Source organism: Semicossyphus pulcher, unplaced genomic scaffold, assembly GCF_022749685.1.
Source record: "Semicossyphus pulcher isolate SPU_LCO1_2020_fin unplaced genomic scaffold, fSemPul1.0.p SCAF_23, whole genome shotgun sequence".
NCBI classification, from domain to species: Eukaryota; Metazoa; Chordata; class Actinopteri; order Labriformes; family Labridae; genus Semicossyphus; species Semicossyphus pulcher.
In genome coordinates, this window is record NW_027211697.1 from 3,248,684 (window position 1) to 3,493,015 (window position 244,332).

Genomic DNA, 244,332 nt, shown 5'->3' on the forward strand with positions numbered 1-244,332 from the left:
TGGAGGTAACTGTAACTTGCTAAATCCATTTGGCCATTGTCTATGGTTATTATCCTGTTCAGGGTCACAGGGGGGGGCTGGAGCCAACGCAGTTGTCATTTGGCAAGAGGTGGGATACACCCTGGAGATCCACAACTTCACTGGGACATGTAGGCCCTGATCTATGAAGAGGCAATACCAAGGGTTAAAGTAATAATCTCAAAGATTTTCATTTAAATAAACGTCTGTTAAAGGGATAGTTCGGCGGGGTGGGGTGAAGGAAAACAATATCCTCTGGTCCCCACCGTGAACGGCACTTTGCTGTTTCCATAATATTGCATTATCTTTAGTTTGCTGTCTCTTCTACAAACCGCTGACACAAACAGCTGATCCGACACCGTACGCTGCAAGCATAGTAACACATATGTGTTGCTGTCCTCACAAAGTAGTGCCAAATAAAGAGGTGTTCTTAGTGAAATGTGAAACGTCTTTATAAGTGGATAAATTTCGTGTGGAATTGACCCTATCTGCAGCAGCAAATAGCCTAGCTTCCGTGCCGGCACTCCGGCCGATTTCTCAATACAGAGGCCGTGCTGACTGCTGTCCATTGTATGAAGTTTACTTACTATTGATGAGTATCTCATACAACCCCACTTCAAACAAACCGAACTATCCCTTTAAGTCACTATCTATCTCCAAATGAGGTGATTGAGCCTATGGCACACTGGTGAAAGCCTTTGCATTTATAGTATTCTGGACTGGGTGTCAGGTGCAACTTTCAGGAAAAAAAATCACCCAGCAGTGGTTGGTCTGCAAGAGAGGGTAGGTGGAGCTAAGCGGCTGCTTTTCCAGTCTCTGCAAGTGTTGCGAGTAAACAGTAATCTATTATGGCTGAACAAACAAAGAAAAGATGACTACAGATACAACTTCAAAAATAAGTGAAAATCCAAAGAAAAAGAAACAAATTTGTCGCTCAGATGAAGGCAAACAGTCTAAAAAGGAAAGCGACCGTCAGTGAGGAAAAACAAGTGTTACAACCGGCGCTAACCGTAGACGTCACACATGCAACTCTGTCTGGATATCTGGGAAGTGTGCTCCCGCAATTACCGTTTATTCCCATAGGTGCCGCCAAAGAGAACGAAACAGAAATCTTCGAGAGTATAACTTTAAATTATCTTGGTGTTTAAGGTTTGGTAGGATTTTCCATATATGTGGGTTTTTATATCTATTATCCTCTAATAAAACCACCTGGTTGCTTGTTATGATATAAACAAGACTATTACGTTCTACATAATCCACCATCCATGAGAGAACATCCAGTCAGTCCTCACACACAGAGACAAATATGCTTTGATTACTCCGATGCTGCAGGCCTGAGTTATTACACAAGCAATGTCACAAACGTCAGCGTCTTCTTCATTCAATCACTTTAGACACCGTCACATGGATGGGGGGGGTGTGATTGATTGAGGTGGGGGTCTGTGCCAAAATGTTCCGGCAGATTTTGTATCCCGGTCCAACCCAGCTCAACTCTGTCAGCTTTCACTCTGAATTCCAGGAAAGGGGAGTCTATATATTACTTTTGGATGACATCATAGGCGCACAAGTGTCACTCTGTGACTAAGACTGAATACTTTTAATGAATGCTGCACAATTTAAGTAATTGTCAGCTTTTAGAGGACTGAGCTTCCTGTTGCAGTTCATTTTGTAAAGTAAGTCCTACACCCAGAATGTCTTATTCAGAATGCCTAATACATCTTATCAATTGGGAGCATAAAAAGTGCATTGCTAACTTATTAATGTGCTTATATAAGCTTCTGCTCTTTTGGTTCATGGCCTGAATAGTACAATATCATCTAAGGGAGGTGTTGGATTATTACCTCATTTGCCGTGTCTTGTACAGGGACCCTGTGAACATTTTAAGACTACAGTGTTTGTAGCAGTCATGTCTTGACTCGCTAAATGCTATTGCATCAGGCTAACATGCAAATGTTTAACAAGTGATATTTTTATTATGTTCATCACTTGGTGCAGCATGTTAGCATGCTAATGGTTTCTGTTTACCACTAGACACAAAGGACAGCTGAGGCTGATGGGTGCGTAGTTTTTCTGGTAATTGAGCCAAATTTGGACTATTTCGAAAGTTGACCTGATGATGAACCAGATAAAAAGTTAAGAGATCAACCAAGTTATTACAATTCACAATTTCATGGCAATCCATCCTATAGTCGTTGAAATATTTTTCAGAAAGCCACAAATGTCAACCTGCTGGTTGCCTTAGACCAAAAAAGTAACAGGATCGTTAACCTCAGAAGGGGAGACCATATATGTCTGTATAAAAGTGTTGCTCTAAAAACCATGGCCATACATCCAATAGTTTTTCAGATATAGCCATGTAGTTGGTTATATAAGGTGCTTTTTGACAGCAGGAACTTTCCCCAGGAACTAGGAACCCTTTGAGGAACGCTGTTCGTTTCAATAGCAGGAACCAGGGTCTAAATTTAGTCCCAGGGTAATTCATTCAGTAGTACTTTCCAAAGGTCCAGGAACTTTCAGGGTGGGGCCCGCAGTGCTGATCAGTGCTGATATTTTTATTTTGCACACATTTTCTGTTTTACAGCTCTGTTTACCTTATTTCTGCATTGACCTTTGTTATTATTTACTACTGCTCTATGTGCCTTGAACTGCCCCCTGGGGACAACTTTTTTAATTGAATTGAATTGAATGTGCCTACTGATATTTATCATGCATCCCTGTTTGTCCTCATTGATATCAGAATAAGGTGTGTAACCATAAATGATGTCATAATATTTACAACCGGGTGGGAGAATGTTATAGGAAGCAAATCCATGTTTGCTAATACTGTTGTGTAGGTTCATTTAATTGCTTTTTTTTCATGTATTTATCTTTTTTTTTAACAACATGTTCGCCACCTATTGGACTGGCGGTGCAGTCCAGTTCGTTTTATTGCTTCTCCATACGTCATTGGCATGATTTGCATAATCTTGCCGGGACTTTAGGCCGCTGTGGACACACAGACAACAATGGGCCACAGGAACCATTTAGTTCCTTGAAGAGAAGTTCCTGGAACTAAAAGTTCCTGGTACCTTTGGTGGAAAAGCACCTATAGTTACTTTATGTGCAGAGAAGAATGCACACAGAAACACACAGCGGCCCTAGGTTTAACCACGACCCTCAGCCCTTTGCTGCGTGTCATATCCGCTCGCTCTTCCCTAATTTACGACTCCGCTGTCCTATCAAATAAAAGCAAAAGGCCAAAAACATCTGCTCAAAACTGATAGGCGGGACTTATCACTGATATTGATTGCTGTTTAGAATCACTACCTAGATTGTAGGGCCTGTGCAGTACACGTCCCCTTCACAACCCAGGCCCTTTGCTGCTTGGTCTCCTCTTTTTCCATGTTTCCTGTCTTTCTTTAGTGCCCCTTTCCACTAATAGCAAAACTCGATGAATGAATGAGTATAAACAGTCTTCATTCTTGAACTTATGCTGAGCTACATTCTTTAAAAATGTGCTTACATCAATAGGTCCTTGCCTAGTCTCCATTATAAATTGCTCCCTGCAATCTGGTTGTGTCCCACATTATTATAAATCAGCAGTTCAGACCTTTTGTCGACCAATATCCTTAATAACTATAGGCCGATCTCTAAGCTGCCTTTTATCTCAAAGATTTTAGGGAAAGTTGTTGCTAAACAGCTCAATACTGTCCTAACTGCACACAATATTTTAGACAAATTCCAGTCAGGTTTCCTTCAGAAACACTCCACAGAAACAGCTCTTCTCAGAGTGAATGCTCAGTTTTGGCACTTCTGGATCTTAGCTCTGAATTTGATACTGTAGATCACAGCATTTTGATTGACAGACTCAAGTGGTGGGTGGGTGTCTCTGGGAGTGCCCTGGACTGGTTTCTGTGCCACTTGGTCCATACATGTCTGAGTCTGCTACTCTGTTCTCTGGTGTGCCTCAGGGTTCTGTCTTGGGTCCCATTTTATTTTCTTTATATATGCTCCCACTAGGCCATGTTATCAGCAAATTTCAAGGAATCTCATATCATTGTTATGCTGATGACATTCAGTTGTATGTATCTTTTAAGCCTTATGACACTGACAAACTTTCTGTTTTGCACAACTGTCAGAGTGCCATTAAGGATTGGATGCACGACAACTGCCTTCAGATAAATACTAATAAGACAGAGTTCCTTATCATTGCCTCTGATAGCATTGCTTCCCAGGTTGGCAAGTGTATTGGATCCCTTTCTTCTGCTGTAAAATCTCATCTCAAAAATCTTGGAGTCATCTTTCATCAGGCGATGCTCTTTAAACAACACATTAGGTCATTAACCCGTTGATGTTTCTTTCATTTAAGAAACATTGCCGAGCTAAAATCTGTTGTCTCACAAGCTGAGTTAGAGATGCTTTTGTGTCATTCCCGGCTCGACTATTATAATTCCCTTTTCACCTGCCTCAGTAAGTCCTCCCTTGACCGTCTACAAATGTTGACCAGGTCCAGCACGTCAAGTCACATTACACCAATCTTATCATTACATTGGCTTCCAGTTAAATACAGAATTCATTTTAAGGTCCTTGTTTTCATGTATAAAGCCCTGCATGATCAGGCACCTGTGTACATCTCAGACCTGCTCCATCCCTACATCACCTGCAGGTCTTTTGACCAGGGTCTACTCGTCGTCCCTCGTGTCCGACTGAAAACTAAAAGTGATCGTGCCTCCGAAGTTGTGGCTCCAACACTTGGGAACACACAGTTTCTGCTGACGTTTTTAAAAAGCAGCTTAAGACACACCTTTTTAAATTGGCTTTTGATCATCTCATGTAATTTTTCACATTTGTAGTCTTTCTCTGTTCATTATTATTTTATGATACTATTTTTGTTATATATTGCTGTTGTGGTGTATTGTGAAGCACTTTGTGACTTTGCTGCGAATGGTGCTATACCAGATAAACTTATTATTATTATTACCTACAAAGGGACTTTTTTTTGTCATTGTTGGATCAGATACAAAGCTGGAACTGTTAATCCAACTTCCTCAAGAAATCTTTGTACTGCATGTACATTATCTAAATGGAGTTGAAAGCCCTTATTTAATGTAGCACTATCATTATCATTCTACTGTACAGGCACAGTGTGAATGTGTTATCTCTGGTGCCCTTTTGCTAAATTTGGAAGACGACTACTAAATAATTAAGACTCATAAAAGCAAGTCCATATCAAATGTGTTTAAAGGTTGTCATGGGAAGGATGATGTAACAATGAGCTGCTTTGCTCTGAACCAATCCTTCACGGCCCACCCACACCCTCATCTAACCGCCCCTCACCCTCCCACCCAAAAAACACGAGAGGGCACAGCTGGTACACAGCAGGCACACTGGCATGGATGTGTGTGTGTATGAGAGAGACACACACACACACACAAACCCTCTTACAAGGACAAAAATTGATACGCAGTGACATCAATCATCAATCTGTCATAGAGTCGTACAGATTTTCCCCTCAACAAATGAAAGTGCTCCCAGTGAGGATCTAAAAATAGAACAGTGTATCCTGATGATGCTGGTTTCCAGCGACGTCGCTCATAATTTTGATTCTTTTTGCAAATTCTAAGAACAGCACGTGCTCACGGTCAGGCACATGCTTACATAAGATCTATGAATACATGTTAGTAATTGAAGTGTATATGATTAGATTACATAACATGGATCAGCATGTTTGGAATTGGTTAAATAAAGTTTATGTACATCAGCTGAAATCTACATTTTGTGAAATCACATCCATGTGATAAAACCAGAATCCACTGAAATGCCAAATAATTTGGTTATTGTTGCACCCCTGTTGTCCCCTTTTTGCTTCTCCTTAATGGAACACTCTCATGTTTGTATGCTAAGTATGAAGCTAATGCCAACTGTGGGTTAGCTTATCTACAATCTGCCTACCAGCACTTCTGAATCTCTCTAATTAAATGAAATCTCCACCTGTCAGCCTCAAATAGGAGACAAGACCTCAGGAAGTCACAGAGGCCAGTTTAGAGGCTTTTCTCAAACCAGGCCCGCCATACTCACACTCTGTAAGTCAAATCCACAGCTGTAAGAAGCCCTCATCTTAAAGAGGGGGTATTATGCTGTTTCACATTTTAAGACATATATATAATGTTACAATGTTGGATGATGACACTAAACGTGGGTGGAGTTTCAAATCTGTAGGTAAAAGTATGTTGAAGTAAACCGCAGGCTTCTCAGCTCAGTCTGCAGGCTGCTGTAAACGTCAGGTTTCAGACAGTTTTTTCTACATGCCTCAGCAGGTTTTGGAGAGCTGGCCAATCAGAAGAAAGTGCGCTTGTAGGGGTGGGGTTTCTTAAAGGGACAGAGTCGTTTCAGGCAGAGGCTGTCTGGTTATAATTTGGCGCTATACAAATAAAATTTGATTGATTGATTTGATTGATTGATTGATTTGATGAGGGCCTGCATAAAGCACCAGTGTGAGAAAAAATAGTTTTTTTAAACTGTAAATTATGCTAAGCTACTCCACAGGTATTACAGAGTTAAATATGAAGCTTGAAATTAGCACAATACCCCACCTTTAAGGTGTTGGAACTTACTTAAATGCAGTCACCATGTTTTCACATCATAAAAACTAATAAAAGAAAAAGACAGAATCATTGTTATCACTGCAAATAAGGAAATAAAAACTTCCACAAAACTTCTTTGGTAGCATTTCTTTTGTTTACATCTTGTAATTTTCAATCTAATGTTCATGTGTTGCTTAATTGGTAACACATATTTTCATTGGTATTTTTAGTTGTGTTTTGTTTGGCTTCACAGAGAAATTCCTACTTGTGCTACTTAGCCATGCTAGCAGTAGGCCTGCGCTAGCTATGGCCAAGCTGCTATCAGCTAAAGATGAACTGTGATGAAACTCAAAACTAATGACATTAACATCTAGCTGTGTGGTGTGTTTAGTGCTAATGTTAGCATGCTAGTGCTACAAAAAGATGGTTAATACTGCGAATATCACGTGTTAAACATCAGCAGGTTAACACTGTTAGCATGCTAGCATCCACACACCAACAGTGTAAACAGTGGCCGACATTCTGTGTTAGCTTGTTTGAGCTTTTCATTGAAGGCATATGATGTTTGCATCAGTACAATATTCAAACCAAGTACTTAATGTTTTTATGGCTGCAAGACTGACTCGCATGAAAATATTCTGAATGACTTGTGCATGGTTTTCTAAAAGTTTGGAGTCGGACTGGTGTAGTCTGAACTGGTTCGAACTGGAATTTCTGTCAGTTTCAACAGTGTTTGACTGCACAAGATGACTTTTAAAAACAGACCCACAGGTAGTGTCAGTTCGGTTTAGGACACAAAAAATAGATCTACCTGTGAGTAATAAATGCTTTCAAGTAGTGAGGGTCCACATGGTGCAGTCATGCTTCAATACACACTTCCACCTGACTCACACACACACACTTGAAAACACATGGCTGCCCCGCCCCCAAGGGTTCATTCATGCAGACTGGTTATGTAAGAGAGTTAGCCTCCTCTCCTGACAGACATGGCCTTGTGTCAACTCCATATGTCAGACAAGGACAGGGATGAAGATAGGGACAGACGCAAACATGGAGAGAGACAGACAGACAGACAGACAGACAGACAGAGAGGGGGCATGTATGACAACAGATGCAAGGGCAAAAGAGACAGAAGCAGGAGAAGGAAAGCTAAGGGAGGGTGAGAGGCCCCAAAGTGAAGCTTGACCTGGAAAACCTGTGGAATGCATACACACACACACAGATATACACTCTCACACACACACACACACGCACGCACGCACGCATGCACACACATTTATTAAGAAGGGAGGAGGGGCTTACTAAAAGGCCTTTGGCAGGATGATGAGGGATTTACAGCAAAGCAAAATGCTGAGGAGGTGGAAGAGCACCAGTGAGATGTGTGTTTTGTTTTGATGGTGAACCATATATGTGTGATTTGAGGTGCACACTTTAACAGAATGTATATTTTTTCGTCAGATGCGATGCTTGAAGGAGAAGCCAGATTTTCTGCTTCATCAGGACTGAGTGGGTGTGGTTTATACAGATTTGATTGACAGTGGTCTGCTTTTAAAATCCTCCACGTTGCACAAAAATACTTAACATCATGTATTTCAACAGAGCCCTGCCGACCTCAATTAAAGGCCGGTGCTAAACTGGATTGTTGGCTGGAGTGTTTCAGTGATTATTTTAGGTTTGTTAAAAAGCTTATGCTACAATAAATTACTGTGCATGAAGAACCAGCTGAAGGAGTATGAATAGAGGGAAAAGAGGGCAAGGGATAAAGCAAAATGTAGTCTAAGCTGGGATCTAAATTATGATGCCTGAATAATGGCTGCATAGCCAGCCTGAGTAAAGTAGCTGAAGGAGTGAAGGGTAAGTAAAGGAAGAAAAGAACGTGTTGATATGAATGGGATGAAAAAGATGTTATGCTCATCATAATCAGCTGTGTGTTACAAAGTGCAATTAAGGCTTATCCTGGTGATATAAACCCTTAATGTGCAGATCATTTTCTCCAACATATAGGCTTATAGAAATGTAGTGTGTAATATAGACTCATAGTCTAAAAACCAACAGGTTTTTCTTTCTGTTATGTTGAACATTAGCTTTAGCAGAAATGGAAGCTTCTAGAACTTTAACAATGTAATGAAGCTGATGGAACATGAAGTTTGAATCTGTGGCCCTTCAATGATCTCGGCACTGGTGCAACAACAGTCCAACTGCTCCCTCCACAGGACGAAGTGCTTACTAACCAGCATCCAACAGTAGCACAGTACAAGCATATGAATATTAGAAAGCTCCCACCACACCCTTACAGTCTGCTGCATCTGTTGTCTTCTACCAAAATCTGTTCACTAACAAGACCACGCCATGGTACAGTATAAAAGTGGTTTATTTGGAATATGCTAAAGGGTTGAAGTTGGGTGGCATGAGAGGGGGTCAGGGTAAGGTGGGATGAGAAGGGGTCACGGTAAGGTGGGATGAGAAGGGGTGGGATCAGAAGGGGTCAGGGCAAGGTGGGATGAGAAGGGGTCGAAGTCAGGTGGGATGAGAGGGGGTCGAAGGGTCGAGTCAGCTGGAGAGGTCATGAACCTGAGGGTCGAGACTCAGGGTGGGGGCACGTCTCGACGCGCTTTCTGATTCAGCATCCCCCAGTGGTTCCTGTGTTGAGATAGGAGATAGGAGAGGAATGGGGTTTTGGGGGAGGGTTTTGAGAACTGAGACAAACAGGAGAAGAAGGGGAAACCCCTAAGAAGGGGGTAGGCAGCCTTATATGCACGGTCCAGTAAATGCATTAGGGGAAAGGGTGAGATTTAATAACACACAGGTGATGGAGTTAACGAGGGAGGCATGGTCCCGTTCGTGAACTTATGTTATGATAACTTTTTAATTTAAAAACGTGTTCACACCCAGTGTACATATTGTGAACATAATGTGTATTTTCGATGTATAATGTATCTTGTTTTTATGTCTTCAGTTTGGCCGCTTTTAATTGCTTGTTTGAGGTGGCCACCATATATTTTCTGCTTTTATTTTTGTATGTTGTATAATATACATGTGAAGCACATAGTGACTTATGACTGTGAAAACATCATATTTCATTTGCATTTATAACAAAAAAAAACTAAAAGCCAAACCAATATCACTTGACAAAGCAAGAGTGCAATATCCAGTTTAAGCTAGCTTGCGAGGCAGTCACAGCTAGCCTTTAGGCTACTTAAGCAAATTTGATAAACTAACACCAATAATAGTAACAATAGTAATATTAAGTTTAACATCTTCAGTTAGAAATTAAAAGGGTTAAAGAATGTTAAAATAATTAACCAGTGTATAGTGAAATCACCAGACAGGACAATACTGCCCTTCTCAAAGACTACACTTACTTAAAAAAAAAACGCAGTATGCTGAAAGAATATATGTCATGTAATTTTCAGTTTATTACTGAATGTATGAAAAGAGAGCAACAACAATCACAGGTGTCACTGGATAAAGTGCACTTCAGATAAGCAGTTTCATCTGTGAGACTCAATGGTAGCCTACTGACACGAGCAATCACGTCACATCCTACTCAGTAATGCACATGATGATTCACAAGTTACAGGCCTAATAATGCACATTGTGATAAACAATACACACACAATAATGCAAACTATGACTTGATATTGTACATAGTTACTGGATGTGCTGACATAACAAAAACACACTTTGACTCACACATTTTGAAAGGCATGCATCTGTACAATATAAAACTCTGACATACACACAAATATAAACACGCTAATGTGCAAAAGGTGTTGTCTTAGAACTTTCACAATAATGTTTAAGTTACTGGCAAACGTTACATTCTGGCAGTGTTTAAATTACAATCATAGACTTTCAATTTTTTCTTATCTAACTCTCGGCTACAAAGTTTCAAATAATACATTTTACTATTATAATAATTTAACTGTTTCAAATTAAATTAATTCTGCAATGTGAAATAGCGTTAAGTGTTCCTATAACGCACATAACAGCATGACAAATATTTCATTGAGGCAGGCTTCTAGACATAAGTGCAATATAGATAGATTGGGCAGTTTTATGAAACACACTAGCATTATTAGACAAAAAATATTTCCACATCATCCTCTAGTACCCTGAAAATCTGATTTAATATCAAAAATCACAGTGTCCACTTAATATCCTCCTCTGGGAGCGGCTGAGACAGAGAGATTTGGCAGTGTTTGCAAGAGTGGCGCCAAGACAAAGGACACAATTCCAGGAGAAGAGAAGAGATGGAGACAGGGGAAAAGCAGTAGACGGTGTCACATAACTTCCACCATCTATTTCTTCACCTGTTCCCACAGCGAGTGTTTTTAAATACATATTAACATACCCGTTAGACTATGATACTGTTCTCTGGAATAGAAAGCAGCAGGAAAACACATCAAGCTATACAGAACATAAAAATATGCTTAAGTGAGAGTGTGTAAACACAACTGAGAAATCTGTGCACCTGGATTTAAACACTACATTGCATGATCAGCACATCACCAGTGTGAGTTTGAGCGCAGTTACAATGCTGTAAATACACATTTAAAAGTGTGTGAGTGAAATGTATTATTTTGTAATATACATACACTCAGTTCTGTCAGCCTTAGTCTAAGAGAAAATGTCTTTCACTCTTCATTATCCTCCCTTCTGGAACATTCCCTCACAGATCTGAGGCTTCTTAAAGCTGTAAGTGAAAAAAAGTGATATATCATTGAATATCTCACTAACAGACAGTCTATCTGCTTCCTCATTTGTTCCAGAGTTTTCCCTCCGCAGCCAGCCTCTGATTCAGCCGACAGAGCTGCCGCAGGAAGCCGTCGTTGGGTCCGATCTCTCGTTTCTGCCGCACCATGGCCAGCGCCGTGTGTACGTCCATGTTTTGGCGAAGCATCAGGTAGGCTATGACTAAGGTAGGCGAGCGGCTGTAGCCCTCCCTGCAATGGACGTACACTTTACCTGCAGAAGGAAAGTAAAGGCATTTGTTAAAGTTTGACAAATTAACAGTAGTATCTAAAATTATGCACATGTATGTTCTGACTTCATCAAAGATTAAAAGAAAAAAACCATCACACAGAAAAACAAACAAGATTTCAGTTTCAGTTATTCCCCGCTGTGTTCTCCTCTGACCTTTTCCGTTTTTGTAAGCCATGGCCTTTTCGATGAAATCTGCCGCCTCCTCAAAATAAACGCTGATGTCGAAGTGGTCCGTGTCGCTGGCAGCTACTCCGTGATAAATGATGCCTGTGCCGGCGTAGGACTCAGCGGTGGTGTTGACATGCATGAAGGAGTTTCCCTCTGCGGCGTTCAGGATGTGCGTGATCCCCTGGCGTTTTAAGCGCATCACGTTCATCGCCACAAACCTGCAAAGGATCAGGAAGTAAAACAAACACACTAAGGAGGTTGTTTTACACATACATAATAATGCAGAGTGTGATAACATGCAAGATATATGATAGTTTCTGCTTCTGACCTAAAGCCAGCTTACACTCGCTCTTTAGCAACTGTTACCTGGCTCTATTCACAGGTCTTTGCGTTTTAATTTACAGTGCTATTGGTATTATAGTATTATCATATTGATCAATGGTAAAATTTATAAATACAGTCCCAATTTACAGCTTTTGAGGTCTCCACCAAATCAATTACTGCTGACACTCACTCCACCATCACAAACTTCCTCGAACTCAACAGCAACAAATCTACAAATCTGAAATCCTCATCATCCACCCCAAGTCACTCATGACATCCTGCCCCGACTTCTCCCTCTAAATTGATGGCTCCACTGTTCCTGCTTCCACACACATCCGTAACCTTGGTGTCATCTTTGATCAATCCCTCCTTTGAACCCAACGTTAACTTCATCACAAAAACTGCCTTCTTCCATCTTATGAACATCGCCCGTCTTCGCCCCTCCCTCTCCTTCTCAGCCGCTGAAACGCTCCCCCACGCCTTCATCACCTCACGACTGGACGACTGCAACAGCACCACATCACCCCAGTCCTTCAAACCCTCCACTGGCTCCATTCATCAAATAATCCAGTTCAAAATCCTTCTCATCACCTACAAGGCCCTCCACAACCTAGCCCCCTCCTGTCTCACTGACCTCCTTAACCAACACACTTCCACCCGCAAACTCAGATCCAACGACGCCAACCTCCTCGCCCCTCTCACTTGGGGGCACAGAGCCTTCTCCATTACTACCCCCTCCCTCTGGAACTCCCTCCCCCAACACCTCTGACACTCTCCGTCACTCCACCTATTTTAATCTGTGATCTCTAATTATGTCATTGTTGTAATTGTTTAGTTTTATATACATTTAACTGTATTAAATACCCTTTAAAGCGCTATACAAATAAAATGTATAATTATTATTATATTTCCATCATGTTTTCTACATGTTTTTCCACCATTTAAGGTTTGACTGGCATTTTTCACCAGGGTATCTTGTTTATCCTCTTCTGCACAGTGGCACCTGAGTGAAGCATCAGCGCCACCCACTGCTCGTTACCATGAACACATCCCTGATACTGAAATGCGCATAAACTTGCATTCCTTTTGCATATTATAGAAAAATTCAGTTACATTTGGTTGGAAAAAATGACATTTATGAATTGCTTAAAGGACAGTGTCGTGAAAAGTGTCATCAATAAATAAAGTGTCATTATGCACAAAAAAATTGGCAAGACAAACATCCTTTAGTAAAACAAAAACAGAGTGCATTTGAACATTTATTTTAATATTCCTTAAATCCTTTGTATTTTTTCTATAATTACACTAACATTAACAATAATGACGCTCACTTTGAGCTTCAAGAAACTTTGGAACCAAAAGGGTTACATTTCTTTCTCCCTCTTTCTATTTCTTGCATAAAGATGCTCTGCTTTGACAAAGAGATGAGCTGCTTCTCGCTGTGATAGTCTGGTATGGCTGTTCCACTTGGCACCTCCTGCCTGTTAGATGTGAAGAGCTAAAAATAGAGCCAATGCACTCTGGTGCAACGTCACGCCTCCACAAGAAAAAAAATCCAGCAGGCTTTCAGAAGCAGGACAGATATATCAAAACAGAAAGTACCGCTCTGAGAGGACGATGCATGGGTGCATGTATTTCTTCACAGAGCCGTGCCGATGCATTTGTGTTACAGACTATATTTGTCAGGACATTTGCTCCGGTATAACAGACAAAAGTGTTTCTGCTCTGTCCATTATGACTCCTTTAGGGAGGCACTACAGAGGCTTTCTCCCTTTACATACACTGCCATGACTCACCATCTAAGACCTTCTGTTATAAAGCTTTTAGATCAAACCATTTAAAATTTAGTATACACATTTGCTTGTTAGCCTGGTGTAAAGCTCAAGATACAGCCTTGAATAAATATATACTTTGTAACACATTGCTTCATCTGAGGGCTTAAGTCATATAGTGAAAAACGTATAATAAGCTGCATATAATATATATTTTTAAGTATGTTAAAGGCATATTTTCATCCCAGTTACACCAATATAATGTATAAAAAACATTCTTTAATGCATGACAAATTTTTAGATTGTGTTGTGTTAAAGTGATTCAAGCTCTACTGGAAATCTAGGCATTATGGGTGCTTTAAATCTAGTTTGGAATTTTTGAAAACATTACTTTTTTGCTGACAGTCAGATGAGAAGATTGATACCACACTCATGCATGTGTGCTAAATAAAGTTACAACCAGCAGCTAGTTAGCTTAGCATAAAGACTAGAAACAGGAGGAAACAGATTGGCTCAACACGAGAGTAAATACTATGAACACCTCTGATATATATTGCTGGTTAATTTCTACAAAAATAAAATTATATGATAAGCTAAGCTAAATTAAACAGCTGCTGCTTCCAGCATCATTTTTAGCAATTGGGGTACATTAAGAGCGAGGCTAGCTGTTTCCCCACTGTTTCTTGTCTTTGTACTACGCTAATTGGCTGTTGGTGTTAGCTTCAAATTAAGCACAGATAGCCTAAAGAAGAGTGGTATTAATTTTCTTGTTCAACTCTCAGCTTATTTTGCCAAAGCTCCTCTAAAGTCCAAACAAATATGGGACTAGTTTCACAAGTTGAATGGCACACCTCAAGACCATAGACTTATCTTTCGAGTGGACATGCTGCTTCTTGGTTGTAAAAAGTGAAGCCAATGCTAAGTGCCATAAACCTGCATTCTTCTTAACGCCAGCAGGGGGAGACTCCACTAGAGTAGTAGCAGAGTAGAGTAGTTGATCATATTTAAGCGTACATAACTTTTATGTACACACAAATATGCTTCTTCCTTGACTTGTTGCATCAAAACCATATTTCCTAATGAGTTTATTGTCGCAGATGTCTCATTTCAAGTTTTCTTTAATAAGCCTGGCCTCTCTCTCGTTTTTGTGGCTGAGAGAGAGGCCGTGTGAGAGAGAGGTGTGTTTGCTTCCAACCCACTCACCTAATATTAGCAGCGACACAGAGGGGTCAGAAATGATAATTGCAGAGACTGAAATGTAGGTCACTGTGGATGTTTTAATTCAGCAAGGGACCGTCAGTCTAAAGCTTTTAAAATCCTCCATCTCTGTCTTCTCCTGACTCTTCTCCAGTTTGCTTTCTTATAACATTCCTCCACTTCTTTAAATATTTAACAAGCTTCTGTCTGATGCAACCTCAATGACTCCACTTCCATGGTCTATTAGCAGACAGGGACATGAAATATTATGTATAAGTTTAACCTAAACTAAAGCACTCCAAATAAATAATACAGTGTCTAATGGTTCAGCTGTGAGTTCTTAATTACCTCAGTGTAACATGGCATTCATTTCCTCGAATACTTCTAGATTGTTCTAAAGGATGTAGAAAATTATTGTAGACAGACACAGTGATAATATGATGACATTCAGACACATTATTTTGAAGCAGAAATCGAACAACATCTCTTTATCAGCGCATTGGTCGAATAAAATGGGATCATTTGAGGAAAAAGTGGTGATATAGGAATTGATTGTTTCAATTGATGTCGAAGGCACAGCTATGGGGATTATGTATGGCACGTAACCTGAATTTGCAGACGATTTGTTGCGCTTTTGTGTTTAACATTTCTCTATGTGGAAAAAAATTGATATAAGAGATATCAAAATTGATCCCACTCACGCATTGCCCACGTAGATCCTCGGGTAAACCTCGTGAAAGTGTTTGGTCGGCCAGCTGTAAAAGCCGCTCTCGTCCGTCAACAGATCGTTGAGTTGCTGAAGAGACACCTCGAAGCTCGACATGTCGATTCCGTCCTGATCCGCGTTCTCTACCTGTTGGTTGTGTTTATTCTTCATATCCGAAGACAGGTGGAACACTTCTAGCGGAAAAACAGGAAGGAGAAGAGGGTGCTGAATGTGGCAGAGAGGTGTCGGTTTACCCGTGTGATGATTGCTGCTGCCACCGGCGCTGCTCAGCACGGGGAGCTGCTCAGCGTTGTGAAAACATAACCCACGTGCAGGGGCGGCCCGGGCTTATTGGGGGGCGGTGGTTCCTAACCAGGGGGCCCCAAGACAAAACTTTACCTAATCAAAGAGGGTTGGCTTCCTTTTTGAAAGTAAAATGAATATAGTAGACCTAAACATTTTTTTCAATCTTTTCACAACACAATGCAACAAAATCAAAGACTGATTTCCAAGTAGGCTAGTGCAAAATTTCACGACCACTGATGATGATTTTTTATGCTCCTACAGGCAGGATTATATGTCTTTGTTCTCCTGGAAAAGGCCTGATTCGACCTAAAACAAGTACTTAGTTAAGGTAAGAATAATATCATCCTTTAAGTTTAAACAGTGCTGTCAAGATAAGGGGATATTTATTGTAACAGTTACATTAAAGATAAAATCTCGAAGATTTTAGTTGCATTCTCTTTGGCTGCACCTTTGGCAGTAAACGATAATTGTGGGAGTAAACTTTCCAATTTAAGCACGGTTGTAACTCTTGATTTTCCTTGCTGACGGTCACTTTTCTTTTTAGACTGTTTGCCTTCATCTGAGCGTCGAATTTGTTTCTTTTCTTTGGATTTTAACTTATTTTTGAAGTTGTATCTGTAGCCATTGATCTTTTCTTTGTTCGTTCAGCCTACTCTCTCCGGCAGACCAACCACTGCTGGGTGATGGAAAATGCGTCACTAACTGGGAGTCACTTGTGATTTTTTGCCACGGACACCCAGTCCATAATAATACTATATACTGCAAATGCAAAGGCATTCATCAGTGGGCCATATTTACTTACAAGAAAATTCGAGATTATACCTTTAAAACACATCCACACCCATACAGAAACATCCACGTTCACGATACAACAAAACCAATGCAGACTGCTGGTGACAGGAAACAATCAGCTGTCTCCTGGGTTAAAGTAAGCGGTTTTAGTCTGTAACAACATCACACTACTTCCTCATCCAAAGATGAATTCATTGTTCTATTTTTTTGAGGGGCAGAGGTTAACAGAGCTATGCGGGTTAGCAATGGGTTGTTTTTTTAAACAAACACGTCCACATGTTGTAGTTGTCTTGGCTGGTTTTACCTGACGTAGGCCTAAATAAAAGGGGAGTGGATTTCTTTTTCTACTTAGTGTTAGATGACCGTTAGCAAATCATCTTGAAAGTGCTTTACTTCCACCCATTGGAGTTGAACAAGGACAGTGGCGATAGGTCAGGCAGTGAAATTTAGGCCCAACTGTAAAATGTCAGCAAAGAGCTGTTCAAAAGAATCTTTAATACTGCTTTCACCTAAAGACAGTCTCGCTGGCTTAGCCTACTTTCTAGAAATAACACAGACAGTTTTGCTTGCGAGTTTTTAATTGACATACAGTTTTTAAAGAAATATTGCAGTTTAAGGCATCTCAAGGAATTCAATCTAAAGTGCAAATGCTGCAGTTTGTCGTCAGACAAGCATAAGTTAGGAAGAGAAAGCCTTGCGTCCCAGTGTGAAGGATGACTTAAAGAGAGGCGGGTGAAGGGATTTCATATGTCAGACCCATCTGCATCTACAAAAGCTCATTTGGCAGCTTGGCTTCGAGGGTATACAGCTTTAGTAGAAGGAAAAGACAAGGAGCGGGGGGGGGGGATTTATCGAAATTTTTGGCCAAAAAATTGTCAGTTATAAATGCCAGACCAGCTGGAAACATCTAGAGGAGTGTAACAATTCCCAACCTGTTGGCAAGACTAATAGAATAACTGTATAAACCACTCTGAAACTTGTCAACTTTTATGTCAATAAGGAAGCTAATTCAGAAGCAGAACTTTTGGCTCTTTTTCAAATGTACAAGGAAGATTTTTTTAATCAAAATCCAGGAGGGCTGTAGATGTTTGGAAATATTTCCCAGCATGTACAAATTGTGTAAATTAGATTGGGGAAGTCGATGTTTTGTGCACCATCAGGGCTAAAAGGTGTCGTTTAAAACTAAATATGATTCCTGTGCAAATCCTCCTCATCTTCACCTTGTAGACACAAATAATGCTAACCACATAGCAATTCTAATATTAGCTCAGATAGCAGGTTTCTACTACATGCTAATCTATGGTTTATAGGCAATAAAAGCTTCAAGAAAAATCTCCCCTCAGAGACGAGCAGGCTGCCTTGGCACTTAGCACAGTTTAGCCGCCCGGCAGCGCAGGACTTTCAGGAAGCTGTCGATCTTGTGGGAGTCGCGGCGGAAGCAGGACAAAAGGAACTGGAAGTTGGTCAGTTTGGAAATCCTGTCGTGGCCGATGTCATTGCCTCCTCTGTAGGGCAGAAAGGAGATGCTCTGAGCTGCTGGACCCATCTGGGAGAGAGAGGAGGCGGAGAAAGTTATAGAGCTGTAGGTTTTATATTTGAAACCTTTTTAATAAAAGATATAGAAAATTGGTTCAAGGGTTTGTCTTCCAAAACATGCACACCTTTCCAGACAGGATGTCCAGGCCGTCTCCCAGGCTCTTGGAGTGCTCCTGCAGCTCCTGGATCTTGTTGGATATGCTGTTGTGGGCTGGGTGGGGCAGGTTGTTAGCAGACGTTGAGAGGACCACTAGGGGGTCTATCCAGGCTTGGAGGAGGGAACGAGCCAATGACAGCAGGTCGGACTCCTGGAGAGGAAGACAGATAAGAAAAGCTGAAGAGCAGACTATTTTTTTAAACTTTATTATTAATCTGTGCAGATATAACTGTTCCAAATATGTTGTAATTCCAATATTTGGCCTACAGAGGGCAGTGACTGTTTCAGATTCCTTCAACGGTGAAAAAAGTAAAGAGTAGTTTTAAGTGAGGATGTCGTTAAGACTAATAAAATCAAAGGAAGAGAAGGATGAAAACTTAAGACAAAAAGTCACTTACTGATACTTGAAGGGCCTGCTCCTTATCGATGGGCGTCTGGAGAGAGGAGGTGTGGCACATGGAGGGTCGGGGCATGATCACCCGGCCTATAGGCGGGAAATGAGTGTCCTGAGAGGGAGAGATGATTATAATTATATATTGTAATTAAAATCATAATTAACTGCTTACTTGTCAATAATAAAACACTGTGATGGAATCAATGTTTAAACTCTGCATGCAGAAACAGGTTGAAAGTTAAACCATTTAAATTGTTCTAAACTCCTGACATGTTTTATTATTTAATTCATCGTCAAAGTTTGAACCAAATTATACATCTTAATTCCTTTTTAATTCAACTTTCGCACTGTGCTGAATGCATGAGAAAAACTCGACACGCACACTCAGAAACAGGAACTGACCAGCTCGTGTGAGAGCGTGCTGCTGAGGGAGTGCAGCGTGTCAGAGCGCTGGGAGGCTCGGTCCAGCAGGTCGCTGACAGGAACAGCGCTGCACGCTGCGGCCAAACACAACACTGCGGAGCACGGAGGAATGACAGAGATGATACAAGGTTTTTATTTTGGTCAAGTTCACTGTGTAAAACAGAATGTCACATACATAAAGAAGGACACCACATTAGTAATATTCATGCAAATTTAGGCCTCAACATTCTTCCTCGTCATCATCATCCATGCCTCTCATGCAGTGGCTCTATGACCCAGGGTGGCCTGCACCTTACTTTGAAAACCACTGGGTTAACCCTATCCTAACCAGTGGATGTAACAGATTTCCAACCTGACATCAATGCAACGGAATATGTCAGTGTCTTTATACCTCTCCTAGGACTAGGTGATACGATATGCGACACGTGGCCCACGATAACAATAATATCACGACACAGCGATACGTCACAATATCTGGTTCACTTCTTCTTCAGCCAATTCATTTCCATTCAAGTTGTCCTCATTCATGTCATAAGCGCCACCGCAAGGAGTTATGAAGTAGTGACACAGTGAGTCAAAATTGCAGGAAAATCTCTTTACATAATTTTATTGCACGAGTCAGGACGACAACAACATTTTTTAGTGGATTTTGATTTTAATTTGATTTTTTATATTTTGTACGCAAAATTAGAACATTTTTAAGTGGTAAGCACATAGTCAAAGGGAAACTGGATTTTTGGCTAATACAATTATCACTTCTTTGAAGTATTACAATACAATATCGGGCCACCTATGCACCGTTTGGTTAGGTCTTTAACGCAGTGACCCTGGTTTGATCCATGCACAGGCTCTTTCATGCATGAGCCTTCATGCATTTCATCCAAGATGGGGCGGAGAAAATTCACATCTTTCCCCTGTGTTTTCAGCTTTCAAACAAAGGCTAAAATTCTCCCAAAATAACGTAAGTTAATTCTTTGTTGATTGAGGGGAAATTCAGGCTTTGCAACAGCACAAGACAAAGTAGCAGGAAGGTAAATACAAATAGAAATAAGAATCCAACTACATCCCAAACATTAACAGTCAGGCTGATATTATTTCTCCTAAATGTGGGTATTAGCAAATTGTAATTGATACATACTGTATGTACAAAGCAGGACATTTCAAACTGTAGAAACAGACTTGTTTTTGTCCTTGAATTAGACGTTTCTAAACGGCCTAAAACTATAACCTATCAGCTGATACACAGTTGCTGCTGTCACCAATGTACTGTAGCTGAGAGGAGCTAATATTGGCTCTAAAAGTTATACAGGGCTTTAAACCTCTGATTTGAGCAGCAAAATGTATAAACTTTAAGAATATATAGATACAAATCTTTTTTTCTTGCACATAGCATGGTACGGATCCCAGACAAATATGCACACATCATTTTTAATAAGACAAGCTATCTCACCCGACATGAAGAGTTTTCCACCTTTGTTTTTTCTGTGAGCCATCTCTTTTCCTCTGCAACCAGTTCGTTTGTCTTTGCTTTCACTCTTTTCGCTATCTCCATCTTCTCCCCGTTTTATAGCTCCTTCTCTTCCACAGTTTGGTTATTCAGCAGAGTGAGCGCTGATTGATTGGAGCTTGTTTGGGTTCATAATGAGAAACATGGTCAGGCAGATTTGAATGGATGCAACAGGAGGAACTCACAGGTTCATGAATGTGTGTGTGGTAGTGGTGGTTCGGGGCGGGGTGCAGCACAGATATGGAAAAAGTTCCTCACAGATCTTAATTAGATGGATGAATAAAAATAATGATGTTCAAAGGGTGTTGTGTAAAAACACAGTCACACATGGTTTCATTCATTATAAAATAATTTGTGGGTTAATTAAAGAAGCGGAAATTAAATTACAAAGTAACTCACTTTAAAATCGTACTTTTTTCTTTGTTTTGTTTCCAGTCATTTTTCTGCCTGCGGGATACAAACCCACTGCTTTGATTTTCCTCTTATGAAATCATATTACACTTATTATCGATCACTCTATTTATAATTAATAGGGGTATTAATTTAATATTAAGGTTTTTTCTGTGTAACTGCTGCAAGTTCAATGTGTTTTTCCCCCAGGTCATCAGTTGTGTTTTAACAAACCTTTTCCAGTTGTGGAGGGCAGGAGACATGAGTGGGTGGATAGAAGGCCCGAACTCAGTAGTGGGGACGCCTGGTGGACACATCTTGAATTGCAGGTCCAAAACGACAACGCTAGACAGACAGGAGAGGGGAAAATAGACAAGGAAGAGGAGGATGGAATAAAGGTAGACATAATTGTTACAGCTCATGCAGGAAATGTGATGTCTGAGGGTGAACAAGATCGATCAAATGGTAAAACTGTTCCTTTTATCCTTAGATGCAAGAACTTATGAATGAAATCGAGACAAAGGAGTAGCAGTGATTTGCTGAGCAGATACAGATAACAATAAAATGGCTGATATACCTTTCTCTGTGGATTATACACTTTTTGCATCCATATGACAATAACAATTAGAGTCACAGAATTATAATAAGAGTGAAAAAAGAACATTCATTCTTTTAAACTCCACTGAAATACAGCCTGTGCTCAGTAGCTAAAGAAGCAACTTTATTCACTATATGACAATGGCATCCATTTTCCACACGCTCAGGGCGGGACGCTCAAATGCTCTTAAAGTCACACTGTTGTGTTCCAGGTAATACATTCTACAAACCTAAAGACATTAATTTCTTTTCACCATATCCCCAGTTATTAGGAACTGAATAAACTATGATTAGTGAAAAATTCAACGGGACATTTGGCCATATCTCAGGTTAGAACAACATATAACACATTAGCTACTATAGCAACAGCTAATGTTAGAATTTTTGATATGAATTTAGCCTATCGTAAAACTATCAGACAGTAGGCTATGTCATTCAAACACCTCCCAGCTAACGGTAATATTAGCTAGGAAGTGACTGGATGCTGGCTGTTGTCTGACAATAGCTTATGGGCTACAAAATAAGTTGAGGGTTTTTTAAAGATTATTTTTTGGGCGTTTTGCCTATAGGACAGCTGAAGAGAGACAGGAAATGGGGGGGAGTAGTAGTGGGGGATGACATGCACCAAATGATCGGCAGACCGGGCGTCAAACCTGCAATTAGTGCGTTGAGGACTGTAGCCTCTGTACATAGGGTGCCTGCTCTACCAACTGAGCTAAACCAGTGCCCCCCAAATATTAAGTTGTTTTTAGTTCAAATTTGACCTGATATCCCTCAGTCTTTTCACTTGTATTGTCTTCTTTAGTTGCTGAACATTTCCAGAACATTGAATTGATAACAATTTCTTAAGTTCCTTACGTCTTTACAACCTACAACTTGAAACACAAGTCGGATTATAACAGCATTTGAACATCAGAATCAGAATCAGCTTTATTGGCCAGGTATGTGCACATAAAATGAATTTGACTCCGGTTTAACTTCGCTCTCTGTGTACACTTAAACACAAATTATTAAAAAATAATTAAAGATTAAAAATTAAACTGTATGCTCAGTATCGAGGCTGCCATCCACTGCGCTATCATACCGTAGTATGCATGACATCAGAGGAAAATGTCAAACTGCATTGAGTCGGTCAATGAAGTTTGTACCATTAGACCCTTATCAATAATAATACATCTTATTAGGCAGTATCTTGATTAGTATGTAGCCTACTTTCTTGTGTTAGAAAACTAGTTCTGCCTCAATATTTCTATGCTTAACCGATGTGTTGTCGTTGGAATTACTTCCTCATTGTAACTTCCTTATTGTAACTTCCTCCTTGACTCCCATGTTCATGTGTATGTGTTAAAAAATTGTAGCAACATTTCTTTTTTTAATTCCATCAAGAATTTATTTAGTATCTATTGACCTTATTAGACCCAAAATGTAGAAAGAATTGAGATTATTTTTTTCATTTGCTATAAACTGGGCTTTGCCCACATTTCATACAGACCATGAGGCCATATGGAAATATTTAACCTTCATTGACTCTTCATCAATTATACGTATATAAATATATATAAAAGGTTTAACTGTTAATATACTTCAACAACAATTTGGGATCAAGGAGATGTCAAAGGTCCTGTCAACGCCATAAAATTAACACACAACATTAAATTTTATTGAACCAGGTTTCACTGCTGCCAGAGGTCATGTGTCACTTTTCTTCACAGTGTTCTGACATGTCTTCATAAAAGTAAGAAGAATGTTACGTGCGTTCTAGGAGTTGTTAAAAAGAGCAACAAACTGAACATCAGGGTTTCATAATTTCCTTGTCCTTTTAAGGAAACCTCCTCAGAACGTTACATACCAACTCTCCCTTCAAGGACACTACACACAAAGTGTCTACACACACATTCCTTCACATGGCCTAAACTACGGAGGCCCCCTGACCTTTGTGCTATATGTTTCTCTTCCTGTGTCGTCCTTGCAAGCCCACCCACCCCTCCAGTCTCCTTCATTCAATCTACACGTACATACATGACACACTGCACATGTGCAAACATGCACATGCGCAGAGGGCCTCCCATGTGTGACCTACAGTCTGACTTTGAAGGTTCCTCTCTTTTCATCACCTGCAAGGTTTCACCTACCATAGTGGCAATGTCACATGCACACGCACAAATGTTAATATTCAATGACTGCTGCAAGCCATTGTCCTCTTGTTGTCAGAAAACAGGTTTATGTTGCTGGTTTTGTCTTGTAAAGCAAAGAAGAGGGTGTGTTTGTGTGTTTAGATGTTTAAACACGTTTAATAGTGTTGATTGTGCAAAGTCAGTATGAAGCCTGAGGGTCTCACAAAAACTCCTCCAAGCAGAGACATAATCAGGGAATGAAGGCAGAAATCAACAAAACTACAGGAGCTATATGTCAGTTTTTCTATGGGCAGAGACAACCTTGCCGCAGTGCACTGCAGACAAGCAGACATACATGTTACACACATGTGCGCAGCCCCCCTCCCCCTCCTATAGCTGTGGGTCTGTTTAACCCTGATGGAATCTCAAACAGGTTCCCCTCCTTTCCAGTCTTTTCACTTAAACATCCATCTACTTCTTTCTTTTCTCCCTCTCTCTGTCTATCCTTTCCCCTCCCCCCTTTTGTCTTTCAGCTCCTGGCAGTGTGTGCACATACCATAAGCACACACATGCACACACATGCACAAAACAGAGCTAACACACCCCCTTGCAGTGAGATCACATCCACCACAGAGCCCCCCTTTGGCATTTTCCGCTGAATCCTGCACACACTTAGACAGTTTTCCAGCTGTCTAACTCAGGACCTCGACACCCCATCTGCAGATAGGTAGGTATTAATGCCATTGTTTTATGAATTCAATCTCATATGATTGGTTAGTGCACAGGAAGACAATCATCTTAGTTAAAGTACATTGTGTTCCCTCTGGTCTCTGAGCACATGGGCTGGCAGGGAGGTGTGGACTGGACTTCCCATTGAAGCATATAGTTCAATAAACTTTACGGAGAAGCTTTTCTGATGCTCCAAAACTAACAGAACCTGTAGGATGTGGAGACCATGTACTTTTAGTGCTTCAGAGTATAATATAACAAATATATTCTGTCACTTTTACAGCTTTTTATGGCACAATTTGGTCATCATTTGTGCCATGAGTATTTATGCATGAGAGGGCATTATGTCTGCAGGGGGAGGTGGGAAGAGGAGCTTTTTCCACGCAGGGAGCTATGCTAATTGGTTGACATTTGATGCTAATGTAATTAAGGCACTTTTTTCTCTTTGTGTAATATGAATGAGTGCTAATTTAGGAAGCAGCAGAGTTAATATTGGTCATGCTGGATATCCCACATCGGTAAAAATGTTTAAAAAGTTGTTCCCTTGTTCCTTCCCTCGGCTGCAATTACTCAGCAGTCTTCAAAAGCAGTCCCGCAGTTGTGACGCTCAGGACTTCATATCCCATAATTCGTAGGGCACGTATAATTATTTAAACTTCAGCAGGTGTGCAGTGGGGGCGAAGAGCGGCGCACAGCCACGGTTAAGGTGAGACGCTGAGCTTGTTAGCTAAACCGTATTAATTCTTAAGACATACTTAGAAAGCGGAAAAGATGAAGTTTGTAACAAGTAGGCTAGGTTTTCAGCACAGTTTTATACTGAAATGCTAACTTTGCAAAGAAATGATCGAGTTTTGGCTTTTTTAGCGGACAAAGTGACTAGTTTTTATTCAAAGCAGCGTCGCATTCAAACTTCTTGAGCAGCTTGTTGCATAACGGGTGAGGGGCGCGTGCACTGATATAACGTTACACAAGATTGAGAGAGGCGTCGCAGCGATAATGAATGATAAGCTTTGCTCATAATTAGGTCTTCGTTCTGTTAAGGTTCTTTAGGAGATATTAAATAAGCTCGAGCTTTTTCTTGCAGAGCTGCCAAAACTTCTGCCAGCAACCTGAAAACAATCATGCAAATGACTCAACTGTGCTGTGCAGTTAAACCATTAGGCAATTAATAAATTAGCAGACTCACTACAATACTTTAGCAACAGTAAATTGTTCCAGCCTCTGAGATTTGAAACTTTTTATTTCATTTCAAAGCAAACTGATGACTGATTAATTAAAAAGAATGATCTGCAGATGATTTTGATGGTTAGTTTTGTAGTGATTCTCAGCCTCAGTATAAACTTTAAAGATATTGTTTTAAAAGTTTGATAAAGTTCTCAATGTGACCTTGGAAACACTTCCCACAATCAAAGGACATATTGCTCAATGTTTCTCACACCTGAAGTAAAATTCATCCCATATAGGCCTCATAATATGCTCTATAAAAATTTCTGCATTTATCACTTATTATAAAAACTTTAAGAACAAGTGTCCCTTCACGTTGTTTAACCCCAAAATGGGTTGCTGCATGACATTCCCTGACCTCTGTAGCATGGCTACCATGTGCTGTGAAGATACTGCAGAAGCAGCAAGATGCTGCGACCTGTTGCACAAAGCTGCCACTAGATGGCACAACTGAATGGATGTGTGACATGTTGGACTGGCTGTCATTCTGACACACAGTTCCTTTACTCCATCGCATTGTGGATGGGTTGTTAAATGTTTGCATGTGTCTAGTTTTAATGCATTTGTATTTGTTGATGACCCTGCAGTCAATAAGGATCCTTAACGCACCACTTCCCCTCCTTTGTCCTGGTTTCTCAATCTTCCGCCTTTGTACTTCAGTCTAGGTCACTGCCCCCTCAACCTTTTGCCCCCCTCCCATCCCTGCCCCTGATTGCTGTGTACACACGTGTGCTGCCCCCTCACATGTTTATCTCCTCCCACATCCTCCTATGAGCCCTCCCCTTTAACCAACTCACTCTCAACTCAACCGTCTCTCTCTCTCTCTCTCTGTCTGTCTCTCTTGGTGGCTCTGGGATCCAAAGGCGTTCGGAGGACAGGAACAGGACAGGACACGCACCCTCAACACCACCCACAGCACCACCACAGACATGTCGGACTCTGAGACCGCCGCCGCCCCCGCCGAGGCCCCCGTCCCCGCTGCTTGTGCCAGCATCAAGGCTGACCTGGACAAATGGTAAGTGACTGTGTGCATGTTGCAAGGAATAAGTGAACATTTGTTTCTACTAGCTTCTTCGAAAAATGGTTCTTTATCATGCCACCAAACTCAGTGAGCTCACAGGAAGCTCCTGCAGACACTGAATGCTCCAAAAGTTCTCCTCTGGCTCCAAGAGTTGCCTTCAGTCATTCATAATTTACTAAGATGTTAAACAGCTGACGGAGATGTCCTGCTCAAAAAAAACTGACTGTTTAAAATGATTTCCAAAGCTCTTGAACGTAACCCAACAAGCTACCCAAAAGCTCCACAGATATGAAGCATCACACTCAATGTTAGAGCTTTTTTTTTTATTCTCAAAATCCCACCCTGATTTGACCTTGCGCGGGTGTAATGGTGATGGACTTAGCAGCATCCTAAAATGCGCCATGCTAAAATGGAGCCTTCCGGAAGGAGGCTGTCGTTGGCGCTAAAAACCGCCAACACGGAATGAATTCTTGCACATGGAAATGTCGCTGAATTCGACATCCTAGCTGGGCGCGGGTAAAGGTTATGAAAACTCGGGGTAGCCTGTGTAGGGGACAGTGATTTGGGGATTAATGATGTGCGACAGCGGGGTGATGTTTGATGCTCAGCCGTACGCATGGATGGAGGCTGGGAATCTGCTTACGTCACCAGCCTCCCTTTCCCCAGAATACCTTGCGTTAGCTTGTCCTAAAAAAACTCTGCTGCTTCCCTTAGCCTCCTGCTGAGTCAACGGTCAGGGACACCAGCTACGTGACATTTTTTGGGTTTTGATGCATTTGTTAAGGAGTGCATTTTGGTGCACATCTTGCACAATAACCCTCCACACCTCCACTTTGGACCTGTGCATTTTGACAGATGGTGGCTAAGCTGCAGCCTTAAATAAATAATAAATAAATGTATTATACAGTTTAGGTATATCTCTACATTTTAGGAACACTTGAGCCTTGTTTTTTTTGTTCATATTTGAGCTTAAAACAAACCTTTTTTGAAAGTAAAAGCTGCCAACTCTGTTTTGCCAGACTGTCAGGCTTTGATAAGGTGTCAGTGAATGTGTGGAGCCTTCAGATAAGACCACAGGATGAGGTGGAGGAGGGTGGGCAGGCAGGGCAAGGCCTGACTAGTTGGCTAATAGAGTGTAAAAGTTGTACATTTGCCAACTATGTCGCTCCTTTCATGTTTTATTAGCTGACTGAAGAAACTTGACGATGCATTTGAGTGTCCAGGTTTGGTAGTTAATTTGACAACAATGGATTTCTTTATTTGTTATGAATGGAAATCATCGATTTAAAAAAATAACTTGAGCTTGTATTGAAGCTGCAGGATATTGTTCTGATGTGTTCAGTCACAGTGAGGGGCCATGCCATTTACTGCACCTTGTTAAAGTGCAAGTAGTTCTATACTGGGAACTCTGGCCAAGGTCGGCACACCACAGAGCATTTCAAAGCACAGTATAATCTGTATTTGGTAATAAGTCATAAGATAAGTTTGACATATGGTGAAATACAGGTTTTTGCAGCTTTTTAAAAGCCACTTTGACACCTAAGTTTCAGTATTATCCTGCTAGACGTTTAAGCTAACTCTTTTGAGTTTTAAAAGCGATAAAAAAATCCCACTTTCTCAGCATTGCACTTGTTTAACACTGTAATGGTTTTTATAAAATGGATCATGGAACATTGGTGCAACTGAACCAGAGACTGGGTTATACTTTGAGGTGTTTGCTAGTAACAGCTAATCCAGTCTGGAGCTGCTAGCATGCAGCAGATGTTTTTACTTCAAACATTTTTACTTCCTACTTTTTGTCCTCTCTAACCAGCGCTGACTTGCATGTCTTCACATGTCTCAGAACTCACACGGCTCCCACTCAAGACCCTAATAACTTCATACAATCACCTTTTCACTCTTTTTTTGTAAGCTAACTTTGTTCTGAAGATTCCTGTTTATATGAGTGACTGATGGGAAATGCACCTGCTGTCACTGACCTATGTTTTAAGTCTTTAAAATGCTGCCAATGGGTAACTAACAATTTGAAAACATAATGGCTGAAGTTGGACATGGGGATTACTATGAAATTGATGTGTCTACCATAATTTTAATCCAGCTAATAAAAATTCTATTAGGTCTACTGTAGTGAAAGTGTTCAGATTTCAGATCCTCAGCTCCCCTCCGCTCTCTCTGCATGTGGCCACTTATGTGCTGAATGCTCCTGCATATTGCCATGTGCACTGCTGGCCTGTCTGGGCCTTTCATTTTTATCCCAACCGACCTACGCTTCAAGCCAACAGTAAAGGCAACATGGCTGACTGTGTGTAATGAATACCATAACCCCTATGTATTTATAGACGTGTGTACGGCTCAGACTGTATGTGCAGGATACCATGACATGTTCCCTGCCATAGATCACGTTACTGCTCCACCTGACACTCGCACATTTAGCTGGCCTGTTTTTTTTAAAAGCAGCAAAGGCCTCACATTCACACTCAAGCTAGAGACTCATGGAGGCGGCCATGTTGGATTAAGGCCCTCATGTTGTGATAAACCCTTCTTTACACTCACGCTAGTTCACATTTAATTCAATTATAGTTTCAAAATGGGCTTTTTACATGGTTTAATTGGAGATTTAATTTGAATTTCACTTTTCCTTAAGTAGCAGTAGTTGTGACCTTGCCAAGGTCATGCTAGCAAAGTCACAGGATAACTGAGCAACAGGCTGTAAGCATGTCAGACAATAAAGTATGGTATGCTTTACATACAAATGTATGTACAGTATATAAACTCTTTTTACCTTTTTATCTATGTTATTTCCTTAATGTTTGTTGAAAATTCCTCACTTTTCCATTGCTGGAATGGTGCTGTTTAAAGAGAAGCTTAATTGGTTCGAGTAAAACAAATCAATTTAAGTTTGGTTTCTCTAAATCAGCAGTCTTACTTTATATACTTAAATGTAAGAATGTAGTGCACTACAAATATTTCAACTTATTTTTATGCAAATCCACTCAAGGTTTGAAATGTAGCTTTATTTTCATTACTCCAATGCAGAGACTTAATTTCGCTTGGAGTCGACTGACCTTCAGTACTTTTTTTTTTCTTTGTAATTAGTATCATAGCCATGAATAATTGTATAAGAGTTTATTGCAGTGTTTGTTAACTTGTTAGCAGAGCCAGGCAAATCTTTGCACACACAAATGTCTTAAATGCACACACAGACATACAGCAATGATGCAACCTGTTGAACTGTTAGTCTTTGTTAATATTTGCCATGAATAATATTTAGCAAACATGTGTAGCTAACATGTTGGTTAGTGGTAAGCCTGTGTACTTTGACTCTTTCACAAGAGCTGAAAATAAGCACACAGACCCTTCCCCCTTACTTTGCCCTCAACACTGACACACACACACATTCTGTCTCTGTTACTGATTTCCTAAAGATAAATGCGCAGACAGGCATGTACATTCTCGCCGATGGAAACCCTGCTGGTTTTCATTATGGAATTCGGTGACTATGCAGAAGTCGGTAATCTGAGTGTTGAGCTGTAGTTGTCTCTCCTGCCCCTCCCACCCAATGCAGGATCATCTATCCTGGAGACTGGTCAGGACACTGTCTTTGATTGTCTGCACTTCTTTGCAGTTGAAAGGAGAAATCCACCCTGGTCTACTTTTTTTTTTTTTTTCAAACGGAAATTGTAATACCCATTGAAATTTGCATTACATTTAGTGGTAGACTCTTGTCCCAGTTTGACTCTTGTATTACTATTACGTGTGTGCCACAGAGCTAAGTTTTTTTTTGGTCAAATTTAATATCCGGTGATCTTTGAAAAACCCAGAGGGCGTTTTCAGAACGGTTACCCATGGTCTGGAGGTATTTCCGATATCCTTGAATACTGTGCCAGTATTTCCTAACACAAAGGAAGATGGTTTACAACATCCCGTATCAATCTGACTTCAAAAATGTAATTAACAAAATTAAGCTATGTATTGTTTGTAAATGATGAACAATGAGATGGATAATTTTCTTGATGCTGAGGACATATTGTTACAATTTGGGAAACACAAATTTTTCTTTTTGTGTAGGGACAAAATATTTTCCCTCCAGATGGTTACAGCAGTCTGAGGTTTCTTAAAATAACTTCAGTTACGGGTTAATGACCTTCTTAGTTGTCTAATACAATCAACTTTACAGCTGACTAAGGCAGTGGTTCTCAACCTGGGGGTTGCTAGCAACTGGTGACGTAGAGTCCTAAGTGGGCTTTTGCATTTTTTTTTTTTTTTTCCAAGGGGTCACAAAAAGTTTGGGAAACACTATCCTGAGGCGCCCAGGGATACTTTATTGATTCTTGTGTTCTTCCCACTAGATGATGACATTGCTCGCTCCCCTTAATGACATGATCTCTAAGCTAATGTTTGGCCTCTACATCATCTCGTACTTCTGCACCTGCTCAGCAATCTTTTATGCTTGTTTGTCCCAGAGGGCAGACTACAGCCAGCCCAGTCTAAATAATTCAGAGTTCATTTCCTGATTGTGTCCAACACGGTAGGAGGATGCCACTCTTCCTCCCTCCTCCACTCCCTCCATTATTAACTGAATATTAGCTTTTGTTTTATAGAAAGTAAAGAGGAAATATGGTCTCTATTGCCAAAGTACTCAGGCCTTAGTTGAGTTCTGTCACTGGTCGCCATTATGACCTAGCTTTGCCCCATGACCCAATAAGGTGACCCTGCTCAAAGTGATGCTGCTCTCAGGAGATTGCGTGACAGCTGCGGAGGAGGTGATGTCATTGGCTCTTCTCCCTCCTCTGCCAGTACAAGCTCTGATGCTTTCTGTAATCCCTCTGTGTGCACTTTAAATAAATGTCATTATATATCCTTCTGCTAAATTTGCAACTGTTGAATTCAAACTTTTTTATTAAAATCCTTAAATCAATGAAGCTATGCCTTCATTTTCAATGATATCAATGTATGTTTAAAACAGAATAGATATACACAAAAGCTGTCAACAGTAATAAATGCTAGGGCGGTGTGATGAACTAAATCAAGCTGAGTGGAGGCAGTGAAATGTCTATTGATGTTACCTCAGTAATCCAGGACAGAAGAGAACACCACTAATTATCTGCTTCCCACTGAGCGCAGGAAATTAGCTGTTCCTGTACAAATATACTGTATATACTTTTTTTTTTAATCTTAAGTGTGTCAAACCGAAATGTAACTTTTTAGATAGATATTTATAATCATAAACACTCTTTAAAAATTACCATCCTTGATGGTCATAGTATAAACTATTGCCCTGCAATGTCTAAGGCTCAGATTAAAAGTTGTCGTCAGTCTTTTTTCATTCAGAACTCATGGCTAACTGTGCAGTATCGGCTTAGCAACACAGAACTGTAACATCTGCATCGAGACTGGCATTACAGTTTGTTAACAAAGATGTAATAGTAATTTAAAGTGTGACAAAAAGGGGCCCAATACTGAACCCTGGGGAACCCCTTTTGACATTAGTAAAAGACCAGAACAGAACAATTGATCCCCAAAATGTTTTCTGTGAGACGGGTATTTCTGAAACCATTTTACAGAGCTTCTCATCAAAAACCAAAATAACATCCTCTGTAGAGACATACCATCACTGTGACAAATGCTTTTGTTAAATCAACAAAGAGGGCAGCACAATACTTCCCTTAGTCAAAAGCAGATACAATATCATTAAGATGAAAGCAGATCAGTACTATGTTTGGCTCTTAAAGCAGACTGGTTTGGACTTAATACAGGATTTTTTGAGAGGAAGGATTTGAGCTGATTATTGACTGAACATGCGTATGTATGTTGTGGTGGACCAGGATTATGTGAAAACACAGCCTTGGGGTTGGACATTCTGCTGCAGTGATATAAGGTCATCAGTGCAGTGCGTCAAACCTAAGCGCTCATTGACTGTCCAATCGCGCGCACACTTCAACCTGCCACCAGAAGTGAATGCTTGCAGTGACACAAACTCGATAGCTCCCATTTCCTAACACACGCCCACTTCACTCCATCCCTCCTGGCAAAATTAATGCTAAGTGATAATCTGCAGCAGCCAGCTGTGTGTTACATCACGTACAGGCAAAGCAGCGGAGACGGTCCTGTGTAGCTAAGGGAGACTATAAATTAGTGATGCTGAAATGTGGTGGTGTCAGCTTCCACGCTTTCTAGATTTTGAGAATAGACCCTGTTAAACTGTTGTGTGTACAAGTGGCCACACAAGGCTCAAAATTGAACTCAAATGTATTTGTGTTGGTTAGAGTTGATTGTTATGGAGCCAGCTGTTGATTCATCAATTCATCATTGAGTAGCACTGGAGTTTTGTCTTCACCATTAAGTTGTCTAACCAGCAGATCCTTCAGGAAGTCACTGCTCCCGTAAGCTTAATAAGATGCTAACCCCATTAGCTAGTAAGAGTGAAACATCCATTTTCTCACACAGGGACTTTATTTTTAAAGGAACAGGACATTGCATGACAAGAGAGCTTTAGAGTAGCTGGGAGGTTTCTATGGTGACCTTCAGACTGAGCAGGGCTAGCTATTTGGCTAAGCTAATCATTGCATCACTTCTGTTTCATTGTTAACATACAGCCCTGAGTGATTTTGATATTCTCTCCTATTTTGTTGCAAAAATGCAAATGACTTAAAATAAATTCAAAGTAGTTCACCTTAAAGGGGAACTCGACTTCTTTTTATACATCAGTCTTATTACAGGTGTTGGGTTACTACGGGAGTTTTATGAAGTAGAATTGGAAGTAGAGATTTTTCTTTTAAATGCGAGTTTGCACAAATGTGTTAGAATAAACAGTAACTTCGACATGTGTAGTTTTAATCACCTAATGCAATGGTGGACTTATAGAGCAGTTATAGTTTAGCTGTTGCTCATCCTGCGAAAAAGTCCAAAAGAGTACCAACATCAGTGTTATTCTTTTAATTTGTGCTCTTACACATTGGATAAGTAGCATTGTTAGCCACCATAAGCTGCTTTAAAGTTAATTGAGCCAGGATGGAGGGATTGAGAGATGAGGATTGTTGCCCTGCTCTTCAATTGGATTGGAGGAAGAGAAAAGAGATGTCTGGACGTCATTCAGTGATGGGGCAGCCAAAGGATGGGTTTACATTCATGTATCATGAAACCCCTCCTACTGTGGGCTTACCCTCCTGCCTCCGTGTCTTGTCATCTCTGCACTATCACGCAACCAACCTCCCTCCCCTCCCTCTATGGTGGCCTATCAAACAGATGGGTTCATCCACATGGCTTTCTGTATCCCTCACTCCCCCCTCCTCCTCTGCCTCCCTCTCGCTCCATCACCCTAATGCTCTGTGGCAGCACCCACTGCTGTGTATGCTCCTGCATGGGAGTCTGAGATAATCTGTTAGCCGACATCTCTGTCGCTCTGTCTCACTTTTTTTTTGTCTTAACCTTCATTCATTCTTATTTTTTCAGCCATATAGACATAATTCATTATTTGTAAGAAATTTCACACTATCCATTGATTTTTGTGCTTGCGATACAACCATGTTAATGAGTCAATCTTGTGTTGAAGGAGAACACTGAACACCCTGACAACACTCGTCACTCGGCATTTATTTTTATCTTCACACATTCCCTCAGTCATTTTTTTCTCTTCCATCCTCTACCAACGGAGAGATCGGAATGAGACTGCACTGATACTTTTAATTGCATTTTTAAAACCTGCTAGCGCACAATACAAGCATCTGTTTAGTCAACAGAATAAGTTCACTAAGTCCTCTATTGCTGACCAAAGCGCTGTCATCCTTTCTGTTTCCAGCTCACATGCCGTCTGTGGCAGAAGGTGACATTGAAATACAACAACCAAATTAAAACGCTGAGGTATTTAAATGCAGGTTACCTTCTCTGTGATCTAACTGTGTTCATCTTTCCTCCAGTGTGGCAGAGAAGGGAGCAGAGGGCTGCAAAGATCTGATGGAGGCCTTTGCTGCTTGTGTGAAGAGTGCAGCTGAGGGGACGTCATGAGGAGTCGCCCTCCAACCTCAAATGTAAGGATGTTACATAATTTGCAGATTCATCAAATCTAGTTATAATAAAAGCTGTTCACAGGAAAAAAAAAAACGAGGGATTATCCAGCAGGTCACTGTTTCTGGGGGGAAAAAATGTCCCTGCAGGTTTATTCAATTTCATTTTACAGTGGTTTGATCTCGACAAATCAAAATCCAGTCAGCTCAATCGTTGAGAGTTGAAGTAAATCAGAACCATCAAACTAAAACTGACTAAAATTGAATCTACCCTTTTTAAGGCTAAAATAAAAATAGTTCTACTACACTAATTTGATGGTTAAATTTAATTGTAACTTGTGTGTAGCTCATGGCAAAAGATGAATATTGTAATGCTAAATGAATTGGGATAAACAGCCCTCAAAATAGACAAGACTCAGATTTTACAGCCAAGCTACGACCCTGTCTATACCTGGGATTAACATGTGATCATATTTTAATGAGTAATAAGTGTAATTATTTTCATTATTCACATATTGTTTGGTCTACAAAATGTTGATCTACTAATTGATCAACTTCGCTTCCTTCTTCTCACCTCTCTCCTCTTTTCTAGGTCCACTGCACTGAGTCCTCCAAGTTCCCAGCATTCCCTTCTGCACAACGGCACTGGACTGAATGATGATGATAATGATGATGAAGACGATCATGGCGTGGCAAACATCGTGTTGATTCGGGCTGAATTTGGGATCTGGCAGCAGTAACACAGTTTCCTCCCTCTGTCCTCCCCCCGCTTTAGGCGTATCTGGTGTCCCTCAGTCTTACCACCATTCCCCTTCTCCCTCTATGGCTGACATGCAGCACATCGACATGTAGACAATTCCAGAGAGCTGATGGGCTGTAATGTAAATTGTCGACTTGAGATGAATACTTATAAATGGAAATAAAAGTATCAAATAATTGGTATAAAAATAAAATGTGGTTTTTGCCCTCTTGTTTGAATATTTGAAGGAGGACTTTTACTTCCATGGAAGATGGATATGAACCTTGAACATAGTCATAGTTGTGACTATGGGTCATTGTACTCTGATGGAAATGGACGCAAAAAACACTATTTTGTCTTGCTATATGATGTGGAAGAGGGATTTTTAATCCCAGATTAGAGAAGGTAAAACAGTCTAAGGAGTGGATAGCCTTGTAGTTTTGGCTAGCTTGGCGTAATGAAGGTGTACAAGTAAACCAATCCAAACAGCAGATCTAAAAACCCTCTGGCTTGCGATCAGAAGATGTTTGAAGAACCTTGTGAAAGCTGTTGCAAAAACCCCCTTTTACCAAAAGAGCATGCTGAAGCCTCAAAACCTAGTTGACTCACTTAATCTATTCCCTATTTTCACTCTAGAACATGATGAATGTAGAGAGTGCTAATGGGTCAAGGGTTTTGTGTTGAGAGAGCAGTGCAAAAATTCTGATTGTCAAATAGAGCACCACTCTTAGCAAGCTGAGCTAACTTTCAACATAAAACTGTGTGTACTGTCAATCGCTAAACTGTTAAAAACATTAGCTAAAGCATTTTAGCCCAAATGCTAATACGTTGGCCTGCTTAAGCAACTCGGGACCACATTGGAAATCTACTTCACGTATATTTTGTTAAGCTTGACATGTTTTAAGATGTTAACTTTAAAAGTCTCTTGTCTTATGTCAAATGTAATTTAAAAGCTGTAAGTGGCACCAGCACGCTAACTTTATGTACGTGGTTTTGTATATTGGAAAACTTTATTTCAGTAAACCATCACATTACATATCTTAACCTTTTGCACATACAAAAAGAGCTAATGCACAATACAAAGAATTTCCTCAGTGTACATTGACACTGCTGAAAGGTATTCAGCTGAAGACTCCATGGAGGATGCGATGCTCTGGTCTCACACACATGAGTATACACTCAAAGCAGACATCGATCCTGTCAGCTGTCTGTGCTCCTAATCGAGCCCCAGAGTGTGAACTCAAACTGCTTTTGGCATCACACCCACAAATACCCAGATGAACCTGCTGTCTGCTTTCAGTCAGAGCCTCGATGCCGGAAGTGTAGATCAGGTCTTTAACTTTTTTATTGGGGGCAGATTTTAAAAGAGTCAAATTCCAAGGGGTCGGCCACTTTCTTTTCCTATGTCACACCTATATGAGACGTGAATGTTTACCTTGGCCAATATACCCAATCTAAACATCTCTACATTAGAAAATCATTACACTTTAAGTATGATTTTCCAATTTCTTTAAATATGTAGTATGAACACAACAGGAAGGCCAAACTGCATCACTCAGTGTGTAAAAGGTCTTTTCAACTGTCAAATGATACAGTTGTAATGACCTGCACCTCACCAATTGTGACCATGTTATACCATAGGACAGTCCGGGTGTGCACATGTGATGTAACCCTATGCATGTGTGTGCACTGCATTTATCACCTGTGTGAACAGGCAGTCTGTTTCCAGGAATGTTCCTCTGGTATCAACATGTGAAAGAACAAAACAGACACATTCCTACATTACCTGTGAGGACCCTTTGACTCAAAGAGCAATCAAACCCACCCAAGGCCAGACTATGATCTGTCTTATCTTTACAAGGATCCCTGCTGAACGCAATAAGTGCAAACATCAGTCATTAATTTACACACAAACATACGACAGTTCTCGGCAGTACGTGTGGCAGGTACATGAACACATCAGCAGACTGCACCTCTCTGCGTTTGACATCTGATATCTCAGGTCCAGGCACCTCAAAGGGGTGTCATGAGAAATGCCTGAGGGAGATTCCACTGAGGGGGGAAGGAGGTACTGTATTTCTGTCTGACTCTGCATAGGTCAAAGGGCAGGGGTTAGCGGAGGGACAGTAGTATGGGGGCTGCAGTGAAGGAACATTCAGCAATTTCTCAACAATTGCAAGCTCAATTCTTACACAATATCAATAATGAAACAGCAATCTTAAATAATCTATCTATTCTCTATTTTTAATATGGCACATTTGCTGTACGTCACTTTGGACAAAAGCGTCTGCTAAATTAAATTGTAACATTGTTATTATAATTGTTTGCATTTGCATCTTTCTCACATTCACAGTTTTGAATGTCTAGAACTTGTCTAGAGCATGCATGAATATAAGGAACACAAATGAGTCTAGGGTTTGTGTGTGTGTGTTCAGAGGGATGTGTAAAAATAATGACTGCTAAATAGACAGAGGACCACTCTTAGCTAGCTAGCTGAGCTAACTTTCAACATAAAACAGCACTGTCAGTCATTTACTGAACAAACTAGTAAAAACTGTAGCTAAGGCATTTTAGCTAAAAGTCAAATGCTAATAAGTTAGCCAGGTAGCTAGCTAGGTGATGCAACTTGCAACAAAATCTTTATATTGTTGTTCTTGAGATTTTGTAGATGTCTTTGCTTTAATGTCTTCAGTATAATGTCAACAAACTTTTAAGGACAGGAGCAAAGGCATTTCAGCCAAAACGCTAATGCTAATAAGTTAGCCTGCTAAGCCAACTTGTAAAAGAAGAAAAAATTTGTTGTGCACATCCTAAAACAAATAAAACATTCCCTACATGCTCACAAACACACACAACCACACATTATGCCTGTAATTAGATGACCTTTTTAGATATCATTAACGTTATAGAAATATATTTTTACATTTAATGTTATTGCACAATAAATATTTTAGTACAGTGAATATCATTGCCCATTGTTGCACATTTGTGTATGTTAATACTTTTCAGTTGTCCTGTCATGCTCATTGTTGAGATGGTGTGTGGGTCTTTAAGGCCCTATGCCGTCCTCCAGATGGCAGCAGAGAGAATAGAAGATTATAAGTGTGAGTTGCACTCTTCACAATGCTGCATGCTCAATGGAGGCAGTGTGATCTGAAAGGGTCTACCAGTGAGGGCAGGGGGAGACAATTATGTTCTGTACTGTGCTACTGTTGACTGGAGAGGTCTTTTGTTGCTAAATAGTTAGCTAGCATACTATGCTGTAATACAGTACAAGGACACTTTTTTATTGAGCCGTGGTAAAAAGACACGTGCAGCTTTTAAGGACTAGTTGGTTTTCCAAAGTGTCCTTAGAAACTAGTGCCACTGTTAAGCCTATTTTTACCTGATCAGTGGAGTTGATCGTCCTTGTCTGATCCTCCTGTGATGTGGATTCAAAACAACCTGAAGCTAGAGAGTCTATCCCCTCTACACTCCTTCACAACAGAATAAGATGGCGGGACTGTTCGGTGGAAAAAGGTCCTTGTTGTGTCTCCTGAGAAAGTGATGAGTTCCTTTTTTTCTGAGAACTTACAGGCTATTTTTTCCACTGTAGTTAAAATCAGACAACCATCTCACCTAAAGAACATTCTTCTATTTCCAGTGTCAGTCCTAGCGTACATAAGGTCAGAGGTCACTCTCCCAGTTTAGGAGACAGCCACAGAATAAGTAACCTAAGATTGTGGTGAGGTCGACAGTTTAACCTTTTGACCCCCAAACATGCCATCACCAGCTTGACCAAAGACTTATTTGGTATAAACTTTGCAACAAACACACAACCATGACGTTTTATCACCTTATTTTAGAGTTTTGCTTCTGTATGTTCCACCCGGAGCTTCCTGTGAGACACACACTCATGGAGGCCTCAGGTATGACAACAATTTCTCAAGAAGTATAAAAGGTCAATTATAAACAGAAATGTTCAGATATCAAGCACAAGTTTTTTTTTAGGAATATGGAATGATTAAAAAAACTTTTCATGACAAATATTATTGCAAGGCTCTACCTCCTGAGCCTCTCTCTGCCTAATTAGAGAGTACAATAACGTGATAAAGGCCTTCATACAATGATTCAACAGCTTCTGGTGCACTCTGGCCTGGAACAAGAAATAAGGCCATTCTGCATTGAAGATATAAGGTAAGGTAGAACTCCTCTTATAATTATCTTAAAAATAGTTTATGGAGGTAATACAGTTTGGAAGTGGAAACAGTGGAGGAGATGATGGGAAAGTGGTGTTATATGAAGTGTTCTCTTAAAGCTCAACTTTGATCATGTTTGGAGTAATCTGCACTGAGCGACCTGTCAGACAGGATGTTTATGAGTCAATGGTTGGACAGAAGAATAAGGCTCTACACGAACACAGGCCAGATCTAACTGCATATTCCAAGTAGGATTTCAAGGCTGTGTGTATGAGCAGCAAACAGTAAAGGACACTGTCATTAAACACAGGAGGAATAGGGGGCTGGTTTAGGTCAAAACACTAGAAAAAAATGCAATGCATGTTGCTTTTACTTCAGCTGCAACTGTATGTATTTTACACAATCTACATTATTTTATACAGCATCATCTAACTGACGCAGAGATTTGGAAATTGGTGGGCTCAGGAAGTGGTTTGCGCTCTTTTGGGTTATTGAAAATGTGGAGTACCACTCTACAAAATGTTATTGATCAGAAAAACAAAGCAACATAACATCTTTTTCAACATAACAGCTTTTATCAAACATTGACATGCATCCTTTCTAAATGTGCCCCATATACACTTAGATGGAGGTTCACTTTGTAGCTTATTAAATTCCTTTTTCTGCACTGTTTCAAACATTTTGTTGGTAAGTATATGATGACAGGTATAACATTAAAGGGCTGCACGGTGGTGCAGTGGTTAGTGCTGTTGCTTCACAGCCAGAAGGTTCCTAGTTTGAATCAAAGTTCGGGCGCAGTGGGCCTTTCTGTGTGGAGTTTGCATGTTCTCCCCACTGCAAGCCTTATTGCTCAATTCCAATTTATTGCTCAGATACAATTTTTTTTTTGCTGTTCATATTATTTTTAAAATTTGGCCAATATCGTAGTGTGAACTGGTCACGGCCGTGAACGTAATCATGCCTGGGTGCCATGGAAGTCAGCATTTATGGTTTCATGTATAGATTGATGTGCCGTGGAAGCCAACGAATTCGACAGCAGGTGAGGAAGACGAGAAAGAGAGACAAATTTTTATTTTTATGGCTTTTTGTGCCGCAATGGCTGCTACTTCAGTACGGAGGTGTGTGTGGACCATTGGCGTGGACGCGGAGTCTGAGCTTCCATATTGATTCCTTCCATATTTACAGTTTGACTCCCGCCAGCACAGAGTTGTGACGAATGTTGAGAGTGACGTAAAAGTCGCATGAATTCTGATATGACAGTTTCGCCTCAGGTTGCATTGCAAAACATCAGACCTGTATCTGGTTTAGGACCACATATGAAAATGGCCCATGTGTGATTTGTGCTGTTCACACTGTCATGAAAAAAACAGACCTGAGTTGCATATGACCAAACAAATCAGAAATAGGCCACATTTGCCTGCAATGTGGATGTACCCTATGTCTCAGCCCTGTGATTGACAGGTGACCAGTCCAGGGTGTACCCTGCCTCTAAAAATAAATGTACAGCAATCACAGATATTATGAGATGAAGGTGTTTGTATTGTAGCCTATATGCAGGATTAGACTTAACATATTTTTAACTTAAAATACAAAGTTAAAAAGGATAAAAAATATATACAATACAGACTAGGAACAACATTAAAATAGAATAAGACAAAAAAAATGTGGAAAATAGTGACCACTAAGGTTCACACCAAACAGTCACTTTCTTCGGAGACTGTGGTGTGAGTACTAAGATCATGGTTACATTCTATAATACTGGCTGCTTGGTACGGCAACCTTACAGTACAGCTAAAATCAAAACTTTCAAAGCCATGAAAGTGATTGGGAGGAAGGAACAGCTGTCCCTTCAGGCCACTAATGAAGGCTCAGTCCTCAGAGAGGCACATAACATCACACAAGACCCGACACACATGCTTTCCCCTGAATATGAACTGTTACCTTCAGGCAGATGTTACAGAACCTGTAAGTGTAAGAGCAACCGGTTTAGGCTTTCTTTCCTCCTAACTTCAGTCACACAGCCGAACAAACAACCAGCCAAACCTGATCCCTACTGATCCAGTCCCATGCACGTTGAATGTATCAGACACAATTTATTATTTCAAGCTGGGCATTTTATATGTCTTAAAATACGACTGAAGCCGGTCTTTAAGAATTGTATTTATTTAATGCTGATTTTTTTATGCTTATGTATGGCTACTAGTCTTAGGTTGTTGTGTTTATTTTATATTCTAACAAGTTGCACTGAACTGTATTTTTGCACTGTTGCCCAAGGCAAATTTCCCCTCTGGGACGATAAAGTACATCTTATTTTAGAATATAGAGAAGAGAATACTTTCATGTTATTGATCAAGGGTTTGTTGCAACATGCAAACAGCACAAACTAAACAAATGTCTACTTTCATCCTGACTTCAACATCTCCATCTCTATCTAAGCTTGAAAATACTTTTTCATTATGAAGACAATGATGGCTCATGCATACAATAGCATAACAGCGCCACCCTGTGGTTAGAAAAGGCATCTACATGAGCATTAATTACAACTCTACTGGTTCATCTGTGGAAAACTATTTTAAATGTTACCATGTTCTTACTGTTTCTGAGGTCATTTTGTAGGAAAATAAAACCATCATGATGGAATTTATCAACACTGTGAAGCTTAAAGAAACATTTGTGAATATGGAGCTTTTGAACGTGCATCACACTGCATAAGTAGATACAATTCCTGTGAAACAAAACCACATTCTCACATTTTTTCCCTGTTCATGTGGGACACAATCTGTCACACGGGGATGACATCAGAGGCGTGGTCTCACTCCACCAGTAGATAATCTGAGCTCCATCAACCTTACTGCATGAAGAGATTAAGATTAAGAGAGATTAAGATTTGGGAGCCAGCGTCATGCAGATATCACAATGTGAACTTTAATCACAGCATACAGTGATGCAGCACACAGCGCTTTTACATGTCCTCAGGGTCAGAGGCTTACAGTGGTTGTTCATTAAATGAGTGGGTTTTTTTTCAGATATATATTCATTGAATTCTATTGAAAGAGGATTAAGGGAATAAAAAGCCCCTTTCTCAAGAAGAATCTGTCATTTGTCTTACAAAGTGTTCCCATTTCTGCCCGGTACACATGTACAAAGAACATATAACATCCATCATTTCTGAAACCCTGCGTCTTATATGCAACCCTGCTCTGACACTAAGTCTATAGTAAAAAGAAAATATATAAAAAGAGAGAAGAAACTCATGTTAGAGAAGTTAAATTAAGATTTACTGTATAATTAATGTAATTCTTAGAAACAGCTGACAACGCAATCCTCCATTCCATTCCGATTCTCTACTTGCTTGTTCTTTTGCTTTCAAACTAACCACTTGTCTTAAAGTGATACTATGTATGTAACTCTGGTAAGAGGGAAAATATAATTGATCTTTTTACACATTAAAATTAGAATTTATTAAGAAGCAGTAAAATTAAGCCTTGTTCAATTCAATACAGTCAGAGATTTTGCTACTACAGCCGTGGTGTGGTAACTGTAGCCTATGGTGGCTAAAGTATGCTAATGTTGCAAACTTGAGATTGATAGTGATACACATTGCATAGTAGGTTCACAGACTTTATGATTTCTGTCTAGCCCTATGGATAGATGTTTTCCCCCCTGTAATTGTCACTTTTGACCACAATAGCTGCCATTCAGTGCAAGTTATATGGTCTTAGGTTTTCTTCAGTTGCCATAGAACAATTTAGTTTTGGAACACTTGAAAAGTTTAACTGCACGTCAGCATTTTTAAAGCTCCTGTGAGGAGTTTTTCGTTGGTTATGAAACAAACTGAAATGAATTCTGATTACTATATAAGAGCTACAAAAGCAAACCAGACCATCAGTGACAAGATTGATTGTTTCTATATAGTTATTTTTAATGCGTGAAACTGCTGGCGGGGGGTAGGTGTCAAAGGAAGCGATTAACTGCACACTGCCTTTGTTTACATTTTCCAGGGCAAAAAATTAAAGTGAGTCAAACAACAAAACCACCAACTACATATATTAAAAACCACCACTTAACCATGTACAGGACAAAATCAGCAAAGAGACAAGAGGTACGGCTTTGTCCACAGGGGGCGCAAAAATCAACACAAACCGAAAGTTCCTCATGGAAGCTTTAAATGTCTTTGTAATTTCCAGCATAATTTCTTATACAACCTCTAAAAACTAAATATGAAATACTTTTTATTTCAACATACTGTTTTAAGTTTGTGTGGCAAATTTGATGTTACTTTGTCGAAGATGAATTCAGCTTAGCTTAAATTCACAGCTTGGTTTATTCAAAAAGAGACACAACTTTATAGAAGTTTTAACTCTTTTTTATCTGCATCGAAAAGATTTTTTACATTTGTGTCAACCTGCAAAAAATAAATTGCAGTGTTAATTCAAGACAAATATATCATCATGTACACTACCAGTCAAAAGTTTGGAAACTTTTGACTGGTAGTGTACATGAAACAATATAATTTATCTAAAATATAAACAGTAATGGGCCTAACAGTAAGCCTTGATGAACTCCTCTGATGCCATATCTTAGTAATATTGTAAGGTCTTGTATAATTAAGTACTTTTTGGGTATAGAAGTTGCCCCCTGTAAATGAAATGAACAAGAAGTACATGCTTAAATTCTCAAAACACTTTACAACTGACAATTTGTGGATGTAGACCATATAAAGACTCTTAAAAGGAGCTTCTTTCCTTAAATGTTTTTAAAAGATTCTCCCTCTGAGAATATGGTCACGGGAAACATTAATATAGCCTACTCATATTCCTTTTAAGGATATGAAATTCGAGTCTTTGGCTTGTATCTAAAACTCCTAGTAGCCTTCCATCATAGTTAATGTTTGTTTTTGCAGTCGTTTAGGTCATACTCTCCGAATGCATCTGTGAAACTGACATGGGGTTTGGTAGGCTACACTCCATATCTCGATATTTTCCTGTCGTTGCAGCCAATCACATAATGAGTAACTTTGCTGTAGTAAAACAGGGTGGGGGCGCGAGAGGCAGAGAGGAGGGGTGGGGAGGGAGAGGCGGAACCCGGATGCTGATGCTGACCGATGAAGAGAAGGAAGCAGGAGAGAAGCAGGAGGAGGAGGAGTGTGAGAGGTGGGGAAAAAAGAGAAAGGGAAAGGGGGATATTACGGGTAGCAGCGGAGAGGAGGAGGCCATCCCGTGAATCGTAGACACTCCTGTGACTGCGGGCAACTTCTGACAACCTGGAAGATTCTTTTCTGCAACACGATTTAAAAAAAAAAGAGAGAGAGATTGCCATTTGCGCGCGAGGCAACAGCTTATAGAGCCGGCTGAGGGAGGAGATGCGGTGATATCATGAACATAGCCGGCCAAGGGGAGAGAAAGAGAGACAGAGAGGAAGAGAGAAGAAGGGAGGGAGAGGGAACACGGGCAGGATAGGCGGGGAGGCCAGCTGAGGATGCTTGTTGTTTCTAGAAGGAGGATTAATCACCGGGCCGAGCGTTGATCCTCCACCGGCACACGGAGCGCATCTCTCGCCGCCGCAGCTGCCCCGGACCGCGGGTACATTTCGCCTGCTTCTCCCGGTCTCTGCCGGAGGCTGTTTGCCTTTTTAATAGTCTCCCCCCTCTTCCTCTATTTCCTGATGCAGGGTCGGGGAGGGGTGAGCCAAAGTGTGCACCGGATATTGGAAAACCCATTCTTCTTGCTGATGCTGTTGGGATAATAGATTATTATCTGGACAACGCCGCATCTGCACAGAAATACATCCTGACTAAAACGAGGCCTGGCTGGAGAAGAAAAAAAAGGAATGTACTTCTAGCCTGGAAGGATTATGAAAACATTTTTTGGTCGGTAGCAGAAGCGAGGAGGGGGACCCTGATATCGATCAGTGAATGGATTCAATCAGAGCTTTCTGACTTGGGATATTTGAGACTCTGCTCTTAAAGAAATCAATCTGAGGCAAATGTAGCCTTCCTCTGCAGGTCTGAATGAGACCTTTCTTTCATGCTCCACTTTTGCCCAGCTGCATAAGCTACAAAGGATCAATAAGCTTTAAACTACTGTTTGATGGGACACATTATTGTGGATTTTACCTCCTAGTCAAACCTCACACGTCCTCTGCTCTCTGAATGATGCTGCTTTAGTGCAAGGGACACTCAAACCGAGACTGGGAGATACTTTATTCTGGGCCTCAGAGGATGGAAACTGGGCCGGTTCTCACTCCAAGCAAGGACCAGACCGCATGACAAACAAGTGCATGGGAGTAGCCTGCAGGGCCCGGCTTTAGATCACGACTAGTCCTCCTTACCTCTCCTCTGCTCCTCACCGCCCTGTGATGTGTGTTACGGCATTATTACGCACGGAGCAGGAGCCACCGCTATCTTGATCCGCCTTATATCAGGACTAGAATTGCATCTCGGGGAAGGATGAGCAGCAAGGAGCTGACGGTGGGCCAGTCCAGCCAGTATGTGGGGCCCTACCGGCTGGAGAAGACCCTCGGGAAGGGCCAGACAGGTAGGAGACCCATAAATCTCCTCGAGGCTTGTAGCAAGGCAAATGTCTGGAAGGGGCACCAGCTGATCCCCAAATCATATATTCAGAGCTCATGGTTTAGTCATTATTCCCTCTGTAAGTCACCTTATCTTCCTGGTATTACTCTGCTGAAACCTTCTTAAAAGGCATTACAGGATTGCAGGTCCCTCAATCTGTCTTTTTCTAAGCTGAGTTTGGTCAATGTTTTGTGACATTGTCAGTAAAGCTTTTTGAATTATTTATGCCATCCCCTCCTTCCTGTTTTCACACTGCATGATGATTTCTGATGCTCAAACATTTCCTCCCTCTGCGTGTGTGTGTGTGCCTGTCAGGACTGGTGAAGTTGGGCGTCCACTGTATAACAGGACAGAAGGTGGCCATAAAGATTGTCAACAGGGAGAAACTCTCTGAATCAGTTCTAATGAAGGTAAAGTGGTCACTAAATACTTTTCTCTATCTGTGTATATGCTCCTCACTTTGACATTATGGCGGCTTCAAATCTTAAATCATGTCAAGAAGGTGTCTTCAGAAATAGCAACAGCAATGGAGTCTGTATTTTTGTCAAGAAAAGCCTGTCTGTGTGTTGTAACTTGGAGCAGACGAGTGTGTGGGCACTGCTTCTGTGTACCGAACAATGGAGATGATTTCACTCTGCTAATTAAGTCTTCTGATGAAAGCTACTGCGGCTGAAAGACACTGGACTGAAAAGCTTTTTAATGTTGCCGTTTCTAATGTGACTGATTTGTAGTTTGTGCATTTTATGGTTTTAAAATACGGTAGGTTGCACATGGGAAAACTTTAGGCCCAAAGAACACGCAACACAAGTTCAGGCGTCTGGTATGGGTAGCTTTAGCAGGTCCCCGTTCCTCTGGTTTATACAGCGCTGCTTTGGAAAGTTGCCCATTGCCCCGTGCTCTGTGTGCTAACTGTCAGGACCAACATTAGCAGGCTGCTGTCTGCTAGCTAGCTTTAGCCGGGAAGGCCACCTGAAAAGACACAATTCTGACAATCTAAAAACAACTAAACATTCTGAGCGTTGTTAACATAGATGGTAATGCAGGACTGTTGCATTGGTCGCGTTAGATTGCATGGAATATGGCCTTAGATCGGTATATTTTGGCTCCATGGAGATGATGCCTCATATTTCAACTTCAAAGACCTCAAAAGCCCTCATATCACAAAGAAAATGGGACGGGCGTACTGTTCAATAATCAATCCAAACATGTGGACAGCAAGCCGATATTGTGCATCACTCTGAGCCGTGTGTGAGACTGTTAAATGGGTCAAACTAGGACAGATGCTGGTGCTGAAATGAGAACTGACAAACCTGCCAAAGTAAAATCCAACAACAAATAAAACCAGTTCATTTCAAAGCATAGCATTTAACATTTTAAACTTTCTGTCTGTTCAAGGTAAGAGTTTCCTGCTTTCCATCATTAGACATCTTGTCCCCACTGTAAAGACAGGGGGCAAACTCCACAGTCCGCCTTTAAGTACAGTAAAAAGGCATTCTAATGTTAGCCAAGTCTAACAATAGAGAGGTGGGGCATTTGTCTTTAATTGTTTTCATCATTCACTATAGCACAGATTAGTTAGAGACATGACATCATTAATTAATTTGATTAGCCTGATGTATCAGCTTTCATCAAATAGATGAAGTCCATCTGCCACAACTTTAAAACTGCATTGAAACTGGGATTTGTAGTTTTCTGGACTAAATACAGCCCTGCTCCTGCTGCTCTCCTCTCACTGTCTCACCAGCCAAGTACAAAGCCATGTGCACGCACTTTATACACGCATACTGCATACTACCACAGTGCTTTCCTGGTCTGAAACAACCCAAGCAACATATTTAGATATTACAGGATGAAGTTAGCAGCTAACCTAGCCAAGGAACAAAAAGGCATGCATAAAACAACTTGGGGCCTCTGCTATCGCCTCTCTGTCAGGTTATTGACAGATGTTTAGATCCATTTATTTTCAGACTCCGTCAAACTGTCTGACTTAGCTTTAAATCATTTCTCTGGACACTTTTAGGGACAGAACATCTAGCTGTAAACACAATATTGCCCTAAAGTCACATTTTAAAGTTAATATGACTCTGCAACTTAGCAACCTAGCTTAGTGTTAGCAAAGGTGTAGCTATTCTACCAGACAGGGATCAAAATAAGCATTCATTTTGTTATATTTTTGGCCAAATTCTTCACTAAATTCTTCACTATGTTCACCAGCTAGCATGCTAACTTTGTCTGTGTGGTTTTTGGTAGTGGGCAGGGAGCTTACAGCAGGTTTTTAGAGCTTTGTCATTGAAAACACCTACCAGATAGGGAGTAAAATAAGCATAAATTTTTGGTAATCTTTTGGCCAATATGACCAATATTAATTCTCTTTTAGCTCTGTGTGTGGTTTTTGGTAGTGGGCAGGTAGCTAAGAGCAGGTTCTTAGAGCGTTGTCATTAAAAACACCTGAGTGCTGCTGCTGGTGGTAATGAGGTTGACACAGAGCAGCTGAATTAATCCAAAATAATGAAGTAACAGGCTTTAAAACATAACAGTTTACATCAGAAATATGCTTAACATTTCCTGGGAACTGCAGGGATGGTGATAATTCTCTGTAGGTTTGTCACTTTGATGGATGCCTTTTACATTAACTGTTCTTACTTTTAAAAACACACTTCATCATAGTAATGTTTTGCTTATTCTGCTCCTCTCTGTCGACAACTCTTACTTATTTGTTACCACAATTTCAACGACTTAACAATCGCGTTTAATACTGTAACCCTTCATATCTTACCTAACTTTGCCTTCACACTTACTGAGCTCCGCTTTCTACCCTCCTCTTCCTTCTGACATTTCAATTTCCATCATTTCTAACCTTGCTTTTCTCTCTCCCTCTCTCTTAACCTTTTCTCCCCCTCCCTCTATCCATCCAGGTGGAGAGAGAAATAGCTATTCTTAAACTAATAGAGCACCCTCATGTTCTGAAGCTGCATGATGTCTATGAGAATAACAAATACCTGTGAGTATCTCTTTATCTTTTTCCTTTCTGCTTGACTTTTTTTTTTTTTTTTAAATCTTCCCTCTGTGCCTCTGGATCTCTACCAGAACAGAAACAACCTTGATTCTGAGAGGGGGAAAAAGGTTTTTGTAAGACAAAACTGACATAAATAACCACCTGACATGGAAGATACAGAGTGTGTCTTTGAGTCTGTCTGGGTTTTTATGTAAAGAATAGGTGACAAGTGCATTATTTGAGAGTGGTTTTTGCTTTCCTTTCCTCACCTGGTTTCCTCTGTCTGACCTCTCAGGTACCTGGTGTTGGAGCATGTGTCTGGAGGAGAGTTATTTGACTACCTGGTAAAGAAGGGCAGGCTGACCCCCAAAGAGGCCAGGAAGTTCTTCAGACAGATCATCTCCGCCCTGGACTTCTGCCACAGTCACTCAATATGGTAAGAGGCTATTGATTGAGGCCTGTATGTTGTTTTTTGTTGGCTGTCTGTCCAATTAAAGTTATCCGAACTTTTACTAAACTAAACCAAGAATGGTTGGTGCCTAAATCTAACCAAACTGTGATCATTTCACAACATGAACCACATACTTAGTAATGCTTAGGAATGGTTCAGGCTTAGGAATATTAAATCAACGTTGACAGTTGGTTTCACATAGGACACAACCAGCAGCCTCCTGGACAGTCCTGTGTTTTACCTTTTGCCTTTCCTATCAAATTTCAGCACAGTTGTACAAGCCAATCACAGCACAGTCGGGCGGGACTAGGCTGTACTCTAAAGCACTAACTAACTCTAAAAGAAATAACGCCCTCAACCCAAACTTTGCCTCAATACCAAACAGTTATTTCTGTGTCACCTAACTAGCTCTTACTCTAACTGTACAGGAAACACTATTCACTATATAAGTGGGCAAGAAACCAAATGGTTAGAGCATACGCATATAAATAACTCAACATCCCTGGTTCAATTCTGGCTGGAGACTTGTAAAATACGCTGATACAACCGCACCCGATACCACTTTACGGCTTGACGTTAGCCTCATGTTAGTTAAGCAATGTCAGTTTTCAGAAAAAAGCTCACAGACAGCACTAACATACATAAACATAAACATTAAGACAAACTAACTTACAGATTCATGGACACACACACACGATAAAAAGAGTCCGTCGGTGTTCACTGATGTCTCCGTGGTAGGTGCAGTAAACAAGTCCGGGCATGTCTCCCTCACTGCTGTGTTTCGGGGGGGATGCACTGTGTAGTGCTGCAATCAGGTGCGCTCAGAAATGGAAGTGCTCATCACGTGACCTTTTTTACACTATATGTGGTATGTTATATGTTACACAGAAGTAAAATGTGTGGCAGTGTCATGTTTGTTTGTTAAGTAAAATAAAGTTGAGTGTTAAAATTTCAGAAACAGAACAGTTGCATCATTATGTCTATTTCCTTTGTTACAGTCAGAAAGTGAGGAACATCTGATGATGAAACATGCTTTTAAAGTCATTATGCGAACTGTACTGTACTCATATCGGTACTCGGTATCGGCAAGTACCGAAATGTAAGTACTTGTACTTGGTCTGAAAAAAAGTAGTATCGGTGCATCCCTAGTTGTAATTATACTGTTTGAAACTTTGCTAATGGATTGTATATAAAATATGACATTTTTTGTGATTGAACATCTACTTGGCTGCAAGGCGGTGCAGTGGTTAACGCTAGAAGGTTCCTGATTCGATTTCCATGTTCTCCCAGTGCATGCGTGGGTTCCCTTCAGGTACTCCAGCTTCCTCCTGCAGTCCAAAGACATGCTCGTTAGGTTATTTGGACACTCTAAATTGCCCGTAGGGGTGCATGGTTGTCTTTCTGACAGCGGTATAGGTAATGGATAGATGAACATCTACCTGACTTCTGAGAAGTTCCTTAGCCATCATCTCATATTTGTCTGTGGGCAGGTCTAATTCGTTTACCTTTTTGAGCACAAAAAACTTTAATGACCTCATGTAAAAACATCAAAATGAAATTATTGTGAAGTAGTTCCTCAAAAGCAGACAGTTTCCGCATCAAAATCCCACTGACATCTGCAGTATTCCACCAAGCTCCCCATTGGAAAAAGACAAAAAAGGACACACGACTACTTTCTGTTCAGAGTCACTGTGCTTTCATAGACAGTTTTGGTATAAATGCTTACGTGTCATGTGGAAGTAAACCACGTACAGACAAGGTTAGTGTAGCTGTAGTTGCTGTTTATGGTCTGGAAAAACTTGAGCACATTCATTCGTGATTTTGTGTATGTGTGTGTGTGTGTGTGTGTGTGTGTGTGTGTGTGTGTGTGTGTGTGTCTGTGTCCAGTCACAGAGACCTGAAGCCTGAGAATCTTCTCCTGGATGAGAAGAATAACATCAGGATAGCAGACTTCGGCATGGCCTCGCTACAAGTTGGTGACAGCCTGTTGGAAACCAGTTGTGGGTCAGTACTGGCTTCTATTGATCATCTACCAATTATGTAATTTATTTAGTGTACTGTGTTGTGAATGAACCCCAAAGAAACCACCTGCCCATCAGGAGGAACGTATTCAGTCTGTTTCATGGATAAGAGCAGTTTCTGTTTGTATCTGGTTCCATAATTTAATAATGTCCTCTGCTTTATTTTTAGATCACCACATTATGCCTGCCCAGAGGTCATAAGGGTAAGTTACGACACTCTAACTCTGTGTGTGTGTGTGTGGGTGTGTGTGTTTGTTGGTTCCATCTAATGCTACCCTGTCCTTGCCTTTGTTTTTCAGGGGGAGAAATATGATGGTCGCCGGGCAGATGTTTGGAGTTGTGGAGTGATCCTCTTTGCTCTTCTTGTGGTAAGAACATCCTTGTTTTCCTTATTTATGGAAAACAATTTATCTATTTTTTCTTTAAGTATTAAGTCATTTAGGATTTTTTCACTCCTTTTTGATTCCCAGTTATTATGTAATAATAATCGCTCTGACACTCATAGATTGGTATAATCTCAAACAGAATGTTTAACTATCTGGGTAAATCTTAAAGGTACCCTGTGTATTTTTGACCAATAGGGTTAGCCAGGAACAAAGTTGTCAAGAATTGTTCCCCAAAAACCTCCCCCGAAATAGATTTAGTTGTATTTATCTACAACAAAACAATAAAATACCTTAATGGAGAAGTCTGTCAAAGTAAAAAAAAAATCCCCCAATCCAGCAATGGTAAAACTTACAAATTATGACATTATACCCCATTTTTAAAATCCATAAATCTAAAACATAACCCAACATACAAAGGCCAATTATCATTTTCACTCTTAAGTCATTCTGTAGGTTGAACAAACAACATATAACATGTTAATTTGCTGAGATTTTGAAGAGGAAACAACTAACCAGGCCTTTTTAGCCAGGCCTGCTGTTTCTCCCTGTTTGAAGTCTTTATGCTAAGCTAAACTAACTGGCTGCTCTTAATGCGAGTAAGAGGAATACCCACATTTCTGAACTCTTCCTAACTGTTCCTGTTGAATGTGACAGATCTTTTCTTTAACAAAAGACTTAATTTAAAAAAAGAACGTTAAACACGGTTCAATTTGCATAAATGTATTTCTCCATCCTCTCCCTTTTCTTCCCAGGGTGCCTTGCCCTTTGACCATGATAACCTACGGCAGCTTCTAGAGAAAGTGAAGAGCGGGGTATTCCACATGCCCCACTTTATACCTCCTGACTGTCAGTCTTTGCTTAAAGGAATGATAGAAGTCAACGCTGACAAGAGACTCACGGTGAGAAGGGGGGGACCATCGGGCTTTCACAAAGAGAGGAAAGACTGTTAAAACTGTTAAAAACACTACCCAATGGCACATTTATTTAAATTATATATTTATGGAAAGTATATTTCTCTTGGTGCACAGTTACTGTCCAATCATAGCTTTGCAACAAGTTGGCCATCCTTTCCAAAACCAAAAACAAGTCTAAGGAACTGATTAAACAGTGTTTTATCTGCTCCAATGTAGCTGCAAATGTTAGCATATCTCGCTAACTGGCTGACTTCCTACAGCGGTTACAAAGCGCTACTTCCAACACAAATGAGGATAACATTAGCAGTGTTACAAGTAAAAAAGCCCAAATCACAACTCACACCTCAGCCGTGTGGTGGTTCCTGACTGTTTGGAAGGTGTTTATTTGTAAAAATCTGTTCCTGCTCAAATAATGTTTCCTCTAGCTCTGCCCTTTAGCTACACCAGTTCTTTGCACTAACAGGTTTGTCCTGCTCTTTACTGGATCCTGGGAAGTTTGCAGTCAAGTAATTCCAACCAGCGTGGTATCTTTGCCTCAACACCTCAGTTAGTCCTCGTCTTGTAACTTTGAAAGTCAATATGTTCCGTTTGAAACACTAAAAAATATGCTAGTGAGGTAAAAGGGTTATGTTAGACTGGAATGACACATACACATAACTGAATTACACTTTTGCTAACTCTATACTGCACTACAAGAGCCTCTTTGATTAGAGTTCTCCTTTCAAAAAGACTCAGCTAGAGGCAATAAAAAAGTCTGGATAAAAATGTGGATACAGCGCTTTTTACATAGACTATATAGATGTGCACTGGTTGCAAAAGGAAATCAGTTTGTATGTAAGTCTACCAGAAAGTAAATCTACTATTCAAGTGCGTTATTGGTCCCATTTAGAGTTAAATTGTTAAAGATAAAGCAGGGGGTGCTTTAAGGTGTGGCAAGATGGAAGCGTCAGCTATGCGTATCTAACCTCGCGTCAAGATATAGTCACTTCTAACTCCAAATATCCAAGATGGTGACGGCCCAAAATGCCAAACTTAAGGCTTCAAAAGCGTAGTCCACAAACCAATGGGTGCTAACAAAGTGGCTACGTCCACTTCTTATATACAGTCTATGGCTTTCAACAAACTCATGTACGTTAGCTTCATTAGCTTGGTAGCTATAGCTGGTAGCTAATTAAAAAGTATTTTGATTGGTAAACCTTAATAAGCTTATTATTCTAAACTGCAATTATATGGAGAACTTGGCAGGATGTAGCCAGTTTCTACAGCATATGAACCAAGAACAAGGTATTTAGGAGTGAAGAAGGAAAGAAAGGAAAGACCCAGCTTTCGGCTTTGCTTCAAGATGTGACAAAAATTGACCCTGACATTAGAACCTACAGAGGGAGGGGAAGAGAGAAGTGGAAAGACTAGGGCCAAAGACTGGGCCTAATGTTTAGCTTAATGTGCATCATCACCCTCAGTTCTGAGCCAAAATCAAAAGAAAAAGAAAGGTGACATAGACGGATCCTATCGGGATGACTATATGTTGGGATTGGCCCTGATTAAAATATCATGTCTTTTAGTTAAAACATGTTTAAGAGAGCAGTACGCCTTTAAATGAGATGTTGAGTCAGCCAAGACAGCACTAGTTTCTATTTCTGTCCTCAAAGGGAAGTTTGCAGTCTATTTGGAGACAAGAAATTTGGAAACCAAGATTTAGTAAGGAAGAGAAGCTTCTATATAAATACACAAAGTATATGCATAAGTGTACAAGAAGAATAAATGGATGGGTCAAGTGGATGGAGACACTGTGACGGAAACAGACATCTTCCTTCCTTTTTAACTCAGTATCGGCTTCCAGAATAAACGACTGAGTGAACGGACTTCCTGAAGGAATTCCGCTGCACTCAGGTTTTAAAGTAAAGCTGGAATAAAGCAGCCATGTGGGCTGGAAATCAATTCATCCTTAAGCGTTAGATAGATGGAGACAAATGTGACATTGTGGCTCGCATGTTGCTGTTAAATACAGATGGAGAGAAAGAGTCTGGTCACTTAGTCATCCCGCTACAACAGAGCAGATTTAATCAAAGCTGTGGGTTCGTTGATTAATGAAGCCTGAAACCAGGTCAGAGTGTCTCCCTCTCTGTCTCTGTCTGTCTGCACGTTGCCTCCCTGGAAACAACTCACAGCGCAAAAAGACTTCAATCCAGTTTAGAAGTATAAGGATCGCTAGCAAGCAGAACGCAAATCTGCAATTACTCCCTGACAGTGGTTGTCAAACTTTTTTTATAATGTACCCCCTTTCAAATACTAAAACTTAGATTTACATTTTTTGATTTATAGTTTTTATTTTAGGAATTATGCATGAATAAATTATTAAAGATTGTTTTAAATACACATGCATCTGCTTGCCGGTTTTCTCTCTGCAGATGCACAACAACAGGCCTCACACCAGACTCACTTTTCACTTTTTACATGCTTGCAGAACTGCAGCTGCTTGATTACTCCAACCCCAAGAGATACTAAGCAGTACTGACGCGATAGCTTATGTATGCAGTCCTAATGCGTATAGGGGACTCCTACAGTGTATATACCCATCAGCCATAACATTATGACCATTGTGTAGGGCCCCCTTTTGCTGCACAAACAGCCCTGAAACATTGAGGCATGGACTCCACAAGACCTCTGAAGGTGTGCTGAGGTATCTGGCACCAAGACGTTATCAGCAGATCCTTTAAGTCCTGTAAGTTGCGAGGTGGCACCTCCGTGGATTGGACTTGTTTGTCCAGCGCATCCCACAGATGCTCGATTGGATTGCTATATGGATATTTGGAGGCCAAGTCAACAACTTGAACTCGTTGTCAAGTTACATTTCATCCTGAGGCGGACGTGACGGTCTGCACCAAATTTAATGACAATCACTTCAATAGCTGTTGAGTTATTTTGGTTTGGACCAAAGTGTTGGACCAACCATCTCTATATGAATTGCGCCTGAGGCTAAAATCTGTGTCAGACATATTTTGTGTTCATAATTCATAAAGACATTTCATAGAAACAAACTGACACACACTAATTCCTGAAACTCATTTTTACATTCTCAACCATCTCTGTGCAAAAGAGCTAAATTTAGCATTGTGAGTGTTTCTGCAATGCTGACTCGGTTGCTTTAGACTTCTATAAGGAATGATGCTGGGGTGAGTCAGGCCTTTTTTTACACAGTGAGAGCTGATGCTTCGTCTTTGTTGACTTGTCATCATTTGGTTACATCAGTTGTAAAAAAGGAAAGACAAAATGCTTTAATATTGTCTTCTTTTTCTTTATACAGCTAGAAGCAATACAGAAACATGCCTGGTACCAGTAAGTACATTCATTATTCTGACATTTTTTATTCTTGCTCTGCTTTTTCCCTTCACTGCTCATTCCACCCCCACTGTAAACTCCCATCTTGAATTTCATAATTACCTTAAATTGCTCCAGATACATATATCAACCCAGTAACAACATTTTTAAAGAGTTCTCTACTTCCGATTGTAAGTGAGCAACCATGATACCAGATCTAAGGATCCTACTTCAAACTCAGACCATGAGGGTGTCTAAAGTAACAATGCTCATATTCAAAGTATGGGCTTTTAAAGTCATTTTCATTTAAAAAAAACAAACAAAGATGTTAGCTGTTTCTAATGTTTCTCTTCTCAGGAGTGGTCGTAATGAGCCGTGCCCGGAGCAGCCGCCCCCTCGCCGGGTGTGTGTTAAGAGGATCGTGTCCCTAACTGAGCTGGATCCTGACGTCCTGGAAAGCATGTACTCCTTAGGCTGCTTCAGAGACCGGGTCAAACTCAACCAGGACCTTACAAGTGAGGAGTGAGTAAATATAACCCATCAAACATTTCAACTTTTAATAGATAGCAATGCATCAATGTGCACCAATGTTGAGAAGTAAATATGAAGAACTCAATCAAACTGTTTTATACATCTGTTTTATTTGCAACTGTAAATTAAAAAATGTATAGACAATGAAAGAAGTATAAAAGGAAGTGGGCATAGCCAGCAAGATGTCACCCATTGTTTTGAGGACTGCCTCTTAGAAGCCTGAAGTTTTGGATTATATGCCGCTACTGCCATCTTTTTTTTGGTGCTGTGACGAGGGGGTGGAGCTAGAGAGGAGCAAGGGGTTGGCAAACGCAAAGATGTCATTTGAAGTATAACCCCTATGCCCACGGCTAATTCTTTAGCTGGCTAACTAGACGTTTAGCCAGCGTGTTTTCTATTGTGGTTGTGGCTGTCTAGAGTTGTTCACTTATTAGACTAAATAAGCTAAGGGAGATTTGGAACGTAGTTAATTTGCCCCTTACTAGCCCGCATTTCTGGTGGGAGAATGAGCAGCAGGTTAGCGAATGAGCCGGGTTACTTCAAGAACCACTCGTCTCATTACTACAGCCCGTCGTGTTATCTGCAGGGAAAGCCAACGAGCTAACGAGCTAACACGCTAACGCGCTAGGTATAGTGAGGGCAGACAACGTCACCTGCTAACTGGTGCTAAAATACCAATGCCGGAGCATGTGACTTCTTGAACGGCCTGTTATTACAATTAACCTCACAGTAAGAAATCATTTTTGCTCTATCTTTGTATTAAAATCGCTAAAAGTCACCAACAAGCTAACAGGGCTTTGAGGTTAAGTTCAGTGACTGAAATTAGCTGAGGTGACACCAAGCAGGACGGCCTGAGACACCCACCTGTCACTCAAAGCAGCCATTCCTTTTATAAGGCATAACTGGCTTGCTGTTTTATTCTTCTTTCAAGCTTTAACATGGGGCCTTATGGGGATTGACTCGCTTTGAAGCCAGCCTCGAGTGGCCACTCGAGGAACTGCATTTGTTGGAACTTCTGCCTATGCTTCATTTTTCTTCTAGCTCCAGTGGCTGCCACCAGTAGAACAGACGTTTCAGATCCCACATATGAAAAACTATGCATTCTTACAAGCAGGCTGGGAGTAAAAAGCGTCATCATGTTAGTCATTAATTCCCTCACAGTTTCTCTTACTCTCATTATGGCCGGTCAATTACTTCATCATTAATCTGCCTGGCTTGGCAAATACAAGAGCAACAATAACAACAGTGCCTCATTTATCTCTCTGTCCAACCGTCTCTTGTGTCGGCCCTTCTTTGCAAAACTTATTTGGCTTATTGTTACCCACAATGCAACAGCAAAAGCAGAACAAGACAAGCAGAAAAACATGCGCACTCAATGTTTTTTCATTAACAATTAATAAAATGACAGAGCATAATGTGAAAGGAGTTGCTTTCATAGAGCTGAAGAGTCCTCAGCTTTTTGACACGTGTAAGTGTCATTCAGATTTTTTTCTAGCCCACAACTTTATTGCCAAGTCAGCTCTCATCTTTCCCTTTACCGGTAACAGAAGGCAGCTGTTGTTTGTGAGAAGGTCCACTGTACACTGTCTGACCTCCACCAAACCTCAGACAGACACACTTAAGCAACAAGCTGGTGAATGTAGTGCAGCATCAGCACATGAGCCAGATACTTCCCTTTGGAGTTTATGGAGACCAAAATACAGCCATTGTAGCTATTATGACAACCCTAAAAGCTCTGGTTTTCCAGATGTTTTTCTCTCTGCGTCTGAATCTGTAAGCTTAAATCTGTTTGTCAGTCTCGTCTCATTCTGAAATGTGGCTTCTGTCTCTCTGTACCTTTTTCCTGCAGGGAGAACCAGGAGAAGATGATCTACTACCTCCTGTTGGACAGGAAGGAGCGATACCCCAGCTGTGAAGACGAGGATCTGCCACCCAGGAATGACTTAGGTAAAAACAATTGTTGTTTCATTTTTATTTTGAAGGCAAATGTTATTATTCCTTTGATTTCTTTAAGAAATAAAAATCATATTTTTCTTCTTATAGACCCACCCAGGAAGCGTGTAGACTCCCCTATGCTCACGCGTCACGGTCGCTGTCGTCCAGAGAGGAAGAGCCTGGAGGTCCTCAGTGTCACAGAACAGGGGTCTCCAACCCCACCTCGCAGGGCCCTGGACACTAGTGCACACAGCCAGAGGTAGAAACCAAATTGAGGACAACATCTGACTTACAATCCCAGTTTCTTGTTGGAATAACAAGCCTAATACCAAACTCAACCTTAGAACAGATTAGAGTTTGACTTAGGAATCATTTATCTTAATGAACGTTGTTTTCTGTCTTCATAAGGTCTCGTTCAGTCAGCGGAGCGTCCACAGGTCTGTCCTCCAGTCCTCTCAGCAGTCCAAGGGTAAGAAGTTCACTTTTCTCTATGCATTCATAATCCTGAAACAAAGAGTTGGCATCTTTTTTTGTCTCCAAAGCAAATTAAAGTTTTTAATATCGCAACTTACACGCTCCACTTTAATCGCCTATCATTATGCTGCTTGTTTGATTTTTGCAGTTACACTGCAAGAGCTTTATATACCAGCCTTCTTCAAAATAATCTCCCCCATTGTAATCTCCCTATGTCTGTAACAATCCTGGCCTGGCCTGTAAAATCTGCTGTTCTGTACTTTACATTGCATAATCTCACTAAATGATTCTACTCATGATAGTGGGGGATTGGCCCAGAAAGCTGTATTAATGTCACAGTGTTCTCCGTTCTTGCATTTTTAGCATCTTTTGATTACAACTACATATTTAACAATGCTGTAACAGGGTGAAAATGTTCTATACTTTGTGGTCTGTTTGTGTACATTTTCCCTGTTTTGTGAAGAGTTAGAGGAGAAGATTGAGACTATTCTCATGTCTGTTTGGTAAAATTAAAGGTACCACCAGTGCTTAGCTTATCTAAGACAATCAGGGTAAAAAAAGATTTATTTAGCTAGCATTACTCGGTCCAAAGGTAACAAAGTGCGCTGCAGAGCAAACAGTGCCTCTGTGCTACGGTGCCGTTTGCGCGTATTTAAATGAGTCATTATGCAAACATTCGGGAAAAATTTGTCTCCTTTCTCTGCTAATAAGCCTCGTGGCAAAAAGCACCTAATTCATAAACACCAGCGCTAACAGCAATGTGCAGTTAGAGTGAAAATGCAGAGAGCTGGTGGTAACTGTGGCGCTGTCACGCTCTGAGTTTACACTGATCATGACGACAATTTAGCCTTTTGTGTGTTAAAAAATGTTTTTGTCTAAATACAGTGTGTTAATAATGTACTGTCATTATTAATATAATCGGGAGACCTATCAGTCTGGGGCTGTGCGAGGCTCAACCCCGGCACACACACGGGCAGACAGTGTGGAGCTGTTATGCGTGACGGGGATTACTATATGGACGAGCTGCTGTTGCGCGCTCGTTTAAAAAAATTGAAGCTTAGAGTTACAGCCAGTTAAACTAGCAAACACCTGTCGCGTTACAATAAACTGTTAAAAGAGCTGCCCCCTCCTCTCCCTGCTCATCATCAACTAATGCCTGAGAGCGCAGCACCGCGCAGCAGAGAGTGGAGGTGCAGACAGCTCCTCTTCACAATCAGACGCGAAACAAGAGCAAACTGCACAGATCTACAAACTTTATGGGCGCTTTTGCACTTGAATATCATCAGTGAAGTTTGCTTTGTGAATCGGACCTTGAGACGGGGCAGATAGCGGGGGAAAATGATGCGCAATTTATGGTGCTATCAGCAGCTGCAATTCATTCTAAGTGAATTCCCCCTTAATATCGTCTTTGATTAATCTGTACAAAGAACATCGAGCGTAAATGACAGGATGTGTCTTTTTGAGGAGATTTGTTGCCTTGGTTGGAGCCGTATTTCCCCCTTTCATTGTCCTTGTATTTTTCTGTTGAACAAACAGCATACATAGTAAACATGTTTGTATTTCTGTATCAGCAGCTTGCATATAAATATCCGTTTTGGCAGCCAATATCACAAAACCAAATTTCCTGTCATGCTGTTGCTCTTTGATAACTGTCTCTGCTAGCCATGCCTCTCCATCATACTGTCACATTCTCAGTCATACACATTCTCATTTCATAGACACACTATGCTGCCTCTTACAACAGTCTGTGTGTACATGCTGCCATGACAGAACATAACAGTACCTAAACATAAACATAAACAAACAGCAAAACCAAATCCATCATCCTGTTGAAGAATCCTTCCATTAATCATAACTCATGACCATTGCTTTCTGTCCATCCCACCTCCCCTCCTTCTCCCCATCTCTCTGTGTCTGCCCATCAGAGCCCGGTCTTCACTTTCAGCCAATCAGAAGTCACCCCCACCACCACTTCCTCCTCCAAAGACCCCAAAGCAGGAAGTGCCACTACCTCTCGGCCTACCCGCCCGACGCCTGACCCAAAAACCCAAACCCTGCCTTCAAAGGGCCCCACTGAGCGGCCGCAGCTCCACTCCATGAAGTCCCTCCCTCTCCAGACACCACGCTCCCCGTCCCCCTCCCCGTCCCCTCTCATCTCCCCCATCCCACGCTTCTTCAACTTCCCCTCTCCATCTGTCTTCAAGTCTAAGAACGTCCACTCGCCCGCTAACTCCTCTGCAACCCCTCCTCCTGTGTCACAGGTCACGCCGCAGGGCTCACCGCTGCCCACCCCACTGGGCACACCTGTGCACCAAATCCAACACCCCTCCTCCATCACCCCTCCCTCCTCTTCCTCCTCGTCTTCTTCTTCCAGAGCGGACGGCGGCGGTGGGGCCTCGCTGTCGCTGACGCCGCCCTCCAGCCCGGGCGGGAGCGGCGGTATGGCTGCTTCGAGCTCGGCCCACTGGAGGACAAGGCTCAACTCGTTCAAAAACAACCTTTTGGGCTCGCCGCGCTTCCATCGGCGCAAACTGCAAGGTGAGAGAAGTTGATGATAGGTGTGAATGACAGTGGATGACAGTTGATGCTCCGCTAACTGTTTAAACAATCTCCCGCTCTGTGTTTGCAACAGAGACTAAATCTATTATTACCAAAACGCTAACACATGCCTGCGGCCTTGTTGAGCAATGTCTGATTTAGTTATTATCTGTAATTAGGGCAATTAAATTAAAGCCCGTCATCAAGAGTCACTGCCCTTTTCCTTTTCTCCTCCTTCTCCTCTCTCTCTCTCTCTCTCACTGTCTGTCTGTTTCTGTTTTTAGTCCCCACATCAGAGGACATGTCCAGTTTGACTCCAGAGTCCAGTCCAGAGTAAGTCCACATGTCTCAGGTTTTTTTTTTGTTCGTTTACAGAACGTATAAAATTGCTCTAGAAACACACTGGCAGCACTGTGACTTTTTCCACAAAAGTAGGTTTTTTAAGTTGTTTCAACCAATGACTGTATATAAAGATGGACAACGCGTCTACATGTAATCTCATTGTACAAAATTGAAACCAAAATCTCCGCTGGAGCTGGTGACGTCATTTGGAGGCAGAGTCTGTGCAGTAGACTCCGCCGTATTGACATACCCCCACATCAGCTAACCAAAACACACACCTAACTTACCGATAATAAACAGCAAAGGTCCCACACGTCAGCACATAACGCAGAACAGCTTCTAGTGTTGGTCTGAGGCAGACGTTCACAGATATGGAAACTTCAATGACTGTAGTGATTGTTTTAGTTACATTTCTTCTCGCTGTTTCTCCTCTACTCTGCTAATCCGGAACAGACCGGCTGCAGCAGCTGGGCGTAAAAGAGATAGATCAGAACGTCTGACAAACTTCTTGATTAGAATTTACACCAAGTCTAACTGATACCGGTCGTAGCTGCGCCTGGTCTAATGATGCGCGCCCACGTGAACACTCACAAAGTGGTGAATGTAGCCAAGCAACACACTTCTCCACTCTCTAATTTCTCCCATAGAACACGGATAACGGATAACACAAAACAAAAGAAAAAAAAAAACATTTTACAGATTGTCAAATAACGCAGCAAATCACAGCAAAACTGAACAACAAAGAAAATTGATCATCGCTGCAATTAATAATCTTAAGCATGTCCAATGTACATTTATCATATTTCCCACGTTTTTAAAGGCCCCGTCGGCATGAAATCTGAGCTCACTCGGCACCTGCAGGGCGGAGACAACGGCGAGTTTCTGTCCCACACATGCCGTGGCTGAGGGGAGAGCTCTTCAATTAATTCAAACGGGACTTGCCCGCCAAAACGAAACATTTCGATCAGCTCACTTTCCAAGTAGATTTCCAGTGGGTTGGTCCGACCACAGACGACTCTCTCTCTCTCGTTTAAATGCCGTTTTATTTATCATCCTGTAAAACAACAAGACGCTAAGTTACTTTTGCTGTTTGTTTTACCGTAGATTTAATTCTGACTTTCTAAACTTAGGCCTGGTCCATCCTAGGCATAAAAGATACACCTGGGTGCAATACAAACAGGGCTTAAGTCTAAATGGTGCACAGGGCGTAATGTAAAATCTGTCCTAACTTTCAGCTCTAGGCTGAACATACACCCAGGCGTACGCCCGGCTGGTGCACTCTATTTGTCAACAGAGCTGTCAATCATCCTTTTTACAGCACCAAATAACTAATTAAACTTGTCAGATTTGAACACAGAACATGACAAGAACTAACTATAATGACAGAAACCATGTCTGAGAAAAAATGATTTGCCGTGTATTTTGAATTTATAGTTTGACTCATGTCCCATCTGTTAACATGGAGGAGGCGGGATTTATGAGCTATACTGCAGCCAGTCAGCAGGGGGCGCTCCAAATGTTTTGGCTTCACTTTTAGGGAGCTGTCATGTCGTCAATCTTTTTATACGGTCTATGGTTTTTACTAATATTTTCATATTCACAGTGGAGCACATGACAGAGAAGTGTTGTGTGCTAACATTTGTGGTTTTTGTTATGCAATGTTTTGCACATTTCCTGTCCATATCCACCGACACAAAATCTTAGTGACTAGCTTGTGAATATAATGGAGCATTTAGCTGCTATAAAGCCAGATAAATGCTGACTAACTCTTTGCCATTATAAGCAATATTACACATCTTTCTGTATCTGCCATGTACGTGTTGCTGATCTAAAGGCTAATTTCTGTAGCAAATGCTCCCACATTTAATAATTTCTTGTCTATTTTCTATTTAACATCAAGAGGGAATAGTTCACTCAGTGCGCCAATGTCACAAGAATCAGAATTAATTTATCAACTGTTTCATTCATACTTCAATATCATCAGCACAATGCTATTTATAGTCAGTTCACTGACGTCAGCGTCTCTGTCAAACATCAAAGGCCAGATAAAAATAACACATCCAACCCAAATTTGTTTTCTTTACTTGTTCATTTGTACTTGAAATGTGTGAATAGAACTAATCTGTCACACATCAAACGCTCCTTTATCTGCAGGCTGGCTAAGAGGTCCTGGTTCGGTAACTTCATCAGCCTGGAGAAAGAGGAGCAGATCTTCGTCATGATTCGAGACAAGCCGCTCAGCTCTATCAAGGCCGACATCGTCCATGCCTTCCTCTCCGTGAGTACGATCGAGCTCAGATAAGCCTCGACACTGGCACTGTAATACCATTTGGGACATTGAAGGCACCGTCTGAGGATCTTGTATCTTTAAATGAATGTGAAGCTTTTCTTTTACGTCTTCAGATCCCGTCCCTCAGCCACAGTGTGGTGTCTCAGAACAGTTTCCGGGCAGAGTACAAGTCCTCCGGCGGCCCCTCTGTCTTCCAGAAGCCTGTCAAGTTCCAAGTATTATTTTATTTTTTACCTCTTAAGCACTTACAGACACGCAACTCCAAGGTCACAAATGAATGTGGGACACAGACTAATAATAATCACATAAATGTTCTCAAGTGAAATCTCACACTAGGAGTGCGTCTGACTCAAACAACAACAATCCTGCTTATGAACTGGCATGCTAATCCTTTTCTCCTGCAGGTGGACATTGCTTTCTCTGAGGGGGAGAGAGAGCGAGAGAGGGAGCGAGCAGAGAGGGAAGGGAGAAGAGAGATGGGCATCTACAGCGTCACCTTTACTCTAATAGCAGGTAGGACGTTCACAGAGAGCAACACAAAGATGGCGATTTGTAATGTTTCTCCATGTCTGCTGGTAAGAGACGAATCTGCAACGATTTGTCAGTGTTTTATCCACAGCTTGTTTCTGCTGCCCCCAAGTGGCCAACGAAACACTGCAGAAAATGAGGTTAAAATTATGGACAATGGTCTTTAAATTCATGCTTCACTTAACCATACAAGGGAGTTTTAGTTTTTAAATTTGGAGACTTTGAAAAACTTTCTCTCTTAACCTGAAATGCATGACGACTTGATCCTCTCTCCCAGGTCCCAGCCGCAGGTTCAAGAGAGTGGTGGAAACCATCCAAGCTCAGCTTCTGAGTACTCATGATCAGCCTTCTGTGCAGGCACTGGCTGGTAAGTAGCACACAGTTGCACACTGAATATACTCGTACTTAGATATCTGTTTGGCTTCTTCTAATTTTACCTGTTCCCCCTCAGATGAAAAGAACGGTCAGCTTTCCCGTCAGCCCAGCACTCCTTCACGTCAGAACTCCCGGCGTTCCGAAAGCGGATCGGAGCGGGAGCGGGTAGAGAAGGAGCGGGCGACGGACGGTGGAAGCGGAAGTGGGAGCAGCAGCGGGACGGTCTTACAAAGGCGAGGGTCTGGAAAGGACAAGACCAGACTCCTCTCGTCGTCCAACGGGACACAGTCTCATCCCTGAAAAGAATGTGGTGGAAGAGATACTAGGGTCATCTTCCTGGCCTTTTTCTCTTCCTTCCCTCAATCCTACCCACCCTTCTTTCCTTACCTATTTCCTTACTTCCTGTCTTGCTTCCTTCCATTATTCCAAAGCAATGGGACAGAGGATGGGGAAGTTTTTCCTTGAAGCTGATTTAGGGATATGACAGAGAATTCCCCACAAATGGCTGACTTATCAGAAATATATATTTGTGGAGGCAGGTTGAGCTGATTTCTAGTCAGTCTTCAAAGGGGCAGCTTCGACCTGGAGGGACGAGTCTGAAGGCAAGATGTTGAAAAAGTCCCGCCGTACCAGAGAAACACGGGACAGGCTCACTGCCAGAGAAACACATGGTTCAACAGCTCGAACGAATCTAGAAAGCACATGACTTCCCCACCAACCAATCACAGGCAACTCCTTCAACTCTAACAGGAAACCTCTCAACGGTCAGTGGAAATGGCACAGGAAGGTAAAGCAAATAAGAGAGCCACTTAAGTCATTTTAATTGATCATTTTTTTCATCAAGTCTCCTCAACACTACCTGACCAGATACGACAAGTCACATTATAGGAAAACCCACTCCTCTCTTCCCCTAACCCTGATAAAAGAGAAAGCTGTACTCTCAACTAAAATGGTTGTTGTCTGAGACAGGAAGAAGATTAACTGGAGAAGACTTGATTGTTAAAGTGGATTTTATCTCTAAATATTTAGTAAAACTGAATGTTATACTTTAACAATCAACTAGTTTGAGAAAAGTGCAAAGAAATGATGGAAAATGAATTTGTCATGGTGTACGTTATGTAGCCCTGTAGCTACGTGAATATATCCAAACAAGACAGACAGGACACAACTATTCCTTGAGTGTATGAGCAGCGTAAAGTCCCACAATTATTTCTGAATTACACAAAAAAAGCTATGATACCGTATTGCCTTTTATGTCGGAGAAAAAGTGGATAGGTAGTTAGATTTAGCCCCATTTTAAGGACACTAGTCACATCACAGGTAGAATGTCTCACAAGTAAAAAAAATCCCCCTGGAAGAGAGAAAGTTGAAAAGATAGATGGAGACAAAAAGGATAGCTAGCAATAAGTATCGGGTAGAAATGGAAGGAGAAATTAGCAGATGAAAACTTAGCTTAACTTAGAAATAACAAAGTCATTCTGTCAAATGGAAGGCGAGGATTTTTTTCCTAATCTCAGTACAACTTTCACATAGCCTACCATATGTACATTGCAAGCGTTATTGTATGAATTTTCCTCCTGTTCATACTGCCCGAGAAGAAATCCTCTCCAAGTTTGAACGATAAAAGACAAAATCCGCAGTCTGTGCATGTCAATATTTAGCTAATTAAGCTAATGTGAGGCTTCAGCAGTCTTAGCCTTACCAACGATATCTTAGCCCCTGTCCGTACAGCAATAGTTCAATCCTAGCTAAGCGGACAAAACTAGCACAGCACGTCTGTCAACCAAGCACAACACCATGTAAATATGTATGTAATTCATATTTAGGAATCCTTAAATAATTTCAAAAACAAGCTAGCTTCAGTTAGCTTTGGCAATAACCTAATTAGCTAGCTAGCCAGCTACAGCTAACAAAAAAATCTATAAGCCTGCTTTTTTCTAAATCACTCTAAAATAGTTTCGCTAGGTAATTCTGCCACCATTTTTAACAGCTTACATTCTGAAGGAAAGTCTGAGGCATTACAATGTTTTTAGTTCCCCCGCTGGACATTGTTTCCTCTCTTAGTCATGTTAGAGGATACATTTGGGTAGTCATTGTAGACGTGGTGCTGGGGAACATCCCCAGGATTGACATTGGAGATAATGTTATTACTAATTTCCAGCCAGTTTATACGTTTATTATTGACAGATGACAAGATTTAAGTTGTAAAAATCGTTAGTTAACACATTATCTTCAATGCTATCCTTGTAGTCACATGATTTAATTAAGCCTTGCTAATCTGCTAGCATTTGTGGCTTTGATGCCATGCAGCTAGCATATTTTTAGTTGTTTCTGACACTTGCTGGCAGATATTTCTGATAATGCTTATGTCATTGTTTTTTCCCACTCTGCTTCTTATAATTACAGTCTGAACAATAAGATGTAAATATGACGCAAGCTTACATAGGAATTGGTAGAACAGAGATACCCATTGCATTTTGCTAACTCAGACTGCTGAATCATCACGTTAGCTTCAGCTAATCTTTATGATGCATTTCGCTGTAGGTTTTATCTCCTATCTCTTATAATGGACTGTAGGAAGGTATCTCTTCAGGGCCAGTATGGACAGGAGGAATGATTACAGTGACCAAGAACTGTTTCAATGTACATCTGAGCATGTGAATGTTGTGTGAAAATCCAAAGGTGTCCTTTGACCAAGAGGAGAATTAAATCCACAGAATTTCAGTCATTGAAGAAGGATGATGATAGAAATGTGCATATGAAGAGGTTGAAAAAACAGGACAACCAAGACTTTTAGGCACATAATTAGGCAACCGAAACCTTTCCTATGTTCCTTAATGTTTGACAATAGATCCCAGCCATGCAGGGCGACGCCAAAGCCTCACTAACAGCTTCAGCTCTTTCTGCTAGGAGAGATCGAGAATGGAAAGAGAGGGAGGTTTGGATGAACAACAAATTTACCTTTCCCAAGAAGAAAAACAAGAAACAACAAGGATTTGCATTTCTCTGTTGTCATCAAAACTCTGAGCACAAACTGCCTGGACGGGGAAGAGGAAAAATTAAGCCACACATAAAGAATTTTTGGCGCGTTTTATTTTTCACTCTCCATTCCTTCTTTTTCAACTTTGCTCTGGTCTTTTGGGGTTTTTTAGGAAATGTTTATCGTGTTTGCCACCAGCAAAATGGAGGGCGACGCTAACCATGTGAATGTCAAAAACTTTTTGGAAAAATGTTGCAAGAGTGTAAACATATTTTTGTTCCACATGTTTTTTGAAAATGTATTTATGTATGTATGTATTATTTATTTATTTATTTGACATGTATTTGTTTAAGTTGTGATTGTTTTGTTTTTTCATGAAAAGCAGGAAATGGGTGGAGAAAGGGAAATGCCGCTTTCATATGTTACCTACATCAATACCGACTACGATGCTGCAGAAAACCCTTCCATTGTTATGTTGTGTTTTACCTGTTTTTTAATTTATTACTGTTTGCTACCATAGATGTTCACATTTTATGACACTAGAAAACTACTCCATAATCACAGGGATAAGCTCCATGTGGAGGAATTTTTGCATTTGAACAAACCACCATATTTTTTTTTATCAGTGCTGAGTCATTCACTCCATTTTTTCTTCCTCTGTCTCTCAGGAGTTTTGTTGGACATCTAAGGAAAAAGGACGCAGCATTAAAGATGTTGGAATGTTACACAATTGATTTAAAAATGTTTTAGGGTGAAATATATGTACGAAAGAAACACACATGCGGGCACACACATGACCGTTCAAATTAGAAACCTTTCAGCCAGGCTAGTAACACAGACAGTCTTAGCATGGCTATGTCTGTTTGTCGGTTGGTCTATAACTTTGGTTTGGTTTAAGATGAAATACCTGCAAAACTGACATTCGTGTGTAAGCTAACTAGCTAATGTTAGCATGCTAACAAGTTAAAATAAGTGGGTGAACATGGGGAGCATTGTACCTTTTAGACATTAGCATTTAAGCATTGTCGTTGTGAGCACGTTAGCATGCTAATGTTAGCATTTGGCTCAAAGAAATGCTCTGGCTACATACAGCCTCCCAGAGCAGCTAGCAAGGCTGTAGACTTTTAGTCTTTTTCAGAGGGCTAAATGATTCATGATCATCGAATGCAAAGAAATGTTTTCTTTGTTAATTCATGCAAACTCTGCTGAAACCATTACACATTCCTAATTGACTTTTAATAGTCGTCACACACACAAAAGTGGTTAGCCATTGTACTTCAGCATCCTAGGATGGTGTTTTAGCATTAAGATTAATTTAAGAAAGCTTTAAGAAAACTATTGGCCTGTTCTTCTTGACAGTTTGGCACAGCACCCTTGCTGGGAAATATCAAGACAGATTTTCAGTCTTTACTGTTTTCACATTAGATTTGAATGTGTTTGTCCTTCTCTTATGTAATCATAAGCTTTCTTTCCCCCCCTTGGCACTCTCTGTGGGCCCCTTTGAAAAATTAGGCCGTGAGGTGCACGCATCTGAAAGGGCAGAGGTCAGGGAGGTTTCAAGTTACACACTCACACCCCCCAAAAGAGAGAGTTAAAGCATGAACTCTAACGTTCAAGTCAAGCCCAGGTCAAGTTGACCTCCTTACATCCACTTTTAGGAAGAAAGGCTAGAGTTAAATGGAAGAACAAAGAAAGAAAAACTGGCTGCTCCAACTTTGAATAAACTTTACTTCAAATTCCAGTCAAACACACAACATGGCCCTTGGCACGTTTGTAGCTGAGACACTTGAAAGAAAATTCCCCCCTCCTTTCCTCATTCCTCCCTCACCCAACCAGCCACCCATTGACTTTACATTTTCTACAACCCCCACCCCTCCTCTTTGTATCTCCTGAATCCTGACTGCACATATGTCACCCCCTTATATAATCATCCCCTTTTCCCTCCTCTTGTATACATTTTATACTCTGTATACTTCAACGCAGATGCTGTATACATTTGTATACACTGTATTCCTGTCTCTGTCTCCATTGTATGCCATCCATATCTATGTAGCGTTCACTATCTTTTATCGACATTGTAGTCACCATACAACTCTTTCTCTCATCATTATTGCTCATTCTTCTTCTGCAGTTAGAATTGTATGACTATAATCTCTTGTCTCCTGCCCATATTCTCCACCACCCCTGCCACGCCCCGCCACACGCCACCCGCTACCCGCTACCACCGCCCCCCCCATTATGTGAACCTCCACTCCACACAGAAGAAAACTTTTTTTCCACTCTGGAGGTGACATCAGAAAAACCTTGAAAGAGGAGGAGGTGTGTGGGGGAGGGTGGGTCGAGAAAACTGCTAACACAATTAATGATGACGACAACGACAAAGAGAAATGTCTGTAGAATTATTACAAAAAAAGGAAAAGTGCACTATTATGACAATGATTATTATTGCCTGTGAGAAATACTGACCAATAAATAACAGGAAAAAATGTGGCTGTATTTGCTCTGTTTGATGGTACAATTTTTTTTTCTTTAAAGGGCCATGTTCAAGTCTCTACTCTCAGTATCTGAGGTTTCTAATGTGAAGACTAAGTTCATTTTGCTTTATTCGTAACTGCAAATACATTCAGTCAAGTATCATATAACATATAATGCACTACAAGTAAGTGAAAAAAGGAGTAATATTTAAGATATAGTTGTAAGAAAAATCATAATTAAAGATGTTTTTTATTTTTTAGGGGAACAAGTAGGTTAAAGGGTATGGGGTAACTGGGAAGCTTACTGTGCTGTTACATAAGGGCAGCATCTATAAAAGAAACTGCAAAGCTTGTCATTCAAAATACATGTAGGCTAATATTTCATTTAGAACAGTAAGTATGTTTAAGGTAAAGATCGACCTACTTAGCATACATGTACCTCCTCAAAAAAATGTATGCTCTAAATGCCAGGAATGGGCGTGTCTCTATGACATCATTTGCGGCTTCCTGCAGATAGAGGAGGAAAGTAGAGAGCTCTCACTCTGACACTAATACAGCGTCCAGAGGGATTTATTTGTACAAATTTAGGCCCTTAAAGAAACAAACTGAACTTTTAATTAAATTGAAGTTGCACTTACCTCACAGTTCAGTCGAATTGTTATAAATAAGCCTTTATTGTTACCTGTATGAATAAAAATAAATGTTGAATTTAATTCAAAACTTCAGAAGCCCTTAGTGGACATGCATCAGTACATTTTATTTATTCCATGTTCCTGTGATAACGAGTAATTTCTGGTCATTTTCACGTTATCATGAGAAAACGACGCGGCACCACCATAACATCAGATGATCATAACTTGTATCCTCAGAGTTGCAAAAGCACAAAACGAACATAAAGATAGGCATAACTTACCTCATTTAGTGTGGTCAATGGCAGCATGGCATGTGGTGGTCTGTAATATCACAGTGACCAGCCTGTTTTTTTGTTTTCTAGATCGCTGGAAAATTATCCCGTTATCACAGGAAAACAAGCTGTTATCTCGAGACAATGGGTCAAATTAATCCGTAATAATGGGAAAACCAGCTTTGTTTTCCCGAGATAATGAGAAAAATAAGTTGAAATCTTGAGAAAACGACCAGAAATTATTTGTTATTACAGGAAAATTTAGTAAATAAAATGTAAGGATGCATTTCCGCTTAAGGCTTCCATACAAAACAGACCAAAGAACTGTTAAAAACAAAAAGATGGTATCTCTATCAAGGTCATGAAAGGGCCTTTGTAAAATGTATAGAAAAACGCATGGTTGGTGGTTATCATAATCATAGCACAAGAATGTTCATGATTTATACATTTAATTATGTCATTGTATTTTATGTAATCAATTCGCCTGAAAATTATTTAATTTAATATTTTCATATCGGGCTACAGTCCACGGTGACAGCTACAGCACATGCGTCAAACTAACGCCTACATTTACACAGCCACGGTTTGGCCTCCTTTTTTGTGTGGGAGTGCCTCATCCTTTCCCTCACTCACCCTATCTTTGTCTGCTGGCTCTGGCAGTGATTGCCTTGTTGGACAGAGAAAGGTTGGATTTCACCGACAACTTCTGCAGCCTTGAGAAGAAGGGAGGAGTGCACACAGACGTTTCCGTATCAACCTTCTCCACGAAAGAGCTCTTCGAGACACTAGAGGTACATTTTTCAACAACTCTGATACTTAAGTTGGCCCAGCTTTTCTAAATGTATTGTTTTGCCGTCCTTTTGCTCTCTGTCGGCTTTTGTGCATCGCATGGTGAGGGAGATGGTGCAAAGCATGAATGGACCACTGTGTGTTGCTCTGATAATACACTGGGCTACTGTACTTGTGTGCAAATACACTATACTTTACGGAAGTGTTGTTTAGTTGTGTAGAATTTGTGGTTTGTATTTGTTGTTTTGGTAGCTGTCGGTCTTCCTGTCCACCCACGTATGAACAGGATGAGGTAGCCAGTGATGGAGAGCAACATGGTCGCTTCAGACAGTTACTATTTCCTTAAACTAAACTGGTTTGCGCTCAGCCACATTCAAACAAGTCGTAGTCTGAGTTGACTGCACACTTTATATTGATGTTGTTGCTAACAGCTGAAGGTAAATGTGCCATACTGACTGAAATATTAACTTGACTTCTGACAGCTTCAAGTAAAATCTTGGAAATATATTTAGAGGCAAGTACTATGTGCGTATTTACATAACAGCTTCTACATTCAAATTAGGACATTTCTCGAACATGAAAGGTTTTTATCACGTGAAGTATGACAAAAAGGCTAATTACGACATGGCAAGATAGAGTGTGATGTTAGCTACGTGTTCAAGCTGTTTTTGTTTCCTAGGCCCAAGAAAAGAAATTAAACAAATAAAGAAACAAAAACTGTTGAAAGAGAGGGTTTAAAGCTTAAAACAGTTTATCGTCGTGGGGCCTGTATTAAACTATAGGCTACAGACTATGTACTAGACATTTCACTAAACTTGAACTGATATGTCTACTGTATAAACTGTGTGTGCACTCGCGTTTCTTCCCGCCGCCCTCTCTCGTGCCCGCGCGCTGACTCTGACCGAATGAACGCAGCTCCTTGTTACTCCACCTGCCTCTCCACTCCGGCAGGTAAAACCTGTTCTTCAACCACGTCTTGAGAATTCAGTATCAAACACCAGTTTGTAAATGTAGCCTACTACACAGCTTTACTTTGTTTTCAAATTTGTTTTAGAGGAGTTAAGACCCCCAAACTTAAATATCCAGTTGTCCACATTTTATTAACACTGATTAGGCTTGCAGCGTGTAAGTAAGTAAGTAAACAATCGGTCACAATCGGAAGCCTCTGGTCGTTTTCTGGAGATCTCAACTTATTTATCACATTATCAAGAGATAACGACACGGCACCACCATAACGTCAGATGATCATAACTTGTATCCTCAGAGTTGTAAAAGCACAAAACAAACAGAAACAGGCTTAACTTACCTCATTAATGTGGGCAATGGCAGCATGGCATCTCCTGGTCTGTAATGGCACAGTGACCAGCCTATTGTTTTGTTTTTCTAGATCACAAGAGAGTTGACGGTCATCCAGTCAGTAATTAAAGTGCATATTGTTTGATCAAACCTACTAGTAATACTTCTAACCAGAAAATATATTCAGGGTGAAATAACTGTTGATGTCTGTGTAAATCTTGATTTCAGAAGTCAGCATGTGGTTCCTTATCAGGCCCAGAAATCAACATCCCCTTGGAGACAAAATATTTGCTTCCTGAATAATTAACTAGCAACCACAAGAACAGTTGGTCTGGATTAGCTCCACTGTGTGCCTCTCTTGTATTAGAAATGCATTTAAATTACAGAGCTTAGCATCTATTATTCCAAAAAACTGCATCTGACAATATCAAACAAGGTTGTCAACAATTATTTCCAGTGACCGCAAAGCCTTTTCTAATCATCAGGGTGTAAAAATATAACAATGTTATATGTTTGTTTTCAGAGTAGAGAAAGGGCTGCATGTCATTTCCAAAGTTGGCTGTAGGAATCACAGTCACAACTTGAGAAACAGGTTATAAATATTTTTATTGCATCTGGCGATACCTGTAGAACAGTAGGAAGTGCTGTTAAACTACTTTCTGGGTTAATAATCACAGGAGTCATATTATGATGTCTCCTCTGTAGTCGAATGTTCTTACAGTAATCATACATGTTTTATTATTCTCCACTAAACTTTAAAGTCGAGCTGAAACGGCATTTCGAGAGTATCTAGCTCCGTATGACCTTTAAACTCTCTTGCTATGTAAGCAAATTAACATAGCTGAAATGTGCAGAAATAATTAGGACGGTGATAGTGTGATGTTTCCTCAGCAGCACCTGTAGTTGAATGAGGAAGCTACCGTGGTTTATGTAGTTGGACAATATCAGGGGGTCTATCAGATTAAGACCACTTTGCAGAGCACAGATGAACTCCGATCTGGGTGAAATTAAAACTACCATTTAACCCAATTTAAAGCATATAATAATTATTTTTCATCATAAAATAATCCTCTTTTTAACCTTCTAACAGATGAAATCATTACAGACCACGAGTGTGCTATTTTACTTGTAACAGTTTGTCTATTATATTTAACTTGCCACACTTGTAGTGTCCTTAGATAGGTTGATCCTTAACCCACCCAGGTTTGAGGGCTGGACTGGGATCCCTGCAGAAGTTTCCAGGCTACTGTGGAGTTATTTTGTTGTTATGGCCAGTCTGTGCTTCTTTAACGCACAAGTCAAATTAATCCTAGGATAGGGTTTAGTTTGTTTTGGGTGAGGATCAAGACAAAAGTAACAGTTTAACTTTTTGGTTAAGACTCAAACAAAGTTTCTAATGGGGAAAGGATGATTGTTAGGTTAAGTGTGAATGTAAATCATGTGGAGTTAGGGTTGGGAGTAAAATGCTTGATACTGGATCTCGGTCAAATTTATGTCAATAGCTATGATAAACTTTGGACATTATATACTCAACTCGACAAAGCAGGAACACACAGTCAGCCTGCAGTTTTGAGCTTGTATGCTGAACAGTGAAACCTACTACTGTCTTACCGTGCAAGTGACAGTCACTTTTGAGATCTTGATTTTTTGGCTGATGTCCGGGGTCAGCCCTACACATGGGTCTGTATGTGACTGACTGACTGACTGACTGACTGACTGAGTGAGTGAGTGAGTGAGTGACAGTACTTTCACAGCCGTAGAGAGACAGAGTTGCGACATCGCAATGGTGGATCATGGAGCATATTGGACCTCCACTGAAGCGACTCTCTGTCTATACGGCTCTGGATACTTTGCCTACGTCCGCAGCGCACACCTGCTTTCAAACACGTTGTCATCGGCCTCATACGGACAGTCCTTGTAACACATTGCCCACAAAAGCACACATTGGCCTGATGCGGTCAGCCACATACTAGGTTCTGACCTGATCTTGTTTCATAAAGCTCCTGTGAGGAACTGAGTTTGTGTTGATTTTGGCGCCCCCTGTGGACAAAGCTGTATCCCTTTGCTGATTTTGTCCTGTACATGCTTAAGTGGTGGTTTTTAACAAAAAATATCATCCCCCTTTCTTTCACAGTCACATGTATCACTCACTTTAAATTTCTGCCCTGGAAAATGTAAACGAAGCATGCAATTAATCACTTCACCTGACACCTACCCCCGCCAGCAGTTTCAGGCATTACAAATAACTATATAGAAATAATTCATCTTGTCGCTGATGGTCTGGTTTGCTTTTGTAGGTCATATAGAGACATCAGAATTAATTCCAGTCTGTTTCATAACCAAAACTCATCTAAAGGAGACGTCTGGAAAGTATTAAGAGAACCACGCTGCGCTAATGTTGGTGGCAGCTCTGCCGTTTTTTAAGTCTTTACTGCTTTTTAAGTGTTTTACCAGCTTCAATCACCAGGTGTGTTTGTTTTGGAAAGGAAGAGACCCCTGAAAACAAGTTATCTTGTGAAGGACAAACAAGCCAAGCCCAGTAAAACTCTGTACACGGCAGCTCGATTGCTGCCCCTCCTTACACCCTGTTTGACTTAAGAGCATCAGAGATTTTTAACACGACACAGCTTTTTTCAGTGCTGTCTTGAACTATCTTTGCATTAACATTAAAAAAAGAATACAGCCATAAAAACGTGTGAGAACTATCACATGATCGCCCGGCGCTACGAGGTCCTCCTTAGCACACAAACATTCTGTGTCCATCCAACTGCAGCTCACAGGCCCACTCTTGTCCTCCCACCTCCATTCTCTCCCTTTTCTTTGTCTTCTTTTTCAGTCCTCTCTCTCTCTCTCTCTCTCTCTCTCTCTCTCTGTCATTTACATACACACACAAATGTCACACGAGTAGCTGTGTGAAATAGTTGTGGGAAGTGAGAAGTATGCAGCATTAGTAGCTTGGCTGGATCGAGAGAAAGGGAAGAGATGACAGAGGCCCTGAACAAACACAACCTCAGAGAGATTATATGCTGACCTACTTTCTGTAGGATGTGGGACTGTAACTGTATAGTTGTCATGTCATTGCTCAGTATGTAGCAGAGGCCTCTTTCATCTGCAGCAGCTGTGCATTACTCTGCCTTTTTACAGCTCTGACTTTAGAGCTTCTGGGCGTCCCTGTGCTGTCTCTCTCTCTCTCACACACACCCACACACACACACACTGCTGCAGGCTGTTGAAACTCTGGAGAAATGTAGCTTTTGGACCTGGGAGATGAGTTTCCATCTGAGTTGTCAGGGTCTATTTTTAGCCAGTAAAGTTAAGCAGAGCAGCATTGCCTAAAAGTTTCCTTTCTGATGAGGTGAAAAAGGAAGTAAAGGAGAAAAGGAGCCAGCAATGACACAGACAGATTTCAGTCAGTATATCAGTCAGACAATGTGCGTCTGCTGCTGAAGGCTGAATGATAAATGTTCAGACATCTCGACCCTGATAAGAAATGTAAAGACACAAAACCCTGCTGCTGAACGGGGATGTTGTCCATGTGGTATCAGGCTTAAGCGAGCCGAGCTGCTACTAGCTTAATTATAGGCTTTTTAGAGTGCTATTCCTTTACTGTTTTATTGTTCACAATGGTTTTGCCTGGAGTCGTTTTACCCGAAGAAGTCTTCTTGTCTTTAAAACAAACAGATTCTGTGATTCAAAGTTTTAAATCGGTGAAAGAAGCAGCTCAATCAGTGTCCCTAGACGGCTCAGTAGTGGGGCCTCAGGGACTGCGATCTGAGTCCGGCTGACAACCTGCACAAACTCTGAAATATGCGTCTTACAGGTAAAACACTATACACTAATAAACACTAATAAAATACTTTCATACTTTGTTTGGCAACTTAGTCGCATTGTATGTATTCAAAAGGTCTTAAAAAGTTCTACATGCCACTTGGTGAACCTCGCACCTTGGCTCAGCCTTGTAGTCTTGATAAGAAGAGAAAGTGATCGCTTGTCTCATTTCAGACCTCCATCCCTCCGTCAAAAGTTCACCGGGGACATACACTAAGTCTGTTTTTTGTTTGTACACTAACCTGTTTTCACACCTGTCTTCAGGGTGAGCAGCAGCTCAGGGAATGTTAACTGCCCACAGATTCTTTATGTTCTCCTTTTGTCTCTCAAGACCTCTTATTAACTCGCTTTAAGAGGCTTTAGGCTCGTTATTATGCTTAATAATAGAACATAAGTACATAAAATAACATGTTTGAAAGCCGAGTTACATGTAAGAAAAAAAAATCATCAAAGCTTTCTGAGAAGTTAAGCTGGCCTTTTTTACCTGCAAACCTTTGGACTTGTCTTAGTAAGAAAAGCACAGTTGTTACTGTTCAACAGTTGAAGTAAAACATTATAGTGCAGCAGTAAGCCACCATCTTAAATTGAATGCAGCCATTATTTTTACTATTTACCCAGAGGCTTCTTCTATTGTACCTAGCTTTCCATTAAAGCTTTGAGGGGGAAACATATAAACTGGTTTGACTGTTTTTGGTTTCGAGGATTTTCCCTACTTGTGCAGCTTTACACAAACAGAACTGAGGTCTACTGGACTGTTGATTGTGTAATTTGTTGTATGAACCTTTAGTGAGGGAGATAAAAGAATGTTCATTTACATAGTGCTGCATTTAAAGAAGACATTAGTCTTTGTCTTGATGATACTTTTGTGTACATGTTAGTATATTGAATCTGCTTCTCAGTCAGGGTCTTTCCTTCATGATGCAGCTCTTAACTATTGAATAATTCATGATGTCAGACAGATGCTGGAGGTTGTTCAGCATCTGACAGCTAAGGCAGGATATCAGGATAAATGCTCTATATGAACTCGATTCAGCACAGTGTTTCCTGAGCTGGACAGTAGCTCTCGCTTCATAAACTAAACCAACCACACCACGAAGAGGATTCACTTTCCATCACTTCGACCATTACCTCTGCAGAATGCATTCAGTGGCATTACGTAAGAATCAGACACTTTCACAGTAAAAGTGCAGGAATCCGCCAACCGTGATGAATCGTGTGCAAGTCAACTACATAAGGACACGCTCATGGAACCTGAGGGCTTGGCAATATGACAACAATATAATCACAATTGTTTGTCTATAATGATCAATATTGATATTTACAAACTAGAATTAGATAACACTGCTAGTTTGAAGAGTATCCTGATTACGATGGTAGCCTGTAGAAAACCAGAGGCTTCATTATTACAAATTGAATATTGCTTCTCACATGCACTATAGTTGTTACATTTTCCTGACACCCTTGAAAGGACATGATAGGATATGATGTGAGGCTGGGAGCCAAGTTGCCGCTAACAACTTTACGTCAGCTTTTAAGTTAAGATTCCTTCAGTGTATTTTTCACAAGGTATCACTGGGGGCAAATTTATCCACAGAGGTCTCCTCCTCTCCAAAACACCGGCGATTAACACCAGCAATATATCAAGATATAACATTAATCTGTTTCCTCCATGCTCTTTGTTTAACAGTCACGAGGGACTGCAATCCGAGCTGCGGCTAACAACATTAGCTCAGTTTTTAGGTTAGGATTCCTTTCGTGTTTGCCTTTTAAAACGTTTTTTATTGGTAGTGGAATTATCCGCAGAGTTCTCCTCCTCTCCAAAATAATCAGAATCAGTGAATAAACCAGTAAAAGCCCTGAATAAAACACTTTCATTGTTAAAATCAGTGTTTAGCCACTTTCCCACTGGTCAAAAAACCTGCTAACACCCGGCTTATTTGCTTATTAGGAAAGGCAACAATCGGCATTCAGACCCGGGTCAAATGACTCTGAAGTAGTCTGAGCAGTGCTTGAATATCATTCCAAATTTGTTGGCGCCGAGTTTGATAAACAGACTGAATGAGATACAATAAAGACCTAACCACTGTAACATCTTTACTGTTTGTGTTTACTAACCCAGTGACGCAGCAGAAAAGAGACTGAAAGCAGTGTACTCCACTGGCAATGGGAAACAGACAATCAGCATTTATTAGCGGAGTTTATTTTCTCTGATGGGTTTGGTTGTTCTTTAGGGGCTGCATGCTTAGCTTGTTTCTCTACTCACTTCCAGATGTTTATTTTTGCTGTGTGGTAGGCTGTTACAGCAATCTATATCAAATACATTAGTGTAGGGCTGTTTTCAAAAAGTCGTTAACTTTAATTTGTTACACAGCAAATACTCACCAATTCCTGTTTGACCTGATATTTCCAACCAACGTGCTAAAGTTATATTCATTTTTGAATACAAACAGGTTTAAAATGTCAGCTTTGTTTTAACATTAAGTTGCAGTTGTATGTCTAACGCTGCTGTATGACCAAGGGCTTCACACGGTGTCACTGGACAGAGCACCAGACTGGGAGCAGTTTTTGCTGTGCAGTCTTGGTGCTGCAGCAGCGTTCAGCGAGACAACAACATTCCAGTGACACATTAAATTACTCAAGTGTTGTCACACAGAGCGTTTATACAGGAGAGGCAGCAAACACACCGAGCTGCCAGCTGGCTTATAAAACTAGCTGTTACAGATAGTGTACGCCATAAAACAAACTATAAAAAGGTTATTAAATCATTTTTAAAATCAGTTATGTAGATATCAGATATGGATACATTCTGCAGTGATGATTGTATGAAGACATTGGTGTCTGAAATTATGATTTATTGAGAAATACATGGAGTATTAATATTTTTAACTTTTTGTTTCCATAGCGATGGCGGAGGCCCACCAGGCGGTGGCGTTCCAGTTCACCATAACACCCGAGGGGATAGACCTGCAGCTGTCCTATCAGGCCCTGAACCAGATCTACCTGTCAGGGGTGCGATCGTGGAAGAAGCGAGTCAGCCGCATGAGGGTGGGTGTGATGGGAAATCAATGGGTGTTGATTCATGTGTGTGACTGTGTGTGTACTCCTCCTTTGGTTTCGTTAGAGGTGTGCAGAGGGAGCTGAGCCTTATTACAGGGTTTGAATTCCCTTCTGTGCAGGTAATGAGTGATGAGCCATTCCTAACATGTGCTGACACGTATGTCTGCCCCTGCTGGGGCAACAAACACGGCTGTTTGCTTCTCAGATCTCTTGACTACTACTGCCAAAATATGTGTTTACTTTGTTTAAGAGAAAATGACAAAAATCTAGGTAAACAAAATTAGCACCAACATTAAGACCTATCAAACATTAAAGGAAAAAAGTACAAACATCGAGGACGGTGGGAGACGAAGGATTATGCAGATTTGTTTTGTGTTTCTGATGCAAATTTACACAAAATCTGAAGGTTTGGTTTGTAAATAATCCTTTTTGTCCAGTTTCAACACCCCTCAGTGTCTTGTAGGGCCGCTTATAGCAAATCATAATCATGTTATTTGGCCAGTATTTGTTAATATTCAGTAACTAGATCATAATTATTAAACACCATTACTTTGTCACCTTTGCTAAAAGAGGTGGATATTTGTATTATTATCATTTCAATGTTTGTTGTTTCTTCTTCTGTGGTAACAGAACAGGGTGATCAAAGGAGTGTACCCTGCCAGTCCCTCCTCCTGGCTCTTCGTTGTCATAGCGATCCTGGCCACCATGTACATGCGCTCGGATCCCAGCATGGGTCTCATCACCAAGATACAGCAACACCTGCCACTAAGGTACACAGACGTACATGCAAGCACACACAGGGGCCTCTGTCTTAACCTTATTAAATAAACAACATGACTGCTCTTTTCTGTCTTGCATATAAAGATGGTGATGCTTGAATTTAATGTACCCTCCTTCATGCCTGTCTCTATCCTGCATCTCCTTCTATCCCACTTTTCGGCCCATTCAGTCGAGGCAGATGGCTGTTCAACATGAGTCTGGTTCTGCTCGAGGATTCAAAGTTTTTCCTTGCCAATGTGCCGAATGTTGCTAAGTGCTACACATGGTGATTCATGTTGGGTCTCTCTCTAAATAACATAACAAAAAGTCGGTCTAGACCTGCTCTAGTGTCTTGAGATAACTTTGGTTATGATTTGGTGCTATACAAGTCAAATTTGATTGGTTTGAATGCTTGACTGATTTTCCAGAAATGTCCAGAATAGAGTGGATTTGACAAGAACGTTATGGTTCTCATAATAGGCCATTATATAAATGTAATGACCGTATTGGTCTGAATATAAGACAGGGTTTTTCCCCTTGACATACATCTGAAAAAGTGGGGTCATCTTATATTCGGGGTCTAAACTTTTAAAACCCAATATACGTTCACAACAGCAGACAGCGCCACTTATCTGCAAAGCGATTGTCCCTGTCATGACTGAGGCCAGCCGTCACTCACAACCACAGTGTCAGGGGCATGAAAGATGGAGAGACTCTGTGATCCTCCGGAACAAATGGCTTAAAAGTAGGCGAAGGCAACTGAGGCAGCGTTATAATGTCAATTTTAAGATCATTGTTGTCACAGAGTGTAATTGAAAAAAGGAAGCCCAAGAAGATCATGGGCCGCCGTAGCGCCGCGTGGCTATGTGTCTTATAATCAGGGTCATCTTTTATTCGGACCAATACAGTGATTATAAAGTGGCTGATCTTTGTGTTATTGTGAGAAGTTAATACTAAAAAAAATGGTATATGATAGCATCTTATTTCCAAACTCTAATGATGGATGGATGGAAAGGTGGAGATAAGAATTCAAAAACATGATTAAAGGCTCTCTATCTCTTTCACATATTTTGCATACATATACATATTTTGCACACTTTAATTAAAAGAAGATTCAGCATCAATTGAACAAGCTCACTATTGGCTGATAAATCATGAAAAGATATATTTAACTTCCAAATGTCTACGTCAAATTCAGCCTTCAAAGATCCAGTACTGGTTGCGCTGTACTTGAGAGCGCTGCCAGCTGGAAGTGACAGCTGCACTGTAAAATGTCCAGTGTGATGATACAGGAAACCGTCAGGAGGAAAGAGGACTGAGCTTTGACTGATCCAAACAAACATAAACTTGTAGCATAGACAGCTGATGAGTCAGTGTGGAGCTGAGCAGGCGTGGCACTGCACTTGAACTCTCCCCTGCTTACCTACAAGTCTGTTCCCACTCTGTAACGCCACTGATTCACTGTCTACCTCCTACACACACACACACACACACACACACACACACACGTGCCACGTTCTATCCAGATCATGTTTATTCTGAGATGAAATTGAAATGCGATTCATGACTCACATTTATGACTCAGATTGAGCATTGCCAGCTGAAAGAGTCAGTTCCCATGTGATGAGCCGAAATCTGAAACTTTCCATAATTCAATCAATATTATGATTAATCCTGAAACCAACATGTTTATGCTTCTGTTTGCATATTTGATCTTACATATGTACGTAACATAGCACTAAAAGTAGACCGTTTAATCCTTGTTGAGTTTTAAAAAGGTAGCTTCTGACCTGTTTTCTCCCCTATGAGTAGACAGAGAACGTGAAGTTTTTCTGCTGTATATAATATATAATTTGAACAACCACCTCCCACTCAATCAGAAACTAGCGTTTGCTTTGGCCATGGTAAAGTACATTTATCATGGAATGATATTTAGGTAATTTAATTTCCTCCTATTTCCGTATTAGTCTTTTTTCTTTTCATTTATTCAATGCTGAATGCCCAGATGATCAGTTTTTTTATATATATATTCTTGTCTCTTCTAATGTGCTGTGCATAACACATTTGTTCCCTAATCTACCCAGCAGGTGTTGCTGTTGTTCTGTCCTAATGTTTACTTGCGTTTCCTCACATCGGATTACAGTATGTGAGTCTAGAATGGGTCTGGCTCTCATCACTGTGTGCAGTTTGAATGATCTCTGCTGGTTGTAAATTGCTGTAGTATCTGTGGTATTTATAATCTTTGTACAGGATATTCAAAGGTGCGTACTTTTATAAAAAGAATATTGTGACCAAATAAAATGTTGGACATATTTCTGTTATTCTTGACTTTTGTTGTACTTAATGTGAGCTTCACCAGTGGGTCCTCCTGTGCAAGGACCATTAGATTCAATTTCTATCTTAGGCTGTAGTTTAAGAATGTTCTTTAGCTACATTCTGTCTGAAGTAATTTGATTTTTCAAATGCTTCCTGTGTGTGAAAATTACCATAAAGTCTTGAGTATAAGACGCACACTGTTTTAGGCGGGTCTCTGAGAGGGAATAAAAGGTTTTCTATAGCTATTTATTAATAAAAACATGTATACACGTTATTTCAACACTATTTCAGTTTATTTTCATTTAAAACACATTCAAAACACACCCAAAACTCTGGTATGTTGGTTGCTCCTGTATACAGGAAGCTGCCCACTTTTTATATGAAAAAAAGTATAAAAAGTGCGTCTTATATACAGAATTTTACAGTAGTTTGTTTCTTTTTTATCTCCAGGTGACTAAATACAAACATCTCCTGGGAAGTGCTAAATTTAGCTTTTTACTCTAGCAGACCCACTTTTATACTTTGGTATCCATTAATGGTTCTGTCCCCCCTCCCTCTGTGCAGCCTCCACGTGTCGCTCAGCACCCAGGGTCAGACCATGCTGTCCGCCCTCGTCTTCAGCACTCTGCTCTGGCTCTCCCTCATCCTCGCGCTCAGGTTCTGCCTCAAACTGCTGCTCTCCTACCACCAGTGGATGTTTGAGCAGCACGGCCGGATTTCCAACTTCACCAAAGTCTGGGTGGTAAGCCGAGTCACAGACACACAGTTTTAGTTTGGTGGTAGTTGTAACAGCATGGATAAAAAATATGCTTAAAAAGACAATTTTACTATGTCTTAAAATCAATGTTTACATTTTCAACATACCCAGACGTCTGTTAGACTCAAGTGTCTCTAATCTCTGTTTGTCTGTCTCTCAGACTCTGTTGAGATTATTATCCAGCAGGAAGCCTCTGCTTTACAGCTACCAGACCTCTCTGCCTCACCTGCCTGTTCCTACCATCCAAGACACACTGAACAGAGTGAGTGGACACATGGGATCACACTTGTCTGTTTGCATGTGCACATCTTTGATTCACTTATCCTCACATACAGCAGCAACATGCTGTATACGTAATAATCTATACAAAACAATTAATAGTAGACGACGATGATGACGATTGATGATGCTTTTCTGTTTCCCTCTCTCAGTACCTGAAGTCAGTGCGCCCTCTGTTGGCTGATCCCGAGTATAAACGAATGACTGAACTGGCCAATCACTTTGAGTCGAACCTGGGAGGCCGCTTGCAGCGCTACCTGAAGCTCAAAGCCCTGTGGGCTACAAACTATGTACGTGTACTCAGTCACACACACTGCAGCTGAAACTATTTGTCAATAAGCGATGAGTTGAACATCATGAAATGAAGCTGCATATATTTCAACAGCCCATTACTCATCACTTCTTAAGCAAAATTCCAGAAATGCTCAGACTTCAGCTGCTGCTCCTTAAATGTGAATATTTTCTGTTTAACTGAATGTCTCTATCGGGCAAGGATACTTAACATGTCAAATTACCCTTTGAGACATTACATAGGACAAATGATTAAACTATTGAAGTGAATATAAAGACAGATTGATTGATAATGAAAAAAACAGTTTATTTATTTTTTTGTTTTTAAAGTAATAACCTCAAAGATTTTCATGTAAATAAATGTCTGTTAAATCCCTCTCTATCGCCGAATGAGGTAACACAATGGTGATTGAGCCTATGGCCCACTGATGAAAGCCTTTGCATTTGCAGTATATAGTATTATTACGGACTGGGTGTCTGTGGCGACATTTGGGGAAAAAATCACAAGCGACGCCCACTTACTGACATGTTTTCCATCACCCAGCAGTGGTTAGTCTGCCAGAGAGGGTAGGCGGAGCTCAGCGGCTGCTTTTCCAGTCTCTGCAAGTGTTTTGAGTAAACTGATCTACTATGGCTGAACAAACAAAGAAAGGATCGATGACTACAGATACTTCAAAAATAAGTGAAAATCCAAAGAAAAAGAAACAAATTTGACATTCAGATGAAGGCAAACAGTCTGAAAAGGAAAGCGACCATCAGCGAGGAAAATAAAGAGTTACAACCGTAACAAAGGCAGCCAACAGTAGATGTCTGGTTAAATTGGGAAGTGTACTCCCATATAATAGTTTATTGCCAGTAGGTGGCACCCAAGAGAATAAAACTGAAATTTTCAGGACTATATCTTTAAGTACTATTTTTTGCCCTTTTTTTAGACAGTTGACAATGTAGAGACACACAGGAGTCAAGGTCTAAGTAAACTGTTTTTAGAGGTGCTGATTCAACTATGTAGGATGTAGTTTGTGGTGCTGTTGAATTGTATTGTGCTACACTTCCATCACTTTTTCCACCCAGAAATGAACATTGTAAAATTGTAATGCTGTACTTACCTACTTACCCCATGCTCTGAAAGTCCTAAAAAATTAGCTCCACTTACACTGCACACAGCAGTGAATCCATTGAGTCTGTCTTTTTCTGTCGTCCTTGAAAAAAGTTTTAACCTTTTGAGTTTGAAGAATTAGGCCTTAGGGTAGGGCGGTATCCAGTTTTTCATACCATAATTTGCCAAAAAACCGTCTGCAGTAGCCAGACCTCTGCTGCCACACGCTGTGCATTACAACACTTCTACATGATATCTGCATCAGTTTAATAGATAAATGATACTACTGTGATACTGCCCAAGCCTATGAGGCATGTTAAAGTCCCAGTGGTGACGGGGGTTGTCCTTAACTTAAGGTAGAAGTCACTGCTGGATGATCCAATAGGATTCAACCACATATTGAGCTTGCCTTTTCTGAAATGAATGTGTTCCTCTTTTGTTATTCATGTCGATTAACGACAACTTGACAGATTCTTTATGACTAGTATCTGCGTTGTGGAAAGCTGTGATATTTATATATATGTGAATTGTTTTAATGTCCTGTTTGTTTTGAACGTTCACCTCCAACTTGAACGCCCCCTTCTGGTTCCAGGTGAGCGACTGGTGGGAGGAATACATCTACCTGAGGAGCAGAGGGCCCATAATGGTTAACAGTAACTACTATGGCATGGTAAGCAGCTGCTTTTGATCAATTACAGCTGAGAAAAAGATCTCATTCTGGTGTTATATGTTAAAGAGCATAAGCTTTATTTTTACCCTACCACCTCCTTTCACATCATCTCTCCAGCCTTCTCTACAACAATCTGTCCTTCCTAAACTCGTCTTCATAATCCTCTCTTTGCCATCTCTTATCCTGTCTTCTACACTTGCATTAGAGACTTACATTGCATTTTACTGGTTTTTAATTCAAGTGATCTGTGTGCTCGCTTTACAGGACTTTCTGTATGTAACCCCAACCCCAGTGCAGGCGGCCAGGGCAGGAAACACCATCACTGCCTTGCTGCTCTACCGCCGTAAGGTCAACAGGGAGGAACTCAAACCGGTAAGACCACATACATTCACATGGAGAGTAAAGCATTAATGGGTTGAATTGTTTGTGTTCATGCAATGTTTTGTGACATGATCACATGTTTTTGAAGGGTCTGGAATGATACAGTGTGGCCAAAAAATAAATATTAGGCCTTAATAAAACTGTGGGTTGAGCATGGGAGCTAGGACTGTTGGTGTCTCAAAATCAACACTAAAATGCATTAAATAGCGCACTGCTCACAAGGTTTGCGTTCAGCCCCGATAAAACCTGGCAAAACTTTAAGTTATATGGTAACTCTGGTGGTTTTAACAACCTCTTGTTTATGTTGTATTACGCAAAGGCACTACCTTACGGCTGGGTTGATATACACATAACTACTGATTAGGTAAAGGCTCTGACACACCCTGAAAAAAGGAGAAAAAACATGGTGATCTCCCCAGAAACTGGAGCAAAACAAGCGAACTGTTTTAAAGACCAGCTCCAGTCATGTTTTAAGACATGCTCTGCTTGAAATACTAAATTGTGTCTGATATGTTTTTTCTGCAAAATACGTTTAATTACCTTGTAAAAATCCTCCAAAGGCAACTCCTCCTTCTGCCTCTGAATCTGCGTAGTCCACGCCCACTATGCACATTTCCAACCGCCCCCTCTGTCGCAACACGTCTCTGCCATCGTTTAGTGGCAACTTGTTGAAACAAGTAAGTTTGCAAAAATTACGATGACGCTTACAGCTGAAGTGGTTGCCTAGGTTACATAATAATATGCACAGCGTCACTCTTTCCATTAACGGGATTAGCTCCATAAGTTTGTGACGTCTCAAACCCTGCCAATCTGAAAACGTGTTCGGCCCAGGCCAAGCCATGGTGATGACTGCTTATGTTGTCCCTGATATGTCTGGTAGCACATGAAAAACACCACATGGAGATGTTTACAAGGTTAAACACTGGATTTTCACTGAAGGGGGTCTTTAAATATTTGTAAAATGCCTGCCAGAGAGGAAGTGGTTGGTGTAATGGGCGAAGCCTCAGTAACTGGAACTGATCTCATACAGAGGGCCACATGTCCTTTCATGTAACATTTTATAATGTAGTCATCTTTTATAGTCCAGAACTGAGAGACAGGTATTGATAACGTGTGTGTGTGTGTGTGTGTGTGTGTGTGTGTGTGTGTGTGTATGTGTGTGTGTGTGTGTGTGTGTGTCTGTGTGTCTGTGTGTGTGTGTGTGTGTGTGTGTGTGTGTGTGTGTGTGTGTGTGTTTCAGAGTCGTGTTCCAGGTACTGTTATCCCTCTATGTGCTGCACAGTGTGAAAGGATGTTCAACACAACACGGACACCAGGGGTTGAGACCGGTAAACACACAGACACACACACACACACACACACACACACACACGCGCACACTTTACTGTTGTATATGTTTTCCCTTTGCTTAAGAGATACATCTTCACATCAGCCTTCCCCATAGTATCATTATTGTTGCTGCTAATGCTAATAGTAGACCTGTTGACTTCAACTGTTACAATTACGATTACCTCAGCCTTTATCATTACTCTGCTTCTCTCGCTAATTTATTTATTTATTTATTTATTTAGCCAATCTTCACCCTAATCTACCACTATTATTGGCATTGCAACCATAAGTATGTGTCTGTTGTTGTTCATGTAACAAGGACATATGTTGTTGTTGTGGTAACAAGAACATATGTTGTTGTTGCTCTCTTTGCCTGTCTCTATCCTGCATCTCCTTCTATCCCATTTTCGGCCCATCCAGTCGAGGCAGATGGCTGTTCAACATGAGTCTGGTTCTGCTCGAGGTTTCTGCCTGTTAAAAGGAGGTTTTTCCTTGCCAATGTGCCGAATTGCTAAGTGCTACTCATGGTGGATTGATGTTGGGCCTCTCTTTAAATAACTTAACAAAGAGTCGGTCTAGACCTGCTCTTTCTGTAAAGTGTCTCGAGATAACCCTGGTTATGATTTGGCGCTATACAAATAAAATTTGATTGATAAATTTGATTGATTGACATCTGTAAACATCTGTATGGGGCGTTTAGGGTCATTTAGGGTCAACGCTGGAAATTGGAAGCGGATGTTTAAGTCGGACATCAGATTTTATGTGTAAAAAAGATTTGTTATGTATAAACCAAACAACACCCACATACATATACATTGTTATCATTAAGTATACTGCAAAACATAAATAAAGATAAGCACACACACATCTGCTCACTAAAAAGGAGTTTTAATGACGGAAAGAATGCTTCCTTCACAGACGTGCTCCAGCACTGGCAGGACAGTGAGTTTGTGGCAGTGTACCACAAGGGACGCTACTTCCGCCTGTGGGTGTACCGGGCAGGTCGACTGCTGTCTCCCAGGGAGATCGAGTACCAGATGCAGAGGATTATCGATGACCCTTCACCCCCGCAACCCGGAGAGGAGAAACTGGGAGCTCTGACTGCTGGCGACAGGTAGGAAAAAAAGCCTGAGGAGACGGCTGCCACACGGTGTTTTTTTTTACCTGTAGAACCAGTTTGTGGTATTTATTTAGTAGTACTGGCTGAGTGCATGGCTCACACCTGGGTAGAAGAAGGGTTAAAAAACAAAACTTTCATATGTCAAACTAGACGAGTTCAATCTGAAAAGGACATAGTATTGCTTTTTCTGCCATTCAAGAGTGTTTACATCAGTATTTTTTAGATTAGTGGTGAAGCAAACTAAAAAGCCTTCTACGTCAAACTCTTAGATTTTGGATTTCTCATTGGGGCGGTTATTTAGAAACAGCTCACTAAGAAGCGACAGGTTACATCATGTATTACAGAGGAAGTGCATCGCTGTTAAAAACTTCCTTTATCCAGAGTATGGTTTGCAGTGATAAGAACTGCCTGAAATTGGAACTGCCAAAGAAAAGAAACAGGCTGCGTCAAAACTACATCAAAAAGTGGTTTAAGGAGGCAAAAGAGAAAACACTGCTGACTGAAATGCCACTTAATGTGATCCTTTCTGAAGTATTTAAAAGATAATTGTCTAAAAAAAAAAAACAATACTTCAAGACAAACAAATGCGTGTGGCGATTGATATGATGTGTGTACTTGTAGTGGATCAGAGTTCCTGCCAAGGAGCCCGAACAGAAAACGCTCGGTCCCTTTTAGCTTTTAAGAGTGAGGTGGGAACAGCAGTTCAGATATATATTCTGGCCATGAAGTTTATAAGTAAGAAGTAATCAATCCTTACAGAAACGGTCAGCCAGTGTAAGGTCATTCAAACAGGAGTAATATGTCTCTTTTTTTTAGTTTTTGTTCAGTCTTGCTGCTGATTTTTAAACAATTAGCAGCCTTTTTACTGATTTCTGAGTTCTACCAGTCAAAAGACCATTATAATAGTCTGATTGTAACGAGATAAATGCATGAATGATAGTTTGTGTGTCATTAAAAGTCAGCACTGATCTTATCCTGGCAATATTTCTGAGGTGACAGTAGCACGACTGGATGACTTGATGTTTCTTAAAAGTGATGGGGGACAAAGGGGAGGACCGGATGACAGGGTGCAACTTATCTGGACCAAAAATCACAATCTGTTTTGTCAGGGTATCATTTAAGACAATTTGCTGACGTACTTTTTTCAATATTTGTATAACAATTACTGAGATTTGAGAGGTTTGGAGAGGCACTAAATTTTATTTTATTTTATTTATTTTATTAGGTTATGTACCAGGGACAGTGCACACTCAGGTACCTTGTTAGTTAGCGAAGAGGCAATTTTTCATCTGACGTACAAGGACAGATGTTTTGAGTCAGCATAAAAAACTTAGGGTGGGAGTACAGCTATGTACTGGGAAATGTAGCTGTGTGTCATCAGCATAGCCGTGAAATGATGCATTATTTCATTGTGTAATAATGTGGTTTAGTGGGAGCATAGAGAGAAAAAAAATGGTCCCAGCATTAACCCCTCAGGGACTCCACAAATCACTGTGGAGCGAGTGGAAACATGATCACCATAGACACAAAACATTTTCAATCTGTCAAATGGTCATATTGACATTTAAGATGTGGTAATTCATTCACAATGTGAAATCGCGCATTAAGTAACATGCAAGAAAACATTCCACTTTAAAGTTGAAGGTCATTTTTTTTCTTCAGTCTATAGCCTAATCCGGCAAACTACCGGAAGTTGGCAAGCCGCCATTACTGCGGTGGCGCCACCCTACAACATCTGTGCGTTTGAATGCAAGCTGTCCTCAGAAGTGAACAATTTTCTACATTTACTGTGACTTTCTGTGTAACTTTACTTTTGACAACGATGTAAAGGACATCGGGAAAAACCTGTGGAGTCATCGGCTGTTTTAACAGTGCACAATACACAAGCATTAACGTCCTGAACATTCCCTCTGTATGAGACCAGACGCTCTAGATAGATTCACTGGCGGAGGACTAAGATATTCTTCAGAAGTGAATTGACAATTTATTATAATTATTATATTATTATTATTAAAGTAATTTCGTCTCTCTCTGACTGACCTGTAAATGCATTTTGTTGTTCGTCCCCAGATGATTATTAAAATGATCGCGTAACGTTCCTACACTAGCTAGTTAGCATAATTAAGTAAGAGCTGCATGTAATCGTTACAGACCAGCTGCATTAGCAGAAAAATGTAAAATACGTGCTGAATGAATATCTATTAAAAACGTATCGCCTGATTAAGTACCGACAGCCTGTCTAACATCTTTAATCCAACTAATTAAGCTGCCATCACAGTCAGCAGGCAGCAGCAGACACGGAGTGGCCACCGCAGTAATAGCGGCGCCACAAGATGGCAGCACACACAAATGGCTCACCGGATTATTCTATAGCTCACGTTTAATATTTTCCTCACAGCTAATTTAATAAAATAACTTCACACATAATTCACTTGTGGTCATGAGCATTCAATTGGATCACAGCTTGTTTTATAGGTTATTTTACAGGAAATAGAGGACAGAATATTTTGCTTTGTCAGCTGTTCTTACAGGAGTCAGCTGTCACTACGTTGATTTCATGTCCATTGTGCTGCAGAAAAACAGAGAGGGGTTAGAAAGAAGAAAGGTCAGAGGTCATGCAATGGAAATAAAGAAAGCCCAGGGATAAAAAGAGAGTGAACTTGTATCAACAAATCGGCAAATGAGTGACAAGTTTCCATGACTTTCTCAGACAATGAAATGCAGGATTGCGTGCATGTGTGCGTGGGTTGTAACTGAATCCCAGGTGTGTTTGGGCTGATGGCCAGGAGAGATAACAAGAAGTTAAAACGTATGCCTGAGCATTCTGAAGGAGCAAAGAAAGTACAACCAACTACATATGTCACTAAGTGAAGGCAGAAAAGAAAAATGTGTGCTCACCTCTTCTTGTTTTGAAGATCTACATGTCTTCATAGTGACGTGTGTGTATGTGTGTGTGTGTGTGTCTGTGTGTCTGTGTCTGTGTCTGCGTGTGTGCATTAGGCCGGATGATTATATTAATAATAATCAGGAATCTAAAGTGTTTTACTAATGGATTGTAAACCTCCCCTCCCACAGGGTTCCTTGGTCTCAGATGAGGAAACAGCACTTCAGCACCGGTACCAACAAGCGATCGCTGGATGCCATTGAGAGAGCGGCCTTCTTCGTAACCTTGGACGATGAAGAACAAGGCATGAGGGGAGATGACCCTGCGGGCAACTTGGACCGCTACGCTAAGTCCCTGCTCCATGGGAAATGTTATGATAGGTGAGGCAATTACAGAGGAAAGACATTAGACGGGCGTTGTGATTTCAACCAGTGATAGGTTTCATTATGTCGCACCAAACTCTCTGCTCTTTGAATCCCATCCCATCTGCAACAACACATTGCATCATAATGGTGCAAAGTAGAGAGAGAGTGCAACTAAGTCCCACACCCCATTAGAGGTTCAACCTCAGCACTTTTGTCTGTTATGAGCAAAAAAAACTAGTGTTTAAGAGGACAAAAGTGGATACAATAAGATGTGAGGCATCTCTCATAGCTACGGTCATTATCAGTGTGACCCATTGTGCTCTGTCAATAATCACATTGGCAAGATCATCATATAGGTAATTATGGCAGGATTACACTTAAACGCCAGTTCAGGGTTGTGGACAGGTCTGAGAAAGGACAAGATGAGGTAAAGCCATATTAGCATCCTAGGGCTAGCATTTAGCTCAAAGCACTGCATTGAATTAGTACAGTCTGGCCAAGCAGCTAGCAGCGTGGGAGACTGTAATTCCTGCTAAACATGATGTTTCAATACAAAGTTGCTCATTTCGTCATCCCCTCCTCAAACTCTCGTCTGTTTTTCTTTTGTGATTTAGTTTGTCATCCTGACCAGTTCTCCTTTTGCTGCTTTCTCACTATCTCCATTTGTTTTCTCTTGTCTTTCAGGTGGTACGATAAATCCTTCTCTATTGTTATCTACAAGAACGGGAAGAACGGGCTGAATGCAGAGCACTCCTGGGCGGATGCACCAACAGTGGCTCACCTCTGGGAGGTGTGTGTGTGTGTGTGTGTCTGTGTTTGTAGTTTGTGTTTGTCTCACAAATGTGAATTTCTGCTTACCAGTGTAGCGTAAATACATTATTGAATATTTCAGAATTTGCACTAGTTAGGAAGAACATCACCTCCGCTATGGAGGAGTAAACATTTAGTAATAATTCATCTTATTTTCTGGGTTGAAGTTGGATACATTGACAGTTTCTGCTTTAAAAAATGATAAAGACAACAGCTTTGTGATAAATGAAGCCTTTTTATTTATAATAAAATGATTACAAGTGAATGAATAGATGAGGGAGTAAATAAGCATAAAACAGATAATACAGATGAATGAAGGAGAGATGGCAATAAGGCTGGGTTATAGTGATGAAGAATATGAGTTTGGTTTATAAGAGGCTAAAGAAGAATTTAAGTACTATCCTACATCAACTTCAACCACAGCAGCATCAGATACTTTCAGCTTACTTGTTGCAGAGTTGTCTCACAGAGGCTCCAGTCTGGCGATACCAGCTCTGGCCAAAAGCAACCTCCTCGGTGGGTTGGTAAAAAGTCTCTGGAGTTTAACAGCTTTTCAGTTCTTTAAAGGAGCGCCGACTGCTCCAGATGCTGGTCTGTCAGAGGCTAAAGTTGGATTAACAAAAACCTCAAACTCAAAAGTAACTTAGAAGTAGGGCTGAATAATCAAAATTGTATCAAAATTGCAATATAGCCTACAGCAATTTTTAAACCCCATTTTTAAACTTCATAAAGAGTTACAAAAAATAAATGAATATAAAGAAACCACTATCAACAGTGATGTTATCATCAGTGATAAACAGTGATGATAAATACACAACATTTCTATTGAAGTGTAACCATAGAGAAGAAAGCAGTAGACGTAAACAAACCTGAATTAAAAGCATTATCCTAATAAGGGTTCCGAACAGTTTATTTCCTCAGAAGTAAAATTTCAACATTATTTACTTGAATATAAATGATTTAACTCATCAGACAGTTTAAATCTTCAAATCTTAGTGGCACATTAACTGCGGTCAATTCATGGCAGTATGACTACACTGACTAAATGAGGTGTTATAATTGTTCTGTATGGATCGTACAAAGGTGTTAATTAAGCCAATATATTAAGAAACACAAGCTGATTAAATTAAGATGATTTGATCACCAGTTTACCCTATTTCATACTTGATTATGAAATCAAGTCTTCACTCAAAAAGGGGATTTACGACGTGGGTCTGGTTTTTGCTTAGGTTTGGAGAGGGGGGTGGACTGTGTGTGTTTATGCATGCGTTTCTGTTTGTGTGAGGCACAAAGAGGGGGAGAGAGTGAGAATGAGGGGAGTTCAGTCTGTTGCTGCTTATACATCCTGCTGTTAATTGTCTTGAGTTATACAATCTCTTTAACATGCTGTGGAACCAAAGTCCTGGGCTGGACAGTGTTATTGTTTTACATTTAAGCCTATCCTTGTTTGTGAGAAGAGCCTTTAAGAGGTTCACTTTAGACCCCCCTATGGGAAATGGGTTTAGTGTCTGACCAGATTCAGCATTACCTCTCAGGGATTTCCTGCTGTTTCCCGATAAATGCCACTTTTTCAAAAAGAAACGCCTGTGAAGATGCCAAAAAAATACTGATGATGACACTGCTGCAGTCCCCAAAGCTACGTAACAGCTTAAGTGAGCCATCTGAATGTTTGTGTGCTGCCAAAAGGAAATATGAAGATCGCTCCATCAGGGAACATCTGACAGCTGCAGTAAAGAGGTTGTGTGACAACTAAAGAAAGTAATTTGGTCTTTTTACTTGATATTCTTTTTGATTGTTACGTTATAAAATTGACAAACAATCAAACAAAGACAAAAATATCTGCAGGGCATGGGTTTCATGTGTACACTGACAGTGGTTTAAAGAGCAGAGGCAGTGGTCTGCCGAGCAGTGGAAAGAAACGAATGCATCATCTTACCGCTGCTGATGTTGTGGGCGGCTGAGATATGATGGAAAGTGAACATCATGTTGCTATGGTATACATTTGGGGGCAGTATGTGGGCCTGCTGAAGCGCTAACGGGACGGTGAAACTCCACCGTTAATGCTTCATGATCACGGCCACTGTGGTGAAGGAACTTTCCTAGTTGACCAGTCTTTACCTTTTCCACAACCAACTACTTCTAAACTTAGTCATTCGTTCCACCGTCAGTCTGTCGTCTGAGATAGCTAGATAGATACTCCATTAATAGCCAGAGCAGCAGCTGGTCACAGTAAAGACCACACGGTTCATTAACCTCTTTCACTTTTGTTGGCATTAAGCTGCTATGATGCAGACTTACAGCTACACAATCCAAGCAGTAGTTCTAAGTTAAACATATTTTTAAAGAAGGGGTATTATGCTGTTTCCCATTGGGTGGGTGAAGTTTCAGATCTGTAGGTAAAAGTATGTTGGAGTAGTCCCCTGCTAAAAAAAGTCTTAGGGTGCAGGCTGCTGTGAACGCTTGCTTTTAGACAGACTTCTCAATAGGCTTCACTTTGTGATGTCTATATTTGGGCATCTGCCCGAGACACAGCAGAATTCCTGCCCCTGGCACAGGTCAAGGACACGCCCACCCAGCAGCTCAGTCTGCCTCGAAATTGTTTTCACTCAACGGCTCTGCTTGTCAAGTTGGTTAAGAATGTCTTGGAGAAAGTGCTTCTTTGGCTGTGAAGGAAAAACATGCTGTACGTGTACTGTTTAGTTGACGTAAAGGCTATAGATCATAAAGTAGTTCATATAAACCCACCCTGACCTTTTAGGGTCTCTCTTTGTAAAATAAAAAACTATTAAAGAAGAAGTGTAAAAATGCAAGTGTAATGAGTGGTTGTATTGTTTATTTGGACTCTGTGTTGCATATTTTGATGATGTGTCTTCTCCTCTCCAGTACACTCTGGCCACAGACGCCTTCCAGCTGGGCTACACTGAGGACGGACACTGTAAAGGTGAAGTGGACCGCTCACTACCCCTCCCCCAGAGGCTCGCCTGGGACATCCCCTCAGAGGTACACATGCCCTGCAAGACGCGCGTGATTGTCTCCGATATCACTCTGTAGTTATTTCTGGAGTTATCAGCACCCGGGCCCCATGTGTGTAACGTTGATGTCATATCATATGTTGTCGAGCGGGCACAAGTCACAGGACCATCCACTTTAGACTGACATGCAACCAACACCTGCTCACCTACAGTATATAAAACACAAAGGTTAGGAAGTGGAGAGATATTTGGGAAAACAACTCGTTTAAATCTGTTGTATTATTTACACAGAATTTTAAACCATATCTAAGTGTACGTTACTAAAGTGGCCTCCTGGCACCGGCCTCCTCTAACTGGCACACCTATATGGCATGCTGATAATCTCCTATCACATTGTGTAAACAGACCTGCTGTTTGCTCATTATGAAAGGATCAGATTTGCTTCTTGAGCAGCCGTGATGGTGTTTGTTTCTGGCTGCATGGCTTTAATATCGGCCACTTCAGAATCTGGGGGCCACAGTATCACACCAATAGGCCTGTGTTTTAGCATGGATGTGGCAACACGAAACAGTTCACACTGCAGAGGTTACCATAAGATCTCTTTTGTAATCTCTTAATCTAATTTTTGGAAAGTTGTCGTAGGCCAAAGAACATGCATAAGATCTGAGAGAAAACGTTTTTATGCAATTAACAGTGGGTTCTGGATTTTTATTCATCACAGTACCTCCATCACCACAGCACTACTTTGTGTAGAATCTAAGCAAAGACATTTACATTAACTATATAAGTTCACAAATACATTCTACAACATTTAGAGATAATCAGGTGTATCGATATTTTCTTACATCCTACAAACCCACCTGCACTGTGGCAACATACAGTAATCCCTATTGACCTGGGAGTCGGAGCCGTAGCAGTTTTTTGCCTTTTAGTCCTTCATTGTTCTCTAACTGGGCTGCATGGTGATGCAGTGGTTAGCACTGTCGTCTCACAGCTAGAAGGTTCCCAGTTCAGCCTGTGTGGAGTTTTCATGTTCTCCCCTTGCATGTGTGGATTCCCTCCAGGTACTCCAGCTTCCTCTCATAGTCCAAAGACATGCTCGTTAGGTTGTTTGGTGACTCTTAATTGCCTGTAGGTGTGAATGTGAGTGTGAAAGGTTGTCTGTCCAGGGTGTACCCCACCTCTCGCCCAATAACAGCTGGGATTAGCTCCAGCCAACAGGATACAGGATAAGTGTTATAGATAATGGATGGGTGGATGTTCCCTAACTAAGTTAAATCAAAATGTTGTTTTTAAATGCCAGAAGTTAAATAGAATATATTTTTGTCTGTGGCCAGCAGCTCTGTGTTGGGACCCTGTCCAATAGTTTAACCTGCCCTTCTGCTGAACTTTCTCTTTTCATTTAAACAGAAAGAACTCAAAACATATTCACACAATGCAGTTATGAAATAATTTCAAGAGTAGAAAAATCCCTGGTAAACAATACTTGTTATTTTCTGTTATGGCTGTCTGGAGGATGCAGAAAGGAACACGCAGTGCAGCTGTGATGGATCAGGGACAACAAAAAGTACAGCAGTTATTCCTCGACAGTGGTACGCTTTTTTTTCACTGTGTCACTATAATGTATTGACAACATTCAGGGCTATAGCAATTGAGTGAACAAGGCACGGTGAGGATTTGTGTCCCACTATCATCACCAGTGTAGCCAATGACTTCAGTGTTTTCAAGAAAGTTTACTCATAGCTCAGATCAGGACCATTTTTCAAGTTTAATCGTAAGTGGTGCTCAAGTGGTTGCACGCAGTGAGCAGCGGTGAGGATGGCCTTAAAGAGACAGAAGCTAAAGTGGCTAGTTTCCCACAGAGGCTAAACTGTAGGGCTGCGTCGAGGGCCAGGATGAGATAATAAGGATTTCTTTCAACTGTGAATCATGCAAAGATACTCTTGTGTAATGCCTAATAGATCTATAGAGTATAACAGGTCCTCTTTAATAGTAAAAGTGGGATTCTGTTAAGATTTACATTACATTACCTTACAATAATGATAGTGAGAGTAACCAGCCTGATCATTTACCTATACTAGTCTGCATCTGTTGCTTGTTTCAAACAATATTAAACATCACACACAACACAGTGTAATCTCTGTTAAGGAAACTTCATGATGTCAGTACCCAAACTTATTGCTCTTTGCTCTGTGATGTGGACTGTGTTGAAACACGTGTTGCTCACAACAGCAGCTTACCATATAAGACTTTGCATCCTAACGCAGTATTTCACAATAACTAGGGCCTCTGAGGGCTGTTTTACCGTTTCCAGCAGGTTGCATAAAAGGCAGAGCCCAAGGAGAATCCTGGGGGGCCTTTCTTAATATCTGACTGGCCCATCCGAGCAACACCCAAAATTAAGTTGTGTTCCTGTTACCGTTCAAGCTTATTTGTGCAGTCAAAGGTAGGAGATGAGAAAGCCAACTGCACTACAAGTATTATAAGGGAAAGTCAGGACGATAAATAATAACAGTAGAGAAGCACAAAAGGAATCAAGTTTTTCTGAAACAGATGGTGACCTTTCAGCCCTTGTTCCAGGTCTCAACTGTAGGAGAGGCGTAGTTTAGATAGTATTTTGGATCATTAATTCAACATGAATTAATTCATTAGACATCCTAAATGTGTCTTTGCATTCCATTAATGTTAAATAAAATCACTTAAAAACATGAAGAAGCTAATACAGGTCTTAAAAAGGAAGGAAATCGGCATTTGTCAAATTGGTCTTCAGGTAAGGTAAGGTAAACTTTATTATCCCCGAGGGCCAATTCTTTTTACAGCCAGCAGGACAAAAAAACACAAACAGACAAAAACACAGTCACACGGTACACTGTAATCACAGGTAAAAACACATGCTACATGATCTCGTTGAGGTCAGGTTGCAGCAGAGTTTCACTCAGACAACTTGCAAGTCTCAATTGGCATTTTTTCACACGAGACATCGTGGCCATTGAAATCTCTCTCCATAAAATAGTAGCTTTTAATAATACATGACCACAGCATACATTTTACAAGAAAGTCTTGTTTGGCAAAATCATCATTGAATATAGGAGGATTTATCGATGATAATGAAGGATTTGGCACTAAGGAAACCTCAATGTGTAAGCAGGAAGCAAGGTGCTGTTAGGAAAAAGAAAGTCAGCCAAGTTGTTCATGGTTTAATTTCCTCCCCATCTTCTGGCATGTTGAGACATTTTTTTATAGAGATTTTGTGATAGAGCCGCACAGTCACAGAGGGAAATGTTATGTAAGGAGAAAAGGGGAAACGAGCGTGTTAAAGCATTTGTGTTAACAGACTGCTAATTCAAAGACACCAGTGTGAAACCACAGTGAAAGGAAGTGGAAGAAAGAAGGCGCGTCTCATATGAAACACACTTTAATGATTGTACAGACAATCCATTAATGAATGACCAAAGTAAACAACCTCATCTGTGTGTGTGTTACAGTTCAGCAAGCTTACATTTCTTCGTCATTACAAGAAAAAAATTGAAAAATGGCCAAAGACTGACACATTGTCCGAGCCGTTTCTCATTTCGAAAACAGAAAGCAGAAAGAGACGTACTGTGACAGTTGAGATGACTCTTTTATAAAGCATGAATGTCTGCTGGGGTGTGTTTAATGTAAGTGTCAACCAGTGAAATAACTAAACAAAAACCACTCTGTACAGGGAGAATAGTGAGGTTGTTTCCTGTGGAAAAAGTCCCCCAGCTGTTTCTGTGCAGCATGCGAACTTTCATCTTCACTAAACGTAGCTTCAGTTAAAGGGGAATCGTGGGGATTTTCCCTGCACACATAGAAAAGGAAACAGGCTGTGGAAACCGTTGAAGCAATTGGTTCAAAACATGCATGAGAAGGCCTTTTGTTTTCATTTTCATCCTTTTTATGAAGTGTTCAGCTTATCGGAAAAATATCCATTCAACTATGAAGGCAGTAATCTCTTTGTCTTTGGCATATTTGGTGAACTGTTTATCCGATCAACTTCCCCTTTGGCGGTTGAATTGCCGAGGAGCAAAGGGAGTTTCACGTCAGTCTAATGAGCAGTCTCAACAACGCTGCAAGCAACACTTCTGGAGACCAAGCAATTGACCCCCTCTATTTGGTCACGCACTTTTAAAGGGGCCGCACTCTTTCAATGGGCCCCTCGCTCGTGTCATAAATGTTAGCATGTTTTTGTGTTGTTATTTCCCTTATGGAGACTTTCCTGAAAAAGCATGGTCCCATAGGATGAGGGCTGAATGAATCACATGTTGTTAAAGAACAAAAGAAGTAGTCGAGTAGTTTTTCTTTCTGTGCACTGAAGTTCTTTGCTCGTCCACTCTGGTTTCATATGGTTATATAAAACTGAATCCTGGATAATACTTGGTCTCCATAGTAATCTAAAACTGTCATGATGGGGATGATGTCATGATTAGAGAATGAATAGGGGGCAAAATAAAGGTGCGTGTTGGTCCTAAAGTCAAAGCCTCCACAAACTGCTGAATCATAGTACACAAAGGAGGAGCGACGGCACGGTAGGCTGTAAGCAAATCAAACAGAAGTGGTGATTAAAACCAGTAAAAATTAATTAAAAAGCACTCTGTGAGTCAAAAGCCATTTTTATACAGAGATTCTGCAACAGCATCGTAACAACGAACAGTGGCGTCAGCTTGCTGTCACAGTGTGCGCTTCTATTACTACCTCTGTTACACCTGTTGCTACTTCTGCTGCTGGCTTTGTTCCACATTTATGCCTCCTTGCCTTTTTATACAGAATGTTGAGTAAGAGATATTGTATAGTGAACAGGTTGTTATTGCGGAATGGAACAGGACTGGGGCACGACTCCCCTGCAATACTGACCAGCTCACTATACATTATCCCACTTATTATACACGGCTATTTACTTACGAAAAAAAATCATTTCCAAATCAGTCATTTGTATCAAATTATTTTTATTACTTTAATTACTCACATTAAAGTTGGCTAACCTAGCTGTTTTTACTCTCATTAAAGTGAGCTAAGTTAGCTGTTATTACTCACATTAAAATGAGCTAACCTAACTGTTTTTACTCTCATTAAAGTTAGCTAACCTAGCTGTTTTTACTCACATTAAAATGAGTTAACCTAGCTGTTTTTACTCTCATTAAAGTTAGCTAACCTAGCCGTTTCTACTCACATTAAAGTTGGCTAACCTAGCTGTTTTTACTCTCATTAAAGTGAGCTAAGTTAGCTGTTATTACTCACATTAAAATTAGCTAACCTAGCTGTTTTTACTCTCATTAAAGTTAGCTAACCTAGCTGTTTTTACTCACATTAAAATTTGCTAACTTAGCTGTTTTTACTCACATTAAAGTTGGCTAACCTAGCTGTTTTTACTCTCATTAAAGTGAGCTAAGTTAGCTGTTATTACTCACATTAAAGTTGGCTAACCTAGCTGTTTTTACTCTCATTAAAGTGAGCTAAGTTAGCTGTTATTACTCACATTAAAATGAGCTAACCTAGCTGTTTTTACTCTCATTAAAGTTAGCTAACCTAGCTGTTTTTACTCTCATTAAAGTTAGCTAACCCTAGCTGTGTTTACTCACATTAAAGTTAGCTAACCTAGCCGTTTTTACTCACATTAAAGTTAGCTAACCTAGCTGTTTTTACTCACATTAAAATTTACTAACCTAGCTGTTTTTACTCTCATTAAAGTGACCTAAGCTAGCAGTTATTACTCACATTAATATGTGGGTCTGATTACACAAGTTAAAACGAAAGAGGAAGCGAAAGCGAAACTTGTCTTTTTGTTCTTTTTTCTTTTTCGTTGGTTGTTTTTTTTCCCTCTCAAATGACCAGACTGGTTTCCTCATCTGTTTCTAAATGCGTCCCTGAGTAAAAAGTAGGTTATTGAACAAAGTTTCTATTCTGTTATGTAAACATGCACTGATTTTCATAACGGTAACCAGAAGGAATTTGTCTCATACACAGACACACACACAAACACACACATGCTCGTTCAACGGAAAGCAGAAAGTTCACAGTATGCACCAGTTAGCAAAAGACTCTTCCTCTTCACTGTTTACATTGGCCGCAGTTTCAGGAAACCAGACCATTTGTTAACAGTTTGTTTGGGAGGTTCCAAAAGTTCATGTCAGGGTGTAAACCTGACAGAGGACTGAGGCCTTTCAGAAACTGCATTTCCTGTTTCTTTTACTCTTTGAAAGTTTTTCACGTTCATACATGATCATACAGATACTCATAAGTTACTTGCATCATTCTGAATGTAGCTGTCAGACATACAGTACAATGGGGAAACTAAAATATGGAGTGCAGCAATAAACATGAATCAGCTTGCCAACTGGCATCAAAAGAGGATCCTGTGGGTGCTGCTGATGCATTTTTAAGATATAACTCGGGCGGAGTGCTTCTGACAAATTCTTCCTCTAGTTATGCGTGTTATTTTTGGCAGGACAGCATTGCACCTGAAATGCTGCTGCAGCCATGTGAGTAGGTTTGTAATCAGTACCAAATGTGCTAAACACTAACGTCAACATGCATCATTTCTTACGACATTGCCAAGATGCTGGTGTTAAGTAGGTTCATTTGTGTACCATGTTCACCATCTTAGTTAAGCATGCTAACATTTGCCAAATGGCACCAAACACAAGCTGCAACTGAAGCTGAAGGGGCGGTATTAGCTCATAAACCTGCACTAGACTATCTAATAAAATTAATACAATTAGTCCTAGATAGAAAGTCAATTGAAGTCAAACTTTATTTATATTGCACATTTCATACACAGGGCAACAAAATGTGCTTCACATGAAGTGAAAGGCAAACACAACATTATCACAAAAGCTATAATCCAAAGTCAAAATTCAGAGCAGATAACAAAATGAACCACTTAGTCAAAAACTGATGAAATTAAAAAATTCCACACTAAAAAAACTTCTTTAATCTGCTTTGAAAAGTCTTCAGTGTTGGGGACCCTCTTAGGGCCTCAGGGCATTTTTGAATTAATTGTAGATGCTGGACAGCTGATTTTCGGAGGCAGGTGAATAGACCAATGGCAGTAGTCTAGTCCAGGGGTGCCATGCACGGAAATGCAGACAGATCGTGTCTGTATTTATTCAGTGAGGAGATGAGAGGGACAGCGCGGGTCAGAGACAGATGATCCATAGTGTGACCCTAGCAGTCTATCCGAGTTTATCACAATTTATCCATCCTACCTCTGCACCTGACCTGGGTTGCGATCGGTCCCATATTTCTGTGAAAACCCTTTATAAAGCATAAAATATGTCTTCACACGCTGTGATTGAGATGAGCCGCAGGTGATCCATGCATAGTTTATCAGAGTTATCACCGCTGCCCACCCCACTGGGCACGCCTGGGCACCAAATCCAACACCCCTCCTCCACCACCCCTCCCTCCTCTTCCTCCGCGTCTTCTTCTTCAAGAGCGGACGGCGACGTTAGGAGAGGAACGGATATGATACAGACCTGTGTGTGTTTTGATGCTCATACCTGAATCAATAACGTTGCGATCCATCCATATTTCTGCGGCACAGTCAAAGTATAAACTTTGTCTCCACAGGCTGTCATATGCCCATATGCTGTGTAGTTCATATATTTCACACAGAAATATAGAATATATAGAGAGCTTTAGAGGGTCATCAGGCTTCATGATCAAAGTTTCATGGGATGCGAAGCCAGAGTTGCCAGGTCTGCGCTTTTTCCAGCTGAATTGGGCGATTTTTGAAGTGTCTTTAGAGGCACGAGGCCCTGTGCGGTTGCACACTTCACACAGCCCATGAGACGGTTCTGACTCTGCGTATGTTTGGAATGTCAAAGACATCTATTGGGTTTTGCGGCTTGGTACTAAACGACCTACGGCCCGTGATAACACGTAGGGCTTTGTCCTCAGGGGACGCCAAAGTTGATGTAAAAAATAGTTACTCACTGTTACTTTCAGTATGATGACTGATATTTTATATGATTTTTTTGAATAATACAAGAGCACTGACCTCCAGACATACCACAGAGAAAAAACATTGTGTGCTGACGCAACACTGATTCATAAGAGTCATTACAACACACTGCATGCATTGCATTCATGCTATCTGAGTCATCGACTGATGAAACTATTCAACATGTATTCATGAGTTTAATGAAACTAGAAAAAGTAAAGTAGAAAAGTCCAAAGTATAACTTAAGTTTAAGTCTAACTACTTTTCTCTCCGTTTGTCCTCCAGGTTCAGGCTCAAGTTTGCACTTCCCTGGCTGTTGCCCAGGCGCTGGCAGACGACGTCGACTGCCACGTGTTTCCCTTCAGAGAGTTTGGAAAGGGCCGGATAAAGAAGCTGCGCGTCAGCCCTGATGCATTCATCCAGATTGGCTTGCAGCTGGCATACTACAGGGTAACCCGCTGACATACACACATACACAAAAGACACACAATAGACGTAGATTATACAGGGAGAGAAAGAGGTGGTATATTGGCAGGAACATTAAAAACGAGAAACTTAATGAGTTTGTAAAACAATATGTGGCCGAAGCTGACGAGGCAGCGCTCTGAAACATCTGGCAAAGTGAAAATGAAAGCACTTGGTTCAGTTCTGTTTGGAACCAACATAAACAAACATTATTCTCTGTGGAATTGAAATGACAGTACGTCAGCAGGATAATGATGTGGGGCAAAGGGGAAAAATTGCATCCTAAAATGTTGCCTGCTTGGTGTATAAGACGACTCCCTTCCTTTGTGAAGCATGCAGGGCTCACCCACATATACAAAGCTAATAATTAAGATTTTTCATTTTGTGGATATGAGAAAACTCATTCACACGTTTCATGTAAGCGGTGTTAGTTTTGACAGCTATTTTAGATTTAGTCTTAGTTTTTAGATGAAAATGCACATTTGTTTTTTATTCACATTTTAGTCATTTTTACCCTTTATAGTTTTAGTTGAGTTATAGTGGACAACAACTTTTTTCACCGACTATTTGAAGACGATTAAAAGTTTAGGTTTGGACCAGATTTCACCTGCTTCTGTCACAAGATTCATTACACATTCACACACATATTAACGGCAATTTTCAAGTCAAATAGCGGCTAAAACGGTTATATTAAGTGAGCAGTGCATCCCCAATGAAAAAAAAAATGTAATACATAGATGAAGTTGCCTTCGATCAAAGCGCTCATAACCATCGTCCCACGAGACAATGTAAGTACCTGAGCATGCACGGTTTTCTTTTCTCTTCTTCTGTGGGGAATGTTTCAAACTGCTCCCTTTACGATGTCTCTAAACCTTCTTGTTAACACCACACAGCCCATAAAGCGCCGTGTTTATGATTCTTGTATGAAAAGTAAAATGCGTTGAAATTAGTCGTTTTGTTGAGTGAATTTCACCCCCAGCTGCAAAATGATTTTGGAGAAATGCCGCTACAGTCACCACTTTCGTCACTAGCTTAAATGAACAAATTAACAAAATTAGAACACTAAAATGTGTTCCTGACACGTTCATGTCTTTTAATGTATTTTAGCCGGTTGAATTAACACTTTAATTTCAGCGGATGAAAGATGAAGACACAGCATCTAAAGATTACTTTCATCATCGCTTGTCATTTAAACAGTCTGACTGAAGCAGACAGCCGATGATCTCTTCTTTTTGTGCGGAAGAAGCGCCAAATGAAGCTTTGAACGCCCCTTTTTCTGTGAGCGCGCACAGAGCCTGAAGCAGGGCTTGCTTTAACAGAGGAAGTTCATAACCACCTTCGTGTTACCTGTTATCTCTAACTGGTGCTTGAGGCTTTAAAATATAATGGATTTTAAATGTCCGACAGCCCACCACTGACATTTTAGTCCCATCTCGTCTCGTTAAAGAACAAACAAAAAACAACATACTTGTCATCAGAGTTTTTATTATCAAAGATCTACTTTTAGCTCGAGATCGTCTCATCTTCGTCATGGACAAAAGAGCGTTGACAAACTTTTTTTGTGGAATGGAAAAAGTCCTAAATTATGTTAAAAATATTATTACATATATCTGGCTGGAAGTATCTTCAGGTCCTGTCTATTCTAACTGTCCAAATATGGCTACAGACGCAGTGTCTAAAGTACACAGAGTCTAAAGGCAGTGAAACATGGATTGGTATAACAGTGAATCACAAACAGGACTGTAAATTTCCATAATCAACTTTTTTTTTTAAAGACCAAAAGCATAACTGACCTCATTTGCCCCCCTTATCTCCTTATGCAGGAACTTCCCTGGACTTCCTGCTGCTTCCTTTTCCTCATCTTTTCTTTTAAAATTGCGATGATACGCAGAGATCTGTGTGGTCATGTTGTTGCTGCCTGAACTGTTTATATCTGTCTGTCTCTCTGTCTTGGCTGGTATTTGAAATGAGCTTGTGTAACCGTTGATTTAGACGAACTGATTACCGGTCCGTCCTAAATACTCCTCCTCCAGACATCTGAGCTTAAACAGGATCTCTTCTCTTAATCACCTGTCTCTGCTGTCTGACCTGTAACAAGCCGTAACAAAAACACTCACTAACATTATGTTAGACAATAACGTTAGCTTAGAAGTTAGCCTTAATGTATCCCTCATTTTAACTATGTGTCTTTAACTGTGGCCTCATATTTCCATCTCTTTTATCTTGAACCTCCTCTTTCTCTCCTTCCTTCAGGATCGCGGTGGTTTCTGTCTGACTTACGAGGCGTCAATGACCCGTCTCTTCAGGGAGGGCCGGACGGAGACTGTGAGATCCTGCTCCAACGAGAGCTGTGCCTTCGTCAAAGCTCTAGAGAGTGGAGAGGTGACAAACACGCTCTTTTATGAATTTCAAAGTAAAAGCTCACATTAAATTTAAAACTCCTGTTCACCCCTCACTCCTGCTTCAACAGACTGTGGAGCAATGCAGGCAACTCTTCAGACAGGCTTCAGAGAGGCACCAGAACCTTTATCGCATGGCTATGACTGGAGCTGGAATCGACAGACACCTCTTCTGCCTCTATGTGGTCTCCAAATACTTGGGGGTGGAGTCACCATTCCTAAAAGAGGTAAGCTTGTTCAATGTGTCTCTATGTTTTAGGCTTTTCTCTGTCACATACACAGAACAGGCAAAGTGGGAACCTTGTCAAGGAAGCATTTTTATGCAGATTAGAATTCCCAAGACACTTTATTTTTTCTGTTTCATTATACAGCCATATTGCCGACCCTCATCACACAACTGACACAGATTTGAGCAAAGAATGAACTATGTTCACCATCATAGTTGAAAGTGTTAGCACGCTGACATTGGCTAATTATCAGTAAATGTAAGCAGCTAATTAATCTGCTGCCAATGTCATTAGTTTTGCAGACTAAGCAGCCACTAAAGTCTGAAATACCAAATACTTCAGCCAAAAAGCACAGAAATGAAGTCATATGCACTTTGTACTTTGGAGATCAGTGCAGAGGTCAGTGTGGGACAAGTTTCTGAGGAAATGTTTAATACATTTTACTTATTCATCCCTTAAAAAGACATATTACATTAACACTTTAATGTAATATGTCTTTAACACTTTAATTGAACTTTGAAGTTATGAGTTATGATATTTTATTTTGCTATATTACTTTCTATGACACGCCCCGAGCCCCTGAAGCATTGATTTACAAACTGATACAGCCTAATCCAGTGGTTCTCAACTGGTCTAGCCTCAGGAGCCACCACCACCACCTCCTTAATGACAAATCGTGACCCCACTCAAATTGTTTAAATAAAAAATGGTGCAGCTACCTGACCAGCAGGTAGCAGTGCGAGGAAAATATTCCCTGTACAATTCATTCAATTAGCTGCCCTCTTCAAACAAACAAAAAAGTGCAAAATAAATGCAACTACTATAGGGCTCATCAAGACTGTAAATGTAACTGTAGCTGGGATTACCCAATCAGTGGATACATGGGGTGTGAATGAACTACACTACTACTGCAAGCACTTCATGGAGTCCTTCAAAATAAAAGGGCAGCACAGACTTTTTGCTCCGCGACCCACCAGTTGAGAACCATGGGCCTAAATCATTAACGACCCTCTTTAAATCATGTCCTCTTAACATCTCAACTACTTCCTGCTGTTGAAAGTCAAACTGTCCCTCTCCTTCGCTCTCATCCTCCATCCCTCTTTAAGCTTTTTGCCTTGTAGCCAACACGACCTCCCTGAACCTGCTCCTCACACACATTCCACATTTCAAGAACCCACTGGGGACAAAGAATTTGACCTCTGGCAGTGCAGTCACACAGCGTCAGTTAGATTAAGGACTGTAGTAGTATTACTGTTTTGTAACACTACAGAGGGAGTGTAATTATGGTATACATGCATCCCAAAGAGCATCTGTAGATGTTAAAACATGATAACTTATAAGCTGCTTTTACCTTAGGTGTTGTCGGAGCCCTGGCGTCTCTCCACCAGTCAGACCCCGGTTCAGCAGATGGAGCTGTTTGATTTAAAGAACCACCCGGATTACATCTCGCTGGGAGGTGGTTTCGGACCTGTGAGTGGCTTTTCTCTAGTTGTAACTGTGAAACTGGATTACAAGAAGGAAATTGGGTCAAAGTTTTCTATGTGGTTTATATATTTGTAAACACACACCTGCAATAGTGTATTTGTGGTGTGCAAGGTGTTAAGTCTGATCTCATGAGCTCTCTTTGGTCATGTCAGGTTGCTGATGACGGTTATGGGGTGTCATACATCATTGTGGGCGAGGATATGATCAACTTCCACGTGTCCTCCAAATACTCCTGCACTGAGACTGTAAGTAAAGCCTTTCTTCATTTAATCTGTGTTAAGATATCGACTCCTTATCAGACTTATCAGGCAAACCCAGTAAGCTTTGTTTGTTTGCACATCAAATCAACCTTACATCAGCATATTAGATGTGAGCACTGCGATTAAAACAGGTCCTTACTCTTTCCTCTTTCCACTTTCCACTTTAAATTATTCATTAACACATTCATGATGTGTAAGGCTGCTTGTGTGAGCGTGCAGGATGATGCACACAGCTGAATTATTCGATGGATTATTAAACAACCACCAGACTGGTTGGCAACAAGGCGTACAGACAGCGTTATCCTGTCTTTCATTGTTAGACCACAAAGCACATGACAGGACAGGAGAAGTGTGCAGTGCGTTGCTGTCTGTTTTCAGTTGCCTTTCCATGATTTACTGTGGAATCATGTGTTCAAAACTGACTGAAAAGAGCTGGACAGATAAATCACGCAGGTTGATATGTCTCTCATATTAGCTTATTGCAGATTGTAACATTGTAACATGTCTGTATCGGTGTAAATATCTGTCGGGAAGTAACAAGAAATGGCAGAGAGGTTATTGGAAACTATTGTTTACGTTATTTGTTCATGGAAAGATTTAAGCAGATTTAAATATCAAATAGTTAAAACTATCAACTGTTTATATAAGTATTAGCCTCAAATATCCAAGATCAGCAGGGCTGTAATATTTAAAGAGGGGGTATAATGCTGTGTCATATTTTAAGACATATCTTAAATGCATTTTTATTCATCTAAAAAGTGCGCTGCATCCTATATACCGGTACAACCCATATACCAGTATAAAATGAAGAGAGATGTATGTTAATGTGTTACCGTATTTACCCAGACGATGGCGCTATAATCTAGCTAAGGTTTCCTCGCTGTTTTAAGCAGCATTATTGTTGCTAACGCTTCTTCACGGACATGCGCAGTCATAATCGCTATTGCAGCCGCCACCCTCACCACAATCAACGTTACCGTAGGCTGCCAGCAACCGCTAGCTACAGCACAGGTAGCTAGCAGGATTACAAACCCGACATGGTGAAAACAGATGATAGGCTGTAATTTGTGTGTGGTTTTTTTAATGTGTTTTAAATGAAAATTTGTATACAACTTGTATACACGTTTTTATTAATAAATAGCTAAAGAAAACCTTTTTTCCCTCTGGGATACCCCCAAACACGGACTTATATTCCGGTGCGAACATCCGGATTTTGCGGTATATATAATGTGACAATGTTGGATGTCCAGACTAAACGTGGGTGAAGTTTTAAATCTGTAGGTGAAAGTATGTTGGAGTATTTCCCAGGCTTCTCAGCTCTGCAGGGAAGCAGTTTTTGTGACATCACAGAGTGCAGCCTCAGCAGGCTTTGGAGAGCTGGCCAATCAGAAGAAAGTGTGCTTGTAGGGGCGGGGTTTCTGAGTCGTTTCATGCAGAGGCTGTTTGAGTGCCTGCACAGAGCACCACTGTGAGACTGTAAATTATGCTAAGCTACTCCAGAGGAATCACATAGTGAAACAAGAAGCTTTAAATCAGCACAATCCCCCCCCTTTGACCTTTAACTAAACCACTTCTCCTTTCTCTCAGTTTTCTGTTGTCTCGTCTTCCCTCTCTCTGTGTGGTTTTCCCTTTTCTAACCATCTTTCTAATACTTGATTTTATCCGCTGCAGGACTCGCACAGGTTTGGAGTTCAGATAAGTCAAGCTCTCCAGGACATCATGACTGTCCTCTCTGCTGACACCAAAACCCCCAAAACCCCAGCCCAGCCTCAGACCAAGAAGCTCCTCTGAATGTGGCCGAAAGCGTCTCACCGTGTGGACAAATATTCCCCTCCAGATGTCAAAGCTGAGTGTAGAAACCATGAAGACGCCCATGTTTAAAATCTGTATTCTGTAATGTGAAGCGGTGATTAAGGTCACGATAGTGGCTTTAATGACAAAATTTTAAGGGAAATCACAGTGTGCATCTTCCACTGTTTTAAGACACAACTAGAGCATATCTTTCAGACCAAAGTCAGACCTACACAAACCAGGCACAGTGAAGACGCAAGGAGCCCTTTGATGTTGGACACATGACCTGCCGCCTTCAGCTCAGCGACAAAAATACACATACCTGCGTGAGAGCACTGGAACACCTCACCTGATGGTTATGATTTGCAATCTTCCCTTAAAAACATGCTGACATTCTGTGTGAACCCAGCCAGCTGTTCAGCATTAATTCAAACCCTTATGTTAATGTTTATTTTTGTTGTTTTACAAGCCGTGTCTCATCTGTCGTAGAGATTCAGCTTAGCAACGTGAGAATGCAAAATGCTTCCAATCCCTTCTTTCTCAGAGAATATGAAACCTATGATGCACCATTTTGTCAGAAATAGGGAGCAGAGGTCGTCGCTTAAGAAGGAAGTCTTTAGGAGGAGCAGTGAAAAGGGTCAGATGTCTCCCACAGAAGGGCAGGACGCATTAAGAGACCCGACATCTCACTAGAAGTGATGGGAAAATGTTCTGTTTTAAGTGTTCGCATTGACACATTACCTTCCAATGATATGTTAATAATGGAGACAATAGGCTAAGCTACATAAAACACGTGATAAAGCTGAAGTAGGGATACATCTCAATGAAGGGGAAGAGAAACTTGGAGCCCTCTGACCAAAATAGCCATTTTCATTAGATTTGGTGTATTTACTGCGACTCAAAGTTTTTAAGTTTGACAATAAATGTGCCAGTGTAAGAATGGCTAATATCCTGTTGATGTTTAGAGTTACTTCCGCCAATCACCTGATCTCTGGATAAACCAATCAAAAGCTAACCACTTAGTTAAACAGCCAACAGCAGGGATCATTTGTGTTCCTGTTGTTAAAGTAACTTCCTACTTTTTTACTTTTATTTGCAGTGGCTGATATAGAATTCAGATCTACCTTACATAAATACTTTATTCAAGGTAAAAAATCCTGCATTTAAAATATGACTTATAAACTACTTCTCCATCTGAAATAAAGTAAAGTAGAAGTAAAAAGTATCCTACAGGTACCTCAGACTTGTACCGTGAATAGTTCCTGTATAAAAGTATTGGTTCCATTCACCGGTTTGGGTGTTTTCCTGTTGAAGTGAAACCAACGTTGACCTTGATCGCAGCAAATTGAAACCAGTGGTTACTGATGTCTTTGATCTATTGTTTCAAATTTGGGTTTCTTACTTTCAATTCATTTCCAGATGGAAGGCTGCCAACTTTTTCTTAGCTTTTAACAAGAACCCTGGCAAGAGTTGATGAAAAACTAAAAGTAGATTGTGTCAGTCAGTACGTTGCATATCATTTATTTTAAAATGTTTTTTTTTACATGATTCAGGTCCATTCTCTTATGGCGCAAATTGTTTTCAATGTTGGACAACTACAGAAGCCCAAACCGGACATGCATCCATACATTTTATTTACTCTGCTTTCCTGTGATAACAAGTCATTTCAAGTTGCTTTCTCGAGATCTTGACTTATTTCTTATCTTGAGATAGCAACGCTGCACCACCGTACCATCACATGATGAATATTTGTATCTCAAGAGTTCAACAAGCTTTGTTATCTCGAGATTATAAGATAAATGACTCCCTTATAATGGGAAAACTTTTTGTCCCAAGATCACATGAAAAATAAGTTGAGGTCTCGAGAAAACAACTGGAAACGACTGGGGAAAACGAAGTAAATAAAATTTAAAAAAAAGTGCTCATTTACTTTCCTGTTTATGCCAGAGATCAGGTGATAACTTGCAATTCAATTCTGACAGTTTTTTTAGCGTGTCAAAGAATGGAAGGAAGGAGAGGGAAAGAACAATGTGTGCGGATGACCTTTTCATAGTTTTTTTACTTTTATTGTGAATTCAGTGGATTTATAAAGCGGTGTGTGGATGGGCTTTTTTGTATTTGTAGGGATATGCTTCAGCTCATCAGACACAGTTGTGATTTACTGCTGTTGAATGAAACGCACCTCAAGTGTGGCATCGCCTTTTGTTTATTACTGTTACTCAACCAGTTATTTGTATTTTTACGGAAACCTTTTCCAAACAAGAGGAAAGTGAAAGGGATGAAAGGCTCCTGCGACTTTACTTTGAAAGTAAGCACACTTATAAGGGCAAAGACCGACAGCAGTATGTACTCAACTTTACAGGTCAAAGGCCAGGATCAGGATTGACTGCTACAAATTAAACAGACCACATCTGGTACTTTTCGATTAGATGTGTCCAGAATTCCTTTTTTATAATGACTCATCCCTGGTTTTTATGGCATTAAAAACACGTGTGCCTGAATTCAAATATTCATTCAGTAAAACAGTTTCAATGCAATCTCTAATCAATGCAATCCCTAAGGGAAACATGTAACTTTCTTCTGTGTGTGTGTGTGTGTGTGTGTGTGTGTGTGTGTGTAAATAAGAATGTACTTCAGTTGCTTCGTTAGTTCCTGTTCGCATCGCTGAGATGTTCTCATATGCACTGATGTAGTGGTTTAAAAAAAAAAGAAAAAAAAGATCAAGCTTGATTAACTCTTTAATATTTACAGACTAACACGGAATACAATTAAAAATAGTGGCTCTCTTTAAACTGGGGGCGTTAATTTTCCACTACATCTCTGTTCTAACACTATGCTATCTATTTTAAGAGACCACAGTGGCTTCCGTTTCTGTCTCAGGTTCAACATTTAGCTGCTCATTGTCCGAACCGTTGACTGCCAGATTGGCCATTCGTATTTTACGACCACTCTCAAACAGCCGTAAGGCGTTTAACTCAATCTAGTCAAATATTTTTAAGCTTAATGTGCAGTAATGAATACTTAAGTCTCTACTTCACTCAACTTTTATAACAGCTTATTTTCTTTCCTTGTATTACAGTATTACTATTTTGTTACTTTATGAGAATACAGTTTTGTTTTCCAGTTGTTACAGAGAGATTCATTCATGATCACCAGAAAAATGTTTTATTGCAAACACAAAAATATAATAAAGCAAAGTATGTTAGAATCGAAACACTTTGTCACAACAATTGACAAAAAAGAAAATCAGTTTTGATTCTCCATGTTTTTGCTATATATTTCCTTAATCTGTTTTATAAGGACTTCTTCAAATATTGATAAATTAAGTTGACCCCTTCTGCAATTTTCTAAGGAGCTAAAGTTCAGTTAAGATCTGTAATTCGTCTCTCTACATGGTGCTTCACTTCATCCCTCCTGCCTGCTAAAGAGAAACCCGGTAAAACCGACTCTTTGCCTTACTCTTCTACACTGTGCCACATTCAGTACGTCATTATCGCATCAACATCACTAAGTGATGAGTTAGTGCTCTCATGCTTCCAACTCTTCGGGTAATGAGCCTCTCATAATACAGCCGCAAAGCTAGCATCCAGCAAAGGGTTTACAATTGTCTTTGTGATCATAGTTCATGTAACGACTCTTTTCTAGCTTATTTGAATTTTTTTTTATTGTTTATTTCTGTGTCAACTGTACGACTGCTGTTTTAACTCCTGGTTAAAAGTGATGTTTGAACATTTCTTACATTACAATTTGTGGGTATTGTAGTTTTAAATAATATGATATCCCATATTGGTTTTACACTCCTAAAGATACTAAATATCGCTGTTTTTGTCTTTCATTCAAAAACTTCTTCAAATGTCAGTTGTGGACTTATTGACCAAGGCCTTTTACAGACGGTGACGGTGTGTGAAATAAAATACTAACTGACCATACTTTGCATCTGTGTTTTGTCTTTTCTTTTACAGTGAACTAAATTCCAGGTTATACACTGTACCTGTCGAATGAAAAAAACTCTTCCCAGGCTTTGATAAGATAAAAGTCATACGATTGCCATAGTTTACACTTTTGTTTCATGAGTTTGGTTAAGTGTCTTAATTTATGTAATTTGCTTTCTACTCACTTTGGCTCTTATGTTCAAACATTTTCTTTTTCTATTAGTGGCAGAAATGGGCTTCAAAACACAATTCAACTATAATTATCACTTCTATGTATCCACAGCTAGCCAAAATGTTTTTGTCCCATAATAGACAATCCAGCAGCCCAGAAATAACAAAGCTCAAGTGTAGTTACTCATAACAAACCCTGTATTACTGTATAGATGAAGAGCCAGAATCAGCCTATGTACACTTGTCTGGGTCTGACTGCTTAAAATGAGCTAACTGCCATTATAGTGCTGCAATCACACCAACAAAAATGGCTGACTGTAGCCTATACTGGTCTGAGTTAGTGTACCAAAGCTTAACCCAAACAAAATTTCCCTAAAAATGTGCCCAACTCAGACAGTCACCTAGGCACAACAGACATCTACAGACAGACATACAGAGATAAACAACAAAGAGACAGACAGTCAGCCGAATAGATTCAATCTGATAAGACTGAAGACATGAATGTAATTTGTGACAACGGAATTCAACCCACATTCGTGAGTTGTTTGCTTGTCTCACGGCCCACTCTCTTCCTCCTCAATCTCCAACAGATGCAAGTCACCTTTTTTAGACCCACTTGCAGTAGCTGCCTGTTGCCGCACAGCCCACTTCTCCTCTTCCTCTTTTAATTTTATGCCTATCTTCTGCTCCCCAACTGCTGATTTTTTGGTCATGAACACTCAAGTGATGAGAGCTGACAAAAGATCCTGGAGGTCAGTGACCTCATTTAAGGGTTTAGCACCAGAAGTTCTTCTCAGGGTCGTTACAGGTTATAGAGGGGGAATTTGGAAATAGAGAAAAGAGTGAAATAGACAGTGTCAAACCTGAAAATAGCAGAATAGATGGTAGGTCAAAGTAGTTAGTGACAGCTTTGACAAAAATCTAGAATATATAATCTTTTAGGAGAACTTGAAAACAACTTTTGCCTTTGCCATTGCAGTAAAATAATACCTGTACATGATTGGGGGAATAAAAATTGCAGTGCTTTAAACTTATCCCATCCACTTATTTGTACTCTGTATTTTGTGAGTATATTAACTTATTGCCTATATGTTTCCTCGCGGAGTCTTAAGAAGATTGGTCCAGAATACAGCGATTTGCAAATGTTTTCAGCCAATATTCAATTGAATACAGCACAAAGATATTTAATGTTCAAACTGATAAACTTTATTGTTTCTTTTGGAAATATACACACATTTTGAATTTTGCTGCCTGCAACACGCTCCAAAGAAGTTGGGACTGGAGCAAGAAAAGACTGGGAAAGTTGTGGAATGCTCAAAAAACACCTGGAACATTCCACCGATAAGTAGGTTAATTGGTAAGAGTTGATAGTACCATGATTGGGTATTAAAACGAGCACTCCTGAAAGGCTCATTCATTCACAATCAACAATGGCTCGAGGTTCTCCACTTTGTGAAAGACTGCTTCAGTCTATGAGGGACTGGTAGGCAGATTTTTCTAGGCTTCTTCTTCAGATCTCAGTCTTTATGCTAAGCTAAGCTAACCACCTCCTGGTCCCAGCGTTACAGTTAGCACACAGACTCATGTCTGTACACTGAATTTATACAGTTGTACTCCAGGTAAAATATGTAGTTCAAGCAACAAACCCTAACTAAAATAGATATAATAAATAATAGCAATAATAATGTCATAATGTCAAAGAAACATGTCTAAAATTTCATCTTCGACATTTGGAAAAGTTAATTCAATTGGTTAAGTACTGTAGTGAGCTCCACCATCTGCCATGTGGTTTAATACGACTGTTATATTTTGCGAAAAACATTGACAGTAGATAAGTCAAGCTGCTGTAGTGCTGTGTGAAGTTTATAAGATGTATGCTACTTTTGAACAAGCATCTCCTTAGATGCTACATTTCAATCTGACAAAGCAGTGTATGTGGCTACTTGTTACTACTGCAGTTGAATGCAAGGCATTAATTTGGATTTTAGATTTTGGGTGTAGTACTATGCTTTATCCACTTCAACTCTTTGAAACTTCACAAGTCAGTGATAGAACAGATAAGATCCACCCAGGTGAAGATAAGAGTGGGCTTATTGGTCCGCCTTCTGTATAACAGTTTTAAGTCCTAAACTTTCCACCCGTGTGGGAGTGATGTTATTTTCATTCGCTTTCTGTGGCAGTTTATTGGAGCACAGTCCCTCTTCTGGAAACTACGGTGATTAGATCATACATAAAAAGGGAGCATTAAAGGTAGAAAGTGAAAGTAAATAGTCATTGGAGAATGCGAGGACAACGCTAACAGCACCGCACGGTAAGCCTCACATTACTTGTAGTTATTATCAGGGCTGTGTTTTAAATGCCAGACGTCCTTCTCCTGCGACAAATGTAACCTGTTGGACTATCATGACAGAAGAGAGGGGTCACACCGGAGTGAAGTCGCAAACTGAGTAATTCTTTTTGATTGACGTGGCTCGTGCAACTGTTGGCTTTCTGAGGTCTGTAGAGGAGCCGCGTAAGCGTGGGGTACACACAGTAATGGCCTTTAGATGACAGAAATGTTGGAGGTTATCGGTAAATGTACTCGGAGGGAGTGGGGACACCTCGTTTTACCTGTAGCCTTAACATGACTCAATCAGGCCCAGCCTTTCTCTCTGTGGGTCCTCTTTATTGCCTTTGCATGAACGTTTTAATTTTACTATACAAATGTAGGCTTATTTGTAGTGTTTGGAAAGAAAAGGGCTATGTATAGTTAAAATTCCCATTTTATCTATATCCACACAGTATTTGTGAATTTATTTCGGTAGTAGTATTTCGGGGCGCAGGCTATGGTAGATAATTACAACATTAGTTTCCCCCATTTTCTCTTTTTTGTAAATAAACATGGACAAAATCGAATTAATTAATTGAACCATATAAATATATCTGCAGCTGAATATGCATGAGAATGTGTTAAAACAACAATACATTTCAACATAAGTGTTAATATTCATGAAAAATAAAGGGACGTTTTTCTTAAGTAATTACTTCGCTAATTCTATAAGAACCTATAAATTGTGGAGTCGATTAATTGTTTAAGATTACTTTTTTTCCGAAGCAAAATGTATATTTAAAAAAAAGTATCAGGTTCCGGCTTCTTAAATATGAGAATTTGCGACTTTCCTGTGTTAATATCGTTATTACCAGCATATGCCCGGGGTTTGGACAACTGCTCAGACATTTGATGACGTCACCATGGGCTTAGGGAAATTAAGGTTCACATTCTTCACAGTTTTGTGAATTAATTAGGGCGTTAATAACGCGTTAACGCACATTCCCTTTAACGGCAGTAATTTTTTTGACACAGGATTAACACACGCGCGTTCTATTATTTTGACCCTCCGCCCGCCCCGTAGTATGAGAAATCTGGAAGCTATGCAGTCGCAATATTGTGGGTAGCATGCAGAAACAAACCTCCGTGAGCAGAAATGGATAAAGAAAGGCCTCTTTTAAATGGCAAGTTCAGCCTCAAAGCCCTGCTAGATGGTTCCCTGGACAAGACAGTAGTTATTTGTATTTACTGTCGATGTGAACTGAGTTACCACTAGCAGTGTTTCCGCTACATACATTTTGCCGGGCACCGGGGCTGCTTCAGATTTCTATGAAATTAAACGACTACGCTCCAAATGAACGGTCGTTCGCCTGCTCTGTTTGTTGAGGAAGAGCACTGAAACAGTGATAGGAGTCACAGGACATCAAGTCGCTCTCTGTCCGCACACAATCATATGCAGTTCTGTAACGCAATGTAAACATTCCTACTGTGTATCACCGTATGTCCCTATTGTAAATGCATTGATTGTCGCTGTTTATAAAGCTTATAAAAAGGTGCAGATCGTTTGATCGCTACGTCATTAGTAAAGTCCCTCGTGCATACGTGGCTCACGTGCTGTGAGAACTGAATTGCGAGAGAAAATGTTTAACTTTTGTGACTTAATTAAACAGACTGCTGATGAAGACAGTAACCAAAGCAGACAGAGCGACAGACAGAAAAAACGGGCGGGGCCAGCAGCTGTGCCGAGAGCAGGGGTGCAGGTGTGTTGGGGGGACTGATGCATAGCAAAGTGATCAGATTAAAGTAGTTTGTGACTTAAAACGTGAATTAAGGTGAAGAAGAGAGTACAATTAAAGTGTGGAAGTAAGAAATAAGCATATAGAAAGAGGGTAATCCAGACTGAGTAAATCTACATGTGATGTGCTTCTCACAGAAATCATTGATAGCCTATATGCAATGATTGCCATATTATGCTTTCAGCATAGTTTTTGAGCATGAGGTGCCTTTGAGGTTATTCTGTAGAATATTCTGGACAGTATTGTTTTGGAATGTTGCCGTAATAATAAACATACATTTGCATAAAGGAAGCATATTTGTCCATTCCAATGTTGATAAGAGTCTTAAAAAATGTGCGATTAATCTCGAGTTAACTATGGACAACCATGCGATTAATCGCGATTAAATATGTTAATCGATTGACAGCCCTAGAATTAAAATATTATTGATTTTATAATACCATTAGCAAGAATATGATCATCAAATTAATACAATCATAAGTTGCTGCCCTGTATTTTTTTTAACACCCTCATATAGGAAGGTATGGTTATTCTAATTTAAATTATCAAAAAAGTAAAAGTTAAACTAATATTAGAATAACATTGCTACACTTCGACCACAACATGATTTATAACCCACATTGAGGAGTGGTTTCTATGACTTATAGCTATGAATTCAGACTTCACTAGTGTTGCATCAAATCCCTTGATAAGGAACCGTCAGAGTCCATTCTCTCTGTACACAAAGCATCCTGCAGGTCACTCTGTGTAGAGCTGGGTGATAGAGCAAAAACTATGATGAGGATATTTTATTTATATTGATCAGTGCTAGTGTCCATTACAACATATTTGACAATTCTAACAGTTTAAGGAAATGACAGGTGTCTAAAGAAAAAAGGTTCATGAGCTAGACTTTAAAGTATGGTATATTATCATGCGCTTGAGTTGTCCATCATACATTTTTAAGGCTGTGAAGTTTTCGTTAGGTAAAGATAAAGAAAACAAGTAAAAATTGCGGATTAAGGAGTGTCATTTAAAAAATCGGTTTCCAGGAGCTCAGTTTGTTTCAGTTGTGTTCATTGTTTGCAACATTGTGGGAGTCAAATTATCTGCCGAGGTCAAATCCTCTTTTATGTGGCTCTTTTATGCGGCTGTGGTTCAGAGGTAGAGTTGGTCATGTCTTAATCGAGGGATGGCGGTTCGATCAATGTGACTGCTACATGTAGAAGTGTCCTTAAGCAAGACCCTGAGCCCCAAATTGCTGCTGAAGGCATAGCTTTCGATGTATGAATGTGCATAGATACTGATAGGTAATTGGCATAAAAACCTTTGCCATCAGTGTGTGAATGTGTGTGTGTAAGGGTGAAAGGGTTTGTAAAAGTGCTTTGAGTGGTCTAGAAAAGTACTATGCTGTACAAGTGCAGTCCATTTACCATTTATAAATTAAGTTTTTGTTTTGTGTTATCTCATTAGTGTTCAGCAGTGTTTTGTTAAATCAAGAGATGGGAGGTTCGACTCTTTTTACTAACTCCAGTTTGTATGAGTCACTAAAGAGGGTCGGGTTTTTCGAGTCAGTAACCCAGAGCTTGAATCCCCAACCTGCCCAAGCACCCATAGAGCACGCACACTAGAGACTTCCGTCACCCGATCAGGCTAACTTACAGCTGAGCACTCCGCTAATACTAATGGAGATTAAATTTAATCGGGCAGCTCTTCTAGACCTTCTGATTGTTTTTGGACCTAATTTATCTATTTCAGATAGTACAGCGGGTCATTTCGCGGGGTTTGTGATGCTCGTTTTCCCATGATTGTGTGCGGAAAAAGTGCTTTTTGTGCCCTGCCATGTTTGGAGAGCGGGTACTGAGTGACTGATTCGTGTAACTCGAGTCAGACCTTCAGCTCAGGGCAGGGAACGAGCTCTGGGCGCTGGACTGTGGGAGCGAGTACTGAGTTGAAACAAGCACCAAGGTTGTTGTTTTTCTCACAGTGTTCGGCTGATATGGTAGTCTTGCACAAATTTGCAGTTTGCAGTGGCTAGTAGCAGGTAGGAGGGGTGAATCAGTGAATGAGTTAGTGGAGATGAGGACCCGTGACTCCTGAGTCAGTAAAAGGACGCGCACATCGCTAGCTGAATCATTATGTTGATTTGCAGCCTGGAAGTGAATGTTTCTGGGATCTTTCTGCAGCCTGTGGGTAGGGAAACAAAGATTTATTGCTATTGATGAAAATATATACTACAGGTTTCTGATTTGAGCACCCAGAGCTGTCCACAGCACGACCTATTAACAACAATTAAACAAAAGATAGCCCATTTACAGCTGCTGTTGGCTGAAGGTCAACTTCACTGTGATGTCATATTCTCCTGGAAAAAAAAAACTTGCTTCTGGCCATTTTTCCAGTTGTATTCTCATGAACATAATATGTAGGGATTTTCTTTAATTTGGCGCAAAAATCCACTAGGATGAACTTATTAGATTTAAAGTGAAGAAGTCACTGCGAGCTCATGTCCTATTCTCACGTATGCAGTATCTCTGGTACGCCTGGAGACATTTTATTACTTTTTGTATTTTTTTAATGCGTCAGAGACAATGACTATATCTGCTGTAGATTACTAGAGAGTATACTTTTGCTAAAGCACTTACCTATACCTGTTTTTTCTGCTGCTGCATCTGACAATGACGTATTCTGTAGAGAAACACACACAGGAAGATACCTTCTCTAGTATTATGTCCCTCCTGTGAGTATCATATTAATGTTGTTTTGTATGTTTTTATTGTACACACTTCTACTTTGCTGGCAACCACATTAAAACTCTGTCTGCATTGTGTCAGTTCAATTTGTAGTGATGCGTGTGGCAGCTGAGGTGAGGCTTTCCTGTCTCATGCTGGAACAAGACGACACTGCACAGATACAGTAGCTTACAGTTCCCAGAAGTGTATCAAATCAGGGTGCAAAGTGATTCTATGTTCGTGGAAATGACCACAGTTCGCTGAGAGAAGTTGAGTTTCACTTTCTTTCTAAGGTTGGTTTGTTTACCCATTGTTTCCCTCGATTGTTCTCAATGTGTGCTACATTAAGAGGAAGGGCAGTGGGTTAGGGAGGTCTCTCGTTCTTTGTTCATTAGGCGACAACTTGTGTTATTGTTTGCACGCCAAATTCAGTGTTTGTTCTCTTAAAGAAATGATCACGTGTTCAATCCACAGCATCATGAAAGTAACTATAATGGTGTCGTCTCTCTCTCTCTCTGGATTCTGTAAAATGTTGTGCTTTTTTACTTATTTTAATGGGAGACTATTTCCCTATGATAATCAGATACATATGACTATTTATTTAAGACACTGGCTACATAAGAAAAGCTTCATATTAGAAGACAAAAGCAAGAGGAGCAGGGTGACGCATACAAACTCCACACAGACACTTAAGGTACCACAAACAGGCCTGCATTCTGTGAGCACAATGTTCCAGAGGGGTATTAGGGCACTAAAAGCTCTTTTAGATATGATGATGCCTGACCGTTAAGAGCTTTGTAGATAAGAGCTTGGAGAAGCCGTAGAGCTGAAAGCCAGGATGATGGTCTCTTTGACAGCTACAGCCTATTTTTAGAAAACATGGGCCCCGAATCTGGCCCCAGCTGCCGTCGTATACAAGACAAACCGGCGCCGCTATTCCAGCCTTTGCGGTAGTGATGGAAACTCACAGACCAACGCATTGTAAAACATCTCACGCTTCTAAGTCAGATAAACGTCGCGACTGGACCCAGTGGATGTGTGAGAATACAGACGCCAAGAAGCAGGCAGAGGGGAGAGTGACAGAGGCACAGTCGGAGAAAATAAGTGGGTTAAGGAAAAGTAGACATGGCGTGCTCTAACATGAAAAAAGTAGACCGCGAAAACAGAGCTTTTCGAGAACGGACAGACTCGTATTGTTATGTGACCGTGACGATTATGAAACGCGGATACTCTGATTTTTTTCTTTGTGAACTAAACTGCAGTCTGTAGCCTCTATTAACCGTGACGAACAAACACTTCACTGATAAACTTGATGCTCTCTCACTCTCTCTCTCGCCGGGGCCGTCATGTGTGGCCTACAGTGCGTTTAAATGGTAAATGGACCGTACTTATATCGCGCTTTTCTAGTCTTTGCGACCACTCAAAGCTGCTTTTACACTACATATCACATTCACCCATTCACACACTGATGGCAGAGGCTGCTACGTAAGTGCCCAACTGTCAATCAGATATCACATTCATACCCGTTGGCTATGCCACCGGGAGCAATTTGGGGTTCAGTGTCTTGCCCAAGGACACTTCGACATGTAGACTGACGGAGCTGGGGATCGAACCTCCGATCTTCCGATTGAAAGACGACCGACTCTGCCACTGAGCCACAGCCGCCCCAATGTTTAAATAGCCTATTATATTATTATTGATTACCTGTGGTTATGTGAACAGCTTGACATTTTTCAAACTCTACAGGCCTGTGGTGTGGTATTGAAAATGACATGCACCTTTATTGTTGACCAACTTACAATGATAAAAGTCAATAACTTTATCTGCAAAACATGAAGTAAAATTTGGCAAACATAAAGTGAGGAAGTCAAGCTCTCTCTCACTCTCTCGCTTTCTTTTGAATTCTGCCTTGGCAACATTAGCACTTTAAATCCTGCAAGAATGTAAAATACATACTTGAATACATGCTTGATTTTCATTTAGAAAAATAAAGACACTTCCATTTCCCTACCAATATTGAAGTATTATCATTATTGTTATATTATGATTGCTCGCTACAGTTCTATGTGAAAATAAATAATTTAATTGTACTTTCTTTATTTGTTTGGACGGACGTTGATGCAACTGCTATAGTACTTCAACATGGACGGCACTGAGTCATTATGCAAGTTAGACATTATGATGTTCCGGACCTTTGCTTGAGGGAAATGTCTTTAACTGGACCTCTTTCAGTTTTAATTGAATACCCTGTCTTTGGCATTTGAGGCCAAGCACAAAACCTTTTGCTTTGTCTGAGTTTAGTAGCAGAAAATTGCTGGTCATCCAGGTCTTTATTTTCTTATAGCATGCCTCGAGTTTAGTCAACTGGCATCATTGATAAGTATAATTAAGTATCATCAGTGTGTGTGTACTTTTTGTGACAGCAATAATGACACACTCATATATCTGTCTCTAATATGCCATTGTCTTTTGATGTGCTTCTTCTCTCCTAGTGTGAGTCTGGATGGTCACTGAGGCAGCATGACATCATGGAGATACATTGCCCACCTGTTTGTCTTCGTAAGTTACATTTATGCAGCATCCACTGACCTACAGTAATAAAGTAGTATGCACTAAATTAGTTTGAACAGGGTTGTATTCAGACCACTGCAGTGCTTTGTTTTAAACAGGGATGCCTGCAATCAAGATTTTGCGACCCCTAGCTTAGGAGCAGCCACAACAAAGGCACGATCCTCCCTATTTTTAACTCTTGATCTTGACTTCTAAGAGCAAGTGGTTGGTTGACCAAAGTGCTAACCCTTTAAAAAATCAACAAAATCTTAAAATCAGTCCTGAAACAGACAGGAAGCCAGTGACGAGAGGCCAGAAATGGCGTAATACTGTCATGCTTTTTGCTCCCAGTTAGCAGACGACTGATCTCCTCCCATGTACAGAGAGTTAGAGTCATTGTTGGAGGCTAGGATTATATTGTTAATTCATCTCATAGTTTATTTCCTGTTCCTAGAATGTGTACATTCATATAAAGTTTGAATTTTTGAACATTAGGAGTTAACTAATAATAACTAATCAGTATGTTTTTATTATACTTGACTTTATGTTTAATATTTCATGTTTAGGTGAAGAATAGCCTATTTCATTCATTTTTGATAAATACGTATTGTCGCTTTAAGAGAGCGCACCCTGGCGCATGTACTTCTGTGAAGCTGTTGAACTGTGGCATCGTGTGGAGGCCAGGCTAGCTGCAGTTTTTATACCGTGTCCTGTCCTGATATGTTTTGTAATTATGTTATCCAGCAAAGAAAATTCAGTGGAATATCCGACTTGTGACACCTGAAGGCATGGATTACTCTCTCAAAGTCATGTGGACAGGCTTTACCTTAGCTAAGAGTATTGACAGAAGAAGCTGAAAAGTTTGCCGTCCCTTCCAGAGGCTGATAGCTGATGGCTGCACCGATTTGAAATCATGCCATCGTATTGCTGCCCCAGTGTGTAAAGAAGAGTGACGTGTAAACAAACAGCGCTGGCGTCATTTCACCCTATGCTGAACTCCCCTTTTTTTAAAGTCTGGATTAGTTGATACATTAGGGGCCGGTTTCACAGACGAGGCATAATCCTAGTCCCAGACTAAAATGCCTTTTTGAGCTGTCTTAACTTCAAGCGACTTGCACCATGACTAACAAGGACTCGCATACAGAGATGCTTTTACATTGAAGCACAACCAGATGAGATGCATTCAAATATGGAATGTATTTATTATGGCTTTTTTAATTTATTTTTTTTATTTAAGTAGTGTGCACGGAAAATTAAATAGGCGACGAATACAAGGCTGTCTTAAGATATAGTTTGTGGTGATTAATATGCTTCATTAGAAGCAATAAACTCATTTGGTCCTTAATATGAAAGAAGAATAAAGATTGGCGAAGACAGTGGAATATATTTACCAAAAACAGAAACCAATTTACTTTCTTTGGAATATTTATCATGTGTTTTCAGGTCTTCATCTGAACTGTCCGAACGTCATCTGGTGTACAATTCACCAGTATTAAATCGCTCTCCTCCGATATCTGCATTCTCTTTTTTTTTTTTTACGCCAGTTTAAGGTTCTTCCACAGAGTCTATAAAGGCAGATACTGTAAAATGTATGTCACAAAAACAGAAATATGAGAAAAGTAAAATACTGAAAACATAAAATATATTTCTCAAGAAGTTAAACTTTTCTTGTTGTATTTTAATTTGTGTTGAATTTACTGCAAATTGCAGCCCAACCCCTCTTCTTCTCTTGCTCAGTGAAAGCAGTCTGACACAGTTTTGTTTTAATTTTTTCAGACTCACTAAAGTATTTTGAACAAATTCTCTTTGCCTCTGCCGTTGTTTTATCTCCAGGTTCACACCAGTCACTGTGTTTTTCAATTCCATTCCGTGTTTTTATGGGCACCATTAGACCAACAGCATATGTGCTCATTCTTAACCTAATGAGGCTTAACCCTGGTGTTCTCTCACCTTACTCCAGGACTACATAGTTACCGACTAACTAAGCTAAACTTAAGCCACGTCCATGAAAGCTACTTAAATTTCCTGTTTTAACTAGTACACATTAAGGCCTACTCCTGGCTTAATTAAAGCCTTGATTGTGAAACCAGCCCTAGAAGTCTTTATTATGTGTGTTTGACATGTGTTCTCAGACCTGTAATGCTGCTGTTACACTTTTGTTTTGCTAGGTGTTCCTGAGCATGATTTACTCATCAAAACAAAAAGTGATGCCTCTCTGCACGAAGGAGTATTTCACCAAGGAAAATTTGGTATATTTTCATCATTTATCTCATCCAGTCTCATTCAATCTTATTTTGTTGTCTGCTTTGCTGATGAAGTTTGGGCAAATTTCGGCTTACCCACATGTCTGTATTTGACTCACTCTGAGCCATCACATCTGTTAATATCCACGCCTCACCCATAGTTGGCCTGTTCGGTGTCTTACCAACTTACCACTAACTGCCGTCCTATTTCGTTGAATTTGTAGCCTTTCTCACACTGCTAGCGAGGCATGTTATTCTGATGCACTTCCAGTCCACCAGCCCCCCTCTCATACACATTTGATACAGGACGCCCTGTCCTTTGTGAAACAAGAACAGATTAAACACTCCCTTCCTGGCTCCAATGTGAAATAAATTTGGCTGCCCTTCTTAGAGCGTGTCAGGTCACTCCAGCTGGACGTTGTCCTTTTTGACTGAGCGACCTCTTGTACTGCTCAAACGTTCTGCACCTCTGATCACAGAGACACATTATGTCTAATATACAAAATTTAGTTTTAGTTTTCTCTTCTTGTGGTTTTTGTCTCAGTAGCCAAGTCAGTTTTTTTCTTTACTCTAATAACTTTACATTTAGACGTAACCAAGGACTGACATCACAATAGAGGCAATACAGTTTTTAATATCTTGTGTTTGTTTCTTTCTCTGTTCCGGTTTGAAGTCAATATATTTGAAAGACGTTGTCCAACTCGTGAGAACTGAGGATCCCAAGGTAAGTAAAACAGAGAGCAAAACGATCCGTCCAGATTGTGTTAATACAGGGAAATGCATTTTGAGGAGAAGTGACCGGGCTGATGTGTTTACCTGTGTGCTTCTCCCAATGAAGGATATCATGGAATGTACTCTAGAGAGAGCGTGCAGATCTGGAAAAGATGTGCTTCACTTATTGAATCATTGCTTTGGGAGAAAGGTGAGTGGTTTTTTTTTTCTTTTCACTGTTGTGAATAATAGTTGATTTCTCTCTTTCCCTACTTGTTCAACTAAACTATGATCTCTGACAATCCTGTTGTTTGCTTTTCCTCCACAGATTGAACAATGTACAGAGATTCCAGAGACTGAAAAGTGCAATGGCACTTATTCCCAGAACATCAGTGTCCATCACTTTATGTGCTTGGTGGCCAAAGCAAAGTCGCATCCAAATTTGGGTCATATAGGTACTGCTCTTACAATCTGTGGTGGTTGATAAGATAAGCAAAGTTGTCTCCTCTGGCTTTGTGTAAAGCAAGAAGCTACAACAGTAAAAAGCGATTGTCTGAAAATGTCTTCAAGATTGGCACAAATGTCCACTTGGGCTCAGTTATGGACTGATTAGATAATTGGAGTCAAAGGTCAAGGTAACCTGTAACCTTGTTGTCATAACTAACATAACAAAGAGTACGGTCTAGACCTGCTCTTTTTGTAAAGTGTCTCGAGATAACTTTGGTTATGATTTGGCGCTATACAAATACAATTTGATTGATTGATTGATTGATAACTCAAGAATTCATTGGCTAATTATGACACAATTTAACATAATTGTCCAATGCATTTTTACCCCAAAACTAAAAGATATAGCCACTGTAATGTCAGCCTTCTCCAAGCCAACGCTGTCGCCATGTAGGTTTTTTGGAGCCAGAGGTGACCATATTTGGTCTGTGAAGTCTATGAAGGTCATCTAGGTAATGGTAATTCTAAGCTTAATCCAAAAGGCAACTGGACATGGTTGAAGTTCTTGAAGACGAGTATTCAATCCCCTGATTACACATCTATTAGCGTACTGACCTATAGAGGCTTATATTTCCAGCTCCGTCCACCAGTCAGTTTAGAACTGAAGAAGCCTTTCGGATGAGAGGTGAAACGTCTTCAAAAACTTCAACCAAGTCCAGCTGCCTTTTGGATTAAGTTTAGGGTGCTTTCAAACCTAAAGTCCATTTGTTTGGTCCGAATCAAAGACCAAATTGTTACAATGTAGCATTTTGCCTAAAGTTTGGTATGTGCTCACACGGCAGTTTTTACCAGCAGACCAAAAGTTTTGACGTGCGAGGAAACTGCTCTCTGATAGGTCAGAATGTCCATGTGGGTAAACTCCCTCAGGTAAACAAAGAGGGAGAGCATACACCAGACTTTAATGTTTTGTTGTCGGAGGTTTTGTACTTTTAACTGACTTTGTTCCACTGTTTGATCAGTTCCATTCTCCTTTAGTTTTTGACTGAACAGTTTGAACACCTCTCTGTTCTTGTGCGTTTCGACAAGCATTTGTGAAATTGTTTGGTCTGCCCACACGTCTGTCCTCTACTCATCTTGCTGCCTGGCTGCGTGTCTGTCTCTGCCAGTGTCAGCACCCGTTACCAACCCACAATGCTCAGTGTTTTGGTTTCCTACATTAGGTCCTACTTTAAGTCTGTTCATGTTCACACCTGAATCAAACCAGACTATGGTTTGTTTTTAAGCGGACCGAGACCCGTCTTTTCTAGCGGACCATGGTCAGGTGGTTTGGTTCGCACCAGAGTTCGATTGCATGTTCACACCTGTCCAAACAAACCGGACTTTCCAAGTAAATTCCAAAAGTCCTGACCAAAGCTGTGGGGTGTGAAAGCACTCTTAGTATTTGGAAAGAGGGTGGCGCCGGAGAGCAGCCAGGGGTTGGCAAACGCCATACATTCAATGTCTGTAGCTAAACTGGCCACTGAGCTAGTTAACCAACAAGCAACCACAGACTGAGATTCTATTTGTGGTTGCTGATCTTAAAAAGGAACCAACAAAACAAACACAGACATATAGTTAGAACAGTGACACCTGAGGTGACACCGAGCAGACAGCTAGAATCAACCACCGGCCACCCCTAGTTTTGCAGCACTTTAAGCCTCGATATAATTTATAATTATATACTAAACTTTCTTATATTTCAGAAACAAATGTCAGATTCTCATGGCATTCATTGAATTAATATCAGGTGAAACAAAACACTATATCTTAAAACATGAAATATTGAAGAGTAGCAGAGGCATTTTGGGGATAAAACACTTAGATGTTAAATTAATGTCCAATTCTGACTCTAATTATTGTCTTTTCTTTCCTTCTTCCGTCACAGTCTGCGAATATGGTGAGTATTCGTGCTCTATTATCAGTGTTGGTGTTGGTGGTGTGTGAGTGTGATTGTATTTGTTTGTAAGACACACATATAATATTTCTAGAAAAAAAATATTAATTTGTAATCTAACCATATGTGTTGAGTTATTTTAGAACACATGGCCTTTAAAATTCCTGACCTGATTTTGATCAACTCTGTTTCAGAAACTGTTTACCAGCTCCATCAGGAAATAACACTTGCTTGTAAGTCACACCTTTTATTTATTTATTTATTTTAAGTGAATGTTGATGCTCTGCATTTCAAATCGCAGAACTCTCCTTTTTTTGCTGAACTGCATCTCCCTGAATGTTACATTGAGATACACTCAGAGAACCATGGTTACACATGTAACCTTTGTTTGTTATAGTTTCCCCATGCATTTTAACCTCATTATTCTTGCCTGTGTGTGTTTTGATATTTTACTAATTACTTATCTGCTTTCTTTTTCCTGTAGTGGAAGCAAATTGCATATTTATGTTTCACTAACAACTGTGTTTTGATGACACTTTGACAACTTTAATTATTGCATTAAGGCAAAAGGAAACATGGTTTTAAAGCTCCTGTGAGGAGTTTTTCACTGGTTATGAAACAGTCTGAAAATAATTCTGATTACTCTTTATGACCTACAAAAGCAAACCAGACCATCAGCGACAAGATTGATTACTTCTAAATAGTTATTTTTAATGCCTGAAACAGCTGGCGGGGGGTAGGTGTCATATGAAGCGGTTAACTGCACGCTGCCTTTGTTTACATTTTCCAGGGCAAACATTTAAAGTGAGTGATACATATGACTGTAAAAGAAAGCAGGATGAGATTTTTTGTTAAAAACCACCACTTAAGCATGCACAAGAAAAAATCAGCAAAGGGATAAGAAGTACAGCTTTGTCCACAGGGGGCGCCAAAATCAACACAAACTGGAATTTCCTCACAGGAGCTGTAAAATCATTCTATGTGAAATAGAGCAGGATGATTTCATTTAAAATTAGCATATAATTTAAAGTAATTGTTCTTTGACACAAAACGTACATATGGCACACACATTTCACACTATATTTGGGACTGTCCACCTACAAAACAAAACAAATACAAACACATTTTTTGAGTTTTCTGTTGTGTTAAATGCTTCTTGTACGACTGCATCTACTTAATTCCATCAGTATTGCTGCTTCTTCTTCTTTGCTAACATACTGAAATTTATACTGACCCAATGACTTGAATGACTGCCTGATTACAATCTTAGATCGGACAACATTGCCACCAACAACAACAGCAACAACAACACTGCCAACAACAACAACACTGCCAACAACAACAACACTGCCACCAACAACAACACTGCCAGAAAGAACAACAGCAAAACCAGTTTTGCCAACAGTAACGAAAGAAGTATTGCAACTGACAGCAACAAACCGTCCATCAGCGAGCCCCCAAAGTGTTACCAATGGTAAGATATTTCTACTTTTAAAAGTAGAACATCGTTATAACACCATGGCCATAGAATATACAGAAGCCTAGGGAAGTGGCTGTGTGGCACTGTGGGAAAGCCAGCAAACCAACCAGTCCTCATTCTTGGAAGTCTTTCCTCTCGTAAAACACAAACAAAAAAAAAACATTGACACGAAACATAAATCTTATCTTTGTGTTGCGTGTCAAAGTGTGTTTAGGAGCAGAAGTGCGCTCGCCCGGCTGAAAGTATCTCATTGTACACACAAAAACAATTTTGTTAAACTGCACGCAGGTCTAATTTATAGACTGACAACACTGACATAAGCACTCGGATAGTATTTTGGTTGTCATAACGTTAGCGAGCATGCTAAGGTTAGCTAACTAGCTCTAACATACCTACACTGCAAGGATCTGGAAATGTGCTTCGTAACCAAACGGCAAATTACTCAATTACCTGCCAGATCAGCCCCGGGGGTCTGCGCAAGTTAGCTGGTGTTATCTACTCGACTGTGTTTTGCTACGTTGCCTAACTGGCAAATCTTCTGCGATAGCAGACAAGCTAACAGTAGCTTGTTGCCAGCTTACAGCTGGCTGGCTAACCTTAGCCTAGGCAGGTAATGCAATGATATTGGCTAATAGAAAACAATCGGTAGTTATACATATTTGCTTTTTTCTGCTACATAATTTACAAAATCAACACCATTTGTTATGTTAGCTGGCGAAGTTATGTGTCAAGCTAGATAAGTGACATACACACTCAGATAGTATTTTGGTCGTCATAATGTTAGCGAGCATGCTAAGGTTAGCCAACTAGCTCTAACATAAATACACTGGATTACTCGGGCATTGTGCTCCGTAACCAAACGGCATTAGCGAACATTAGCCAGACAGGGCAGGGCGACTGTAGAGAGCTGGGATGAAGCACTTGTGCTGTGAGAGAAAAAACGCTGCACCCGGTAAGAGAAGCAATCGAAGGTCTCCATGATTTGCATGCCCTGCCGATGTTGACTCTAGTTTTCCCCCTTGTTTGTGTTGGTGCTGTTGTGGGTGCTGTCGTTTGTTGGCATCCATCTCCATTTCACAGCTTGCGTTGTCTCGTGTTGCACACTGTTGACTGTAGTGGCGTAGAACGCACAGATACGTCACATCCTCTTGTTTTCGCGGAAAAAAACGGCCCGAGTGCTTTACACAAAAATCAGCCCACAGGCTGTTAGGGCCAATGGAGGAAGTTGGGGAAGGTCTCAATTTATCAGTTCCTCTACTATCCCTTCACACATTGGCAATAAAAAATTATATTTGATTGATGAATATATGTGAAATGTTACATATAGCCCCTTTAATTTAATTGCTGTGTTTAATATGGGTTGTTTTATCAAGAGAAAGTGATTTCACACTGATTTTTGCCGTCTTTATGATGTGTGCTTTCTAACAAGATAATCACAAAACCATTCACATTTGCACTCTGTGAGCATGACCTGCCAGCACACATGGTGTTTCTGTGATGTGTAACCATGGACTGTATAGTCATTGCGTGTAACCACTGATAACCTGCAGCCGCATGGCCGCTGCATGCAGCAATTTATATATTTTTGGTCAGAACGCCAAACTATCACTAAACATGATTGCTGGCTTTTCAAAATAATATTTCAAAATGTTGTTTAACTAGTTTCTGATAGATCTGCGAGGGGCAGTTTGTACTTATAGCGTTTTTCTAGTCTTCCGTCCACTCAAAGCACTTTTACACTGCATGTCTCATTCATCAACTGATGGCAAAGGCCTAGATCTATTTTATTCATTATTTACATTTTAAGTAATACTGCAGTAATCTCAGGCAATATATACATTATAACAACTATATCATTTCTTTATTTTGCCAGGCGTAGGGGCAAGCATTGGGGATAAAACAGGTAAGTGTTTCCCAATTAACTGATATTTGTATTTTGGGTTCATATGTCAAAGAGGCAGAGAGTTTACTTTGTGTCTTCAAACTGCATGAATTATTATATTTGCTTATTAAATGATTTATTATTTTTTTTACTCACCAACAGTCCAAAAGTGAAAGATTCCCCCCAGTTAATAAATTACTTAATTACAATTATTCAGTTATTAACTGTTGATTGACCTGTTGTTTTTTATGTTTTATTCACGATGAATGATCACATCAAAACATGTACAAGAGTTCAAATGTGAACAATATGTTGTTTGTTGTTAGATCTGCTTTACTAGTTAGGGTATAACTTAGTTCTACTGCCTTCCTTTGATTCCACTAGCGTATATCACTTTGCATGTAAAGTATATTTGCATTTTTTATTCACTTGGCAGCGGGCTCCTCTGAGAGCTGCTACTGATTTTATTGTTAACTCTTTTCTAATCTATGATTTATTTCTGCAGTGTAGTAAAAATGACATTAATTCAAGTTATCTCCGTTCTCTTCTCAAGCAAACAACCCGTTCTTCATATTGTCTCTGATCTTCAATGTGGTCTTTCTGGCTGTTATCGCCTGCATGATATACAAGCTCCGCCAGATTAGGACGGATGAAAGACCACGGCTGAATGTGAGCAAAACCTTCTTTGTTGTTTGGTTGTATTGGTGCACATAGTCGATGACTGGTTTAACCGACTTGCTTAAGTTGTGTAGGCAGGTATAGATTATAGTAAAATCTAAATTATACCAGCCTGGTAAGTAAAACAGAACTAGATTATAGTAAATCAATAATCGATTTTCTTGGTCGACTTTTCTGGGCTTGAATCTGCTGTTTTTGCTGGCATCGTGTGTCAGTTTCAACCCTCTAAAAGTCAGTAACTGAAGTTAATTCTATTAGCTAGTTTGTAACCAGGAAGGGTAACAACAATTCTTAGCAATGTTACCTGAACTGGTGTGATGCACCGAGAGTCGTTTAGTAATCGAATCATTGCCCTGAAAATCATAATTGCATTAAATCGTGAGGTCACTGGTGATTCCCAACCTTAAAATAAGTATGGAAGTCAAGTGGAAGTAACACTTTAATTGTTATATTCTCTTGAATGTCTTTTTCAGAGTGTAACATACATATCAGATCCGGCCCCAGCAGGAGGTCATCTAAAGACAGAGATGGAGGTTATGCTGCAGCTAATGCTTTCTTTTGTTCCATCCCTTTTATGGTTTAATTCAATGACTATCTATAAATATGGACGACAAAAGCTGCGCAGTAGAGATCGTAGCCACTTCCACTAACCAGAACACATTTAAATTACTGGTGTATTTAACAGCTTCTTGTGTTGGTCTGAAGCAGACATTCACAGACATGGAAACTTCAATGACTGTAGTGATTGTTTTAGTTACGTGTCCTCTCGCCGTTCCTAATCGGGAACAGATCGGCTGCAGGAGCCGTATTTGTCAACAGAGCTGTCAAATAACTAAATAAACTTAGCAGAAAAATGAACACATAGACGTAAATCAGCATGATAATAACTAACTATAAGGACAGAAACCATGTTTGAGAAACATTTATTTGGTGTATTTTGATTTTATAGTTTGACTCATGTCCCATCTGTTAACATGGAGGAGGCGGGCTTTATGACCTATACTGCAGCCAGTCAGCAGGGGGCGCTCCAAATGTTTAGCTTCACTTTTAGGGAGCTGTCATGTCGTCCATCTTTTTATACAGTCTATGGTTTAATCACTTCCGGTAAGTGGCACCTGGGTGTTGTTTCACCTTTTTTTTTACTTGTTTAGTTGGGTGGTGGGCGACCTCAGACAAGGAGGGCGTGTTGGACATTTGCTGTTGACAGTCACGTTTAGCTTTTTTGTTTTAGTAGCTTTTGTCAGTTTTTTTTGTTAAATAAACACATCTGGAAATTGGATTGTTTTCTTGTGGAGTGAAGAGCCAATTTAGTCTCTTAGCGGCATTCTACATTCAAAGTTGCTCTACATTTATTAGGAATTCGGGACTTCCCTCTTGGCCTCCTGTGTTGTGGTTGTTATTCTCACTTTCGCTCAGTCATGACTTTTTTTTTATGAATGATTTACTGAGCTGCTTTATTAACTGATGATCATTTTATTAAACCTGAGCCCATCTGTTAAAACCTCATCTCTCTTTCATTTCTCTTTAAGGGAAACTCACTGCTATCATATGCAAATGTGACTCCTAGAGAGACCTAACATTCATGAAGGTAAATATGAGTTTATAATGTGTAACACTGTATAATGACTTTTAAACACAAGGCCAGCAGAAAACTACAGATCCCACGAGCTGTAATATAAAAGAGGTTCAACATCAGTTTTACATTTTTGGTTAGAACTAAATGTCTTTGCAAAAGATGGATGGATGCCACTGAAACTCTTTGGTATGGGTTAATTTATTTTGCAATATTTTTATACAGTATGCTAGAACCACTGTGCTGTGATTGGCCAGGAAAGCTAATAGGTCAAACACATGGGTAGTTTTCCGTAATCAGCAGCAACGTGTATATTAACAGCATAGATATTATAAAGTGTGTTTGCACAACACAACATCAGGGCTGGTTGTAGCCTGTCAAATAAGGGCGGGCTGCTACAAAGTTTAGGTGGGTAACTTGGATGCTCTCTCTCTCTCTGTCTGCTTCAGTGACTGTTGTTTTAACATTTAAGAGGTTATACCTTGTTTTTACCCTTTGTCATGGCGCTGAAAATACATTTAATAAAAGATGCATCGAGATGCATTTCTCTCCCCCGGTGCCGAGAGAGAGGAAGGAAGAAAGAAAGAGGGGGAGCGTCATTTAATCATAAAGCCTGATGTTAATCTGTAGGTCACAACTCTTAGGTGTATCACTGAAGTTAATGAACACCATCTCTCTGATAACAGTGACAGGCAGAGTGACAGCTGTCTCATATAAACAGTCTCATATTCAATGCAGGCTGAAGGGGCATCAATTGATCTGTGTATTATATTTGATAAAAGGTAAATGGACTGTACTTATATAGCCCTTTTCGTTTGTGTAAAAACATTAAGTCAACTTGACTTTTACACCAGACACAAACAGCTGTCTCCTTTTCTCCTGGCTGAAAGAACTTACTGCACTGCGGGCAAACTTTGGGGCGAGTACCAGCCAATCACAGAACAGCAGGGTGGTATTCGACAAACAGCTTGTACTAATCAGCAGATGCTAGCACACTTTTTCACACATGAATTCTGACAATTTCCAGACAGTTACTGGACATTTAGGTCCTGACAAACACACCTCACACAGCAGGAGTGTGTACATGTCAGTGCATCCTCACCACTGAGTCATTTTCAGGAGTGGAGTGCATTTGTTAAAGGGGCTTAAGGTGATGAGAGGGTTACATGCAGCATGTTCACATTGTCACTTAACACTTTCTCTCTCTTTTTGTCTTACAACAGCCAGAGTGTCCCTCTACTGTCACACATTCTGCTGATCTGAACTGCCATGATGACTGATAACAGTGACTGTTCTGTGGTAAATGAACCACTGAAACAAGGACCTGACTCCACTTATTGCTTCTCTACATTGTTGATGCCACTCTGCTGTGAGATGTGACAAGGAGGCAAGAGGATCTGCATTTTTCAGTGACTGAGAAACTGAATGTGTTTGTAAATACTCCTCGGCCCACATACTGGAGGATAAACCGAAAGGGAACATGCTGAAGCATGCCTGTGCACTCAGTGTACTTCGACAACAGCGCTAAGTCGAGGGAAATTAAGTGCAATTTCTGTAACTCACCAACTGACAAGTTAGTTTCTCTCCCATGGTTCCAAGAAGAGACACACCAGGATAGTAACAGTATGTAAAGTATTTATAGAATGTTTTGACTAGTGGCTGTTTTATCATGGACAAAGGTAAGGGTAAATTCCCTGAATTAAATATTTGATGTACAAACTCAAATTGGTGATATAATCCGAAGAAAGACCTTATCAGACTGTTTGGATTAGGATTCAAGTATTTAAAATGACTGAGTGTGTGTGAGTGTGAATGACAGAGCTTTAACAAGTATGTGTAGTGGGACTCCGTCCACTAAGCTTCCTGTTCAATCTCGTCCAACTGGCCAAATTAGTTCTAAAAAGAAGGCATGCAAAACACTGCAAATCTGAAAGAATAAAATTCTCATAAATCCTGTAATTTTATAATTATCTGTTAGTTTTCACCTTCAACCTTCCATCAGTTTTCTCCTCAGTGAGCCATTTGCAGCTTTTTTAATGGAGGCCAGAGAAACGAGCACTGTAAAACAACAGGCTTCCTTCCTGTTAGATAAAGTTCTCTGGGTATTATACCCTGAAAAGCACTGGTTTATATGGGTAGCTCAGCTTTTCTTTTTCATTGCATGCATTCCTGCAGTCTTGTTCTAAATAAACCAAATTTGCGCTCAAATGCATCTTTGGTGAAGCTCCCTAGAAACAAAAAATGTTTTCATTTCGAGTTTTAGAGAGTTGGCTAGCACATCGTACCGCATGGTGTTGCATTGTGTTGCATCGTAATGCAACGTAGGTTATGGCATTGTAATGCATTGTATTGCATTTTATTGCATCGTAACGCAACGTATGTTATCGCATCGTATTGCATCATATAGCATCGTAATGCATGGCATCGTAATGCAACGTATGTTATCGTATTGCATCATATCACATCCTATCACATCGTATTGCATCGTAGTGCAACGTGTTATCGCATCGTATCGCAGCGTATTTTATCACATCACATCGTAATGCATCGTATTGCATAGTAGCGCAGGGACGTCGCCAGAAATTCTGGGCCCCTAGAAAAGATATCTCATTGGGCCCCATCACCACAGCCCAAGCCAACCCTACACAGTTGTTATAACCACACCTCCATTACCCAATGACCCATTAAAAGCAATAAATATTTTTATTTGAAGTCAAGAACAACCAGGGGGCCTTATTTGGCCTTATTTGTTAAAAACTACAGTTTACTTTGAGTCAAATTCAGCCACACTTGATGATATGTCCCTAAAATTGGAATTATTCCCCTTCTTAGTTTACTTCTTTTACACTCCGAAAATAATGGAAAATAATCTTATTTGAAATTAAATACACTGTGTTTGTAGGGCATTAGCGATTCATATGAATCTAGAGATTGTAATGAATCCGTTGATATAAATACGCAAGCGTCAGAGTTGATTGACTTCACCGTGAGGTAGTATTTATAAATATGTCATATGACATTATACCGAGTAATTTATGAATATCTTTTACATAAACGCAAAAGACTTTAACATAAAACGCAAATATAATCCAAGCTAGACTCCTGCTGGCTGACTGCCATGAATCTAAATAGCTGGTGTTAGCTGTTTTCCCTCAGCTTTCTTTCCTTCTCCTTTCTTTCTTTACTTTTTTGAAACCCCAACTTTGCTTTCTTTGGGGGAGACATGGTGCTGCAGACTGCAACGTCACTCACTGAGCTCTCTCGACTGACTGCTGATAGATCAATCCAGCCGACTGGCGCAGGGCGGAATGAACCGTATGCGCATTTAGCAGGCCTCTGAGAATTCATTTTTTCATGAAAGGAATTCCGAATGTTTGTTTATTTATTCAGACAATCTAAGTAAATGAACGACAGGGAAAAAATGCAAATACATTTTTTTTTTTTATTATTTGAGGATCATTAAGGGCCCCCCTCCCCACTGGGGCCCTGGTTAGTCAGTCCCACTTTTCACCCCACTACGATGCCCTTGTAGTATCATATCGTAATGCACTGAGCTATCTCTATTACAAAAATGTGATCCTAACAGAGCCTATTCCGCAACTGTATAAATAAGCTGTAAAAACATGCTTTCATTAATGTGAAAACATATTCAAAACATTTTTTTGGAAAGGTTCTCCACCAGACGAGCTTTGTTAATAGAAGTTTAAGAGTATTTGTTTCATCTTCTGCATAATGGATCCGCTAAAAAATATCTAATACAAAATAACGTACATAATTGCCTTTTCCGCCTTCCAGATGCATTTATGTCTCAATATGACAATTCATAATAGTATTTAATAAATGTAGAGTAACAGAATAGTATTTTGTGCTTCACGTCATCTCGCCCTCCTAATATATGAGAAAACGTTGAACTTAAAATCCTTGCCCCAATGGTCTCCACTCTTGTTTAACCACTTAGCAAGTGTGATGCTTTGCCTATATATTTTTAGAGTCAGTCGTCTCTCAATCAGAAGGTTGGGGGTCCGATCCCTGACTGCTACAGTCACATGTCAAAGTGTCCTTGGGCAGGGCAGTGACAAATTGCTCCCGGTGACATAGCCATCAGATATGAATGGGCATAGATCTGATTGGAGATTGGCACGTAGGCCTTTGCCATCAGTGTATGAATGTGACGTAGTGTAAAAGCAGCTTTGACAGGACACAAGACTAGAAAAGCGCTATATAAGTCTAGTGCTTTTACCATTTAACAGACGTAAAAGGGAGTGTCACTGTGTTTGTATTATACACCCATCTTGGATTAATGTACGTGTATATACGGCTTCGCACTGAATAATACTGTATTGACTGAATTATGAAAAGCCCTGCCCTGGAGGCACCAATAATGTCATTTGTTGTAATAAATCTCAAGTAAGTAAGGTCACATATTAATGAAAAATTGATAAAATACTACAACTACTGTAAAAAAGAAAAATCTTTTTCAGTTAGCTTAAGTTTTAAGTGTTTTGTTTTTGTTGTAGTTCTCTTTGGGTGACAAGATTGTTGTGTATTTATCTTCTAGACAGCAAGTTTTAGAAAAAAAAAATGGATTGTTCTCCATCAAGTTGTGAATTGTAACCAGAATATCTAAGCTATACCTGGTCTCTGTTTCTCTGTGATATTTAAAAAAGGTGAAGAAATGTATTTCCACTGACAGTATAAAATACTATGCAGATTTATTTTCTGAGGGTAGTTTCTTTTTAAACTATATGCGTGGCGTACACTTTGGTTCAGAGAAAATTGAGACACTGTGTCTTTTTTGATACAACCAGTGGAGTCAGAATTTAGATTCTACACACAGTAGCTTTAAAATGTAACACAATAACACAATCCATTACTTAACTAATGAAGACATTTTATATTCTTATGTTTGATGGTCATTTCCCCCCAAAATTACAAACCGTAAGACAACAGTGTAACATACATATTTTTAAATCTTTCCAGCTCAGACATTCTCTTTCTTGTGCAAGGAGGCTTATCAGATCTATGCCTATATACACTGCTCAAAAAAAATTAAGGGAACACTTAATCGTCACATTATGACACCAAATCAGTTAAACTTCAGGGATATCAATCTGTCCATTTAGGAAGCACAAGTGATTGTGAATCAAATTCACCTGCTATGGTGCAAATTAAAGAGACAACAGGTGCAATGGAGAGGCAAAAGCAAATCAACCCCCAAAAGGGAATGGTTTTGCATGTGGTGGCCACAGACAGATGCCCCCTCCTGATACTTTCTGTCTGATTCTTCTTTAGTTTTGTGTTCTGCTAGTGTCCTTGTAACTACTGGTAGCATGAGGCGGTACCTGCAGCCCAATCAGGTTGCACAGGTAGTCCAGCTCCTTCAGGATGGCACATCCATACGTGCGGCAAGAAGGTTTGCTATGTCTCCCAGCACAGTCTTAAGAGCATGGAGGAGGTACCAGGAGACTGGTTGTTACACCAGGAGAGCTGGACAGGGCCGTAGAAGGGCATCAACCCAGCAGCAGGACCGATATTTGGTACTTTGTGCGAGGAGGAACAGGAGGAGCACTGCCAGAGCCCTACAGAATGACCTCCAGCAGGCTACTGGCTTGCATGTTTCTGACCAAACTGTCAGAAACAGACTCTATGAGGGGGGCATGAGGGCCCCACATCCTCTAATGGGACCTGCGCTCACAGCCCAGCACTGTGCAGTTCCATTAGCCTTTGCCAGAGAACACCAGAATTGGCAGGTCTGCCATTGGTGCCCCGTTCTCTTCCCAGATGGGAGCAGGTTCACACTGAGCACATGTGACTGATGTGAAAGAGTCTGGAGATGCGGTGGTGAACGTTATGCTGCCTGTAACATCATCCAGCATGACCGGTTTGGCGGTGGGTCAGTGATGGTCTGGGGAGGCATTTCCTTGTTTAGAAATCATCTATACTCATATAAACTGTATGATTTATTTATTATCTGGGAGCATTAGAAGTTATAAAAACAAACAGTAGCATGTCTTTACCTTAACAAATACACATGCTAACTAACAGTTGGGTTTTATCTGGCTAGTTAGCTGCTAAATGCAAATGAGAGCCTTAAGACTGAACCAAAACAGTAATGTGCGGCCTCAAAAGAAATATTGATTGGAGCAGCTTTAAAGTACGGAGCCCCGCAGTGGCCATGGAATGAAAAAATAAAATTAGGCCACGTTTTACTACCACGTGCGCACAAGATAGTTATTTTCTGGGGAGGGGGCTCATCTCACCAGTTTATTGAGAAGTCATTAAGACATTACTATTATTGTTAACACCAGGGGTTAAATCAGTACAGGCTGTCCAAGGATTACCCCCGGCACATACAGGCACACTTTCACCACAAGACGGTCTAGACTGTTATGCACGATGTGGATGAATGTCTGTACTCTCACATTTTCACTTGCACCTGACACTTTTTGGCTCTCACCAGCCTGTCGACATCAGGAACTAGTTTCTGAGCAGTGGTGATTTTCATTATGTCACTTAGATGTCCGTGCGTCAGCCGACTGCCCAGTTTGGACTTGTTCATGTTTCACTTGTGTAATTACCAGCTCACATAAATACGTTGTCCCAAACATACAGACTATCTTTGATGCAAATGCTCTCCATCTTTTGATAAAGTAATGTCAAACGATCATACTTAGATTCCTCCTTTAACGGTGCACTACACTTCAGTTTGATCAGCTCCGTCTGGAGGTCTTCTTGCACGCACGTAATTCCTCTCCTGCTGCGTGAAGACAGTCGACTTTTAAACTTACGTATGAGCCCCGACAGTGTGTTCTTGTACGTGTTCATACTTTGTGGTAATCCACAGGTAACGATATTATACAGGGGAAGTGAACACATTGTTGTGCTGGGACAGCTGCGTCTCCCACAGAACCAATTTAATTTGGAAAGCACGAACGCTGTGCTCCGTGACAGGTTTGTTGCAGCCCTGCATGTTAACATTCAACACATTCAAATAACCACTAATAAAGCAAGACCTTTAACCCTGTCTGGCTCATCCAAATCTGCCACTCGCTTTCCTTTCTGTGCCATGAATTGGACACACTCCTCGGCAGTGTTAGGGCAGCCCGTGTGTAATACTGTGTTCATATAACAGCACAAACTCCTCAGCCGTATCTTTGACACCCCAAGTTTATAACAAAGCGTCCTCCTTGGAGTGGTGGAGTGGTCCTGTGGTGAAAGTGTGCCAGCATGTGCTGGGCTTAAGCCTTGGACAGCCCCGAACTGATTTAACTCCTGGTATTAACAGTAAAACTAATGTCTTAAGGACTTCACAATAAACTGGTGAGATGAGCCCCCTCCCCATCCAGCTCATCATCAGATGCCTATATGACAGAACTGAGCTCTGTCGGGATGAGAGCGAAGCTGCAGCTTTGAGAATCTGTGACATTAATCAGGAAATGACTACCTTGTGCGCATGAGATAGTAAATCAATCGTGCGCACAAGGTAGTAAAACGTTGCCTCGTTTTATTTATTTTTTTATTCCATGGCCGCTGCGGGGCTCCATATTAAAGCCCTCCCCTGAAAACACTTGTGTACGGTGACCTCTAATTCAACTTTAAATGGTCTGTACACGTACAAGAACAATGAGATTTATATTATTTTATCGGAAAAAGTCAAATATTACAAAATCAAAACTACCTTACATTCACAGTATTGTCTTTAGAGTTAAGAACAGTTTCGAGGTCTCCAAAAGAGGGGAGCTGATGCACTCCCTGCTATTCTATGCCGTCTGCTTTCTGTACGGTTAACCACACATTTCTCCACAGTCCTCTTTTAGGACTTTAAACATCAAAAGAATACAGCAGACTTTCAAAAAAGACAAAAATAAAGACAGCGTACTATTGTAATCCCCGAACATGTGTCACTGATAAATACTTTCCATGCTAAGAGCCAGGTCAAGCCTTCGGGATGTTGTCTGTGACCCGATCTCCGTTATTATTTCCTGAAAGACGACAAATGTCGGAGCCTTCTCATGCTAAGCGTTATTCACTCCACACTATGACAGTTAAGGTCAACCAGTCAAGGGCAAGTTGGGATACTGACTGACTTGAATTCATGGTCAGAGCTACTACACAGTAATTCTACCTTTTGTTCCCACTTGAATCGAACTATGTTTGGATGTGAACAGCATTTCATGAAGAACCATTGAACAGTTTAGTCAAAAATCAATTGCCCCCCACTTGCTCTTTCATCAGTTCTTCTTGACGCATGAATCCACCCCAATGCAATGAGTGTGTGAGCATTGTGCTACATTAGGAACGGAATGTTAGACAGTAAATAACAAAATACAAAACCCCTTTTTTCTCATTTAGAGAAATGCCGACAACTGCTAAGGATATTTACGCATTCCATTAAAAAAAAGAAAAGGCAGATTGTTGTATTATAACATTTGTCCCAAAGTTCCTAATCTGGCAAAGAACCAGTCCAACCAAAGGACATTTGTTTCACCATGTCAAGGATGATAATGACATTGACAAAGAGAGCTTTCAATAATGCTTTTGATGATTGCCAAATTCAATTTACGTGAATGCATTGGCTATTACCAAGGCTCTGGAGATTGCCAGAGGTCAAAAATGATTACACCACACAGTCGGCTACCTCCCACATACACATGGCATGATTGACCTTCCTATCCATGTACTCCACTGACTGCACGAATTGACGAACAAGAAACATTTTTTTCCCACCATTCTGTGATTGAATATTCCACTGAGATAAAAATAGCGAAGTTTCAGAAGGTCAACAAAATTCTACTGCATATATTCAAATGCAGAAGCTGCACAACAACACAACATTCATGACAGAATTATAATATATTACATTATATTCATATGCATAAATACAGTATGTATATAATACATAGGAATGAAAGTAAGTGCTCTTGATGTGCAGTGTGTAGGCCTACACTATTCTGTATGTTGCAATATACAGAACTATATAGTAGCCTAAGAAAAGTCCTTTGTTTTTAGACTGATTGTTGGACAAAAATTGTGGTCATCATTTTTCATCAGTTATTTTTAATGGCAGTTTTGCTCAAGTAAAGGATCTTTCTCACGCCACCGACAAGGACTCTCTTCAAATTTTGTTCTGGTAAATGAAAGAGGACCCAGCTAAAGGGCCCCTATAATAGCCATAGATGATAAAAGCCTTTGAGTTGACGACTCACAGACCGGTAGATTAAGCTTTTATTGTGAAAATTCTAGATCGGAAGTACTTCCTTGTTGTTACATTAAAGACCGGCGTGTCCCACTGTCAACTCTAAGCAGTACCCGGTAAAGAGGGAAAGGTAAACACGTATTTTTTATCGTCTTCATAAAAGTTCCTCATAAAAAAAGATACACACAGAAGACAGAGAAATGTCTAGACATTAAAAGAAAAAGAGTGAAGCCAGTCCGCTTGTTTGCATTGCTAGGACGTTAAAGCTAACGTTATGCTAACATCTCCTCATGAAACGTGTAACCAAGGCGACGACCCTTCCCAAACTTTAACTGTGAACGTTGTCGAGTCAGTCTCGCGGTTATCAATGAGCTTTGCTAGAACGGCACAAGTGAGACCATATGCATATTCTAGATACGCAGTTTTAAGATATGTAGCTACTTCAGGTCTAATATCTCAGTCCATACAGGTGACCGATTTCTCTGATAGAATTGCAACAAAGAAAGAGGATTAACTAACCTGTCTCAGTGCGCTATCTATACTATTTGATGTAGATGTAGAAGAGAAGCTCCTTTGACTCAACGACTAAAGACGAATCCAAGTAATTTATACAATGTCCCTAACTTGAATTATAGGTTTTAAGTTATAACCTGATATTATCTTAGCCTCAGTCCTGGTACCTAGCTTCCTGGGTCACAAGTTTATGTTAGAAGCTTGTTAAATGTTTCATTTTGTTCCTGAAAGCTGGATTCATTGACATTTTTTCTTTCTGTAGCCATGGCGACAGACTCTTCACTTCTCAACTCCGAGCTGGAGTTACAGCAGCAAGAGGAGCTGTATCAGCAGCTGCTTTTACAGGTAATACTGATTCTTAGTGAAAAGTGATCATACAAATTTTGCTGAACAGCTATCTCTGTGACCATAAGAGACAATTACAGGGTGGAAAAAGGTATAACAGAGGCCAAAGTAGAGAGTAGTCATACAATCATAGTTTGCAGAGTGATTCAATTATTTTTTAAGAGAGACAGTGTTTCTATCTTCCTTCAAAAGTCCCTGAGTCTTTTTTGAAGGAAAAGTTGGATATGTTGGGAAATATGCTTATTATCGTGTATATGTATCAGGGAGCTAGGTGAGAAGATCCATAACACTCTCATCTCTTTATGTGTAACATGTAGCTTGAGCCAATGTCATGTTACCCAAGCTTAGCTCAGAGACTGGACAGAGACTTCTACCTTTGCCAACAGAGGTAAACAGCTAGCTTGGCTCTTTTCAGTTTTTGTGTCACTCTAACAGCTGTTGGCAGTAGCACCATCCATCCATTACCTACACCAGTGGTTCTCAACTGGTCTAGCTTCAGGACCCACCACCACCTCCTTAATGATAAATCCTGACCCAAATTTCTGAAAATTTTTAACCGCTCATATTTATTTAAAATGGTGCAGTTTGGACTTGAGACAGAACAAAAAATCACAGTATGTCAGCATCAAATCAATTAAAATATTCCCTCTTCAAATCACTCAATTAACAGCCTTTAGTCAACAGAATACACTCAAAAAGTGCAACACAAATGCAGCTACTGTAGGGCTCATCAAGAATGTAAATGTAACTGTAGCTGGGATTATCAAATCAGTGGATACATAGGGTGTTAATAAACTTCACTTCTACAGCATGCACATCTTAGAAAACCCATGTCCTTCAAAATAAAAGCGCAGCATAGACATAGACAAACGCAACCCACTGAAAACAGCTGTGGATGGAAGCTGTGTACCACAGCTTTCATCCACAGTCCAAAGTCTGTCCAGTAAAAAAAAAAAAGTGAATGCAGATTGTTGTATTATAACATTTGTCCCAAAGTTCCTAATCTGGCAAAGAGCCAGTCCAACCAAAGGACATTTGTTTCACCATGTCAAGGGTGATAATGACTTTGACAAAGAGAGCTTTCAATATTCCTTTTGATGATTGCCTAATTCGATTTACATGAATGCATTGGCTATTACCAAGGCTTTGGAGATTGCCAGAGGTCAAAAATGATTACACCACACAGTCGGCTACCTCCCACATACACATGGCATGATTGACCTTCCTATCCATGTACTCCACTGACTGCACGAATTGACGAACAAAAAACATTTTTTTCCCACCATTCTGTGATTGAATATTCCACTGACATAAAAATAGCGAAGTTTCAGAAGGTCAACAAAATTCTACTGCATATTATCGTGTATATGTATCAGGGAGTTAGGTGAGAAGATCCATAACACTCTCATCTCTTTATGTGTAACATGTAGCTTGAGCCAATGTCATGTTACCCAAGCTTAGCTCAGAGACTGGACAGAGACTTCTACCTTTGCCAACAGAGGTAAACAACTAGCTTGGCTCTTTTCAGTTTTTGTGTCACTCTAACAGCTGTTGGCAGTAGCATCATCCATCCATTATCTACACCAGTGGTTCTCAACTGGTCTAGCTTCAGGACCCACCACCACCTTCCTTATTTAAGGAAAAATGGTGCAGTTTGGACCTGAGACAGAACAAAAAATCACAGTTTGTCAGCATCAAATCAATCAAAACATTCCCTTTAACAGCCTTTAGTCAACAGAATACACTCAAAAAGTGCAACACAAATGCAGCTACTGTAGGGCTCATCAAGAATGTAAATGTAACTGTAGCTGGGATTATCCAATCAGTGGATACATAGGGTGTGAATAAAGTTCACTACTACGGCACGCGCATCTTAGAAAACCCATGTCCTTCAAAATAAAAGCACAGCATAGACATAGACAAACGCAACCCACTGAAAACAGCTCCGCGACCCACCAAGAATCTATACCACGAATCCTGTTCAGGGTTGCGCCGGGGGCTGGAGCCGATCCCATTACAGTCCTCTTGACTGGTCGCCAGTCGATCACAGGGCTGACACACAGAGACAGACAACCTTTCGCACTCTCACCTACGGGCAATTTTAGAGTCACCAATGAGACTCACAAGCATGTCTTTGGTCAAAGTCTGTCGAAAGGGAACCCACACATGCACGGGGAGAGCATCCACACCTAATTCTTACTAAGAAAGTGAACATATGTATTTCTTTGAATGTCATTCTTTTCCTAAAAGAGAAAAATACATCACAGGTTTTGTTTCATTCTTTTAAGTCAATCAGACAAACGGACAATGTGAATCAATCAACATCAAACTGATGTCAAAGCAAAGGTGAAGTTTTCAGAGTGATTTACATTTATGTCAGATTTGTCTGTTAGCATTGGTAAAATAGACTAAAAAACAATTAGGTCTGCACAGGCTGATACTAAAAACATGTGCATCCTCTCTCAGCCAGGAGGGATGTCAGGACAAGTATTTGTTTGGTTTGGACGACCTTGTGGCTTTCTGTAGTTTGGCCTGAGAGAGAGCAAGGTAAAGAGTTCCTCACCAATCAGTCATATAAACGCAGAAATCCTGCAGCACAAGCCAAGTAGAAACAATAATTTTGTATTTCACAATCTCACTGGCAATGTTCCAGAGAAAATGACACAGATGACCTCATCTGTCTCTTTCAAATATCTTTATTGTGAAGCATGAGTACAACCGTAATACAGACTTCTACGGGTGTTATGTTACAATGTTACAATTTAATGTAGCAGACACTTTTGTCCAAAGAGACGTACATCTAAGAGTTAATACAACACAAGCAACGATCAAGACAGGAGGGAACAAAGTCAGGAAGTGCCAACATACAGCTTCAAGTGCGATCGGACACTGGTGCTGACAGGCAGTGCACAGGGCTTTTTTTTCTTTTTTTATCATCGTCGACAACATCAACAAGGTCAACATGCTTAATTTCATTTCAGATATTTTGAACAACAAACGATACAGCAAAATGCAACAGGCAAGACAAGAAAGACAAAGTACCAACCAACAAACAAAACCAAAGACAGGAAAACTGAAAATCTACCACACAATGGAAAACACAGACTTAAATGATGTGCAAATAATATAACCCCCCTCCAAACCCCCCCATCCCGGAGCAATGCCCTTCTATAGAGGAGATGATCGGACTCCAAATCCTTTCAAAGTCCTCCAGTCTGTCGTTAAGGATGTATCGGATTCTCTTCAAGTGGAGGGTATCTGTTAGTGCTGTCATCCAGGATTTAAAAGTCGGCACATCTTCTTTTTTTTCTCTCCAGAACAAGAGATGAGTTTCTTTGCGCAAAGGAGACCATATGACATGAGATGAAGCTGTGTGCTTTTCGGATGCACCCAGAATAACCCAAGTTATTGTAGGGCATAGTGCAAAGCTATGAGGTAAATCTGCCTCTACTTGGTTACATTTCTGGGAAGATTTTATGTAGTTTTACTTTTGAGTAATGCAGCCTGTGTAAAACCTATTTCATCTGTCTCAAGATTGATGTTTTGCACCCAAGCATTAAACTTAAAAAAGGTTTTCTTTTGATGTAGATGAGAATATGTGAAATTACTGTTTATTTATGCAGACAATGGGAAACATGCAGACTGAAAATCCAGAGTCCAAAGTCATTCGGCCACTTCCTGGTAAGTGTGTCCACAATTTACATTATATCAAACCTTCAAGTTTGGTGTATTTGATGTATTTTATTGATTTTTTTTCTTCTTCTCCCCCAACTCCCAGGCATATGTGTCAAGACTCTCTCCCTGCCAGGCAAAGAGAAGATCTTTGTCAATATCTGTCAGTCACATTCAGTCCCACTGCCCCCTGAACTCTCCAGAGAGGAGCTGGTAGAGCTGCTCCAGTCAGAGGATCCCAGTGGCTACAGAGTTCCCATGAGCCTCGGCGAGCCGCACACAGAAATAGACAACAGTGAGTGACTAAATCCAAAGATAATATGTTTTTCTCAGGTTGGTGTGTATATCTTATATTCATTTTCTGACAACTTCATTTAAAGTTCAACTAGCATGTAACCTTTCCATCATTTAGAATATTGATACATTTGCTTTATAACGCTTCCTTTCATTGTTTTTCAATGCAACTTTGACCTGTATGTCCAGTGTGACGGGTGATGAATCGTTGCCACTGTGTTTACTGCAAAGCTGTAAATGTACTGAAGTATCGCTACAAACACAGTAAACTACAGAGGGAGTGTTGCATCCTTAGGCGAACTTTAAAGTTGGTTTACTTGGTGAGATCAATAAAGAAAACGCCTTGTACTGGAGGGCATATAAAAGCATGGTGGTAAGATCTTTTTGTTCAGGCATGTGGGTTCAATCACTTATGGCCTTAAACTCCTGGCTCAAGTTATGATAGCTCTGGGTTATAAAGTCATGTAAAGACATATTCCTCTGTAGTCACTGTAAACTTTAGAAATAAGGCTCCAAGAACACCCTACACCTCTGAAAACCAGCAGGGTTTTTTATTCATTTCTCATAAGATTGTTTTTGTCAGAGATTTTGTATCCATCAAACAGTCAGAAAGTTCAAATTGAATGCCTTAAGTGAACATTATGTAGAATAGTAGCTCATCAAATTTGTCACTCTGTATTTTAAGATGAGAAATGACGCGTCCTTGACAGCCCTGTTGGATCCTTCAGTGCTTTTATTTCATGTAGCAGGTCGATCATAATGCAAAGCCCTCTTAGTAAGATAACCGCAATTTTATTTTCTGCATGCAGATGAAAGCAGACTTTGAAGCACCTTTGTAAACAGGATATGTTACATAATCACATTTATATCTCTTCTGCAAGGCTGTATACATCGCACCTCGAGCAGAGGAGCTCTACATCCTGTGGTTTCCTGGTCATACTTTACATACGTATCTGTTGTAGATTTATTGCTTTCTCTTCCAACACGTTTTTTGTTTTCAGCCTTTTCTATTCACTGGTTTCCAAATATAATAGAAGGAATGCATTCAGGAATTTAAATGACTTTGACTGCGGTCCCCATTTTTCCACAACAGTCCTTGTTTCCCAAAAGCTTCCTGTCCTTTAAAGGCTTCAAATTGAAAACCTATAAAAGTGACATGCAGTTTTAAATTACACAAGCCTGAATTTCTGTCTTTCTCTCTGCTTCAGGCTCTCGGGGTTGCACAGCGTATGATGTGGTCATCAACCAGGAGTTCTTCCAGAAGTGCCAGGTGTGTGTGTGTGTGTGTGTGTGTGTGTCTGTCTGTCTGTCTTTGTTTTTATTCATACTTACAATCTAATTTGAGATGATAATTAAAGTAATATAGTAAGTAGGATCTTTCCTTACATTTTGTCAACAACACATGCAAACCGGGCCCCTCCTCCTGGGCTCTTCGTCACTAGAAGCCCGCACTCACTCTCTTGTTCGACACCCACCCCGCTGAGCTAGCACCGACTGCATTGCGGTTACCTTTGCGCTAGCATGCTAACCGCTGATTACCATTGCGCTTGCATGTTAACCGCCGGTTAGCTTGTCCTGTCCGGTTTGAGGCACCTACCTGTCCAACAGAAAGAAGGCCAACTCTGCATCGCTCTTTGGCCATGTTCGCTGGTCTGAATTGGGCCCAGTTGTTGCTAATTTGAACCACTTCCACACTCACCTGTACGCTGTGATTGGCTCAGGGAACCACAACAGCGGCCCTCCTGAAAACGACCCGTGCAAACAAAACAAAAGAATAAGATGCAGAGGGAAGGGTCTGGCAAGGGTCTGCACACACACTCACCAACACACATGTATAAGAGATGATTTATATTATATTGTATTTGTAAAAGTCTATATTTTATTTATTATAACTTTAAAGAGAAGAGGATCAGTAGTGATGTCAGACTTGGACTGTGTTTAGTTGCTTGTCTGTATCATTACAGAGTAAGTAAATACTGTGCAATTTCAAACACATTTCTGACAATCTGAGAAACCAGTTGACTAATTCTTCACCTCCTGTCACATATATGCAAAGTGGATCAGTGATACTAGGTCAACAGCTCAGGCCAAAGACTCACCCCTGATTACACATCTATTAGCATACTAATGACCCACAGAGGCTTATATTTCTAGCTCCGTCCACCAGTCAGTTTAGAACTGAAGAAGCGGATGAGAGGTGAAATGTCTTCAAGAATTTCAACCAAGTCCAGTTGCCTTTTGGATTAAGCTAAGTATTACCATGTCCTGGATGACTGAGAACCTTCACAGACACCGATCCGTTTTTTTTTTATGAAGCTTTGTCGTGTTAAAAATATTTACTTTAATAATGTAAGTCAGTTACAAAAAAGATAATGTATAACAAAAATAAGAATCATGGATCAATGGACTGTTTGCTGCATCCTACTCAGAATCTTTGTTGGAAAATCAGTGCTGGAAGTTTATTTTTTTTATTCATGCAATCAATGTATTCATTTTTCTTCAAACTAAAAAAGATAAACTATATCAGTGGCAAAATTGTTAAGAACCATTGAAGACTGAACCAGGAGCGTGACAGATGTAACAACAGTAACTAATAAAACTGACATTCTAGATTATGATGATCATTTGGTGTTCATTAAGAGACATTTCTGATAATATCTTTAGCAGTTAATGAAATAATTCCTGCAATATTCAGATGTCTATCGGTTTCTATAAATACGCGAATAAAGAATGGAGTTTGGTCTTATTGAAATATTTGTGAAAAGGTGAAGCCACAATAGAGAGGAGCTCCAAGTGATCGCTCTTTTTGCCGCCTCAATCTCTGAATATATGGATTTTGACAGTATATTTGCTCCGTGGAAAATAGCAACAGTGGTTGGCAATGTTGGACCTGTCAGGCTCAGGCCATTTAAATTTATTTTATTTTATTTATTTATTTATTTTTTTCTAACATAAAATGACAACATAAAAGAAAAAAACATTCAGGCAAATCGCTATAACCATTCTTTCTAAAGAGTCTCAATTTATAACTAAAGTCTGTTCAGCTTTATTTGTTCTCTTCTTAAAAAAGTCTTTATACAACATTTATTTTCTTGCATGCATTTAATATTCCCTTAGTATGGTTTTTACTTTTTTACTTTCTTTATTTGAGTACAGTGTTTTTGGTAAAGAGCAGTAACTATTGACAGAAACTTGTCATATGTTTCATCCACGTCTTCCACATAGACTTCGTTCCAGTCATTTCAATGGCTGCAAAGTGGGGGAAGCTGACACTGTTAAATATGATGCTTGAATGAAAAAGGAAATTAGGTTGTCTTGTTGTGTGCCTTTTGTTTTATGCGTGTTGTGCTGTTCTTCTGTAAGTTTGTACATGTCACAAATAGAGGGCCCTTAAATGCCATATTTATACTGTGTTAAGTTTACCATTGGAGCTAACTGTACTATAAATGTTGAGTTGAAAACCAAACGTCTTCACCTTTTAATGTGTAACAATAAGAGATGTATGTTTGTGTCTTGCAGAAGGATCCCCTCTTCCAGCAGTTTGTTATTCTGGTGTCTTTAGAAGGTTTAGAGAACAAATACAATCTGGAACTAAGTAGAGGTAAGTGTTTTTGTGTGTTTGTGTATCCTTTCCCACGTTTGTAGCAGTTGTTGAGATGTTTTTGTGTCTCTGCAGACTGGAAGGTGCTGAAGAACAGAACGTTTTTGGGTTCTGTCAGCGAGCAGAACATCCGGACGAAGAGCAGGCCGGTGATTCAGGAGCTGCAGCTTCAGTACGTCCCTCTTACTGTCGCTCTGTTTGATCAGGTTGTAGTTTACTTTCTGCAGGGCTCCAGTGCAGATCTAAAATATCTACAGCAATATGAAGAGTATTATCTTTGTTTGTGTGGGAATTGCATGTACTTTCACTACAGCCAGACTTACAATGAGACTGTGTCTTCTTGTTGGTTTTGTGAGTTCATTATTTGTCCATATCTCTGCCTCTCTCCTCTCTCCTACAGGGAGAGCTTCACTGCTACAGCCAGAAGGTAAAGCTCTTCTTTCTGCCACTCCTTCTCTAAATAGAATTATGTCTGTATTGTCATTACCTAACCTCTTTTTATCTCTCATTTGTCTCATCCTTTATCTCTCACTCTCTCCAGACCAGAGTTCACTTTGCTTGTGGAGCCCCCTGCTGGTGATCCTGAGTACCTCATTGCAGAGATAAAGCTCCCAGGGGTGGTGAGACAACAATACACACACACATAAACAAACTCTTCCTTTTATTCAACCTAAATCTGAATCTGATCCATTCAAACCTTACTGGCCTGTTAGGAAAATAAGAAGTAGAACAGCAGTGCATAATGAGCTTATTGTTGGCTGTGCTGCTAGGCTTTAACTGTATAGTGATCGAATAATAAAGCAAAGAGAGTTAGTGTGAGACAAAAACTTTGGATTTCCAGTTTATGGAGTAAGAGGTTTCAAAAAACATCAGTTCAGCCCATTCCTCTCTTTGTGAGTCATGCTCTTTATTTGGTTTGGGGAAGTTCACCCTCGAGCAACTCCAAACAAACTTTCGGTAGAGAGTGTTACATTTTCCAATATCATCAGTTATTCCTCATGCTTAAAATATTTTGTCTTTGCGGTCTGAATCCACTCCGAGAGTTTTAGCTGTAGCATTGGCTAATGCTTTAAAGCTGTAGATCATATCCTCAGTTGCTGGCTTGTAATGAGAAGTTGTTGTTTTTGTTTTTTTTTACCTCCGTCAAAGACCTGGTTTAAAATATGCCGAATAATGTGGATAATAATTTGCCATAAATTTCATTGTAAACTGTACATGCTCTGTGTGAGCGCAGAGAGCTTGACAGGAATAGTTACAGAAACTACATCTATCGTACGTCTGTCGCCGAATGAGCTAACACAATGGTGACTGAGTCTATGGCCCACTGATGAAAGCCTTTGCATTTGCAGTATTACAGACTGGGTGTCTGGTGCGAGTTTCACAGAAAAAATCACAAGCAGCGCCCAGTTAGATGCGTTTTCCATCATCCAGCAGTGGTTGGTCTCTGCAGGTGTTGCGAGTAAACAGTAATCTACTACCTGATCAAACAAAGAAAAGATTGATGACTACAGATACAGCTTCCAAAATAAGTGAACATTTTACGCTCAGATGAATACAAATGGACCGTCAGCAAGGAAAATCAGGAGTTACAACTGGAGCCAACTGTGGATGTCACACATGTGACACTGTCTGGATATCTTGCAATCAGGGTTTCTGTTCGAAAAAAATCTGTGCTGGTCCACGTGTCCTGGAAGCTTTCAATATTCCGGACGTCCGATTTAGCTATGACCGACTTTTTGATTGGAATTTATATCGAGTGCAGGAAGTCTAACTGACACCGGTCGTAGCTGCGCCCGGTCTTATGATGCGCGTCCACGTGAACACTCGAAAAGCGGTGAATGTTACCAAGCAATGAGGGCGTAATTTAAAGTCTGTAGTAACCTTCAGCTCTAAGTCGGACATAACGTTACACTCGGGAGTACGCCCAGATGGTGCACTCTGCTTCAATAACTTCACTAATCTGAAATGTATAGGCTACAGCGGAACAACATGTCTAAATCTCAAATGACCACTTTCTGTGCTGCGTCCACGCTGTCCGCACGAACTCTCTCTCTCTCTCTCTCTCTGAGGGAGTGCAGTTCATTATACATACTAATATTAATGAATATATATAAATCGGGATAGCCTCCACTGAAATCCCTGATGAGGACTTCACAGGCCGTGGATAAATTCCAGCTTCTATAGCCACGGAGCGCTGTCATCATAGCACTGGCATCTCGTGCGCTTGTAGCATCGATGAGAGGAGCTGTGGCTGGTGCTGCTGACGCATCCTCGACGGTAATTTCTTTACCAAAATGACCAATAATGGTTTGGATGGCTGGTTTAGCATATTCCTGAAGCACTGAAGGGACGGAATTATTTTCACCGGACATTATGACTGGTGGATTTTTAATATGACCAGATTTTACCGGATAACGGTAACCCAGCTTGCAATAACCATTTATCACCATAGGTGCCGCCAAAGAGAACAAAACTGAGATCTTCGAGATTACCACTTTAACAGAGCTCGTGTAATTAATTGGTTACTTCTGTTTCAGTATTATTAATCTTGTTCAGATGAAGTCTTCTCATAGTCCACCCTGACTGTTTTCAGTGTGAAATATGGTCAGACAAACTGCCTTATATCACGATGTTGTCATGTCAAGTTATATATCATCATATTACCTTTCATATAGTACTTCATTCAGAAATGTATCACCGTCTGAGCTGTGTGAACTTGTCTCCTCTGCAGCCGTCATCTCGCTCTTTGGTTCTTGACGTTGGCGAGGACCAACTGGTGCTGACTGCTCGGCCGTCGCTCTTTCATCTCGACATCTTCCATCCCTTCTTTGTCGACCAAGAGAAGAGCGTGGCACAGTACAACAACAGCACTCAGGTACAAAACACACACAAATATAATTACATCACAAAAATATAAATAAATACTAATTGTATAAATATATGAATTTAACATACTGTTAAGAAATGTTATTGAAAAAAGAAATAACATTTCTTAACTTCAGAAGTAAAATCGACGACATCAGATCCAGTCTTTTAGCACACCAGAATGTAGCTTTTATAACACCTGGACAGTCGCTTTTATCCGAGGAAACACTGGAGAGTTTTGTCCTGGTTGATGCAGGGACACTTGGTCGAGTTTTCTCCCAAGTAAACCCAACAACCTGCCTTTTAGATCCAATTCCCACATCACTTTTAAAGACATTTTATGGATTCTTCGAGGAACAGATTTTAAATATAGTAAATTGCTCTCTTCAGATGGGTGTCTTCCCCACTGCCTTCAAAACGGCAGTAGTGAAGCCCCTTCTGCAGAAGAAAGCAATTCAGATCCCAACATTTTTAATAATTACCGACCTGTATCCAACTTACCGTTTTTAAGTAAAATTTTAGAAAAACTGGTTTTTAAGCAACTAAATGACTTTTTAAATAGAAACAATATTTTAGAGAAGCATCAATCTGGTTTTAGGATGAACCACAGTACCGAGACAGCCCTTTTAAAGATTTTAAATGACATCAGGTGTGACGCAGACTCACAGAAACTCACAGTCTTGGTTCTACTGGATCTAAGCGCCGCCTTTGATACAGTAGACCATCACATTTTATTAAAAAGACTCAGGAACCTGGTCGGCCTTTCCGGTACTGTTTTTAATTGGTTCAGTTCTTATCTCACAGATCGATCGTTCTCTGTAAGTATGGATACATGTTCCTCTAGAACACATGAAATTAGGTGTGGGGTGCCCCAAGGGTCAATTTTAGGTCCAATTCTTTTTAATCTTTATATGCTTCCACTTGGGGACGTCATCAGGAGGCACGGCATCAATTTTCACAGCTACGCTGATGACACGCAGCTGTACATTGCCGTGTCTCCTGATGACACAGGGCCTATTGATACCCTTTTAAACTGTATTTTAGATATTAAGTCATGGATGGCAGATAATTTCCTACAGCTCAACCAGGACAAAACAGAAGTTTTAATCATTGGTCCTGAAGGCAAGAGAGAAAAACTTTTACCAAAACTGCAGGATTTTAAACCATCACAATACTTAAAGAATCTGGGCGTCATTTTTGACTCTGAGCTCACTTTTATCCCACACATTAAAAACGTAACAAAAACAGGTTTTTATCATCTTAAGAATATTGCCAGAGTCCGCCCGTTTCTCTCTCAGGCTAACACGGAGGTGCTGATGCATGCTTTTATCTCTTGTCGTTTAGACTATTGTAATGCCCTGCTCTCTGGTCTTCCCAAAAAGACTATCTTGAACTTACAATTGCTACAAAACTCAGCAAGAAGCTCAAGACTCACTTTTTCAACTCGGCTTTTAACTGATTTATCCTGTTCTTTTAACTATTTTATTCTATTTTTAATATCTAATAATTTTATTGATTTATTCTTAATTCTTTTTGCACTTTATTGCTTTTATCTTATTTTTTCTATTTTTATCATTTTATTTCTTACATTTATCTCAGCCTATCTTATTGTCTTTTAGCCTTTTACTTTTTAGCTCCAGTGTTTCCTCATGGGAGCCCTCCACACTGGGAGTTGTGTCTGGTCTGCCCACGGGGACGTCGTCCTGGAGATCCCTCAGGCCCGGAGGACCGTGTGGCTCTGCACCTTGTGCGGAGTCTATCCCGGTCTTTCCGGGTAGGGGTGGTCTCTGTGGGTGGCACTCCCTGCGGGCGTAGACTGTGACCCCTCCCGATGCGGATGGCTCCCATAGGTGGCGTTTTCCTCACCTGTTCCTCAGTGTCCTGCCATGCCTCTCTACCATGTTTTATCCTGAGTGCGTGCGTGTCTGTGGGTGGGTGTATGTGTGTGAGTGTGTATGTGCATACGTGTACATGTGTGTCTGTCTGTATCTGTGTGTGATAAAGTGTATGTGTACCTCTGCGGGTGGGTCGGGAGGGGCAAGTTTCCAGTATTTGTATTATTGTGATATGTTTTTAATTCTAGTGATATGATTTTAATTTTTCTGTGAAGCACTTTGTGTTGCATTCTTTTTGCATGAAAAGTGCTATATAAATAAAGTTTGATTTGATTTGATTTGATTAAACAAAAATACAAAAAATAAACAATTTTCTCTCAAACATGCTTCCAGTGCCTGACAAAGTAAAGCTAATGGAAGAGCATGAAGTGCAGTACTCAGTAAAAGCTCACCATACTTCCTATAACACTTTCCTCTTCGGGCAGCTGTCTAACCTTGAAATTTAGCACAAAATACTTTGTGCATCATTTGATAAAAACAAATTTACAACATGTCAAGACAACTTAGAAAAAATAGAAGAGTGGCAAATGGAAATACTTACCTGCCTCTTTCAAAGTAAAAGCCTGAATTATCTCAAAAATAGCACAGCAACGTCACACTTGTCCACAAATACCAAAAAATGTGCACGATTGTGTGTAAACAACACTCTTAACACACTCCAGCAACTCAAAATAACACATGCTGCACTTATAATACTGAACAACCCCCTCAAGCACATTATGTAGATTAACTTGCTCCATTTGTTCCTGTGTTCTTTTTCACAGATCCTTACAGTCACCATGCCGGTGCGGTCTTCATGAAACCACAGAAGTAATGTCCAGTTATTTATGTCTTGTTCAAACACGATGCTCAAACAATAAAATCATTTTTTATAAAGTCCAATTTCTCTGTTATTTGATATGTGACCTAAAACAGCACCGAGTATGAGAATGTGTGAAATGTTTGTCTTCATGCAGGAACAGATTTCTGAGTGGTGCCAATCAGCTCTCAGCTGGTTATTTTTTACAGTGCTCCTGATATTCCTGCTGTTGGCCAGTTGGCTGCTGAGCAGCTCAGCTGAAGACCTGCTGAATCCCAGTAATACTGTAGCTGTTCAGGAGTTTGCCTTCAAAGCTCCACATCCACATATTTCACCAGGCAGGATCAGCAGAGGTATAGTAAATTAAGGTGTTAACTCTACATCACCTGCGCAAATTAATTTTTTACTTAAATTAATTTAGTCACAAGATACTCGATAAATCAACAGGTTTGTAACATCTTTTTAGATTCACAATATGTATTATAGATATAAATGGAGCAACATTTTAATTCTGGTATACCCCTTTAACACTTGGCAGTAGCTCATGTTAGCCGCAGTGACCTCCACAAGCCAATCCGGATGCACTGTAGCCAAAACTAGGATCAGTAAGATATGAAGTGTGGTTACTTTCTATGCAGAGCTCTTTCTGTGAACTATAACCTCCCCTTTCATGGAAAAGGCAAACGAGTAAAGCAGTCAACCTTCTATTTCTGGATCTGCTCTGGTCATCCCGCTGTCTGTTGGTCCCCTCCCTCTCTCCTCGTTTATCTCTCTCCTCTTACTGTTGCTGAGCGCCCACATCTGTTGAGTTCGCTCGCTCTCATTGGTGGATTTAGAAGTAAAAACGGCTTTAATTTTTCCCATAGACACTGCTGAAAATTATCTGTTTTATGTTCAGTGTTTACATTTCCAAAGTAGATAAAAACATTTTAGGGAAAAAACCTGTAGGTCATTAAAAAAAAAGTGCAGTGATAAGCGGACCCCGATTCCCAAAATGCTATGAAAGTACGTTACTGGGTAAGTCACTGTCGAGCTAGCACAATGAATTCTGTCTCTGCTGATAGATGATTTACTTTTATAATAAATACATTTTTACGTTATGATTAATACAAACTGGCTCCAAATGATGTCACCAGCGCAAGATGGCAGCGCCCGTCACAGGTGGTATTTTGGGTTCAATTTTGTACAATGAGAGTAGATGAAGATGCCTCGTCCATCTTTATATACAGTCATTGGTTTCAATACATAATACTATAGTATGCTTATTGAGACTAAAAAGTAAGTGAAGCTTATTGTTTTTTTAAAATGTTGCGATTTTCTGGTATCACTGTTGCAACTGTCACTAGAGATGGGATCAGTTGCAACATCTGACCTTTTCCATTTAAATATATATTTATGAAGTATAATATATGATATATAAGTAATGTTGTGAACGATATGTCATATTGTGTCAAATATTTTACCGCTACAGGTAAGTAGCAGACAGATGTAAGATTAATATACAAAAATCTGCTTGGTATAGTCCAAATAGTTTCTGAGTAACTGAGTGACATAAACAAGCGTTGCAACCGTCCCCTGTTTCCCCTACATGTCTCTTAGCTCAGTTTAGAACTACAAACGGAGGGGCAGCTAGCCCGGCTCTGTCCAACAGTAGCAAAATCTTGCCATTTTTGTATGAATAAAGCTCTTGAAATAAAACAGTAGTTAGTGAACTTTGCAGATGCTGGCAGGCAGATTTTAGTGCCGCTAGCCCCTGTTTTCAGTCTTATGCTAAGCTAACTAGCTACTTGCTGTAGCTTTATTTACTGTTCAGAAATAAGAGTGGTATTAATCTTATGCTCTAATTCTCAGTAGAAATGTGTATGTATTCTCAGAATGTGGAGCTAATGTTCTGATGTCAGCACGTGTCCTTGTTTCACATCCTGTTTTGTAATTTGTAATGAATGAAGTCATAATAGCCATTGTCTTTTAACAAGCGTCTTGTTCTCCTCTATCCTCCCTCTCCCTGCCAGATCATCTCTGCCAGTTGTCTCTCCCTCCATCAGTCACACCCTCCTCCCTCTTCATTTTGACACCCCCTCTCCACTTGCTCTGTGGGACCCCTCCATTTGTCCGGTGAGGTCATCCCTCTGTTCTCCCTAATCCTACGAGGTGCTTATCTTTCTGCCTCTGCTTAATCCGCCTGTGGCCCCCAGCCCTCACCACACACACACACACACACACACACACACACACACACACACACACACACATTCAAATCTGCACATTTGCGCACACATACTCACAGTTATTCTTGTATTGTACACTTGGACACTCAGTTATTCTCACAGCATGCATACACACATAGCCATAAAGGCAGCACACACCCATGAGCCCATCCACCTCTCAGTATAAAACTCAGTCTTTCTCTGCCCCTCTGTCTCCGTCTGTGTCTGGTGATACCACACCTCCATACAGGTACGTCTGTCTGTCCATCCATCCATACATCTGTCTTATATGTTCCCTTGTGGTTTTGTTCCCATGTGAAGACAGTATAATGAAATATAAACAACAATCTAGATATTGATTTACGACTTTTCCAGGAAGGGTTTTTTTAATCTATAAATTTATCTCGAGGATCATCCGTCACAGTGAACACTGTTGCATGTATTTCAATTGTTTTTTAAGGATGCTCCAACAGACGACCAATACGCCTATCAGAAACCTTTCTTATTCAAAACACTTTAAATTCAACCCACAGTAGTGCACTTTAAGTATTACCAATATTACATATTGTCTCTGCTTAGCTTAAATTTGCAAATGCATTGTTTGTCATATGCAAATCGTGAGTGTCTGATTCTCCCTGAATGCACCACCACTGAAAATTTTCTTTAAAAAAAATAAATTTAACATTCATAATAAGAAAAGTACATTTATTAAATAATAATAATAAATGTTAAGCAAAATATAAATGTAAGCATGTTGATTTTATGTTGTGAATTACATAATCAATCTAGATATCTAACAACTGTAATTGTAACTAAGTAGCCCTAAGCTAAAGGGTATTTTCACCTATATTAAAAAATAACCACTTCATTTTCCATACATTTATCTAACCACATAAGTAATTTTTTCCTATTGAGAGGAGATCCCCTCTTGTGCCACATTATGGCCATTTTCATTGTCCAGAGAGCTCTCATAAAAGCACTTAGCGAATGGTTGAAATCCTCGACTCCACGTTTTGCTAGCTAGCTAGCATTCACCTTTTGGGAGTTAACTGTCAAAGGTCTGACAATTAATTAGGCTTTTGTGACTAGAGAGTATGTGACTGTTTGTTGGGGGACAGGGGGGTGGTTGGGTGTATAGCCTACCGCCCTTCACATTTTTCCTTTGCTTCTTTGTTCCCTGCCAACCACATACAAATGCTAGCAGCCTGAGGTCAGGCTAGCTAACTTTAGAAGGTACTAAACAGCTGTCTGCATATACAAATGTTATCTATGCAGTTGGTAATGTGTGTGTGTGTGTGTGTGTGTGTGTGTGTGTGTGTGCGTGTGTGTGTGTGTAGAACATTGACAATGGGTCAGTGTCAAGTTCCCTGTTTGTCGTCTGGTTAGCAACTTTACTGTATTGTTGCCTTGTTAGTGTCTCATTTTCATTCTGTCACACCTTTAACAACTTGCCAAATATTTCTATTCTGAATTTTTCCTTCAAGCAACAGTGCGGCTATTTCCCAAAGACATTTCCCAGCTTAAACTCAATTTCTACAACAATTGAATTTACTTGTGCTAGCTAGCTATACAACTAAATATATTTTTAAAATGAGGTCTGTTTATAAGGAAGTTTCAATATATTTAAACCACGCCTCTCTTAGAGCGGCTTGATTTTTTTTTTACCTGTTTCCTTCTCCACTCTCCTCCTCTTTAGTCTCTATTTATAGACAACAATAGCCTCTCTTAACACTAATGGTGTATTGTTTCCTACCCATTCTCCTTAACACACACAAACACATTGCCCTTGACTAAAATTAACTCCAGTAGGCCTAAGCCTGGAACTTGACTCTTCTCTCAAATCCCCTTGTTCGCTCATGTCCATCAACTGCGAGTTAGATGACAAGATCAATACAACTCTCTCGTCTCTACAGTAAACATTAAGCAACCCTCAACAGCCTGCTAGCTTAGCAGAAAGACGGGTAACATAAGATCAGGTTAGATGAGAAGATCAATACCACTCTCACGTCTGTACAGTAAACATTAAAGGGCCAGTTCACTGATTTTCAACATCAGTCCTATCATGCTATTATGGGGAGCTCATGCCATTTTTGTTTAAAAAAAAAAGCAATTTTGCTCTGTGCGAAATTGGAGGACGCCATCTGCTTCTCCAATGGGCCCTGGAAAACCTCCAAGCCAGGGAGCTTGCCGAACTACACTTCCTCAATCTAGGACGCCCGCCTCCGATGTCATGTCTCGTTCAAAATCGTCAGGTTTGTAATGTAGACTGCAGAGCTGAAGATTTTTTAGACGATATTTCAGATTCTGTAGTGCTCTGAGCCATTGCCTGCAGCGAAACGGTAGTATTTCACTCCAACATCTCTTGCTGGGCCGTTCCTTTCAGAGGGAGGGGCGCAATGCACGCTGGGTGTTGTAGGAATGTAGAATAGGCGAAACCACGACCTGTTTGTACAACTTTCTCCTTAGCTATGGCGCCAATTTCAAATATTATTGCTTCTATCGATTTCAGAGAACACCAGCTTTGACTGACAGTGGCTTTTTCCAGGGGTGAATTTTTCCTTTAAGCAACCCCCAGCAGCCTGCTAGTTTATCACAAAGACTGGTAACATAAGAGCAGGCCTGGTTCTTAACAATATGATGTCTTGTTTACTTCAAGCTACACTATCTAATTTTTTGGGCCACTTGGGGGGCCGCAGAAACAAGTTGTGAACACAACATTAATATATGACATTTTAAATTGATTTGTGAGCTTGTAAGCAACAGTTTTGGGTCCACTCTCTTTTAGCTGTGTTTTTGGTCTCCACCAATCCCCCTTGCTCTTAAGCTGCTAAAAGCTAAAAGCCTGTGCTCACCAGCTAGTTGCTTACTGTGTCTGTCTGCTCTTTTAAGTAGAGCTGGTAACCTATAGTGGGTTTATTACAAGGTTTTTCATGTGTTGTGGAAAACAACTGCTTTGAAACTGCTATGAAAAATTAGGCTATGAGAGGGAACCTTAACAGTAAAGATGTTCTGCTTATCAGATAATCAATGAGCTGAAACTCACAAGGCTATAAAGCTCTGCAAAGCTGCGATGAGCGGTAGATTCTGGTGATAATTCTTTGTAGGCTCATTCTTTGTAGGCTTCCCAGTCTGTACTTAGCTAAGCTAACCGGCTCTTGGCTGTAACTTTATATACTAAACAGACACACCATATTTTTCCAAAATGATAAACCATTTTTTTAGCATGAAGGGTGAAGCCTGGAATTGATTGCTTCAAAGACCTGCCTGTATAAACACATCAGGAAGGATCAGTTACAGAGCACGGAGGATTGGAGACTACTCTAAAGCCTTTGAAAGGCCTAGTGGTGTCCAGCTGTGCCAAGCTGCTAGGTCCGGCATGGCAATGGGCAGAACAACAGACAGAGCAGAGAGAAGACAGAGCTGTCGATGACAGTTACTGACTATAAATTTGACCCTGCAGTCAAAGGGCCGCTCTAAATCCTCCCTGATGACAGAGAGACAGAGAGTGATGGGAGAGTACGACACTGTTAGGGGGGATAGGAAACGGAAATTAGGCTCTTTCAGGTGTCAAGTGTAGCTCTACATTTGGGCACATAATAGAGTCAAGGGAGCTTTGACCTGAAACAAAGCACTCAAGCCAAACTGATGACAGGTTTTCTTATTTTATCGGTCGCTCATCGAACATGTCAAACTGTGAAACTCTTGTTAAGATGCAGGTGTTAAGTTTCATCCTTATAATGTCAAAGACTCTAAACATGATGTTGGTCAGTGATGGAAAGTAAATCATCTCATGTATTTAGTGAGACACAGCAGGACAAAGAGAGAAAGGGTGAGTGATTTAATATCGCAGTGGAGAGAGAGAGAGGGGAAACTAGTAAGTGACAGAAACGTTATCCCTCCATCTTTCTGCGTTTAACCCTTGTCACATTCTCACCTGTTGGCGCTCCATCAATCCCCCCTACGCCCACTGCCAGGAAGGTGTCAGCGCACATCCACCATGTACGTCTGTCTGTGGTCGGTTCAATTCCAGGACAAAGGCAGCTCACAAGGACAATTTATAGCCAAACGATCTCAGGGTGCATTAAGTCTCTCTGTGCATGTGTGTCTTTTTATATCTCCATAGTGATTCATCACAGGAGAATAAAGACATGTGATTCAGTGATGATGACTCACTTGTGTATTTATGCACAGTGCGGCCTTAAAGGCACATTGGTTACTCAGTGTTTTAAAACATCTTACATGGTCTGAAATGTTTTTAATTCAGACATCCTGTATCGTTTTTTATTGACAGCTGATAGGCCTATCCTATTATTTTGTATTGGAGGGGGTGGGTACTCTGTGTATTTGATTTAATTGAAGTGGGAAGAGGCTTTCAAGGTGCATTGATTGTCGTCTGATTTTTTGTACAGAGTCTTTGAACCACTTGGCGAGCTACTTAAATCCAGGCCACCAGTAGCTTGCGAGCTACCTGTTGGAGACGCCTGGTCTAAACCAAGCTACTGCTTCAAGCAACCAATATACCAACTATTCGACATTGTCATCCCTGTAGCCAGCCTGCTTACGTGTTTTACGGTGTCTGGATTAAAACAGACGTTTTTTATTTAATGACCAATGGATAGAAAAAAGATTACCTTCACAACATTTACAGGGACTATTTTTTTTTTCAAAAAAGGGCTGCAAATGACCACCTCGGTTGTTCTCTCTTTAGTTATGTGAGATGCCCAGTCAATCTCAAAGTTTATGTAGGGATTCCCTGCATAACCATTCCTTTAGTTCATGTGTATTTAATCATCTGACTATATCACAGCATCAGCATCAGTTTGTCTCCCCTGATATGTTCCTTGGTTATCTTCTTGATCATTTTTTTCCCGTTTATTGCAGCCATGTCAGATTTAGAAGAGGAATACGAGTGAGTAAAGCACCGTCCTTCATCAGTAATTATTTGTCATCACTTGTTTATCTCAGTGGGATGTTAATTAATTGAATATGTTTCTCTTTCCCGTTTGTTCATCTCTCCAGGGAGCAGGGAGAGGGTAAGCTTTGAGTCTCTCACAAACACAAATAACAAAACTAATGAAGACATTTTTGAAGTATGAAACTACAGTATAATAATTTCTCTGTGTCTGCAGAGGAGCAGGAGGAGGAGCCTGAGCAGGCAGAGGAGGATGGAGGAGGTAAGGTCAGGAAGACTCCCAGACGTACAGGGTTGTTGTGTCTTGCGTAGAAAAGACTAAATAAAACAATGGTTGGACTAAATGTAAAAGAAGGTACAAACATTGTAACACAAAATATGTCTTCCTAAAGATAAATACATGTTATTGTTGTCTGAAGAAGCTCTAAAGTAGCTGAGCAATGTTTCCTCTATGCTGCTTTATAACTGTCTGACCTATCAACTTCCCCTTTATCCTGCTTTTCCATTGGCTGACACTGTGCTGGCTCGGCCCATCAGAGCAGCAAGAGTACCAAGGTAGGGTTTATGACTAGTCTGATAATCCAATGTAAGTGAAAGTTGTATCTAGATAAAGTTTACTTCCTGAAGAGAAGACATAAATGTAAATTTGTCTTTTCACTGCATTGAATTCACTGCTATGATGACTCATAGTAGTAAGTAGTAGTCATAATTTATTTTCCAGTTTTCCACATGTAAGGTTAAAATGACGTGTCATACCTCAACATTTCTATTGAAGTTTTGATTGTGCCTGTGTTAGTGTTGTGAACATTTTGCTGCTTCTTCCGTTGCCTGCTGTTGCAGCCAGTGTTTTAAAGGTATTGACAGGCCAAAACAGGAACCAAGTGTGATATTTCTATTATCATATCTGCTTTATGCATCATTCCAATTTTCTAAAAACCTAAAGCTGCATCTGTCTTGATTCACTTTGAGGGACTATTTTTTTTTTTTACCAAATGTAAAGCGATGAGCCCAAGACGATAGAAATATCACACTGGTGTGTTGCTTCTGTTGAAGAACCTGTTTTACCTTTAAAAGTTCTATAATGTTTTATATTTTATGAATTCTGGCATTTGACACACTTGCACATAGCAGATTTGAGTTTCTCTGCAGATTTGAATCTCAGTGAGCCGGGCCAAAGTTACAACATGTTTATGAGCACAGGTCAGGGCAAAGTATGTTTGAAAATAGTTTTCTGGAAATTCACGACATAAAGCCAGGGTTCCCAATGTCATGACATTCTTGGAATGTTATTAATTTAGAGGGAAAAAAACATATTTTTGGCCTGGAAATGGTTCAGAATTAACTAAAGTCTTGGGAAAGTTACTTTATGTTGCAATGCGTTGCGTTGCACAAAATACGTTTCTTGTCATTGCTGTTGCCGTTGAAATGTCACTACGATAGTAAATTTAGCAAGCGCTCAGTTTGCTTTTAGCAAAAATGCCTGGGAAGTGCTAATATTGCACAGCTTTTGAATGAACAAGATAATACAACGCTCAGGAGAGAGGCAGTCCTTAGACATGCTAGATGTAGTCTCTGCACTAAAATGTTTGATTTGTACACTGGGGATTTGCCTATTGCCTCTCACACTTAATGGAAAAAGTACCAAGACAACCAAAAGACCACTCAACAGGCTGCCAAATGTCATGCCTGCCGAAGCCCAATGCCTGTCTTAGGAAAAAACTCCCTTAGTGCGCTCTATAGTATATAGAAATATGAGGTATATACAACTGTTACACAGGTAGGAGTAAGTGACAAGACAAAGTGACAGGTATGCAGGATGAGATAATACAGTATGGTATGAGGTTAATGACATGGTACAGTATAAGGTGCAGTATAAAAGTGCCTAAGTATGGTAATGGTAAAAGTTGCAATTACATAGTATAATATAGTGTAGTGTAATATAATATAGTATGCAGTTTGGTATAGTGACAATATCCTTATAATGTACATTATGAACATAGAATACTACAGTATAATACACTACATAATATACTACACTATATAACAGTGACTAGTAATTATAATAATAGTATAAAATAGTGCAGTAAAATATGGAGGTAAGTAGTAAGTACAGTACAGTATATGAAGATATAACAACCTGATAGATATAACAGTATATAAGTTAATCAGAACAACAGAGTCAGTGAGGTGAGAGTGATGAGAGTCCCACATGGGAGTTCAGCATAATGACAGTCCGTGGCTTCCACTGCATACTACACATGAAAATGGGATAAATTAGAAGCTGGAAGTTACACAAACGTTTAGAAAACTCAACTGTGTGGGAACCCTGTTTAGCCCATGTTTGTGATTGTGATGCTAGCTAGCATTCCATCCCAGAGAAATGTTCAATATCAGTCAAACTCTATCTGCAAGTAGAAAATGATTCATATGTGCATTATATATTATATACACAAAACTACATTTCCCTACAGCCACGGTGGGCATAACATTCTATGCCAGTGAATGATGTGGCTCACATTGCATGATGGGAAATAATAGTTTTAATAGTTAAACATTTTGGGAAATGCGCGTATTTTGACTCTCTTGCTAAGAGTTAGATAAGAAGTGTGATTCCACTCTCATGTTTTAATGGTTGAAGCTAAAGTAAGCAGCTGGTAAGCTTAGCACAACGGGTGGCAACAGCTAGCTAGCCACAAGACACTATAAAGCTGTGTTAATAGGTGAGCTTTTGAGTTGCTGGCTGGCTGATTTTGTTACTTTTGGACAGAGCCAGGCTAGCTGTTTACCTGTTAGCTTCATATTGATTGTACAGACATAATAGTTGTATCTATATTCTCATCTAACTCTCAGCAAAAAAGTGACTAAGCATGTTTTCCAACATGTCCAACTATTAATTTAAGTTTGCTGCATATGCAATGACAGTATGAGTAGACATTAACTTATTTCATCCAACCCTCACCTCTTCACACCATGTCTCCTCATGTATTTCCCCCCTATCTTTGGTTTGTCTAATTGTTTTTCCATTCTTTTTATTTTTTTTCACTCAATTATCTTGGTTTTTCATTTCCTCCTTCTTTCCTGTGGTTCTTGACTCTTACATCTGCATTTCATTCTCCTCCTTTTGACTTATTTTGTTACTCTTTTCATGTGTATCTCATGCAAATCATTAATAACTCCTTCGTTGTTCCATGTCTTATTTTTGTTACCATCCTCCCATCTTTCATTCTGTCTTTATGTCCCTGAACCATCAGATCAAGACGCCCAGGAGGAAGGTGAGAAGTTGTAGATGTGCAGTTCCCTAAAGGCACAAAACTGATAATTTTCTCTCAAGCCCCAGCCCTAGGTTGGCTAACTCCTTTATAAATCCCACTGGACTGTTTGACTTTATGGAATAATTTGGTCTCCTAGTTAATTCCTTATCATTTAAATCTTTTAAATAATTAATTCAAGAGCATAATAACCCTTACCTTTTTAAGAAAACGTTTAAGTGGTCAAAACGTAACTGTGAAGAAGTTAAGTGTAACCCTGCATTGGTAAGGATAGTGTTTTGATGTATAAACATTATCCTTGCTCTTCTGTTTAATCATAACTGATTAAAAAAACAGCTTAATTTTATTTTGCCTTTTCTTTCCTCCGTTCCATGCTTGCTGTGCTTTCAGCCGTATTATTTGCATCACTAACAACTTCTAGAATTAAATAGGTCCCTTCACATGTTGTAGAGGAAGTTTTTATTCACTTATTAACTTTTTCCCCATCTATGTCTCTTCCATCAACAGAGGAGGAGCGCCCGAAACCCAAGTACGCTCATGTTCCTTGTTTTGTTTTTTGTGCAGTCCAGTATACCCTTTCTTTTTCATCTTTCAATAATGGCTCTCTCAAACATTTATTTTCATATTTTCATTGTCATTTTATGCCAACTTTTCTCTCCAGACCTATGGTGCCTCAACTTGCCCCTCCAAAGATTCCTGAGGGGGAAAGGGTTGATTTCGATGTAAGTTATAAATTGTGGGTTCAACCAGATCAGATTTTCTTCCTCTTTTGACTTTGTATCTTACATCAGTATCAAATTGAATCAGAAAAGCAAGGATGTTAGTGTTGTAGTTTGTGAAAAACTCAGGAAATCTAAGTAAACTGTTAACTTGAGATTGATATCTATTGTTTGTATTTGCCTAGTTCAATTGATATCTGAGTGGCAGAACAGTAAGTGTTGTAATGTATCCTCAGTGCTATGGTCAAATAGGGTGTTCCACAGGGTTCAGTACTCAGACCACTTTTGCTGTGCAAGGTAGTCACAATAACTGAAAAATATCCATTATAATTTATCATTGCTATGCAGACGACACACAAATCTTCCAGTAACAGCCAATAAACTTTCTTAGCTTGTTAAAATATGACTTCATCAACTTATGGAAACAGGTCTTATGATATACGTACATATGACTAATTATTCCCATTCAAGAAGTGAATCCCTTCACAATCCAAATATGCTATAAACACACAAAAAATATTGCAAAGGTGGGTTTCTTCTCCAAATGTGATCATGAAGAATTTGCAATAAAAAAAAAATACATACCAAAACTTTATTAAGTGTTATTATTCTTGTCCATTATATGGATACAAAATCTAAATGCAAGAAACCACCTTATAATTGATCGAGTGACCGTTCCAGAGTGATCTCTATTTTTTTTTTTTACCTTAATTAAAGCTATAAACTTTTCATATCATGATTTCAATCTGTAAGATGGAAGTAACTATTGAGCTTGACTTCCAAGAAAAAATATGTCCATTAAAGTGTTGAGAGCCAATAAATAGATGCAAATGTTGATGTAATCCAAAAGTAGTACAAAAGATGTATCAGTGGTAAAATAATCAGTTTCCATTGAGCCAGTTTAATCGAGATACCATTATGAAATTAATAACAGCCTTGTTCCACCAGGACATCCACAGAAAGCGTATGGAGAAGGACTTACTGGAGCTGCATACTCTGATCGACGTCCACTTCGAGCAGAGGAAGAAGGATGAGGAAGAACTTATCGGCCTCAAGGATCGAATCGTAAGTTCACTTTTATCATAACTCTATAGAGTTTAGAAATACAATGCATTGTTTTTGGCTTGTGACCCTTGACAAAAAGCAGTGTGTAATTTCTACATTGAGTAACAATGTTTCATACTTGGCTTTCCATCAGGAGAATCGTCGGTCAGAGAGAGCTGAGATCCAGAGGGTCAGAGCAGAGAAGGAGAAGGACAGACAGAACAGGATTGCGGTAACTCACAAATTATGAACTGTGGTGGCTAATGACAGGCCTCAATTGTGTAACCACTATCCATTTAAAAAATGGTCTTCTTGCTCCATCATCACCCCATCCTTCTCCCTCTGTTAGGAGGAACGCCACAGAAAAGAGGAAGAGGAGGCCAAGAAGAAGGCTGACGATGACGCCAAGAAGAAGAAAGTTCTGTCTGGCATGGGAGCAAACTTTGGAGGCTTCCTGGCAAAGGTCAGACGGCTGCTATTATAACAGCTGTCAATCTTAGCAGTTTAGATGTTGATGACAATGAAGATGAGGAAAAGGTGGTAGAAAGGAATACTGGTGACAGTGTGTGTTCTGTCCCAGGCTGAGTCGAGGAAGGGGAAGCGTCTGACGGGCAGAGAGGTCAAGAGGAAGACTCTGTCTGAGAGACGGGAGCCGCTCATCGTTGACAATATGAGAGAGGATGCGCTCAAGTGAGTCTCCATGTTTAAGTGTCGGCTAAACAAGGATGTTATACTATTACAGCAGCTTTTAAGTTCCAATGCAATCAAAAAGAAAGTTCTTTAACACATATGCCTGCACTGATCATCACCTATACGGCATGTTTGAGCTAGCTAGCAGTTATCAGCTGCCACTGTGTTTGAATGTTCTCACATTCAGCACTTTTAAAGTTAATGTAAATGCCATTTAATATCCGTGACATCCTTCCCTAGCTTCCTCTTACTAAAGGCAGACTGCCAACCTGTACGCATTTTGCGTAGCAGGTCTGCATTTTCACCATCAAAGTACGGTACGATTTGTCACCCTAAAGTACGCAAAAAGCTGGTGACGCCTTGTGAGTTTGACCAGTTGTGCAGTTCTCAAGTCTAGAAGCAAGAGGCAGCAGCAATATGCCAACGAGTGTCTAGCCTGCCGAACAGCAAAAGAAGAAGAAAAAGAGTTTGACCAATCATAGTGCCTGATTCTTACACACACACACACACACACACCTTGGAGAGCGCTGTGGCGCTCAGTCCTCTTCTCTGTACTCCGCCCTGACAGCTGTGCTACTATATTGCATAAAGTTGGCCGTTTACGTTTTAGGTTGGGTTCGGGTTCAAGTGATTGATTAACACATATTTTTGCGGGTCGCGCGGTGCTAATTGGCTCCCATAATGGGTCAGGTGGGTGCAGGTATTAAAAAACCCTAACCCGCATCACTAGTGCCCAGGATAGGATTAGCATTATGTCCCTGTGCTGATCCAATTCAAACAATGTAATTACCACAAAGATATATGCAGTATGTTCTTTGGTTATTACAGTGGAACCTATAGGCTCAATTTAACAACAACAAGACAACAAGACTGACAAGCAGTTACTCCATATTGAGTGCCTCTTCTCAATTTTGTCTTTGTGTTTGTAAGGCAACGGGCCCAGGAGATGTGGAACTGGATCTACCAGCTGGAGTCAGAGAAGTTTGACTACATGGAGCACATGAAGCACCAGAAATATGAGGTACTGCTGCGATCAAAACAGAAATACTCATGTTAAAACTTGTGTTTGACATCACTATTAATTGAAGATCTTTGGGTTTTTGACGGATCTCTTTCATTATTATAGTCATTTCTCCTTACTACCTCTAAAGTCTGTGTCTTTGCACCCTTCAGATCATCGTGCTGCTGAACAGAATCCAACATGCTCAGAAATTGTAAGTAGCTACATTCAAAAAATATGAAAAGCTGATACTCCCCATCTGTTTCTAAACTCCCTGTTACATCCTTCTTTCCTTCCCTCCTCTCTCCCTCCTGCAGTAAAAAGGGCCAGGGTAAAGGAAAGGTGGGCGGACGCTGGAAGTGAAGAGGAAAAATGAAGAAAGAGTGAGGGTGGAAGCACACAATCTTCATGTTCATGGTCTTTTAGCCGCTCTGTAGGCCCTTTTTGTGTGTGTGGAAGATATTGAATGTTTCTTGATACAGTGTATTGATAATAAAACAAAACCCATCCCTGCTCTCTTTTTATTTTACCAGGATTTTGAAGCTGTTGCATAAAAATTTACATCAAATAAATCAAGATTTGTTCTTTAACTCTTTAAGAGCTTGTGATTGGTTTGACCTCAAACATTCATAAAAATCTAACTAAATCCAGTTACATTTCACTAAATGTATTGACACCTAAATCCACTCAGCAGTACTAAATTGTAGTTGAAGATTTGAAGTAATGTTTGGAGCGTTATCACTTCAAACCTAAAGCAGCAGTAAAGAGTGCCCTCAGGTGGGTAAACACTGTCATTGCATCCTGCACAGTAAAAACACATATTTGGAGCCTTGGATAACCACTCAAATTAGTGTTTGTTTTGACCCAGTCATGTTTCCTTTTTTTCCATATTTGTCTTCAGGTTATGTTCAGTTAATAGTGAACCAGTAATAGTGTAATCTTTATTTATTTATTTTTTGGTTTATAAATTAAACCCAAAACCCATCTTCATGTTTTTCTTAGAGATATTTACCAAAACCAAATTATGGCTATTTTAAACTTGTGAATTAATTAAAAGCGGAACTTAATTTTATACATTTTTAAGTGGTATTCATTCTATATTTTTTAAAAACTTTTAATAGGACAAACATTTATAAGAAACATCTTTAACATAATATATCCATTCGATTTTTGATGACATATGACAGGGATCAACTTTGTAAATTAATGGTACCTCATTGTGAAAGATCACTTTCATTCTTTACTATCTAAACACAAAGCAGTTTATTTCTTTTCCTTCTATTTCTTCTTCTCTGCTTCCTGCTGTAATTATGTCTCCTGTACACACACTCCCAACCCCCCTCCTCCTCTCTAACTCCAACCTCACATGTTTGGATCAGTGCATGAGACAAGGACTACAGAGGGCACACTGTTAATCCGGTCTTTCACTTACAGCATCAGATCAGGACCAACAGATACACTGACTGTTACATTGGCCAGTGAGGTGTGACATGTGAACCCAACAGTGTGCATAAAAACCTTTAAGATTCACACTGTAAATGGATTACTGTGATAGATAGGAGCAATAATCACAGACTTTCAGAAAATCTTCTGGCTGTTACTGCAACACCACCACTGATCATATTAGAGAGTATTCTCTCATTATGTAGCATGATACATTATACCATTTTTATGGTTGGAATTGATTTTTCAAGAGATTGTAGCATCTTTAACCCTTCATTACACATGTGTGTGCGTGTGAGAAAGAGACTCTCTGCTTGTGTGCATTTGAAAGGATATCATGTTCGCACATGATGGAATTAAAATGTGCGTAATCACATGTTTACCAGTCCATCCACTAGACCATCTGTCATTATTTATTTATTCAGCTATTCATTTGCAATCACACAATAAGAATCGAAAGTGAAACCACAAACAGCTTTATGATACACACACATCAATATGCGCACTCACCAGACTCATCTCCACTCATTCAAACACAAGTACAGAAGGAGCCACAAAGAGACAATCAGTAGAAACGTGACTAAATAAAAAACATTTCACGGGTTAATCATGAGGAACACAAAAGGTAAAAGTAAAATAGTAGCAGATACAAACTTCAGCTTTGTAACTGTATCATAATACCTGGGCTCGAGGCATTCATTTTCAAACAGAAAGCTTGTGTAAGGAACTAGAAGCACTGAGTTTTAAAGATGAAGACATTCAACAGACAGGAGTTGCATTATGGGAGGTGTAGTGTCCAGGGTTTAAGGGTTTAAGTCGGGATATTCCGCTTCAATTTGACTATTCATTTGTTCAGTATCAGCATCTTGTATGTTCCCCAACCTTATATAAGTGCAATACTACATTGTTGGATTACTTTTGCATTGCAGGTACACATTAGGCATATAAAGAGATCCCATAATGAAATGTTCCCAAATAAACCATTGTTTGAAAAAGGTCACATTACAGATTAATTTACAAACGTTTTGTTTGGATTGAAGTTGAAAAATACCCCCTCTATGCAGATGATGGTGTACAATATGTGTACGATAATGTGTTTAGCGGATGGGGGCCTTCAAAGCAGCATCCACCTCCTCCTCTGTCAAGAGCGTGTGCCACTGGGCCACTGGACGCCTGGGATTGGCCAGCATGTCTGACCAATGGCGCAGCCCAACACCTGAGGCACCGTAGCCAATCCAGCACTTGCCGATGGCGTCGTTGCTGCCGAGCTTGTCGTAGTCATACACAGTTATCAGCACCTGGATTTTCTGAGAGGATGGGAAAATGTGGTTAGAACATTTTTTCTGTACGCACAACAGCATAGATATTTATCTACCTATCCATCAAAAACTTGCCATTCCCTAAAGCTCTGCTGCTAGCTCATTGTGAGCTGAACATTGCTTTTGTGATCAGCTAGAACAAGTAAATGTGAAACCAAATGTAAACTAAGAAGTGCTCAAACCTGGATCTGGGAGAAGGGTATCTCAAAGCTAAAGCTCTCATTGAAGTAAGGGTTCAGAGTGTTTTGTTTGACTGACGTCTTCTTCTTCTTCAGTCGCTTTCCGTTGTGCTGCAGCACCACCTTAACAAAGGGATCTGACAAAGAGGCACAATATTAGATACTGGAGCCATCAGGGACCCCATAACTGATCAATTACCAGTCTTTGGTGAAGTACGCTGAGAAGAAATTGTGTCTACCTGACAGTCCTCCGACATCCATCTTCTTCAGGTTCTTGGCTTCCATGATGTTAACTGTCAGCTTACCGGCCGTGGGGACATATCGAAGTGAAATACAGATATCACCCAGCTTCTCTTGCTGTCAGGGAAAAAACACAAGCAGATGAGATATTGCAAATTGCTTTGGTTGCTTTAAATGTAGGTAATGACGTTCCAAAAAAAATAAAAAATGTACCTCCTCTTTCTCTCCTCCAACAAGATCCTTCCATTCGTGTATCGGCTGTCCGAGGTCGATGCTGTTCATGGCGATCTTGATCTCACCAATGACGTCATGTTTACCAAAACGGTCAAAGTCAAACACCTGCAGCACCAGAGTCTGACCACCCAACTCAGCGTACGGTATCTGGAGAGGGACAGAAATTTTAAAATCTATGAAGAAAATGCAATTTATTATATGCTAAAAACAATTTCATTTTAATGTTTAATCATCATCTTCAGTTATAATGTTCACACCTTAAAGGTGAAAGTCTCATTGAAGACGGGACAGAGGTTCTTGCGCTGGACTTTGGTCTCAAACTTCTTCTTCTTGTCGGGCAGCATGTAGACTTTGACATAAGGATCTGAGGTACCACCGATGTCCATGGCTGGGAGGTCCTGAGCCTGGAGGATGCCGACTAACAGCTAGAAGAAGAGGGGGAGATGAGATAAGATAAAATAAGAAAAACATTATTGGGTTTATGTTTAAAAAAAAAAAAAAAGAATCATCTTCGCTGAACATTTCTATTGTTGGGCTCATGAATTCTGTGTTTGGGAGGTGTGTATGCTTGCATGTGTATGTGCATGGATGTGTATACCTGGTTATCAGTGAAGCTATAGTCCAGACTGTACTCCAGTTTCCCAAGTGATTCCTTCTCTTCCTCCTCCTTCCCATCCTCTCCCTCCTACAAGACAGTTAGCAATTTATAGACATTTAGACTTACACATTTAGTATGTTATATGGTACAAAATTCACTTTGAAGGGGGGGTGTTGTGCTAATTTCAAGCTTCATAATGCACTCTGTGATACCTGTGGAGTTGCAAAAAAAACTCAAAATGTTTCAGTGCTCCTAAAGGCCCTCATACAGCCTCTGCCTGAAAGGCTTCCTGTCTCTTTAAGAAACCCCGCCCCTACAAACCCACTTTCTTCTGATTGGCCAGCTCTCCGAAGCCTGCTGAGGCTGCACTGTGATGTCAGTGTGTAGAAAACAACTGTCTGAAACCTGACGTTCACAGCAGCCTCCTGAGACTGAGCTGAGTAGCCTGGGGATTACTCCAACATACTTTAACCTATAGATTTGAAACTCTACCCATGTTTAGTATGGACATCCAACATTGTAACATTATATATGTGTCTTAAAATGTGAAACAGCATAATACCCCCTCTTTAAAAGGACTACATTACATGACATTAAGGTCGACATTTACCACCCAAAATGAGCCGGCCCGTGAGTTAACATGACAAGAGGTACGGTAAAGTTTTTAAAATATTTTTCAGAGACCTGTTTCTTAAAGGTTTTGACTATTGAGCTATGTTTTGGGTGAACCTTGGTTTTGTACATCAAAATGTCAACAATTTTCGTTAAAATGTATTCAGATTGTACCCACTCAGCCATAGTAAAATACTGCAAGAACAGACGCTCAGGATCAGACAAGTGGGAATGTAAGAGGCACCATTCTCCCTATTACAAATCAGTGTCCCGTCAAAAAGATTTGAAGGTGCTATTCAAGATAAAATAGTTTAATTAGGTCATTTAATGCTTTAAAATAATCAATGGTCCACTTCAGTGCTTGTAGCCTCACCAAGCGTGTGTCCAATCACAAGAGAAGAGCAGCTCTGACTCTATCATCCCTTCTGGCTGTTGTTCCCAGTTTAAGCTGTCAATTCATCCATTACTAGCTTCAACCTGGATCGAAGCCAAACAGCTGTGGCAAGCGAAGCAGTGATTGCAAAACAGTGCAGCTCTGTGCTAAATCCATCTGTTGGCCAGTGGACCGTGTAGTTAGCTATGTTCTTCAGTTTGACCTGCTGTCAAAGGAATGGTTCGACATTTTGCTAAAAGTTAGCTAAGAAGATCAATGCTACACTCATATTTGTACATTCAGTATGACATTACTGCCAGCAGCTAATTAGCTTAGCATAAAGTGTTGAAAAAGAGGAAACCATTGTGTGCCTTTTTTCGAAGGTAACAGTAACTACCTACCAACATTAGAATTATGTTACCTCCTGACAGACCCAGTTTCCAGTCTTTGTGCTAGGCTAAGCTAACTGGCTGCTGACTCGAGCTACAGCTAGCTACTATTCTCTGCACAGACATGAGAGTGGCATTAATCTTCTTATTTCCCAAAATGCAAAACTTGACCTTTAAAACAAGCAATGGTAATGGTACTGTACTTATATAGCGCTTTTCTAGTCTTTTCAACCACTCAAAGCTGCTTTTACACTAAATGTCACATTCACCCAATCACACACTGATAGCAGAGGCTGCTACCTAAAGTGCCCAACTGTCAATCAGTCATCACATTCATACCCGTTGGCTATGCCACCAGGAGCAATTTGGAGTTCAGTGTCTGGCCCACAGACACTTCGAATGAGGGCGCTGGGGATCGAACAGCCGACCTTACGATTGAAAGACGACCGACTCTACCACTGAGCCATAGCCGCTCCAATGGTAAACATTGTCCTAAACCAGAGAGACCATGCTAACTTGTAAAATCTGTGTAGTTAAAACTCTTGTGTTATGAAATTGGTAACAGAGTTAAATGTGGCAACTCATGAATTCACAGATCTCCTCTACCCATCGTTTCTCACCTTCTTCTCGTCTCCGTCCTCTCCATCCTTATCCTTCTTTCTGCGGCCTCGTCCACCCTTCCTCTCACGGACCTTCTTGGGCTTCTTGCCCTTGTTGATGCACTTCTTGTAGATGCAGAAACACATACAGGCGATGAGGGCAAGGACCACAACCACAATGGCTCCCACAGCCCACATGGGCACTGGAGAAAGGGGGAAGAGGAAGGTAGGCATGTTAGTACTGTGTAGTTTGGTAAGAGCTGGACTTTTGAGGCATTTTAGACAAGGACATTATAAACAGTGTACGAATAGTGTTATATTATAACCTTCCATGGCTATAAAGTAGGCCTAATGGTAAAGCAAATTGACATTGACCATGCTAGCATCATGGCTACATCGATGGATTGATTAAGCTTTCAGTAAAATTACGATGACCTGGATGACCTTTTGCTCTGTTTTTTGGTGTTTACCAGGGTATATTCTCTGAAAGTTCATTACCAAGCGTAACACCTGTCACCCCTGCAGATTGATTCATTAACATTAACAAAAATTAACAATTAGTCCTGTACTGTTGAATGACAAAATCTCATATTAAAGAGATGTATCATGCTAGACTTGAGATGGGGGTGTGCCTCAAAACATTCAGGCTGTGATGATACAGCCTGAAGGCCATGGCTTATTTCAGTGCAAGAAAGGTTTGTTTACTTTAATGGTTCAATTTCATTTTTCTTTTCTCTATTCTCGGCAGAAGTGGGCTTCCATATATTTGGCAAAATAAGTGATAAAAATTACATTTTTTTAATGGTCTACTTTTTGTCTCAAAACACTTCTGCCATACACCTCTACAGTTACTTCTATTCTCTGTTAGAAGGCATTTAAACCCCAACTTTTAATACAGAGCTGTCACACACACACACAGACACACACACGCAAAACACACATTTTCCTATTGGAGAGAAAAAAACATGATGGCAAAAACCAAGAGATGGACTTACTTTTGAGTTTATGATCTTGGAGAGCAGAGCAGAGTGGTGACATGGAGAAATGAGAGGGGACAGAATGATGAAATGAAACGTGAGAATGAAAATGTGATCACAGAAGGGTTGATGATGGTATGTACTTAAAAAAGGTTTATTCTTATTAGTTAGCATGTGTGTTTTTGAATGTGCAGATTAATTGCTGAGCTGGCTTCATTTTTGACAGCACTGTAAATACTATCACCACTAAAATGCTCTGTTCACTTTATTGCTTTAATCAAACTAATGAGTGGTCAAAGTGTAACATTGCTTAAATAATGTAATCTTTGGAAACACAGCAAATTCAAATTAATTTGGAGTGTGTACATATATATATCTACCACTTTGTGCATGAGTGTATGTGAATTGTCTTTTTGTGTGATTTTGCAGCTGTGTACGTATGCTCACTTGGCAGGTGCGTGAGCTCATTGAAAAACTTGTTCTTCATGCTGGCGAACTGGTGGTTGGAGTGGTGCGAGGGCGGTGCAGGAGGTGGGTTCTCCTTCTCTTTCTCATCTTCCTCTGCGGCCCTGCGGAGCCGCGCACCCGCCACGCTGAGCAATTGCATGGCTGCTCTGTGAAATGAAAGTAGAGCTAACAGTCAGTGACTTCATAATCTACAAATTAAAACCTCAACGAAACACTGAACCACATATTTGTTTCCTCTTCAGATGTGTCCTTTCAAACGTCATCCTCTTTGACCTTTCACCTGGCTGTAATCTCTTTAATCCTCTCTAACTCTCCATCCCTGCTTCAATCTCCTGCCTCTAAACATTTATTTACAATTTAGTTTCAAGCACAAAAGTAAACTATTCTCCTAAGGCAGAACCATTGTGTGTAAAATTATAAATACTGGACATGTAGCAGTCAGGGATCGAAACACCAACCTTCAAATTGAGAGACAACCGACTCTGAGCCACAGCCGCCCATTAAGTGCTAATTACTAATATGTCACTCAAACTCACCACCCTAATAATTATGTACATCTTTAAGCCTTGATAAAACTGAATGAGTTATATAAAATCACCTCTGAGCAGTTGTCATGAATAGAAAAATTAAAAATAGAGGCCAACACCATATTTTGTACCAGACTGTAAACATACAATCGCTCTGCTGTTAAGTTGGACATTTTAATATGGGGACTAATTGGGATTGACTCAATTTTGGAGCCAGCCTCAGGTGGCCACTCGAGGAACTGCAGTTTTTGGCACTTTGGCTTCATTCAGCTCCCAAGAGTTGCTGCTTGGCGCAACCATATTATCACATGATTATTATAGTTTATACATATGCATATATGTATGATATGTATGTAAATACATTTATAGTGGTTTTATTTACAGATATGCATACATAATATATAAGACTTTAAAAAGGCAATTTCTTAGGAGAGGGCCAATGTTTTTTTGCACTAATGGCCCTCTAGTTTTTCAATGAGATGTTTAGAAACAGAACTTCCCTTTTACATTTGCTGAATACATAGTTTTTTGTGTATATTTTGTGCTACCTATATTATTTAAACTTGAATTATTCACAGTCAGATGGGTTTCTTTCTGAAACCTTTGATATCTGCTGAAAGAACTACTGATAAAACATATTAACCTGTTCGAACAGCTGTAAATGCATTACAACTTGCAGTTATGTCAAAATCGAATATCAAGAAGTGTAATTAATTTGAGTTAAACATTGTTATACACTGTTTACAAAAGTAGCAAATTTTGGCTTTTTATCTGATGTGACAGAAAAACTTAGCACCAGAGCTAACCACCGCAAAATAAAGCGTGAATAGTCCCATATTGCGTATAGTGGTGTAATTCCTGTTCTTCTAATTGTGACAACAGGTGCCACATAAAAGCTACTTGGCATGTTAGCAATCTGGCTAACAAAGAACCAGTCTTTCTGGACAGCAATTGTATATCCCTGCTTCCATTTTTTGTTCATTACACCACTCTTCCTTCTTCACCTCCTCTTCCTCCCTGCTTCCCCTCAATGATGGCAGTGAGTCAAGAAAGAGTAAAACTCTCTCTACAACCGATTGCTTTCACATATTAATCCCTTTTGACTTAATGACAGCAAGGTTAACTTTCACTTAACAAAAAAAGAATTACTACTGTGAATTTAACTTAATGGGATATGAGGCTTAAAATGGGCATTAAGTGCAAATAGAAAGCTTGCCTCTGCCTTCAAACATATCCCTGCCTGTAGCCCTGGATGGAAGTAAGGAAATTAAAAATACAGTATATATCACATATATTCATTCATATTGCCCTTCTCATACACTCACTGACATTTTAACCCTTATACTCAGGCCTCATGGTAGACATCCCTCTGTCGCAGTGCAGCGACGTAACAAGATTAATTGCCAAAGGTAATCCGAAAATCCCTCGGCTTAACCAAATTAAGGACAGTTTGGCTCTCTGGTCTCCTCCCCTTTCTCCGCCCATCCCACTATCATCTCTCCTGCACCCCACCCCTCTGTTTTCTCCCTCTGTCTGTCAATTATCCCTCCTCATGACAGCTGAAATAGAGACACCATAAACACACCATATTTCCATAATGAGATGGGATTTAACCCTTTTAGCTCCCTGGAATGCATAAGCAGCGGATTAGAGAGGGAGAAATATGATAATTCGCTCTCTAGAGTTAGATGAGAAAATTGATACCACTCCTATGTCTGTAAAGTAAATATGAAGCAACTTTTAACAGCTAGTTAGCTTAGCTTAGCACAATGACTGGAAAAAGGGGGAAACATCTAGCCTTGCTCTTTCAAAAGGAAACAAAATCTAACAAAAAGGAACAACTTGTCTCTGCCGGGCATAATAACTTTCTGTAATTTTTGCAAGTTGCTGACACCTGCTCATAGCTAAAAAAGATAGGCTATCAAATTATCCATCGTAAAAGTCTCCTTCAAACTAACAGTTTTTGTATAGGTAGTATGACGTGTAACATGTTAGTTAGAGACGTTAAGAGGTGCTGGAAGGCAGATTGTGTTTCCTTTGAACAGAGCTGGGCTGGCAGCTTCCTCCCTGTTTTTTTAATTTTTATGCTAAGCTAAGCTAACTGCTGCTAGCTACTGCCTTTAGCCATACTGCTGACAAACACCCATGTCAATGGTATCAATCTTCACGTCTATCTCTTTGCAAGAAAATTAAGAGTTAGACGAGAGAAATTTGCTTTAAAAGAGATCATTACCTTGAATGACATTTTTTAAAGACTTAACTTAAGGAGTAAATTATGATAACAGAAGCTGGGATAAAATTGTTGGAATTCCTGTTGTTAGTGGTTACTCTCTAACCTTGTCATCAGTGATGAATTGCTCAGTATGATAGTTAGTTTTCACTGTAGCTTTAAGGTTTTTGATCATTGTCCAAGTAGTATTTTTGGTCTTTGTGCAATATTGTAGGAGAAAAACATTAGATTTATTAGGTTTTCGAAAGAGCATTCAATTTAAAAAATAAAAAACGAATTAAATAATGAAATTCTAAATGTTGTAGAATATCAAAGAGATATCAGAGATAAATGAAAGTGAGTGAATATATTATATTAAGTACATTTCCAATATCAGTCTGAGGCTTATGTTGCTGCTGTAAGTACTTTAAATAGAAGCAGTCTCTTAATGCTGTGTCACTCCGCTGTGTCTGCCAGCGCTCTGTATGTTCCATAACAACATTTTAACTCGAGTTCAGAACACCCCAAAACCAGGATAATAACCACAGCTGTTATCTGGGTCACTGCAGATTTAGGCTGGACTGCTGCCAGAAACTTACATCAGTGACTCAGAAACCTTGTCAGGTTGATGTCTCTGTCCAGTGTCAGAAACAGAATGTTAAAGAGCTGAAATTTAGTTGTTCATCAAATAAAAGCAGATGTTTTGTTTTTTAATTATGACGTCATTAACAACTGATGCCACAGACAAGCTCAATCATGACCAGAAAAGTGTTTATCACTGGTGTGCATGGGAGATTTACAGTATAGCGATGCAAATTTAAGTTCAAAGGTCACATTAGTGTCATTATCTTGTGTTTTACTTATCTACTATAAAATGCAGTGGTCATCTGAAAACTGTTGATTGATTTTTGACTGGCTCTACAGATGGGGATGATTGGTCAACTGTGGCTCAGAGGTAAAGTGGGACAACCTCCAATCACGAGATTGACGGTTCAATCCCCAGCTCCTACATTTCGAAGTGTCCTAGGGCAAGATACTGAACCCCAAATTGCATAGCCTGCAATGTCTGAATGTGTGTGAATGCTTAGCTATTAGTTGTTGATGTATGAATATGTGCGTGAAAGGGTGAATCTGACATGTAGTGCAAAAGTGCTTTGAGTGGTCGGAAGACAAGAACTGCGCTATATCAGTGCAGTCCATTTACCATTTAGCACTTTGGTCAGGACTGAAATGTCTCTCAAGTGCTGTATGCTCAAGTGTATGTATTGTAGATCTCCCACTGACTCTACTAATACATAACTTTTGTTCCAATTTACACATCTTGATAAAAGATTTTGTAACACCTGAACATTTGTAATAACTTTAATGATCCGTTAACTTAACTAACTAAGTCTAAATTTAAATGTGTCCAGTTCTTGAATTTAGGACAAAATATCTGCAAAACTACGAATCATTTTATCAATGTCATGTAATTTTCTTCATCTTAGAATTGTCACCAAAGAGTGGTAAATGATCTTTTCTGTGAGCACAAGAGTGGGCAGGAAACAGGAAAATAATCTTAATCAGGCAAGAATAGAGTTAAAGGTTTAGAGCGTTTAGCATGAATTTGTACAGAATAAGGCCTCATGTCTCACCCAATATTTCAGACAGCCCTTAATGTTCAGGCAGATTTTGAAAGTCTCTCTCTCTTATCTGCCTGCAGACAGATTGGAGGTGAACAGCCGGCGGTGGATTTTTATCCGTCTGAAAGCTCCCAGCTTTGAACTGAACCGAGGTCTCATGAGGCTTGTGACGCTCTGCCCAACTACTGGAGGCATTTTCAGGCACATGTTAGGAACTTGGGCATTTGTTATACTATTTGACAAATCAAAAAGCCAATTGTGTATATGTTTAGCTGTGTGGTGGAGAAATCTCATTAAGGTTTTTTTCCTTCTTTGGTATGAAACACATGAAGTTTATTATTAGTTTTAGCTCATTTGGAACTTCTTTCACTAAACTCTAATTGGACCTTTAAGGTTAAAGAAATTCATCTCATAACTTTCTTGCTGATAGTTCCAGACATGCAAAACTTTTCATTTATTTAGACTTTCCTTACAAAAAAAAAAAAAAGGGGAAACAAATGTCAACATGGCTGACATGTATTCAGAGTCATGTTTTTTTAATGGTTTGAATTTGACCCACAAACATTCAGTTATTCTTGCTACAAACTCATTTGTGCCTTACATAGTCAGTTTGCTTTTATAAACCTCATATCTGGCAATATATGACCTTTGGTGACCTTTATAACTGCATGCTGCTTTTCCTCAGAAATGAAGATATCAACAGCTCAGGTAAGAACGTGTATTTTAAAGCCCCAAAGGCCAAGAACCTGTCCACCTGCATTACATTAGACATGTGTATGAGATGCAAACAACCATCAAGTGTCCAGTCAAACTCATACCGCTCCCTTACAGACATCCAGCTACAGGATATTAACGTGATATTACAGGACACTATGAGACTGTCAGGGTAGCCTACCTATCGGTGCGGTGGAGGTGTATTGTGAGTGATTGCACATGAACACCAACTACAAATAGCCGTGCATTAGCCTCCAATAATCCACTTAAACTAATCTTTCCCATTTTGGAAAACATCCCTCAATATGCGTAAAATCAAATGTTTCTCTCATGCAGGAGTTTTCTTAGTAAAATGCACGAGAGTGAAGCCTTCAACTTCAAATAAATCAAATAAATTAACAAGAACTTTGTGCTCGCTGTGAAACTAGCTGCCTCTTTATAGATTCATCACACCATGGAAATGAACAGAGAGAGGCATAAAGGGAAACAAACTGCTGTTGGAATAATTAATAATAATATAATTACTGGAATATAATTACTGGATCCATATAAATTAGTCAAGTTTGATAATTACTTAATTTAAATAAAATCAAGAAAAAGCACCTAAAATATCCTGTTCCAGCTGACTAAATGCAAAGAACTGTTTGTTTTTCTCTGTTTTGTTTTATTGCATATTGAACACCTTCCTGAATTATGACATGTAACACTTATTTGTTAATGGATAAATTATGAAACAAACTAAACTATTCAAAAATACAGTAAAATAAAATAAAAAAGACAGTGAAATCCGCATATAACTCACCCTGTTTGGTGTCCGTCCCTCGTGCTTCTATGGTTTATTTATATTTTATATTTTGCATCCAAACAGACGTACTCCTGACAAATCCACCACTGACTGCTGAGAAGTCGTCGCACACAACTCCCCCCTCTCCCTCCCTCTCTCCCCCTCCCCCTGCTGTTAATCCTCCACTATATCCCTCACTGCCAACTACTTACTGTCCACCTCCATGCAAAAAGTCCATCTTTAAGAGCCAATCCTACCAACACTGTGACTTTGAAGTGTACATCTCTCAACATCATTAAGGAAATGTATACTTTATTTTGTTACAACATTAAAAATGTAGTCAGATACTGTGTCATTCTGTTCATGTATTAACTTTGTTGCAGCAGGTGGAGTTATTTCATCCAAATTATAGCACTTTTATGAATTATCATATCTGTAAATTCAACAACTACCAGTCTAAACGGTAGGTGTTAAGGTGTTCATATTTTACATATTGTACCAGCTCACCCTTTAATACATTAATCAGTGCAGAGAGACTGAATTGTTGTCTTATTTGGATGAAATAAGGCTATTTTGTATTTATTGTTTGCATTTATATCCCACAAATAAGCTGAAATAAAAAGGGAGCTTGCTAAAATCTTGTTTAAAATGTAGAAATATGTCTTCTGTCATCTGAGCTTGCACATTTTGGTTGCTTTTAATAAGACGTTCACAGTATTTCAGTGCTTTCCGCTGAGTTGCTCTGTAGGCTTCAGCACCCTGGACAGCAACCAACCCAACAGAGCTGTCAATACAGAAATTTCCCCCTGACACAGGTTTGATTTTAGAACAGGGACTGACCCGTGAGAAACGGGACATGGTAACCCTGACATACCAGCATAGTGACACAATATGCTCTCAGTTTATGATAGATTACATGTGTTTCCATAAAGTCAGTCTGTTAAATAATCACACATTTCAAACTGTGTATCATAAAAAAACTATTTTACTGAGGGAACTGTCATTGCCTTTCCCTTAACAAGTATGTAACACCCAATGCGGCAGATTTTAGGTTTAAGTGACTGTATTTTAAGTGCAGTAACAAGTTTTTCCAGCAGATGGCAACAGTGTATAACAACATCAAAGTGCATAACGGTATCTTGTCTCTCTTATGCAGCGGTGAAAAGGAACAATTAGTCAGATGTAAAACTAGCTACAATTGTGAGGTACTTGTACCCGAGTATTTACATTTTCTGCTACTTTATATTTTGCCTTTTAAGATTTAGATTATATCAAATATTATCAACTTAAAATGCTCTATTGTTATCTTATGATTTTAGACTTATTGATCAGCATGGATATTCACCGCTTTTATCAGCAGCATTATTTAGGTGATTTTCATAATACATCCATGTAAATAATCTGTATTGTAGAACCTTTGCATAATTTATTTTTACTTTACTTTTATTTTAAAGCTGATTTATTATTTTGCCAAGTTAAATTTTGAATGCTTGATCTTTACTCTAAACTTATGCCACCTTCCACCCATTACCCGAAACAGCATCTGTGTAAGAAAAACAGAAGTATCAGAAAGCATTTTAGCTGCTGGATACTGGTTTTACATGAGCGCCATTTAAGAATGACCTGCCTACAATTTCATATAACACCACTTTAGAGCTATAATGTCACTTTTAAAACCTGGCCATCTGATTGGATCATGGCGCAGTGTGTAAACATTGCCAACAGTTCTTTGGTAAACATGAACGGGTTATGTAACAGATGCAGTCAGACAAACAAATCCAGCTCAAAATGTTTATTCAGATGCAGCACAGATAAGAAACATTCAGTCACAATTTGTTAAAATGTCACACAAGAGATTAATAGGCAATGACGGCAAAGCCATAACCTGATAACATCCATCCTTACATATGACATTTAAAAACAGCGACACCACCAGATCATATGAGAACTTATCAATTTCATCAATTAAGCAGATTAGAGATTATTTATGTCGAGTGCGTGAACAGACGGAGCAGAAAGGTGTGTTAAGTTTAGAGCCTTTGTGTCGTTAAGACTTTCATTCAAGGCCTAATCCTGAGACTTTGCGTTTAGCTCTTGCCCCCCAGGGTGTGCTTGTCGAACAGGTACTCTGCCATCTTGTTGGTGTTGGCATCCATGCGGGCGAGGTTGGTGATGTAGTCACCCAGTTTCTTGATGGCCTCCACCTGCTCGTTCAGGTAGTGGGTCTCCAGGAAGTCACACATCTGAGGGCGGGAGGAGAGAAGAATTGTTGGTTTGGTACATATAACAATAAAGTTACCTACATATAACATGAGGTTTATTAAGGACCCTCTTTTGCAAACCTAACAACTTACATGAGGGTCTACGTGATCGGAGGCCAGCTTGTGCAGGTCCAGCAGAGCCTGGTTGACATTCTTCTCCAGCTGCAGGGCGCACTGCATAGCCTCAAGCCCGCTGCCCCACTCATCACGCTCAGGTTTCTAATGAAGAAAGAAAAACAGTCAGTTATAGCAGACCAAATGTGATGAGCACATTATAAGTACACAGAGAGAGTAGTGTGACAACATGGCACCTTAATCCCATTTTATCTGTAGCGGCCACACAGGGTGTGGTGGGACATGCGATAAGTACACAAGTCTCTGGTATGCACAAACCTTGATGTCCTGCAGGAAGATGCGTCCTCCCCTGTTGTTCTGGAAAGTCAGCAGCTTCTGAGCATGCTCCCTCTCCTCGTCGCTGTTCTCCTTGAAGAAATGGGCAAAGCCTGGAAGAGCCACATCATCACGGGAGAAGTAAAAGGCCTGTGAAGGACGAGAGGTGAGAATAAACAGTTATTAGGAGACATCGCCCATTATTATTTGGAAGAAACAGGTGGTGACAAACAGTATTTATGCAGCCACCCAGTGGTCAGGAATATGAGTCATGACTTTGGGGAGGCTAGTAGTTTGTTTAGATACAGCGTTGTATAAGAAGCACAAGGATGACACAGCACTTTACAATCAGTGAGGTAAGTGGAGGATAAACCAGTCCTTATCTGGCAACCTGCTACTCATTGATAAACAACAGAGAAACGCAGAACAGCGAGCACCTATTGAGACGCCACATTAAGTAATAATGTGCAAAAAATTTACACAATAAAGCAGGGTGTTTTTCTTACCATAGAAGTGTAGGTGTAGGAGGCAAACATCTCCATGTTGACCATACGGTTGATTGCGGCCTCGCAGTCGCGGTGGTAGTTCTGGCGCACTTGGGACTCCATTTTGGCTGGCGTTTCTTTTGCTTTTTCTTAACAAAACGGTACAAAAATAAAGCTTTGCGGCGACTCTTTCAGTAGTGTTCAAGTATTAAAGGTTCGGAATGTCCGGAATGCAGACTGGCTGAAAAAAGACGGGACGAAGGAAGAAGTTCCGTTCAAACACTGTTGAAGCAAGAACTCCTCAAGGTTTCCCTGATGTGAAATGGTGGAGGCGTCGCTCCGTGTATTTATACCCGAACGGTAGCGCTCGTGACCGACGTAACGTCACCGCACATTACCGCCAATCACTGAGCTCAGATAGCACGTGACGGTGGCAAACCTGTGAAATGAGGGATGAGGTTGCATTTTTTCCATGATTTTTTCCCCATTTTAATCCAAGTTTATTGTTCTATTGAATTATTTTGACCTGCTGACCGCTTGTAACCTGCAATTACAAAGCACTTTTGCTATTTTAAGAAGACAAGAAACTGCAAAGTATTGGAGTAAAAAAAAAAAAAATACAAAAACGTAAAGAAATCATTTTAATATACCTTAAAAATAAAAGCTGTAAAAATTGTCAAAGATAATCATTGTATGTTATTATGTTAATTACAATACAACAGGCAATTCAAATATAAAGAGTATCAAAATTGTGTCTTGTCTAAAAACGCATGAATGAAAGTATATGCAACTTCAAATGACGAACATAGAGTCAGTAACACTGCAAAATTACTTCCGATAATGTCATACAATTCAAGCTGTTTCACAGTGTCATTTGGGGTCGTAGTGTTTTAACTCGTTTAGTTATATTTTAGCTAACTAAGCTTGTTTTACCTCATAAAAACACAATCTCTGAACTGCTGATTACACAGTTTCCACTGAGGTGGTTTTAATGGCTTTACTCAATATCACAGCACTGTTGTGAAACAATACTGAGTCTGATTCTCCTTGCCGAAACAAAGAAAAAGCAGTATTTATGAGTCTTATTGAGGTGTAATTCACACCAGTGTAACAATACAGTCTTCTTAATTTTTTAGAGACGGATAAAAGGTCACTACATGGTATAAACATGGAGGGAAAGAGATTTGTGATCCTTTAAAAAATATTCCATTTTATCCTTGTGTATGTGTGAATTTCCCCCCAAAGAGACTAAAGTGTCTATCTGTACCTTGGTTTTCTTAGTGTTCATGTAAACTTAAATATCAAGCTTTAAATTTCCTCTGTAAATGGACTGTACTTATATAGCTTTTCTAGTCTTTGCGACCACTCAAAGGTGCTTTTACACTACATATCACATTCACACATTCACACTGCTGGCAGAGGCTGCTACTTAAAGTGCCCAACTGTCAATCAGTTATCACATTCATACACATTGGCTATGCCACCAGGAGCAATTTGGGGTTCAGTGTCTTGCCCAAGGACACTTTGACATGTAGCCTGAGGGAGCTGGGGATCAAACTTCCGACCTTCCGATTGAAAGACGACCGACTCTACCACTAAGCCACAGCCGTCTCCGTTATGCTTTAAAGTTTTACTAAACAATAGGCTACAAAACAACATCGACCTCATAGGACTAATATGAAAACATAAGCAAGTGGTGCCAGTTTCCCCAAAACAGGTGTTTATCTCAAGTAAATTGTAGTGTGGCTGGTGTGTCTGCAGTCCAAAGTGCTACCCTTTGATTTGAGAAATGACATGCTTACTGTTGAATGTTTATGCATATTTTTGTGGGAAAACTTAAATGCTTCTTTGTCATGACAAAAACATTGTAGTTTTCAGTTATGCTTAGTCTACTCTAATAAATACATGGTTAAAAAGCCAGGGTTAGCCAAGCAGCTATTTTTCAACTGTAGCCTCTGGACAATATACACTAAAGAATTTTGTACAGAGATGTATTAGGGGCAAAAAAAGCCTTTCAAGAGGGCCTTGATCCAAACATTTCTTAAATAAATTAAATTAATGTCAATAAAATATGTTATCAATGTAGACTAAATCCTGGCATATACAGGTAACCATATCTCAGACATTTGTAGAAAGATGAGCGACAGTAAGACATAAAGGGGCACAGTCAGTAGCTTTGTTGTACCCGAGTCCAAAAAAGCAACTTGTCCTACATTTACTGAATTTTCCATAAAACCAGGCAACAATTAAAAGTGATTTCAGTGCTTTAGCTAAATAAGCCCTTGTCATGACAGCACATCATGTGTGTCTATGCACACTTTATATCCCACAATATCATGCTTGCAAAAAAGTGACTCAGCAATTTAGACACGCTCCCTCCTTATTTTTGCTGTGTCATATAACACAATTGCTCAATCTTGTACAAAAGCAGCATCAAGTTCAACTGAGGTTTGTGCTGAGTCATTGTTGTGACTCAGCATTCCACAGTCTCAACGCCATACTTCCTGTTAACTTTGCTCGGTTTTGGTCACTGTGGCAGTGAAAGGGAGGAGTCTTGTGACAAGGGAAAGGTCTTACTTGAAGTTACTCAACTGGCTGGAACTAGTTTGGAAAAACAAAAAAAGGAATAAGGAGTAAAAACAGGAACCAATACATGGACATGAGCGTCATAACCAAAATGTGTCCAGTCAATTCCGGTATCCATTTTTTAATGTGTCATGGTGTATAAGTCATAGCTTGTGATAGTTAGCCTAGGTGAAATAAATGAAAGAAGCCTTGTGCAGCATATAAACTGCATGTTTCTCATTAGTTAACGCTGTTTTCATAAAATAAATGGCAGTTATACTTACACAGCTAAAGCTGCTAGTTTTTAGACACAAAAGATTGAAACTTGTACTTTGTTTTTCTTTCTGAATTGTTGTTGTTTGTTGCCCGTTTGTTGATGGCCTTGCTAGCATAACTACACTCGTGTTTTTCCCAAATGAACCCTTCACTATTTTAATTTAAAAAAAGTAAATTATTCATTTTTACTTTGGTTATGAGGCAGTCATCATGCTACAAGCGCATAATGAAAATGCTAACATGCTAGCAGGTGTAATATTTACTATGTTTACTACCCTTTAAATGTAGTGTCTTAGCATGCTAACATTTGATAGTTAGCACTAAACACAAAGTAAAGCTGAGGCTAATAGGAAGGTCAACATTTTACGCTATGAAACGACCAACAGACAGGTGTCAATCCATAAAGCTATGATGCTAGCCTGGCTAAAAAACAACAAGAGACTGTTTATATTCATTAAATTACCTCTTTATTAACTATGGCTTGTAGACAGTGAGACCCACAGTGTCTTTATCTGGAAACACATTTTTTTTTTAAATTTTTTTTTTTACAAAGGTAACTTGGACATGGAAGCAAACTGAATTTTACAGGGAATGTTTGTGGCACGGGCACTTCCATGGCTAAAGGCTACAGTATTAATGTACAGTAATAATGATACACAGTACCGAATAATAGCATATTTAGATTGAGTTGACATGAGATTGATCGACTTTGGTTTCTTCATTGACAGATCTTTAAGGCAGATGAAGCTGTACACTGAAAAATTGGGTGCATTTCTTGTAATAAAAAAAAAAAATACTACTTCAACCTTGACATTTTATTGAAATAATCATATCTCTCTGATACTCCTAGATACTTTTAATTATCTATAGTCTTCTTCCTGATCCAGGGTTCTCCAACCCTGCACGTCTGGATGGAAAGACATGCCTTGAACTCAAGATATTTGTAATAAACCAAGTCGAGGTGTGGTGACTCAGAGGATAGAGGTAGAAAGCCATCTGGACTGTGTTTATGAGTGTAGCAATAGCATAGCTAGTGTTACATTCAGGTGTACTTGGTGCTGAGAGTATGACCTAGATTATCTGTCTTTGTTATGAAGGTTTATGTGATTGACACTGCCCCCTTCCTAACGTTAACCATTTTAGTATTAGTGGCAATAGTTATACTTTGTTATACCATGAGCAATACTGCAAACACGTATAAATTTCATATAAAATTCTGTCAAATCCATGGCCTGTCTTTTAAGTGCCTTATGCTTTTTTGTTTTGTTTTTTATTTTGCAAAATTTTACCAAGACTGGGATACAGTCCTTTCTGCAATTAGCTCAAAATAAATCTGTTAATATATTCAACCTCTTGTTGTCTCATTCTTCTCTCTTATTCACAACCTGCCCTATAACTCTGTTACCTCATCAGTGGCAGAAAAAAGCCTTGGGGCTGATGAAACCTGGGGCTATAATATTTGCATTCATTTATTTGTCTTTGATTTTGTTGACGTCAGGTTGATATTTTTTAATTGCTAACCATAGTTGCATTTCCAGATTTCAGGAAACAATACAAACGATACATTTTCCCCACTGTGTGAAAGCTGGTGCAGGATAAAGGATATGTAAACTACATACAGTATGTGATAACAGTAACCTAGCCAGCAGAGCAGCAGAGATTAAGGAGTTTGGTGGTGTTGTCTGTTTACTGTTAATTTTACGAACATCTTGTTATTAAGGTCAAAGGATCCTTCTCTTTAAATCTATACCCTACAGGCTGATGATACACTTTTATTTCTTTTCATTTTCAACTCATCTCTTTTCTTTCTATGCAGTAGGAATCCAGACACTTTTCCACTGGACTGCAATTCTCCACATTTCTTCCAGGACCAAAGAATGACACCAGTCCTTTCCCCCATCTTCCGCCTCGTCATTTTGGCAGAACAGGCGCAGGGTTTTCAGGGGGCTGGTGCAGGTGTACTGGAGGTACTGACAGCCCTACAGCAGGAAATTATGGAGCAAGAAAGCAGATCATAATATGTGGTAGGTCTGGGTAATTAGAGCTCTGTGTGTATTATTTTGAAGGTGTCCTAGGTATGGTGAAGTTCAGAGTGAGCACTTAAAAGAGTCCAGGTGGCCTATGTCTTTGTATTGTTCTTTCTAATGTTGTTTTAAATTCCTCACCTCAGCATTGCCCCAGTACCAGATGGCCTTGATGACACTGTGGTTAGCCAGAGCTGCTGTCAGTTGGTCTCTACTTCCAGTAATGACATTTACCAAACCTGCTGGTAGGTCTGAAGCCTGAAGCACCTGAAGAGAAGAGAGAGCAGAATGAGGAAAGGGGCGATAAAGATTAAATCTGTGTTTACAGAGAAAAAGACACAAGAGTGGCGGTTGGTCTGGTACAGAAGTGTGACTGGCGTACCTCAAGGCGCTGCTCTTGGCCTGATTGTATTTTTATTCCTGTTAACAATGAGCCTCTCAATTGCCACTTTAAAATATATTTATATAAAGTGCAAATCTCAAATCAGGAAGAATGTAGATAGGTTATGCATTCTGGAGGACTTTGGGGTTCAGTGTCTTGCCCAAGGACACTTTGACATGTAGACTCTAGCAGTCAGGGACTGAACCGCCAACTTTCCGATTAGGAGATGGCCGACTCTACCACTGAGCCACAGCCACGGACAACATGCAGTTGTACTTGTCCATCTTCTACCGGATGATCTCAGAAAGCCAAACGACCTTAAGGACAGCTTGGACAGCATAGTTGTTTGAGTCTGCCACATTTTTTGTCTCTTCAGTGGAGCGACAAAAAAGTAATATTTGCACTTTATTGCTTTCAACTCCCTTATCCAACGTGCTGCACAGCACATTTAACATTTTTACACCAACCTGAATGAATGCCAAGGCAGGTAGTGGATACTTCTGACTGGGGACCAAGATGACGGCGTTTCCAGTGGCAATGGTTGCCCCAAGAAGTGTAACCATGGACAGGAGGGGGCTCGTGTCAGGGAGGACGACACCGACGACTCCAAGAGCATCAGCGTAGGAGAGAGCAGAGCCAGACTGTGGCATGGGCTGAAGGAGAAGGAAGCAGCAAGATATAAAAGCAGTTTAAGCAGATTCAACCGATCATCTGTCATTGTTTGTGAATTTATTAGTAACTTTGAATAACATGAAAGAAGCCTCACAAGAGTTCCTCCTTGGACTTTGTCACAGTAAGCTGCCCAATCACTGAGCCTCGCAATGCTGAGGTCCACCTCCTTCTCAGCATCATCCATTGAGAGACCAGTCTGGACATTGATTGATGCAGCTACGTCCTGCCTCTTTGCCTCCAGGCCCTTGGCCAGAGAGTAAAGCGACTGAGCGCGTGCAGACGGACTCTTTTTCATCCAGCTAGAGGAGGTACAAGGATGATATAGGATATTTCATTAAATCAGATTACATTTCATTATATGCTGAGATAAAGATAAATAAACTGGATTGATAACCTAAAAACAGAATTAATGAATGTCATACAGAAAAAAACATGCCGATTATGTCCTGTACATCCAGGAATGTATATGTATAAACAGAAAGAGCTGTGTGTTTATTGGATTCTTCTCTTGGTACACTCTGTTTCTATACAGGCACTTTGTTGATTTACTGTGTATGACTCAGCATATTTGTGTGTGTTTTATGAGCCCTCAAAGTCAGGTTGGACTTAAGACTGGTGGTAAACACACTCACTGGGTTGTGAAATAATTTGCTGCCTATCTGTATTCTTAAAGCCTGAATAAATGTCTTTTATAAAGGGCCAAATTTCATCTCTTAAATTTTTATTTTTTAATTACATTTTACAGGTTTAAAAACAGGTTCGATTTGAACTAAAACCAAGTTCATGATGTCCAAACTAAGTTATTGATGAACACGCTTAAGGTATCTAAAAAGATTTCATATAATTGTGGGATAAAGGCAGGATTATAGATCATTTAGTCATTTCTATCTTTTTGATGACACTCCTTTAACAGTGAGCAATCGACCCATGATTTTGAAGATACATTTTTTGGGTTGTTTTGATGAGGCCATTGGAACGTTAGGGTTCATTGAACCTTTTATCACATGATTATCAAAGCTCCAATTATAACAGCGTCTCAGAAAACTCGGATTAATGATGCATCTTATGACTAACAAATAGTCTTGGTTGGTGAGAAAAAAAACTGAGCCATGCACAGGTGTAGAGATGTGGTTAGGGTTAAGGAGATGTTATTAAGGAAGCATGTTATTAGGTGCAAAGTGGACCGCTGGTAAGTGTAGTATTGCCTCTCAAGACCTCTGATTATGGCAGCTCAGCGCTTTTTGTTTGTAGGGTCTGTGTCGGTCTGTGTCTGTTACGTACTGTATATACAGTGGTTAGATTATAGAAGTTGATGCATTTTAACATTAAAATGAATTGCTTTACAATCTTTCTGCATACCACATCATGTAGGAGTTCAAGTAAATTAGACAGTAGCCAAAGATGGATAAAAATAATGGGGTCAAGTTGGCAGTGTAGATAAGTAAGGGAGATTTCAAAATCAAGGCACAGTAGCAAATATTATAATATTATTATTTTATTAATTTATTGGTGCTTATTGTATTTTAATTATTTATTATTACTCAATTTATCTAAATCCCTTTGTGCAGATGTGTCTACTGTATCTGAATCGGCTGTTCCTAACTCTGGACCCTAAATGTGACCTTTTTTGGTTTGTATCCATGAGAACACAAAATGTACTGGGTTTTTCTGGGGTTGGACATTACCAGCACAACAACTTGTGAGCATTTTTTTTGTGTGTGTGGCAAAACACTCACCCAGGCTGGACTTTGACAGCAGCCTCCACGGCATTACGGACGTCTTTCCGGCCTCCATCTGGACAATAGGCTAACACACTGCCGCCCCCTGGTGACTGTACAGCCACACTGCCGCCAGACACTGATTTGCATGCCTTACCTCCGACAAACTGCAGGTAGGGCTTAGGAGCACTGAAGGAGGAAGAGGGAAGAATGGACGAAAGTAAGTTACAAGAACATCATCATGTTAAACCTGTATTTATTGCTATGTATGTTGCTGTCATGTGCTCGTAATGCCCTCTGACTTAAAGTCAGTGGTGGACAAAGTACACAACTTCATTACTTGAGTCAAAGTATAGCTTCTCCTGGTCAAATTTTACTCCAATACAAATGAAAGTTGCTCAGTCAAATTATTTATGGAGTTAAAGTACTGGAGTACCTGCTTTTAAAAATACTTAAGTATTCAAAGTACATCCATACAAGTGTAGAGGCATCAAAAGTGTGCCATTTGTCTTAAAAATGTAGTGAAGTAAAAGTAATAAGTTTCCGCAAAAAATAATACTCAAGTAAAGTACAGATACTCAAAACATGTACTCAAGTATAGTACTATTTGTACATACATACATTTGTATTATAGTACATTTGCTTCGTTACTGTCCACCCCTGCTTAAAGTAAGAAAAGCAATCACACCAACCTGGCAGCATCTGAAACATCAGGAACCACAGCTGGAGATGCTGCTGTTCCAAACTTTGAGTAGTCCATAGAGACAGGGGAGGAGTGAGGTGAAGGAGGAGAGGAAGAAGACGGGCATAGGAACTGGTAAAGACCCTGGCAGAGAGCAAAGAGGAGGTCAAGGCAAAACACGAAACTCATCTGTATAGTGATTAAAATGTTCTGTTTGACCCCTGGAGTGGCTAGTGTGGATGGTGGCCACAGAAAAGTAGCACATTTAGGTAATTTAAAAGACTTGACTTGACTTGAGGGCTAGCAATAATAAGGATTTCCATCTTGGAATACTTTGTTAATGCTCCTAAGCTGAAATAATAAAAGAATTTCCTGTTATTCACATTCTACTGGCATTGAAAGGACTGTGATGCTAGCTCGCTAAATTCTAATTGTGCAGCTATATTGCACCTGCAATTAAGCTAAATCTTGGCATTAAACAACGTCCACAGAATGTACTGCTTATAGCTGTAGCATCACTTTATAAACTCTTCTAAAAAGCGTTTTAGCTGACAACCTAACACCTAAAAAGTTACCAAGTTAACACTACAACTAGAGACATGATAGCTCTGTCTTCACAGCATTATCTTTATATTAAGTACATATTATCTGTGGTATAAAATATGTTATATAAATTGAGTGTTTGTAAATATTTAACTGTATCAGTTTTTAGTCTACTATCAAAATGTTTACAGTGTGATAAACGACTGAAACTCACTTCCTGTCCTCCATCAGTGCAGGTCCCGCTGTCTTTGTGACCAGAGACAGGCAGACAGGGGTCGGACACTGAGTGGGAGTTCACCCAAACTGATCCAACTGATAGACTGAGGAGAGAGGAAGAAGAGTATGCGTCAGGAGTCAAAGCAACATTTTATAACAGACATTTTGACTTTGCTTATCCTACTTTTATAGGGTCTATAATATAAATCTTAGGGTCTATGAAAATATCACTTAGTATGAACATGGTTCGATACTAAATGGATATTAAAGCCTTTGAGCTTTCTGTAAATGATTGTAAAGATTAAGACTCGAAGAAAAGTATGAGTGTGTGGATTTGTGTACCTCTTAGCTGTCTCAAGAGCCAGGGTGAGGTCTTCAGTCCAGATAGAGGCTGCCTTGCCATGAGGACTGTGGTTTCCTGTACAAAACAGAGACTGTTAGTGTTCGATTGTTAAAGTGAAAATGTGATATTAAGGCTTACAGTTTTGTAAGATAACTGTTTATGTCCATCAAAAGTAACTTAACAACTCCCTGTGGATGTAGTCATGAATCTACATCCACAGAGTCTTCCTTACCCAGAGTCACTGCTTCTGTGTTGCTTCTGAAGGTCATGAGAGGCAGCAGTGGTCCATTAGAGGGGCTGATCACAAATGGAGAGGAGGGGGCCGCCCCGCAGATCACGGTTGGAGGGTACTGAGCACCTGATGGGGGGGCAGCGCAGGACTGAACCAACTGAGGACCAGAGAGAGGAAAATAACTTTTTCATTCATTCACCTGCAGGTTACAGCTCATCATTTTATAGTCCTAAGTACATTTCCAGCTTTTAAAGCTAGCTACCAAGTTAAAGTTCGCTCCACATAGTGTATACTGCTTGAGTATCACTGTTTGAGCTCTGGCGACAGTAGCTAAAGCATTTTAGGTAATCAAGCTAATGCTAACAAATTAGCTAGCAAATTTAAATAAGAGCATTTAGGTAATATATTTATTCTGTATACTTGATAAAGACAAGAGGCTAAATAATATTATATAATATTTTCAAGATAGAAGTATGGGGCCTGCAATCGTCTGATTATAGTGAGATAACTAACTTTATTAGTGTTAGCTAAAATTATTTATCTTCAAGTGATACTAGAAACTAAATAATTTTATCTTTACTATATTATTTGCCCTGGCTGGAGTAATTTCATGAAGAAAGTTAGCTTTCTAGCTGAAAGGAAGCTAGCTGAAAATTTGACTCGGTGTGTTTAGCTAAGCGTGTTTTAAGTTAAGCTAGCTAGATACAAAGCTCTCTCAACTGCATTACAGATGTTGAACAGACATTAAGTGTAATGAACTTCTAAATACTGTGATGTTTATATCTTTAACATGAATATCCAAAAAAAAAGCTCCACCTGCATGAAATGCAACACTGTGGTTTGAATAAGCGGCAATCAGTGTTTCCAACTGTTGACTAATTACTAAACGGAAAATCCAATTAAAGTGGCTTACTGTCCATCACATAATTTCTATTGACATGCTGACTTTTGAAAGCCATGGCAGCTAAGCATGACTTTCTTTGTGTTTTTGACCTACTGTGGCTCCCTGATGCTGAGCTTTAAGTACTGCAGCTTCCACCAGAACCCTTTCTTCATAACTTTGCAGGCCCACACACTTCATCCCTGCCATGCGCAGCTTGAGCCGGGCCACAACACTGTCCAGGACACTCTCCTGCACGCACAACACCCAGTGGACCTGAGGGAGAGACAATAATGTTAAAACAAGAGATGGCCTGGCATGATGGCATGAGACACACTCCATCCTTCTGTGGAGAATACTGATCAGTGTAAATCACCTCTCTTTTCTTCTTGAAGGCAGTCTCTATCACTCCATCCACGGCGCTGTCGATGTCGGCTGACTCAAAGATGATGAAGGGACACGTAGCGCCGATGAAGGGGGAAAAAGAAACAGGAACACCCATCCCTGCTGTGGCCTTACACAGCATCACTCCATCCTGAGAGAGAAGATAAACTATTTTGGTAACATTGAAATGCTTTATCAAACATATATCAGAAAGTGACAAGAGTTTTCTCACTCACACACCTGCTTGTTGCCGCTGTAGGTGATGTAGCTGATGCTAGGGCTCTGGGCCACTTTGGCACCCAGTGACACGTCACTTCCTGTTAAAACATTAAGAACCCCAGAAGGAAGTCCTGCTCCCATTAAAAGCTGTGCGAGCAGCAGCACTGGAGGTGCGGTGCCCTGACCGGGGACAACAATGACAGAATTGCCTAGAGGAAGACAGGATGAAATTAGAACTAACAATACAAACAGCTAATTTGAGAATATCTTGTTAATACAGAGTATGTTTGTTTATGCGTGTGTGTGCATGCGTGTTACCCATGGCCAGTGCTGGCAGGACTTTGATCATAAGGGAGTACAGAGAGCAGTCATCAGCCACAACTACAGCCACCAGACCTGGGACACAAGAAAAATACATACATTTAAACCATAAGTCCATTGAAAACAAAACTAAAACTAAATGCTTCTTTGTAAACACCTGCTGATGACCTCACCGAGTGGAGTCCAGTTGCTCATGAGGGTGTCTCTGAGCTGAGCCCAGCTGCTGTAGTACTGCAACAGTCTGACAAGGGTGGAGAGTGAGCAGGAGGCCCCGCACGCCTCACACAGCTCCGACACACACTGACCGTGCTGCCCGAGAATGCTCACCAACCTGTTAGCAAAGGACAGGAAACACAGACATGTATCTCCACATAAGGGCTGCGTTTGAAGTGCTAAAGTTCCTGATTTGTGCAAAGGTGAGTTTGTCGTACTTAAGCAGCACTTTGGCTCTCTGGTGGCAGGTCAGGCCACTCCAGGCCTTGTAGCCGTTAACAGCAGAGGACACACACTGGGAGACGTCGTCCTCCACAGCGCACACTGTGCTACACATATTTCCACCTGGAGACCGGAGGAGTGAGAAGCATGCCTGTATCTGTTTAATCACCCTCTCATTTCAAAGAATTGAGAGAAGAGGGTGAAAATAAAATAGATCTGAGTGTAATCTGTGTGTTTTACCTTTAGAATCAGTCAGGGAGCGACTCTGTCTGTTTGCTGGACGGACAAACTTGCCATCGATGAACAGACCCAGAGAACGGGAATGGTGATCAAGCCAGGCCTAAGGATGAAAGGCAGCAAGAGAGTCAATGTGAAGAAGTCTAAATGATCGTAACGAAATTCATATCTGAGCATGAAATGTAGCTGCATGAATCTAAATACCCCACAAATGTAGTACGGATTTAAGGACCTGCTTAGGACACAACTTCCAGCCTGTGAGTTTTCGAAGTACACAGAAATATTGACTGTCTGAGAATATAACTAACTTTATTAATATCCCCCAGGAAATTTGATCTGCAGCAGGACTCAAGACACAACAGATGGCGCTCAAAGAAAGACTGGTACTTCTCAACACAGTTCAAAATGAAAATGATAAGCTTATTTACTTAAAAAGTTATAAAACAGAAAAAAGACACATATAACTAATAGGAATACTTGTTAATTTTATGTTTTATATTCATCTTCAAATCCACACAGCAATTTGTGAATTTTTTGACCTGATATTGATGTTGGTTAATTTATGTCACACATTTTTCCATCAGCATTCTTTGTATTTGGCACAACAACGTCCTTTTAGAAATCTATTTTTTTTGTGAATGAGAAAACAGGAATGTTCTTCACAACCAAAAGAATACAAATGGATCACAAACAACAATGAAAACTCCTTGCCATAAGTCCACTGAAGAAGGCAATCTGACGCCGTAAATGAGAGTTACCGAAACTTATGCTCACATGTTATTGGTCAGGATGACGCCACCTCTGCTGGACAGTGGCTGAGTGCAGGCCTGGCTGAGTGTGTCAACTATTTACAGGCAAAAGACCAAAGTACAAAGCTGATCTTCACTCCAAATCAGCAAACTCATTGACAAAGACCAGACTAAAGCTGCTCCTCTGTCACATTGTAATATTCCACTGCTACATTTTCTTTTGATTTCCTTAATTTAGTTTCTAGTTACAGCAAAAAGTGAAGGCCGAGGTCAAAGGTAGAATAATCTTGGAGCTGTTACATCAAAGTCAACACTCTCCAAAAGGACTCTGACAACACATCTGTTGACTGGACATGGATGTGTAATCATTTTTTCACATGTAATCACATATAAGAAGTCAACAAATTATCTGATCAACTCCCAAATTTAACACGTTTAGATCCGTAAATCAGGCATTTTTGCTTTGATTTGACTCCTGGGGTGGATTACCGAACAAAAATCAGTAGGTGAGATTTTCCTCAAGTAGAAACACATGTCCAAGCATCTGACTTCACCCTTGACATTTCATAACTACTTTAACTGTAACGTTACAGTGTAAGTCACATGTTTGTCTTGTGGGCTACTGTCAGCTATCAGTTAATGAACTTCCCATGGGTCAAATAGTCCAAGAGAAACATGCTTAGTGAGTATAAACTGTAAAACATGCCAATATATGCCTGAAAGCAGCACAGTTTAATGCAATAAATTAAACACAACAACTGAAACGCTTCATCTGCTGGAATTACAAAGACAACTTTACCTGTGCAGTGGCAGTGCTGGAAGCTGCTTGTGGTCCGTACTCCATGCTTTGAAAAATATCGTGCACAGTCTTGATGGTGCTACCAGCCATACTAGTTAGAAGTCAGAGGGGAGCAATTTCCACAGCGCTGTGTGTTCTTGTCTGGGTGAATATCTGTACTATGAAGCCTGTAAGCCTATACCTGCAATAAAGGAAAGGGAAAGGGCAAGCAGGAAGACGACTGAAGACCTACAACACGTCAACGCAACGTGCTGCTAGCTTCCCTCCCACTTGAACGCGACCTGCGCTGAAGAAACGAATTTGCAGAGCTACATGAAATGTTTCACCCTTATTTACTTCCGGTGTTGTTTCTGATTTCTAAAGGTTCATTCATTAGACTGAATTAAAGCAAACAACGTAATGTTAATGTTCTTCGAAAGATACCGACAGGAAATTAATTAATTATTATAATGAATATGTATAACAAATTCTGAATACTTCTGGGGTTTTAGGCAGTTGGTCCGTTTACATCTGATGAGTTTTTTTATGAACGTAGTAATTAATGTTAATACAATATAGTGACTAAACTTATACAACTCTTTATTCGTTTTTTTAATCTATTATTATAATTCCTCATTTTTAACATGTTCGGCTCAATTGCATTTCAACATGATTTTAATTATTGGTCTGCCTTCACAGCTGTATTTTCCACACGGAGGTATTTTGTCGACGGACCAAAAAAAACGGACGAGCTCGCGCCGTGCTAACAGGGAAGTGTAGAGAAATCGATGCGCGTTTTTTCAGCTGAGTTGGCTCATATCAAAGCTGGTGATTTTTCTTCTCGTAATTTATACAGTTTACGAGAAATCGATCCCAAAGTACGGATCAATAATCCCAAAGTGGCGACACGTAAAACCTTTGAAAATGCCCCGTAGAAAGGTAAGGCGGGTGTTTGCTGCAGACTTAGCCGTTACAGGATACTGCACTCATAACAACATAACGTCATAGCTAATGTTAGCCAGCGTAGTGGTAAAACACAAATTGTATGGATAAACCTTTGACCGCCTGCGAATTGAAATGTGATTTTTCAAGATGGCGTTAATAAGTTGTAGTTGTGTGTTGAATATCAATTTTGATAACGTTACTGCAAAACCACACACGAGCTACGAGCTGTGTTCTGTGTTGTGCTAAAAGCTATGCTAGCTAATGTTTATTGCTGAGTTGCAAGGATATTGATTTGTTCATAAAGTGTCGCTTCTTCGGGTAAAGCTAGTGAGAAGCGCTTAGAAATCTGGGCTCTGCGTGTTCTTGGTAAGATTTCCACCTGCTGGCGCAGAGCATGGGGATGCTGCCCACAGTTAACGTCGATAACGGCAGCTCTAACTGATGAAAGGGAACAGGCTGTTCTTTGAGTGCGAGGATGGAACGGAGCGTCCGCACCAAAACAACGCTGTGATTGGACAGAATCGGGGCAGGCGTTGCTTTAATTGGTGGGGCTACCTCTAACCCAGCCTCCTCCACACTTTAATTGGTCGTATGTAAATTTGGTGCTCAGCATCTTGTTGTGAAGTTTTCAAATGAAATGTGCGCTAGTGGTTCACGCTGTAGTGTAGAGTGGTATTTATCTCGTTTCTTTTGCTTTTAACGTATATAATATCTGGTACCGATTTTTTCATTAGTATAAATGTAGACTACTTTAAGAATTCAAAGACCAGTAGCCTAATAGTCATGTTATTAACATTATTTTGCACATTAATGTGCATAAAGCACTGTAAAACCAACACCAGCATTCATATTTTGACTTACTGTACTTCCTACGATTATTTTGCATCTGTATGTTTCTGTCATGTAATTTGTATTTATGATGTATATAGTGAGGATGTACGTCTCCTTAAATTTAATTTCCTTACCTTATATTTTTTCTCTGTCGTGCTGTAATAGTTATTCTTATACCGGGACATTATATCGTATTTAATATTGCGATTGTGATTTCTTGGACGGTCCAGTGTTAATAAAATGTAACATTAGAAAAACGGATCTGTTAATATTGATATATTATAACTGTGAATAAACCACAGTATTAAGTCCAGTAAATGAAATGTAGTGGGATGTGTATACTATTATTTAACCTGATGAACCGATAGTATTAATTGTAGGAAGCCCGATGCCACATACGGGTTCTTATTATATAACAGAGTATTGAATGGGCCCCAATATTTATTCAATGCAAATGGCATGAGTCCCCTTACCCCACCCCCACCCAGCTGGGTTTTGGTTTCTCGTGGTGTAGGGTGAGCCCTGATTCGCCTCAGCATCACCCCATTCATTCCGTGCGGCAGGAAGCTACACCGCTTGCAATTTCGGCTGAATGAGAAGCAAAATAAGTTCATATAGCATTTAATTAGTTGATGTCTTCAGTGAATTTGTTCAGGTGCTCTTGACTATAGTCTTAAAAATTTGCCGACTCAACTGGCGAAAAACTGGAAATTCACGCGGAGGGTGCACTCAGGCTTTGTGGCAATTTGTTGCTGGTTTAATAGATAATCGGTATGATGTGTTTTGTACCCGTGGTGGTACCGATTAGGCTTATTTTAAGTATTTATTGACGAGTCTATCGTGACAAGAGGGGGTACATTTTCGAAGGAGATGTGGAGGGGGTGATGCTCCTCCCCCAATATGGGATCTTTGTTGAATTATCCGCTGGTAAAAAACAAACAAACATACACTCAAATCTTTACTCCTCACTTAATTTCTCTAACTGATCTAAGGCTGTCCAGAGTTAAACTAAGCAGAGTGTTGGTAACTGTTGTTGTGGTTTCCAGAGGACTGCAGGTAGCAGCTCGGATGGGACGGAGGACTCGGATTTTTCCGCCGACCTCGAGCACACAGAAGCTTCCGAGACTGTACACAGGCGCAGCAGCACGCGCCTGACTCGTGCGTCACTGCGCCTCAGCCAAAGCTCACAAGGTAAGCATTTAAAGTTTTTTATTTTAAAAAATTCATTGTAGGCAGGACATAAATAACACAATTTTATCGTACACAGGCAAGAACATATTGTATCAGAAATTGTGAAATAACCAATTAGAGGGATTGTTGTAGCTTAGAATGGAATAAATGCCTATGTTATATAGCATCAGTAGCCTACATGCTAATTATTCAATTCTTTCAAAATGATTAGTTCTTAAAAGTGTTTTAGTGTTAAAACAATGGCTTGGGTCTTATTTCAAAGTGCTATACAGTCAAATACCCTCAAATCCTAGTTGAAGAATGAGTACTTCCTGGATGTGTCAAAGAGTCTCATTAGGGCATAGGCATAAAGAAAGATAAATGATAACTGATCTACATATATGTATATATATATATATATATATATAGTTGTATTATATTACACAGTACCATGTCAGTTCCTCAGAGTGACACCCATGTGGTTTTATTAACCTTTTAAGGGATCACCAGTTATGGGAATTACTTTAAATTGATGAAAACAATTCATTTTGCAACAACTATTACACCAGTGCATTTGAGGACTTTTGGAGGACTTTTTTTGGCCTTTTTACTGCTTATTTGGGTGTGAAGAAAGATATGAAAGTAAGAATGACCATGTTCTATATTTGTTTTATTTGTATATTTAAACCATTTTATTATTTTAGGGTTGTGTTATCTGCTTTTCACCTGTAGTGAACCTCAGGTACTTGTTTTAATCATACCTGTTTTCTAAAACATGTTATTTATGAAGCACGACATTTGGATGAGGACAGATACTTTCATTCAGGGACCAAAGAGAGACAGCCCCCCAACACCAACAGTTCTGCTGTGGCTATTATATATTGGCAGCCTTAAAGCATGAATGGGTTCAGACAGCCTGACCTCCCCCCACAACAGACGCACAAACTCTCCCTCACCCCCTGTGTGACCTCTTTCTGCTGTGTCTGCCAAAGGGGAATTACAGAAGAGAAAGAAGGGCCGACACTGTTTCCTTTGCTTTTTGTTCGTCAGAGAAGTTGGCAGTGCTGACAGATAGTGCTTGAAAAAGCTTAGAAATAGCATGGAGGCTAGATTCATCCAACAGGAGCATATTCAGAGGTTCAGTCTTTCTTTCTGTGGCAGGAAAAGACTCTTCAAAACCATTCAGGCCTTCACAACAATTAACTATATTTTCTTTTACCGTTTTGCTTTAAGTGACTCACTTACAGACTGCTTCTTTTAATTATATTAAAGTAATCATCACAAAAGAAAATATATCTCTTTATCAGACTGTAGGTGTTTTAGGTGCTCAAATGCGCTCAAAGAAAGAAGGATATTTACATTATAATTTTTAGGTTATATGTTTTGTAAATAAAACCACATTGGAAATTATTGATTAACGTCTTCCCTTATAGATAACTGCAGCTCAGTACGGAGCAGTTCTCCTAAAGCGGGGGGTGCTGATGAAAGCCTGGATTCAGCAGCTGAATTGGCAGCAGCAGCAGCAGTGGCAGCATCCGTCTTCTCATCTGGGCGCAGAATCACACGCAGCCAGCAGGGGGTGATAAACACCACAGCCAAAAAGTACCCACTGCGACAGAGCAGGTCATCTGGTTCTGATACTGAGGCTAATGGTAAGACCAGTAATTTTTCTTATGTGTCTTAGAAATTAGATGTATAAAGTACAATAGGATTGGTTCCAAAATTTCCTATTAAAAAAGAGTGCTGTTGTAAGTATATTTATAATTGTAATATAATATATTATTATTATTATTATTTACATGTATCATTATTTATTAATGAAAAAAATTTTCATAATCTTGCATAAAACAGAATAGAAAAATAAATACAAAGATCGAATATTTAAAGCTAAATTAAGGCAAAAATCCTACAAATTAAAACAAAAGGACAAAATCATGCATTAATAACAGATGTGCAGGTAATGCCAAAAGGCCTTAAAAGGCTTATTCTGTGGCTCCCCCTTGACAAGAAAGCAAAGAAGCATAATAACTACAGTCTACAGTCACACCATCATATGTCTAAATCCAATCAACAATACTGTTACAGACGAAAATTAAAAATAAACTAATGAATAGTACAAACTAAGGAATCATAGTACAAACTAATGAATCTTGAATCATTTTAAAATGTGGTTTCCATTTTTAATTTGTTATCAATCATTGATTGAAGGAGACTTTTAAATTGCTCTCTCCAAAAGCACAACTTTAGTTTGTGAATTTGGTCCAAATAAATAAAAAATGTTCTTGAAGATGAGTAAAAGTGTATTTAGCTATAGCCTCTTTAATATGTAATGTAGTTTATTATTAAGGTTTCTGTAAGAATAAAATAAACTAGTGTTCACAAATTAAAAGATAAGGTTTCAGTGTACAAACATTAAAGGCCCTAAAATCGACCCCTGTGGAACACCTGTAGGTAACAAATTAAACTTGACCATGAATATATGCAAAGATTCCACACATTTTCTCTGAGGCTTCTGAAGAGGTACATAGTAGTCGAACATGTGATATACATTTAAATGAATTTTTTTCTTATTATCTGTACAATCTTTTATATCTAATGGAACTGGAAAAATCCCTGTAACTTGGCGGCCAAAACAGAGTTCAAACACTGTTTTTCTGCTGCTGTAACATCAGTCTTTACTATTGGATTTCTTAGCTGGCATCGGTTGCTGGAGGCAGTTAGCTGCAACTGTTGCGGCCCTCAGAGGTTTCCCTTAAGATAGATGTGTGGCAATATAGATCCTGTTATAACCGAGGAAGTGGTTTAATATTTGCATTACTTTGAACTTAGGGATTGACACTGATTTTTATCTTTCATATCTATGATCTTTTCAGTGGTGATACTGTCAGTGTGCTGCTGTTGTCCAACCCATAGTATTTGTCTTAGTCGACCATTTATGTCTACTGCATTTTGTAAGACAAGTTATTGTTTGTATGCATGGATTGTAGGTTCGTACCTTTCATTCTTGCAATTGTTCACTCTCTGTCCTTTTGTCCTGATTGGCTCAACAGACCTGAAGCAAGGGGCAGACCGGGACGAGACCCCTCCTCGCACCCCGACAGGTAATGCCCCATCTTCAGAGTCAGACATCGAGGTCTCGAGCCCCAGCAATGACAATGTGTCTTCAAGTAACGATATTGTAGTTTCACAAGAGGAGGACGAGAGATTGGCCAAAGAGCTGTCACTTAAAGAGGCCGCTGCCCACGATCTTTCACACCGGCCCAAACGACGGCGTTTCCATGAGAGCTACAACTTCAACATGAAGTGTCCCACGCCTGGGTGCAACTCATTGGGTGAGGATACAAACGCTGCAGCATTTGTCATTGCATCAGGTATCCAGCTTCTATGCACCTCCCAATTTTCTCCTTTTCTCTCAGGACATCTAACAGGGAGGCATGAGAGACATTTCTCCATATCAGGATGTCCTCTCTACCACAACCTCTCCGCTGATGAATGCAAGGTACACACACATACACACACACTCAGAGATATACTATGAGCAGGGAATGTTTGAGAGAAACTAAGAGTCAACTTCAAGTTGACAAGCTGTGAAGCCTCCAAGAATATGCAGGTGGTTGTTGAAATGTTTGTGCTGCGGGCGTAGTTGTGAGTCATTTGGTGGTAGACAGTGTTGATGTTTTGTAGGGCAAGGCATCGACACGCGAGAAACAGACAGAGGAAAGGACGCTCTCGCATCGCCAGGACGAGAACAGACACTCCACAAGAAACCAGGTAGCACACAAGCACACATACACATAGAAATACAAGTGCATTAGACAGGCACAACACATTATGACACATGCTAAGACACATAAAACAGACAGATACAGAATGTCAGGAAAACTTATTCTCACATGTGAGTAATTCTACACTTGCAACACCTGAATTTCCCCTCTGGGGATCAATAAAGGATAATCTTCTCTTATGTCCAGTCCCGCTTGTGGAACTCTTAATCTTCTCTTAAATGGCAAAAGCTGATTGTTCAAATTTATTATGAGTGGGATCTGATGTAATATAACCAGACAAAGACAGCCTTGTATGACAACTTTGTATCTACAGACCACACCAAAGTGGTCCAAGCGTAGATCCCTGTGGAACACCAATGCAGATGTTAAAAGCAGATGACTTGATTTGAACCTTATTTTTACAGTTTGACATTTAAATTAAAGTTAGTGTTGCATTCTTTGCTTTACCATCATTCCTCAAATTATAAATGTGTCAAAATAAAGGCCCCAACAGATCGTCAGCTGCGCTACAAGGAGAAGGTGACAGAGCTGAGGAGGAAGAGGAACTCTGGCCTCAATAAGGAGCAGAAGGATACATACATGGTAAGTGGGTGAAAAAACAAATATGTGTGCCTTATTTTCCTCCACATCCTTCCCATATAATTTTTGTTAGTCTGACTTTATATTTTCACCTGTACCTACAGGAGCACCGACAGAGCCACGGAGCAAGCAGGGAGCCGCTGCTGGAGAACATCACCAGCGACTACGACCTCGAGCTGTTCAGGAAAGCGCAGGCACGTGCATCGGACGACCTTGTAAGAGAGAAAGCTCATCATCACCTCCCTCCCTTACTGCGTCTCCTTCCCTTTGTTTTATGTCTCCCCCTTTTCTGCATTATTCCTCTTCTTCTCTGTTTCAGTCAGCAAACGCTCTTCTGCAGCCACAGGAGGAGTCAGACAAATTTTTGGTAGTTTGGAGCATCACTTGCTGTTATTTATCTTTTTTCCCCCTTCTGCTCTGTGACTTTTTGATCCATTCAGATGAGAAGGCATTGTTGTTCATTCAGGCTCACTAAGGATCACATAGATGGTTTTGTGTGTGTGTGTGTGTGTGTGTTAGTGTATTTCAAGTTCAAATACCAAATCCAGTATTAAACACTTTTCACAGTCTCTTTGTCAGAGAAATGTTATGTCTTTAAATAATCTTAAATTTACTTGCCCTAAGTCTTTTAGTCATTTAAGTAATTCAACTTTTCCTGCAAATCTTATCTGGTTGCCACTGAAAAGTATAAAAATATAAACAGAAATATTTTCACCTTAATATTCAGCCCTCTCTTAATTGTTCCCATATCCTATTTTTTCTTCTGCATCTATTTATTGTTTTGAATTTAATTTTTTGTGACTGGTTGCCTCCACTGAGGATTTCCTAAGTTTGATCTTTGCTTCACTGGATCCTCTTCCCTAAATAATGGAGCTCTTTCTTCTTTCTCCTCTCTCCCCTCTGCTTGTTCTCCTGCCCTTTCTTCCTGTCCTCTTTTGTACCCTTTTCACTCTCCCCTTCCTTCCCCCATCTCCCTTTCCGTCCCCTCTTGGCCTGTACAGGAGAAGCTCCGTCTGGCCGGCCAGGTGTCGGAGGGAAGCAACATGATAAAGACCATCGTGTTTGGTCGCTACGAGCTGGACACCTGGTACCACTCTCCATACCCAGAGGAATACGCCCGACTGGGAAGGCTGTACATGTGCGAGTTCTGCCTCAAGTATATGAAGAGCCAGACAATTCTGCGCAGGCACATGGTAAGACAACTTACCCATTCCCAATCTCAACCTTGAGGCCTAAGCACTTACTTCTTAAGTGTGTGAGTACATGAAACTTAAAATAGTATATGACATGCCACCATGACATCAGATATCTGACTCATGGAAAGGAAGCATTTGGCATTGAAAAGTCTGCATCATTGACCTTCTGCATTTGATGATTACTCATCATAACAGCCCTCAAACACTGTAGGGATTCTCCTCAAAGACAGACAGACAGTCACTGTATAGTTGATCTATCTGTCCCTCAAAGGTCAGATTAATACAGAATGGGGCTGATGAAATACTTGATCCTCTAATTTTGTTAGTCTATGCATAGTTTTATAAGTGTCAAATATACACAGTTTGTATAATTACATTATTTTTGGATGTAAAAACAGATACTTTTTTACATCAAAACATACTTTTGACTTACCTTCATGCATTATACACTAGGGGTGGGACGAAATATCGGTATGGCAATATATCGTTGTCCTGACTCGTGCAATACAATCATCGATAGGCTCGATACTTTTATTTACAAATGTATGGAGCTCTAAACAGATTTCCCTGCGATTTTGACTCCCTGCATCACTACTTTATGACTCCTCGCGGTAGTGCTTATAACATTAATGAGGGTAATGTGAACGCAAATTAATTGAAGTTGACAGCAGCATAAAAGAAGAAGAAGAAAAAGACAGTGGGATAGAAGCGGTAGATAGCGGTGAAAATAAATTAAGACATGTGCCAGCCACTTTCAAATCCAATGTCCTTATATGTTTTTACAGTTGTTCTATAGTTGTGTACATTTGATTTACAGACTGAAAACAAGTTCATTGTTTCACATTCTGTGAAACTGACTGAATTTCAGTGAATAAATACATTAATCCTGCACATTTTGTATTCTTCAGTAATTTAGATGATGTATCATTATATGATTGTCTTGCAATATATCAATTATCGCAGAATCGCTGTATCGTGATATTATTGTCATCAAAGGCCACGTATTAGAGGTCTTCACGGGTCCAATGGAACCCAAGGACCCGGATTGGTTCGGGTCCACGTTTTATGTGGGCAATCAGTCCCGGGTCGGAACTCGTTCTATTACCCCGGGTTCCGGGTCTGTTCAACATTATGTGTAATACCCGAGTGGATCCGGGAAGACCCGGCTGTGATTAGAAATGACCTGGCCGAGCGATTGCTCCAGCTGCTTTTGCTCCAGCTGCTTTTGCTCAGGAGGTGAAGGGTCAGATCACAGGTCCGACTCAGACAACACAGATGATAGCACACTATAAATGCTAACGTTAGCAGCCGTGGCAAAACGTAATCGTTATCATCGTTCAAAAGGACAAATAGTTGAAGTTATCTTTATTATGTCATGGATAACAGAAAATTTGGATGTGTTTTATGAACTTTCTTGCCGAGGAGGATGGATTATATGCACGGCCAGGCACAGAAGGCTACGTCTTGTTAGGTAGGACAAAAAGTTTGGTTTTGACAGCTGACTAACGGTAACTTGTTAATAGGGCTGGGTATCGATAAGGATTTCTCAATTTGATTAGATTCCGATCCGATTTGATTCAATATCGAGTTGTTTAGGGGTATTTCAGTTACAATATCAATATACCTCTAACCTGGTGCATTATCAACATTTTGAATGTTTATAATAAGAAGTGACCCCAAAGAAGGTACGTCATGTACTGTTTATTTAACATGACAAACATACAGCAGTCCACACAATATTAACAAGTTTATGAATTAGACACCTTATGTACTTTTTTCCAGTTTCAGATTTTTAGTCTGTACATCTGACTCATGGTTATGATTAAACAAACTGGGGTTCAACTTGCGCGAGATTTGAGAACAAAATCACACGAGACTAAGAGTTATGCGGAAAGGCATACTATGTAACAACATGCTGAAAATACACTCTCAGTCAAAGCCAACTCTAACAGAAACTAACACAAACATCAGTGCAAAACTAACTTACATATTCATGGACGCACACATGATAAAAAGAGTCTGTCTGCGATCACTGATGTCTCTGTAGTAGGTGCAGTAAACGAGTCCGGGCATGTCTCCCTCATTGCCGTGTTTCGGGGGGATGTGCTGAGTCGTGCTGCGTTCAGGAGCGCTCGGAAACATGAGTGATCAGACACATTTTTAAAGATCGATCTCGGGATTTATTAATCAATATTGGTTTATTCAAATCGATTAGAATCTATATTTTTTCAAACCCAGCCCTATTAACATCTTTCCAATGTTTAAGTATTTTTGGTGTTCAGTTGTCTTGTTATCTCATTCATCCAAAATTTAAATGAGACAAAACAAAAACACCAGAAACACTTCAAACTCAAACAAAACCATAAAGACCGAAGCTTCCAGCCAGCGACGTTGAATCATTTTAGGCAAAATGGACAGTGTCACAAACTGAGTCTGGGCTGTCGCCTTATTTCAAACTACAAGCTCTCTATCTCAGTGCCTGAGGCGATTCATAACTGTATTCCGAGACCATACAGACTCTATTTAGATAAACTGTCAATGTTGCCCTTTGATGCATTTCTCACTGTTACTATACTGGAGTAAGATAAGCAAGAAGACAATCTTAAACCCTTGAAAAGTTTGGAGTTTTATATTAAAAAGAGAATTAAACATTTTAAAAACACTTAGCATGGTTTAAAGGGCCACTTAACTGATTATACACACAAGGATCTGTTTGAAATAAGGGCACTTGTTGAAATCTCTCAGCCTTAATTGCTTCAATCTCTTTTTTAATACACCTGTTAGTCCTTCTTTTTATTACTGGACCTTCATTTTAAACCTGTACACAGACAAGAGATGTCAATTGAACTGTAAAATGAGTTTGCCACTATGTGAAATGTTGAACTAACTTGTATACAAACTAAACTCTGCTGCTTCTTCTCATCTCTTGTTGCTTTAAGGCCAAGTGTGTGTGGAAGCACCCTCCAGGTGATGAGATCTACAGGAAGGCGAACATCTCTGTCTTTGAGGTGGACGGGAAGAAGAACAAGGTAAAAAGAGTTCTGTGCTACTTCTCATTAATCCCCCCCCCCCCCAAGGCCAGTGAGATGGAGACCTGCCTGTGTGAGACGAGTCAGCTGTGTTTCTTGTAAGCTTTGATTGATCTTGTCTATAACGCTCTTCCCCACAGATCTACTGTCAGAACTTGTGTCTGCTGGCGAAACTCTTCCTAGACCACAAGACTCTCTATTACGACGTCGAGCCTTTCCTCTTCTATGTCATGACAGAAGCTGACAACACAGGGTGCCACCTGGTCGGATACTTCTCCAAGGTAACCTGGGGGCCAGTTACAGTCTGATTACTTGTTGAAGTAAAGAAAAGATATTGATGAAGTACAGTGATTCCCAAAAAGGAAAATGAGTATGTATTAGTGAATTTTTGAAGTAAGGAAACTTTCCAAACAATAGAAATATAGACTACAATGTGTTGTCTAACTAATGTATGTGTCACACACTCATTGCATATGGTTGTTTTCATTCAAAGGGCCAGTTCCTTGATTTTCAACCTCGGTTCTATCGTGCTGTTATGGGGAGCTAATGCAATTATGGTAGAAAAAAAATGTCATTTTGCTCTGTGCCTTTGGAGGACGCTATCTGCTTTTCCAATGGGCCCTGGAAAACCTCCGCCAGACGACGCGCCAGGGAGCTTGCTAAACTGAACTTCCTCAATCTAGGACGCCCGCCTCCGATGTCTCGTTCAAAATCGTCAGGTTTGAAATGTAGACTGCAGATCCACCGGTATATTCTCGTTGTATTTCAGATTCTGTACGGCTCTGAGCCATTGCCTGCAGCGAAAACGGTAGTATTTCACTCCAGCGTCTCTCAGAGGGAGGGGGTGCAATGCACACTGGGTGTTGTAGGAATGTAGAATGGGCAAAACCACGAGCTGTTTGTACAACTTTCTCCACAGCTATAGCACCAGTTTCAAATATTATTGCTTCTATCGATTACAGAGAACACCAGCTTTGACTGACAGCGGCTTTTTCCAGGGGCGAACTGCTCCTTTAAGGTTTAGTAGAATTCTGCGGGGTGATACGCCATGCACGAATTAACCAAAACGTGAAAGCAAATTTAATTTTAACATGTGTGCACATAAAGCATATTAAGCACTAGAGGAAGTGTATATACTGTATATATAAAGGCTGTCAAAATAACATGTTAATTTCTATTAATAAAATACAGAAAAAATTATGTGTCAAAAAACTTAACGCAATCACACTCCCATTGATAATACAACCATAAACAGCTTTGAAAACATGACGGAAGTCAGTGACACAACGTTTTCGGTTCTTAATTTCTTATTATTTTAACAAACAATCTGCCCTCACTCTCTCCCCCTCCCGTGGCCTACCTGTCATGAGGAGGCACTTCACACACACGCTCTTGCAGAGAAACACACACAAGCACACACAAACAGACAGAGACGTCCTCTGGTATGTCCCTACAGTAAATTAATTGATTCCGCAAATCTGTCGCTGTCTTAAAGCTTGTATAAGGTGCAGCTGTCATTTGGTAACGGTGGATCGTTTTCAGACGCTACGTCATTAATAACATCCCTTGTGCCCATGTGGCTCACGTGCTGTGAGAACTGAATCGCGAGAGAAAATATTTGTTACTTTTGTGACTTAATAAAACAGACTGCTGATGAAGACAGTTAACACAGCAGACAGAGAGACAGACAGAAAGAGGGGGTCGGGCCAGAAGCTGTGTGCAGAGGTGCAGAGAGTGTAATAGGGTATAGGGTTGCGATTAATTAATTACAAAGCCTGTAATTTATTAGATTAATTTTTTTAATCCCCTGACAGCACTAATATGTATATTTTCTCTCTATGACCACACCAAGGCCAGTTGCCAAGTGTTATCTAAAGGTTTACATTTTTTCCGACTGTGTGACATGTTTGTTTGAGGGTGAGTTCTGAATGTGCACAAACTAGATTTAATTGAAATTTCTGGATTGATTCTCCTTCTGCAGGAGAAGAACTCTTTCCTGAGCTACAACGTGTCCTGCATCCTCACCATGCCGCAGTACATGAGGCAGGGCTACGGCAAGATGCTCATAGACTTCAGTGAGTACAGAAACCTGGTGAATGTGTTCCTCTCTGTGTTTTATTGTGTGTGTGCGAGGTGTCCTCTCACAAACTCAACACTCGGCAAGAGATTCTGCAGAGCACACTAGCACCAGATTTAGGAGGCTGTCTATGTTATATTTCTGTGTCTTTATCTGTTTTCATAGTGGGAGAAAGGGATAAAGGTATGTTTAACAAAAAGCTCTAACTGATGTGTCTCTTTAAGGTTACTTGTTGTCCAAGGTGGAGGAGAAGGTGGGTTCCCCTGAGCGCCCCCTGTCTGACCTGGGCCTAATCAGCTACAGGAGTTACTGGAAGGAGGTGCTGCTGCGCTACCTGAACAACTTCCAGGGCAAGGAGATCTCCATTAAAGGTCAGATCTGGAACACAATCACAGTTTGCAGTGGTGCACTCGACTTCAGAGTCATTGCTGGCCAAGTAATATTTTTTTTTATGTTGTGGTTGTTTCTATCCCAGTGAAGATCCCTGCAACTGTCATGCAAACAAAAACAAGACTGACAGCCTACAGTCACAACAGACAATTGATGTTTCTTCCAAAACGTGATAAATTTACTCTTCACTCAGACCCCTTAGATTGTTGCAGTTTTCTTGTTAACAAAGTTCTTTTTACAATAACAGTTTCTCACCAAAGCTCATCTTGTCTATACTTGTGTCTAGTTCAGTATTCCCAAACTGGAGGGTGCGCCCCCTGGGGGGGGGCCCGGAGTAAAGACTGGGGGTGGGGCAAGGTTCAATTAAACATTGCACACAGTTCTGCACTGCTAGCAAAGCTTGGCCAATTTTGTGAAAGGATTGCCAGACTGACGATGAATCTCTACCAAACGTCACAACTACTAAAATAAAGACAATGAAATATGAAGAATCATATCTGTCCCTCAGCTGTCCCACACTGGCCTTGTGTGTGCCGCAGGTGAAGCCACTAAAAGTAAACACTCCGCGGCACATCCGCCCCGTGACTGCTCCCACTAAGTGGCCACAGTGTTAACCAGCACCAGGACGCGCGTCGCTGAATGCACTCACTGAAAAGCTGCCTGGCGTAACTGAAAGCCTCGATCATCTAGCCGACATTGCGCTTGCCTGCAGTAGCAGACCCGAGTGCTTGTTTACAATTACAGGCAGGTGACACACAGACTGCTGCACATCGGTCAGGTTTCTGTGTGCTCTGGTGAAGAGCTGCATTAATGTGATATCAGAGACTTTTCCTGTAGATTAGTCGTGGAAAACCAGAAAATGACGAGTTTTCCTTTTGCGCCAAGCAGCAATAAAGTAGCAGCTTTACATGTTTCACTCTATGTGCTTCACTATCGCGCATGATGTGACTATCGCACATGCGCACATCACAATTGCAACGGTGGTTTCAGCCCTATTCTCAACTGTCATGACAAACAGAGTGGCTTTACTAAAGTTGCATCTGTGCCATCAATTGCTCAACTTGCCTCTTATAAAGCAGCTTACAGAGTTGCTTCATGTAAAAAGCTGCACACTATAGCTGAGGAATTAACACAACCCTCAGCTATTGTGGTTTCACCTATGATTGATGAAGCAACAGCCAGCAAACTTTAAGCTAAGCTGTCCCTCTGTCAACATTACCATTGTAAGGCGCAAATATGACATGTCAAAAGATGTAGGAGCAGGGTGGGCGCTGTTTAGCTCAGTCGGTAGAGCAGGCGCCCCATGTACAGAGGCTACAGTCCTCGTTGCACTGATCGCAGGTTCGACTCCCGGTCTGCTGATCATTTGGTGCATGTCATCCCCCACTCTCTACTCCCAATATTTCCTGTCTATCTTCAGCTGTCCTATAAATAAAAACCAAAGGCCAAAAAAATAATCTTAAAAAAAAATGATGTAGGAGCAGGAGCATCATGATAGCATGTTAGTGTTTATGTGTTGATGAGAATTGTGAGGGGTAGGGGGGCTTGAAAATATTTTCATCTACCAAAGGGGGTCCCTGCAGAAAAAGTTTGGGAACCACTGGTCTAGTTTGACATTTGTGACAAATAAGAAACTGGTTAGATTTTGGTGACCAGAGGTTAAGGTAATGCAGGGTTCATAAAAATCTTGAAAGTTTGGAAAATGCTTAATAATATCAAGTTACGTCTTCAGGGTTAGGATTATGCTTGATTAGTTATTCTCAGAGAAGTCTTTATTGTCATCATGGCTAACCATTGTATCTCCCCATCAGCAACTGGAAAACAGGGGGGGCAACTGCAATGATTTTACTCTGATTTCAGGAAAAGAAATCACATTTAGACTTAAACAAGAAAAACATGTTACTTTTAGTCAGAATCCCCTTTTCAAGCTGCAACTCAAAAGTTTTCAATCAGGACTGATAATCATGAAGCTCTTATTAAATTTGCACCAGTGGGATGTTGGCACGGACTATTCTACAGTACATACCATAGTGTTGAACTCAGTTTTGAGTTCAAATAACAGCAACTCTGATTCACAGCATATTAAAACATGTTGTCACACTAAATATAGAGTTAGCAAAGATAAAATATTAAGGTCACGCAGCGATGATGACAGTGTGACATTACAGCTAATTGTTCAGTCGTAACATTCTGTTCTCCCCAAGCCTCTCTTTGTCCACTCTGTTATTTGAGCTTTTGTTCCTTTTTTCAGATGTTCTGCATGTTATTTTGAATTTAGGAGGATGTTATTACAAATTAACCTTCTCAGTAACCCCAGTCTGCATTCAAAGTAGAATATGTTCTTACTGTACTACACTGATAGGACCGCTCTGACTTTGCTATTCCCTCCTATGCAAGTAAAGACAAACAAACATTGTTCAAAGTAGCTCTCATCAAAAGTCTTTTTACTGTTATCATTATGATTCCGTAGAAACAGGACGGCCACAACAATGTTGCATTTGTTAAGCAAAATAAAACAAATTCTCCCCCTTGATTTCTTTTTAAAAAGTTTGATGTTGAATTGTAAATTGTTTTATAGTCATATTAATGGCAGGGCTGTAAGAAGGCAATGTCTATTGTTCAGTTGCTTAGACGATCCTCCATGTTGGTCCAAAGTGAAATATCATAACATCCAGTGGACGTATTTATGACCAAATACCTGCAAAACAAAATCTGTTCCAGCCATCCATTATCAATACCGCAATCCGGGTCGTGGGGGTGCTGGAGCCTATCCTAGCTGTCATTGGGCGAGAGGCGGGGTACACCCTGGACTGATCGCCAGTCAATCACAGGGCTAACACATAGAGACAGACAACTTTTCATGCTCACATGCATACCTACGGGCAATTTTAGAGTCACCAATGAACCTAACGAGCATGTCTTTGGACTGTGGGAGGAAGCCAGACCTGGAGGGAACCCAAGCAAGCAGGAGGAGAACATGTAAACTCCACACAGAAAGGCCCTCCTGGTCCAAAGTGGGATTCGAACTACGAACCTTCTAGCTGTGAGGCAACAGTGCTAACCACCGCACCAACATGCAGCCCTAAATCTGTTCCTATTGTCTAATCTTGAATTTGCCTGTTAGCAAATATTAGCATAATATGCAAAACAAATATGGTGAATAATGTAACCATGACACCTGCTTATCATTTCATCATTCATTACCAGTTTATGGAATTATATGGAAATGTGCTTATTAGCAACAATATTCCTGGAATAAAACCAAGCTTGGCGTTTCCTCAGGTTTCAAATCTTTACGTAAGGTAAGCTAACAAGCTGCTGGCTGTGGCCTTGTTTTTACTGGATAGAAAGTGGCTAAAAGTATTTATTAGATCTTAATTGTTACTGTGCAAATGTTAGCAACTAAAATAGGGTGAACATGGTAAACATAAGCCTACTTGATTATCATCAGCATGCTAATATTCTCATTGTGAGCATGTTAGCATGCTGGCATTAGCATTTGCTCAAAGCACCTCAGTACCTTCTCACAGAGCTGCTTGCATGGCTGTAGATCTTCAGTCTTCTTACTCAACAGTTTTGATTCCACTCTGACCTCCTTTTATCCCACTGTTGTTTTCACAGAGATCAGCCAGGAGACGGCTGTTAACCCGGTGGATATTGTCAGCACACTGCAGTCCCTTCAGATGCTCAAATACTGGAAGGGAAAACACCTGGTTTTAAAGAGACAGGTAGGAAACAATATGATCAAATTCAGAATTCTTTCTTTGTGTTCTGTCCGTTTTAGAAAACCCTTATTTTCCCTTTTTATAGTTTATGTTTATAATTCTTATTACTGATTACTTGCATATCTTTATATTATTGTTGCCAATAAAAGTGCCTTTGTTTCTGTAGGACCTTATTGACGACTGGAAGGCCAAGGAGACCAAACGTGGTAACGGAAAGACCATCGACCCCACAGCCTTAAAATGGACACCGCCCAAAGGGTCATAGACAAGCTTCCTTTCACAACCCAAGAACCCACACAAACACTCACAGACCCTCCTCTGCACACTGGCATGCTCACAGAAACTGAGCCTAAACCCTCACACAAACTCTTGTACAAAACGCATTCAGCACCTACAGCAGACGTTCACTTACAGACAGACGTTGTCTACTCTGGGCTCAGCAGTCACTGGCACGGCTCAGGAAATTTCATAACATAAAACTTTATTGGTTACATTTGTATGAATCTGGACCCAACACATGAATAAATTATAACATCTGGCTCTGCAAAATTTGGCAAAGCTAGTTACCATCGAGGGATCAGGAGGGCTTGATGAAAAATAAAAAACTTAAAACTGCACACGTAAAAGAACAAACATACTTTTTTAGCTCCATGATATACTACTGTTACTAAAACATGTAATGTTTAAACTCTAGAATAAAATATATATATGCAAATAACAAGCTGATGAGCACGGAGCCCAGAATTGTTTTAGTTTTAGTACATTTAAAAAAAAAAAGGCATAAATAATCACAATAATAAATTGTGTGAATCATATTAAAGAAACACCACTACGTTGTTCACATGTATGTTCACTCCCCTTTAAAATATTCAATTATTTTATTCATTACAAAAGTTGTATTTTTTTATATATATAAATATATATTTCATTATAGATATTTTTATTTTAAAATGCCCTTTTTCATCATAGAATTATTCCCTATTACATTTATATTTCATGATGACACTTTTCATGACAGCAGTGTTGGCGTTCCCTTCTCAGCCAATCACATTCCCACTACATCAGGAGCAATTGGCCCATGGAAAAAGCCACTTTCAGTCAAAGCTGGTGTTCTCTGTTATCGATAGAAGCTATTTGAAATTGGCGCCATAGCAGTGAAAGTTGTACAAACAACTTGTGGTTTCGGCCATTCTAAATTCCTACAACACATTGCACATTGGGTGCATTGCGCCCCTCCCTCTTAAAGGAACAGCTCAGCGAGAGACGCTGGAGTGAAATACTACCGTTTTCCAGTCAAGGACATTGATCGCTGCAGGAAATGGCTCAGAGTGGTACAGAATCCGAAATATGATGAGAATATACTGGGGGATCGTCTGAAATAAATCTTCAGGTCGTTATGAAAAGTGGCATTCTGAAATTAAAGTGTGAAATAGACTAATATTTATTCATGTGATTATTTGTTTTAGAATATTTAATATCTAACACAGAAGCAGCGATATTATTAGTATGTGGGGATTTAATAATGATCTATGTTACAGCCAGTGATGTCAGTCTAAGTAGGATCATGGCTGATATCTCTGACACCTAATTTGTGATCTGAAAACTGAAAGTAATGGAGCTCCTTCTCCCAAGATAAAAATATTGATGTTTAATTGGCCCAAAAATAAAATATAGTTTTAGTAATAATAATAACCTGCTTAGTAATTTCACATATATGTGCACTTAATGGTATGAAGAATAGGCATCAGCTGCAGAGGGATTTAGCCTTACATCAAACATCCCTTCAACTAAATCAAACAGATTTTACACTGACAACATGTACAAACATTTTTCTGAAACTGACAGTAGCTGTTTGGACCCAGAGCAACGTCTCTCATGCAACAAACACACACACACACACACACACACATTGTGTTCCGTATTAATCCCATCACACATGTCAGGCCGTTAGTCATGAAGCTATAGCTGCCATTGGCCTTGTTTGGACCGTTTTATGTCACCAGGATTGGATCCACCTGGATGTGTTTTGTTACCACCTCACTCCCCCCTTCTTTAACCTTTCATCTTAGTGTCGGCGGTGTTGGCTTTTTGGCATCCACATCTACAGTTATACTCTGAACAGTTACAACATACCATTATACTCTAAGGAGTATTGGAGCTTAAAACATGTCGCGTTTATTTCCATGTCCTTTTTAGTAGTTTTGTTAAAGTTCTCAATAACATTTTATACTTTTTCTACCTCTAAGGTTTACCACTGTTTAAAAGCTAGAATGGCCCATTTTAAGCTTCTTTTGTTGTCTTTTTGTACTCTGTGTGTTAACATGTGAAAGTTTGTAGCTGTGTTCAGTCAGCAAGAGTTGTTCTTGTTTTTTTTACTAGATTTTTAAAAAACATATGCTGTTTATATTTTAAAAAATATGTTAACTGCTTAGAGCGTAAAAGACAAAGTCTGGTAGAAGAATGTCTATTCTAGAATGGACTTCCTTATAAATATGGATATTTATCTAAAAATTTTATGTAGATCTGAATGTGTCCAGAAGCTCTTGGAAGGTACAGGAGGGAGAATCCAGCGCGCCCCCGCACAAACAAAAGACAAAGACAGAAGTCATTTACATTTCAGAGGTTTATCTCCTGTAATCAGAAGTGACGTGAACCAATTAAAACATGTCACTTTAGCACATTGTCACTACTTGTTACCACGGCAGCAACTATGGAAAATAATGCACAAGCTTTCTGTGGAAGCATGGTTGGCAGCATTTTATTATTTTATGTGTTTTAACAGCCCACTGCGTGTTTGATTGATAACTATTTTATTGACAATCTCCATATTTATTAATTTTAATCAACATGTTAATTTTGTAACCAGCTTTTGAGATTTTAACGAGGAAAAGTTTGACATTTTGTAAAATATTAACTTTTTGTTGATAGTTAGAAAATACCACTTCCGGGTGTGAATGCTAAATACAAAGTTATTGTAGTTATTAGCATTCGGTTAGCTGAGCATAGCACAAAGAAGCAGGAAACAGCTAGCCTAGCTCCAGCATATTTAACCGTGTGTGAATCAAGACGTTGTTTTCTTTTTACTAAAGGTTTTGTTATAACTTGTTAGTTAGTGACCTTTAGATGTTCTGGTTGGTGTATTTTGTTACCTTTGGACAGAGCCAGGCTAGCTCTTTCCCTCTGTTAGCAACATTTATGCTGTGATATGCTAAGCTATAAACTAAAGCAAATAAGAGTATTTCCCAGAAATGTCAAACATTCTCACAACACTGTGCATAAGCTTCGACAGCAGCTGGCTGTGAAATTGGAGGTGTGCAAACAATGTCAGATTGAATCAACTATGCTCTTTATTTGTGGATGCTTTTATTGCATTCTGGCTTTTCACATGTGAGGGGACGTTTGTCTTAACTGCCTGGAGTTTTATTTGTTTGTCTTTGACAGTATAAGTAATGTTGCCTTTAAATTCTGTAACAAGGATGTTTCTCTCTGTGTCTTGTGTTATTGTTTTTAAAGATTTCTTCCCACCATCTCTGGATTTATTTATCTGTTTTACATGTTTATATATTTTATAATCCTATTGTGGGGTATCTTTTAGTGGGTCACCTCACTTATTGGTAGTCTTCAAATCAATACAGAGAGGCCATGCTTTTCAAAGGATGGCCCTTACCCTTTTAGCACCTTCTCACAATAAAACTCTCTGAGATGTGTTGCTGACAGAAATCACTCCCAGCTCTTGTGAGTGTAAACACAGTTCTGCGTATTCTTTGCCAATTCTTAAGTGCATTTACAGAAAGGTGCACTTATTTTTCAAGTGATGTTCAAAGGAAAAATCCATCCTGAAAAAAAACATGATGATTTTATACACATGGCTGGGCCACTTTTTTAGTTAAGCTGTATTATCGGTATGATGGAGTGGGGATGGATGTTTTGGTATTTCAGAATAAAAGATGCCATTTTATACTAATATTAACAGGGGAAAAGAAAGAATTTTTCCTGTTCTCTGTGTGACAGAAAAGGGACCTGATTGTTTAATTGTCTTTGTTAAACCATAAATTACAACACTATGTCAAAAAAGACCCCTGGAATGGTGTAAAAAATCCCAAATCATCTGTAATGGTGCGAAAGTGATTTATTTCCTTAAACATGAGCCCTTTTGTTTCTTTAAGTCCATCTTTATGTCTCTCATCTGTTGTCTTGCCGTTTTCCTTCATGCCAGTGGCAGCTATAGATGGGCAGCTTCAATGCACTTTGCTTGGCATTAATCTGAAATGTGTCAGTTTTATACAGAAACTAGACACGTCCCATTACTTCCCTGAACCACCGGTGATCTGTTGTAGTCCTGCAGCACTTCACCGCACCCTGCTTCCTATTTTAACTACGCACTCAAAGCAGCAACACACAAAAGTAGCGTGGCATCGATATGTAGCTCAGATGTGCTTTTGTACCTGCTTCTCCCTGTTCCTACCTATTCAATAAATGCAAATGGTGAAACATCTTGAGCTTTTTCTGTTGTGTTGTTTGTGCGTTTGCCCCTGGCAACAGACTGATTGTCCTGGGTAAAGAATTGTTTGGACAGTTGGCTGAAATGGGAGTTGTAGTTCTGCCTCCCCTCTCCTTAAGACAAGAGAAGGCTGTAACTTAGCATGAAAGCAGAGTATTTAATATGATAAGTCAGATTACATGTCAGTGAGAGTATTACTTACCCTATGAAATACGCTCTTTAATGTCTCCTGTGGTTTTAGAGAAGTGTATCAAGTCTAAGCAAATGACCCAGATGATGACATAGTGACGTCATCAGGGTTATGTCATCTTGTACTTGGAGGGGATGCATTTTCAATGGAAAGCTTGCATTAACAACTGTTGACGTTGAAGTTGACATGGGTTTTAACTAGGGCTGTCAATTGATTAAAATATTTAATCATGATTAATTGCATAGTTAACTTGCGATTAATCGCACATTTTTTACCTGTTGTAAATTGACCTTAAAGAGATATTTTTAAAGTTTTTAATACTCTCATCAACATGGTAATGGACAAATATGCTTCCTTTATGCAAATGTATGTTTATTATTACAGCAACATTCCAAAACAAAGACAAAAACTGTCCAGAATATTCTACAGAATAACCTCAGGTACTGCATGCTCAAAAACTATGCTGAAAGCATAACATGGCAATCATCGCATATATAAATAATTTCTGTGAGAAGCACATCACATGTAGACTTACTCAGTCTGGATTACCCTCTTTCTCGATGCTTATTTCTTTCTTCCACAGTTTAATTGTACTCTCTTCTTCACCTTTATTCATGTTTTAATTCACTACTTTAATCTGGTCACTTTGCTTCAGTCCCCCCAACACACCTGCACCTCTGCTCTCTGCATAGCTTCTGGCCCCGCCCCCTCTTTCTGTCTGTCTCTCTGTCTGCTGTGTTGACTGTCTTCATCAGCAGTCTGTTTAATTAAGTCACAAAAGTTAAATATTTTCTCTCGCAATGCAGTTCTGACAGCAGGTGAGCCGCATTTGCACGAGGGACGCTATTAACGCGTTAACTTTGACAGCCCTAGTTTTAACAAAAGGAAGGGGATGACCATAAGATGCTGTTGAGTTGCTTTTTGGGTAATGTAGGATCTTGTGTTTTGTGGAGTATTAACCAAACCAGGAAGTAAAAGTGGGGATATATTTGCCTTCACTACTCCTGTTGTGACTTTCTGTTTTTTTTATCTGTCTGTTGTGAACCCCCCAATGTTTTCGGACTGCTAAAACTAAATCACTGTAGTGCCCCTTTAAGTGATGTGATGTTGACATCATATCTCCAATTTATAATAAAGTAATGAGAGGCAAATTCAGATATAACATTATAGATATGCAAATGTGTGTTCATTTAGAGCAAAAACAAGTGCAGACAAAAACTGTGGACAAAATATGAACAAAATATGATTTTTATTACTTAAGCTGCAACATTATACAATAACAATATTACTATTATTAGTTATTAATGCATGTTTTCCTCCAACAATGCCAAATTGGACCTAAATCAGCAATAAAGTAAATTATTGGCATGCTTAAACATCCAGATGAATATTTCATTCCATCCTTTACAGTGTTAACACAGAATGAAGACATGTCCCAGGAAAGACATAAGACTCAAAGTTTTAACTTTGACTCAATATTATCAGTGACAATAAAGCCTTAAATGAAACCATGATGAATAGACGATGATATCAGTGATTAGGAGCAGCAGAAATTGAAATTGGTTAACGGCAACAGTGCAACTCCATCTGTCCTTTTCGGACTGTGTGACACGGTGTCCTGTTGATCAACAACATAGGACTGAATATGATATTATAGTTAAAACTAAGATTATGGTTATGAAGGTCATTTCAGCTTCATCTTTAGTAAGTTTTAGAGGTCCATTCCTCTTCCATATCTGGAAAAAAAAGAGAAAAGGAGCGAAACATGAGACCCAGGTGCTGACACAAGCTTGACATTTCAAGCAGGATTAAGGTCCAAATGAAAAAACAAATTCCAGTTTTTGACCAAGGTAACTTTGAAATTCCACTGAAGACATGTTCATTACCTTCACCTAATGTCCTTTTGCCCATGAGTCCAACAAACATATCCCCTTTATTTCCTGATGAGGAGAGAGAGAGAGAAAGAAAAAAGATCAAAGGAACTTCATCTTAAAACTGGTTATAGTCTAAACATGAATCTCTCTCTTGTGGTGTCATTACACTCACTTTTCCTGCCCAGTCTGACAGGTTGAGATCTGCCTGAAATAAAGGAGGAATAAAAATCTTCACTGTAGTGGTAATAAAAAATTACAGTTGGGAAATCAGAGGTGTCTGTAGTGATATTATTTAGTTATTAATGGGGATTAAAAAAATACCACAAAGTACTATACAGCTACCAAAGAATTTGATCATCATACATTCACAATAGAGCACAATTAAGAATTGATATATTTACCCGAGCTTCTACCCATCAGGCCGTGGAACTGCTGTGCTTTGGACCGCTTGATGAGGTCTGCCAGCCGCATGGTTATATCTCTCTCTAGCGGGTGGCCCTGCACGCACACACAGACACACACACACACACACACACAAAAGAAAGCACTTGTGAGTCATTACAGGTTTGGTATAAGGATATAGTTATTTGTCTTGTAAATCATCTGTCCCTGTTGCCTGCTGGACTGGTAAGGTGGTGCTGTCCAAGGTGCCGAAACTGAGCAGCGCTCACTGTGTTTAGAATTCAATGAGGTCATGATAATTTATGCTGATAAAGCCCACACGGCTCTTCCCCTTCAACTCTACCCCCTCACATTTACAACTTCAGAGTAAATATCTCTAAACTTTTCTAAAGCTGTTAACATTCAAATGAGAGAAAAGGTGATAAAATAAAAATATGATACTCGTTTGAGTCACCTCCAGTTATCACAGTGCCCGCACAGTATTTACAAGCAGCCACTGTTAGTCTGAATACTTAATATGTCCTGAGTTTTGCCTGATAGGCTGCGCACACCCTCTGATAAAGGAAGGTTTGACCTGCAGCCTGAGAGGAAGACTGCAGGCACTGTCCAGGACTGAAAAGTCACTTGGTTAATAACAGTAAGTATTCTCCCAAAAAGATACTAGAATTGATTGTCAATTAATTCTCATATCATAGATCATAGAGCAAAAAAGCATATTTTGTCATGCCACTTTGGCAGTTGATTATCGAAGGCTGCAAGGCTACACAGGCTGCAAAACATAATAACTAACTACTTAAGGTTAGTGTATTTTTTATTTTTATTGGTTTTAATATAAAAATACAGGAAAAAATTAACTTTTTGTTGTGAAATGACGTTCCCTATACTCTCACATGTTACCAACACATTATACATTGATGACATATTTAAAACGATTAAAAGGGGCAAATAATTATTAACTAGATAAAAGTTTTGGTTGCTTTGAGTTATCCAGGTTGAATCTTTCCTTAGATTTCTTAGCAACCATTAGCTAATTTACCAAACTGGTCACTCCTCAAGCCACTGACTGAGAGTCGCTGTCCGCGGTGCTGAACAGTGACGGTCAGCTACAGTATTAAGAGAGAGACGCAAAGAATGGACGTTGCTTTGTCTTTTTGATATTTAACCTTAATTCAGCATATCTGACCAGCGGAACACTGGCGCCATCGGATAGTGGGGAAAAGTAGCAGATAAGTAATATAATAATATAATAATATTCCGTAATAAAGATAAAATGCTAAAAGTCCCAACTTGGTGCAAAATTAGAGCGACGGCAAAAAAGAGGAGCTAAAAAGCAACTTGAAATTTCTATAACACTACTATTCATTTTGACAGACAGATCATTTATTGATTCACTCCACCATTAATCATCTACCAACCTCAAAATAATCCCTTAAAAATTATAATATCGTCTCTGGTGGGTTTTTTTTACCTGCAAGTTCTCCACTGTCCAGATCTCGTCTTCTTCTTCGCTGGAGAGCGGACTCCCAAGCGCGCCGAAAACCTGCACGAACACGATCACCAACAACACAACTAGAAACTTTAGAGCTTCCATCGTCACCTAAGGGTGACAAAATAACGGAGGCTAAAGGTGGTTAGGAAAAAGTTCCCCGATTTGGACGCATACAGCAGCAAAAAAAAACTTCAAAACCAAACAAAGTGTGTTGTTCCTCAGTTTGTGCGTCCTGAGTGAAGGTCCGGGTTTGCTTTTATAAAGCCCCTCTGCTCGCCCCTCCCCACTTTGCTGCCTCACATTAAAGTGAATTTATCCTGCAGGTCGTTTTTTTCCCATGTCTGACTCAGACGTGATGTGCGTAGACAGTCAATAAACTTCACATTTTCTAAAGCCAACTGATCACCCCCCAAACTGTGAAGGATGGATGTGCTGATTTGATTGTTTCTGTTACTCACCTGTGATTTTCCTTTTGCCCACATGATTGCCTGATGAGCTAATTAAGCAGCTAAATGTATGAATGAAAGCTGATGTATGGCAGGCAGTGTGTGTTTGCGATATCAGGTCAATGAACTACAAGGAAAGAAAGAAAATGGCCACAGGCAGAGCCAGGACAGGCTTTATGTTTTTCAGGGTGAGGGGTGCAATATGCCAAACTAAATCACAAACAATACTGACATGGTTATATTTTCAATTTCAGGCCTGCCTCAAAAGCTGAACCAGATCCCAGTCATGATTCATCATCTTTTTGGCTTATGTCACCTTCTCCAGGTGCAATTTGATTTCAGCTCTGATGTATTTATGTTTTGTTTTTGTGACTCTGCAGGTGGTTGCCAGTAGCGTGATGAATTTATGCTTTAAATAATCACTGCAGCAACTGTCTCTGAAAGAAATTCATGGCTCTGTAATCACTGTTATAAAAAAAATAAAAGCTACATTACATTCATCCAGGCTAATGTAGAGTTTGTCAAACAGTAGCTTTTCTTGGTTGTCAACATTGGAAGTGTCATGTGTTTTTTCATTGTTGTGACGTACTTCACAAAGCATGATTAAAAAATCACAGCCACAACATAAAAAAGTTTAAATAAATTAAAGTTAAATTAATACAATAAAATTGTGAAACATTAAAAGTAAATAAAATCCAATAAAATATATTAACACAAGGAATAATAATAGTATAGAAAACTTATGATATATATGATCTTAATTGGAAAATTTCAACAAAGGCGGCGTCTCTCAGATCCTCATGTAAGGACATTGCTTCCTTTAAAGTGATCACAGGCTGAGATTGAGAACAAGGCTACTGAGAGGTCTGATACTGAAAGAAAAGAAACACATGACACAAAACTGCTGTAGAAGCTGCTTTTAAATGAAAGAGATGTACTGCACTCACAATTCACAAAAGGCATTCACAATGTCTCCATTTCTTTTGACGTCATGCTCCGAGTGGAAGATCAAATGCAGATCAAAAGAGGAATGTAGTCTAGTGCTGCTGTGTTCCAGGCTGCAAGTTGTATACATACTGTATGTAGGGAATCTGACAAATGATCCTTTTACTCAATTAATCTCAATTATTGTTCAAAACTGACAAGACAATGTAATGGGAGAGATCAGGACAGATTTTAGGGTAAAATATCATATTTGACAATTCATTAGTTACCATAAGACTTCCTAGCTAAATGATAAATGGGCTGTACTTATATAGCGCTTTTCTAGTCTTCCGACCACTCAAAGCTCTTTTACACTACATTCAGTCACATTCACACTCACATTCACACAATGGCAAAGGCCTAAGTGCCAATCTCCAATCAGATCTATGTGTCACGGTTTGGGTAAAATAAAAAGGTAAAGGACCCAGGTGCAGACAATGGTAAAGGGTTTAATTAACTGAGGCAAGAAATGCAAAAAACAAAATCTTAAATCCAACAAAAGACAAAACAGAAAACCAAATGGAAGAAGAAAAAGTCTCACAGTCTAGGTAAAAGAATAATCCAAAGGAAAAACTGGAAACACACAGGAGCAACAACAGGGAGCCACAAGGAAACAGGAAAATCCACAAGAATGACAAAAGTCCACAGGTAACACGACAATGAACCAGCCACGAGACAGGGGAGAACAAAGACTAAATAAACTTAGGAGGTAAGGCTAATCAGACACAGGTGAGACAATGAGGCAGGTGAAAACAATCAGGTCAAGGCACACAATCAAACAAGCGGGAAACACAAAGGCAGGAAGTGGATATCACAAGAGACAAGGGGTGTGTCCGAAATCGCATACTATCATACTAATCATACTAACCGTGACGTAAAATTGAGTTTGTAATGCGTTCCCATCTCATAGTATGCAATTTTGTGTATGCGAGAAATGCCCGGATGTATACTAGATCGGCCCGGATGTTTGAGTATGAGACGGGAGCTCACTGGTTGTACTCAACCGCCCCAAAATGCATTATGGCTATTCAGCTTTACTATGGCGGAGATGGACCGGAGATCAGACCGGACATACATAAACGATTCAGTAGCGTGATACAGAGAAGGCGGCTCTGAGTATGATGCCAACGGCATCCTAATAGTCAGGTTAGTAGGCAGTATGCAGTACATACTGTTAGAGTATGTAGTAGGCAGTACGTTAGTATGCGGTTTTGGACACAGCCAAAGTGTCAAAGTATAACAGGAAATGATCTAACCAAAGAGACACAAGTGAAATACTTAACTAAACAGGACTAAATTGTGACCAGAACACAGAATAAACAAAATACAAATCTAAACAATGAGAACTCATGACAAGAGACAAAGTGACAAGGTAAATCAAGAAATAATAACTTAACACCGAAATACAAATCAAAACCATAACTAAATAAACTAGAATAACTTGACACTATGCCCATTCATAGCAATTTGGGATTCAGTGTTTTGCCCACGGACACACTGACATGGGACTGTAGCAGTCAGGGATCGAACCGCCGACCTTGTGATTGAGACTGACTCTACCACTGAGCCACAGCTGCTTAGCTAAAAGTCTTGTATTGATAGTGTTACTCAATACCATAGCAAAGGGCTAAACTTCTAGTTAACGGCACTGTTAGCTAGAAATGTGATTGAATAATAATGTTAGCTGTTTTCTAGCAGTTGCTTGGTTATCAATATTGTTCTTCTACCCTTTTGCCCTCTTTCCCTTTGGAATTTTCATACAGTATATACTGCACAGCAAAGTGCACATATGACTTTTAGCATTTAGGCATCCCAACAGTTGCCATGTGAATGTGTTGAGTAGGCCTACCACAATTCTAGCAGCATATCTTATTTAAAATCTAGCATGTCAATTCAACATTTTAACACTTCCAATACTTGGTTTAACAGCTGAAAGCTTCAGCTCTACTTTTTGTTAAGAGGTAATTGGCTAATGTTAGCATGCTTACATATCAGCAATGTCACGTTTGACAGATGAATGCACAGGACAGTGAGGGAAGAGTAGAGCAGTTTCTCAACTTTAGTCCAACAATCAATCAATACAACATATTCACAAGTGGCAATTGTTTTCTGAAATCTGCTCTGGGTGGGAAGGCCAAATATGTTTCAAATGTTGTAATACTGTATTCAAGGTTGTAAGTCATATAAATGTAGTAGCTAGCATTCAACTACTTGCTAGCTAACATTACATTAGCAAGAAGTATTTGTTCTTCGACTAGCTATGCTTTGAATTTAGGCCTTTCCTATTCTATCGTGTAACGCTAACAAACGAATATATTAGCATTCAGCTAACGGTAATATTATCTAGTAGCTAAGTGGAAGAAGGCTTACATGAGCTTCTGTCTGACTAGCTAATGAGTTATCAAATATGTTCTTTTAACTTAAAAAATGGCAGGATCTCCCTCTGGATTACTGTTCATTGCCTTTTTTGAGTTGCTGAAAGTTCCTAAATCTATATGGCTTACAACGACGGAGTTATAGGGCCACATTTAAGGAAAAAGAATCGTTTACGAGAATAAACTTGCAAGAGAATCTAGTCGTAATATTACGAGAATAAAGTTGTAAGAGAATAAAGTCCTAATAATATGACAAAAAAGTTTTAATATTACAAGAATAAAGTCATAATTTTACGAGAATTAAGTCATAATTTACGAGAATAAAGTCGTAATGTTGCGAGAATTAAGTCGTAATTCACGAGAATAAAGTCGTAGTTTTATGTTATTGTTAGCCTGTATGTTCTTGAAGGGGAATATCAGAAGAGCAGCCAGTTGGCTGTGCTTAAATGGGGAAAGTGTGAGGTATAACTTCAGAGTGAGCACCTTGTGAAATTATGCTTGTAAATGATTGCACAAAAGGCTTTATAAAACTTTAGCCGGACTTATATTTATTGAACACACCTGGTAGCATGGAAGAATAGCATACATGTACCTTACGAGAACAGCTCATTACACAGCGTCATATGACAATACTTTAGTATAGGTTTCACAAATATGAAATACTTAATCTTTTGGCACATCAGCACCACTTTGTCATAAGTATCAAGACTCTGAAAAGTGATTTATTTGAAGATGAATTAGCTTAATTTATTCATTTTAGCGCAGGTGGCTGGATGCTCCTCTGATATTCCCCTTCATAATTACATATAGGTTAACCATAGCCTAAAATTTCGACTTTTTTTCTCATGAAATTACAACCACATTTCAGTAATCTCACTTTTTTTCATACCTTACAAACTGGAACACAGCACTATGACATTAAAACAGCATTTGAGCTTACCACCTTGATAATGGCATCACAGGAAAATGGTCAATGTTCAATTTTGCTGCTACAAGAAACTCACTCCTTCCCTTCAGGGGGTCTTCTCTTATGCAAACCAACCAATGCCCGTGGATCAGATTCAGAACGCCAAACCTTTATGATTGCAAGGGAGATCTCTGAGCTTCTGAATCTGACTCAATTCCTTCTGGTGTACTGGCAGTCAGGTCAGAAGACGGATGAAGGAAATTAGACTTTGGCTCCATACAGATGCAGACACACAGAGGGGTGAGAGTGTAATTCACAGCAGTGGATCAAACACACACAAAGACATGCACACAACAGATCTTTACTAACACCTCAGTACCCATGCTAAATAGCTCTGCATTCTATATGTGTCAGATAGATAATGACATGCTTCAAGCGTCCATCCAATCACCTGCTTCACTTGTATCGAACTGATGACCGGCTGTCCTGCATTTACGTCAACGAAGACTAATTTTATTCAATGATTCTTGGAAATGTGTAGTTTCATGAAACACTTTCACAATAAAGCTGTTCTTTGCACTACACAAGTAGCTTAAGTTTTTACGTCATCAATGTCTGCTACTTGTGTGTTGAGTGCGCATATGCTTGCCAAAGAACACACCAAAGAATTTAACTTTCTACTTAAGGCTCCGGTCGACAGTTAACATGACCAATTATTTGTTCCTAAACATCTTGATGTTCATTTGGAGACAAAGACATGACGGGTTAGCTTATCTGTCGTGTTGTTAAACATTCTATTAAATTATTCTTACTATACAGTATGTCAACCATAAGCAATGTCATTGACTTTGAATCTTGTTAGCTAACTGTTAGCTTTCTGGCTCAAAGCAACGCCAAAGTGCTCAATGAGCTGTGCTGCGGGCTATCAATATCTCCTGTTGTGCCACGTCTCAAATATGAATTGTTCTGTTTAGTGGAATAGTGAACAGCCAATCCATTGCATTAAAGTGCTATGGGATGGCAGGTTTTTTTAGGTATTAGTCAAACCCTCAAACTTTACAACATACACAGAGTTACAGCTTGTTAAAAACTTAAAAATTTGATCGCAAAATGCATGAAAAACTAAACATAAGGTTTTAGTAAGTGACAATTGTATAAGCTGGATAATGCCTTTTGAGGTGTCCATAATCAGGAAACAGAGGCTCATCATTATTTTCTAGTCATTCTATTACATTTCAGGGTCATGGAGGTGACCCTCAATCAGTCATCTTTAACTGTGGCATCCAATGCAAAACCACAGTGGACCACTGATTAGTCCAATATATCCGCTTCTTTAATCTAATGACAATGGTTGGAGTTTTGATAGTAGGTCCTCTGAAAAACTACCAGCTGCAATCAGTCTCCTTTGACAATCAGAAACTATTGAGAATCAAAAACGGAACAGTTCAAGTTCATGACCGTGAAATAAACAACAGTAAAGCAAACTAAGGCTCCAAATGACACTTGTAGTTTGGCATATAATGATAATAATATAATACATTTTATTTGTAACGTACTTAAAAAAAAAATTTTAAATCTCAAAATGCAACAGGCTAAAACAAAGTAGTAAAAAAAACGCAAAGACATAATAAAAAAAAAATCATACAAGGCATCAACATTACTAGACAGATTTCCCCTGCTATTGTCTTCTGCATTGGTCTGAGTCACTCTGGGGGCAAGAGGAGATGCTAAAGGCCCACCTGCTAGCTAGCTGTTTTTCATAAAGATGTCGATATTTAAAGGCTACACCGTTGACGCCTCGCCTCAAAAGTCCTTACAAGTGAATTAAGTGATGCAATAGCACACAAAATTGTTTGAAATAATAACTTAGTGTGGTTGCTTCCTCCTCTGGACTTCCCCACTTGAACGCCAAAATGAATGCTGAAATATTATTGCCATGAATTTCTCACAACTTACCCAGCAATGTATCCTCAGGAAAACACTGTGAACAATGTCAAGAACTCTTACAGGAATTAAACTGTTCTTCATCAAGTGTCAACTTGCGTATAGGGACAGTACTTTGGCAGCATAAGATGACTCAAGGACACAAGTTTAGACATGAATGCAGACTGAGAAATGCCCTGAGTCTGTAAAGCCATGCTGGTAGCTCTGTGAGGTCTTTATATAGGCAGAGCAGTGCTTTGAGCGTAATGCTTATGACAGTACATTCCCACAATGCTAACATTTTGTTTATTACATAATAAGGTAGAATGTTAACTGCGTTTACCATCTTAGATTAGTTTGATGTATGCTAAAATTAGCTAATTTGCTAATTAGCATTTAACACACTGTAAAGCTAAAGACACTAGATGAAAATTCATGGGTTACAAAAGTTAGCACATTTCATCCTCTGGAGAACAAGAATTTCCGACAAAATGTTATTACATTCAATGTTTTGATGGCTTGGATGTGGTTCTCAAACTGTATCTGTCAACCACTGTGACCGCCTGCCTTGATGATGCCATGATGCATGGTCATTACCTCAGTTGTGTTTAAGCATTCTACCTTGATCACTGAATGAATCAGTTTTGAAATGGACATTCATATTGAAATCAGTGAAGAACATGGTTTGATCTATATTTGTCTTCCATGATACGAATAATGTTCAACATGTGTCCCTGTATGGGGATTACAGAACATTTCTCTGACAGTGAATTCATTACGTTGAAGTTAGTTGGAGGTTGAAGTCACAGGAAGTTCACTGATGGTGATGCTTTTTGTTCCTTCCTATTTCCTATTCCTAGGAAATCATACAAATGCAATAGCTTTCATCAGATATGTGTGAGAATATCAAATCAAATCAAATTTAATTTGTATAGCACCAAATCATAACCAGAGTTATCTCGAGACACTTTACAAAAGAGCAGGTCTAGACCGACTCTTTGTTATGTTATTTAAAGAGAGGCCCAACATGAATCACCATGAGTAGCACTTAGCAACATTCGGCACATTGGCAAGGAAAAACTTCCTTTTAACGGGCAAAAACCTCGGGCAGAACCAGACTCATGTTGAACAGCCATCTGCCTCGACTGGATGGGATAGAAGGAGATGCAGGATAGAGACAGGCAAAGAGTGCAGACATATGTCCTTGTTACATCAACAACGACAGGTAATACATACTTATGGTTACAATGAAAAGAATAAGGACCCTACATATTGTTTTTTTGTTTGTATACTGATGTAAGGAAAGTTATCAACATGCTGGGGCAACAATACACATGCCCTATCATTTGTTTATGCAAATAGCTGGTTAGCTAGCTAGCCAGTTCAGGACAATGAAATGGCTTGTTAGCTAGCTAGCCGATTCAGGACAAAGACAGGGCTTGTTAGCTAGCTAGCCGATTCAGGACAAAGAAATGGCTGGTTAGCTATAGTCTTGTTAAACATCTTGTTTGTATCAAATTTACTATATATCAACCCATAATGTTATCAAATTACAATTTTACCCCTGTACCGTTAGCTTTCAGCCTCCTCGCTGAAACATGTTTCTATTGCTTTATGCATTGTAATGGCAATTCCAGGTAAACTCTTATTCACTAAAAAACTTTAGATCTTGATTGCAAAACATTTCTACATTTAACTTTCAAAAATTTAAAAACACTAAATAGGATGAGGATGTCATTTGTTGTTCAGGTATTGGTTCATAAATTGCAGTATTGGACACATTTTGACCTGATGTTGGTGCTAAATGAAATTTAACAGACCGAAGTTTGAGGTTTATTTTTGGGATGCCCGAATGAGAATATTTCAATGCAATCCATAGTTCTATTAGTCAGATCTTATGGTTTTGTGACACAAAACACCAGTTGCTGATGAATTCATTCAGATTTTTCCTCCAACATTTTCTGTAAAAAAATTTGAGTAGTTTCACTTGACCAGTGAAACCATTCTGTTGGCTTAAGAAAAAATAATTCTTGAGATATTTTACTGTGGACCAAATTGGTGGACCAACCAGTTGAGACACCACAGGTCTGAGTTTGGCACTTTAAATTAAAGTCATTGACAGGTTCAATGGCAGGAGACACTAATAAAAGAACAGTAACGACCCTTTGTCCCTCTCCAAACTATTCTCTCCATCTCCCTCAGGCACCGCATCAATGCCACTTGGTGCTTGTCAATATCTGCTATGGAAACTGCCCTCTGTTTCTTCATTCATCGAAAGTATCTGAGGGAAAGTATGTGTGCTGACTGACGCTGCTGCATCAGTTTAAACATCGTTTGAAGTACGTTGTTATAAAACGACAAAAAATTCAACATTTATTTTCCATTTTTTAAGCTGCAAGTCCTCCCTTTCGTCCCTCATTGCTTTTTTTCTTATACAGTGACCCTTGTTACCAATCTGTGGACAAAGATGAAGCTAAGCTTGTATCCAGTGCACCACCAAGGGAGCGCTTTGAGCCAAACTAAATAGGAGACATCACTCCCGCTGGCACTACTTTCTCTAGGGATAAGCAAAGTAAACTCACCTGGTTGGAAGAGCCACAACACTACAAGATTTTGTAAAAAATGGCTAATTTCCTTATTTCTTTTCCTACCTTGTGTTGTTGCTCTAAAGGAGCAGACGAAAATCCAGCATGCCTCTCACTATAATAATGATGATATTTAATCAAACTAATGATACCAAGAAGACGAAGCCGTAGGAAAAAAAATGCAATCAAATAAACAACCCAAATATCTAGTGCAAATTAATTTCTTGCTGAGTAACTGCTGGATTTTTATTTAATTTATATTGTCAGCTTTAAAACTGCTGTCTGTTTCATTTGCACATCAGATGCCTATATGGAATTTAAATGAAAAACCAAAAATGGTTAAGGAATGGTTTGAGGAATGTGACGACTTCAAGGGGTTGACTTGGTCTCCAAATTCCCCAGACCTCAATCCAATCGAGCATCTGTGGGATGTGCTGGACAAACAAGTCCGATCCATGGAGGCCCCCACCTCGCAACTTACAGGATTTTAAGGATCTGCTGCTAACGTCTTGGTGCCAGATACCTCAGCACACATTCAGAGATCTAGTAGAGTCCATTCCTCGACAGGTCAGGGCTGTTTTGGTGGCAAAAGTGGGACCCACACAATATTAGGAAGGTGGTCTTAATGTTATGGCTGATCGGTGTATTTACCACAGCTTGTTGGGAATAGTTTATTAGCTATCTAAATTAAAGCTAGGAACAATCTCTGTTTATGGGGTTTATCTATTTCACTGTCGACCTCTCAAAGTATGTACACTCACAAAATTTAGAACATGTCGACACATTCCATTTGGGCTTAGACATGACTTCAGTTTGCACATCATCTCCTGGTACCCTGTTCTCCATTTCTCTACAAATGCTCCACTGTATTTCGAACAACACTGACACAATAACAACAGAAAAAGTGACATTTCTGTGCGACCACCCAGTAAATGAGCTGTGGCTGGTAAAAATTGAAAGGAACACCCATGTCCAGAATTTGGGGTTGCAATAGACGGCTTCTTGTCATGCTGCCAACAATTTAACTGCCGAGCCAATCATCTCCCTCCCTCTTATCTGACCTCATTCAACCTTTTCTCTCGCTGTCATTCTCTCTGTTTGAAAAGCAAATCTTTCAGATGCAAACACAAATGAGCAAGGTACAGATGAGCACAAAGAAATTTATAGCATGAGGTTTCTTTCGGAATATAAAAAAATGGAAGCAGCTTGTTTATGCCCTTGACTGTTTTTGCCAAAAGCTGTTTCTTCCCATGTGAATGTGTCTCTTCACTGATATATCTGTCATTTTAAGTATCAGGCATGGTGGTTGGTGGGGAAGTCTCAAACCTTAATATTGAGCCTTAAGCAAACTAATGATGCAAAAGCTGCTATGATTCTCTATGTTTTGAAGAAAACCAGCAAGAAGACAGTCTGTCATTTTCAGCTATTGTCATTTTCCTGTCTGCGTCAATTTTACATGATCGTAGGGCTTCTCTAATTCACAAAACATATGTTGACTGAGTTAACAACCTCCCATGACCTAACCCTAACCCTTCAAGGGTGATGAGTTGATCCACTGCTCCACAGACAGGAAAGAAACCGCATTGTTCCCCCTGTATCTGTGGTTTGTTGAGCGGCCGATGGCTTCCTTCCCGCACCTTGAACTAAACTTTCCCCTGTGAGCTCAGTAGTGTGATCTTTAGCACACTCTCCAGTCCCTGATTTAAACATTTGGAACAACCACCCAGCTCTTCTATTCCACAGGCACTGTCCACACAATGTTGAAAAGTCAACCAAGACAGCCCAAAATGTTCAGAGCCCTCTGCATGTCAGGGCAAATCTCATCTTCTCCTGGTGCCCTGCCCCTGAGAAGCTTCTTGACTACCTCAGTGACCTCTGTCAAGGATACTAGTGAGGCTTCCTCTGGATCTTTAAACTCTAGCTCCTCATCAGAGTTCCTCAAAGTGTTTTTTCAATTGCTTGACAAATCTCCAGTCAAGGTCAGCAGTTCTCCACCCCTGCTGAAAAAAGTCTAAGCAAGGCCCTGCTTTTCCCTCTTGAGACATTGGTTATGGTTTGCCAGAACTTCTTTGAGGCCAGCCATAAGTCCTTCTCCATAGCCGCAATGAACTCCTCCCACACCCCAGTTTTTGCTTCTGCAACCTCTGAAGCCGCTACCCTTCTAGCCACCTGGTACCTTTCTACTGCTTCAGAAGACCCCTATGCTAACAAAACCCAAAAGGCCTCCTTGTTCAATCTGATGGCATCCTTTACCGCTGGTGTCCACCAACGGGTTCTTAAGTTGCTGATACAACAAGCACTCCACTGATGACCACAACTCCTAAAAGCCACTTCCACAATGGAGGTTTAAACATGCCTGTTGGATTTAACTTTGAATAACCATGACCTGGATGAGATCGTCCATCCATCCACCCATCCATCCATTATCTTCCGCTTATCCGGGGCCAGGTGGCAGTGGCAGCAGCAACATTTTCCAGTTCATCCTGGGGGTTTCTGAGGCATTCCTAGGCCAGACAGATATATAATCCCTCCAGCGAGCTCTGGGTCTGCCCCGGGGTCTCCTCCCAGTTGGACATGCCAGGAAAACCTCCAAAGGGAGGCGCCTAGGAGGCATCCTAACCAGATGCACGAACCATCTCAACTGGCTCTTTTCGATGCAAAGGAGAAGCGGCTCTACTCTGAGCTCCCCCCAGACCTCAGCCTGAACGAGCAACGACGAGCCGCCACCTTGTGGGCCCACCACTTGCAAGGATAGGCATAGGGGTTGGTGCATTTTAAATTGGGAAGATCCCAGGCAGCGTAGACTGTTTTTTTTGACTGAGAACAATCATGGAAAATTGGTGTATTTTCACAAACTACAATCAGAGCCTTCCTCTGCAACCCTCTTGTTTTCTGGAGAAAACCCCAGCACAGGGACACACAGTATCCCCACAACTCTGGTACATCTCGCCCTGGGCAACTCTGGAGTGAGGGGCACCAGCCCCTCTTCAGGAGTTTGGTTCAAGAACCATTGTGGCTGTGCTTGGACATGATCCCATCTATATTTAGTTGATAACGCTCCACCTCCCTGGTGGCTGCCTGGCTTTCAGTGCACCCAACACTCATGCCTATTTCTGCTTGTGGCTCCATGTTACTCATTCGGGCTGAGCCAGGCCGGGCCTCACAATGAACCCTGGTTTGCCTTATTTGGGTGAGGTTGTTGTGCTCCTTTCTGGCTGATTAATAAGGGTTCTTTTGAGCCGCTTTTAGTCTGGGCACTCCCCTTGGACTGCCTTTAAAGACCCGACCAGGGTCTAGTGCTCCAGACAACACAGCTCCCAGCTTCACAGGGCAAACTCCTCTACCATGCTAAAGTGGCTTGGTAGATTCTTGGAGAATCTTAAAGTCTACTTCTGCAAATTACATATTGTTTTTATATCTTATCTTATATCTGTTGATTATCTCCCTCGCCAGAACTGCATTCTCATAGTGGCAGATTCATTAAAAAGTTATATTGCAAAGCCATAGAAGCCGGTTCCCAGGCTATCAAATGACATTCGAAACAGCTATTGCTCCCTTTAGAGAGATTTGGATTTAACTTATGCTTATGCATGCATGGGTCAACATGCACATGTATCTTTCTCAAGCTTATCATTGCAGGTGTTTTGCCCCAGAAGCGCTGAATCCATATTGAGTTAATTTGCTCCATATGTCACAGGTCTCTGCTGAAATTGCTACTGTTGAGCAGCACCACTGCAGGAAATGAATACTGGTTGTAAATACGACTTGGTGCTTTCTACCACTTAATAATTAGATCATTCAATCATTGGCTGCACAGACCTTCGCCTTGCTGGGAGCTCAGAGAGAGAGGTGTGGGTGCAGCGTGTGTCTGTAAGTGTGTGTGTGTGTGTGTGAGGGCACTTTAATGCCTGTGTGAATCTGTAAGCATGCATCAAGTTACGGGATTGAAACAAGAAGGAATCCTATTGAAACACTGACCTGGTCAATGTAGCGTATGTGCAATGAAATGTTTTAACATGTGCATTGAACTTGTGTCAGAAAAAGAGATACATGATGCTAATTTCCACATTGTATCATGACTTGGGATCACTTCTGTGAAACAAATGCTGCTTTGTTTTTTTTGCTAATTGTTTCACTCAGTTCTGCTCAGAGTACAGAGTGCTGATTGTTTCAACATGATATAAAGGCTGAGAGTAAGTAATGACGTTCATTTTTCTTTCCAATTTCAACGGATTGATTTTTCCAACATTGCCTTTGTAACTGTCAAACATTAAAGGAGCAGTTCAACATTTTGGGAAATTAACGTATTTGCTCTCTGAAGAAGAGTTAGAAGATATTTACGACTTTCAAGTGTAGCTCAATAGGAAGATGAGAGACAGGAGGAACCTTTCAAATTAACACCTTATATCATGTTTGTTTCATTCATTCACAAACGGCTTGAAGCAACCAGCAGAGAATCCAGGAAGGTACTGGTTCCAGACAGGAAATGGCACATAACTCCCTATAAATATTGGAGCCTATCCCAGCTGTTATTGGGCGAGAGGCGGGGTTGCACCTGGACTAATCTCTTTTTACATGGACATGGATTTCCGGGACGGCAAGTTTCCGTTTGTCCTACATTTGTAGTCCGAGTAATATTGACCAATCACGTATCAGCAGGCTGCGACGAATGCAGGAAAAACAGTCCGTGTGGAGAGCAAAAGCAGGTGGAACGTAATGCGCCGAAGTGCCTTAATGACATCACGGCTCCCATCAGCGGTAATCTGACGACGACTTAGCTTCTTATTAATCTCTATAAAACAGACATATGCATGCTAACAGCTAACAATCCTTTCTAGATCGAAAATTCAGCTTGAGATAAATTCCCTGACACTGTCACAAAAGATTTCCTGAGTTCCTTGAATGCATCAGAAATGATTGATCCGACCTCCGTTCAACAAACAAGAATTTTAAAAGTAGTTTTCTTCTCGTCTTGAGGACAGAGCTGGCAAAGCTTCATTTTACTTTTTACTGATCTGCATCATGATGTTGAAATTTCGGCAGAGGTAAGACCCGTTAATTAAAGTCAATAACAAGAAAAACAGGTTATTTTTCTGTGAACAATGCAGCACGTGGAAAAGGAAGTCTATCGCTAACTGTCCCCAGAGGCTATATCGTCCTCAGACTATAGCCGATGGGATCCGAGATTGCACCTGGACTGATAGCCAGTCAATCACAGGGCTGACACATAGAGACAGACAACCTTTCATGGGCAATTAAGAGTCACCAAGAAACCTAACAAGCATGTTTTTGGACTGTGGGAGGAAGCCGGAGTACCCGGAGGGAACCCACACATGCAGGGGGAGAACATGCAAACTCCACACAGAAAGACCCACTTCGTCCGAACAGGGATTTGAACCAGGAACCTTCTAGCTGTGAGGCGACAGCGCTAATATTACACTATAATCTAATATTGTGTTGTATTATTTATTGAAAATATTCAATATAGTGAATCATCTAAAAGCCTGTTCATTCGCTTGTTTAGAGGTGCTTAAAGCTAAATTGATGCTGGCTTCAGATTTATAGTACAAACTTAAGAATGGTGCCAATCCTCTTATCTGACTTTTGGAAAGAAAGTAAACCAGTTTATTGCCTAAAATGTTGTAAGAATCCTTTTTTTCTTGCTTTTTTTTAACCAGATCCAAGCTTTCTGAAACATTCAGGGAAAGAGGCCCTGACTGTTGGGTGGTTTTATAACTCACTCCCACCCGCTGAGTGGTTTGAAATGGCCCTTACCCTGCATTCACATGCTACTCTGATGGTGCCATTTCACCGTTTGGGAAGTAATTCTTCCAACTTGAGGGCATGTTTATGACAGTTTTCCCTGCAGGAATATCATTTATCCAATTATTCTGATCCCACATGAATGCAGCGTTAATATAGTGTGAACCACCTTGTTATGGATTATATGAATTAAA

General features: G+C 40.0%; 12 protein-coding genes and 2 long non-coding RNA genes across 20 annotated transcripts; 8 read left to right on the forward strand and 6 right to left on the reverse strand.

The window, feature by feature from the left end:
* Positions 1-9,828: 9,828 nt before the first annotated feature.
* On the reverse strand, positions 9,829-15,945 carry LOC138602995 (dual specificity protein phosphatase 3-like). Its single transcript, XM_069674640.1, has 3 exons — positions 15,730-15,945; positions 11,721-11,953; positions 9,829-11,549 (listed from the first exon to the last, which is right to left on the reverse strand). Exons 1-3 carry the CDS (start codon positions 15,903-15,905, stop codon positions 11,341-11,343), a joined length of 618 nt encoding a protein of 205 aa, XP_069530741.1. The 5' UTR covers positions 15,906-15,945; the 3' UTR covers positions 9,829-11,340.
* Positions 15,946-18,198: 2,253 nt separating this feature from the next.
* prl (prolactin) lies at positions 18,199-20,835 on the reverse strand. The gene is made up of 5 exons (XM_069674154.1): positions 20,781-20,835; positions 19,322-19,434; positions 18,924-19,031; positions 18,494-18,676; positions 18,199-18,378 (listed from the first exon to the last, which is right to left on the reverse strand). The coding sequence occupies exons 1-5, from the start codon at positions 20,833-20,835 to the stop codon at positions 18,199-18,201; spliced, it is 639 nt and encodes a 212-aa protein (XP_069530255.1).
* Positions 20,836-24,611: 3,776 nt separating this feature from the next.
* Positions 24,612-35,839, forward strand: LOC138603161 (uncharacterized). Its single transcript, XR_011309230.1, has 4 exons — positions 24,612-24,677; positions 26,767-26,918; positions 34,841-34,951; positions 35,520-35,839. It is a non-coding gene; the product is annotated as an uncharacterized lncRNA (long non-coding RNA).
* Positions 35,840-44,961: 9,122 nt separating this feature from the next.
* brsk1b (BR serine/threonine kinase 1b) lies at positions 44,962-70,979 on the forward strand. 2 transcript variants are annotated; one of them, XM_069674151.1, is made up of 20 exons: positions 44,962-46,380; positions 46,731-46,825; positions 49,331-49,416; positions 49,706-49,846; positions 51,749-51,865; positions 52,052-52,085; positions 52,182-52,250; positions 53,021-53,167; positions 56,487-56,518; positions 56,858-57,022; positions 58,881-58,978; positions 59,075-59,225; positions 59,375-59,435; positions 61,366-61,978; positions 62,263-62,311; positions 64,475-64,598; positions 64,724-64,825; positions 65,015-65,123; positions 65,416-65,505; positions 65,590-70,979. In XM_069674151.1, exons 1-20 carry the CDS (start codon positions 46,293-46,295, stop codon positions 65,811-65,813), a joined length of 2,595 nt encoding a protein of 864 aa, XP_069530252.1. In that variant the 5' UTR covers positions 44,962-46,292; the 3' UTR covers positions 65,814-70,979. The 2 variants fall into 2 exon arrangements, with proteins under 2 accessions (XP_069530252.1, XP_069530253.1); XM_069674152.1 differs by having other exon boundaries at positions 61,702-61,978.
* A 1,595-nt stretch (positions 70,980-72,574) lies between these two features.
* cpt1a2b (carnitine palmitoyltransferase 1A2b) lies at positions 72,575-115,389 on the forward strand. The gene is made up of 19 exons (XM_069674911.1): positions 72,575-72,662; positions 80,687-80,829; positions 81,472-81,611; positions 84,481-84,658; positions 84,834-84,935; positions 85,105-85,242; positions 86,932-87,009; positions 87,274-87,381; positions 88,631-88,718; positions 89,638-89,833; positions 92,915-93,103; positions 93,773-93,878; positions 96,782-96,898; positions 105,119-105,283; positions 107,552-107,680; positions 107,769-107,924; positions 109,281-109,394; positions 109,562-109,654; positions 111,341-115,389. The coding sequence occupies exons 2-19, from the start codon at positions 80,689-80,691 to the stop codon at positions 111,458-111,460; spliced, it is 2,358 nt and encodes a 785-aa protein (XP_069531012.1). The 5' UTR covers positions 72,575-72,662; positions 80,687-80,688; the 3' UTR covers positions 111,461-115,389.
* A 2,322-nt stretch (positions 115,390-117,711) lies between these two features.
* On the forward strand, positions 117,712-140,587 carry LOC138603063 (uncharacterized). Of its 4 annotated transcripts, XM_069674720.1 has the most exons (13): positions 117,712-117,874; positions 124,868-124,934; positions 127,094-127,174; positions 127,842-127,892; positions 128,007-128,090; positions 128,208-128,334; positions 130,251-130,262; positions 130,454-130,492; positions 131,530-131,733; positions 133,613-133,642; positions 134,175-134,290; positions 135,829-135,887; positions 137,096-140,587. In XM_069674720.1, the coding sequence occupies exons 2-12, from the start codon at positions 124,896-124,898 to the stop codon at positions 135,874-135,876; spliced, it is 831 nt and encodes a 276-aa protein (XP_069530821.1). In that variant the 5' UTR covers positions 117,712-117,874; positions 124,868-124,895; the 3' UTR covers positions 135,877-135,887; positions 137,096-140,587. The 4 variants fall into 4 exon arrangements, with proteins under 4 accessions (XP_069530821.1, XP_069530818.1, XP_069530822.1 ...); XM_069674717.1 differs by lacking the exons at positions 135,829-135,887; positions 137,096-140,587 and adding an exon at positions 134,773-135,483; XM_069674719.1 differs by lacking the exons at positions 117,712-117,874; positions 135,829-135,887; positions 137,096-140,587 and adding exons at positions 122,622-122,668; positions 134,773-135,483.
* A 4,505-nt stretch (positions 140,588-145,092) lies between these two features.
* pih1d1 (PIH1 domain containing 1) lies at positions 145,093-159,126 on the forward strand. 2 transcript variants are annotated; one of them, XM_069674657.1, is made up of 11 exons: positions 145,093-145,198; positions 145,844-145,926; positions 149,550-149,607; positions 149,705-149,893; positions 151,101-151,162; positions 153,412-153,493; positions 153,569-153,665; positions 153,894-153,920; positions 154,035-154,113; positions 156,225-156,368; positions 159,018-159,126. In XM_069674657.1, exons 2-11 carry the CDS (start codon positions 145,846-145,848, stop codon positions 159,051-159,053), a joined length of 855 nt encoding a protein of 284 aa, XP_069530758.1. In that variant the 5' UTR covers positions 145,093-145,198; positions 145,844-145,845; the 3' UTR covers positions 159,054-159,126. The 2 variants fall into 2 exon arrangements, with proteins under 2 accessions (XP_069530758.1, XP_069530759.1); XM_069674658.1 differs by lacking the exon at positions 145,093-145,198 and adding an exon at positions 149,244-149,361 and having other exon boundaries at positions 145,851-145,926.
* Positions 159,127-161,321: 2,195 nt separating this feature from the next.
* On the forward strand, positions 161,322-166,291 carry LOC138602523 (uncharacterized). Its single transcript, XR_011309211.1, has 3 exons — positions 161,322-161,509; positions 166,141-166,168; positions 166,279-166,291. It is a non-coding gene; the product is annotated as an uncharacterized lncRNA (long non-coding RNA).
* Positions 166,292-166,394: 103 nt separating this feature from the next.
* On the forward strand, positions 166,395-173,402 carry tnnt1 (troponin T type 1 (skeletal, slow)). 2 transcript variants are annotated; one of them, XM_069673995.1, is made up of 12 exons: positions 166,410-166,433; positions 166,709-166,726; positions 169,423-169,443; positions 169,948-169,969; positions 170,102-170,162; positions 171,108-171,224; positions 171,358-171,435; positions 171,553-171,666; positions 171,784-171,893; positions 172,824-172,914; positions 173,067-173,107; positions 173,211-173,402. In XM_069673995.1, exons 5-12 carry the CDS (start codon positions 170,106-170,108, stop codon positions 173,254-173,256), a joined length of 654 nt encoding a protein of 217 aa, XP_069530096.1. In that variant the 5' UTR covers positions 166,410-166,433; positions 166,709-166,726; positions 169,423-169,443; positions 169,948-169,969; positions 170,102-170,105; the 3' UTR covers positions 173,257-173,402. The 2 variants fall into 2 exon arrangements, with proteins under 2 accessions (XP_069530097.1, XP_069530096.1); XM_069673996.1 differs by lacking the exon at positions 169,423-169,443 and having other exon boundaries at positions 166,395-166,433.
* Positions 173,403-175,433: 2,031 nt separating this feature from the next.
* On the reverse strand, positions 175,434-180,463 carry syt5a (synaptotagmin Va). Its single transcript, XM_069673994.1, has 9 exons — positions 180,304-180,463; positions 179,875-179,889; positions 178,901-179,082; positions 176,907-176,984; positions 176,566-176,733; positions 176,288-176,455; positions 176,074-176,191; positions 175,838-175,971; positions 175,434-175,643 (listed from the first exon to the last, which is right to left on the reverse strand). Exons 1-9 carry the CDS (start codon positions 180,461-180,463, stop codon positions 175,434-175,436), a joined length of 1,233 nt encoding a protein of 410 aa, XP_069530095.1.
* Positions 180,464-187,957: 7,494 nt separating this feature from the next.
* On the reverse strand, positions 187,958-189,647 carry LOC138603062 (ferritin, liver middle subunit). Its single transcript, XM_069674716.1, has 4 exons — positions 189,338-189,647; positions 188,835-188,981; positions 188,535-188,660; positions 187,958-188,423 (listed from the first exon to the last, which is right to left on the reverse strand). Exons 1-4 carry the CDS (start codon positions 189,437-189,439, stop codon positions 188,268-188,270), a joined length of 531 nt encoding a protein of 176 aa, XP_069530817.1. The 5' UTR covers positions 189,440-189,647; the 3' UTR covers positions 187,958-188,267.
* A 4,004-nt stretch (positions 189,648-193,651) lies between these two features.
* On the reverse strand, positions 193,652-203,164 carry aldh16a1 (aldehyde dehydrogenase 16 family, member A1). The gene is made up of 17 exons (XM_069674301.1): positions 202,994-203,164; positions 201,449-201,548; positions 201,205-201,331; positions 200,947-201,104; positions 200,771-200,848; positions 200,474-200,661; positions 200,226-200,384; positions 199,967-200,125; positions 198,970-199,126; positions 198,737-198,812; positions 198,393-198,498; positions 197,646-197,779; positions 196,972-197,142; positions 195,330-195,534; positions 195,031-195,216; positions 194,323-194,448; positions 193,652-194,136 (listed from the first exon to the last, which is right to left on the reverse strand). Exons 1-17 carry the CDS (start codon positions 203,081-203,083, stop codon positions 193,966-193,968), a joined length of 2,391 nt encoding a protein of 796 aa, XP_069530402.1. The 5' UTR covers positions 203,084-203,164; the 3' UTR covers positions 193,652-193,965.
* Positions 203,165-203,781: 617 nt separating this feature from the next.
* On the forward strand, positions 203,782-225,182 carry LOC138602782 (histone acetyltransferase KAT7-like). The gene is made up of 15 exons (XM_069674345.1): positions 203,782-203,911; positions 205,795-205,939; positions 207,352-207,570; positions 208,969-209,250; positions 209,335-209,417; positions 209,603-209,689; positions 210,187-210,285; positions 210,387-210,497; positions 211,284-211,475; positions 214,418-214,507; positions 214,648-214,788; positions 216,489-216,582; positions 216,809-216,955; positions 220,596-220,702; positions 220,866-225,182. The coding sequence occupies exons 1-15, from the start codon at positions 203,897-203,899 to the stop codon at positions 220,962-220,964; spliced, it is 1,911 nt and encodes a 636-aa protein (XP_069530446.1). The 5' UTR covers positions 203,782-203,896; the 3' UTR covers positions 220,965-225,182.
* Positions 225,183-227,075: 1,893 nt separating this feature from the next.
* Positions 227,076-229,637, reverse strand: LOC138603197 (protachykinin-like). Its single transcript, XM_069674899.1, has 6 exons — positions 229,614-229,637; positions 229,135-229,263; positions 227,666-227,762; positions 227,437-227,469; positions 227,277-227,330; positions 227,076-227,126 (listed from the first exon to the last, which is right to left on the reverse strand). The coding sequence occupies exons 1-6, from the start codon at positions 229,635-229,637 to the stop codon at positions 227,092-227,094; spliced, it is 372 nt and encodes a 123-aa protein (XP_069531000.1). The 3' UTR covers positions 227,076-227,091.
* Between the last annotated feature and the right edge of the window lie 14,695 nt (positions 229,638-244,332).

Excerpts from the sequence above, each read along its gene's own strand:
- LOC138602995 (XM_069674640.1), bottom strand. The coding sequence starts at position 15,905 with ATGAAGAATAAACACAACCAACAGGTAGAGAACGCGGATCAGGACGGA. Across the intron at positions 11,954-15,729 it reads AGGATCTACGTGGGCAATGC|GTTTGTGGCGATGAACGTGA; the intron begins GTGAGTGGGATC and ends GATCCTTTGCAG. Across the intron at positions 11,550-11,720 it reads GGCTTACAAAAACGGAAAAG|GTAAAGTGTACGTCCATTGC; the intron begins GTCAGAGGAGAA and ends TTCCTTCTGCAG.
- prl (XM_069674154.1), bottom strand. The coding sequence starts at position 20,835 with ATGGCTCACAGAAAAAACAAAGGTGGAAAACTCTTCATGTCGGGTGAG. Across the intron at positions 19,032-19,321 it reads GCACGCTCTCACACGAGCTG|GACACTCATTTCCCGCCTAT; the intron begins GTCAGTTCCTGT and ends TCTCCCTCTCAG. Across the intron at positions 18,379-18,493 it reads TGGACATCCTGTCTGGAAAG|ATGGGTCCAGCAGCTCAGAG; the intron begins GTGTGCATGTTT and ends TCTCTCTCCCAG.
- brsk1b (XM_069674151.1), top strand. The coding sequence starts at position 46,293 with ATGAGCAGCAAGGAGCTGACGGTGGGCCAGTCCAGCCAGTATGTGGGG. Across the intron at positions 58,979-59,074 it reads GCCACCCAGGAATGACTTAG|ACCCACCCAGGAAGCGTGTA; the intron begins GTAAAAACAATT and ends TTCTTCTTATAG. Across the intron at positions 65,124-65,415 it reads CACCTTTACTCTAATAGCAG|GTCCCAGCCGCAGGTTCAAG; the intron begins GTAGGACGTTCA and ends CCTCTCTCCCAG.
- cpt1a2b (XM_069674911.1), top strand. The coding sequence starts at position 80,689 with ATGGCGGAGGCCCACCAGGCGGTGGCGTTCCAGTTCACCATAACACCC. Across the intron at positions 81,612-84,480 it reads CAGCAACACCTGCCACTAAG|CCTCCACGTGTCGCTCAGCA; the intron begins GTACACAGACGT and ends CCCTCTGTGCAG. Across the intron at positions 109,655-111,340 it reads AATACTCCTGCACTGAGACT|GACTCGCACAGGTTTGGAGT; the intron begins GTAAGTAAAGCC and ends TATCCGCTGCAG.
- LOC138603063 (XM_069674717.1), top strand. The coding sequence starts at position 124,896 with ATGACATCATGGAGATACATTGCCCACCTGTTTGTCTTC. Across the intron at positions 124,935-127,093 it reads TTGCCCACCTGTTTGTCTTC|GTGTTCCTGAGCATGATTTA; the intron begins GTAAGTTACATT and ends TTGTTTTGCTAG. Across the intron at positions 133,643-134,174 it reads AAGCATTGGGGATAAAACAG|CAAACAACCCGTTCTTCATA; the intron begins GTAAGTGTTTCC and ends TCTCTTCTCAAG.
- pih1d1 (XM_069674657.1), top strand. The coding sequence starts at position 145,846 with ATGGCGACAGACTCTTCACTTCTCAACTCCGAGCTGGAGTTACAGCAG. Across the intron at positions 149,608-149,704 it reads AGTCATTCGGCCACTTCCTG|GCATATGTGTCAAGACTCTC; the intron begins GTAAGTGTGTCC and ends CCCAACTCCCAG. Across the intron at positions 153,921-154,034 it reads TTCACTGCTACAGCCAGAAG|ACCAGAGTTCACTTTGCTTG; the intron begins GTAAAGCTCTTC and ends CACTCTCTCCAG.
- tnnt1 (XM_069673996.1), top strand. The coding sequence starts at position 170,106 with ATGGTGCCTCAACTTGCCCCTCCAAAGATTCCTGAGGGGGAAAGGGTT. Across the intron at positions 170,163-171,107 it reads GGGAAAGGGTTGATTTCGAT|GACATCCACAGAAAGCGTAT; the intron begins GTAAGTTATAAA and ends TTGTTCCACCAG. Across the intron at positions 171,667-171,783 it reads TTGGAGGCTTCCTGGCAAAG|GCTGAGTCGAGGAAGGGGAA; the intron begins GTCAGACGGCTG and ends GTTCTGTCCCAG.
- syt5a (XM_069673994.1), bottom strand. The coding sequence starts at position 180,463 with ATGCAATTGCTCAGCGTGGCGGGTGCGCGGCTCCGCAGGGCCGCAGAG. Across the intron at positions 176,985-178,900 it reads AGGACGGAGACGAGAAGAAG|GATGGGAAGGAGGAGGAAGA; the intron begins GTGAGAAACGAT and ends TAGGAGGGAGAG. Across the intron at positions 175,972-176,073 it reads GGATGTCGGAGGACTGTCAG|ATCCCTTTGTTAAGGTGGTG; the intron begins GTAGACACAATT and ends CCTCTTTGTCAG.
- LOC138603062 (XM_069674716.1), bottom strand. The coding sequence starts at position 189,439 with ATGGAGTCCCAAGTGCGCCAGAACTACCACCGCGACTGCGAGGCCGCA. Across the intron at positions 188,982-189,337 it reads CCTACACCTACACTTCTATG|GCCTTTTACTTCTCCCGTGA; the intron begins GTAAGAAAAACA and ends CGTCCTTCACAG. Across the intron at positions 188,424-188,534 it reads CCGATCACGTAGACCCTCAT|ATGTGTGACTTCCTGGAGAC; the intron begins GTAAGTTGTTAG and ends TCCCGCCCTCAG.
- aldh16a1 (XM_069674301.1), bottom strand. The coding sequence starts at position 203,083 with ATGGCTGGTAGCACCATCAAGACTGTGCACGATATTTTTCAAAGCATG. Across the intron at positions 201,332-201,448 it reads CTCCCTGACTGATTCTAAAG|GTGGAAATATGTGTAGCACA; the intron begins GTAAAACACACA and ends TCCGGTCTCCAG. Across the intron at positions 200,126-200,225 it reads CCTTCAAGAAGAAAAGAGAG|GTCCACTGGGTGTTGTGCGT; the intron begins GTGATTTACACT and ends TCTCTCCCTCAG.
- LOC138602782 (XM_069674345.1), top strand. Across the intron at positions 207,571-208,968 it reads TTCTGATACTGAGGCTAATG|ACCTGAAGCAAGGGGCAGAC; the intron begins GTAAGACCAGTA and ends TTGGCTCAACAG. Across the intron at positions 216,956-220,595 it reads CAAGGAGATCTCCATTAAAG|AGATCAGCCAGGAGACGGCT; the intron begins GTCAGATCTGGA and ends TTGTTTTCACAG.
- LOC138603197 (XM_069674899.1), bottom strand. The coding sequence starts at position 229,637 with ATGTGGGCAAAAGGAAAATCACAG. Across the intron at positions 227,470-227,665 it reads CCTGATGGGTAGAAGCTCGG|GCAGATCTCAACCTGTCAGA; the intron begins GTAAATATATCA and ends CCTTTATTTCAG. Across the intron at positions 227,331-227,436 it reads TGTCAGACTGGGCAGGAAAA|GAAATAAAGGGGATATGTTT; the intron begins GTGAGTGTAATG and ends TCTCCTCATCAG.